The following is a 288,358-nucleotide window of genomic DNA, read 5'->3' on the forward strand; positions in this document are numbered from 1 at the left end:
TGGGATTCATCCTGACTTCCTGATGAGATCGCCACCGATGGACCGCTATCAACGATACAACAAAGCACTGACTCTGGATACAACTGTCAATTGCGAGTTACAAGGACTGCTAGTTTTGATATTTAGGATTTTCCTATAATGATGTAACTGCTCTAGTTCATGTCCTTACACAGAGCTATTATTACACATCTTTTGAGATTTTGACATCTTATAATTGTGCTATTTTGTTCTGTATATTATTTGAACATTTGATTCCTTATTATATTAGGGTGTCATTTTGACAGTTTTTGGTCCACTATATCTTTTGAAAGGTTAATGTCTAAATTCCACTATCAGTTATGTATGCAATTACCGTTTAAACAACAAAAAAATATTTTTTGTATATCCGACCGGTATATTTTGCTGTTCATTTGATAAGATGTCGCTATATAATGCGTACTTAGATTAATTGATCAACATTTTTATTCTGGAGTAAATGTTCAAATTTTCCCTTCAAATATTTTTCTCCATGTGTATTTGCGATAATGGTGTTAGTGTTGAGAGTCTTTCTCTCCCTTTATTATATATGATATATTTTCGAATTGCTTATGGACAAAATGACTTTCGGTATATTCTGGGATTTATATGGCGTGTTATCTTATTACGGGAATTGGGATGATTTCTCTTTTTCCTGTTTTTATTATTGCCATTCTCTGAATCTAGGGATATACCGACTGTGACACGTGCATCTTTGCTGCAAATTACATGGACGCGGCAAGTAATTACATTACATGGGCTGTATAGTGTTGCCTTGGTGATGTGATTCTGTCATTCATTGCGCGCGCCGGTCTGCCCCGCAGTATGATGGCACACCATACTGGATCAGGTATCCACCCCATATTCAGTGCTGTCAGATCTTATCTTAGGTCCTCAGATAGACGGCGATTTATCACACTAAGTTGGACGCATATCTATTAAGATTTTAGCTATGTTGGTTCCTATTGTAAGCCCTTATTTAGCTCTCTGCGCAGACGCGACTTGCGTGTGCGCTGTGCTCATTGTGGCATTGTTGACCGGAAGCGTCACTATGGGTATGGCAAGTGATCACACCTCCTCCTTCCCATCATCCGTTGTGCACGCCGGCCTGCTCTGTCATAGGGCGGCGCATCATGCCGAGGCTCGCGCCGATTTGCGGACGGATCCCATTCTTTAGCATATATATTCCCTGCAAATCACTACTAACCACGCCTCCTGACGAAGCCGAGTGTGATGAAACGCGCGTCAGGGCTCCAGTGCGTTCTCCTAGCACCCCTGCATACGGCTCCTCAAAATGTCACAAGGTAATGTTTAGACCATCATTGTTACTCTATCTTATTTGACTTATTGGCTATGTATTTTACACTTACTGATCCTTCTGACCGCCATTGGATAAATTTTATGTCCGTTATAGATTACTGCCGTTGACCATATATGCAGCCATGCTAGGAGACGCGTGTTTTATCATATACTGCAATTTCTATCACATGCAGTATTAACTCATTTAGCCACCACCTTTATTTACTATCTTTTTAATACCTTGTCTGAATTTTGTATTTTTTGCTGTAATAAAATTGACTATTTTTCTAAAAAATACCCCTATTTGGTGTTTATATTATCTCATACTTATATAATCTAAGTGGTATTATTAAATATTTATTGGGATCCTCTATAGTAAGTTCCTTAATTTTTTTCGGATTAGATGAGGGGTATGTCCCGATTAGCCACGGTGATAACTTTGTAGGTGTAGAAGTCATGGACAGCAGCTGATCTTTATTAGCATGCACAAAGACACAAGTTTGACCAAAAAACGTACCAAAAACACAACGAAAAACACACCAAAAACGCACCCAAACCTGTTTTTTGCCACAGCTTCTTTCCTGCCAAGAAATCAGGTTTTGCTGCATAAAAAAATGCAGCAAAAACGTGCAGTGTGAACATAGTGTTAAAGCAGCTGAAAATTAGCATTAAAAAACGCAGCAAAAACGCAGGTATCATTATTTGCAGCAGAAAAGTCATGGACAGCAACTCAACTTTATTACCATGCACAAAGAGACACAAGTTAGACCAAAAAACACACCAAAAATCCACATCAAAACACGCCCCCCGAAGAAGCAAGCCAGGAGAAATGCGCGTATCAGGGCTGGAGACTCCTAAGATTCTCCCACGGGCATTTTATTGACCAGGTAAAAACACTTCATTCATATTCTTATGACTTCAATGAATATAGACCACCATGTTCGCAAAACCTTTTCATGTATTTGAATAGTGAGAGAGTACGTTTGGTGTGAGTCATTTAATTCATTTTTGAACGGTCTAAACGGAATTATGCTGTCATCTTCCTGTTATCTGGTGCCTTTTGGGAGAGAGAAGCATTGTATTTTTTCACCTTGAAATTTTCTCATAGCTGACTTCTAGTTTATATAGCATTATTGTATGGCAGCACTGCCACCTAAAGGGACATGCTTATTAGTACATGAGCTTTAAAAGGGACTTCGTATAATCTTTTCACATTTATTTATTTTTTGCACTATGCACTTTAATCTAAATGTTGTTTACTGCCCTAGCACTTTATGATTTAAAGAGGTCTAGTCTATGCCAATTTTTCAGAAAAAGGAATGCATTGTGATTTCATTATCATTTTGGTATTTTTTTCAGCCTCCATTTTTCCTGTGCCTAATATTTCTGTGAATATTCTGAATAATATCCAAGAAGTATCATTTCTCCTTGTGGAGAATGACATGCTAAGCATGTCAAAATGAGGAGACTTAAAGACGCAATGCTTCTCTGGGAAATATACTAATTATGCAGATTGTCTCTTCATGCTTAGCATGTCATTCTCCGCAAGGAGAAATGATACTTCTTGGATATCGGTCAGACGCCTCTTTCACAGCCAAACCAGATCTCACACTTTGCACTGACGAGGGGCAAAGTTTCCTGAATACCTTGAGTGCTGTCTCTTGGCCTTCTGGCATCGCCACTTCGGTGGCTTAAGCCGGACCCTGCTTTTGGGAGATAGCCAGGAGGATTCGGAGAGGAGATCCTTGGAGCTGTGGATGATGGGAGTCCGACTTCAATTCTCTGGAACCGGTGATAGCCGGGTCAAAAATGGATTCAGGATTGACGTCGCTGAAGATAAGAAGTTGCATTTTTCTCTGGGATATTTGGTCAACATGGTGTTTTATGACATCCTGAAGATTCGGAAGTCTGATATAATATGCCTGCAGGAATTTAGGAGGGAAGGCAGGTATGTACTAGTGCTATCTTCTATGGTGGCTTGCCAGAATTTGTTTACTGCCCTGAAAAATGGAGTTGCAAATCCTTTGCTCGAAGGTCTTACCTTTACTGTGCTGTACTCTAAGGGAGATATCCCTCTTGTAGTTTTCATGCATAACCCTTTTGTTTCCTTGGAGGACATTACTTTATTTTTGAAAAGACATTGCATTTATGTTCAGTACTCCCACAGGGTCCTGAATGAAGAAGGGCTCTGGACTGGGAAGTACAAATTTTTTGTGAGATTTGGGATGGATCCCAAAGGTCCGGGAGGCATCCATTACCCCCCTCTTAATTTTTCAATTGGGAAAAATACTGTTTTTTTGTTCTTTCCAGATGCCTCGATGTATTGCAGGAGGTGTAAAAATTTTGGGCATACCCAGGATAGTTGCAAGGAGATGCCAACTTGTAGGAATTGCAATGCTTCTGGCCATATGGCAAAAGACTGCACAAATCCTGTTATGTGTAATGCTTGTGGTGAGGAGGGCCATAAGTATCGTGACTGTAAGGCCTGGATCAGTCCTAGGTCTTATGCTGAGGTCTCAGATGGGGCAGCTGCACCCCCTGCTGCTGTTGTTGACATTCCACAGGTTTCAGACCCGGATCTTATTGAGGAGCCTGAAATCAAGGATGCACATAAGGAGGCCCTGCCCCAAACGGAGTCTCCCAGTCCAGAGGTGGCAGTTTTGGAACTTGCTGATGTTGAATGTGAGCTCCCTCATGTCTGTGGGGAGGGGGAGTTGGAGGGTACTCTTGGCAATACCCCCAGTGTATCTTGGTTCGCTACTGAGGAGTTGGCCAGTTGTGGAGATCAAGGTGACTTCACTCTGGCAAGGTCCTCTGAGGATGAGGAGCCTGGAACTTCCTGTAAGAAGCCCAGAACGGATTGGGCAGACCCCGGTGAAGTTGGTTTAAGTCCGATGAGTGAACGTAGTTACCCTCAGAATGTCTTCTCTCCTGACACCAATGCTTTTTTAGGCATTTATGAAGACGTAAACAGATTCAGAGAGTTGCAGTTCCAGATGGAAGATGAAAACGGCTGAAGAAGAAGTGGCGTGTTTGTCGTCATGTAAATAACACAGTCATGTTATGGCTCCCCAAGCTGTTGGGGCATTGCGTCCCTGAATGTCAGGCAAATTAGATCCAAATTCAGGAGGGCAATCATTCTAGATTATATTAAACAGATGAATGCTCACATCTTTTGTCTTCAGGGATGTGGGATTGTGGACTCTACAAGCGATAAGGACTGGCCTTACAGACAGCATGTATGGTCTGGCTCATGTGTTAATAGGAATGATGGTATAGGGATATTAATGGGTAACAGGGAGATTAGTTTAGATAGCTACACGGTGGTAGAGGTGGGTAGATGTAGAATTACACATGTTAGCTATTGGGGGTGGCGAGCTAGAATTATTAATGTGTACTGTCCATCAGGACACGACAGGAAAAAGGAGCGTCTGGCTCTTTCGGAAAAATTAAGTTTGTTTCTTCTGGGCAAAATGCCTACAGTTTTAGTTGGAGACTTTAATTGCGTCACAAAAGGGAATTGTGACATAACTGGTAAAAAGTTATCCAATCTTATTTCTGATTTTTCCCTTCTAGATGTTGCTGCTCTGAAATTTGGCATCCCACCACCGCCAACGTACCATGCTGACAGGGGTGGTATTGCATCCAGGATAGATAAAATGTTGTTTTCCAAAAATATGCTGTGCATGAATTTTGAACAAAATGCTGTACCTTTTTCTGATCGTGAGTGTTTGAGAGGTGTGTTTAGTGCGATTGATGATCATGTGTATGGGGGTGGGGTTTGGAAGCTGAATGTAAAGCCCCCGTTACACACTGCGATATCGCTAGCAATATCGCTGTAAAGTCACCAATTTTGTGACGTTACAGCTATATTGCTAGCGATATCGCTGTGTCTGATACTTACCTCCGACCGGCTCCCCCGCTGGTTATCGCTGATCGCGCGAGAAGCTGCTGGACCATTCCTCGTCGGTCACTTCCTGCGGCGCTTCCTGCTGTGACGACGAGCGACGCGTGGAGTCGGGCGGGAGGACGCAGGATCGCCGCGTCTGACAGGTAAGTAGCGATCCCCGTCCCCAGCGATGTCGCTGGTGAGATCTGCCTGAGTGGCAGCTCACTAGCGACCACCTATCTATGCACCAGCGATCCTGACCGCGTCATATCGCTAGTCGTGATCGCTGGTGCATCGCTAGGTGTAACGGTACCCTAAGATTGTTAGAAGATAAGGATGTAATGAATGAATTAAAAATAAAGTATAAAGAGTAGAGAGTATGTAAGAGGGATTTTGCGTTTGTGCTGGAACGGTGGGACTGGGGTAAGATGTGTTGCAAAAAATTCTTCAAAAAATGGGGCTATAAAAAAGCTGCTATTTATCGGAGTAGATTTAATGATTTAAACAGGCGTTTAGAATGGTTAATGAAGTGTGGAGAAAGTGGTATGGATGTGTCTGATCTGCTGGCTGAGACAAAGAGTGAATTAAAGCGTGTTATGGATGAAAAAGGGAAAGAAATCATCTATCGCACCAAAATAGAACATCTTGAGAAAGATGAAAAGTGCACACGGTTCTTTTTTAAGAAAATGAATGGGAGAAAGGTTGATATGGATAAAATCCTGGATAGGAATGGTTTGTGTGTGTCAGGTGAGAATGTGATAAAGGAGGTGAATAGGTTCAATATCAAGTTATATGATAAAAAATGGATTGATTCTGGTCTTGTTTCAGAAGTGCTGATTGGGTTAGAGAATAAGTTGGATAGTGGAGAATGTGATATTTTGAATGAGGACGTAATTATGGATGAATTAGAAAACGTGATGAAGAGTGCTAAAAAGAATAAGACACCAGGTAAAGATGGATTGCCGGTAGAATTCTATGTGAAGGCGTGGGATTTTCTGGGTGCTGATTTGACTGAGATATGTTAGTATATGTGGGAGAGTGGAAAGTTGTGTGAATCAATGAAAGAGGGGGTGGTTGTGCTTGTGCATAAGAAAGGTGAGAGAAAGTGTTTAGAGAATTGGAGACCTATAACATTGTTGAATGCAGATTACAAAATCTATAGCAAATTGTTGGCGAATCGTATGCGTGAGGTGATTGGTAGTGTTGTGGATGAGGATCAAGTGTGTGCTGTGCCTGGAAGAAGTATGAGTGATAACTTATTGTTATTAAGGGATTTGATTGGAGACTGCATGGAAAGGAAACAGAAATGTATGGTTCTGTCAATTGAGTTTGAGAAAGCGTTTGATAGGGTTTCGCATGTGTTTTTGCTTAAAGTTCTGGAGAGAATGGGATTTCCTCAAAAAGTTGTGAATGGGATAATGTCTTTGTATGATTGTGTGTCAAGTGAGTTTCTTGTTAATGGGTGGTTGAGTGAGAAAGTGAATATTATGTCTGGTGTGAGGCAGGGGTGTCCCATATCGCCTGTCTTGTTTGTATGTGTGATTGAACCTCTGTTGTGCTTGGTGAGACGTGATAAAATGATGCGAGGTTTGTTGGTACCTGGGAGTGGTGGGAAGCATGTGAAAGTTCTTGGCTATATGGATGATGTTGTGGCTGTGAGTGAAAGTGTTGCGTCTATGAGTAGGGTTAAGTTGCTTCTGGAGTTTTTCTGTGGTGCATCTGGCTTTAGAGTGAATTGGAATAAATGTAGTTTTAAATGTTTTGGTGATGACAGGGTTAAAATGGAGGGGGTAAAGTGTGAGGAGGGTGCTATCAAAGTGCTGGGAGTATTATTTAATAAGGACTTGGAAGGTAAGGAGAGCTGGGAGGAGTGTGGATTGCGCATAGAGCGTAAGTTACATTTTTGATGACTGAGAGACTTGACCTTGAGTGGTAAGATTTTGGTCATAAAAGTGGTGATTCTTCCGATTTTGCTTTTTATTGCAACAGTTTTTCCACCGTCGTGTAGGAAAATAAAAAGAGTGAAAAGTCAGTTTTTACTTTTTTCTGGAGCAGTAAAATAAAGAAACTTCAGAGAGAGAAAGTCTTTTTAAGGCGTGTCACCATGGTGGCATGGCCTTTCCAAACATTGAGATTTTTCTGGGGCATCAGTATATCAAAACTGTTGCTATTTTGCTGAATAAAGGAAATAAGGGAGCATATATGGCAAGTTATTCTGCTGGTTGGATGTTATATGGCTTATGTTGGAGAAAGAGGGATGCTAGAGTGCCTGTTGCTCTGGTATGAGGTGATTGAGAAGTTTGTGAGGAAGCATGATTTGCTGAGTGTACCAATGAATGATTTTAGAATGGCTAAGAATGTGATGAAAATAATACATAAGAATGATGTGGAATGTAATATTGTGGGTTTGAGAGGGAATGAAGTTTCGGTTGCATGGAAGAATTTGGGAACGCACGGGATGTCTAATATACAAAGGGATATTGTATGGATGTCCTTGCACAATATTTTGCCTGTGCGACAGGTTCAGAAGAGACGAGGTCTGACCAGAACTGATGTGTGCCCGAGGGAAGGATGTGGTGGATGTGAGACTGTGTGGCATACTATGTGGGACTGTGATTACGCGTGCAGTGTGTGGAAGTGTGTAGGTGGGTTGTGTAAGGAGTTAGCAGGTGTGAGTTTTATTGACTGGCGTGTTGCGATGTTTGGAATTGGTGCATGTGGTCGTGTGAAAAATAGAATCCTATGGTTTATTATGACTTGTGTGATGCAGAGTTTGTGGGATGTGAGGAATTTAGGAATTTTCAAAGAGAAGCATGTATCTGTGAATAAGTGTGTCGGGCTGATCCTTTCTAGATTATACTTGATTTATAAATTAGAAAGCAAAGGCGGTGGTGGTTCTGATGCAGAGGGTGACTGGAAATTTAAAAAATGGCAGCACCTGATCAAATATCAGTGAATTTTAGTGATGTTTAGGATATCTTTGTGTATACCCTTGGTTTGCTATGCTAAAATAAATTTGAACCATGATGATGAGAGTTGAAACAACGACGTTTAAGTTGATGAGCTTATATTGAGTTGTTTATAACTAACCTGAATGGTTTAAAGGAACACAGTGTCTGCAAATTGAGATTCTGGCTTGGCTTTTATCCTAAGTCATGTAACAAGGCTCGTTAAAGGGTTGACATTGACTTTTAGGATTGCTACTTCCAATAGGTGGCACTAGAGTTCTAGTCCTCTTCCTCGCTGAAGAGACAATTTGCATAATTAGCATATTTCCCAAAGGAGCATTGCGGCTTTAAGTCTCCTCATCTCAATATGCTCAGCATGTCATTCTCCGCAAGGAAAAATGATACTTCTTGGATATCGGTCAGACGCCTCTCTCACAGCCAAATCAGATCTCACACTTTGCACTGACGAGGGGCAGTACCCCGAAACAGTGTCTGCAAATTGAGATTCTGGCTTGGCTTTTATCCTAAGTCATGTACCAAGGCTCGTTAAAGGGTAGACATTGACTTTTAGGATTGCTACTTCCAATAGGTGGCACTAGAGATCTAGTCCTCTTCCTCTCTGAAGAGACAATTTGCATAATTAGCATATTCTGAATAATATTTTGTACTGATCAATAAATTCAATGTTTCAAAAATCTTTAAAGTCACTTCATTTTTTGTTTTGTTCCCAAAAATATATTGGGGTATACAAAAATAATTGTGTAAAAGTTTATATCAAGGAAGTGTTAACCCACAAATGTGGAGTAATTATTTTTTTTGAGGACTTTTGTGTGTATATAGAGATATCGGTAGGTACAGTGCTATATCTAGCCAAGACAATGCATAAAGTTTTCCAATGTATTGTGGGAAATAATGTTTAAAGAGAGTAAAGAAAATAAAGATAAACTGATTGGTATTTACCACAATGGGGGGAAATTATGCACAGGGGTCTCGAATGATGCCAAAATGAATATGCATAGGGGTAAAAAATGGATGTAACTATTAAAGAAAAAAATATATTAGTAAGGACACATAAGTAAGTGCAGAGTTACTAGTTTCAAAATATGATGGGCTCACGTCCGTTGGTAGTGCAGCTGTACATGGAGACACGACCGTGTCATAGAAGCAGATGAACAGCGTTGTTGCAAGAGCCGACGTTAGTGGCTAGTTGGGAAATGCTGGCACATGTGTGCCTAAGCAAAAGACAACTTAGACGGCCGTGTCGGCGCCGCTGTATAGGACAAGAGGCCAAAGGAGTATGTATGAGGGGTGAAAAAAATAAACATATATATTAGTAAGGAAAAGCATGTAAATGTAGGGTTACTTATCTTGGAGCAAAGTAAGCTCACATCTGGTGGTGGCACAGCTGTAGGTACAGACACGTCCATGTCCTAGGAGCATATGAGCGACGCAACTGTAGGAGCCGACGGTGGCTAAGTGGGAGATGCTGACACGTGTGTCTAAGCGGGGAGTAGCTGGGACGGCTGTCGGTGCTGCCATATAAGGCACTGGCTGGTCATGTGACCGGGAATGACGTGGGACGCCTGCCGCATGCCCGCCGTCAATGTGTCTATATGCTGTGTGTTTGTTTATGGGTTGTTATGGGGATGGTCTTGTGACCGGGAATGACGCGGGATACCGGCACATGCGCAGTGGGTGTAAATACCTGCTGTCAGTGTGTCTACACGCTGTGTGTTTGTCTATGTGTTGCTATGGTGATGTATATAGAGCCTGTCTCATGGACATAACTTGATGAGCCATCAGGCGGTAATGTAGTGTATAGAACACAATGTCACATTAAATGATTAGAGAAAAGTAACCACTTTAGCTAGGTGAACAAAATAAGATGGAGATGAAGGGAGGTTATAACTATGTAAAATACAATCAAATACAAAACAGGATGAATAATTGTAAAACTCCAGAGAATATAAAAGGAATAATCACTTGATAAATAAATAAAGTAGGAGTCCAAACTGAAAAAAGAAAAATATTGGAGGAGGGAAAAAATAAAACTTATAACAAAACTAGTGGGGGGTATGGGTCTTACCATCTCAATATGGAATATTGCCGTGACTACATGTGCAACTAGTCAAGTCATCTAGGGAAAATTCAGAATTTATTATGTTAGCCAATCAATTTCCCGATTTAATCCATTCGGATAAAGAGTATCAAGGGTATATATCCAGTATGTTTCAGGCTGCTTTAACAGCTGAATATGGTTTCCACCCCTTCTGGGTCTAGGGACCTTTTCCATGACCTGAAACCTAAGTTGGGATACATTGTTTTGCTTCTTTAAAGTGTGCTGGTAAGGGTAGCCATAATTTCTCACACCGATGGTGGATTTATGGCTGGGGATACGATCTCTAATGGCCTGGGTTGTCCCACGTATAACAGTACGCAAGGGCATTTGACAATGTAAACCACAAAATTCGATTCACATGTGTAATAGTCCTTAATGGGGTATGATTTGCCGGAGCGGCGATGTACCACTTCGTTGCCCTTAATGATATTTGAACGGCTCATGCAATTCAAACATGGGAATGTACCGGTCCTCTTTTGTTCAGTGAGTGTCTTTGGTAGTGTTGATTTGTGTGATCCTAGGTCAGCCCTAACAACTTTGTCCCTGATGCTTTGTCGCCGTCTCATGCACATTAGTGGTTGTTTTTTTAAAGATTTGGATGTTAGGGTAGGCCTTATTTAGAAGGACACAATTCTGGTAACCTTTTTAAACTGTAGGGAGGCTGTCCTTGGTGAATTTGGGATGGCAGCTATTGTATAGAAGGAGGCTATTGCAGTCTGTGGGTTTAGTGTAAATGTCCGTACTAAGTAAACCCTGAGCGTCTTTAAGTATTTTGGTGTCAAGGAACGTGACTTCATCCTGGTGATATGATAGTGTGAATGATAGCTCTGGTCTAACAGTGTTGATGGTGTTGTAGAATTCCAAAAGACTATTATGGTCACCCCGCCAGATGCAAAAATTATCATCTTTGTGCCTATACCATGTAAGAGTGTATTCTTGAAAAATGGGGTTAGAATACACGTATTCCCATTCAAAACGATCTATGCATAGGTTTGCGTACGCCGGGGCCACGTTGGACCCCAAAGCGGTGTGGGGAGGAGGACTCCCAGGCAGTGACCGGGCAGGTACAAAGGGGACCGCCATCAGGGTTCCTGAGGGAACGATACTGGGAGGACAGTAAAGGGAGAGACTTGACTGAAGTTGTCAGGGAAACAGGGGGCGGGGCAAGGATAAAAGGAGCAGGGGGCGCGCTGAAGTGGCAGTGGACAGAGAGCCTGACAACGAACAGGAAGCCGTTTGAGATAGAGAGGACCGAGGGAGCAGACGGTGTGTTTTGGAGAGACCGGCAAGGGTCTGTGAGGGGAAAGCTACGCACTCACAGACAAGTGACACGTGAGAGACTTTCACCGGTGGCCGCTCCCCGCATACAGCCACTCCCGCTGTTTCCCGCCCTGTTGTGACAAGTCCGCTACCTCAAGTGACCGCTGCGACTACAGATCATTCCGTTACAGCGGTCAGGACACTGCTCCCCTGCCTTCTCCCACAGCTGTGGCCCTGTCATCACCGGCCCCAGGGGGCGCCACCTCGCTACAGGCAGCAGTAGAGGCCCCCGTCCAGTTTGCTGAGGGACTCAGGAACGGTTATTTTTAGAGACTGCGTCATGACTCCGCTGGAAGACGAGAGTCGTAAGGAGACGCCTGCTGCGCCCCATCGGTACAGTTTCTTCAGGGTCTGTTGCGCCCCACCGGCACAGCTTCTTCAGGGCCTGTTGCGCCCCACCGGCACAGCTTCTTCAGGGCCTGTTGCGCCCCACCGGCACAGCTTCTTCAGGGCCTGTTGCGCCCCACCGGCACAGCTTCTTCAGGGCCTGTTGCGCCCCACCGGCACAGCTTCTTCAGGGCCTGTTGCGCCCCACCGGCACAGCTTCTTCAGGGCCTGTTGCGCCCCACCGGCACAGCTTCTTCAGGGCCTGTTGCGCCCCACCGGCACAGCTTCTTCAGGGCCTGTTGCGCCCCACCGGCACAGTTTCTTCAGGGCCTGTTGCGCCCCACCGGCACAGTTTCTTCAGGGCCTGTTGCGCCCCATCGGCACAGTTTCTTCAGGGCCTGTTGCGCCCCATCGGCACAGTTTCTTCAGGGCCTGTTGCGCCCCACCGGCACAGTTTCTTCAGGGCCTGTTGCGCCCCACCGGCACAGTTTCTTCAGGGCCTGTTGCGCCCCACCGGCACAGTTTCTTCAGGGCCTGTTGCGCCCCACTGTCACAGTTTCTTCAGGGCCTGTTGCGCCCCACCGGCACAGTTTCTTCAGGGCCTGTTGCGCCCCACCGGCACAGTTTCTTCAGGGCCTGTTGCGCCCCACCGGCACAGTTTCTTCAGGGCCTGTTGCGCCCCACCGGCACAGTTTCTTCAGGGCCTGTTGCGCCTCACGACACAGTTTCTTCAGGACCTGTTGCGCCCCACCGACATAGTTTCTTCAGGGCCTGTTGCGTCCCACCGGCACAGTTTCTTCAGGGCCTGTTGCGCCCCACTGGCACAGGTTCTTCAGGGCCTGTTGCGCCCCACCGGCACAGGTTCTTCAGGGCCTGTTGCGCCCAAACCTTCCCGGAATACCGAGGTGTCGAGGCGGCAGCATCAGCGACCTCTAAGTGGCCACATCTGCGACTTCGAGCGACGCATGGAAGGATAAGAGAACTATACGAATAAGTACCCTAGTTTTGTCATACTCCGGCTTTCGACACCCGGACTAGCCGGGTTGCTCCCAGTTAGTATAAAAATATTGCTTTATTGTTTTGAGTCCCTGCGAGTACAAATTGTTGCTACCACTTTTTACTGGTTCAGCATGGCCCCAGCGGCTCCAAGTTATAAAAGTTGATTATACAATTCATACCCTGTCTCGTGTCTCGTCACTGTGTCCTGAGAACCTGCTCGAACCCTACACTTGGCGTAGTCGGCAGGATGCAGTCTCCGAGCACGAACAGTGGTGGCCCAGATCAGGGCGGAACTGTAAACTCTACAAATAATGAGGGTCCCCGTACCAGCATTTCATTGGGGGCCATGTTGAACAACCTGCCTAGATTTTCCAACTCCAATACTATGTTATGGAGCTGGACAGAGCGGATGCGGGGGCTCTTTCGGATACACCCATTGACCCCTGACCTGGAAGCCGAAGTGGCACTCATGGCCCTAGACGGGGAGGTGCGGAGGTCAGTGATGTTGAAACCTCCGGGGCACCGCAACACTTTTGAAAAATGTTACAGATAGTGGAACAGACCCACGGGGATCCCACTGATGTGGGAGAGTTAAGGACCCGTCTGTTTAGTCGGATGCAGGCAGAAGGGGAGACGATCACTCAGTACATGAATGTCCTCCAAGAATTACATACGGCTATTGAAAGAAAAGACAGGGTAGGGGTAGGACCTGTTGACATTACCCTACGTGACCTACTGGTGACTGGACTGCAAGATCCACTAATAAAGCAGGCATTACGGGAGCAGATCAGAATGAATCCCCAAATAGACTTTTCAGAAGTGGGAAGTCAGGCCCGGCTTCGAGAGCAAGAGCAGGGGATGGCGCTCCCCGTGGGGAAGGTCCGAGGTGTGGAGGCCTCCTCGAACGCAGTCGAGGAGCCTCAGTGGGTGGAGGAGATGAAGCGAGAATTGAAAAATATTAAGGGCGAGTTGGCCGAAGAGAAGAACCGAAACTGGGACTGGACGACCTAGCTTTAATCCCGGCCCCTGGGGGTCACGCTCCCCGCGGGGTGGTCAGTCTATACTGGCCCGGTGTTATGATTGTGGAGAACCAGGCCACTTCGCCCGAGTGTGTCCGCGGCGTGGGAGATACCCACCCCGGCGGCCATTAAACTAAAGGGCTCCGGGCTGGGAGGACGCCGCTCGGAGCCGAAAACCACAACTAGGGGTGGTGGAAGTCCTGAAGATTTGGTAGCAAAGTGTCCTGTGGTTTGGGCAGAAGTGGAGGGCCGGGCCGTCCGATGTCTGGTGGACACGGGGTCACAAGTAACCACTATGCCCACAGCGTACTTTCAACAAAACTTTCCGGAGGCAGCAAGGCTTCAGTGGGGGCCCATGATCAGATTAATAGCCGCCAACCAACTGCCGGTCCCGGTTGCAGGGGTTGTGTGGGTACAGGTGACGTTGTGCGGTAAACCCCTTGGTCGCAGAGGGGTGGTGCTGACTCAAGGAGAAGCTGATCAACGACACCCCGTCACCCTAGGCATGAATATTTTACGAGAGTTTGGCAACCTGCTGCTCAAAGATCCCACACAAGAGATACTGAAGCAGTCGGGTTCTCGCACAGCTAAAGGACAGGTATTTCAACAGCTGGTGCGAGGTGCGCGGGTGCATCAGGACTGCCAGGAAGGCAAGGCTCTAGGCAAGGTCATCGCGTCAGCGGCTCCCCTGCTTGTACTACCTCCTGGGCAGACTGTGGTGGCCCTGCCAACTCGAGCCTCGATACCTTTGGAGGGCATGGAGGTGCAGATGGAGCCGTGTCACTCGGAGCGCTTGCCTCCTGGCATACTGGTGGCCCGTTCCCTGGCTACCGGGCAAAAAGGAACCGTCCTGGTACGCTGCGTTAACCTTGAAGACCGAGACACCGTTCTAAAAGCACGGACTGAACTGGCCAAACTAGTAAGGCCCTTAGAGGAAGTGCTGCCAGCTCCTGCGGTTCAATTGCGAATACACTCCGAGGATCCGTGGGAAGTCACGATTCGAACCCTACAGGCCACCGAAGTCTCGGCTCAGGAGAAGGGTCAAAATATTCTGGACCAGATGCGGGCCAAGCTTTCTGGGTTAACTGCAACCCAACTCTCACAGGTAAAAACATTGCTTGGACAGTACCACAAAGTATTTGCTAGTCATGAAGAAGATTTTGGGTGTACCACCGCCATTACTCATGAAATTCCCACAGCAGGAGCGGCCCCTATCCGGGAACGATATCGACAGATTCCTCCACACCTCTATCAAGAAGTGAAAACTTTGCTGGCCCAGATGCTGCGAAAAGGGGTGATACGGGAAAGTCAAAGCCCCTAGGCGACTCCAATCGTGTTGGTCCGGATGAAAGATGGCACACTACGGTTCTGTGTGGACTATCGGACACTTAATGCTTGCACTATTAAAGACTCATATCCACTGCCCCGCATAGAAGAATCCTTGTCCGCCTTGGGGAAGGCAACATACTTTTCGACCCTGAACTTGGCCTGTGGGTACTGGCAGGTGCCCATGTCAGAAGAAGATAGTCAAGACGGCGTTCTTATTGCCCATGGGACTGTTTGAGTTTAATCGGATGCCGTTTGGGCTGGCCAACGCCCCCAGGACCTTTCAGCGACTGATGGAGCGGTGTCTAGGAGATCTCAATTTTGAGGCCACATTGATCTACCTGGACGATATCATCGTCTATGCCGCCACATTCGAGGACCACCTAAAGCGGTTGGGGCAGGTACTCAGCCGGCTGCAAAAGAACGGGTTGAAGGTGAAGCTTCAGAAATGCCACCTATTTTGCTCCCAGATTGAGTATCTGGGTCATGTCGTTTCGGCAGAGGGTGTGAGACCATCCTGGGAGAAAGTTGCTGCTATCCAGGAATGGCCTACCCCCGAGACGGTAAAAGATGTGCGGGCGTTTCTGGGGTTAGCCGGATATTACCGTCGTTTCGTAAAGAATTTTGCACGTCGAGCTTGAGTCCTGCACGGCCTGCTAAAGGGGGCTCCCGCTGGGGCCAATGGACGAAGAATCCAGTGGCAACGCGCTCTCGGATGCCCCAGTGTTGACTAAGGCGGATTTCTCACAACCGGTCATCCTACACACTGACGGGAGTCTTCACGGGCTGGGAGCTGTGTTGTCACCAGTGCAAGACGGCCGGGAGAGGGCGATCGCATATGGAAGTCGCTCACTCCATGACTCCGAGTGTAACCCTGACAATTACAGCTCCTTTAAGCTCGAGCTCCTTGCAGTGGTGTGGGCCATGACGGAGAGATTTGCAGAGTACCTAGCGGGCTCCGAGGTGGTGGTGCGAACGGACAACAACCCGCTGGCTCATTTGGAAAACGCCAAATTGGGGGCTCTGGAACAGCGATGGGTGGCCCGGATGGCGAAGTACAATTATAAGAGGGGCCGAGAATGTCCATGCAGATGCCCTCTCCAGGATTCGACATACAACTCCAGGACAGAATCGAGACGAAGAATTAGGAGAGGAAATATCACGTTCGCTCTCACTGCTGCCGTGCTCACAACTGACAATAAAAAAATATCTTCCCCAGAGACCCCCAGAGGCATACTGGAACAATCTCGGGATAAGTGGATACAACATCAAGAAGACGAGGAAGTTGGACTTCTCCGGATGTGGGTCGCCGCTGGCCAATTACCCACTGATATTCAGTGACAAACTTTGACCCAAGACCTGTCACTGATGCTGCGACAATGGGAGAGGTTGGTTTTCCGAAAGGGACTATTGTACCGTAAAATAACATCACAAACAACCTTAATGACGGTTTGGCAGGTGGTTACGCCCGGAGCTCAACTACACGAACTGGCTCGAGAGGCTCACGAAAAAGGGGTCCACTTTGGAGTTAAAAAGACTTTGCAATGGTTGCAACAGAAAGCTTATCACCCACGCTTGCCGGCTGTTGTGGACAAAGTTTGCCGGACCTACCGCTTGTGTGAATTAGCCAAACTGCCCGCTCAGCGAGCCGCAACAGACTATTGTGACCTCAGCGCCCCTTGAGCTCCTGACGGATTATCTGACCATTGAGCCTGCATTCCAGGGATACAAACACTGCCTCGTCATGGTGGATCATTTCACCAAGTTCGCTGTGGTCACCCCTACTCGAGACCAGACCGCGGAGTCGGCCGACTCCGCAATTTGTAGAAACTTTATACAAGTGTACGGCTGTCCTCAACGTATACATTCCGACCAGGGAGCATGTTTTTTGGGAAAAGTTATGGAGGAACTGCATCATCTCTATAGGATTGACAAATCCCGGACCAGACCGTATCACCCGCAAGGAAATGGGGCTTGTGAACGATTTAATCGGACATTGATTCAAATGCTGCGTACTCTGGAGAGTGACAAGAAGGCTCGTTGGCCCGAATATGTTTCTGAACTAGTATGGGTCTATAATAACCGGGTACATCGAGTTACTGGCTATACCTCCTATTCCCTGTTGTTCGGACGAGAAGGTAAAGGGATCACGGAGGTGGAGTTAGACCCCGAAGAGCCTCAGCCCTGGACTGAAGTGTCGTCATGGGTCCGAAATCATCGTCACCGGCTGCAAACTCTTCACCGAATTGTACACACCAAGCTCCGAGACTGGGAGCACCCAGGGAAGAATGCAACCCCACCTCCTCACCTCCAAAGCGGGGACCGGGTGCTTGTACTTGATCAACGCCCCCAGAACAAACTGGAGCCGCGTTGGGTAGAAAGTCCTTATCGGGTCTTACGCCGTATCCATCCAGACGGACCGGTGTACGAAATACGACCTGAGGAGGATGAAACACTGCCCTCTCGTATTGTGCATCGTAATATGTTATGCCCATGTACTTCCTCCGACCCGAAGCAACCGGAGCCTACCCCGTCGACATCCGTACCGTCTTCCGTATGTTGGGACCCGGACGACGACGAAGATTGTCTCCCAGGACACAGAGGCCCTCCACTCAGTAATGAATCATCTGACACAATTCGCGCGCCCGCACCAATCAGCCCACCGATGTCCACCACCCCAGACGACTCTACCCCAGTTGAACTTAGACGCTCTGAGTGGTCAACAGCCGGCAAACCCCCTGAACGATATGAACAAGATCAATTCATATTGCAACGAACATTGAAACCCCTTCAGACCGATCTCAATAGACTAAGGCCCTTGCCCAAGGACTGGCGAGCTTACAGGGTGGGGGAGTGTGGGGAGGACTCCCAGGCAGTGACCGGGCAGGTACCCAAGGGGCCGCCATCAGGGTTCCTGAGGGAACGATACTGGGAGGACAGTAAAGGGAGAGACTTGACTGAAGTTGTCAGGGAAACAGGGGGCGGGGCAAGGATAAAAGGAGCAGGGGGCGCGCTGAAGTGGCAGTGGACAGAGAGCCTGACAACGAACAGGAAGACGTGTGAGAGAGGACCGAGGGAGCGGACGGTGTGTTTTGGAGAGACCGGCAGGGGTCTGTGAAGGGAAAGCTACGCACTCACAGACAAGTGACACGTGAGAGACTTTCACCGGCGGCCGCTCCCCGCATCCGGTCGCATACAGCCACTCCCGCTGTTTCCCGCCCTGTTGTGACAAGTCCGCTACCTCAAGTGACCGCTGCGACTACAGATCATTCGGTTACAGCAGTCAGGACACTGCCCCCCTGCCTTCTCCCACAGCTGCGGCCCTGTCATCACCGGCCCCAGGGGGCGCCACCTCGCTACAGGTGGCCGTAGAGGCCCCCGTCCGGTTTGCTGAAAGGTTATTTTTAGAGACTGCGTCATGACTCCGCTGTGAGACGAGAGTCGCAAGGAGACGCCTGCTGCGCCCCATTGGCACCGTTTCTTCAGGGCCTGTTGCGCCCCATTGGCACAGTTTCTTCAGGGCCTGTTGTGCCCCACCGGCAGTTTCTTCAGGGCCTGTTGCGCCCCACCGGCACAGGTTCTTCAGGGCCTGTTGCGCCCAAACCTTCCCGGAATACCGAGATTTCGAGCAGGCAGCATCAGCGACCTCTAAGCGGCCACATCTGAGACTTTGAGCGACGCATGGAAGGATAAGTGAACTATAGGAATAAGTACCCTAGTTTTTGTCATACTCCGGCTTTCGACACCCGGATTAGCAGGGTTGCTCCCTGTTAGTATAAAAATATTTTTTTATTGTTTTGAGTCCCTGCGAGGACAAATTGTTGTTACCTCTTTTTACTGGTTCAGCATGGCCCCAGCGGCTCCAAGTTATAAAAGTTTATTATACAATTCATACCCTGTCTCGTGTCTCGTCACTGCGTCCTGAGAACCTGCTTGAACCCTACAGCGGTCCCACACGTCTGTACAAAAAATGATATATATATATACGTGATCTCACTGTCTCTTACCATTTCTAACAGGATTTTCTCTATATACCTTTACACCAATTATCCTCAGTGACATTACGTATTCAATTCTAGAGAGACTCTACTAAGGGGTATGTCTTATTTCATTTTCTACTATGTCTCCATAATGCGCCTTCTCAGTATGTTAACCTAATACCTTGCCTGTTTTACCTGGCCTTTTGTTCTTAATGTTTCTATCGTTTACAGACTTCACCGGTAACCTGTACTTATGCTCATGTAACCATAAATATTTGCCAACCGTCCTGACATGCTTTCGATACTGTATATATGTACATATGTATATGATTTAATGTTCATGATTTAATATTCATTGATTTTTTTTTCTCACTTCTTTCCAGCGACATTGTGATCAAGACCATCAATTGGCAGAAACCTTACTGTATTTGCCTGTCGCTTCACCTATCACCTTTAATAAATTATTCACTTGAAGCAAATTTCTTCAACTTGTACGAGTGCAGCGATTATATACTCTACTACTTATGGGACCGTTGGCTCCGTTCACTAGCACCGTCACATTCACAAGAGTCGAGTGCTAGCCCTCTACCTCTCTACAATAATATCCAGTGCAGCCTAAAGGCCCCGTCTCACATAACGAGATAGTGAGATCGCTGAAACGTCACAGATTTTGTGACACAACAGCGACCTCGCCAGCGATCTCGCTACATGTGACACATACAGTTGTGGCCAAAAGTACTGACACCCCTGCAATTCTGTCAGATAATACGCAGTTTCTTCCTGAAAATGATTGCAATCACAAATTCTTTGGTATTATTATCTTCATTTAATTTTTCTTAAATGAAAAAACACAAAAGAGAATGAAGCAAAATATTGATCATTTCACACAAAACTCCAAAAATGGGACAGACAAAAGAATTGGCCCCCTCAGCCTAATACTTGGCTGCACAACCCTTAGCCAAAATAACTGCGACCAACCGCTTCCGGTAACCATCAATGAGTTTCTTACAATGCTCTGCTGGAATTTTAGACCATTCTTCTTTGGCAAACTGCTCCAGGTCCCTGATATTTGAAGGGGCCTTCTCCACACTGCCATTTTTAGATCTCTCCACAGGTGTTCTATGGGATTCTCGAGCCATGGCAACTTGATTGATGAAAATCAATCTAGTGCAAGCCTAGTTAGGTCCACCAGGGTCTTCGCCGCCAAGATAGTATCAAACCAGGGGCAGACACATCGCTTGTGCAGCTGGTGCGCCTGCCCAGAGGTGGAGCAGGGCGGCTAACACTGAGGGCAATCTGGTCTCTTTATGCCCTCGTGTGGCGGGGAGGGAGCTATCCCTGCAGCTTCACTGCATATAGGAGAAAATGGCATCAGAGAGGAACTGCAGGGACCTGTCCAGCTTCCTGCATGCACTTTCTGTCTCACACAGCAGCGCGGCTGGATGACGTCAGCATTCAGCGCGCTTCTATGTCAGAGAGAGGAAGCTGCCGGTGACGAAAATGCTGCGGGGAACGTGCAGAGAGGTGTGTGAGTGCTCTGTGTGTGCTGCGGCTGCAGGGAACGTGCAGAGAGCTGTGTGTGTAGGTGGTGGAGAGGGAAATGATGGGGGGGAGAGAAAGCAATGATGGAGGTGGTGGAAAGGGCAATGAAAAGGGTGGTGGGGAAGAAGGCAATGATGGAGAGAGCAATGACGGGGGGTGGTGGGGGAGAGAAAGCAATGATGGAGGTGGTGGAAAGGGCAATGATGGGGTGGTGTGGGAGAAGGCAATGATGGAGGTGGTGAAAAGGGCAATTATGGGGTAGTGGGGGAGAAGGCAATGATGGAGAGGACAATGATGGGGTGGAGGGGGAGAACAATTATGGAGGTGGAGAAGGCAATTATTGGGGTGGTGGAGAGGGCATTGATGAAATGGTGGAGAAGGCAATGATGAAGGTGGTGGAAAGGGCAATGGTGGAGAGGACAATGATAGAGGAGGGCAATTATTGAAGTGGAGAGGGCAATGATGGAAGTGATAGGGATGGCGATTATTGGGGTGGTGAAGAGGGCAAAGATTGAGGTAGTGGAGAAGGGCAATGATGGGGTGGTGAGGGAGAAGGCAATGATGGAGAGAACAATGATGGGGTGGAGGGGAGAACAATGATGGTGGTAAGGGTAACGATGGAGTTGGTGGAGAGGGCAATTATGGAATTGGTGGAGAGGGCAATGTTGGGGGTGGTGGAGAGGGCAATGATAGGGGGTGGTGGAGAAGGTAGTCATGGAGATGATGGAGAGGGCAATGATGGAGGTGGGGGGGACAGTGAGGGATGTGGGGATTGGGATAGGAGGGAGGGGGACTTATAATGGAATTACAAACGGGTAGGGACTGTATGGTAGGAGACCCATGAAGACCCCACTTCTTACCCCGAGACATAAAAATGTTTTGGGGTTGCTTTGCTACCTCTGGCACTGGACTGCTTGACCTTGTGCATGGCATTATGAAGTCTGAAGACTACCAACAAATTTTGCAGCATAATGTAGGGCCAGTGTGAGAAAGCTGGGTCTCCCTCAGAGGTCATGGGTCTTCCAGCAGGACAATGACCCAAAACACACTTCAAAAAGCACTAGAAAATGGTTTGAGAGAAAGCACTGGAGACTTCTAAGGTGGCCAGCAATGAGCCCAGACTTGAATCCCATAGAACACCTGTGGAGAGATCTAAAAATGGCAGTTTGAAGAAGGCACCCTTCAAATATCAGGGACCTGGAGCAGTTTGCCAAAGAAGAATGGTCTAAAATTCCAGCAGAGCATTGTAAGAAACTCGTTGATGGCTACTGGAAGCGGTTGGTCGCAGTTATTTTGGCTAAAGGTTGTGCAACCAAGTATTAGGCTGAGGGTGCCAATACTTTTGTCTGGCCCATTTTTGGAGTTGTCTGTGAAATGATCAATGTTTTGCTTTTTGCTTCATTCTCTTTTGTGTTTTTTCATTTAAGACAAATTAAATGAAGATAATAATACCAAAGAATTTGTGTTTGCAATCATTTTCAGGAAGAAACTGAGTATTATCTGACAAAATTGCAGGGGTGTCAATACTTTTGGCCACAACTGTAACATTATCACTCCATGTCACATAGTGCAGATACAGAATAATATCTACATCCACTTACCGCTGACGTCTCATCTGATTAGAGACGCTTTCTCCTGTTTCTTCTCCATCTGGTCAGACCTTCATGTCGACATCTCCCAGCCATGACTCGTCTTGTCACGATGATCTTCGCAGCCCCGAAAAATAACATGGATACATACATTGATTACATATATGTGTCTCCCCCCGAATACAGATATGTACCTCACCATTATTATACTATTAGCCATGCACCATTAAAAAGATAAATTCATAAGCAGCACTGTGCCCCCGTTAACTATAATCTCTGACTCCCAATAATATAAATTATTCAGTCTGTGACTCTCCCCAATTACCTGTAAGGCTATGTGCACACGGAAAATATGCAAGGTTTTACAGTACAGGAAAAGTAAATGAAATCCCCGAAGTCTCATGCACATGCTGCTTATTTTTTCCTTGCAGATTAAAATCTGCATCATGTTAATTCTTGTAGCGTATTTCACCCATACTAATGGGGAAAATACCAAACAAAAGCATAGCAAAAATGTGAAAAGAAAAAGAATTTTCTTCCTGCTAACACATTATTACATGCAGAATTTTCTCTTGCAAATCCTGAATGTGTGCACATAGCCTTAGTCACTGTCCTGTGTCCCCATCATTCATTTTAAGTCCTTGATAGAATCATAATGAATTTGGAAGTGGGAGAAGATGCTATAAGACACTGAACATCCTCCGCCACCTCCTAATTCATTACAAGACCCTGACAGTATCTTCTCCCACCTTTTTAGTTCATTATAAAGGGTCCTATGCACCTTACCCCCTGCTCTCCCATTCCCTAATAAATTTTAAGTTCCTGATAGCATCACAGTAAATTGTGAGATGTAGGAAGACGCCATCAGGGGCTTGGCATCCTCCTCCACCACGCAATTCAATTTACATCCATATCTGTCTTCCTCCACCTACCCGTTTGTAATTCCATTATAAGTCCCCCTCCCTCCTATCCCAATCCCCACATCCCTCACTGTCCCCCCCACCTCCATCATTGCCCTCTCCATCATCTCCATGACTACCTTCTCCACCACCCCCTATCATTGACCTCTCCACCACCCCCAACATTGCCCTCTCCACCAATTCCATAATTGCCCTCTCCACCACCTCCATCGTTACCCTTACCACCATCAATGTTCTCCCCTCCACCCCATCACTGTTCTCTCCATCACTGCCTTCTCCCTCACCACCCCATCATTGCCCTTCTCCACTACCTCAATCTTTGCCCTCTTCACCACCCCAATAATCGCCATCCCTATCACTTCCATCATTGCCCTCTCCACTTCAATAATTGCCCTCCTCTATCATTGTCCTCTCCACCATTGCCCTTTCCACCACCTTCATCATTGCCTTCTCCACCATTTCAATCAATGCCCTCTCCACCACCCCAATAATTGCCTTCTCCACCACCTCCATCATTATCCTCTCCTCCACCTCCATAATTGTTCTCCCCCTCCACCCCATCATTGTCCTCTCCATCATTGCCTTCTCCCCCACCTACCCCATCATTGCACTTTCCACCACCTCATCATTGCCTTCTCCCCCACTACCCCATAATTGCCCTTTTCACCACCTCCATCATTGCCTTCTCACACACCACCCCATCATTGCCCTTTCCACCACCTCCATCATTGCTTTCTCTCCCCCACCACCCCCCGTCATTGCTCTCTCCATCATTGCCTTCTTCCCCACCACCCTTTTCATTGCCCTTTCCACCACCTCCATCATTGCTTTCTCTCCCCCCCATCATTTCCCTCTCCACCACCTACACACACAGCTCTCTGCACGTTCCCTGCAGCCGCAGCACACACAGAGCACTCACACACCTCTCTGCATGTTCCCCGCAGCATTTTCGTCACCGGCAGCTTCCTCTCTCTGACATAGAAGCGCGCTGAATGCTGACGTCATCCAGCCGCGCTGCTGTGTGAGACAGAAAGTGCATGCAGGAAGCTGGACAGGTCCCTGCAGTTCCTCTCTGATGCCATTTTCTCCTATATGCAGTGAAGCTGCAGGGATAGCTCCCTCCCCGCCACACGAGGGCATAAAGAGACCAGATTGCCCTCAGTGTTAGCCGCCCTGCTCCACCTCTGGGCAGGCGCACCAGCTGCACATGCGATGTGTCTGCCCCTGGTTTGATACTATCTTGGCGGCGAAGACCCTGGTGGACCTAACTAGGCTTGCACTAGATTGATTTTCATCAATCAAGTTGCCATGGCTCGAGATTGAGCTGAAGGCCATTAAAAAAAACAACAAAAGTTCTAAAAGATTTTACCCCATGATATCTATTTTGCCAACCATTATCTCCTTCCAGTTCCCCATACATATACATGGTTCTGATGACCATAATCAGTGACACATTGTATGTACAGATCAAAAGGAATGTGGAAAGGGGTAACCTAATCTATTCCCTTGACATGGAACACTACACTGTGTGCAGAATTATTAGGCAAATGAGTATTTTGATCACATCATCCTTTTTATACATGTTGTCCTACTCCAAGCTGTATAGTTTTGAAAGCCAACTGCCAATTATGTAAATCAGGTGATTTGCATCTCTGTAATGAGGAGGGGTGTGGTCTAATGACATCAACACCCTATATAAGGTGTGCTTAATTATTAGGCAACTTCCTTTCCTTTGGCAAAATGGGTCAGAAGAGAGATTTGACGGACTCTGAAAAGTAAAAAATTGTGCGATGTCTTGCAGAGGGATGCAGCAGTCTTGAAAGTGTCAAACTTTTGAAGCGTGATCACTGAACAATCAAGCGTTTCATGGCAAATATCCAACAGGGTCGCAAGAAACGTGTTGATAAAAAAAAGGCGCAAAATAACTGCCCATGAGTTGAGGAAAATCAAGCGTGAAGCTGCCAAGATGCCACTTGCCACCAGTTTTGCCATATTTCAGAGCTGCAACGTTACTGGAGTATCAAAAAGCACAAGGTGTGCCACACTCAGGGACATGGCCAAGGTAAGGAAGGCTGGAAAATGACCACCCTTTCAACAAGAAACACAAGATAAAATGTCAAGACTGGGCCAAGAAATATCTTAAGGCTATGTGCCCACGCTAGCGTTTTTAAACGCTCAGGAAAAGGATCCCCTTTCCAGAAATCGTGCGTCTTTTTCCGCGCGTTTTTGGCGCGATTTTTGACGCGTTTTTTGACACGCGATTTCTGGGATCATTGGGGATGGCTAAAAACGCTCAGCAATGCGGGAATTAATGAGCATGCTGCGTTTTTAGCCGCTAAGCGATTCCTGAGCGGTTAAAAACGCATGCATTGGCACAGAAAGCCAAAAACGCATGCTAATTAATTTGATGCATCTTTTAAGCATTTCTGCAGCGTCTGATCCGGCTCAAACGCTGCGGAAACGCTTAAAAAAATGCATCGTGTGCACACAGCCTAAGACTGATTTTTCTAAGGTTTTATGGACTGATGAAATGAGAGTGACTCTTGATTGGCCAGATGGATGGGCCCGAGGCTGTACATTTCATCAGTCCAGTACTCTACTCTGCCCACAACAGGGCAGATAAAGTACGCCTGTGCAAGAGCGGCAGCAGAAGTAAGGAGGACAGCATCGTATGAAGATTGGAGGACCCGGACGACGACACCCATTGGACCGGACCGGACACCAGGGTGAGTATAATCTAACTTGTTTTTCTTCTCTTTCAGGTTACATCGGGGGCTTATCTACAGCATTACAGAATGCTGTAGATAAGCCCCTGATGGCTGTGCCGGCAGCTGATAGGCGAAAAATGAGGTGACAGATTCCCTTTAAGGCTAGCTTCACACTAGCGTTTCACTGACCTGCGTCGGTCTGCACACGCTAAGCTCCGCCCCCGGCTGCGCCTCCTCTCGGCACCTCCGCCTATAGGCGCATGACGCTGCATGCGACCTGCATACCTTATCTTTAGCATTAGGTACGCAGGCCGTGCGCAGGTATGCGTTTGCCGACGCATGCGTCCTTTCGACGATGCGCCGAGCGCACCAAAATGCAACACAGTGCAAGGTCGGCGCACTGTCAAAAGGACGCATGCGCCGGCAAACCTGGACACGACCTGCGTACCCAATGCTAAAGATAAGGTATGCAGGTCACATGCAGCGTGATGCGCCCACAGGCGGAGCGGCCGGCAGGAGGCGCAGCTGGGGGTGGAGCTTAGCGGCGGCCGTGCGCCGACTGACGCAGGTCAGTGAAACGCTAGTGTGAATCTAGCCTAAGGAAAGGGCTACACAGATAGAAATGGTGAAGGTCATTAATATGGGGGCAGTCTTCATCTGATGGTATGTCAGCTTGCCGGACTCTCGGATTAGGATATGAGGTCCTGACACCTTGTGTAGGGTCTCACAAGGGAACAGCTTGCTTTCCCCCCACACCCTCCTTGAGCCAGGGCCAGGATATGTGACACTGGGGCTCAGCTCCCTCCTACTTAGCACTGGAGTTATTTTAAAACTTCCATGTCTGATGGTCGTTCAGAAACAGAGCAGTGGGCGAGGGAAGGGACTGGCAGAGAGGGCAGGCGGGTCGCCCCATGCTGTGCTGCTGAGGTGATGCCATGGTATTAGGGCTCCGCCACCCCGGTCATTCGGCTGAGTATCCGCTGCGCTCAGGTTTCGCCCTCCCCTCAGCGCGGCTCCCATCCCCTCCCCGGCCATGGCTCTGCCTGTGCTACTTCCTGGCTCCTGCTGTCCCATGGCCGGGCTCTCTTCTTCCACGGGCAATGCGGCACCGGTTTCCTCTCAGGACCCTTCCCAGCACCGGGCGCGCAGAGGGCGCGGGGCCCCCCCTAGATGTTCGGCTGCTCCGAGCCTGTGTCCCCCTCCTCCACCGGCCGCGCTCTCCAGCAGGCGCCGGGCTGCCTCGGGGCTGATCCTCCCCGGGAGACCGCTGCTTTCCCTGGGCTTGTTACAGCTCATCCTGGGCTGCTGCACCGTCGCGCTCAGTTTTGGGGCGCTGTCCCTCAGCAAGAGCCCCCAGATCAGGAGCTCGTGTCCCTTCTGGGCCGGATCCTCGGTGAGTACGAGGCAAACACCTGCTGCACCGTCTCTGGGATGTGCTAGTGACACTTGTGCTGTCGTGACAATGCTTCCACTTATGTGTCGGGAGAGGGGTTACTATTGTGATAGTGCTTTACTTAGTTATGGATTGTGATAATAATGTTCTTATATATGTAGTGTGTTGTGTAGCATCCTAATCGTGTTACTTATGTGTCGCCATAGTGTAGAATTATTTATGTTGTGATAGTGTTATTTATTTATAGTCCTTATTTATGTAGTGTAATAGTGATATACATATGTGTTGCGATATTGTATACTTATTTATGTAATAAAATTGTTTTTAACGTGTTGCAATAGTGTATACTTAATTGTATGTTGTGATAATGTTATACCTATGTGTTGTGATAGTATATACTTATTTATGTGTCGTGATAGTCATACATACCGTTATGTATTGTGATAGTGTATACTTATATTATGTGTCATGATAATGTTATACCCATGTATTGTGATAGTGTATACTTATTTATGTAGTGTAATGGTTATACATATGTGTTGCGATAGTGTATACTTAATTGTATATTGTGATAATGTTATACATATATATTGTGATAGTGCATACTTATATTGTGTCATGATAGTGTTATACATATGTGTTGCGATAGTGTATACTTAATTGTATGTTGTGATAATGTTATACCTATGTGTTGTGATAGTATACTCATTTATGTGTCGTGATAAAGTCATACATACCGTTATGTATTGTGATAGTGTATACTTATATTGTGTCATGATAGTGTTATACATATGTGTTGCGATAGTGTATACTTAATTGTATGTTGTGATAATGTTATACCTATGTGTTGTGATAGTATACTCATTTATGTGTCGTGATAAAGTCATACATACCGTTATGTATTGTGATAGTGTATACTTATATTGTGTCATGATAATGTTATACATATGTGTTGCGATAGTGTATAGTTTTTTACATGTTGTGGTAGAGTTAGGCTGTGTGCACAGGTTGCGGATTTGTTGCGTTTCCGCAGCGTTTTTTCCACGCGGAAATGCTCCTGAGACGCATTACTTAATCAATGGCATTACTGTATTGCTGTGCACATGCTGCAGAAATTTCTGTCTTTTATTTGCAGCGGTTTATTCTCCGCAGCATGTCAATTCTTTTGTGGATCTGCAGCGTTTCTGCACCCAATGACTTCCATTGAGTCAGTCAAAGCCGCAGGTGTAAAAGGTTTGCGGCGGATGTGCTGCCAAAAACGCTGCAGAAAAGGAAATGATGTCAGAAGGAAGAAGAGTGTGCGAGTGTCTGCAGCTGTGTGCGGCTACGCCGTCGCCGGTACTGTTAGTCACAACTACACAGATGTCAGCGTGATTCCGCAGCTGACTGTGACCTGCAGCAGTGACCTGCGGTAAAAAGCAGGCGTGGGCCGATGAGACTACTGCTCCCATCGGGCTATGTCTGCCGTCACTGATAATAGTGACAACAGGTCAGGGCCGGACTGGGACTAAAATTCAGCCCTGGCATCTGAAGTTACACAGGCCCACTAGTCACATGGTGACTATATAATATCTTTGTACACTTGTAGTTTACAAGAAGTGAGAGGAGATTAACACGACTATATAACATGTAGTCACAGCTGTGCCCAGTATTTCAGCTCAGTCCTATTTATTGCTTTTAGGTACAGTATTCCTCCCAAATCTCTGTCCCCTTTTGTATGGATGATTACAGAATTCCTGGCAGAACTGCTCTCAATTGGGCAACCAGACCCCTTGGTCATAGCCGCCCCTATCATACCTCCCAACTTTTGAAGAAGGGAAAGATGGACAAAGACTGCGGCGCGCGCAGCACGTCGCTGCAAATTTTGGCCACGCCCAGCCACACCCATTTCACGACTAGTCACACCCATGTCCACACCTAATCGCACCCATTTAGTACTGCTGATCACACTGACTGGTACTGAGGGCACAGTGGCTGGCATTATGGGCACACTGACTGGCACTAAGGAAGAGAGAAAACAGAGAGAGAGAGAAAGAAAGGGGAAAGAAAGAAAGAAAGAACAGTGAGAGACAAAGAAAGAACAGTGGGAGACAGAGAAAGAACAGAGAGAAAGAAAGAGGGGAAAGAAAGAACAGAGAAAGAACAGAGAGAGAAAGGAAAGAAAGAGGGGGAAAGAAAGAACAGAGAAAGAACAGAGAGAGAAAGGAAAGAAAGAACAGAGAGGAAAGAAAAAGAAAGAAAGAGGGGAAGAAAGAACAGAGAGAGAAAAAAGAAAGATTAGAGAGAGAAAGAAAGAACAGAGAGAGAAAGAAAATGAGGGAAAGACAGAACAGAGAATGAAAGAACAGAGAAAGAGAGAAAGAAATAAAGAAAGATTCTACAAAGATACTATAGCAGCCCGGCTCCCATTGTAGTGCCCACCTGAGCCTCCCGGTGCAGGACCTATCATGATCCACTCACATGGCCGGCATCCCCGATTCCAAGGCAGTCCTGCTGTTTGCGCTGTCGGAGGAGGACACAGTGATGGATCTGAAGCATTCCTGGTTCCGTCACAATCTCCTCAAGAAATTATCTCATTTCCGGTCAGCTTCCAGCACATCACTTCAGGTGGAACGTCATGTGTGTGTTTTAAAATGCTCCTCGGGGCTCCGCCGTGTACTCCTGTGTCCGTGGGAAAAGCCCGCTTTGTATGCTTTGTACACACTTGGCTCCGTTCCGTACATCCCGTACACATATGGCTCCACTCCATACACGCGCGGCTCCTCTCCGTACACCTCGTACACGCGCGGCTCCTCTCCGTACACCTCGTACACGCGCGGCTCCTCTCCGTACACCTCGTACACGCGCGGCTCCTCTCCGTACACCTCGTACACGCGCGGCTCCTCTCCGTACACCTCGTACACGCGCGGCTCCTCTCCGTACACCTCGTACACGCGCGGCTCCGCTCCGTACACCTCGTACACGCGCGGCTCCGCTCCGTACACCTCGTACACGCGCGGCTCCGCTCCGTACACCTCGTACACGCGCGGCTCCGCTCCGTACACCTCGTACACGCGCGGCTCTGCTACATCCACACTGTAAATCCTGACCCCACACATACTTACCTCAACCAGCACCATGACAACAGCAAAGCAGAGTCTTGCAGACGGTAGAGGCAAGGCTGAGCGCACAGGACCTGTGATGAGGTCACAGGAGGGGCGGAGTCAGGGGTGACATGATCGGGGGTCTGGACAAAGGCTCCTGATCATGTGACCCCCTGACTCCTCCCCTCCTGTGACCTCATCACAGGTCCTGCGAACAGAGCGAGCAGGCAAGCGAGTGCGACGCTGTGAGTGGCGGGGGGGAGGGGGACTCATGCTAAGGCGAGGATGGGGTGCGAGGATGGGGTGCGGCGTGGCGGCTTATCTCCCTGCAGTGCGGGAGGAACTTGAAACTATCACCGCCATGCCCGCAGAGGGCCGGCGGCAGGAGCAACAGTGGCCGCAGCAGCTGGCAAGCGGCCAGATGATCGGGCGCTGCCTCCCGCGGCCCACGTGACAGCGGCCCAGCGGGAAAATGCCCGGTTGGTTATATTGCCAATCCGGGCCTGCAACAGGTTCCGCTGATGGGAGAGTTGTATCATCTGCTGTCGCCTGGGCTCACAGTTAAAAAAAAAAAAAAAAAGTAAAATTACATACATATTCATATAAAAATCCAGAATGTCCCACGGCGATCTCACATGTAGAACAGTCACATCAGGAGATGTCTGCTGTACTCAGCCTCTGGTGATACACTGACAGGAGATAATTGCTCCTGCAGTGTATCAGCTGATCAGCTCCGGTGCTCTCACTTATGGCACCGCTGCGTGGGAAAGTTCTCACACAGCGGTAGTGCCGTAAGTGAGAGAATTGGAGCTGATGAACTCCGGTGAACTCTCACGTCCGTGCAGTGATACACTGCGGGAGGGATTACCTCCTGTCAGTATATCGCTGGAGGCCAGGTAGAGCGGTCACATCAGAAGATGTGACCGTCCTACATGTGAGATCGTTGTGGGACACTCAGTAAACGGACTATGTTGGACAGGGAGTATTATATGTTGGTTTATTATTTTATTTTTGTTGCAGGAGATGAGGGCGTCAGGGATTAGGTGTTAAGAAAGTATGGTAAATTAAGATTCAATAAAAGGAGTCTATGTGATTATTTCAAATAAAGGACTTTCTCGCTGGGTCTTTACCATATAACTATAGGATTAGTAACGGATAGGGGTCTTATAGACGTCTCTCCTTTACTAAGCCGTGGGCTTGATGTCACCTGACAATATAAAGGTGACATCAACCCTACAAATATGAACCCCACTTTCCACCACTACAGGGCATGTGGGAAAAGCGAGGTTAAGTGCCAGAATTGGCACATCTATAAGATGCGCCATTTCTGGGACGGCTGAGAGCTGATGTTTATAGCCTGGGAGGTGCCAATATCCATGTCCCCTTCCCAGGCTATTAATATCGGCCCTCAGCTGTCTGCCTAGACTTTGCTGGTTTAGTTTTATAGGGGGACCCCATGTCAATTTTTTTCTGGGGTACCATTGTAAACTAGCCAGTAAAGGCTAAGCAAACATCTGTGAGCTGCTATTAATAGCCTGGGAACCTTTAAGGCTAATGGCTCCTTCGCAAAATATTAACATCAGCCCTCAGCCACGGCTTTTCCTCTGATGGTCATGAAAATTCAATGGGAGACCACGCAATTTAAAAAAAAAAATATTTTGAAAAATAAACAGATATTACGTTTCATGCAGATTTTGTGTGTGTGTGTGTGTGTGTGTCTTTATTCAACTCTTTATGTACCGTTTTATTAATGAGGGTATCCGGCTGACACCTGTTCATTGCTAAACCTAGGGCTTGGTAATTATATATATTGTAAAGCAGCGCTCACTGCGTATATTGGGGGACCCTCACTTGGCTACGAGATTTTAGGGTATGTGCACACGGTGCGGATTCTGCTGCGGATCCGCAGCGTTTCTGCAGCTGCGGGTCCGCAGCAGATTTAGGTGCGTTGTACAGTTCTATTGTTTTCAATGGTAAACTGGAAAACGCTGTGCACATGCTGCGGATTTTTCCGCGGTTTACAATCCGCAGCATGTCAATTCTTTTGTCCAGAAACGCTGCAGTTTCACACCTCATCCATTATGAGGTGTAAAACCGGATTTATCTGCGGTTTTCACTACAAAATCCGCAGAGGCAAAAAGCTCCGCGTGCATATAGCCTAAGGCACACAGGAACACTTTCACTTAAATAACAGTCTTTGTGGTTTATTTCTTCATAAATCAATGTCACGGGACCACAAGGCAAACAGTCTTACATCAGACAGATGAATCCTTAAGGCTATGTGCACACGTAGTTTTAGGTGCTGCAGATTTTCCCGTGCGGATTTGGAAAAATCCGCAGGTAAATTTTCAGGTCAAAAGACCTGCGGTTTACCTGCGGATTAGCCTGAGGTTTAGCCCTGCGGTTTCACACCTCTACAATGGAGAAGGTGTGAAACCGCTGCGGATTCCGCACAAAGAATTGACATGCTGCGGATTTGAACCCTCAGCAAATCCGCAGCATGTGCACAGCGTTTTTCAGTTTACTATTGCAAACAATGGTACTGTACAACACACCTAAATCTGCTGCGGACCCGCAGAGCCTGAAACTCTGCGAATCCGCAGCAAAATCCGCAATGTGTGCACATGGCCTAATGTCCATAGCAGAGCTTCGCTCTCTCAAGCCTGTGGGCACACAGGCTATGCCATGTCCAGCATGAAGGCTCTATAGCCTGAACACAGTCTCTTTCTGACTCCAGTCAGTATCACTCACATTTATCAGGGAAGCTGCTGAACTCGGATCACTGTTCCGGACAACGCATTGCTAACAGTTTCAGATCCTCAGCTGGGCGACAGCTTAACCACGCAGAGCCGTCACTGACTCTGCAAACACGGCCTCTCCGTGTGCTGTTCAGGACGTCCGTCCCCACTTGGAACCGTCCAACCCACAGTCCACAAGGTCCAAAGCCTTACCATGTGCTCTTCAGGAAGGTAGCCCACCTTCCAACACATAGGCCTTCCAATCAGGTCCATACACACTCTCCCATGTGACTCAATATGGTCACATTATATGGTTAGTAACCACACCCACAGGTGAGGTATAGATCACTTGGTCATGACCTCACTGCAGGCAGGGTTGGACTGGCCCACCGGGATACCGGTGAAATGCCCGGTATGCCCCTGGGCCCCAGAGAGGAGGAAGAAGGAAAAAAAAAATTAAGGACGCGGGCACTTTAAAACTGAAGGAGGCAGAGGCGTGTGGGCGCATGCACGCTGTCCCGACCCGCCACTAGGACCAGGGCCGGCGGCACTAACACCCGACGATCAGGTAGGCGCTGGGGGCCCTGGGCGAACGGGAGTGGGCTGGCATCGGGGCCCCCTTTAATACTCATCTCTCCTCGTTCCGGCAGCTGCAGTGTCCTGTGACTCTGCAACATCTCAGGACAGAGGGAGCTATGACATCATCACTGCACGCTCAGCCTCTCTGTCCTGAGCGTTGCAGAGTCTCGAGAGACACTGAGTGTACAGGACCTGCGGTGGGAACGGAAGAGCTGAGTACTTGATTTTTTTTTTTCTTCATGTATGCAGGGGGCCCATAATGTGCTGCATGCATGGAAGAGCAGGGGGGCCATAGTATGCTGCATGGAGGTGCAGGATGGGCCATAGTATGCTGCATGGAGGAGTGGGGGCCCATAATGTGCTGCATGCATGGAGGAACAGGGGGGCCATAGTATGCTGCAGGGGGGTATAGTATGCTGCGGGGGGCAGGGGCCCATAATGTGCTGCATGGAGGAGCAGGGGGGCCATAGTATGCTGCAGGGGGGGCAGGGGCCCATAATGTGCTGCATGGAGGAGCGGGGGCCCATAATGTGCTGCATGCATGGAGGAGCAGGGGGTGCCATAGTATGCTGCAGGGAGGGGCATAGTATGCTGCAGGGGGCAGGGGCCCATATTGTGCTGCTGGGGGAGCAGGGGGGCCCATAATGTGCTGCATGGAGGAGCTGGGGAGGCCATAGTATGCTGCATGCAGGAGCATGGGATGCCATAATGTGCTGCAATGAGGAGCAGGGGAGGCCATAATGTGCTGCAATGAGGAGCAGGGGAGGCCATAATGTGCTGCAATGAGGAGCAGGGGAGGCCATAATGTGCTGCATGGAGGAGCAGGGGAGGCCATAATGTGCTGCATGGAGGAGCAGGGGAGGCCATAATGTGCTGCATGGAGGAGCAGGGGAGGCCATAATGTGCTGCATAGAGGAGCAGGGGCCCATAATGTGCTGCATGCATGGAGGAGCAGGGGGGGCCATAGTATGCTGCAGGGAGGGGCATAGTATGCTGCAGGGGCCCATAATGTGCTGCTGGAGGAGCAGGGGGGCCCATAATGTGCTGCATGGAGAAGCAGGGGGGCCCATAATGTGCTACATGGAGGAGCAGGGGAGGCCATAGTGTGCTGCATGCAGGAGCAGGGGAGGCCATAGTATGCTGCATGCAGGAGCAGGGGAGGCCATAATGTGCTGCATGGAGGAGCAGGGGAGACCATTGTATTCTGCATGGGGGGCAGGGGGCTCATAATGTGCTGCATGGAGGAGCAGAGGAGGCCATAGTATGCTGCATGGAGGAGCAGGGGGGCCATAATGTGCTGCATGGTGGAGCAGGGGGCCCATTGTAAGGTATGAAGGAGCAGGTGCCCCATAATACTGTATGGAGGAGCATTTTATGGGGCCCATAATACTGTATGGCGGACTATGTGGTTGCCCATAATACTGTATGGCGGACTATGAGGTGCCCATAATACTGTATGGTGGACTATGTGGTTGCCAATAATACTGTATGGCGGACTATGTGGTGCCCATAATACTGTATGGCGGACCATGAGGTGCCCATAATACTGTATGGCGGACTATGTGGGTGCTCATAATCTTGTATGGCGGACTATGTGGTTTCCCATAATCTTGTATGGCGGACTATGTGGTTTCCCATAATACTGTATGGCGAACTATGTGGTTGCCCATGATACTGTATGGCGGACTATGTGGTTGCCCATAATACTGAATGGCGGACTATGTGGTTGCCCATAATACTGTATGGCGGACTATGTGGTTGCCCATAATCTTGTATGGCGGACTATGTGGTTTCCCATAATACTGTATGGCGAACTATGTGGTTGCCCATGATACTGTATGGCGGACTATGTGGTTGCCCATAATACTGAATGGCGGACTATGTGGTTGCCCATAATACTGTATGGCGGACTATGTGGGTGCTCATAATACTGTATGGAGGAATATGTGGTTGCCCATAATAATAACTTGTTTTAACCAAAGAACCCCATTAATGTAAGCTACTGTAATTATACATCCCAGTTATGGGGGCGCACAGTAGATGTGCAGGAGCCACCTGTGTTTTACAGCCGATGCTCCACTATAATGGGGATAACGACTGACAGATATTTGCATATAATTGTAGGGTGGGCCCCTAGAGTCCAAGGTCAGGGGGGGGGGGAAGTTTGGGGGGAGAAACTGACATTAACCCCCGATGGCCAGAAAAGGAAAAAGTTTTAATCTGAGAAGCCAGATCTGCCACAGATGCAAAAATGGATCGTGACAGCAAGTCTTTGGATTCAGACATATTCTATTCATTTTTCAAGGACTGTTTGAAATTAGAAGCTGGATAAATCTGTTTTTTTATCTGAGAAAAACTGATGAAACGGACAAAAACACTTGATAATGTGATCAAAACCACTGATGAAACTCAGACCATTTTTCTAGAAAAATGTGTCCATTTTTCATCAATATTGCAATTTGCAATCCACTTTTTGGCAATCCACAGTTTTCCCAAAGTAATGTGTGTTCCTACATCAGGGTGAGTCAGACATGTCCCCCTTAAGTGTGCGTTCACACGTTCAATATTTTGGTCAGTATTTTACATTAGTATGTGTAAGCCAAAACCAGGAGTGGAACAATCATAGGAAAAGTATAATAGAAACACGTCACCACTTCTGGATTTATCACCCACTCCTGGTATTGGCTTACAGATACTGAGGTAAAATACTGACCAAAATAATGAATGTGTGAACATGGCCTTAAAGGTGTGTTCTGGTCCAAAATGAAAAGTGTGCAGTCACTTTCGAATCCTCCCAGCGCACACGCACTGTGCGCTACAAGGATTCACCGGTCTCTGAGCTGGAAATGACAGTTATGTATCCAGTGTACATACTCCTGTGCAGACGCCATCTAGTGGGAACAGCATTGTTCGAGGCTGCACCCTTTAGATGGTGCCCACCCCCACTGGATGTGCCCTCTAGCCAGCGTGCCCTCGCTCCATACACTTGTGCGGCTTCTGTTTACTGTTACTGAGAGATCAACCATTTTAATTGATATGCAAATGAGGTTGAAGAACTCTAGTTAGATCTGATAAATGAGGGGAGGTTTGAAAGCTTACCACGTTGTAAGATGCTGGATCAATTTTTCAACTGGAGTTCATCCTGAAGGTGCCTCACCTGCTTGTTATCACAGTGAAATGGTAAGGAAAAAGGGAAGTTCATTGGTAGATCCATGCAGGATATATATAAAATTCATCTTCATTGTAATATACATTGACCCCTTAACAACCGCCGATACGCCTTTTAACAGCAGCAGTTAAGTGTACTTATGCCTCAGCGCCGCTTTTTGTCGGCGCTGAGAAATGTGTATAGTGCCCCCTAGCATCGGAATTTCTCCAGGGTCTTGGCTACCGGGGTTAGCTGAGATCCCAGAGAACATGATTCAGGTTGGTTTTTACAGACAACAGTGTTGTGATTGTTATTAACGGAGACCGCAAAAAAAAAAGTCAGATTTCCCATTTAATTTCTCAGAGGAGAGAGAAATGGGTACCCCCGACCCTCCCCTGGTACCTCCGGTGTCCTGCATTCCCCCGTGAAGTCTCCCTGCCCACGGCGTCGTCTTCCAGCACCCGGCAACAATAGGACATTTTTCCTATTGGTTCATTTTGATCACCATCTGCTACTCACCTTTTATCTCTAACCTCCTCGTTTGGCCTTTCGCAGCTTACTAATTCTCCAATGCATGAAGACGGAAATTCCCTTGATTTGGTCTTCTCTCGGCTTTGTGCAGTGGATGATTTTGCAAACTCCCCTCTCCCGCTCTCTGACCACAACCTTCTTTCATTCTCTATCAAGAACTGCCAGGCTGCTCAGGTCATCCCCACTGTCCAGACTTATAGAAACATACAGGCCATTAACACCCAGAAACTTATGAAGAACTTGCAGTCTTCATTGGCCCCTATCTCCTCCCTCTCATGTCCTGATTCTGCATTGAAGCATTACAATGAAACACTTCAAAGTGCCCTGGATGAATTTGCACCCCCTATAAATAGAACACCACAACGCAGACGGCGACAGCCCTGGCACACGGTGCAAACACGTTTCCTGCAGCGGTGCTCCAGGTGCGCCGAACGTCTGTGGAGAAAATCCAATCTAAACGAAGATTTCATCCATTTTAAGTTTATGCTTAGAACATACAACACTGCCCTTCACCTCTCCAAACAAGCTTATTTCAACACCCTCATCACGTCACTGTCCAATAACCCGAAACGTCTCTTTGACACTTTTCATTCTCTACTCAACCCAAGAGTACAGGCCCCAACCACGGAGCTCCGAGCTGACGATCTGGCCAATTACTTCAAAGAAAAAATTGACCAGATCCGACAGGAAATTATCTCTCAATCACCTCATACCATGCACTTTCCTCCCTCCCCCACTGCATCTAGCTCACTCTCTGATTTTGAACCAGTCACAGAAGAAGAAGTAAGCAGGCTCCTTGCATCTTCTTGCCCAACCACTTGCACCAGTGACCCATTTCCGTCACATCTGCTCCAGTCCCTTTTCCCTGCTGTCACCCCTCACCTAACTAAAATATTTAACCTCTCTGTCTCTTCTGGTATTTTTCCCTCCTCATTTAAGCATGCTATCATACATCCACTACTTAAAAAACCATCCCTCGAACAAAACTGTGCCGCTGACTATAGACCTGTCTCTAATCTTCCCTTCATCTCTAAACTCCTGGAACGCCTGGTCCACTCCCGTCTGATCCGTTATCTCTCTGATAACTCTCTTCTCGACCCTCTCCAATCTGGTTTCCGCTCTTTACACTCTACTGAAACTGCCCTCACTAAAGTCTCTAATGATCTACTAACAGTTAAATCAAATGGTCATTATTCCATGCTAATTCTCTTGGATCTCTCTGCAGCATTCGACACTGTGGATCATCAACTCCTCCTCACTATGCTCCGTTCCATTGGCCTCAAGGACACCGTTCTCTCATGGTTCTCCTCCTATCTCTCCGACCGCTCCTTTACTGTATCTTTTGCCGGTTCCTCCTCCTCTCACCTTCCCCTTACTGTTGGGGTTCCTCAAGGATCGGTTCTAGGCCCCCTCCTCTTCTCCTTGTACACTGCCCCTATTGGTCAAGCAATCAGTAGATTTGGTTTCCAGTACCATCTCTATGCTGATGACACCCAATTATACGCTTCTTCTCCTGACATCACGCCAGCCTTTCTAGAAAACACCGGCGATTGTCTAAACGCTGTGTCTAATATCATGTCCTCACTATATCTGAAACTGAACCTGTCAAAGACTGAACTCCTGGTGTTTCCTCCCTCTTCTAATGTACCTATACCCGACATTGCCATTTCTGTGTGTGGTTCCACTATTACTCCCCAGCAACAGGCCCGCTGTCTTGGGGTCATACTTGATTCCGAGCTTTCCTTTGCCCCCCACATTCGATCACTGGCTCGCTCTTGTCATCTGCACCTCAAAAACATTTCTAGAATCCGACCTTTTCTTACTTTTGACTCTGCAAAAACTCTTACTGTTTCTCTTATTCACTCTCGTCTCGACTATTGTAATTCTCTTCTAATCGGTCTCCCTCTTACCAAACTCTCCCCTCTCCAATCTGTCTTGAATGCTGCAGCCAGGATCATATTCCTCACCAATCGTTACACCGATGCCTCTACCTTGTGCCAGTCATTACACTGGCTACCCATCCACTCCAGAATCCAGTACAAACTTATTGCCCTCACCCACAAAGCCCTCCATAGCTCAGCACCACCTTACATCTCCTCCCTTGTTTCAGTATACCACCCTACCCGCACCCTCCGTTCTGCTGATGACCTGAGGTTAGCATCCTCAATAGTCAGAACCTCCCACTCCCGTCTCCAAGACTTTACACATGCTGCGCCAATTCTTTGGAATGCACTTCCCAGGTCAATACGATTAGTCCCCAATCCCCTCAATTTTAAGCGTGCCCTGAAAACGCATTTATTCAGACTGGCCTATCGCCTCAACACATTGACCTAATCTATCCCTGTGTGGCACAGCCAAAAGTTTTACCATAACCAGGTTCCCCGCATCATGTTCCCACATGCTTTATGCATCCATCAGCCCTCTGTGTCTGTACTGTTACACACTTAATATTATGGCTGGTCCAAACAATCAGGGCAACTGTTACCACCCACCTTACGTGTCTCCCTTTTTCCCCCATAGACTGTAAGCTTGCGAGCAGGGCCCTCATTCCTCTTGGTATTTTGTTATAATCTACTGTATGTGATTATTGTTATGCTGTAATGTCTATTGTCTGTATAAATCCCCTCTGAAATGTAAAGTGCTGCGGAATATGTCGGCGCTATAGAAATAAAATTTATTATTATTATCACTGTGATAGACCTCATCACAGTGATCAAAAGAAAAAAAAAAAGGAAATCAAACCCCCCTTTTTCACCCCCTAAGTTAATAAAAAAATGTATTTATTACTATTTTTCCATTAGGGTTAGAGTTGGGCTAAAATTAGAGTTATGGTTGGGCTAAAGTTAGGGTTAGGGTTGTGGTTATGATTGGGATTACGGTTAGTGTTGGGATTAGGGTTAGGGGTGTGTTATGGTAAGGGTTGGGATTAGGGTTAGGGGTGTGTTGGGGTTAAGGTTATGGTTGGGATTAGGGTTAGGGTGTGTTGGGGCTAGGTTTGGCGTTAGAATTGGGGGTTCCACTGTTTAGGTACATCAGGGGGTCTCCAAGCGCAACATGGCACCACCATTGATTCCAGCCAATTTTGCGTTCAAAAAGTCAAACGGTGTTCCCTCCCTTTGGAGCCTTGCCATTCGCCCAAACAGTAGCTTTTCCCCACCTACGAAGTATTGGCGTACTCAGGAGAAATTGCACAAGAAATTTTGTGGTCCATTTTCTCCTGGTACCCTTGTGAAAATAAAAAAATTGGTTCCAAAGTAAATTTTTTGTGAAGAAAGTAAAATGTTCATTTTTTCCTTCCACACTCCTCCTGAAGCACCTGAAGGTTAACCCTTCAGGTGCTTCAGGAGGAGTGTGGAAGGAAAAAACTTTTTGAAGGTTTTGTACATCTTGAGGGGTGCAGTTTTTAGAATGTTGTAACTTTTGGGTATTTTCTGTTATATTGACCCCTCAAACTCACTTCAATGATTTCTCATTTTTCCAACAAAATTTGGTCTACTTTTAACCCTTTAACGTCCTAGCAAAAAAAAAAAAAAATTATGTTTCCAAAATTGTGCTGATGTAAAGTAGACATGTGGGAAATGTTATTTTATTAACTATTTTGTGACACCACTCTAATTTAAGGGTACAAAAATTAAAAGTTTCAAAATTTGCCAAATTTCCATTTTTTCATAAATAAACGCAAGTTATATTGAAGAAATAAATTTTACCACTAACGTGAAGTACAATATGTCACAAAAAACAATCTCAGAATCCGTGTGATACGTTAAAGCGTTCTAGAGCTATAACATCATAAAATGACAGTGGTCAGAATTGTAAGGCTGGGTTCACACGGAGCGCTTTTTTTCCGTTTTTGCAGCGTTTTTAAACGCGCGATTTTGCCGCGAAAACAAAAAAAAAAAGGATCCTATGGCATTCAGCACATGCTGTGCTAATGCTGCGTATTTTCCGAGCCGGAATTGCATCGCGGAAAAATACGCAGCATGTTCATTCTTTGTGCGGAATCACGGGAAAATCCGCACACATAGGATTGCATTGTTCCGCTTACTTTCCATGTGGCTATGCTCACCATGCGAAAAGTAAGCTGAATATTTGCGGATGGTACCCAGGGTCTGGAGGAGAGGAGATTCTCCTCCAGGCCCTGGGTACCATATCCCTGATAAAAAAAAAAAAGAATTAAAATAAAAAATCATGTTATTATCACCTTCCGGTGTCCCTCGCAGCGTCACCAGGCCTCAGCGATGCTCCCACCAACTCCCGTTCCTAGGGATGCCTTGCGACAATGACCTTTGATGACACCGCGGTCTCGCGATACCATAGTGGTCTCGCGAGACCGCAACGTCATCAAAGGTCATTGTTGCAAGGCATCGCTGGGAACGGAACTTTTTTTATTATTATTTTTAACTTTATATCTTTTTACTACTGATGCTGCATAGGCAGCCTCATAGTATAAAGTTGGTCACACTCGTCAAACACTATGCTTGACAGGTTGGTCACACTCGTCAATCAGTTTTCCAAGCGATGCTACAGATCGCTTGGAAAACGCTAGTATTCTGCAAGCTAATTACGCTTGCAAATCGCTAGTTTTTCCACTGGAAATATGCGGGAATTTAAAATGCGGATTTCTCGCGGAATGGAATTCCCGTGGAAATTTCTGCGGGAATTCAACACGTGCACATAGCCTAAGAATTGGATTGGTCATTAAGTACCAAATTGGCTCTGTAGCTAAGGGGTTAAAACATAGTAAAATGAAACCTCAAGAAACCTAACTTATAATTACATCTGAAACCTCTGTCACTCCAGCTCTATTCCCCCACCCAGTACCGTCTCCTTCTTCTTGACTGATGACTTATTTGCCTGAAGTCACATTGCATAGATGCTGTTAGTCAAGCAGTAGGAGACAGTGCTAGGCAGGGAATAGAGCTGTAGTGACAGAGGCTTTAGATCTATAGCCTCCTTTGCATATCAATTCAAATTTTGTTTTCTCAGTAATGGAGGAATATACTGGCCAAGTAAAGTTATATAAGTTTTGCTGGACTTGTCTTTGAAAGAGCTACTGTATATGTACCGAATTTTTTGGACTATAAGACTCACCGGACCATAAGACGCACCCCAAATTTTCAGACGGAAAATAGAAAAAAATAATGTGTCAAATGGGGGTCTGTCTTACAGTCCAATTTCAGCTTACCGGGGGGGGGGAAATTGGCACAGGTGGAGGATTGGTCACAGGGGAGCGTGGTCACGGGTTGTTCGGTGGTGCAGGCTAGTGCAGTGGCCTACGGTAAATCCCATATCAGGCTGGTGCGGCGGTGGTGCTCTGGGGCTCCCAGTGGTTCCAACTGTATTTTGCGACATGTTCGGCGGAGCCCCACCGGCATGTTGCATTAAGTTCGGTTGTGGTGCGGCGGGGGCTACGCTGGCATTTTGTGAAAGCCCGGAGGCGCCCGCAGATCTATTGCTGCGATGCGGTGGCCTCCAGGACAATGCCCGCAGGCTGCAGCTCATGCTTAGATTGAGATCTCGGCAACGAGATCTTGTCTCCCGAGATCTTGTTGCCGAGATCTCAATCTGCTATGATGCGGTGTCCTTCGGGAAAATGGCCACTGGGGGGGGGCTCATGCTCAAATTCAGATCTCGGCAACGAGATCTCATCACGAGATCTCAGTGCCGAGATCTCAATCTGAGCATGCGCTGCCCACGGCGGCTATTTTCCCAGAGGACACCGCATTGCAGCAATGGATCTGTGGGGGCCTCCAGGCTTTCACAAAATGCCGGCGGTGCCCCCTCGCACCATAGAGCATCACTGCCGCACCAGCCTGGGAAGGGAGGCTGCATCGCTCTGCAGCGTTGGACCGGTACCGCCGCCACAGTATTTTGTAAGTATATTCCCACTATAAGACGCACCCCCATTTTCCCCCAAAATTTTTTGCGAAAAAAGTGCGTCTTATAGTCTGAAAAATATGGTACATATAAATAGTTTTGGGGGGTGAACTCATGCTGACAGATATAACAGTATGTGCCATCCATCAGTGCCCCCATAACAGTGTGTGCAATCCATAGATCTCATCTAAAGGAATTCAGAAATTATAAAAAACATTACTAAGACCAAAGAAATTCAATACTATATTGCCAGTCGACTCGAAGGGTCTGCAATCAGAATGATTGTTTAGTAATATTGTGTATGTATTAATTTTACACTTATTAAAAAAATAATTTGGAAGTGCTTACATCTGTCACAAATTAAGAAAAGGTTTTTCGGATTTGATTTTTTTAGGACAGTTAACCACTTACCGTAACTTGTTTAGGCTGGAATAGCTCTTTATCACTTTGCCACTAGATAGGTGATAATTGTTAGATCATTGTGAATCTGACCTCTTGGACACCATCAATTGCTAGAACAGGGAACTTATCTCCATCGTTTTATCCTGGTGATTCCAGAAGTAGTCTAGTAGTGCATCAGGTTGCGCATACAACCTGTTGCCACACTTAGATACCTAAAGATATTTGAGAGCTGCATTACATTTAGCTATCTTTGTCAATATCGTAGACATAGAAAGAACCTTTAAAGGGAATCTGTCACCCATATTTCGAGATATCATGTAAAGATATCACCCAATTGCGCGTCCCATAAGGATTCTATTAGGGCTTTTGACTCCCCCCCCGACCCCGCACCTTTGAGGCATAAATACCTTTTTTATGTTGTTGGTGATGTATGCAAATCGCCGTTGTCTGGTCCGATGGGCGTGGCTTAGTCGCTCTTTTCCCCCTCCCTCCTCGGCTTGCTGCACGTAATCTTCATCTGTGAATAGCACAGATAACGTTTCCGCGCTTGCGCATTGTAAAGGCCTCTGGCGCCTGAGCAGTATGCTTTGCCCAACTGTGGGTGAAGCATATAATCGCTACTGCGCATGCGCCGGTATTTTCCAGCGCGGTCTATGCCCCGGAAGTCTTCACATGCACGGACCACGGCGATTTGCATACATCACCAACAACATAAAAAAGGTATTTATGCCTCAAAGGTGCGGGGTCGGGGGAGTCAAAAGCCCTAATAGAATCCTTATGGGACGCGCAATTGGGTGATATCTTTACATGATATCACGAAATATGGGTGACAGATTCCCTTTAACCAGTTTGAGCATGAAAAGCTCGCCACATCATGGTATAATGGCTGCATGGATGAATAAAACGTAATTTATATTTTTTATTTCTCTTCTCCATTCTTCTCCGTTCCAGAGCTTTTAGCTTGTAGAATTTAGGTTATAATTTATGTCCAATAGGGTATTAGTAGAAATTCTCTGGTGGTATGAACTGTACTTCTTTCCCTCTATGATGTTCACCAATCATAAAGAGGCAGCAACATACTGGGGAAAAAAAAGAACACTCCCCCACAATAGCTTAGAGGAGGTTTCTCAGTGTGAGACATGTAATGACAGGCAGTCTGCTCTCCTTACTGATCTTACTCGTGCCAGAGTTAAACAGAGGTTACTAACACTTGTAGCTTTCATCCTGTGACGCTGAGCCACTACTCACGGACAAGCAGTAAGACAGTGTATTCAGGAGGTCAGAGGTCAAAAACCAGGATGGCTCATAGTACAGAGGGGCAATACGAAGGTGTGGTCAAGTAACAGTCCAGGGTCAAATTCCAAGAAGGCAAGCCAAGAAAAAGCGATAAAAGAAACGGATAGTCCGAGGCCAGAGTCACGTCCTTGAGTTCAGCATCAAGAGCAAAATGGATAACACACACAAATAATCAAGACAAATGCAAGGTCCCATCAAGATAAGGAAATCTAACAGTGCAAAGCACACACATCACTGAGCAAAGCAACAGCTGACAATGGTCTGCTCATAGCTAGCCAGCTAAAAAGCTAGCAAATAAACAAGAATGGGAAACACCTGAAGGTAACCTCATAGGCCAGGCCAGTTTGAACAGCAGAACTGTCAATCAAAATGTTGACAGTCCAGCATGCTCCAGCCTCAGATTGGATGACTGGGCTGTCACTCACCATGCTGACAGTCCTGCACACTTCAGATCCTAAGGGCAGCTGAGCTGTCACAGCTTCCCTAGGCCACAGTGAGTGATGAAACCGTGACACATCTCATGGCAATCTGTGGGGGATGAAGATATAGCACAGGTGAAAGCATTGTGAAAAGAGAGCTGCCACTGCAAAGATGTTTGTAATGAGGCAAAATTTAGCTTTACTCTATTTCCCTCACCCAAATTGACTGCTGTGAGATGTAAGGCGTATTTAATGACACTTATCTCTGCATTACTGTTTGTAATCACACACAGCTCTACAGTGAGACCAGTGAGAAAATTAGACTGTCATTACATGTTTCACACTGAGAAAACTGCTCTATATTGTGTGGGGGGGGGTTTGTTTTTCATTAAAGGGAATCTGTCACGCATTTTTTGTGATATCAGGTAAAGATATCACCCAATTGAGCATCCCATAAGTATTCTAGTGGTACCTTTCATAGCCCCTGACCCCCCCACCTTTGATGCAAAAATACCTTTTTTTTAGATCTATCTTTCGATGTATGCAAATTGCCGTGGTATAGTCCGATGGGCGGGGCTTATTCCCCCCCCATCTCCTGTCTTGCCCTCTGCACTTGTTTCTTCTTATTACTGCATTCACGTAGGGTTTCTGCGCGTGCGCATTGAAAAGTCCCTCGCGCGTGCGCAGTATGCTTTGCCGAACTGTGGGCAAAGCATAAAATTAGTATTGCTCATGCGCCGGTATTATGCATCACTTTCTATGCCCCGAAAGTCTTCCAAGGCAATCTGTCTATTCCTGGATGCCGGAAATCTTAGTGAAGCCCTGCACATTACACCGGAAGCTTCGGATAACAAACTCCAGCAAACTCCAACAAATGACAGCATGCCACTCGTCAGTGAGTTTTGTATGGTGTCTTCCCAAGGCAGGGTTCAGACCAGCATATGAAAAATCATTCAGTTTTAATGCAGAAAACGTGGGCGATTTTCATCTGTACTGTCATCCGTGCGTCTGTAATTTACGTCGGTGTGACAACCGTATTTTTATAGCATCAGTTTGAAATGTATATAATCAAGTACAGCTTCCTATGTTAGCCTTACAATGTATTTGTTCTTGACAAAGCAAGATGTGTGAAATGTACGTCAGGTGGGGTGTGCACTTTGATCTCCTATTTTGGTTGATATTATGTCTTATGCACTTATGTTTATTTGTTTAATTTTCTGACCAATTCCTCTACTGTCATTTTTATAAAAAAAAAAAAGGGGGTTATGGACCAGCACCACAATTTCTACTCACGGTGGGTGCTAGGCCTCCAAACAAAAGTTCTGTCTGTTCTACTGTATAAACCATAAAAAGAAAGGCCGCACTCCAAATTAAAAGCAAAAGGGGTGGACTTTACTAAGCTCAAATGGCAACATTTCTGTTCACAGAACGTTTCTTAAGCAAGGCAAAAGTGCAAATGATGAGGTGTATATAGATACAAACATTGTGCAATTACATCTTTGTAACCTTATTCATACTTCCATAGATTCTTTTTTTAAATTAATTACCATGTGATCCATTTTATAGTGAACATACAATATAAGCAAAGATATTATAAAATATCATGTACAATAGTTTAGTGTAAATTTCATAAAAATTGTTTTATACATTAAGAAAAACAGTCACATGTATGAACATTAATTAGAGATGCAACTCACCCAATAATTAGACTCACAACATTCAAAAAGTTGTTTCAGCGCCATTCTCTGTGTCCTATAGTATCTACTGTGCATGTCCACTATGACTCGCGCTTAGTTTGATATTCTGACCCATGGGAGAGCTTGCTGACATCACATTTCAGTGGAGCATGCGCACTGTATTCATCGGCGTCATGGGCGCCATCTTGTAGTTGGGAATCCGCATTCTATTCATTGCTCTTATGCGTTCTATTACTTCTATTGTCACTGACGCCATGTTACAAATGGGATACTCCATATCTTTCTTCCGTCTCTATGCTTTATATGCTGCGGAAAGCAAGGATTCATTGTTACGGTATTTCCCATTCTTTTTAATTTAACCCACACTGGTAACCCATGGGTTTCCCTATTCCTAGAAACATCCATGCCTTTATGCAGGGGGCACTTATGCACATGTAATCTAAGTACATGTATCAAAGTACTGGCAGTTATAACATGGAAGTTAGACAGGGCAGGAGACAGGTAAGACTTTCATATACATCTACTCCCTGTACATTTGGAGTACAACAAATATATACCATATGCATTTGTGTAATTTATATCCTGGCCACTGCATTCACACACATCCACCGCCCTGGCATTAACTCTATACACTCCATCCATATCGGCCCCTCGCTCCATTCCTCTCCTATGTATAGCACTCGCGCGCTTTTCACATTGTTAAATTGCACAGATCCAGTCAGTCCCACCATTCAACATAAGAGACGCTCTCACAAATCACTTAACCATCTGCTCACTCTTTCTATTCTCCTTCTCCTAGTCGCAGGAGACATTGCTCCCAACCCTGGTGCCCCATGTTATAGAAAGTCAAACCCCTCAACTGCTACACTCAGAAACCCCTCTAATCTTATTAATATTCCCTGCATGCCATCTGTCTCTCTTAATTGTGCCCTTTGGAATTCTCGCTCAGTGTGTAACAAACTCTCCTTCACTCATGACTTTCTAATTCTCTTAACCTTCTGGCTCTTAATGAAACCTGGATCCAGTAGTCAGACACCACTGCTGCTGCTCTTTTATATGGGGAACTACACTTCTCTCATACCCCAAGATCTTTTAGGAGTCTGATTTCTTCCTCTCCTATGATGAAGTCTAGACCCTTGCATTCTGCAGTCTCCTGCGTTTCATCTGCGGTAGAGGAGATTGCAGAGGAGAGTGCCTTGCAGCAACTCTCTCCAGAGGCTAAGTCCTCTGTTCCCTCCACTGAGCATGCTCATGGGACGAGCTCCCATTGGAGTTCGGGAGTCACGTGCTCAGGTCCTGTGTCGAATCCTATTGACTCCTCCTGGAGCCTTGGAGACTTCCGGAAGGTCCCGTTTGGTATAAAAAGTGCGCATGGCTGTTCTGCCATGCGCTAGTATTTCATACTTGCTGCTGTATGTTTGATGATGGATGCTTGGACTGGTGAATGACTTTTTAAGAAACCCCTTCCCTTTGATAATACGTCTGTGTGAGTGATTGGTTTCTGCCAGTAGTAGCGCCAGCGCGCCTAGCTCCATCTTGCTCAGCAGCTTAGCGTCTGCATTGCGCCAGCGTTATTGCAGCGCCTTACCAGCGGCTCAGTTCTTGCCGCGATGCAGTTACAGCTTATCTCTGCGTCTGCTGTTGCGACGCCACGCACCTTATTTAACGGTAGGTTTAGACGGAGTAGTCCTGTTGTCTAAGGCTACTCCTGTGACCCTGAATACCGTGTCTGCATCGCTGAGACTCTGTGACTCTGAACAGACTCAGCGTTTTGTGTATGCTTTTTGCCTGCAGCTCTGAGAGTGTAGCAGAGCTTGCTTCAGTGCACATTGGGTGCAGTTAAACCCTGTGCACATTACCGCCATAGTGCTCTGCATCTTTTAGCAGCGGTTTTTCCATCCACCGCACGGTGGACCCCGAGTGGCGAAGGCACTTTATTTTTTATTTAGTCTCTTCCGCCACTCCTAACAAGATCAGACAATAGAGCAGGTGGAGGCGTTGGTCTGCTCCTATCACCAAAATGTGCCTTTCAGGTTATCCCTCAACTACCCTCACTAGTCTTCCCTTCTTTTGAGGTCCATGCCGTCAGACTCTACACCCCCTTCTCCACGCGAGTGGCGGTGGTGTATCGTCCTTCCGGCCCCTCCCATCAGTTCCTGGATCATTGTGCCACTTGGCTTCCACATTTTCTCTCCTGGGACATCCCTACCCTCATCATGGGAGATTTCAACATCCCCATTGCTCTTCCCCTCTCCCCATCTGCTACTCACCTTTTATCTCTAACCTCCTTGTTTGGCCTTTCGCAGCTTACTAATTCTCCAACGCATGAAGACGGAAACTCCCTCGACGTGGTCTTCTCTCGGCTTTGTACAGTGGATGATTTTGCAGACTCCCATCTCCCGCTCTCTGACCACAATCTTCTTTCATTCTCGATCAAGAACTGCCAGGCTGCTCAGGTCACCCCCACTATCCATATTTATAGAAACATACAGGCCATAAACACCCAGAAACTTATGAAGAACTTGCAGTCTTCATTGGCCCCTTTCTCCTCCCTCTCATGTCCTGATTCTGCATTGAAGCATTACAATGAAACACTTCAAAGTGCCCTGGATGAATTTGCACCCCCTATAAATAGAACACCACAACACAGACGGCGACAACCCTGGCACACCCTGCAAACACGTTTCCTGCAGCGGTGCTCCAGGTGCGCCGAACATTTGTGGAGAAAATCCAATCTACACGAAGATTTCATCCATTATAAGTTTATGCTTAGAACATACAACACTGCCCTTCACCTCTCCAAACAAACCTATTTCAACACCCTCATCACCTCACTGTCCAACAACCCGAAACGTCTCTGACACTTTTCATTCTCTACTCAACCCAAGAGTTCAGGCCCCAACCACGGAGCTCCGAGCTGACGATCTGGCCAATTACTTCAAAGAAAAAATTGACCAGATTCAACAGGAAATTATCTCCCAATCACCTCATACCATGCACTGTCCTCCCTCCCCCACTGCATCTAGCCCACTCTCTGATTTTGAACCAGTCACAGAAGAAGAAGTACGCAGGCTCCTTGCATCTTCTCGCCCAACCACTTGCACCAGTGACCCATTTCCGTCACATCTCCAGTCCCTTTCCCTTGCTGTCACCACTCACCTAACTAAAATATTTAACCGCTCTCTCTCTTCTGGTATCTTTCCCTCCTCATTTAAGCATGCCATCATACATCCACTACTTAAAAAAACATCCCTCGACCAAAACTGTGTCGCTAACTATAGACCTGTCTCTAATCTTCCCTTAATCACTAAACTCCTGGAACGCCTGGTCCACTCCCGTCTTATCCGCTATCTCTTTGATAACTCTCTTCTCGACCCTCTCCAATCCCGTTTCCACTCTTTACACTCTACTGAAACTGCCCTCAGTAAAGTCTCTAATGATCTACTAACAGCTAAATCAAATGGTCATTACTCCATGCTAATTCTCTTGGATCTCTCTGCAGCATTCGACACTGTGGATCATCAGCTCCTCCTCACTATGCTCCGTTCCATTGGCCTCAAGGACACCGTTCTCTCCTGGTTCTCCTCCTATCTCTCTGACCTCTCCTTTACTGTATCTTTTGCCGGTTCCTCCTCTCACCTTCCCCTTACTGTTGGGGTTCCTCAAGGATCGGTTCTAGGCCCCTTCCTCTTCTCCTTGTACATTGCCCCTATTGGTCAAACAATCAGTAGATTTGGTTTCCAGTACCATCTCTATGCTGATGACAGCCAATTATATGCTTCTTCTCCTGACATCACGCCAGCCTTTCTAGAAAACACTGACGATTGTCTAACATCATGTCCTCACTATATCTGAAACTGAACCTGTCAAAGACAGAACTCCTTGTGTTTCCTCCCTCTACTAATGTACCTATACCCGACATTGCCATTTCTGTTTGTGGTTCCACTATTACTGCCCAGCAACATGCCCGCTGTCTTGGGGTCATACTTGACTCCGAGCTTTCCTTTGCCCCCCACATTCGATCACTGGATCGCTCTTGTCATCTGCACCTCAAAACCATTTCTAGAATTCGACCTTTTCTTACTTTTGACTCTGCAAAAACTCTTGCTGTTTCTCTTATTCATTCTCGTCTCGACTATTGTAACTCTCTTCTAATCGGTCTCCCTCTTACCAAACTCCTCTCCAATCTGTCTTGAATGCTGCAGCAAGGATCATATTCCTCACCAATCGTTACACCGATGCCTCTACCTTGTGCCTGTCATTACACTGGCTACCCATCCACTCCAGAATTCAGTATAAACTTATTACCCTCACCCACAAAGCCCTCCATGGCTCAGCACCACCCTACATCTCCTCCCTTGTTTCAGTATACCACCCTACCCGCGCCCTCCGTTCTGCTGATGACCTGAGGTTAGCATCCTCAGTAATCAGAACCTCCCACTCCCGTCTCCAAGACTTTACACATGCTGTGCCAATTCTTTGGAATGCACTTCCCAGGTCAATACGATTAGTCCCCAATCCCCACAATTTTAAGCATGCCCTGAAAATGCATTTATTCAGACTGGCCTTTCGCCTTAACACATTAACCTAATCTATCCGTGTGGCATAGCCAAAAGTTTTACCATAACCAGGTTCCCCGCATCATGTTCCCACATGCTTTATGCATCCATTAGCCCTCTGTGTCTGTACTGTTACACACTTAACACTATGGCTGGTCCATACAATCAGGGCAACTGTTACCACCCACCTTTCGTGTCTACCTCTTTCCTCATAGACTGTAAGCTTGCGAGCAGGGCCCTCATTCCTCTTGGTATTTGTTATCTATGTGATTGTTGTTATGCTGTAATGTCTATTGTCTGTACAAATCCCCTCTGAAATGTAAAGTGCTGCGGAATGTCGGCGCTATAGAAATAAAATTTATTATTATTATTATCCATGGATTCAGGGTACCAGGTCAGAGTCATGGTCTTTACACACCATGTCCTCCTTCTATACCCTATAAATACAATATATCAGGTTAACATAAGACCTCCCCCTCCTTGTTGTAAGATACATAGGAAATAGAAAAATCCTTATTTTATTAATATATTCATGTAACTGCAGGTTAACCCATCGAAGGACAAGTACTATAATCAGTTTAATATAGGATTAAAATATTTTCTTCCCTTTACCGAGAAATATTAATAAATACCATGCATCATATTATTTCATCATCCTCTCCAAACAGTATTGTAATCTAGTGATCTGTAAATAGAAAAAAAAGAATTAAAATATTGCTAGAAAGCATTTCAATAGTAAAAAAAACACTTAAAATGTCATATCACTGAGCATTGGAGAAGAATTTCTGTAATCTTACTATTGAAGTTACTAGGAATTTCACATTCAATCCGTTCGGTTTAAGTGTGCTCAACCTTTGAATCCACTGTAGTTCTATCCTTTTAAGTAACTTTTCCTTATCTTCACTTCTTCTTTGGGGGGGTCACTACATCTACAATCTTGAATTTTAATTGTTTTTCTATTTGACCTACCTCTGTAAAATAGTTACTGGAAGGTCCATTCTTTTCTTTCTAATGCTATACCTATGGTCAGTTTAAAAAACATACCAAGTTAATGCACACAGGAGAGGTAAGATAAACGTAAGGTAAATGAACTGATAACCAATTGTATTAATGTGTCCTTTTTATTTTTTCCCCTTCTGTACGAGAATAATGGGGGAATTCTGGAACATTGGGTCTCTGATATTATCTTTCTTTTCACTAGCCACATTTAGGCTGAGTTCACACGTGGCGTTTTTTTCGCGTTTCCGCGGCGGTTTTAACCGCGCGATTTTGCCGCAAAAAATAAGCATCCCATGCATTCCTATGGGATTCCGCAATGCTGTGCTAATGCTGCGGTTTTTACCGCGGCGGAATCGCTTTGCGGTAAAAACCGCAGCATGCTCATTAATTTGTGGAATCGCGGCGATCCCGCACCCATAGGAATGCATTGTTCCGCTTACTTCCCGCATGTGGCTGTGCACACCATGCGGAAAGTAAGCAGAACATTTGCGGATGGTACCCACGGTCCGGAGGAGACTGTCCTCCGGGCTTTGGGTACCATATCCCTGTAAAAAATAGAATTTAAAAATAAAAAATATTCTTATTCTCACCCTCCGACGTCCCGCGCAGTCTTCCAGCTTCTCTTCGCGCTCTCGTTCCCAGTAGTCCATGCGAAAATGCCCGCAATGGCGTCCGTTCTCTCGGGATCGCGAAGTCTCGCGGTCATTCGTGCGACGTCATCGCGAATTACCGCGAGACATCGCGATCCCGCGAGAACGGACGTCATCCCGGGCATTTTCGCAAAGGATTACTGGGAACGGATGCGCGGGACGTCGGAAGGTAAGAATAACACCATTTTTTATTATTTTTTACATTTTATTTTTTACTACTGATGTTGCATAGGCGGCCTCAGTAGTAAAAAGTTGGTCACACTCGTCAAACACTATGTTTGACGAGTGTGACCAACCTGTCAATCAGTTCTCCAAGCGATGCTACAGATCGCTTGGAAAACGCTAGCATTTTGCAAGCTAAATACGCTTGCAAAATGCTAGTTTTTCCGCGGGAAAATCGCGGGAATTTAAAATGCGATTTTCCCGCGGACTGGAATTCTGGAATTCTCGCGGTAATTTCCGCGAGAGTTCCGGTACGTGTGCACTTAGCCTAATGCAGTTCTATCCAACTTTTAGAACCTTTCTTTCTCGATCACACAGAAGTTTCTGTGGATAACTCTTTCACTTATTGGTTAGTACCGTATATATTTAAGTTAGTGTGCAATTTATTTTCATCATTCTCAATTCTCAAGTATTGCCTATATGGCAATGATTGTACCATATGTTTTGGATGATGACTGTTATACCTCGAATAATCATTACAATCCGTTTGGTTTAACCCCCTTTACCCCCCAGTGTAGTTTGCATGTTAATGACCAGGCCAATTTTTACAATTCTGACCACTGTCCCTTTATGAGGTAGTAACTCTGGAACGCTTCAATGGATCCTGGTGATTTTGAAACTGTTTTCTTGTGACATATTGTACTTCATGATAGTGGTAAAATATCTTTGATATGACTTGCGTTTATTTGTGAAAAAAGGGAAATTTGGTGAAAATTTCACAATATTCCAACTTTGATTTTTTTTCATTCCCGTAAATCACAGAGATATCTTCACAAAAAATACTTAATAAGTAACATGTCTACTTTACATCAGTACAATTTTGGAATCTTGTTAGGAAGTTAAAAGGGTTAAAAGTTGACCAGCGATTTCTCATTTTTCTAACACCATATTTTTTTTTTTTTTTAGGGACCACATCACATTTGAAGTCACTTTGAGGGGTCTATATAATAGAAGAAACCCAAAAGTGACACCATTCTAAAAACTGCACCCCTCACAGTGCTCAAAACCACATTCCAAATTTTTATTAACCCTTTCAGGTGCTTTACAGGAATTTTTGGAATGTTTAAAAAAAACTTCTCACAAATTTTTTTTTACTTCAGATCAAATTTTTTTTTATTTTCCCAAGGGTAACAGGAGAATTTAGGCCCCAAAAGTTTAGCAATTTGTCCTGAGTGTGCTGATACCCCATACGTGGGGGTAAATCACTGTTTGTGTGCATGGCAGAGCTCGGAAGGGAAGGAGTGCCGTTTGCCTTTTTCAACACAAAATTGGCTGGAATTGAGATCGGACGCCATGTCGCATTTGGAGAGCCCCTGATGTGCCTAAACAGTGGAAATCCCCTGGAAGTGACCCCATTTTGGAAACTAAGACCCCAAAGGAACTTATCTAGATTTGTGGCTAGCACTTTTCAACCCCCAAGTGCTTCACAGACGTTTATAACGTAGAGCCGTGAAAATAAAAAAATCATTTTTTTCCACAGATGATATTTTCACCCCCAGTTTTATATTTTCACAAGGGTAACAGGAGAAATTGGACCCCAAAAGTTGTGCACTTTGTCCTGAGTATGCTGATACACCATATGTGGTGGTTAACTACTGTCTGGGCGCATGGCAGAGCTCAGAAGGGAAGTAGCGCCGTTTGACTTTTTCAGCAAAAAATTGGCTGGAGTTGACATCGGACAACATGTCGCGTTTGGAGTGCCCACAAGTGACCCCATTTTGGAAACTAGACCCCCCAAGGAACTTATCTAGATGTGTGGTGGGCACTTTGATCCCCCAAGTGCTTCACAGATAATAATAACGTAGAGCTGTGAAAATTAAAAAATCGTATTTTTTCCACAAAATAGATTTCGCCCCCAGTCTTTATTTTCCCAAAGGTAATAGGAGAAATTATACCCCAGAAGTTGTTGTGCAATTTGTCCTGAGTACGCTGATACCCCATATATGGGGGTAAACCACTGTTTGGGTGCATGGCAGAGCTCTGATAAAAAGGAGCACCATTTAACTTTTTCAGAGCAAAATTGGCTGTAATTGAGATTGGACACCATGTCGCATTTGGAGAGCCCCTGATGTGCTTAAACAGTGGAAATCCCCCATAAGTGACCCCATTTTGGAAACTAGACCCCCCCCCAAGGAACTTATATAGATATGTGGTGAGCCCTTTGAACCCCCAGGTGCTTCACAGAAGTTTTTAACGTTGAGCCGTGAAAATAAAATCACATCTTCCTCTCAGAAATGTAAATTTACCCCCAAATTTTGCATTTTCATAAGGGTAACAGAAATTGCACCATACAATTTACTGTGAAATTTCTCTTGAGTACGCCGATACCCCCTTATGTAGGGGAATACTACTTTTGAGGCACAGTGCAAAGCTTAAAAGGGAAGAGGCGCCATAATGGAGTTCAGGTTTTGCTGGAATGGTTTGAGGACACGATGTGACATTGGCAGAGCCCCTGAGATGCAAGAACAACAGAAGCCCCCTATACGTGAACTCATTTTACAAGCTACACCCCTCAAAGAATTCATCTAGGGGTGCAGTGATCATATTGACACCACATGTACCTCACAGAATTTTTTACCCCTGAGCTGTGAAGAAAGAATAAATTACATTTTTACCACTAAAATGTTGTTTTAGCCCCAAGTTTTTAATTTTTATAAGGGCTAACGGGAAATATTTTTACAGCAAACAGAGGTCCATTTTTTACTGAGTGCTCCAATACCCTATATGTAATTGGGAAATATTTTTCGGGCACAGTGCAAAGCTCAGAAGGCAAGGAGCGTCAGAGTTTACTGTTATGGTTTACAGGTGCCATGACCCACTGGGTGAGCCCATGAGGTGCCAGAACAGCAGAAACCCCATAAGTGACCCCCTTTTCTGAACTACACTTCTCAATGAATTCATTTTATACCTTTCGGCAGTGAAGACAAAATAACTATATTTTTACCACCAAAATTTTGTTTTAGCCCCAGACTTTACATTTTCACACAAGAAGTGGGTTAATATTTGTCTCACAATTTCTACTGAATGTGGGAATACCCCATATGTGGCTGTACATTACTACTTAACCAACTCTGGAGGAATGGAGCACTATTTGCCTCCTTAAGCGCAGATTTTCCTAGAACAGTTTGCAGACTCCACATACTGAGCCCCTAATGCTAGAAGAGCAGAATCCCCCCTCAAGTGACTCCATTTTGGAACCTATACCCCTTGGGGAATTTATCTACAGATGTAGTGATAATTTTGACTTCATGGGCATTTTCCAGAAACAAGCAGCAATGAATGTTGCTGAGTGAAAATTGAAAACTGCTGTTTTAGTGAGCAGTACGCTCTAGTGAGCAGTACGTTGCAGTCACCAGTACATTATGCCCAATCTGTGCTCCTGGAGGCATGCACCCGTAATTTAGGCGGGCTCTCATCGCTTCAGAAATGTCAAACATGGACGCAATATGTGGTTTAGGTATACTGTGGGGCTCAGAAGGGAGGGGGGCATTTGAATTTGGGACCGGAGAATTTGCTGAATTTCTTTTTGCGGGTGAGGAGCCATTTCGCTTTTCCAGAGCATTTGTACTACCAGTAACATGGAAGACCCCTATATTTCCATTAACAGATGACAGATCTGAGTGGGGGCTTGCTTTTTTGTGGATTGAGTTGAAGCTTTTATTGGGAACATTTTGGGATCACATTTATCCAGTGCTCTATGCTGACCAATTACTTTGGGATTTCCATCTAAATTTCCGAGTGACATGATTCAGATGAAACCCCTGAGGGATCCATTCACTATAGTGAGGCAGCAGAGTTACTCTGAGCTCCATCTGGCCTCTGTTCAGCGGTGTCCTTCTTTTCAGAAGTGGAAAAAAAACTTGACGGCATTTTTATGCAATCCTAAAAAGACTGACGCTGCCAGATTACAGGTCAGACTGCGTCCACAGTGCCTCTGTCTCATTATAGGGAATCTTCCGCCAGAGGTTCCATCTGAATCATGTATTTCAGAGATTTACACCGAAACCCCGGTGTAAGAGCTCAACGAAGAGCGCAGGATAAATGTGTGCTGAGCCTTACTGCAATCTTTGGGAGGCAGAATGAAAAAATAAACATAATGTGAAGAATTGGTTTTATTTTTTACGCCTTTCCTCGTGCAGTATAACTTTATTCTTCGGGTCGGTGCGATAACAGCGATGCCAGATTTAGGCCTCTTTCACATGTACGTGCCTCCGGTACATGTGGTGAAAGTTTTCATACGTACCGGAGACATGTACACACATAGACCCATTCAAATGAGTGGGTCTCTGCACATAGAATCGTAGAGTTGGAAGGGACCTCCTGGGCCATCTGGTCCAACTCCCTGCTCAAAGCAGGATTCGCTAAATCTTCCCAGTCAGATGTCTGTCCAGCCTCTGTTTGAAGACTTCCATTGAAGGAGAACTCACCACTTCTCGTGGCAGCCTGTTCCACTCATTGATCACTCTAACTGTCAAAAAGTTTTTTCTAATATCTAATCTGTGTCTCCTCCCATTCAGTTTCATCCCATTGCTTCTAGTCTTTCCTTGTGCAAATGAGAATAAAGATGATCCTTCTACAATGTGACCACCCTTTGGATATTTGTAGACAGCTATTAAGTCTCCTCTCAGTCTTTTCTTTTGCAAACATTCCCAAATCCTGCAACCTTTCCTCATAAGACAGGGTTTGCAGACCGGTCACCATTCTGGTCGCTCTTTTCTGAACTTGCTCCAGTTTGTTGATGTCTTTTTTAAAATTTGGTGCCAAAAACTGGACACAATATTCCAGATGAGGTCTGATGAGGTCTGACCAAAGAGGAGTAGAGGGCAATAATGACTTCATGTGATTTAGACTGTATGCTTCTGTTAATACATCCTAGACTTGCATTTGCCTTTTTTGCTGCTGCATCACACTGTTGACTCTTATTCAGTCTGTGATCTATTAGTATACCCAAGTCTTTTTCACATGTGCTGTTGCTTAGCCCTATTCCTCCCATTCTGTATATGCTTTTTTCATTTTTATTGCCCAGATGTAGTACTTTGCATTTTTCCCTGTTAAAAACCGTTCTGTTAGTTGCTGCCCACTGCTCCAGTTTATTTATATCTTTTTGAATCCTCTCTCTCTTCTCTAGTATTAGCTATCCCTCCTAGCTTTGTGTCATCAGCAAATTTAATCAGTTTACCCTCAATTCCTTCATCTAAATCGTTGATAAAGATGTTGAACAATATAGGGCCCAGGACAGAGCCCTGTGGTACCCCACTTGAGACATTCTTCCAACTGGATGTGCAGCCATTTATGACCACTCTTTGGGTCTGATCACTAAGCCAGTTATGAATCCACCTAACAGTTGCCTTGTCCATTCTATACTTAGTCATTTTTTCAATAAGGATTGTATGAGATACTTTGTCAAATGCTTTGCTGAAGTCAAGATATACTATATCTACAGCATTTCCTTGATCCACCCAATCAGTGATTCCGTCATAGAAGGAAATTAAGTTAGTCTGACATGACTTATTAGTTACAAACCCATGCTGACTCTGTTTAATCACTTCATTCTTATCCAGGTACTGACATACATGTTTAATAATTTGTTCAAAGATCTTTCCTGGTATAGAAGTCAGACTCACCGGCCTATAGTTGCCTGGGTCCACCTTCTTCCCCTTTTTGAAGATAGGAACAACATTTGCTCTTCTCCAGTCTTCTGGCACTTCTCCTGTTCTCCAAGAATTTTCAAAGATTATGGAGAGGGGTGCAAAAATTTCTTCTGCTATCTCCTTCAGTACTCTGGGGTGTAATTCATCTGGACCTGGAGACTTGAATTCATTTAAGTTAGCTAAGTGTTTCCTCACTATCTTTCTGTTTATAGATATCCTGGATTCTTCTATTCCCTTAATAGGACAGTGAAGAACAGTTGATGTTACATTTCCTTTCTGAGAGAAAACAGTGTGTTTCCACGGACCGTGTGTCCATGGGCAAAACACGCTAACATGTCCGTTTTTTTTAATGTCAACATGGCCCACAAAACGTCCTGCACATATGCACTCGGATAACACACTTGGATGTCATCTGTGTGATACACATTGGCGCTGGGGAAAAAGCGTAATAAATCAAAATTAAAAAACAATATCCTTCACCTCTCAGTCGTTCTGTCCCCTGCCGTAATCCATGTCTGGGAGATGAATAGTTTTCAACCTGGACTGTGCCAAGATGCAACCATCCAGGCTGAGAACCACCGGGGAATGAGCGACTTCGAGTGCAGCGTTGTGACCGGCGGTGAGCGCTCACGGTGCTAGCAGGCATCTCACCAAGGTCATGGCAGCCTCAGTGACCGACGGTAACCTCGACGTCACCACCGGTCACTGACTGTGCTCTCAGCAGTTCATTTCCCGGTGGTTCTCAGCCTGGACGGTCGCATCTTGGCACCATCCAGGTCGAAAACTATTTATCCTCCTGACATGGATTACAGCGTGGGACAGAACCACAGAGGTGAGGGATATTGGTTTTTTTTTTGGTTTATTACAGGAGAACGAGGGCTTAGGTGGAATTAGGCGTTAGGTGAGTATAACTGTGTTTGATATCTTTAAATAAAAATGGAAAAATGTGTTTTGTGTTATTTCTAATAAAGGACTTTATTCTGGCTGTGTCTTATAGACACCTCTCCATTACTAAGCTGTGGGCTTGATGTCACCTGACAATACAAAAGTGACATCAATCCCACAAATATGAACCCCACTTTCCATCCCTACAGGGCAAGTGGGACGAGCTGGGCAAAGTACCAGAATTGGCGCATCTAATAGATATGCCTTTTGTGGGTGGCTTCGGCCTGCTGTTTTTATGCTGGGGGGAGGCCAATATCCATGGCCCCTTACCAGCCTGAGAATACCGGCCCCCAGATGTGAGCTTTATCAAGGGTGGTTGTCAAAAATGGGGGACCCCATGCCATTTTTTTTAAATAACTTTAAAAAATTGCATGTCGACCACTCTATTCTTGACAGCCAACCTTGCTGAAGCTGACAGCTGAGGGTTTTTACGTTTGGCTGCTGTCACACACTAAAAGACGCATTTTATTGCAAAAAAAATAGTTTTTACGTCACCATATTTTGAGAGCCATAATTTTCCCATATTTTGTTCCACAGAGTCATATGAGCTCTTGTTTTTTGCGGGACAAGGTGACGTTTTTATTAGTACCATTTTTGGGCACATGACATTTTTTGATCACTTTCTATTACGATTTTTGGGAGGCAGAATAAACAAAAGCCAACAATTCAGGCATTTCTTTTGGGGGGGAGGGAGGTTTATGCCGTTACGTGTGTGGTAAAATCGACAAGACTGTTTTAGGCTGCGTTCACACGTTCAGGTTTTTTCGCCGTGGTTTTTACCGTGCGATTTTGCCGCGAAAACGCAAAACAACAGCATCCCATGCAATCCTATTAGATTCTGCAATGCTGTGCTAATGCTGCGGATTTTCCTGTGGCGGAATTGCGTCGTGGAAAAATCCACAGCATGCTCATTAATTTGCGAAATCGCGGCGATTCCGCCTACATAGGAATGCATTGTTCTGCTTACTTTCCGCATGTGGCTGTGCCCACCATGCGAAAGGTCTGGAGGAGAGGAGACTATCCTCCAGGCTTTGGGTACCATATCCCTGTAAAAAAATAGAATTAAAATAAAAAAAATCGGGTTATATTCACCTTCCGATGTCCCGCGCAGCTTCCCCAGGCTTCAGCGATACACGCGGCAGCTCCCGTTCCCAGTAATGCATTGCGATGACCTTTGCGATGTCATCAAAGGTCATTGCCGCAATGCATCACTGGGAACGGGACCTGTCGGAGCATCGCGGAGGCCTGGGGTCGCTGCGCAGGACGTCGGAAGGTGAATATATCCCGATTTTTTTTTTATTTTTTTTTTTAAAATTTTTAACATTAGATCTTTTTACTACTGATGCTGCATAGGCAGCCTCATTAGTAAAAAGTTGGTCACACTAGTCAAACACTAGAGATCGCTTGGAAAATGCTAGTATTCTGCAAGCTAATTACACTTGCAAAACGCTAGTTTTTCCGCGGCAAAATCGCTGCAATTTAAAATGCGATTTTCCCGCGGAATGGAATTTCGGAATTCTCGCGGTAACTTCTGCGGGAATTCCGCTACGTGTGAACTTAGCCTTATCCTTCGGGTCAATATCATACAATGATATCATACAATGATGCCACATTTACCGTATATACTTGCGTATAAGCTGACCCGAGTATAAGCCTAGGACCCTAATTTTGCCACAAAAAACTGGGAAAACTTATTGACTCTAGTATAAGCCTAGGGTGGGAAATGCTGCAGCTAGTGGTAAATTTAAAAAAAATAGATGCCAATAAAAGTAAAATTAATTGAGACATCAGTAGGTTAAATGTTTTTGAATATCCATATTGAATCAGGAGCCCCATATAATGCTCCAAACAGTTCTTGATTGCCCCATAAGATGCTTCATACAAAATACGCCCCATATAATGCTCCATAAAGTTCATGATGGGCCCCATAAGATGCTCCATAAAGTTCATGATGGCTCCATAAGATGCTCCATAGAAAAATATGCCCCATATAATGCTGCACAAAGGTTAATGATGGCCCGATAAGATGCTCCATATTAAAATATGCCCCATATGCTGCTGCTGCAATTTAAAAAAAAAAAAAAATGACATACTCCCCTCTCGTCGCTGGGGGCCAGGTGCTGGTGTCGCCGCTCAGGCCCCCAGCACTTGCGATATTCACCTGTCCCCGTTCCACTGCCCTGCGCCGCTGTGTCTTCCAGAGGACCCGGAAGACAGCCTGGTGGTGGAACGGGGACAGGTGAAAAATCGCATGGCTCACCCTCCCCCAGTCCTACTCACCCTCCTGGTGCTACTACATCTCAGTCCAGTACGGGCGCCAGCATCTCTTCCTGTCTTCCAGTGCTGAGCGGTAAAGTGGTACCGCTTAATAAAGTAATGAATATGCTCTCCACGCCTATGGGAGTGGAGACGCATGCATATTCATTACTTTAATGAGCGGTACCACGTGACCGCTCAGCACTAGAAGGAAGACAGGAAGAGAGATGCCGGCACCCAGACTGAGATGCAGGGACTGATATGCAGCGATGACACCAGGAGGGTGAGTATGATGTCTTCTGCTCCTCCATCCCCTCTCCCCCACCGGCAATGACTTGTGTATAAGCTGAGAGGGTAGTTTTTGGCACAAAAAAAGTGCTGAAAATCTCAGCTTATACACGAGTATATACGGTATATCTTTTTTTATGTTTTGGCGCTCTTATGCAATAAAAATTATTTCATAGAAAAAATAATTACTTTTGCATCGCTTTATTCTGAGAGCTATAATTTTTTTATTTTTCCGCTGATGGAGCTATATGGCGGCTTGTTTTTTGCGGGACAAGATAACGTTCTCAGTGGTACTGTGATAATTTATTTCCGGCTTTTTGATCGCGTGTTACTCCACTTTTTCTTTGGCGATATGATAAAGCATTGTTTTTTTGCCTTTTTTTATTTTTTTATGGTGTTTACTAAAGGGGTTAACTAGTGGGACAGTTTTTTAAGTCGGGTTGTTGCGGACACGTCGATACCAAATATATGTACTTTTATTGTTTTGTGGGTTTTTTTCATTCAGATATTTATTTAGAGATAGAATACAGTATATTTGGATTTTTATTTTTTTTTAATATTTTTACAATTGTTTAATTTTAACTTTTTTCTAACTTTTTTACTTTGTGCCACTATGGGACAATCATTTTTTGCAGACTGATCGCTTCTATAGCATGGAGATGAAGCAGCATCTTCATGCTGTAGAAACTGTCAGCTCTGCACTAACATAGAGACTTGCTGATCATGCACTGCACATGATCAACAAGTTTCCTAGCTCTGGTGGCCCGGATGTCGTCATGATGACATCGGGTCACCATGGCAACGATCGTGATACCGCGGGGTCTCCGATCCAAAGGCAGAGTGACTGTCAGCGTGTTCTATTGCAGCATTTCAGAGGTTAAAGTTCCAGGAGCGGTCTGTGACCATTCCTTTCACCTAGTGCCGGGTGTCAGCTGTCTGCACCCGTCCAAAGGAGAAAAGAAAGAACCAAAAAAAACAGTGTCCAATATTTGCAATAAAATAAATATTTTATTCACAGGATAAAATCACATACAAAAAATGGTGGGGACACAAATACCAAAAGAAAAGGGGCAAAACTGGGAATCCTTATTGCACTTAAGTATTGCACATAGATGGATTATGATTATATACACTCGTGAGTAAATATAAAAATATATATATGTATGTGTGTATATACACTGTGTTCCAAATTATTATGCAAATTGGATTTAAGTGTCATAAAGATGTAATTTTTTTGTTTTTCAAATAAACTCATAGATGGTATTGTGTATCAGGGCTCTTTGGATCACTGAAATCAATCTCAAACGTCTGTGATAATTAATTTACCAGGTGAGCCCAATTAAAGGAAAACTACTTAAGAATGATGTTCCACATTATTAAGCAGGGCACAGGTTTCAAGGAATTTAGGAAAGAAAAAGGATCTCTCTGCTGCTGAAAAGCATCAAATAGTGCAATGCCTTGGTCAAGAGATGAAAACATTAGATATTTCCCAAAAATTTAAACGTGATCATCGTACTGTTAAGAGATTGTGGTTGATTCTGAGCACAGACATGTTTGTGCTGATAAAGGCAGAATGAGGAAGGTTTCTGCCAGGCAAGTTCATTGGATTAAGAGAGCGGCTGCTAAAAAGCCATTACAAACCAGCAAACAGATATTTAAAGCTGCTAGTGCCTCTGGAGTCCCTCGAACCTCAAGGTGTAGGATCCTTCAAAGGCTTGCTGTGGTGCATAAACCTACTATTCAGCCACCCCTAAACAGTGTTCACAAGCAGAAATGGTTGCAGTGGGCCCAGACATACATGAAGACTAATTTTCATACAGTCTTGTTTACTGATGAGTGTCGAGCAACCCTGGATGGTCCAGATGGATGGAATAGTGGATGTTTGGTGGATGGCCACCATGTCCCAACAAGGCTGCGACATCAGCAAGGAGGTGGAAGAGTCATGTTTTGGGTTGGAATCATGGGGAAACAGCTGGTAGGGCTCTTTAAGGTTCCTGAAGGTGTGAAAATGACCTCTGCAAAGTATATCGAGTTTCTGACTGACAGCTGTCTTCCATGGTATAAGAAGCAGAAATGTGCCTTCAGGAGCAAAATCATTTTCATGCATGACAATGCACCATCTCATGCTGCAAAGAATACCTCTGAGTCATTGGCTGCTATGGGCATAAAAGGAGATAAACTCATGGTGTGGCCACCATCTTCCCCTGACCTCAACCCTATAGAGAACCTTTGGAGTATCATCAAGCAAAAGATCTATGAGGGTGGGAGGCAGTTCACATCAAAACAGCGGCTCTGGGAGGCTATTCTGACTCCATGTAAAGAAATACAAGCAGAAACTCTCCAAAAACTTCCAATTTCAATGGATGCAAGAATTGTGAAGGTGATATCAAAGCAGGGTTCCTATGTTAACATATAACTTGGCCTGTTAGGATGTTTTGGAGTTAAATAGCTTTTTTGTTCAGTGAATGTGACCTCCTAATGCTGCAAATTCCACAAATGAGCATTTTCAGTTCTTTACAACATATCAAATGTTTAGAAATTCTACTGTGCCTAATAATTTGGAACAGTGCAATTTGAGTTTTTATTCATTTTGGAGATTATACTGTTATCATTGGGAGGTTTCTTCAATAAAATTCGATGTATAATCTAACAGGTGATGACTTTTATTAGACTGACTGTCATTTGTACCGACTATTTAGGAAAATCATAGAAAAATATCATTTGCATAATAATTTGGAACACAGTGTAGTTAAGTACTTCCAAAAATAGAATCTTAACATAGAGCAATATATCAATAAATCAATAAAAGTGCCACAGTGCAAGATAAAATAAATTACAAAAATTATGTATATCAAATCACACCAACCAATATTAGATTATATAATAAAGTGCAAATGCAGAGCATCCATAGTCTCTAAACTGAGGTCTATATGCTTGGTGTGAATCACCATATATAGTGTCAAGGCTGAGATAGGTAGCAACTGAATGTAACAAACTATAAAGTGCTAATGCAAAAGTATTAATTCACTATAGTGCTACCGGCCCAATGGCCGCTTGATATAAGCCTTAATGCATGGTGCTATGGCTAAGAAATATTAGGGTGCAAATTAATGACGCCCATTAAATACCTTATGTCTGTAGTGCCGGATACCCAGGATGCGCCTGACCCCGATGTGAATTTCGGCGTCTGCCTTCGTCAGGGGGTGGCGTCATCCATGGGTGAGCAGGTATTTATATTATAGAGAACCAATGAGAGAGGAAGCGTGATGATTTGACGCGCCCCCGACATCAGACGTCACCAGGGCATCCCGCCCCACGTGGTCCCCGCGGCTGCGAATGGTTATCACAGACAAAGGGGATGTAGATATGGCAGGCTGAGATCCCCAGGACGCTGACATCAGCGCGCGTTCCACCTGGCCCTCTGTCATTGGTGGACATGGGTCAGGTGACTGGAAGGTCCTTGCAGGTAAACAGTCACAGAAAGGAAGGTCCTATTGAATAATCGTAATGTATTACATTATATACATCTACGTCCCCTGTGTCTGCGATAACCATTCACAGCCGCGGGGACCACGTGGGGTGGAGGGGTGGGATGCCCTGGTGACGTCTGATGTCGGGGGCACGTCAAATCATCACGCTCCCTCTCTCATTGGCTCTCTATAATATAAATACCTACTCACCCATGGATGACGCCAACCCCTGATGAAGGCAGACGCTGAAACACGCGTCGGGGTCAGGCGCATCCTGGGAATCCGGCACTGTAGGCATAAGGTATTTAATGGGCATCATTAATTGCACCCTAATAATTCTTAGCAATAGCTGTTATGAGCTCATTTTCTGCTCCACCAGTTGAGAGTTCTCCTTCCGTTCTCCCTCTGGTGGTGACAGGAGGTAGTGAGGTTGGTTTAATTGGTAGTGATCTGCCACCTGGTGAGGAGAATAACGATTGGATCTCTGGAGTATTAGACTGGATATAAGACAGCCGACGCCCTATCCTGGTGCTGGTGATTCAGTCTGCTTCTCAGGTCTTGGACTCGGCTCTGTTCCAGTCTTCTCAAGTTAAGTTTGTTTTTGCTAATGTTCAAACTTGCTCTTGTTGGTCAATTCAGTTTTTTGTGTGGTCAGCCAGCCCGGCTGGGCTGTGCTGAATTTCCACTCTTATTTATCTGTATTTGCCAATTTGCTTTTTTTTTTGTCCCTTATTAGATTGGCCTCTTTTTGCTCTGTCTCGGAATGTTTCAGAGTGCTGATATAGTAGGAGAAGTCTAGTGACTTCAGGGTTAATTTTGCTATCAGATGTGTTGGACATTATTTTTGGTAGGGTTTTTGGCAGATTGCAGACAGTGTCTTTCCTTTCCTGTCCTTTCTAGTTAGTTTGGCCCCATCGTTTGCTCAGCCTATTTTCCTGCCTTTGTATGTTTTTTCATCTTGTTTCACCGTCAATACATGTGGGGGGCGGTCTTTCCTTTGGGGTCTGCTCTGGGGCAGTTAGTTTTCCTCTTTTCCTGCTTTAGGCTTATTTAGCTCTCCGGTTGTGACGAGGCGTCTAGGAGCAACGTAGGAACGCTCCACGACTGCTGCTAGTTGTGTGGTTAGAATCAGGGATCTGCAGTCTGCATAGTTACCAACCTCTCTGGTTTTCTGAGACTTAGCTTGTGTTGTTTTTTTTTTCCTCGGCGACCCATACATAACACATAGCATCATGCATTAAGGCTTATATCAAGCGGCCATTGCGCCGGTAGCACTATAGTGAATTAATACTTTTGCATTGGCACTTTATAGTTTGTTACATTCAGTTGCTACCTATCTCAGCCTTGACACTATATATAGTGATTCACACCAAGCATATAGACCTCAGTTTAGAGACTATGGATTCTCTGCGTTTGCACTTTATTATTTAATCTAATATTGGTTGGTGTGATTTGATATACATAATTTTTGTAATTTTATCTTGCACTATGGCACATTTATTGATATATTGCTCTATGTTAAGATTCTATTTTTGGAAGTACTTAACTATATACACATATATATTTTTTTTATATATTTTTTGATATTTACTCACGAGTGTATATAATCATAATCCATCTATGTGCAATACTTAAGTGCAATAAGGATTCCCAGTTTTTCCCTTTTCTTTTGGTATTTGTGTCCCCACCATTTTTTGCATGTGATTTAATCCTGTGAATAAAATATTTATTTTATTGCAAATATTGGACACTGTTTTTATCGGTTCTTTCATAGTTTTTTCTGTTTATTTTCCGATTTGTCCTTCAAACGCTTGATTTTGTCCATTTGTGCACAAAGAAACGGATAATTTTGTCTCATGATTTACAATATGTATATTTGGAAATAATATGCACATTTGCCTTGAACTTTTGTGGTATTACCCATCCAAAGGAGGAAGATGTCGTCTATGTATCTCCACAACACCTTCGCATGTTTGAAGTGGTAGGATACATAAATGAAGTCCTCATACAATGCTGCCATGACAATATTTCCATATGTAGGTGCCATATTTGCCCCCATCGCTGTTCCACGTTGCTGTATATAGAAATCATCCACAGACAAGAAATAATTATGATATAAAATATAATCTAATAGCTTAATAATAAAGTGTTGATTTATATCTGAAAGCTCACTAGACATTATCCTCCGTTTTATAGCTTCAAGTCCCCTCTCATTGTCTATGGAGGTATATAAAGAGACTACATCAAATGAAGCCAAAAGGACTTCTTCCTTCAGTTCAACCTTTTGTAATTTAGACAAAAAATCAGATGTATCACGAATTTGGGGCAAAGAGATTCTGGCCTGTGGATTCAGTATTTTATCCAAATAGGTTCCAATCCTGCTTGTTCGAGAGTCTACACCTGAAACTGTATAGGTGGATCATTTAAAGGCCGTGCATACAGGATAGGTGTAGTAGGATGTTCTGTCAAGAGGTAATCATGTAAATCTTTATCAATGATATTATTGCTCATAGCTTCAGATGAGATTGTTCTCAAAATATTTTAAAACTCAAATTTTGGATCCTTGTTAACTTTCTCATATACCTCCCCATCACTCAATTGTCTCCTAATTTCATGAATATTAGAACACTTCACCTTCACAACGACTGCGCAACCTTTATTCGCCGGTTTGATTATAATGTCGTTGTCATGATCAAGTTCAAAAAGTGCCTTTGACGCCTCAGTTGCTAAATTCGGGTGTTTAAGATGTTTACTAATACCATTTATTAATATCTCTATATCTTGATGTGCTGCCGCAATAAATGCCTCTATCACTGGTATAGTAACTGGTGGTGTAAAAGTATATATTTAAACAACAATGTCTGGTGTATATTAAGCTCACTTGTACAGGGCTTTGAAGTAACAGTATTATGTGCAAACCAATTTTTCACTTTAATTTTTCTAAAAAACTTTTAAAGATCTAATTCCAATTAGAACCAATCCACGTGATTACTTGGTCTAAATGTTAATCCCTTATTAAAAACCGCTATTTGTGGCTCTGTTAAGTATTTTGGTAGATATATTTACGACTAGTTAATTTTCTTTCTCAGTGTTATTTGTCTATGTTGTCGTGGTTTGTTTTTCTCTTTTTTCTTTTCTGTTGTCTCAGGTGCTGCTTGCCTCTTCTTTTCCGTTGCTTCACCCTTGTTGTGCCATATCCATATCTAAAGGGAATCATATCATATGTGCATGAGAATTCTTTCAAATTATTATTTTCTAATTTCATAACATAGACAATTTGCTCCTGTGAGGAGCTGGCCATGGACTTTTCCAGCATGGAACACCGAGAACGTCAATTTAATTGTGTTTTATTAGAGATTTACTTCAGTTTAAAGTTCACAAATGTCTCCGGGAAAGTGTTCAGCCTCACAAATCAATGTTTCCATTCAGTGACCGTAATCACAGAAAGACATGCATGCTGGATCTCATGTATACATAAGGCCTACATTAGCATTTCTGAACTGCATCTGGTGAAGGCATACACGTTTTTGTTCCACCTAATACACCACCCTGCAGACAGGCTGGAGACTGGGCTTCTGGAACATTCTTCAGCAAATTTTTAAGGGGGAGGGTGTGAACACATCTGCCCATCCAGAGGGCTGATCCCATGAGAGTGAGAACAATAAGCCATGTATTTTATGAGGGAGTTCTTACAGTGATGTTGAGGGGTGAGGATCTGTTGTTGAGGTACTGTTGCCCATGTATGGATGACCTATGGAGATTGGAGATCAGTTTACGGCTGGGCTGGATACAACTGCTTTTGTTGTCTGAAGGAGTCTGGACTGTGACTACAGACTAGACTGGTGAGAGATACAAAAGCTGTGAGCCAACCAAAAGTTGAGAGAGAGTGGAGATTACCTGGTACAGGAGTCATGGTACTACCAGCCCTAGGTTGGAATCTTATGGACTGGGGTTCATTGCATTGTGGCCATCTACCCAGAATTGTTGTAAGGCCAATGACATAACAAATAAAAAATAGTTGCATTGCTAACCTGCCTAGGTGATTATTATTACAACCCACAACCTCAGATCTTCGTAGCTCAAATAGTAGCATACAATTTCTTGATGTCCTTATCTCACACTAGAATAAAGAGCTTATTCCCGACCTTTGTTAAGCCAACAGATTGTAAAGAAATTTTGAAGTATAATAGTCATCATCCAAAATGTATGTTTTAATCATTGCCATATAGCCAATATTTGAGAATTAAAAGAATTGTAAGTGATGAAAATAATTTGCAAACTAACTTAAATATTCTAACCAAAAAGTTCAAGACTAGAGGTTAGCCAAAGAAACGTCTGTGCGATCAGCAAAGTAAGGTCCAAAAGTTGGATAGAACTGCATTTATTAATGTGGTTAATGAAAAGAAAGATAAGATCGGAGTCCCAATGGTTTTCTACTTATGGATAAGAGTGTGAACAGATTGCCAAAATAATTAGAGACCATTGGAAAATGTTGGGTAATTGTTTTACTTGTGTTCCAGAATTCAAAAATCCCCCATTATTCTCGCGTAGAAGGGGAAAAATATAAAGGACATATTAATATAATTGGATATCGGTTCATTTACCTTACCTTAATCGGTTCATTTACCTTACCTCTCCTGTCTGCATTATCTCAGTATGTCAACCAGCTTTCCAAACTTTGTGATAAATCTTACCTCTCTTGTTTGCATTAACTTGACATGTTTTTAAACTGACCACTGAACGACTCCCTCTCACCACTTTTCTTTATAACCAGCCTGTTGTTACTTTGCCTGTGTTATATCCTGCGTCTGGCACAATTGTAGTTATCTGATAAAGATGAGCACAGACCTCTCTCCTCTGTTTCACACCTGAATGCATTTGTTAGCCAATAAATTGTGAGCAACAAGTCTACATACTTAGCCTGCTGTGCATCATGCAAGTGCATCATATAAGTGTATTGCACTGAATTAGACACAGAATAGAACCAGAAGAAATTGAAGGTAACTGGATACACAGTCACAGTAAACAATGGTTCTGTTTGTCTTCACTCTCACCCCTATAGTCTTCTACTTTCTACTAACCCCCTAATCCCAATATCTAGTAACGAACTGGTCATCTCTCCCTCCATCCTCCCCATCCATTTCACCTCCTCAGATCTGTTCCTCAACATACAATCCTCTTTCTCCAAACACAGATAGCCACCTTCAACATCCCCATTGACACTTCCCATTCAGCTGTCTCTAAGCTTTTATCTTTCACTTCCTCCTTTGTTCTTACTCAATGGTCTTCTGCAGCCACTCACAAAGATGACCACACACTGAACCTCATTTTCACCCACTTCTGTTCCCTATCTAACCTCTCTAACTCACATCTCCCTCTTTATGACCATAACCTACTTACATTCTCTTCCCTCTCCTCTCCAGGTCCATAATTCACACTCCACAAACTTACACACCCTCACAGAAATATCAAACACCTTGACCTGCACTCACTCTGAATCCCTTCACCCGCTTATAGACATAAGTTCCTTACCCAATGCAGATGCTGGTGCCGCTATATACTGTATAACCACATCAGCTGCAGTTCTCAAATCAGTCGCCCTGCTCACACGCATACTAAAGCTTGTACAATAAGCAGGCAACCCTGACACACCAGCCTGACTAAAGAACTGAAGCGGGCTTCCAGGGTTTCTAAGCAGAGATGGAAAAGGTCCTATTCCAATTAGCACTTCATCGCATTCAAACAGTCCCTCACTATTTGTAAGTCCACGCTCACTGCAGCAAAATAAACATAGTTCTCATCTCCCTTACCCATCGTGTCTTACAACCCTAAGCATCTATTCAACACTTTTCAATTCTCTCCTCCGTCCTCCACATCTCCTCTCCTCTCGTCTCAGCTGAAGACTTTGTCTCATTCTTCAAACAGAAGGTCGATAACATAATAGATAGCTTTGGCTTAAAGCCCCTCCTCATAACTAATCTTCCCTCCTCCTCCAAAACCAACTTCTCTATCATTACAGAAGATCAACTTTACTCTTTACTCACCATCTCACATCACACCACCTGTGAACTTGACCAAATTCCATCCCACCTCATTCCAAACCTCACCACAGTCTTCATCCTAATCCATCTCATGTCTTCCCTTTATGCTCCAAACCTACCCCAATCACACCCATCTTCAATAAGCCCTCCCTTGACCCATCCTCTCTTTCTAGCTATCGCCACATTTAATTTTTCCACTATGCCTCAAAACTACTGGAACAACACGTTCATTTTGAACTGTCCTCCCACCTCTCCTGCTCTCTTCGACCGCTTACAATCTGGCTTCCCACCTCACCATTCCACTGAAACTGCCCTGACTAAAGCCGCCAGTGACCTAATAACTTCCCAATCCAAGCCACAGTATTCTGTCCTCCTCCTCCTGGACCTGTCATCTGCCTTCCACGCAGTGGACCATTCCCTCTAAATGCAGATTGTCTTTGCAGTAATTAAAATGCCTTAATACATTCTCTCTCATTATAGCATTTGGCAAATATTAATAATTATGGTAATCCTAATTGACCTAAAATGGGAAAGGGTTCTTCTGATTTCATGTATGATATTGAGAAAAACATGCATATGTGTCTTTTTATATAGTGTATGTGAACTTCTAGTTTCAACTGCATATGAAATTTTAAATGTTTTATTGTTTAACCCCTCTCTGACAATAGACGTACTATTCCGTCCATGTGCCCTGGGACTTAATTCCCATGGACGGATTAGTCCATCATTGGCGATCAACCGCGCTCACGGGGGTGGGGGGGGAGCGCGATTGATTGATGCCAGGTGTCAGCTGATTCTCACAGCTGAGACACCCGGCACTAAGTGACAGGAGCGGTCACAGACCGCTCTTTGCACTTTAACACCCGGAACACTGCGATCAAACATGATTGCAGCATTCCGGATCTGGCAGAGGGGCTGATATCCGGTTTTCCAGACCTGAGACACTTCCAGTCATGCGCAGTGATGACCAGGAAGTCTCTCAGGTTAGTGTATAGAAGCTGCAGCGCTGACAGCTTCTATAGCATGCAGGTCTGCATGCTATAGAAGCGATCAGCCTTCACAAAAGTGCAGGCACATAGTGGGACAAAGTGTAAAAGTAAGAATTAAATTAAAAAAATTTTTTTTAAAATAATTGTAAAAATATTTAAAATAATAATACAAAAATCAATATTTATTCCATCAATAAATAAATATTTGAATAAAAAAAACAAAACAAGAGTACACATATTTGGTATCGCCGCATCCGTAACAATCCGACCTGTAAAACTGTCCCACTAGTTAACCCCTTTAGTAAACACCATTAAAAAAATCATACCGCTGAACAAAAAGTGGAATAACACGCGATCAAAAAGACGGATATAAATAAACCTGGTACCGCTGAAAACGTCATCTTGTCCCTCAAAAAATAAGCCGCCATATAGCTCCATCAAAGAAAAAATAAAAGTTATAGCTCTCAGAAAAAAGCGATGCAAAAATAATTTTTTATATAAATTTTTATTGTATAAAAGTGCCAAAACATGAAAAAGATATAAATGAGGTATCGCTGTCATTGCACTGACCCGAGGAATATAACTGCTATATCAATTTTACCACACACGGAACGGTATAAACGCCCCCCCAAAAGAAATTCATGAATTGCTGGTTTTTGTTCATTCTGCCTCCCAAAAATCAGAATAAAGCAATCAAAAATGTCATCTGCCCAAAAATGGTACCAATAAAAATGTATAAATAAAAAACTCATCCCGAAAAAACAAGACCTCACATGACTTTGTGGGCCAAAATATGGAAAAATTATAGGTCTCAAAATGTAGTGATGCAAAAACTATTTTTTGCAGCAAAAGTGTCTTTTAGTGTGTGCTAGCTGCCAAACATAAAAACATGCTATAAAAACCGTTATAAATAGTAAATCAAACCCTTCTGGGCTAAAGTTAGGGATGGGATTAGGATTAGGGGTGTGTTAGGTTTGTGGTTAGGGTGGTGTTGGGGTTAGGGTCGGAGTTAGAATTGAGGTTTTCCACTGTTTAGGCACATCAGGGGGTCTCCAAACGCGACATGTGTCTGATCTCAATTCCAGCCAATTTTGCATTGAAAAAGTCTAACAGTGCTCCTTCCCTTCCGAGCTCTGCCATGCGCCAAAACAGTGGTTTACCCCCACATATGGGGTATCAGCATACTTAGGACAAATTTCACAACAGCTTATGGGGTCCAATTTCTCCTGTTATCCTTGGGAAAATAAAAAATTGGGAGCAAAAACATAATTTTTGTGAAAAAAGTGATTTTTATTTTTACGGCTCTACACTATAACTTCTGTGAAGCATTTGGGGGTTCAAAGTGCTCACCACACATCTACATAAGTTCCTTAGGGGGTCTACTTTCCAAAATAGTGTCACTTTCCATTGTTTAGGCACATCAGGGGCTCTCCAAACACAACATGGTGTCTGATCTAAATTCCAGCCAATTTTGCATTGAAAAAGTAAAACGGCGCTCCTTCCCTTCCAAGCTCTGCTGTGCAGCCAAACAGTGATTTACCCCCACATATGGGGTATCGGCGTACTCAGGGCAAACTGTACAAACAACTTTTGGGGTCCAATTTCTCCTGTTACCCTTGGTAAAAGAAAACAAATTGGATCGCATGTAATTTTTTTGTGAAAAAAAGTTAAATGTTCATTCTTTTTAAACATTCCAAAAATTGCTGTGAAGCACCTGAAGGGTTAATTAACTTATTGAATGTGTTTTTGAGCACCTTGATGGGTGCAGTTTTTAGAATGGTGTCGCTTTTGGGTATTTTCTGTCATATAGACCCCTCAATGTGACTTCAAATGTGATGTGGTCCATAAAAAAAATGGTGTTGTAAAAATGAGAAATCGATGGTCAACTTTTAACCCTTATAACTTCCTAAGAAAAAAAAGTTGTTTCTAAAATTGTGCTGAGATGTAAAGTAGACATGTGAGAAATGTTGTTTATTAACTATTTTGTGACATATTTCTCTGTTTTTTCTGTTTTTTTCACAAATAAGCGCATGTCATATCAAATAAATTTTACCACTTTCATGAATGCAATATGTCACGAGAAAACAGTGTTAGAATCACCAGGATCCGTGGAAGCGTTCCAGAGTTGTTACTTCATAAAGGGACGGTGGTCAAAATTAACATGCAAACCACCCTTGGGTTAAATGCTTTCTAGCAATATTTTAATTCTCTTTTTTCTATTTACAGATCACTACAGTGGTGTGAAAAATTGTTTTAATTGTTTGCCCCCTTCCTGATTTCCTATTCTCTTGCCTGTTTGTCACAATTAACCCCTTAACGACCGCCGATACGCCTTTTAACGGCGGTAATTAAGGGTACTTAAAACCACAGCGCCGTTAATTCACGGCACTGTGATTTAAGTGAATAGCGCCCCCCAGTGTCAGATTTTCTCCGGGGTCTCGGCTGCCAGGGGTAGCCGAGACCCCAGAGAACATGAATCGGTCGGTTTTTACCGACCCCCGCTTTTGCGATTGCCGTTATTAACTCTATAACGGCGACCGCAAAAAAAAAAAAGCCGCGATTTTACATTTAATTTCTCTCTCCTCTGATGTGATCGCACATCAGAGGAGAGAGAAATAGGGTCCCCGATCCCCCCCGGTACCTCTCTGTGGCCCTCCGTCCCCTCCCGGTGGTCCCACGTCTCGCCGGCATCCTCCGATGGGCGCCGCCATCTTGAAAATGGCGGGCGCATGCGCAGTGCGCCCGCCGGAATCTGCCGGCTCTGGCTGGCAGATTCCATTCATTATTTTGATCACTATGATAAACGATCATAGTAATCAAAATAAAAAAAATAGTACATAACCCCCCTGTTTATCACTCCCTTATATAGGCCAATATAATGAAATAAAGAAAATATTTTTTTTTTCAGTTTTTCCATTAGGGCTAGGGCTAGGGTTAGGGTTAGGGTTGGGCTAGGGTTAGGGTTAGTGCTAGGGTTAGGGGTAGGCTAGGGGTAGGGTTAGGGTTGTGCTAGGGCTCGGGTCACGGCTAGGGTTAGAAGTAGGGTTAGGGCGAACTAGGATTAGGGTTAGAATTGGGATTAGGGTTGGGATTAGGGTTGGAGCAAGAATTGAGGGGTTTCCACTATTTGCCAACTTTGGGGGTCTAAAAAATCACTTTTGTGGAAATAAAAAAAGACTTTTTATTTTCACGGCTCTACGTTATAAACTTCTGTGAAGCACTTGAAGGTTCAAAGTGCTCACCACATATCTAGATAAGTTCCTTAATGGGTCTAGTTTCCAAAATGGGGTAACTTGTGGGGGGTTTCCACTGTTTAGGCCCATCAGGGGCTCTGCAAGCGCAACATGATGCCCGCAGACCATTCCATCAAAGTCTGCATTCCAAAATGGCACTCCTTCCCTTCCGAGCTCTCCCATGCACCCAAACAGTGGTTCCCCCCCACATATGGGGTATCGGCGTACTCAGGACAAATCGCATAACAACTGTGCAGGTATGATTTCTCCTGTTACCCTTGTAAAAAATAAAAATTTGGGGGCGAAAAGATTATTTTTGTGGAAAAAAATAGATTTCTTATTTTCACGGCTCTACGTTATAAACTTCTGTGAAGCACATGAAGGCTCAAAGTGCTCACCACACATCTAGATAAGTTCCTTAATGGGTCTAGTTTCCAAAATGGGGTCACTTGTTGGAGGTTTCCACTGTTTAAGCACATTAAGGGCTCTCCGAACGCAACATGGCATCAGATCTCAATTCCAGCCAATTCTGCGTTGAAAAAGTCAAACGGCGCTCCATCCCTTGCGAGCTCTGCCGTGTGCTGAAAAAGTGGTTTACCCCCACATATGGGGTATCGGCGTATTCAGGAGAAATTGTACAACAAATTTTGTGGTTGATTTTCTCTTTTAACACTTGTGAAAATAAAAAAAATTGGTTCTGAAGTAAATTTTTTGCAAAAAAAAGTTAAATGTTAATTTTTTCCTTCCACATTGCTTTAGTTCCTGTGAAGCACTTAAAGGGTTAATAAACTTCTTGAATGTGGTTTTGAGCACCTTGAGGGGTCTAGTGTTTAGAATGGTGCCACTTTTGGGTATTTTCTGTCATGTACACCCCTCAAAATGACTTTAAATATGATGTGGTCCCTAAAAAAAAAAAACGGTTTTGTAAATTTTGTTGTAAAAATGAGAAATCGCTGGTCAACTTTTAACCCTTATAACTTCCTAACAAAAAAAAATTTTGCTTCCAAAATTGTGCTGATGTAAAGTAGACATGTGGGAAATGTTATTTATTAAGAAATTTGTGTGACACATCTCTCTGATTTAAGGGCATAAAAATTTAAAGTTTTAAAATTGCAAAATTTTCAACATTTTCGCCATATTTCCGTTTTTTTCATAAATAAACACAAGACTTATCGAAGAAATTTTACCACTAACATGAAGTACAATATGTCACAAAAAAACAGTCTTAGAATCAGCAGGATCCATTAAAGTGTTCCAGAGTTATAACCTCATAAAGGGACAGTGGTCAGAATTGTAAAAATTGGCCTGGTCATTAAGCTGCAAACTGGCTCTGTCGCTAAGGGGTTAAATGTTTCAGATCACGAAACAAATGTAAATATTAGACACAGATAACACAAGTAAACACAAAATGCAGTTTTAATTGAATTTATTATTAATAAGCAATTGAAACCTACAGGCCTCTGTGTGAAAAAGTGATTGCCCCTTAACTCGTTAATGACCTTCGATACGTCTTTTAACTCACCTGAAATATAAGAGAATAGCATCACCCCTGCAATTTTGTCAGATAATACTCAGTTTCTTCTTATAGAACAGGTTAAAATACCGTTTCGGGGAGGTGATGCAAGGCGGCGTCTCCTCACCCTTGAAGCTTTTTGGATCTTCCAATTGAATACCAGATTCCCTAGCAGTCTTAATAAGTGCCATGATTTAATGTTACATTACTGTTGAAAATGTATTTTCTTTTAATTATATTTTGTTTTGTTCCTGTTGTCCGTTTTTATATGTGATGTTTGCAAATGACCTTTCACTATAAGTCACATGATTTTGTCTAGCTCTTTCAATGGTGAGCTTTTTCTATATAGGTGATCTTGTATAGAATTTAGTATGGCTTTGATAAAGACCGTATTGGTCGAAACGCGTAGCCTCATTCAGGCGTGTGACTACCAAGTGGAGAGTTTGGTCATTTGTCTGATTTTAATATGACTCAATACAATAAAGAAGTTATTTTTACACAGCTGGAGCTACTTCATCTTTTGCCAGTATTATGATTATTGAGTTTCCCATTTGTAACATGGCGTCGGTGACGTCAGAAGTAATAGAACACCTGACAGCACTGAATAGAATGCGGATTCCCAACTACAAGATGGCGCCCATGACGCCGATGAATACAGTGCGCATGCGCCACTGAAATGTGACGTCAGCAAGCTCTCCCATATATCAGAATCGCAAACTAAGCTCGTGTCATAGTGGACATGCACAGTAGATACTATAGGACAAAGAGAATGGCGCTGAAACAACTTTTTGAATGTTGTGAATGTAATTATTGGGTGAGTCGTATCTCTTATTAATGTTCATATATGTGACTGTTTATATGTACAAGGGAGACACCGCAGGGACAAAGTAATGGACAATGCAGGGACAGCACAGCTCCTGAAACTAGCGTCACTAATGGCGTTTGGTTTCAGGGAAAGGACAGGGGCTGCAGCTGTGACTGCAACCTCTGCCCCCTGATGATGCTCCTTTTGAGTATCTCAGCGTCCCAGGGAATGGTAGGGAATTTGTAAAGCGAATATATTAGAAATTAGCTTAGATTATGGGACTAAATACATAGGGAGTTAGAAGCAAAATTACTTTGCCTTTGGACCATCCCTTTAAGTCAGTAGAGAGAGACCTGTCTATCATGCAATGCCAGGCAAGGAGAAGCCTGTGGGGACCTACTAGTGATATCAGTCACCTTGTTCCAGGTCCCCTGTTTAGAGTGAGATGTACATATTTGTAATAAGTGAGCGTGTCCTTGAATTCTGTTGCTCTAAAAAACATCTGCACGAATCATACGACAGGTCCCCTTTAAGAAATATATAGAATCCTATTCCTTATTTATTTAGAAGCCAATTTATAGCATTAGGCAGTCTTCTTATGGCTACTTTTATTGCAAAGTTGATAGTAATAAATTGGGTTTACTTAGTCAAGCACTATAACATTACTACAATAATAACTTGTTTTATCAAGGGTTATATGACAAATATGATGCTCATAATGTCCCCCACCTAAGAAATAGAATGTTTAATATTTCATGGATAATGCCACAAAAGGTCAGGTTGCCCTTCAAGAAAGACAAGGAGAGCATTTCTATTGTCCTACAGATTATTTAGCACCAAATATAATTGACTTAGTAATGAGTAATGAATCAGTGAAAAAAACTACCAAAGCATCTCCATAAAGGGCTTGAGAAAAATTACAGCTGTCTATATGACTTGTAATGCTTATTCATTACATATGCAGTTGTGTGAAAAAGTGTTTGCCCCCTTCCTGATTTCCTATTCTTTTGCATCTTTGTCACACTTAAATGTTTCAGATTATCAAGCAAATGGAAATATTAAACAAAGATGACACAAGTAAGCACATAATGCAGTTTTTAACCCCTTAACGTCCATTGACGGACACTGTCCGTCATGGCCGGGTGTAAGTTTAAACACGCAGTTGTAGTTCAGTGCCGACAGCTGTCTATGATAACTGAGAGACACGGCATGAGGTGCAGGGACCCATGCTGTCGGTCCCTGCATCCAGAACGCTGTGATCGGTCAGTCAATCTGACTGACGGATCACAGCATGATCGCGCAGGAGATGCTGAAATATCAGCACCTCTCACCCAATCAGTGCAGGAGCTCCGCGTAGCCAGTGGCTGAGCTTCTGCACTAGCAGCCAGGAGCGGTGTCCACACCGCCCCTGGCTTTAACCCCCTAATTGCTGCAATCGAGCGTAATCACAGCGTTCAGGGGGTAGGCAGATGGACGGGAGCTCCCTCTGCCTTCTGATTGGCATCCCCGCAACGTCATCACGGGGCCCGATCTCTGTCATGATGACTCGGGGTTATCATGACAACCCCCAGGTCATCCAGCTATGGAAAGCCTCTGAGGCCATACACACAGCACGGTCTCAGAAGCTTTCAGCATAGGTATAATACATTGCAATGCTAGTGCATTGCAATGCATTATACCTACAATCAAAGTGAAAAAAGTAAAAGTCCTTTAATAGGACTAGGTAAAAAAGGAAAAAAAAATAAAAAAAATATAAAAAAAATTAAAAAAAAAAATCCACTAATAAAGGCCTGTTTCACACTTGCTTTTTTTTGCAGCACGTTTTTCCCGCAAAAAAACGCATACAAAAGCATACAACTGCTGTGTTTTTTTCAAGCATTTTTATGAGCATGCATGAAAAAAACGCAGCGTTTTTATGCGTTTTTACGCGTTTTTAGTGCGTTTTTACCGCGTTTGCGTTTTTTTCCAACATTAGGTGGCCCCTCACACTAATCCAAACCATGACTTTACTAACCCTAACCCTGACCCTAACCCTAACCCTGACCCTAACCCTTAACCAAACCATCCCTGACCCTGACCCTAACCCTGACCCTTAACCAAACCATACTTAACCCTGACCCTAACCCTAGCCCTTAACCAAACCATACTTAACCCTGACCCTAACCCTTAACCAAACCATACTTAACCCTAACCCTAACCCTGACCCTAACCCTTAACCAAACCATACTTAACCCTAACCCAAACCCTAACTAAACCTAACCCTGACCCTAAACCTAACCCTAACCCTGACCCTTAACCAAACCATACTTAACCCTGACCCTAACCCCAACCCTGACCCTAACCCTAAACCCCCTTAACTAACCCTAACTCTAACCCAAACCCCTAAATTCCATGGTTAACAAAAAAAAACGCATGTGCAAAAAAACGCATACATAAGCATGCCAATGCGCACATATGCGCACCCATAGACTTATATTGGGTGTCTTGCTGTAAAAAAACGCATTGTGCGCGCATGCGTTTTTTTGAGGCAAATCGGACGCACAAAAAATGCAACAGGTTGCATTTTGTGCGCCCGAGCGCATACCGCAAAAAAACGCATGCGCGGTAAAACGCGTACAAACGCATGTGTATGCGCACATAAGCGCATCCCATGCAAAGTATAGGAAAAAAAAATGCATGCGCTATTTAGCGCTAAATTACCGCGAAAAAAAACGCAAATGTGAAAGCAGCCAAATACACATTTTTTATGTAAAAAAATTAAGCAAAAAAAGTACACGTTTGGTATCGTCGCGTCCGTAAAAATCCTATCTATAAAAGTGTCACACTAGTTAACCCCTTCAGTGAACACCATAAAAAAAACACAAAAAAGTATCAAATTATACTTTTTCCAAGCGGTATCATACCGCCATACAGCTCCATCAGCGGAAAAATAAAAAAGTTATAGCTCTCAGAATAAAACAATGCTAAATAATTATTTTTTCTATAAGTTTTTATTGTGTAAAAATGCCAAAACATAAGCTATATAAATGAGGTATCGCTGTAATTGTAGTGACCCGAAGACTAAAGCTGCCTTACCAATTTTACCACACACTGAACGGAGGAAACAAAAAACAATTCCTGAATTGCTGTTTTTTGTTCATTCTGCCTCCACAAAAATCGGAATAGAAAGCGATCAAAAAAGTCATGTGCCCGAAAGTGGTACCAATAAAAACCCCAGCTCGTCCCGCAAAAAATAAGCCCTCACATTTCTCTGTCGGCTGAAATATGGAAAAATGTAGCTCTCAAAATATGGCGACACAAAAACTACTTAAAAAAAAAAGCTTCTTTTAGTGTGTGATAGCTGCCAAACATAAAAACCCGCTATAAATAGTAAATCAAACCCCCTTAGTTAGGGAAAAATGGAAAAATATTTATTTCCATTTTCCCATTAGGGTTAGGGTTATGGCCAAAGTTAGGGTTGGGGCTAAAGTTAGGCTATGTGCACACGTCCGGAATTCCATGCCGCGGGAAATACGCAAGAAATCCTCATTTTTAATTCCCGTGTATTTCCCGCGGAAAACTAGCGTTTTGCAGGCATAATTGGCTTACAGAATGCTAGTGTTTTCCAAGCGATCTGTAGCATCGCTTGGAAAACTGATTTGACAGGTTGGTCACACTTGTCAAACATAGTGTTTGACAAGTGTGACCAACTTTTTACTATTGAGGCCGACTATGCAGCATCAGTAGTAAAACGATATAAAGTTTAAAATAATAAAAAAATAAAAAAATCGTAATCTTCTCACCTTCCGGCTTCCCACGCAGCGTTCCTGATCCTCACGATGCTCCCAGCAAGTCCAGTTCCCAGGAATGCCTTGCGACAATGACCTTTGATGACCGCGACGTCAAAGGTCATTGTCGCAAGGCATTGCTGGGAACGGGACTTGACGAGAGCATCACTGAGGCCTGGGGACGCTGCGAAGGATGCCGGAAGGTGAGAATATCAAGATTTTTTATATTCTATTTTTTACAGGGATATGGTACCCAGAGCCTGGAGGAGAATCTCCTCTCCTCCAGACCGTGGGTACCCTCCGCAAATTTGTCGCTTACTTTTCGCATGGTGGGCATAGCAACATGCGGAAAATAAGCGGAACAATGCATTCCTATGTGTGTGGAATTCCCACAATTCCGCACAAAGAATGAACATGCTGCGTATTTTTCCGCAATGCGATTCTGCAGAGGAAAAATACGCAGCATTAGCACAGCATGTGCGGAATGCCATAGGATTGCATGGGATGGTTTTTTTTTTTTGCGTTTTCGTGGCAAAATCACGCGTTTAAAAACTCAGCGAAAACGCAAAAAACGCTACGTGTTGGGACTAAAGTTAGGGCTAAGATTGGGATTAGGGTTGGAATTGGGGTTGGAATTAGGGTTAGGGGTGTGTTAGGGTTAGGTTTGTGGTTAGAGTTATGGCTAGAGTTGGGAGGTGTTGGGGTTAGGGTTGGAGTTAGAATTGGAGGGTTAATAATAATACATTTTATTTCTATAGAGCCGACATATTCCGCAGCACTTTACATTTCAGAGGGGATTTGTACAGACAATAGACATTACAGCATAACAATAATCACATAGATTATAACAGATACCAAGAGGAATGAGGGCCCTGCTCGCAAGCTTAGTCTATGAGGAAAGAGGTAGACACGAAGGGTGAGTGGTAACAGTTGCCCTGATTGTATGGACCAGCCATAATGTTAAGTGTGTAACAGTACAGACAAAGAGGGCTAATGGATGCATAAAGCATGTGGGAACATGATGCGGGGAACCTGGTTATGGTAAAACTTTTGGCTGTGCCACACATGGATAGAATAGGTTAATGTGTTGAGGCGATAGGCCAGTCTGAATAAATGCGTTTTCAGGGCACGCTTAAAATTGTGAGGATTGGGGATTAATCGTATTGACCTGGGAAGTGCATTCCAAAGAATTGGCACAGCACGTGTAAAGTCTTGGAGACAGGAGTGGGAGGTTCTGATTATTGAGGATGTTAACCTCAGGTCATCAGCAGAATGGAGGGCTCGTGTAGGGTGGTATACTGAAACAAGGGAGGAGATGTAGGGTGGTGCTGAGCCATGGAGGGCTTTGTGGGTGAGGGTAATAAGTTTATACTGAATTCTGGAGTGGATGGGTAGCCAGTGTAATGACTGGCACAGGGTAGAGGCATCGGTGTAACGATTGGTGAGGAATATGATCCTGGCTGCAGCATTCATGACAGATTGGAGAGGGGAGAGTTTGGTAAGAGGGAGACCGATTAGAAGAGAGTTACAATAGTCGAGACAAGAATGAATAAGAGAAACAGTAAGAGTTTTTGCAGAGTCAAAAGTAAGAAAAGGTCGAATTCTAGAAATGTTTTTGAGGTGCAGATGACAAGAGCGAGCCAGTGATCGAATGTGGGGGGCAAAGGAAAGCTCGGAGTCAAGTATGACCCCAAGACAGCGGACCTGTTGCTGGGGAGTAATAGTGGAACCACACACATAAATGGCAATGTCGGGTATAGGTACATTAGTAGAGGGAGGAAACACAAGGAGTTCAGTCTTTGACAGGTTCAGTTTCAGATATAGTGAGGACATGATGTTAGACACAGCGTTTAGACAATCGCCGGTGTTTTCTAGAAAGGCTGGCGTGATGTCAGGAGAAGAAGTGTATAATTGGGTGGGAAAGATACCAGAAGAGAGAGAGAGAGGATAAATATTTTAGTTAGATGAGGGGTGACAGCAGGGGAAAGGGACTGGAGGAGATGTGACGGAAATGGGTTACTGGTGCAAGTGGTTGGGCGAGAAGATGCAAGCAGCCTGCTTACTTCTTCTGTGACTGGTTCAAACTCAGAGAGTGAGCTAGATGCAGTGGGGGAGGAAGGACAGTGCATGGTATGAGGTGATTGGGAGATAATTTCCTGTCAAATCTGGTCAATTTTTTCTTTGAAGTAATTGGCCAGATAGTCAGCTCGGAGCTCCGTGGTTAGGGCCAGTACTCTTGGGTTGAGTAGAGAATGAAAAGTGTCAGAGACGTTTCGGGTTATTGGACAGTGAGGTGATGAGGGTGTTGAAATAGGTTTGTTTGGAGAGGTGAAGGGAAGTGTTGTATGTTCTAAGCTTAAACTTATAATGGATGAAATCTTCGTGTAGATTGGATTTTCTCCACAGACGTTCGGCGCACCTGGAGCACCGCTGCAGGAAACGTGTTTGCAGGGTGTGCCAGGGTTGTCGCCGTCTGTGTTGTGGTGTTCTATTTATAGGGGGTGCAAATTCATCCAGGGCACTTTGAAGTGTTTCATTGTGTTTCACTGTTTAGGCACATCAGGAACTCTCCAAACGCTGCATGGCGTCTGATCTCAATTCCATCCACTTTTGCATTGAAAAGTCAAACGATGCTTCTTCCCTTCCGAGCTCTGCCATGCGCCCAAACAGTGGTTCCCCCCCACATATGGGGTATCCGCATACTCAGGACAAATTGCACAACTTTTGGAGTCCAATTTTTCCTTTTACCCATGGGAAAATAAATAATTGGGGGAAAAAAGATCATTTTTGTGGAAAAAATGTTTTTTTATTTTCACGGGTCTACGTTATTAACTTCTGTGAAGCACTTGGGGGGTTCATAGTGCTCACCACACAGCCAGATAAGTTTCTTGGGGGGTCTAGTTTCCAAAATGGGGTCACTTATGGGGGGTTTCCACTTTTTAGGTACATCAGGGGTTCTCCAAATGTGACATGGCGTCCGCTCTCAATTCCATCCAATTTTACATTTAAAACCTCAAACGACGCTCCTCTTCCGAGCGCCTAAAGAGTGATCTTTCTCCACACATGGGGTATCGTGTACTCGGGAGAATTTGCACTACCAATATTGTGGTTCATTTTCTCCTGATACCCTTGACAAAATCAAAAAATTGTGTCTGAAGTAAAATTTTTGTGAAGAAAAGTTAAATGTTCATTCTTTCCTTCCACTTCAATTCTTGTTACGCACCTCAAGGGTTAATAATAAACTTTTTGAATGTGGTTTTGAGCAACTTGAGGGGGTCAAATTTTAACCCTTGTAACTTCCTATAAAAAAAAATTGTTTGCAAAATTATGCTGATGTAAAGTAGACATATGGGAAATGTTATGTCACAAAAAATACTTAATAAATATCTCTCTGATTTAACGGCATAAAAATTAAAAGTTTGAAAATGGCAAAATTTTAGAAATTTTCGCCATATTTCCGCTTTTTCATAAATAAACGCAAGTTATATCGAAGAAATTTTACCACTAACATGAAGTACAATATGTCACGAAAAAACATTCTCCGAATCAGTGGGATCTGTTGAAGCGTTCCAGAGTTACAACAACATAAAGTGACAGTGGTCCGATTTAAAAATTAAGGCCTGGTTATTAACCTACAAAGTGGCTTGGTCCTTAAGGGGTGAAATGAAGGTCTTTATTATTAAGGGAAAAAAATCCAAACCTACAGGGCCCTATGTAAAAAAGTGATTGCCCCTAAACCTAATAACTGGTTGGGCCACTCTTAGGAGAAATTCATTCACAGTCATAACTGGACAGGTTGATTTCACAGAAGTGTGATTGACTTGGAGTTACATTGTGGTGTTGAAGGGTTCCCTTTATTTTTGTGCAGTGCATAGAGGATATAAGACATATCGTATGTAGAATAACGCTGCAGAAATGTTTAAAAGTATAATCGACTTACCGCATCCCACAATTTAATCATATCGGCGTTGATAGCAGAAAACCAGCAACATTTTTTATTTTGACTTTTTAAGTTGAAAGAATAAATTATCAAACTCAGTGCAAGATAAAAAAATTATGTAACACCTACTGCAAAAAGTAACTTGTATCTATAAATTATTTCTTACATCCTGGTCATTTACGTTCTTGTGGCCAAAGTAAGCAAGGGAGTGCTACAGCTTCCTTGCATGTGTCCTGCTCAAGGTCATCAATATTTTTTTTTTCATTGGGGAATATACTTGTGCAGTAGGAACACCTTCACGTCACTGCACTACTGCCTATCAAGGTATGGACATACTGTACAAGTAAGAAGATCCAGGTTTCGAGAAGATGAATAAAAAACAAGACTTTATTTCATTTCCATTAAAATATCATGACTGCTGTCTGTGCCCTACCAGCCTTCTCTATGAAGTACAATATGTCACGAGAAAGTGTCAGAATCACTGGGATCCATGGAAGCGTTCCAGAGTTATTACCTTATAAAGGGACAGTGGTCAGAATTGTAAAAATTGGCCTGGTCATAAACATGCAAACCACCCTTGGGGGTAATGGGGTTAAGAAGATTGATCTGTGGAGGAATAGCTTTGTGATTCCCTGATTGATAGAATAATTTGATCTACCCCCTTCGTTTCAGTCAGAAGATCTTGGGATATTCAAGCTATAATGATAACACTGCATTTTAAATAAATAGTGCTGTAATGCTACACAGTACCATTAAAGGGAACCTGTCACCCCCCCCCCCCCAGGGCGTTTCTTATCCGTAGGAACGCTGAAATAAAAAGTTTTATAAATTCTCCGCCAGGGAGGTATGTTTTCTCCCCCTGTGTCAACTGTCTCGCAGCCATCCATCATCACCCTCTTGCTTCTGTGCACCGCCTCCTCTGCTCCTCGTTACATGCCTGGCACCTGCACTCTGCAAACATTTCTCAGGCATGCGCCTTGTGCGCTGCCCGGGAATTTACATCAGGTCATGATGTGATGATATAGCGCCTGCGTGTAGCGGAGGCCCCAGATTCCGCCCCGCAGTGTGTTATGATGTATTCACACTGCGGGGCTGGGAATCTGGCGCTTGCGCAGTGAGGATCTCTGCTCCTGTCCCAATCTCCCTCCGCCTCTTTCCTCTATCGTAATACGTCGCTTTACGCTTGGAAAAAGATCTTATGACAGATCGAAATGCGTCGCTTTAACCCCTTGTTTTCACACCGGCAATAGAGTTTTTATTGCTACTTTCCTGATGTGCAGCAATAAAGTATGGACTTTTTTTAAGGAACTGGAATGTTTTCCTTTTCTTTATTGTATTTATCACGTCCTGTCAAGACTAAGTTCTGTGCACCTGGGAATCTGGTCAGTGAGCTGGTTGTGGTTTCCAACCACCATTGTTTCCTTAGTTTTCCTTGCACTGTCATGCTATTAGCCACCTGAATGCAGATGGTCCCATTTTCTTGAATTGGGCTGTGCTTCAGTTCCCTGCATTGCAGGTTGTAGGGCTCCACTTTGTGTGGACAAACAGTGAAAGGTATGCATGCAGTGGCATGTCAGTGGTGCAGACCCTTCATTCTCAGGCTTGGTTGGGGTTCCCAGCATCTAACACCAAATAATCGAAAGGTGATGAAGTGATTCAGCAATATGCCATAACAATTAAAGATGAGATTACTTATAAATTAATGGGGCTGTGCTGCAAGTATGACGCTAGTTTTATGTGAAAGCAGCCATATTTCTCATAATCCTTGACAGTCCCTTTAAAGAAGACAGTAAGGGTGTGTGCACACGTAAGAGTTTTCACGTTTTTTTTTTAAGTGTTTTTACCGGCAAAACACTTACAAGAAGCATCCCATTCATTTTAATGAATTTTTCACTTTTTGTGCATATTGATGCGTTTTTTTCCACGGAAAAAAACCCGCATCTCAGTAAAAAGCGCAGCATGCTCATTAATTTGCGCCAAAAAAGCGCGTCTTCTGGGAAGGAGTCCGGTTTTCTGTCAGGAATTTTCTGCATACGTGGGTACATAGCCTAAAGTAATATATAAGAAAAACACATGTGCATTTAGTATTCATTCCTCATCCCCCACTCCACGGCTTAATCTGCATTTACACTGAAAGATAATTGTGAATGAGCATTCTTAAAAACTAAAGATCATCATTACTGGTGGTGCATCATCCTGTGTAAACAAGACTTACACTAATGAAAGTTTACCGTTTACTGAGGTCTGCCTGTGTAAACAGGCTACTAAACGAATGCCGATCGGTAAAGATATACCTATTGACGGTTGTATCAGGTTGCTGGCCGGTTTGTCTGAACAAACCCTTAACGACCGCCGATACGCCTTTTAACTGTGGCAGTTAGGGTACTTATTCCTCAGCGCCGCTTTTTAACAGCACTGAGAAATAAGGGTATAGCGCCCCCCCGTGTCGGAAAACCTACTGGGTCTCAGCTACTGGAGATAGCTTATACCCTGGAGAACATGATCAGGGACGGTTTTTATGGTCCCCTGTCACGTGATCGTCATTAATCTCCAAATATCGGCGATCACAAAAAAAGTCCGATTTACAATTCATTTCCCTTTCCTCTGATATGTGATATGATCTAGCATATCATAGAAAAGAGAAATGGGGATGTGTTAGTGTTGTGTTAGGGTTGGGCTAGTGTTGAGCGCAAGTGCTCGCTACTCAAGTTTGCATTGGGTGCTCTGATATGCACCAAGTATCGCAGATCCCCGCATGATTTTTTGGGGGGTTGTCTTAACAGCCATGAAACATGCGGGGCAGGGACTCGAGCATATCACTTCAGCACCCGCGATATTCGGTGCATACCCAAGCACCTGATCCAAACTGGAGTAGCAAGCACTTGCGCACAACACTAATGACGACATATTCAATGTGACGACCTAATGTTATCAAATGTTGTGTTGTAACTGTGGGTTCACAATGCTCACTATACCCCTGGATAAAATCCTTGAGGGGTGTGGTTTCCAAAATGGGGTCACATGGGGGGTTTCCAGTGTTTAGGCACATCTGTGGCTCTCCAAACGTGACATGGTGCCCGCCATCGATGCCAGCCAATTTTGAGTTAAAGTCAAACTATGCTCCTTCCCCTCTGAGCCCTGCTGTGCGCCCAAATAGTAATATTTCCCCCAATATGGGGTATCGGCGTACTCAGGAGAAATTGCAAAACAAATTTTGTGGTCCATTTTCTCCTGTTACCCTTGTGAAAATAAACAAGTTTGGGTGTGAACTAAATTTTTTGTGAAAAAAGATAAATGTTCATTTTTCCCTTCCACATTGCTTCAGTTCCTGTGAAGCATCTGAAGGGTTAATAAACTTCTTGAATGTGGTTTTGAGCACGTTGAGGGGTGCAGTTTTTAGAATGGTGTCACTTTTGGGTACTTTCTGTCATATTGACCCCCCAAACTCACTTCAAATGTGAAGTGGTCCCTAAATAAAATGGTTTTGTAAATTTTGCTGGAAAAATGAGAAATCGCTGGTCAACTTTGAACCCTTATAACTTCCTAACAAAAAAACAATTATGTTTCCAAAATTGTGCTGATGTAAAGTTGACATGTGGGAAATGTTATTTATTAACTAGTTTTTGTTGTGACATGACTTTCTGATTTAAGGGCACAAAAATTAAAATGTTGAAAATTGCTAAATTTTCAAAACTTTTGTAAAATTTCCATTTTTTTCATAAATAAATGCAAGTCATATAAAAGACATTTTACCTCTATCATGAAGTACAATATGTCACCAAAAAACTTTTGTGGATTCAATGGGATACGTTCAAGTGTTCACGAGTTATCTAATATATAAAGCTCAATGTGGGTGTGTATGTGTGTATGTCCGGGATTGGCATCTGCACCGTCGCAGCTACAGCCACAAAATTTGGCACAGTCACACGTCTGGACCCCGAGAGCGTCATAGGCTATGTTGTGAGGTGAAATTTTAACCCCGCGCGTTCCTATTCACCAAACAATTTTGCCCCTATCTACATAATGGGGGAAAAAGTGTATGTATGTATGTATTGGCATCTGCACCGTTGTAACTTCAGCCACAAAATTTTGCACAGTCACACGTCTGGACACCGAGAGCGTCATAGGCTATGTTGTGAGGCGAAATTTTAACCCCGCGCATTCCAATTCACCAAACAATTTTGCCCCTATCTACATAATGGGGAAAAAATGAAAGGAAAAGTGTTGGAGGCAAATTGACAGCTGCCAGATGTGAATAAGGGGGACTTAAAGAATGAGAATGATGGCGCCAAAGAGTATATACCGTACAGTTACTAAGGTGGGGCCCTGACATGGGATACTCACCACACACGGGGATATGAACACACACACAAAATGCGCCACAGCCACACACTACCACGTGCTTCAACACATATACCACCCTCAGCACACATTTAACCACACATACACCAACCTCGCCACATAAAATTCGAAACACAAAAGTCCCTACTCAAAACTCGCCACGCTGTCCAAGAGCTGTTTAAAAGATGAAAAATGAGCTGTGATTGGTTGCTATCGGCAACAGTTTTCTTTGTAGACAGTTGTGGTAACTGAGGCCTATTATTCTTATCATTTCTATGGTGTTCTCGTCCTTCTGTAAAGCTGGAAATAACACAATTTATTACCGTGCCAACACAGACCACCCTCTGACACAGACTGCAGGGGGAGCCCAGTATCACACAGGATAGGATTAGATACACGGCTCAGCAGTCAGTATCACACAGGATAGGATTAGATACACGGCTCAGCAGTCAGTATCACAGGATAGGATTAGATACACGGCTCAGCAGACAGTATCACACAGGATAGGATTAGATACACGGCTCAGCACACAGTATCACACAGAATAGGATTAGATACGCGGCTCAGCAGTCAGTATCACACAGGATAGGATTAGACACATGGCTCAGCAGGCAGTATCACACAGGATAGGATTAGATACGCGGCTCAGCACACAGTATCACACAGGATAGGAATAGATACATGGCTCAGCACACAGTATCACACAGAATAGGATTAGATACGCGGCTCAGCAGTCAGTATCACACAGGATAGGATTAGATACACGGTTTTTATGTGCAATATAATCATTATAATTTGTTATAACTAAACACAGTTGGTTACATGCCCAGGCAATGCCAGCTCTTCAGCTAGTTATTACATTAAGTGACAGTGATTAGAATTCTAAAAATTGACTTGGTCCCTAAGGGGTTAACACTATAAATGAAAATACAGAACTAATATTCAAAAATTGAGGTTAATTTTTGACTGAATTTTTTTTTGCAGGTAATTCTGTCTGGTATTATAGGATTAACTACATGGAAAAAACCCATGGTCCTTCTGGTAAGTAAAATATGCGGCTGGCAGAATAAACTTCTTTGAGTAGGAATTGGTTCTTTAGATGCATCTGTTGTAGATTTCGCAATGTGAATTTCACCAGCATAGTAAAACATTTTATTGCTGAAAAGAAAAAGAAATGCTTGGACTATACTTCTTCGGTATACAGTAGGCTTTGTAGGTACATTGTTTCTATCTTATTTATTTTAGAAGTATAAAATGTCCAAAAGAACAGAGATTGTTTTTACTTTGACTTAAATTGCCTCTTATGGCACACACACACAGCTACATCCACCCTGTAAACCCCTCCTGATCCCACACATACTTCCCTCATTCAGCACGATGACAACCTGCACAGCAGAGTCCTGCATACATCAAGGGCTCACTGTGCGCACAGGACCTGTGATGAGGTCACAGGAGGGGAGGAGTCAGCGGTCATATGATCATGGGCATCCGACCGAGACCCCTGATCATGTGACCCCTGACTCCTCCCCTCCTGTGACCTCATCACAGGTCCTGTGCGCACAGAGCAGGGATTTATAAGTGAGGGGCTGCAGTGGCCGTTGGTCTGTCTGGGAGTGCGAGGATGGGGTCGGTACATGGGGGGCCGTGGCGCTATGGTGGCGGATTATAATGGGGCAATTTACCCAGGGCTGGTGGGGCCCCCCCCACACCACTGGGCCCTGGGCTACCGCCCAGATTGACCTCATTATAATCCGCCACTGCTTAGGAGGGTTGATCCTGCTGACAGATGCCCTTTAGGGAATAAGTTAAACTTTTGAGCAGCAGCCATCACCTCTGACACTGATGCACGTTTCATCTTAAGGCTTTTTCTTGGGACATATTTTTTTTTAAACCTACGCCACATATCAATTTCAGCTTGTTTTTTGTCACATTGTGTGGATAAGATTTGTTAACATTTTATTCATTTTGCTGCTACAATAATACACTAGAGATTTTCCACATGCAAGTCAGTACACAATATCCACAGCTTATCCATCCTGCATAAACATTCCATTCATAGAGATTTACTAGCATTTGAAACCAAATTTAGGCCAAGTGCACACGATGAGTGTTTTTCGCCTCAGTGTTTGTAAGCCAAGATCAGGAGAGGAACAATCGGAGGAAAAGTAAAATAGAAACACGTCACCACAAGAGGTGAGCAAATTTGTTAAGAAAATGTTCGCCAAACATGAATTTGGGACAAATATGGTACATTCTGATTCGTAATCGGGAACATGAGCATTTTTTTTTTTAAATCGGAAGTAACATTCGATAAGAAATAGAATAAAATCCGGAAATTCATAAGTCGCGTTCAGTAAAATCACAGCATGATAGGATAGAATAGAATAGATATATACACATAGAATACATAGATATATAGATGTCAGTGACACACATATACTGTTTATACAGGGTGGGCCATTTATATGGATACACGTAAATAAAATGGGAATGGTTGGTGACATCAACTTCCTGTTTGTGGCACATTAGTATATGGGAGGGGGGGAAACTTTTCAACATGGGTGGTGACCATGGCAGACATTTTGAAGACCGTCATTTTGGATCCAACTTTATTTTTTCAATGGGAAGAGGGTCATGTGACGCATCAAACTTATTGAGAATTTCACAAAAACAATGGTGTGCTTGGTTTTAACGTAACCTTATTCTTTCATGAGTTATTTACAAGTTTATGACCACTTATAAAATGTGTTCAAAGTGCTGCCCATTGTGTTGGATTGTCAATGCAACCCTCTTCTCCCAATCTTGACACACTGATAGCAACACCACAGAAGAAATGCTAGCACAGGCTTCCAGTATCAGATGCTGCACATCTCGTCGTATCTTCACAGCATAGACAATTGCCTTCAGATGACCCCAAAGATAAAAGTCTAAGGGGGTCAGATCGGGAGACCATGGTGGCCATTCAACTGGCCCACGATGACCAATCCACTTTCCAGGAAACAGTTCATGTAGGAATGTAGAAATGCTCGGACCTGACACCCATAATTGATGGTATGGTGTGGTATATGTGGTTCAAAGATAGTGGGCCATTCTTCATCAATAGAAACGTCAATACCACTGGATATCTGTAATTGTGTTGCCCTCTTTATGCACTGTAGATGGCACGTTTCCTGAGTTTTTCCAGCAAGATGGTGTCAGGACCAAGCATTCCTTCAAGGAAGCTGACCCCCATAGTCTAGCATTTCTTCTGTGGTGTTGCAATCAGTGTGTCAAAAGTGGGAGAAGAGGTGTGCATTGACAATCCAACACAATAGGCAGCACTTTGAACACATTTTATAAGTGGTCATAAACTTGTAAATAACTCATGAAAGAATAAAGTTATGTTAAAACCAAGCACACCATTGTTTTTCTTGTGTTTGATGTGTCATTTCTTGTGTTTGATGTGTCACATGACCCTCTTCCCATCAAAAAAATAAAGTTGGATCCAATATTGCCAACTTCAAAACGGCCACCGTGGTCACCACCCATCTTGAAAAGTTTCCCCCCTCTCATATACTAATGTGCCAAAAACAGGAAGTTGATATTTTAAACATATATAGATAGAAGAAAAGCTGGCAGTTCATCTGCCGTGTACTGTAAAATCACTGCAGGAGCCGACCGGATAGAATGGATGGATTACATACAGTAAATACACATAGAATAGGTAGATATATAGATGTCAGTGACAAATACAATTAGTACTGTGAGTGTGCAGCTTACTGTACATGTATTTAATTAATCAAAAATTTCCTGCGGCACTCGTGCTGATGTCACATAGGTGAAGGGAGTTCATTGGCAGTGAACCCGCAGGACTTGTCTGACGGCACCGCGAGCAGGAGAACTTTCTCACGCTTGCAGTGCCCTCAGACAGGGAATAGCAGTTCACAGGCAGACACTGAGCACATGGATGATGCATAAAATACACATCACAATGCTGAAATTATGACAAATATGAACATACACTAAGGGTATATTTCCACGGTCAGTAAACGCTGCGGATTGGACGCTGCGTACAGCAGCAGCGTCCAAACGTTCCAGGATAGTGGAAGGGATTTTATGAAATCCCATCTCCACTATATGTGCAGGGACACCCGCGGCTTTCCTGCGTAACCGGACATGCGACGTGTCTTTCTAGACTGCAGCATGGCTATTTATCTTGCGGAGATGCTCAGTCTCTGTAAGATAAATATCACCGTCCAATGTATAGGATGCGATGATTCCGCATGGTTCAATGAACACATACGGAATCACCGCGCTTACAAAAGCCGCTCAATGCTGACTTTTATTTCCCATTGACTCGCATTGGGGTTGGTTTTCGGACGAAACTCCGACTTTTTTTTGCCCTAGTCGGACCAGTTTCATCTGAAACAAATTTTGTTTCATGAAACCCGATCCGACTAAAGTCGCTCAACTCTAGTCGTGGACATGGGTGTGACTAGTTGTGAAATGGGTGTGGTCGGGCGGCCGGTAACCAATCATTATAGTGGAAGTCGTCTGCATCAACTTTGTTATATGTGGGCAGTGCGCACCTCTAGTAAGGTGGGCACGAGATGGCGGGTCTTGTCACCTCTGCCTCACACATAAGTTACTATGAGGTGTACTTTATTCCTGCCACATTTCTTTCTTGGCCTACTGAGATAAATGTTTTGACCAGTTAAAAGTTATACAACCAAAGGATTGAGCATGTGTGCACTGCCCGCATGTAGTAATATGTGTGTGTGTATATATATATATATATATATATATCTCTTTACTCCGACCCATATATAAACCCTGCCCCTCCGGCCGCCATCCACTTTCCCATGCTCCTGTGTCAATCCTGGGGTCTTTTTTGTCCCCCCTTGGTCCTCCACATTCTGAACATCTGGGACATGACTAACATTGCGCAATGTGCGCTTGTTCGTCGCCAGATGCAGCGTCGTGTCCAGTGTGTGAGGTGACGGCGACTTGTCTGTGGCGTTAACCCCTCTGCTGCCATGTTGGTCACAGCCTTTGACGAGTAGCGTCTCTTCCTGTGTATCCGGCCACAGGCTGCACACCGGAGGCTGCTTCTTCTATCTGGGGAACTTCATGAAGCAGAAGCCTCTGTGTTACTCATGTGAAGTAACTTGTCTGACAGGTCATGGGTCTAGGTCAGCAGGTGATTGCAGACTATTAGCTGGTTTCGATGTTAGGTACAGGTGAGTCAGGACTAGATGTTGGGTGGAAGCCTTCCAGTATTTGTAAGGCCTCGTGCACATGCTGAGTATTTGGTGAGTTTTTACCTCAGTATTTATAAGGCCTCGTGCACACGCTGAGTATTTGGTGAGATTTTCACTCAGTATTTGTAAGGCCTCATGGACACACTGAGTATTTTGTGTTTTTTACCACAGTATTTGTGAGGCCTCGTGCACATGTTGTGTATTTGCTGAGTTTTTTACCTCAGTATTTAACCCCTTCCCGCTCCTTGACGCACCGTATGCGTCCTGAAAACTAGTGACTTCCCGACCTCGTCACGTGATCCCATCACATGACCGAGGGGCCCACAGAGTCTGAACAGCCCGGGGCCCTGGCTACCCTTAATCCACCCCTGCTCCTAAGCCATCTATATAGACATGTAGGTCATAGGAAACTAAATAAAATGGTACTTGGAGATCTGCAATCTGATGTACTATTCCAGAGAAATCCACATTTTTCTTATACGTAAATGAGCTGTTCAATAAATCCATGTCATCTGCTGGTGTAGGTCCACTGTGTTTTATCAAGACCAAAGTCCGCGCAGCCGTCTACCAGGAAATTTTAGAGCGCTTCATGCTTCCCTCTGCCGACAAGCTTCTTGTAGATGGAAATTTAATTCTCCAGCAGGACTTGACACCTGTCCACACTGCCAAAAGTACCAATATCTGGTTTTCAAACAACAGTATCACTGTGCTTGATTGGCAGCAAACTCACCTGACCTTAACCCCATAGAGAAATTATGGGGTATTGTCAAGAGGAAGATGAGACACCAGACCCAAAAATGCAGACAAGCTGAAGGCTGGTATCAAAGCAACCTGGGCTTCCATAACTCCTCAGCATTGCCACAGGCGGATCGCCTCCATGACATGCTGCATTGATGCAGTAATTGATGCAAAAGGAGCCCGACCAAGTACTGAGTGCATTTACTGAACATACATTTCAGTAGGCCAACATTTTGGATTTTAAAATCATTTTTCAAGCTGGTGTTATAAAGTATTCTAATTTGCTGAGATAATGACTTTTGGGTTTTCATTGGCTGTAAGTCATAGTCATCAACATAAACAGAAATAAACACTTGAAATAGATCACTATGTTTGTAATGACTCTATATAATATTTGAGTTTCACTTTTTGAATTGAAGAACTGAAATAAATTAACTTTTTGATGATATTCTAATTTAGTGAGAAGCACATACTGTATATGTACAGAAAAGCAAAAGGTAGACTGCACTCCCAATATGGATGCCATGCATATGTGCTCTATCCCAGAGGGGAATCTCAGTTGGAGTTAATTAATTTCCATTGCAATCCATATAAAAAGAGACCGCGCCTGATCGCTGCTCAGCAGGTGCTCTGACAATAAGCAAAATAGTCATACTGTGAACATGTCTCAAGGAATAATGCAAAATGTCAAGCTTAGCAATAAGAGGCATTCATTAAAGATTTAAATCAACAGGTGCTAAAAAGAATGGGCTCCACAATTAGTAAATAATTAAAAGTGCTCCATTATCTAGAGAAACATAATGCTATTGATATAATTATGGATTAAGATGACATAATAATCAATGGATATATGAATACTATTACGATTTACCAAATCAGAACCATATGTGGTAAAGACTAAGAATGGCCCTAAAATGTATATGGTCACAACTTTAGAGCTATGAGTGTGGGATCTATGCCTCATCCCACATATATGTAGTGAATGCTATGCGCATACTTGTCCATACTTGAACTACTTTCACCCTGTTCTTCAGAAATGCAATCATGGCCTTAGATGTGTGTTGACATTGTCATGTTGGAAAAGTGCACACCTACCAAGGGCTCTGAGTAATGGTAGGTTCATCCCTTTCAATATAGAGCAGTACATCTGTGAATTCATGATACCATCAATGAAATGTACAGTTGTGGCCAAAAGTATTGACACCCCTGCAATTTTGTCAGATAATACTCAGTTTCTTCCTGAAAATGATTGCAAACACATTCTTTGGTATTATTATCTTCATTTAATTTGTCTTAAATGAAAAAACACAAAAGAGAATGAAGCAAAAAGCAAAACATTGATCATTTCACACAAAACTCCAAAAATGGGCAAGACAAAAGTATTGTCACCCTCAGCCTAATACTTGGTTGCACAACCTTTAGCCAAAATAACTGCGACCAACCGCTTCCGGTAACCATCAATGAGTTTCTTACAATGCTTTGCTGGAATTTTAGACCATTCTTCTTTGGCAAACTGCTCCAGGTCCCTGATATTAGAAGGGTGCCTTCTCCAAACTGCCATTTTTAGATCTCTCCACAGGTGTTCTATGGGATTCAGGTCTGGGACTCATTGCTGGCCACCTTAGAAGTCTCCAGTGCTTTCTCTCAAACCATTTTCTAGTGCTTTTTGAAGTGTGTTTTAGGTCATTGTCCTGCTGGAAGACCCATGACCTCTGAGGGAGACCCAGCTTTCTCACACTGGGCCCTACATTATGCTGCAAAATTTGTTGGTAGTCTTCAGACTTCATAATGCCATGCACACGGTCAAGCAGTCCAGTGCCAGAGGCAGCAAAGCAACCCCAAAACATCAGGGAACCTCCGCCATGTTTGACTGTAGGGACCGTGTTTTTTTCTTTGAATGCCTCTTTTTTTTTCTCCTGTAAACTCTATGTTGATGCCTTTGCCCAAAAAGCTCTACTTTTGTCTCATCTAACCAGAGAACATTCTTCCAAAATGTTTTAGGCTTTTTCAGGTAAGTTTTGGCAAACTCCAGCCTGGCTTTTTTATGTCTCGGGGTAAGAAGTGGGGTCTTCCTGGGTCTCCTACCATACAGTCCCTTTTCATTCAAACGCCGACGGATAGTACGGGTTGACACTGTTGTACCCTCGGACTGCAGGGCAGCTTGAACTTGTTTGGATGTTAGTCGAGGTTCTTTATCCAACATCCGCACAATCTTGCGTGAAATTTCTTGTCAATTTTTCTTTTCCGTCCACATCTAGGGAGGTTAGCCACAGTGCCATGGGCTTTAAACTTCTTGATGACACTGTGCACGGTAGACACAGGAACATTCAGGTCTTTGGAGATGGACTTATAGCCTTGAGATTGCTCATGCTTCCTCACAATTTGGTTTCTCAAGTCCTCAGACAGTTCTTTGGTCTTCTTTCTTTTCTCCATGCTCAATGTGGTACACACAAGGACAGAGGTTGAGTCAACTTTAATCCATGTCAACTGGCTGCAAGTGTGATTTAGTTATTGCCAACACCTGTTAGGTGCCACAGGTAAGTTACAGTGCCAATACTTTTGTCCACCCTCTTTTTTATGTTTGGTGTGGAATTATATCCAATTTGGCTTTAGGACAATTCTTTTTGTGTTTTTTCATTTAAGACAAATTAAATGAAGATAATAATACCAAAGAATTTGTGTTTGCAATCATTTTCAGGAAGAAACTGAATATTATCTGACAAAATTGCAGGGGTGTCAATACTTTTCGCCATAACTGTAGCTCCCGAACATCAGCAAAACTCATGGAGCCCCAAATAAGGAAAATGCCACCATCATGTTTCTCTGTAGGCACCATGTATTTTTTTTTTTTATTTGTACTCCTCACCTTTATGACACCATACAGTTTTGAAGCAATCTGTTATAAAAACATTTATTTTGGTCTCACACCAGAGTACAGAGATTCAATAGTCTTCAAATTTATTAGCGTTGGCCCTGGCAAATTGTAAGCGGGTTTTTTTTGTGCATGCGCTTTAGGAGAGGCTTCCTTCGTGGAGAACCCTGATTCATGCCATTTCCCTGCAGTGTGCACTGTATTGTGTCACTGAGAACACATCCCTATTTGGCTTTCTACTTCTTTAGCTAACTGCAGTGAACTTACACTTTCTTCACCCTTCTCATCAGAAAATACACCCGAGCCTTTGATGATCAGTATACCTATCTTGTGCCTTGTTGCTATCCTCAGGCTTTCTTTTTGGAAAATTGAAGGTTTTGAATCATGTAGCTAATTTTGAACATGTCAAAAATGTATGATGAGAGGATATTTGTATCATAGAGCTATGTTTAATCTCTTAAAGGGAATGTGTTGCATAATTGTACAAATTAAAACCAGATAGTGAACTTTTATTATTTTTCTGAGTGGAGATTTTTTTTATTCTGTTTTCTGCACATTATTATGATGCCATCTTGCAGGAGCTTCTGCTTTTCTCTATTAACAGCAGTTCATAGATTTGTTTTACAGCATTGTTGGGAAATTGGGAGCTATGACATCACCTATTGTGAATGGTGGATCCTGTGTTATCTACTGTTTATAGAAGTAGAAACATTAATTGTAATCCTGTCTCTGATAATAATGAGACTGCAGGAACATTTTCTGTACAGAACAGGAAGTATGAATGTAGTATTGAGCTTTAGTGGCAAGTGTGAAAAAGTAAGATTTCTGATTTTGTTTTTCTTCAGAAATCTTGCTTCTACCCATTCGATTAAGAGCTGTTCTGCAGTACCAGAAAATGACCACTAAACAGTGTGACTGACAGGTAGTGTTCAGCTCTATACACTGTTTAAATTAGACAGATATAAGAGCTGGTAACATCTGCTTGTTGTTGCATGTCTGATATTGGTACAGGATCCTAGAAGTGGACAACCCCTTCAAAGACACCCCATGTCAGTATTAAAAAGTACAAAACTCACCTGAAGTTGCAGGAACTACTTTTAATGGTTTAAGGGTGATGTATTTTACAAAAAAAAACAGACTAGCTGGTTAGCATTGGGGACATATTAGAGTCCATAATAATCATTTAGAAAAGCATGAGTTGCCCAGGCTCTGAATCTTCTGAGAGAATAACATCTTTGCTAAGTGTCAGTGGGCTTTCACAATGCGTTCTTTGTCCCCGTCGGGGCATACGTTCGAAATCACCCACAAAATGGGTTACGGACGCATGCGCAAACGGGGCCTAGACTGTAATGGTGAAGGCAGAGAGAACAAGCACTGTGCTGAGCACCATTTTCGGGAGTATATGCCTACAGGAGGCGGAAACTGTGTCTGAGAGTCTGCCTCCTCTAAGCATACACTCCCAAAAAAAGTGCACTTTCACTAGGTCTATGGCCCTGTCGGCGCATGTGTCTGGACCGCATTTTGCTAGTGATTTTGGACGTGTATCCCGACTTGGACACAGAACCAGATGTGAAAGCGCCCTAAGGCTCTGTTAACATAGGTGTTGTGCCTCTTGTTCGTTCATAACTCTGCCAAATTAATCATGCCAGATTCGTGTTATGAAGGAAAAATGTGGATTTATTTTTCTGGAGGAAAGATAAAGAACCAAGATACGGTTTTATTTATCAACAAGTTTCAAAGTATAACACAGATATGTGGTTGTATCCTGAAAAAGAAGGGGGTTATACATCGAAACGCGTCAATAAATATAACCGCAAAAATACAGCTCTTCGTATCCTGGGTTTTTATCGTTCCTCCAACAGGGCTTAATAATCTTACATTTTTCTTTCATCACTCAAATCTGGTCTGTCAACCTAGCGATTTGCAGCATCTGATTACTCTTAAAATCTTGTGTGGCACACAACTGTATCAGATTAGCAAATTATGTTTAAAATAATTCCTTTGCTGTCAGATAAGACCCTATTGCGCTTGTTTGCTCCCTACCTCCCGCCCATAAATCAGTCATATGACCGATGACAATGGTGACCAATGGAATTCCAATAAATTATACTTACCTTTAGAGTTTCATCAATGTTTCCATTATTTTGATGGCAATTATTAGTTACTGCATGTAAACATAACCTAACTATATAATATATGTCTGTTCCTTTTCTTCCATTCTACAAGGTAAACCTTTTTGTCATGCTGTCGGTTGTGTGTGTACTATTGAACCTGGCTGGTTTCATATTAGGATGCCAAGGTGCTCAATTTGTGTCCAGTGTACCCAGCTGTCATTTGGTAAGTGTTATGTATTCTCTTTGAGCCCTGTATGTACATCATCCTTGTTGTATGTATGGCCCATTCCATCTTTTTTATGCATCGCATTTTACTATTAGAGACTGCAAAATACATATACACTGTAGCCAATTTACATTGATCAGACAAATTGTGCTGGCTAAATGACTGGTTGAGACCATCTCCAAAACAGCAGGACTTATAGACATCTGTCCACCTATCTAAAATGGACACGTAAGCATCAGATCTGGATAATGAAAAAATAAACTAAAGTGGCCTGGGGTGAGTAAAATAAATGGTGTCATCGCCACATGTTCCACATAAACAACAATAACACTGAGGCTCCCAACGTTTCATTCACTGGCTATAGAACCTTACAAGACTTGTCTCGCCACAAGAAACCCTGTCCTTGTAACGTACTATAACGGGAGTGGTAGAACTACTGTGCCGTGATCCGAGAAGAGCATGGAGGGGCGTAATTAGGTGAACATCTGATTCTTCACTAGAGCCCCTGATGGTGGGGTTAGACTTGACTCCCATTAGTCTCCAGGTGCTACTCCAGACCTCAGACACACGGTGGCTGACCCCCAAAGGGGCAGGTAGATGGAATGAACAAGACTAGATGGACTTTACAAGTACAGGCAGGTATGACAAGAATACTGAGAGAAACAGCAGTTGTAAACAAGTAAAGCTGGTATACAGACTGGCACACAGACTGGTACAGCTGGTGCAGGCAAGTATGGCTGGTGCGCAAAGTGGCACGGCAGGTGCAGGCTGGTATTGATGGTATACAGACTGGCACGACTGGTGCAGGCAGGTATGGATGGATTACAGACTGGCACGTCTGGTGCAGGCAGGTACTGCTCACACAAAGACTGGCACAGCAGGTAAGGCTGGTGATCTAGCGTTCACCTAAAAGCTCCAGACCTTGTGACATTATGACACCCAAAGTGTCCTGTAAGTTATTTAATAACCTCCTATACCTTGTGAAGTCATCACCTATAGTGGCAGTTTTCCATCCCTTCTTTTAAAAGTGGCTAGAGTCAAGGAATGGTCGGAAAGTAAAAAATTCCTATGTATTTCTCTGAAACCTAGTATCAGTAATCTCCTCAAAATCCATCTATCAGTCACCTGATCTTCCAGACAATCAATGAACTCAGCAGTCAGGTAACCGTGTGGGAGGTACATCATCACTTTCACTCCTGACAGAGACCATCGATGTGGGAGTTTGAGGAGCTTAATAACCATCCCTTTGCTAGTAGGAGTGGAAAATGTCACTAACAGTGCCAATTATGTCATCATAAACCACCATGAAGTCCCCACATTCACAAGCTCATGTCCTTGGCAATCTCTTATGTGACCTCAATAAATTAGTGATGCTACTCAGGTCCTAAAGTGTAAATAACATTAATTTTTCAGCATTAGTTTTTTGGTGTCATGTTTAATTACAAACAGAATTGACAACTCTAATTATGGCAATTAGGTTTGTCAGAAGTAAACAAATTGGCTGCCGTGCTCAGGCTCTCCTAATATAAATACTCTGGATCCTCATCCTGTGATGAAATATTACATTGTGTTCTTTTTCTCATTGATGTCTATCTCCTGTTGAAAATGAGATGTTTTCTTTGTAATGCCATGATGATTCATATCAGAATTACATATTGAGTAAATTAGTAGAGTGCTTCTTTCGGCACGGTTCTTTGGGAAAACACAGCTTCAGAATTAACCTTTTAAAAGGCAGCTCAGCCATACTTTTACAGCCAAGAAAAGCCATTTGTATTAAGGTACTTTATATACTACTACCATTTGCACATATGGTGCATATGTAAATACTAGATTATGGCCCGATGCTATCGCATCGGGAGGATGCGATAGCATCACACCTCTTGCCATGTTAACCCTCAACACACACACACACTCCTCTCACCTTTCACCATCTCCACTCACTCTTTCACTCCACATACGACCCCTTCTGTCACTCCGTCTCTCATACTCACGCCGTCATCGCCGCTGCTCCACGATCCCCGACATCATCTTCCGCCGGCACCATCCTGGATCCAGACATTGTCCACGCCGGCGACATGTTCTTGCGGCGACGCCATCTTGAGTATCGTGAAATCCCGCCATAATCAAGATTGTGTCGCCGGAAGAACATGTCGCCGGCGTGGGCGACGTCGGGATCCAAAATGGCGTCGGCGAAATCTCGCGAGTTTTCGCCGACGCCATTTTGGATCCCGACGTTGTCCTCGCCGGCGACATGTTCTTGCGGCGACGCCATCTTGAGTATCGCGGGATTTCGCCAATCCAAAATAGCGTCGCCGCAGGAACATGTCGCCGGCGTGGATGCAGTCGGGATCCAAAATGGCGTCGGCGAAATCTCGCGAGATTTCGCCGACGCCATTTTGGATCCCGACGTCCTCCACGCCGGCGACATGTTCTTGCGGCGACGCCATCTTGACTATCGCGGGATTTCGCAGATCCAAAATGGCGTCGCCGCAAGAACATGTCGCCGGCGTGGAGGACGTCTGGATCCAGGATGGCGCCGGCGGAAAAAGATGTCGAGGATCGTGGATCAGCAGCGATGACGGCGTGAGTATGAGAGACGGAGTGAGAGAAAGGGTCGTATGTGGAGTGAAGGAGTGAGTGGACGTGAGTGGAGATGGTGAAAGGTGAGAGGAGTGTGTGTGTTGAGGAGGAGTGGTGTGTTGAGGGTTAACATGGAAAGAGGTGTGCGGTGACGTCACCGGTTACAACTGGACGGAAGTTGTTACAACCGGAAGCTGCTTAGGGCATTTATTATTATAGATGGGCTTACAGCCCAACACCGTGCAGAGCGATTTGGCATTTGCAGAGAACACCAATATTGGCAGGTTCAACACTGACACCCTGTGCTCTTCACGGATGAGATCAGGTTCCCACCGAGAACATGTGACAGACGTAACAGAGTCTGGAGACGCCATGGAGAACGTTCTGCTGCCTGCAACATCCTCCTGCATGAATTCTTTGGAAGTGGGTCAGTAATGGTGTGGGGAGGCATTTCGTTGGAAGGCAGCACAGCCCGCCATGTGCTAGCTAGAGGTAACACATCACGCCGTAAAGGTTTAAAATCCTACAGTGCCCGCAAGGTCCCCCTGCTCAAGAAGGCACACGTGCAGGCCCGTGTGAAGATTGCTAATGAACACCTGGATGATTCTGTGAGTGATTGGGAGAAGGTGTTGTGGTCATATGAGAAAAAAAATTTGAGCTCTTTGGCATTAACTCAACTCGCCGTGTTTGGGGGGAAGAGAAATGCTGCCTATGACCCAAAGAACACCGTACCCACTGTCAAGCATGGATGGGGGTGTTTCTCTGCTAAGGGCACAGTACTACTTCACTGCATCAATGGGAGAATGGATGGAGCCATGCACCGTAAAATTCTGAGTGACAACCTCCTTCCCTCCGCCAGGACATTAAAAATGAGTCGTAACTGGGTCTTCCAGCAAGACAATGACCCAAAACATACAGCCAAGGCAACAAAAAAGTGGCTCAAGAAGAAGCACTGTAAGGTCATGGAGTGGCCTAGCCGGTCTCCAGACCTTCATCCCATAGAAAACTTAGGGAGGGAGTTGAAGCTCCGGGTGGCCAAGCGACCGCTTCAAAATCTTAATGATTTAGAGATGACCTGCAAAGAGGAGTGGACCAAAATTCCTCCTGACATGTGCGCAAACCTCATCATCAACTACAAAAAATGTCTGCCGTGCTTGCCAAGAAGAGTTTTGCCACCAAGTATTAAGTCATGTTTGCCAGAAGGGCCAAATACTTATTTCTCACTGCAAAATGCAAATCCATTTATATAATTTATACATTGTGATTTTATGGCTTTTATTTTTGATATTCCATCTCCCAATGTTAAAATTAACCTACTCTTAAAATTATAGACTGTTCATTAGCGATGGGCGAACCTGAACAGTAAAGTTCGGCGTCCGTACCAAACACCTACTGTTCGGGCATGTACACCGAACACAGACTTCACGCTCTCGTGCATGACAGCGTGGCAAACACCGCTTCTGATTGGCAGGTAAATCATGCCCGCCGGTCAGAGAGCCGCGGTTCCCACGCTGGCAAAGGACAGCATGAGCGCTCAGCTGTGATCGGAGATATAAACTTTACCTTCGGTCACTGGTGTCAGCTGATGGGACTACAGCTCCAATCATCTGACACCTGCTACCGCTAACTACAGTGAGAGCAGGAGCGGCAGATTGGGACTTTTCATTAGCTGCTCCTGCATATTAAAAAAAAAACAAAAAAAAAAAACGGCATGGTTTCCCCTGTATTGTTGCTAACCAACTACACAAAAACTTACAGCTGAGGGCTGCAACCCTCAGCTGTCAGCATCAGCAAGGCTAGTTAGCTAGAATAGAGGGCTCTCCACTCTGTTTTTTAATTATTTAAATAAATAATTTAAAAAGGTGTGGGGTCACCCCCCATTTTTGACAACTAACCTTGCTAAAGCAGAAAGCTGGGGGCTGGTATTCTCATGTTGGTAAGGGGCCATGGATATTGGCTCCCCCAGCCTAAAAATAGCAGCCTGCAGCTGCCCAGAAAACGCACATCTGTTTGATGCTCCATTTCTGGCGCTTTGCCTGGCTCTTCCCACTTGCCCTGTAGCGGTAGCAAGTAGGGTAATATTTGTAGGGTTGATGTCACCTTTGTATTGTCCAGTGACATCACGCCCACAGCTTAGTAATGGAGAGGCGTCTATAAGACACCCATCCATTACTAATCCTATAGTTCTATTGTTTGTAAATACATAGCCAGAATAAAGTATTTTATTTCAAATAAGACTAAACACAGTCTCCCATTTTTATTTAAACGCTTAATCCCAGTGAAGCCCCCTATCTCGGGAGAGAAAACAATTTTTCCTCCTCCAAGATGGCGCCACCAGCGCCTGCTCAGTAGCAGCTATCAGAGATTGCCGATAGCTGCTATTGCGCAGGCGCCGGTGGTGCCGTCTTGTTAGGGAGTAAAAAATTCCTCCTCCAAGATGGCGCCACTGGCGCCTGCGCAGTAGTAGCTATTGGTGATTGGAGATTGACGATAGCTGCTGTTGCGCAGTCACTGGCGGGGACATCTTGCTAGAGAAAAAAAATTTCCTCCTCCAAGATGGCACTACCTGCGCAGTAGCAGCTATCGGCGATTGCCAATAGCTGCTATTGCGCTGGCACCACTGGCGCCATCTTGGAGGAAGACATTTTTTTTTTTTCTCTACAAAGATGGTGCTGCTGGCGCCTGCACAATAGCAGCTATCACCAATCTCCAATAGCTGTTACTGTGCAGGCACGGCGGGCGCCATTTTCAAACAGATTTTTTTATATGAAGGGGATATTTGTTCCCTCCAACATACATATATATTGTAGAGATCCACCAAATGAGTGGACGGGGGATTAACTCACTTGGCTGCGATATTGAGGCACACAGGAACACTTTTGCTTAAAGTAACAGTCTATGTGGTTTATTTCCTTCATAAACCAATGTCACAGGAACACAAGGCAAACAGTCTTACATCAGAAGGGTTCTTAATGTACATAGTAGAGCTTCGCGCTTTCAGGCCTGTGGGCACACAGGCTGTGCCATGTCCAGCACGCATGCAACGTTACCATGTAAAGCATACAAAGTCTCTTACTGACCCCGGTCAGTGTTACTCACAGTTTATCTCTCACGGGTTATCAGGGAAGCGGCCGCACTGGGATCACTGTTCCAGACAGTGCCTTGCTCACTAGGCCGTCTACAGTTGCAGAGCCACAGCCGGGTAGTAGCTTCCCTACACAGAGCTGTCACAGACTCTACCAGGTCCGGGCCTTTCCATGTGCTCTCCTGGAAGTTCAGTCCCAGACACTTCCAACACACACAGGCCTTCCGGGACCTTGCACTCTGACCACTCAAAATCAAAACACACAACCCATGTGATCAGACCTCAGTCGTCACATTATATATCCCAAACCACCCCCATATGTGGGCATTGTATGTGTGGCTAGCCGATCCCGCCCAGCTCTCTGACTAGCGCTATAAGGCGCCCTTACAGATAAACAACTTGTGGACTACAAGTCCCAACATAACAACGCTATTTTGGCTTATATCGCAGAGAACCTCTGCGACACATACTGGACATTTACAACCACGCCGGTCACTGTTTCACCATCAAGGAAATGCCCACATGCATATTCTGAGTCGCATATGCAGCGCCCCCTAGCTTTAACAGAGGTTACTGCACCACAATATATATATATATATATATATATATATATATATATATATATATATAATCGTCTAATCATGTCTGTCTGTAACCGAAATCCCCCGGCGCTGATCGGTTGCGGCTGCCAGGCCGTGACCAATCAGTGACAGGTGCAGCTGTTTGTAATGGCAGGCGCATCTGTAAAAAAATAGAATTAAAATTAAAAAAAAGGTTATACTCTCCTTCCGACGGCCCGCGATCTCCACTCCACGCGCTCGGCCTCAGTAATGCCTTGCGCCTTAGACCGGAGATGACGTCACTCTCGCTGGAGCGCGACGTCATCAGCGGGGTTTCGCGCAAAGCATTACTGGGACTGAGAGGCCGGGCGCGTGGAGTGGAGATCGTGGGCTGTCGGAAGGTGAGTATATAACTATTTTTTATTTTAACAGAGACCATGCATACCAGGAAAGGGGGGTGACTGGACCACGCATACCAGGAAAGGGGGAGAGGGGGACCATGCCTACCACGAAAGGGGAGTGACTGGACCACGCATACCAGCAAAGATGGGGGTGAGGGGGACCACACATACCAGGAAAGGGGGGTGAGGGTGACCATACATACCAGCAATGTGGGGGGGGAGGGGGACCATGCATACCAGCCAAGGGGGGTGAGGGGACCATGCATACCAGGAAAGGGGGGTGAGAGGACCATGCATACCAGGAAAGGTGGGTGACAGGACCATGCATACCAGGAAAGGGGGGTGAGGGGGACTATGCATACCAGCAAAGGGAGGTGAGCAGACCATGCATACCAGGAAAGTGTTAGGCGTCGGGTTCCTGCAGCTGCACGGCAGGAATCCAGAGCCTTGCATTCTGCGGTCTCCCATTCTCCACCGACCGCTCAGGAGCCTGCTCAGCAATCTCGGCGTCCCAGACGCTCTGCTCAGACCAGCTCTGTGGGACTGGTTGTTGCTGCCACCTCTGGGTCAGCAATAGCAGGACAGGCTGTCCTGCAGCAAGCCACTCCAGAGGCTAAGTCCTCTCGTCGCACTACTGGGCATGCTCACGAGACGATCTTCCATTGCAGATCGGCAGTCACGTGCTCAGATCCTTCTCCTGTTCTGATTGGTCCATCTCAGAGATCTGGCAGGTCCCAGAAGCGCATGGCTACAAAAGGCCCGCATGGCCGCTCGGCCATGCGCTAGTATAGACTCTAATTGCTACTGTGTGAATGGTGATGGATATATGGACTGCGAATGACTCATTAAGATTCCCCTCCCTCTGATATTACGAGTGTGTTTAGGGATCTAGTTATAGAGTCAGTGGCAATTACTGGCCACACGGCACATCCACCCCAGTGCTAGTGTCCAACAGTGCGCCCCTATTGGGCACTGTCGCATTGCGGCTGGGTCAGACGCCGCGCTGCTGTAGCAGCACTAGTTGGTGTCCGCGGTAGCGACACCGCACGCACAGTAGGTCTAGACGGACATGTGTTAGAATCGGGCCACCATCTAGTATAGATGTATGTATATACACTCACTGGCCACTTTATTAGGTACACCATGCTAGTAAGGGGTTGGACCCCCTTTTGCCTTCAGAACTGCCTCAATTCTTCGTGGCAGAGATTCAACAAGGTGCTGGAAGCATTCCTCAGAGATTTTGGACCATATTGACATGATGGCATCACACAGTTGGCGCAGATTTGTCGGCTGCACATCCCTGATGCGAATCTCCCGTTCCACCACATCCCAAAGATGCTCTATTGGATTGAGATCTGGTGACTGAGGAGGCCATTTGAGTACAGTGAACTCATTGTCATGTTCAAGAAACCAATCTGAGATGATTCGAGCTTTATGACATGGCGCATTATCCTGCTGAAAGTAGCCATCAGATGTTGGGTACATTGTGGTCATAAAGGGATGGACATGGTCAGCAACAATACTCAGGTAGGCTGTGGCGTTGCAACGATGCTCAATTGGTACCAAGGGGCCCAAAGAGTGCCCAGAAAAAATTCCCCACACCATGACACCACCACCACCAGCCTGAACCGTTGATACAAGGCAGGATGGATCCATGCTTTCATGTTGTTTACGCCAAATTCTGACCCTACCATCCGAATGTCGCAGCAGAAATCGAGACTCATCAGACCAGGCAACGTTTTTCCAATCTTCTACTGTCCAATTTCGATGAGCTTGTGCAAATTGTAGCCTCAGTTTCCTGTTCTTAGCTGAGAGGAGTGGTACCCAGTGTGGTCTTCTGCTGCTGTAGCCCATCTGCCTCAAAGTTCGACGCACTGTGCGTTCAGAGATGCTCTTGTGCCTACCTTGGTTGTAACGGGTGGCAATTTGAGTCACTGTTGCCTTTCTATCAGCTCGAACCAGTCTGCCCATTCTCCTCTGACCTCTGGCATCAACATGGCATTTCCGGCCACAGAACTGCCGCTCACTGGATTTTTTTTCTTTTTCGGACCATTCTCTGTAAACCCTAGAGATGGTTGTGCGTGAAAATCCCAGTAGATCAGCAGTTTCTGAAATTCTCAGACCAGCCCTTCTGGCACCAACAATCATGCCACGTTCAAAGGCACTCAAATCACCTTTCTTCCCCATACTGATGCTCGGTTTGAACTGCAGGAGATTGTCTTGACCATGTCTACATGCCTAAATGCACTGAGTTGCCGCCATGTGATTGGCTGATTAGAAATTAAGTCTTAACACACAGTTGGACAGGTGTACCTAATAAAGTGGTCAGTGAGTGTATATACAGTGCCTACAAGTAGTATTCAACCCCCTGCAGATTTAGCAGTTTTTCACATTCGGAATTAACTTGGCATTGTGACATTTGGACTGTAGATCAGCCTGGAAGTGTGAAATGCACTGCAGCAAAAAAGAATGTTATTTCTTTGTTTAATTTTTTTTTAAATTGTGAAAAGTTTATTCAGAGGGTCATTTATTATTCAACCCCTCAAACCACCAGAATTCTGTTTGGTTCCCCTAAAGTATTAGGAAGTATTTCAGGCACAAAGAACAATGAGCTTCACATGTTTGGATTAATTATCTCTTTTTCCAGCCTTTTCTGACTATTTAAGACCCTCCCCAAACTTGTGAACAGCACTCATACATGGTCAACATGGGAAAGACAAAGGAGCATTCCAAGGCCATCAGAGACAAGATCGTGGAGGGTCACAAGGCTGGCAAGGGGTACAAAACCCTTTCCAAGAAGTTGGGCCTACCTGTCTCCACTGTTGGGAGCATCATCCAGAAGTGGAAGGCTTATGGAACTACTGTTAGCCTTCCACGGCCTGGACAGCCTTTGAAAGTTTCCTCCAGTGCCGAGGCCAGGCTTGTCAGAAGAGTCAAGGCTAACCCAAGGACAACAAGGAAGGAGCTCCGGGAAGATCTCATGGCAGTGGGGACATTGGTTTCAGTCAATACCATAAGTAACGTACTCCACCGCAATGGTCTCCATTCCAGATGAGCACGTAAGGTACCTTTACTTTCAAAGCATCATGTCAAGGCTCGTCTACAGTTTGCTCATGATCACTTGGAGGACGCTGAGACAGACTGGTTCAAGGTTCTCTGGTCTGATGAGACCAAGATCGAGATCTTTGGTGCCAACCACACACGTGACGTTTGGAGACTGGATGGCACTGCATACGACCCCAAGAATACCATCCCTACAGTCAAGCATGGTGGTGGCAGCATCATGCTGTGGGGCTGTTTCTCAGCCAAGGGGCCTGGCCATCTGGTCCGCATCCATGGGAAGATGGATAGCACGGCTTACCTGGAGATTTTGGCCAAGAACCTCCGCTCCTCCATCAAGAATCTTAAGATGGGTCGTCATTTCATCTTCCAACAAGACAACGACCCAAAGCACACAGCCAAGAAAACCAAGGCCTGGTTCGAGAGGGAAAAAATCAAGGTGTTGCAGTGGCCTAGTCAGTCTCCTGACCTTAACCCAATTGAAAACTTGTGGAAGGAGCTCAAGATTAAAGTCCACATGAGACACCCAAAGAACCTAGATAACTTGGAGAAGATCTGCATGGAGGAGTGGGCCAAGATATCTCCAGAGACCTGTGCCGGCCTAATCAGGTCTTATAAAAGATGATTAGTAGCTGTAATTGCAAACAAGGGTTATTCCACAAAATATTAAACCTAGGGGTTGAATAATAATTGACCCACACTTTTATGTTTAAAATGTATTAAAATTTAACTGAGCCACATAATTTTTTGTTTTTTAAGATTTATGCATCTGTTAATAAATCCTGCTCTTGTGTGAAGTTTGAAGGCTCTAACTTATTTGCATCTTATCAAACCTGCTAAATCTTCAGGGGGTTGAATACTACTTGTAGGCACTGTGTATATATATATATATATATATATATATATATATATATATATATAGTTCCCTGAAAAATGCCCACAGGAAAATTGCCCCACGTGGAAAATTGCCCACACAGAAAATTGCCCACATAGAAAATTGCCCACACAGAAAATTGTCAAATGCAGCATCACAAAGTTTCAGATCTATGATATTTGAGGTGCAAGGTGAGGATGTTCACATGATATGTGATCAACTTGTGATTTACAGTTGATCTAGTGCAAAACTGCAAAAATGAAGATCTGTGTTTGTAGCAGTCTGTCATTATCAGCAATAGATAATCTGCTCTCATCTCTCACTGATTCTGCCTTACTCCTCCCACCAGCCCAAAACAGCAGCACATGCAGAACCAGCAGCAATGTAATCCAGAGGAGCCATCACTGCTATCAGTACTCACAAAAGTATCACTGTATTATCTGTGGAGTTACATGTCACGTATAATACATTAACATCTCAGTGGTGTTGGCAGAGATAGTCGTTCCTGAAAGTCCAGAAGGCACATCAGAAAGGTGAAATTCTGCCAGTTGTACCACCTTGTGCTGCTGGGAATGTATGTTTTTTGCAGTGGTGTAACTGGAGTCCGATGGGCCCCAGTGCGAAATTTGGACCTGCCCCCCCCACACACACACGCGTTGGTCAGATGTATGGGCCTCTGTATTGTTCTAAAATCTATAAAGACATGAATTGCCCCCTTCATTATGTAGTAAAATGTTCCCCATCCTGGTATATATGAACATAATCCTGGTGAATATGTCTGCATCCTGGTAAACAGTATATGTCCCAATGCTGGTATATATGGTTCCCATCCTGGTATATATGGTCCACATGGTCTCCATCCTGGTATATATGCCCACTTCCTGGTATATATGTCCCCATCCTGGTTTATATGGTCCCCAATCCTAATGTATATGTCCTCATTCTGCCCCTAATGCATAATTAAAAACAAAAACATTCTACTCACCTTTCCTCTGCTCCCACATCACCCAGTGTCTTTTGTAGCCTCCACACCGAAGCTGACATTGGAGTGTGCACCATTGTCATGCGCCGCTCCCTGTGGCTGCACCTCCGACGTTAGCTCACAGCCACTGCATGCGTCGCAGTGCAGGGACCCGACGAGTCTCTGCAACACGCTGCATGTCATCTGCATATGCGTCTTCAGTGAGGACAGAGATCCAGCAGAAGCAGTCACCCGTACCCCTGTGCCTGGTCGTGGCTTTGATCCCTGCGAGCACAGTCATTACACCTCTGTGGTTTTTTTTCTGTTGGTGAACCAATAGTCTTACCAATGTGTGTTCCCCTCACCCTGTGTTGTCTGAGTGGTGTTCTACCCATGTGGATCAAGTGCGGGTGTTCAGTGAGATGAGCCCTGGTTCTTGCAGGCTCTCGAAAGACAGGCAGGTCAGCAGACAAGAGCACATAATGATGTCACTGACCAACAGAGGAGCCGGTGTAACAGGTGAGATTAACCCACCGCCCAGAATATACCCGGGGTTAAAGTGGCCTAGGCCAGATTATACCCCTCCGGGTCAGAATATACCCCAGCTGCTGTAGATCAGGCAGTAAACGGGGCCCTAGGCAGCACACGGGGGGCAGAGACAGTGAATGGGGTCCCAGGTAGCACACGGGGACCCCCGTGTGCTGCCTGGGGCCCCATGTGGTGCTTGTGGCCCCTGTGCTCTGCCTGGGGCCCCGTGTGCTGCCTGGGACCCCGTGTGGTGCTTGTGGCCCCTGTGCTCTGCCTGGGGCCCTGTGTGCTGCCTGGGTATCCTGTGCGCTGCCTGGGTATCCTGTGTGCTGCCTGGGGCCACGTGTGCTGCCTGGGACCCCATGTACTGCCTGGGGCCCCGTGTTCTGCCTGGATCCCCTGTGCGCTGCTTGGGGCCCCGTGTGCTGCCTGGGGCCCCATGTGCTGCCTGTGGCTCCTGGGTGCTGCCTGGGGCCCCTGTGCGCTGCATGGGTATCCTGTGTGCTGCCTGAGGCCACGTGTGCTGCCTGGGGCCCTTGTGCTCTGCCTGGGACACCGTGTGCTGCCTGGGGCACTGTGTTCTGCCTGGGACCCCTGTGCACTGCCTGGGGCTCCTGTGTGCTGCCTTGACCCCTGTGTGCTGCCTGGGGCCCCATGTGCTGCCTGGGGCCCCTGTGCTCTGCCTGGGGCCCCGTGTGCTGCCTGGGAACCCCTTCGCTGTCTCTGCTCCTGTGTGCTGCCTAGGACTCCTTTCACTGTCTCTGCCCCCCGTGCTGCCTGATCTACAACATCTAGGGTATATTCTGAACCAGAGGGGTATAATCTGGCCTAGGCCAAACTATACCCCAGGGTATATTCTGGCCCAGAGGGGTGTAATCTGGCCTAGGCCACTTTTAACCCTGGGTATATTCTGGGTGGGAGGTTAATCTGGCCTGTTACACCGGAAGTGCCATAGCAGCGCCGCTCTCCTATTGATTCAGTGGCAGTGAATCTGGCGCCTGCACTTCCTTCCCTGTCCACTTATGACTACCAAGAGTAAAGCACCCGTCAGCCCCCGTTTTGTGATGCAACAGCGAGATCGCTGTGTGTGACACTGACCAGCGACCGGCCCCCCTGCCGGTATCGTTGATGGAAAGCCCTGGACATTTTTTTGATCGCTGGTCTCCCGCTGGCCAGCACACATCGCTGCGTGTGACAGGCGGGAGACCAGTGATCAGCGATCAGCGCGCTGGTAACTAAGGTAAACGCAGGGTTTCTAAGCAGCGGGCGGTGCTTAGAAACCCTTTGTATACCTTAGTTACCAGCGCGCTGATGCAGGGAGCTGGTAACCAAGGTACACATCTGGTTTCTAAGTGACGCACGCCGCTTAGAAACCCGATGTGTACCTTAGTTACTAGCTCCCTGCTTCAGCACGCTGGTAACTAACGTACATAGCGATGCCGCGTGCTTGGCGTCGCTGGTGCTGATAGCTGGTGAAGCTCTCTGTTTGACAGCTCATCAGCGATCATGTAGCGACTCACCAGCGATCCTGACAAGTTGATATCGTTGTCGGGATCGCTGGTGAGTCGCTATGTGTGACGGGGCCCTTGAAGTGAACAGATCCTACGTAGTTATGTATCATACACATATACTGCAGGTGTAGGAAGGCATAGGATGAAAGAAAATGCAGAATGGATTTAAATAAGGGTCTCTAGGCCCATACATGCCACACTGAGAGTGGAATGACAACTCGTAAGAACAGAATCTGTCCTCTGCGACTAGGTATGGGTGAACCAAACCTGTAGAACCCGGAGAAGTAAACTGGGCCCAGAGACCTGTGGTGAAATCCATTCTGCATTTTCTTTGCAGTTGTGTTGTGCTGTATTGTATTTCAGTGGAGCCCATGGAAGTCACCGGGCTTTCCTTGTTGACATTATTTCACATGTTCCTTCCAGCGCTTCCCCACCCCCATTGTTTCCAATTGGCAATCCTGTCATTCCTTTTGGTACAACCCCAGTTAACAATGGCTTTCCTGCTGTGCCAGCCAATTGTGTTTTGGTTAGTTAAAACATGTAGTTTAATAGCTCTATCCCCATATTTTTTTAATTTCTTTTCAATAAAAGTGCATTTCGAGTTCATCTGAAGTATTCTAGCCAGAAGAACAACAAAGTTATGATTTACTTGGGGTTTGAATATCTTGCATTTCACACTATCAACGCAGTGGTGACTTGGAGATGCCGATTGCATCGCTCTTCAAAGTGCCATTCAATTCTCAAAACAAAGGATGACAACATAGTTCAAGAACCAACAGAACATTATCATGACTCCTGCCCTCAAAAAGCCGAAGCAAATGTGCTTCTGTGCTGCAGAGCATCTCACCTAGAAATCTATATTATTCTCCTGCCCTGCAGAGCATCTCACCTATACCTGCATACTATCCCCCTGCCCTGCAGAGCATTTAACCTATAGATCTATGCTATTGTCTGTCCTGAAGAGCATCTCACCTATAACTCTCTACTGTTTTCCTGTGGGTATTCATGTCTGTGGACATTTTTCACATATCATGTAATCATCCTCACCTTGCACCTCAAATATCGTAGATCTGAAACTTTGTGATGCTGCAATTGGCAATTTTCCTTGTGGGTAATTTTCCATGTTGGCAATTTTCCGTGTGGGCAATTTTCCGTGTGGGCAATTTTCGGAAAAAATATTTTTTTTTTAAATAATAATTTTCTCCTTCAAACTTTGCTTTCAGCAAAGAATGCTCCCTTTGCAGCAATTACAGCATTGCAGACCTTTGGCATTCTAGCAGTTAATTTCCTGAGGTAATCTGGAGAAATTTCACCCCATGCTTCCAGAAGCCCCTCCCACAAGTTGGTTTGGCTTGATGGGCACTTTTTGCGTACCATACGGTCAAGCTGCTCCCACAACAGCTCAATGGGGTTGTGATCTGGTGACTGCGCTGGCCACTCCATTACAGATAGAATACCACTGCCTGCTTCTTCCCTAAATAGTTCTTGCATAATTTGGAGGTGTGCTTTGGGTCATTGTCCTATTGTAGGATGAAATTGGGTCCAATCAAGTGCTGTCCACAGGGTATGGCATGGTGTTGCAAAATGGAGTGATTGCCTTCCTTATTCAAAATCCCTTTTACCTTGTACAAATTTCCCACTTTACCAGCACCAAAGCAACCCCAGACCATCACATTACCTCCACCATGCTTGACAGATGGCGTCAGGCACTCTTCCAGCATCTTTTCAGTTTTTTTGTGTCTCACAAATGTTCTTTTGTATGATCCAAACACCTCAAACTTGGATTCGTCTGTCCATAGCACTTTTTTTCAATATTCCTCTGTCCAATGTCTGTGTTCTTTTGCCCATATTAATCTTTTCCTTTTATTAGCCAGTCTCAGATATGGATTTTTCTTTGCCACTCTGCCTGGAAGGCCAGCATCCCAGAGTCGCCTCTTCACTATAGCTGTTGACACTGGCGTTTTGCGTGTACTATTTAATGAAGCTGCCAGTTGAGGACCTGTGAGGTGTCAATTTTTCAAACTACAGACTCTAATGTGCTTGTCTTGTTGCTCAGTTGTGCAGCGGGGCCTCCCTCTTCTCTTTCTACTCTGGATAGAGCCTGTTTGTGCTCTCCTCTGAAGGGAGTAGTATATACCCTTATAGGAAATCTTCAGTTTCATACCAATTTCACGCATGGAATAGCCTTCATTTCTAAAAACAAGAATAGACTGTCGAGCTTCACATGAAAGTTCTTTCTTTCTGGCCATTTTGAGAGTTTAATGGAACCATCAAATGTAATGCTCCAGATTCTCAACTAGCTCAAAGGAAGGTCAGATTTATAGCTTCTCTAAACAGCCAAACTGTTTTCAGCTGTGCTAACATACTTGTACAAGGGTTTTCAAGGGTATTCTAACCATCCATTAGCCTTCTTACACAGTTAGCAAACACAAAGTACCAGAAGAACACTGGAGTGATGGTTGTTGGAAATGGGCCTCTATACACCTATGATGATATTGCATTACACACCAGATGTTTGCAGCTAGAATAGTCATTTACCACATCAACAATGTATAGAGTGCATTTCTGAATCATTTAATGTTAGCTTCATTGGAAAAAACTGCTTTTCTTTAAAAAATAAGGAAATTTCTAAGTGACCCTAAACTTTTGAACGGTAGTGTATATATACAATATTAATGATGTAAATTAGGGGGCATGTCACTGAGAGATCAGTGACCTGTCAGAAGCCATACACATGAATACCTTAGCAGAGCACCACATGAAGACCCCCCCCCACAGGCCTGTCCCAGAGCACGAGCATATCATTAACTCAAAACTGAAAATATAGATTAAACAACAACCACAAGACGGATTTAATCAACCAAGCTATCATTTTAACCCCTTCACCCCCAAGGGTGGTTTGCACGTTCATGACCGGGCCAATTTTTACAATTCTGACCAATGCACCTTTATGAGGTCATAACTCTGGAACGCTTCCATGGATCCCGGTGATTCTGACATTGTTTTCTCGTGAAATATTGTACTTCATGTTAGTGGTAAAATTTCATTCAAATAACTTGCGTTTATTTGTGAGAAAAACGGAAATTTGGCGAAAATTTTGAAAATTTCGCAATTTTCCAACTTTGAATTTTTATGCCCTTAAATCACAGAGATACGGCACACAAAAAACTTCATAACTAACATTTCCCACATGATTACTTTACATCAGCACAATTTTGGAACCAAATTTTTTTTTTGTTAGGAAGTTATAAGGGTTAAAAGTTGACCAGCGATTTCTCATTTTTACAACACCATTTTATTTTTAGGACCACATCACATTTGAGTTCACTTTGAGGGGTCTATATGATAGAAAATACCCAAAAGTGACACCATTCTAAAAACTGCACCCCTTAAGGTGCTCAAAACCATATTCAAGAAGTTTTTTAACCCTTTAGGTGCGTCACAGGAATTTTTTTGAATATTTAAAAAAAAATGAACATCTAACTTTTTTTCACAAAAAAAATACTTCAGGTTCAATTTTTTTTATTTTACCAAGGGTAACAGGAGAAATTGGACTGCAAAAGTTATTGTGCAATTTGTCCTGAGTACGCTGATACCTGATATGTGGGGGGGAACGACTGTTTCGGCGCATGGCAGAGCTCAGAATGGAAGGAGCGCCGTTTGACTTTTTCAATGCAAAATTGGCTGGAATTCAGATCGGACGCCATGTCACGTTTGGAGAGTCCCTGATGTACCTAAACAGTAGAAACCCCCTACAAGTGACCCCATTTTGGAAACTAGACCCCCCAAGGAACTTATCTAGATATGTGGTGAGAACTTTGAACCCACAAGGGCTTTACAGAAGTTTATAACGTACAGCGGTACAATTAAAAAATCATATTTTTTCCACAAAAATGATCTTTTCACCCTCAATTCTTTTTTTCCAAGGGTAACAGGACCCTAAAAGTTATTGTGCAATTTGTCCTGAGTACGCTGATACCCCACATGTGGGGGTAAACCACTATTTGGGCACATGGCAGAGCTCGGAAGGGAAGCAGCGCCATTTGACGTTTTTGGCTGGAATTGAGATCGGACACCATGTCGCGATTGGAAAACCCCTGATGTACCTAAACAGTGGAAACCCCCCACAAATGACACCATTTTGTAAACTAGACCCCCCAAGGAACTTATCTAGATGTGTGGTGAGCACTTTGAACCCCCCAGTGCTTCACAGAAGTTTATAACGCCCGGGCGTGAAAATATAAAATTCGTATTTTTTCCACAAACATGATCTTTTAGTCACCATTTTTTTATTCTCCCAAGGGTACCAGGAGAAATTGGACCCCAAAAGTTGTTGTCCAATTTGTCCTGAGTACCCTGATACCCCATATGTGGGAGAAAACTACTGTATGGACACACGTCAGGGCTCGGAAGGGAAGTAGTGAGGTTTTGGAATGCAGACTTTGATGGAATGGTCTGCGGGTGTCATGTTGCCTTTGGAGAGCCCCTAATGTACCTAAACTATTGAAACTCCCCACAAGTGACCCCATTTTCGACACTAGGTCCCCCACAGAACTTATCTAGATGTGTGGTGAGCACTTTGAACCCCCAAGTGCTTCACAGAAGTTTATAACGCTCGGGCGTGAAAATAAAAAATCATTTTTTTCCACAAAAATGATATTTTTGCCCCCAATTTTTTATTTTCCTAAGGGTAACAGGAGAAATTGGACCCCAAAAATTGTTTTGCAATTTGACCTGAGTAGGCTGATACCCTACATGAGGGGGTAAAACACTGTTTGGGCGCATGGCAGAGCTTGGAAGGGAAGGAGCACCATTTGACTTTTTCAACTCAGAATTGGCTGGAATTGAGATCAGACGCCATGTTGCATTTGGAGAGCCCCTGATGTGCCCAAACAGTGGAAACCCCCAATTCTAACGCCAACCCATAGAATCATAGAATCGTAGAGTTGGAAGGGACCTCCTGGGCCATCTGGTCCAACCCCCTGCTCAAAGCAGGATTCGCTAAATCATCCCAGTCAGATGTCTGTCCAGCCTCTGTTTGAAGACTTCCATTGAAGGAGAACTCACCACTTCTCGTGGCAGCCTGTTCCACTCATTGATCACTCTAACTGTCAAAAAGTTTTTTCTAATATCTAATCTGTGTCTCCTCCCATTCAGTTTCATCCCATTGCTTCTAGTCTTTCCTTGTGCAAATGAGAATAAAGTTGATCCTTCTACAATGTGACAGCCCTTTAGATATTTGTAGACAGCTATTAAGTCTCCTCTCAGTCTTCTCTTTTGCAAACTAAACATTCCCAAATCCTGCAACCTTTCCTCATAAGACAGGGTTTGCAGACCGGTCACCATTCTGGTCGCTCTTTTCTGAACTTGCTCCAGTTTGTTGATGTCTTTTTTAAAATGTGGTGCCCAAAACTGGACACAATATTCCAGATGAGGTCTGACCAAAGAGGAGTAGAGGGAAATAATGACTTCACGTGATCTAGACTGTATGCTTCTGTTAATACATCCTTGAATTGCATTTGCCTTTTTTGCTGCTGCATCACACTGTTGACTCATATTCAGTATGTGATCTATTAGTATACCCAAGTCTTTTTCACATGTGCTGTCACTTAGCCCTATTCCTCCCATTCTGTATATGCTTTTTTCATTTTTATTGCCCAGATGTAGTACTTTGCATTTTTCCCTGTTAAAAACCATTCTGTTAGTTGCTGCCCACTTCTCCAGTTTATTTATATCTTTTTGAATCCTCTCTCTCTCTCTTCTCTAGTATTAGCTATCCCTCCTAGCTTTGTGTCATCAGCAAATTTAATCAGTTTACCCTCAATTCCTTCATCTAAATCGTTGATAAAGATGTTGAACAATACAGGGCCCAGGACAGAGCCCTGTGGTACCCCACTTGAGACATTCTTCCAACTGAATGTGCAGCCATTTACGACCACTCTTTGGGTCCAATCACTAAGCCAGTTATGAATCCACCTAACAGTTGCCTTGTCCATTCCATACTTAGTCATTTTTTCAATAAGGATTGTATGAGAGACTTTGTCAAATGCTTTGCCGAAGTCAAGATATACTATATCTACAGCATTTCCTTGATCCACCCAATCAGTGATACCGTCATAGAAGGAAATTAAGTTAGTCTGACATGACTTATTAGTTACAAACCCATGCTGACTCTGGTTAATCACTTCATTCTTATCTAGGTACTTGCATACATGTTGTTTAATAATTTGTTCAAAGATCTTTCCTGGTATAGAAGTCAGACTCACCGGCCTATAGTTGCCTGGGTCCACCTTCTTCCCCTTTTTGAAGATAGGAACAACATTTGCTCTTCTCCAGTCTTCTGGCACTTCTCCTGTTCTCCAAGAATTTTCAAAGATTATGGAGAGGGGTTCAAAAATTTCTTCTGCTATCTCCTCCCGAACCCCAACACACCCCTAACCCTAATCTCAGCCCTAACCCTAGCCCTAACCCTAACCCTAGCCCTAACCCTAATGGAAAAATGGAAATAAATGCATTTTTTTTATTTTATTATTTTTCCCTAACTAAGGGGGTGATAACGGGGGGTTTGATTTACTATTTATGGCGGTTTTTATGTTTGGCGGCTGTCAGGCTAGTTTCACACTTGCTTTTTTTTGCAGCGCGTTTTTCCCGCAAAAAAACGCATTGAAAAAACGCATACATAAGCATACAACTGCTGCGTTTTTTTCAAGCATTTTTATGAGCATGCATGAAAAAAACGCAGCGTTTTTATGCGTTTGTATGCGTTTTTAGCGCGTTTTTACCGCGTTTGCGTTTTTTTCCAACATTTTTAGGTGGCCCCTCACACTACCCAAACCATGACTTTACTAACCCTAACCCTGACCCTAACCCTAACCCTAACCCTGACCCTAACCCTTAACCAAATCATAACCCTAACCCAAACCCTAAACCCTAACTAACCCTAACCCTGACCCTAACCCTAACCCTGACCCTAACCCTTAACAAAACCATACTTAACCCTAACCCTGACCCTAACCCTGACCCTAACCCTTAACCAAACCATACTTAACCCTAATCCTGACCCTAACCCTGACCCTAACCCTAACCCTGACCCTAACCCTTAACAAAACCATACTTAACCCTAATCCTGACCCTAACCCTGACCCTAATCCTTAACAAAACCATACTTAACCCTAACCCTGACCCTAACCCTGACCCTAACCCTAACCCTGACCCTAACCCTTAACAAAACCATACTTAACCCTAATCCTAACCCTGACCCTAATCCTTAACAAAACCATACTTAACCCTAATCCTGACCCTAACCCTAACCCTGACCATAACCCTAACCCTAAACCCCCTTAACTAACCCTAACTCTAACCCAAACCCCTAAATTCCATTGTTTAAAAAAAAAAACGCATATGCAAAAAAACGCATACATGAGCATGCCAGTGCGCACATATGCGCATCCATAGGCTATAATGGCCATTTTTAGCGCAAAACGTGCGCATATGTGCGCATGCGCTTTTTTGCAGGGCCAAAAAATGCAACATGCTGCGTCTGGAAAATCTCAACGCACACCCCAAAAAAACGCAGCGCATGAAAATCGCATACATGCGCTTACCAGCGCGCAGGTATGCGCACCCATGTTAAATATAGGGGAAAAAACGCATGCGCAGGTGTGCGTTTTTTTCCAGCGCTAAAAAACGCAAATGTGAAACCAGCCGAACACACTAAAAGACGCTTTTTATTGTAAAAATAGTTTTTGCATCACCACATATTGAGAGCTCTAATTTTTCCGTATTTTGACCCACCGAGTCATGTGAGGTCTTATGTTTTGCGGGACGAGTTGACGTCTTTATTGGTACCATTTTCGGGCACGTGACATTTTTTGATCGCTTTTTATTCCGATTTTTGGGACGCAGAATGAACAAAAACCAGCGTTTCATGAATTTCTTTTGTGGGGGTGCGTTTACACCGTCCAGCGTGCGATAAAATTGATAAAGCGGTTTTATTCTTCGGGTCAGTACGCTTACAGAGATACCTTATTTAGGTCGTTTTTTTATGTTTTGTCGGTTTTATGCAATGAAAACTATTTTATATAAAAAATAATTATTTTTGCATCGCTTTATTCTGAGAGCTATAACTTTTTTATTTTTTTGCGGATGATGCTGTGTGGCGGCTCGTTTTTTGCGGGACAAGATGCATTTTCAGTGGTACCATGGATATTTATATGCGTCTTTTTGATCGCGCGTTATTACACTTTTTGTTTGGCGGTATGATAATAAATCATTATTTTTTGCTTCGTTTTTTATTTTTATTTTTTAAGGGGTTCGCTAAAGGGGTTAAATAATGGGACAGTTTTATAGGGCGGGTCGTTACGGACGTGGTGATACCTAATATGTGTACTTTTATTGTTTTATTTTTATTTCTAAAAAATAGATTTATTTGGGGGAATATTTTTTTTTTCTAATTTATTTGGCGATTTTTTTAAAATTATTTTAACACTTTTTTTTATTTTTTTTTTTACTTTATTAAATAGTCCCAGGTGGGACATCACTGTCCTGTGACAGATCGCTGATCTGTCACATCACAGATCACTGTGACAGATCAACAATCTGTCACAGGCACTGCAGAAGGCTTCCTCATGCCTGCGCTTTGCAGGCACTGAGGAAGCCAGCTTCCTGCTGGCCCCCGAAGGCCCCCCCGTCGCCATCTTGGATTCGGGGGCCTGCAGGAAAGGAGCCCCCGGCAGCAGCGCTGCACATTGCGCTGCCGTGGGGGGCTCAGGGAAGCACGGAGGGAGCCCCCTCCCTGCCGATGCTTCCCTTTAACCCCCGGTACACCGTGATCATGTTTGATCGCGATGTGCAAGGGGTTAACGTGTCGGGGGCAGTCCGTGACCACCCCTGACACATTGTGCCGGGTGTCAGCTGTGATAATCAGCTGACACCCGGCCGCGATCAGCGGCGCTCACCACGTGGGCGCCGCTGATCGCGGTAGACGTACTATCCCGTCCATGGGCATAGGGGCCCGGATCCCATGGACGGGATAGTACGTCTCATGTCAGGAAGGGGTTAGTCAGTAGAATGGCGCCAACCTGACACTGCCTGTAGGCTACTGTGCACAATCCTACTGACCGGTTTTATCTTTAACAACATGCTGAAAGTGATGGTTTGTCTGCCTAATTTTTTCTTTCTTAAGCCTCTGTCTATGTAACGAATGGAAGCGGAGGCAGAGATGGTGAAGTTCACATTCCTTTTTTTTTTTTTTAAAGTGGAACCTCAGGACCACGGTCCAGGGGGCTCCGAAGGGGGCGTAACTAGTGTGCCCCAGGTACCCGTAGTAAAGTCCCTCAGACAGGACCAGAGTGGAATACCCGGAGGACACATGTGCTACCTCCAGTTAGACCCCGGACACGTGGCAGCTGTCCCAGTGGGACCAAAAGGTATAACAGAAATAATAGAGTCCGTAATGAGACGGGTCCTGGATCCGGGTAGTTGGTAGATAGCTGGCTCCAGTAACCTTGTCACAGTCCTCAGACTCGGATGGCTGTTTGTAGAACGGGATGGCTTTTGTACAGATGATAGCCGAGATAGCCAGGGTAATCAAGATACAGATATTCTGTGGAGACAACATGAGAGAATGCACAGAGTGCAAACGCAGCGTAGACAGGTTAGCGACAACCGTATGTAGCAATGATTGATACTCGTTGCTCCGGTGCTCTCCCTATGGAGGAGAGGCCAGACATAGCAGCCAGTGCGCTGCCATTGGAAAATTACCAATTTTGAAAAATGCACGCTGTCCCTTTAAGAAGCCAGGGGAGCGCGCTCGCGTGCCCTAATAGCTTTAGCTGAAGACCTGCCGACAGGTCCCATGAGAAGCAGCATGGGACATACAGGGAGCCGGCTGCTGCACAGGGACAGCGTGCAAGGCACAAGGTGAGTGTCCTGAATGGGGAGCAGCGGCAGACCGGGGCGCAGAGCCAGGACAGGGACCAGGTGTAACAGTCTATTTCTCACACACTTGTTTTATCTGTGATTTTCACTGATAGAAGATACACCCATTGTAGTCTACGGAGCTATTCATATGTCCATGTTTTTTTTGAGAACTGTGTGGCATTCATGTTCAATCTGTGTGATGTCCATGATTAACCACTTCGAGACTGCCTACTGTACAGTACCATTGGCGCTTACTGAGCTCTGAGCAGCGCCGACTTTTAGGAGTGGTCGGTGGTCTCGCAGCACTCAGGTCCCCTGGGGTCTTGCAAGTGCTGTTATTCCTATGCATTTCTGTGTGAGTCCTGTAGTAGCTCTGACAGGTGACATCATCAGGACCTGATTGGATCAGGTCCCAATGATATTATCCCTTTGCTATCTTCTAGATAGCAGAGGGAGACCACTACTATACCCACCTCTCCGAACCCACCCATGATGAGATCTGTTCACATCACGGGAGATCCTGCATTGTCCCGGTGTCACGCTTACCGTGACAGCTGTCAGGAGTGACGTGCTTATCTGGTGGTAGTGATCCCTGTTCAGATACACAGGAAGCGCGGTAGTTACAGAAGCCGGCCAGGAGCACAGCGTCCGATGAGAAATCCTGCTCCAGGTCCTGCGGGAGGGGAGGAGCAGCAGAGAGGCGCTCAGTGCCCGCAGGACATTCCTACCATGTGACCGCACGTCAGGGAAGTGGGCGGAGCTCACCCCCGAGATGCAGCAGCGCTGGTAAGAGGAATCAGCGCTATACAGTGATTAATCAAAACAGTTGTCAGACGAGCCAAGGGGTCATTCACGGGTCAGGCAGCGCAGTACAGGGGCGAGAACCAGAGAATAGTCAAGGGAAGCAGAGGGTCAGAACACGAGATAGCAGCAGAGGTACCAGAGGAGCAAACGTAAAGAGGTCAAGACAAAGCCAGGGGGTCATACACGGGTCGGGCAGACAGGTACCAAGTCAGAATGCAAGAACAGTAAACCGAGTCCAAAACAGGTCATACACCAGGCAAACTTACAGGACAGGCGAGAGGCACAAACAGAGCAGAGTCGGGCACACTCACACTAGGAGTCTAAACGACAGGGAGGGGTGCTCACCTGAAGCCATAAAAACCCTCCCTGACCCCAAAGAGAGGCTCTCCCTATTAACCCCTGCACCACCTGTCCAGAATCCTGAATAAACCATGACACCCAGCAGCCGAAGGTCACGTGATGACTTCCGTGTCTGCCTGCTATAGTGGCTTGTTAGACTCAGCCTGCAGCTGAACCTAACAAGCGATCTGACAGTATAAAACTGTCAGCTCTCATACAATGCAATACATGTGTATTGCATTGTATGATACCAGTGATCAGAGAAATAAACATTGTAGTCCCATATAGGCACTAAGTAAAAAAGTAAAAATAAAGTTAAAAAATGTTTTAAAACTATTAAGAAAAAATCACAAAATAATTAAAACGAAGAAAAAATATTGAACCAATAAATACATGTACTTATGTAAAAACAAAAGAGTACACATACAGTTGTGCTCAAAAGTTTTCATACCCCAGCAAAATGTGACTGATAACACCAAAACTTTTTTTCTCCATTCATGGTTAGTGGTTGGGTGAAGCCATTTATGGCCAAACTACTGTGTTTTCTCTTTTTAATTCATAGTGACAACCCAAAACATCCAAATGACCCTGATCAAAAGTTCACATACCCTGGTGATTTTGGCTTGATAACATGCACAGAAGTTGACACAAATGGGTTTGAATGGCTACTAAAGGTAACATCCTCACCTGTGACCAGTTTGCTTGTAAGTAGTGTGTGTGCATAAATGCTGAGTGAGTTTCTGGGATTGATACAGACCCAGGGGCGGACACAGACTGTAGCGGGCCCCTGTGCAAAAAAAATTTTGCCCTCCCCCCGCCCTTCATAGGGCAACAAAGTTATTTGTTGTTATCTAATATTGAGGTTATGCAGGGCTGGATATAATATCTGTATAGAATATAACGTGACCCCCCCATAGAATATAATGCAGTCCCCCCCATATAGTATAATGCAGCCCCTCCATAGAATATATGGCAACCCCCTCATAGGATATAATGCAGCCCTTTACATAGTATAATGTAGCCCCTCCATAGAATACAATGTAGCCCTCCTCATATAGTATAGTGCAGCCCCCATAGAATATAATAAATATAATACAGCCCCCCTATAGAATATAATGTAGCCCCAAATAGAATATAATACAGCCCACCTCCCCATAGAATATAATGTAGCCCCCCATATTATATAACATACCCTCCCCCTATAGAATATAATGTAAAATGTGCCCCCCATGGTATATAACACAGCCGCATAGTATATAGCCCAGCACCACATGGTATATAGCCCAGCACCACATGGTATATAGCCCAGCCCACCATGGTATACAGCACAGCATGGTATATAGCCCCCCCCAGAAAGGTATAATACAGCCCAGCATGGTATATAGCCCCCCCTAGCATGGTATAATACAGCCCAGCATGGTATAATACAGCCCAGCATGGTATATAGCCCCCCCAGCATGGAATAATACAGCCCAGCATGGTATATAGCGCTCGCAGCATGGTATAATACAGCCCAGCATGGTATATAGCCCCCGCAGCATGGTATAATACAGCCCAGCATGGTATATAGCCCCCCCAGCATGGTATAATACAGCCCAGCATGGTATACAGCCCCCCCAGCATGGTATAATACAGCCCAGCATGGTATATAGCCCCCCCAGCATGGTATAATACAGCCCAGCATGGTATATAGCCCCCCCAGCATGGTATAATACAGCCCAGCATGGTATAAAGCCCCCCCAGCATGGTATAATACAGCCCAGCATGGTATATAGCCCCCCCAGCATGGTAAATGGGCCCCCCCAACATGGTATATAGCCCCCCCAGCAGTCCAGTACTCACACTGATTAAAAAAACAAAACAACACACTCCTCACCTTCTCCTCGTGCCTGCGTTGCTCCCGGCTCCTGTCTCCTCTCCTGCACTGCCTGGGCTGGTACACAGTGAGAGCGCTTTGACATCATCGTGCACCCGCTGTGTCAGAGGCAGAGCGGGGAATGATGGGAGAGGGAGCGTCAGCAGACTCTCTCTCCTCCATCATTGCCTCCTTCAATGCAGGAGGGGGTGGAGTCGGCGCTGGGGGCAGGCGGTCCCCCCTGCGTGATGTGCCGCTGGCTGGGGGCCCCTAGGCAGCTGCCTGCTCCTAACGCTGGCCCTGCTCAGGAGGAGTCAGACCCGCTCCCGCCGCCTCCCGCAGCGCTGCTCTCCTCCTTGCGCTACACATGGCTAATTTGAATTTTGAAATAATTAGCCATGTGGTGCTGGAGGGGAGGGGCCCCCTCTCCCCTGGGGCCCCCGTTCAATGAACGGGCTGCACGGGCAGTAGGTCCACCCCTGATACAGACTCTTGCATCTTTCATCCAGGACACTGATGAGGTGGATCGCTGATGTTTTGAGGATGTGTGAACTACAAAGGCACAGAAATCTGGGTCAAAGTTGAAGGAAAGATGAATGCAGCACGTTATCACAAAATACTGGAGGCAAATTTGCAATCATCAACCCAAAAGCTGTGCATGGGACGTACTTGGACGTTCCAACATGACAACGATCCAAAACACAAGGCCAAATCGACCTGTCATTGCCTACAGCAGAACAAAGTGAAGGTTCTGGAGTGGCCATCTCAGTCTACTGACCTCAGTGCCATTGATTGAGCCACTTTGGGGAGATTTCAAGTGTGCAGTTAATTCTAGACAGCCCAGGAATTTACAGAGGCTGGAGGCTTTACCATCTGAGAAAATAAAGAACCTCATACACCAATACCACAAAATGCTTCAAGCTGTCATTGATGTTAGAGGGGGCAATACACGGTATTAAGAAATGGGATATGTAAACTTTTAATTAGGGTCATTTGGATCTTTTGGGTTGTCATTATGATTTAAAAAGAGAAAACACAGTAGTTTGACAATAAATGGCTTCACACAACCACTGACCATGAGTGGAGAAAAAGTTTTGGTATTATCATTCATACTCTCTGAAAAAAAGCCAAGAAAGCAAAAATTCTGTTGGGGTATGTAAACTTTTGAGCACAACTTGTACTGTCACAATCCATTTTTGGATCTGTGGCAGATCTTGCTTCTCAGATTAAAACTTTTTTTCTTTCAGGCCATTGGGAGTTAATGTCAGTTTTTCCCCCCGCTTGCCTGCTGGTGTAATTGCTTTGCTGCTGGGTCTGCTAATTTGGGTGGTGACCACTCCCACCTTCCTTCAAGAGGTCACCTGATACATCAGCTGACTGCCGGTATTAGAGGAATCTGCAGTGACTGAGCTGGGGGAAGGAGCTAGCTGGATGCAGTGGTCCTTTGCTGAGTTCGCTGATCTGGTGTCTTTATCCTGCTGTGCGGTGCTTTGCAGCAGAAAGCTAAGTGTTGCATTTTTTGTTACGTTGTCCTTCTTGGTGTCTGTCTTTCCATTTCTTTTTTGTATTAGTGCAGCAGTGGGACCAGTGCTCTCACCTGCCAGTTCCCTACTTAGGGATAAGTGCAGGGCAAGTGAGAGATTAGGTATCCTGCTCGGCAACGGGGTGAAAGAACCCATATAGGGAAGATCGTGAGAGCAGGGCACATCCTCAGGTGAGTACAGGAGGTGTCCATTCTCTATCGACAGAGCCCACAGTTGTTATAGTTTCCCTGGTGTGTTGTGCCATTTGACCGACCAACCGTTAGGTAGTGTCACACTGGGTCAGTCACTCCGTCACATGTACATTGCAATTCTTTAACATAAACTGTGTTTGTTTTTGTAGATTTTTTTTTAACTCCTTTTCCGACTTTGGGCATAATAGTACTCCCACGTCGGACCTTTCTCGGCACCTGACAGCTGATCTATACAGCTGATATGTGCCCGCAACAGCCACCGATGGAATCGCGATCCAGTTGCAGCTGCTAACTAGTTAAATACTGCTGTCAATTCCATAATTTTTTCCTCAGAATTGAGTGATTCCATAATTTTTTCCCTATGCTTGGTTTAAAAAAGTAACCATTACTGACTACCACATTTTTTGTTCTTGATTTCTTTTAGTGTTTCTTAAAGCCAGAAAGTTGCCGTTTGAATTGACTTTAGTTTTGTGCCATGCCTGTGACCCGCTTTTTTTCTACAAAATTAAACAACTGAATGAACATCCTCCAAGGCCGGTGATTCCATAAATTTTGCCAGAGGTTGTATGCCTCATGCTCATACAGGGATTAGTGTCCGCACAATGGGCAAGGTAGCTGATAAGTCACTGAGCGCAGATCTTTTCTAGACCCTCAGATCAATTCAGCTACTAAGACACAATGAGCTAGGCGGACAAGCCAGCACAGTTTTAAAGATAGAAAAAAGCAAAATAAGGTAATGCAGTATATTGCAAAGATTCAGAACATTACAAATGCTGATCATTAATTAGTTTTTCTCTTTGAATTTTTTTATCTTCAAAGTATAAAAAATTTATCTTCACAGTTGAAAGATTTATGAGAATATTCTTGTTATTTTAGAAAGTTGACTATGTGCAATATATTCTTGTATTTTCGATTGCTTTGTTTAGTTACTTACTCTTCAAAACACTCTGTGCCATTATCTACAGTGCTTTTAACGGGATTCATCCACTACCCCCACGTCTCTCTTCGCTATAAGAGTGCTTACAATGCATCATTCCTATATCTTCCTAGGTTTCTCTCAGACTAGGAAAATATGATGGTATTTTTTGGGGATTATGGGAGGAAAATTATACGCAAAGGACTCAGATTATGGATAGGCATTACACTCACTTTTCTCAATGCTGAAAGACATGACTTTGGTAAGGTCGATTCTCGTGACCTGACCACTAACACCAATCCTACCTCTCCCCGAAAGCCCCCCACCCCCTCCCATAAATAAAAGCTCAGACAACAATCCATTTTTTCTTTGGATAAAAATGGCCACAGCAGCCAATTTATTGATAATTAAAACAATTGGTGAGGTCCTCGAACCTACAAAAAATGTGGTGATTTGTCATGACATTGCCCCTCACTTCCCAGACTTACTCCTAGCCGTGGTCACCTGCTCAGGAGCACCGTGAAACTGAGGGAAGAGTTTGTCCTCCAATACCGCTAATATGAATCCAACATTCCATCGCCGGGTATCACCCAAATCTCACCAGACCACCATCAAATAACCATCCAATTAAGGGGATCCACATATTTAATGAATCCCCAATCCTGAATTTGTAACCAACTTCGAAGACCCACCAACACCACACCGAGAGCACCTTGACCACCTCAAGTGCCCGAGACCCCACCATCCAGCAATGCTGTGGCCCTTTCTATCCCCTCCTGTAACCTTAAAATAATAATAAGAAGAATAATCTTTATTTTTATATAGCGTTAACATATTCCGTAGCGCTTTACAGTTTTGCATACATTATCATCGCTGTCCCTGATGGGGCTCACAATCTAAATTCCTTATCAGTATATGTCTTTGGAGTGTGGGAGGAAACCGAAGTACCTGGAGGAAGCCCACGCAAACACGGAGAGAACATACAAACTCTTTGCAGATGTTGTCCTTGGTGGGATTTGAACCCAGGACTCCAGCGCTGCAAGGCTGCAGTGCTATCCACTGAGCCACCGTGCTGCCTAAAGTCCACAGATTTATCCCCACCGCATTCAAGTGCACTCCGTCCGCTAACCAAAAATCATCTTCCATATGATCTAGATCTGTGTAGCGCACTACCACTCCACTGTTCCGTACAACGAATTTGGTTACCACCTTTTTGACCTTAATGCGTGCCTTGTTAATCTTCAGAACTGACCATGCCCCCCACCAAATATTCCTGGGTACAATGTCAGACCACACTATTTTAAAACCCGGGAATGCCAACCATAGCCGCGTCAGATTTTTTAAATGTCCCTATCCAATATCCTCCCAGAGCGGACCCCCAGGTCATTACTCCCCCACATGCAAAACTAAAATATCTGGGGCCCTATGGAGGTGAACAGCTCCGTGAACCTTGTGTAGTACCCGACTCCAGGCCACACCCCTAAAACCAAGCCAACTGATTAACGCTGAGTCCCTTGCAAAACCTATCTGTCTCCCGTCAGTCCGTCTGTCTGCTCGCAGCGCTCTCCAGTAAACGTAAGAATGGTGTAGAATCCAGACTAGAAGTGCAACTCGTCCTGTAATGAAACAAATGTAACTTAGTGAATTTTAATAACCAGAATGATTAGCTTCTCCACAGCCCTGAGGTCGGACATACAACCGATACCGCTGTGACTCCCACCGGCCAATCCTCCTTATCATTTTCGAGCTCAAACCCCCCACAGATGCCTCTGTTGCAGCCCCATTATGAAATGAATGGCCTGCATAACTATGTGGATCCACACCAGCCTCCTCTAGGCACCTTGATAAACTGATACTTCAATATGAACGACTCGTCCTCGTGACATAATAATCGTCCCTCCTGATGGGGCCTAGAAGTCATAAATGTCTCAAAACATTGCAAAGGGCACATAACAATCCTTCACCTTTCCCAACAGTACCCTCTTTCCTTTTCCCATTTGGTCTGTCTTTGACTTCCTCTTTTTTTTTGGTGAAATATATCACTGTTCAGTGAGCGTGCAGTGGACCCCTCAACTGCTTATTACACCTAGCTCGAGGGGAAATCCAGGTATGAAGGATGTCCACTGGGCTCATCCCCAGGGACCCACATTTCACTGTCCACTGGGTTCATCCCCAGGCATTGGCAGTCATTCCGCATGTGCAGCCTGTGCGGCTGCACTGGGGCCGGAGGTGGAGGAGTGCCCCTGCAGGGTGGCTAATGAGGGTAATCTGGCCTGTTTATCCAGCCCCGAGATTGCTACCTACAAGAGAAAATAGGAGAAGAGCTTTAGGGATCTGTCCTGCTTCCTGCTCACGCTTTCTCTCACACAGCAGCACCACTGGATGACGTAATCATTCAGCTGCCAGCTGTGCCAGAGAGAGGAAGCTGCCGGCGATGGTGATGCTTCAGCTACGGGAGAGCGTGTGGAGAGGTGCTGTGTCTGTGTGTTTTGTTGTATGTATGTGTGTTGTGTGTGTGTGTAGAGATGAGTGGTAGTGTGTGTACGTGCATGCATAGCGCTGCGGGGGAATGTGCAGAGAGGTGAATGTTGCTGTGTGTGTCTGTGTGTGTGTAGGTGGAGGAGAGGGCAATGATGGGGTAATGGGGAGAAGCCAATGATGGAGTGATGGAGAGGGCAATGATGGGGATGGTGGGGGAGGAGGAAGTGATGGAATGGGTAAGTATGGGGATGGTGGAGGAGGAAATGATGGACTTGGTGGAATGGGCAATAATGGGGGTCAAGGGGGTAGGAAATGTGGAGGTGGTGGAATGGGCAAGGATCGTGGTGGTGGAAAGGGCAATTGTTGTGAGTTCATTTTCCCCTTCACCTTTGATGTCTGATGAACTCCCTCTGCTGGTGAAGAGAGGTAGTGAAATTAATTGGGATGGGAAGAACCTGTTATCTGAACAGGCGGAGTGTGATTGGACATCTGGAATTTCTGAGTGGATATAAGGCAGCCGACGCCCTGCAGGGTTTGCTTGTGATCCTTTCTGCTCTGAGCTCTGGCATCCAGTTTTAGTTCCTGTCTACTAAAAGCTAAGTTTTTGCCCTGCTATTATTCCATGAGATTTTGTCTGGTTTCCTTAGTGTTTGTATTCAGCCAGTCCTGGTTGGGATTGGCTGAATTCCATTTTTGTCTCTGATCAGTTGATCTCTTTGCTCTGTTTTCAGAATATACCTGAGTGCTGATATAGTGATTTTGAAGTCTAGCGACTTCAGGGCCTTTTTTCCTATCAGACGGTTGGGACATTTTTGTAGGGTTTTTTGCGGATTGCAGCCAGCATCTTTTCTGTCCTTTTCCTATCTAGTTAGTTGGGCCCCATCGTTTGCTCAGCCTGTCTTTCTGTCTGTGTTTGTGTTTTCATCTGTTTTTCACCGACAATACATGTTGGGGCTGTCTATTGATTTGGGGTCTGCTCTGGGGCAGTTTAGATTTCCCCTTTCTTTCTTTAGGCTTATGTAGTTCTCCGGCTGTGACGAGGGGTCTAGGGCACCGTAGGAACCCCCCACGGCTACTGTTAGTTGTGGTGAATAGGATCAGGGGTCTGCAGTCCGATAGCTACCAACCTCTCCGGTTTTCTGGACTTAGCTTGTATTTTTGTTTTCTCCTCCTCCGGTGACTCATTTATAACAGGCAATGATGGGGAGGAGGAAATGATGGAGGTGGTGGAAAGGGCAATGGTGGGGAGGAGAAAATGAAGGGGGTGGGGGAGAAGGCAATGATAGAGGTGAGGGAGAAGGCAATGATGGTGGTAGTGGAAAATACAATGATGGAAGTGGTGGGGAAGAAGTAAGTGATGAAGGTGGTGGAAAAGGCAATGATGGGAGTGATGGAGAGGGCAATGATGGGGTGGTGCCGGAAAAAGCAATGATGGAGGTGGTGGAAAGAACAATGATGGGGGTGGTGGGGGAGAATGCAATGATGATGGTGGAGATGGAAAGGACAGTGATGGGGAGAATGCAATGATGATGGTGGTGGAAAAGGCAATAATGGGGGTGGTGGGGGAGGAGGAAATAATGGAGGTGGTGAAATGGGCAGTGATGGGGTGGGGGAGAGGATGTGAGGGATTGGGATGGGAGGAAGGGGGACTTATAATGGACTTAGGAACAGGGAGAGGTGGAAGAAGACATTATCGCTTATTATGTCTAACACAGTCCCTTAGTATATAGTGTGCTCACTAATTCTGTAAAACACCATCCTTAGTTACATAGTTTCCTGTATAACACCGTCCCTTATTACGTGCCATCTTCTCTAGTTATATATGGTGCCTGTCCCTTATTATATAGCTTCCTCTGCTGTTATGTACAGTGCTTTCTCTTACATAGTGTATTCCTGTTAATTTTGTTATTCACAGCGCCCTTTTTTATTACATAGTCCCCTCTCTTTTTAGATATAAAATGACTGCTGATGGAGGAGACGGTGACCAGACAACCAGTCCATCAGCTCCTCCATTAGAAAAGAAGCTTTCCCATGCTCCATCAGCCATCATTGCATTATACATTGCATTGTACATAACAAGAGAGGGCACTGTATAATAAGGGACGGCAATATACATAATGAAGGAGACTATGTATATGTATACATGTATGTGTGTGTGGCTATATATATATACATATAATATATATACCGTATTTTTCGCTTTATAAGACGCACCTGATTATAAGACGCACCCCCAAATGTGGTGAAGGAATAGAGAATTTTTTAATAAATGGGGTCCGTCTTATAATGCCAGTGTCCGTCTAACAAATCATATAGGGTATATGTCCCTCATAGCCCCCCCACCCTAAAATTAGCCCCCTTAATCTGGATATGGCCACCTTATATTGAATATAGCCCCCTTGTGCTGGCACACGGGCCCCCTGTGGCTGGCACACATCACCCTGTGGCTGGCACACTGGCCCCTGTGGCTGGCACACTGGCCCCCTGTGGCTGGCACACTGGCCCCCTGTGGCTGGCACACTGGCCCCCTGTGGCTGGCACACATCACCCTGTGGCTGGCACACTGGCCCCCCTGTGGCTGGCACACTGGCCCCCCTGTGGCTGGCACACTGGCCCCCCTGTGGCTGGCACACTGGCCCCCCTGTGGCTGGCACACTGGCCCCCTGTGGCTGGCACACGGCCCCCAGTGGCTGGCACACATCACCCTGTGGCTGGCACACTGGCCCCCCTGTGGCTGGCACACATCACCCTGTGGCTGGCACACTGGCCCCCCTGTGGCTGGCACACATCACCCTGTGGCTGGCACACTGGCCCCCCTGTGGCTGGCACACTGGCCACCCTGTGGCTGGCACACATCACCCTGTGGCTGGCACACTGGCCCCCCTGTGGCTGGCACACTGGCCCCCCTGTGGCTGGCACACTGGCCCCCCTGTGGCTGGCACACATCACCCTGTGGCTGGCACACTGGCCCCCCTGTGGCTGGCACACATCACCCTGTGGCTGGCACACTGGCCCCCCTGTGGCTGGCACACTGGCCACCCTGTGGCTGGCACACATCACCCTGTGGCTGGCACACTGGCCCCCCTGTGGCTGGCACACTGGCCCCCCTGTGGCTGGCACACTGGCCCCCCTGTGGCTGGCACACATCACCCTGTGGCTGGCACACTGGCCCCCCTGTGGCTGGCACACATCACCCTGTGGCTGGCACACTGGCCCCCCTGTGGCTGGCACACTGGCCCCCCTGTGGCTGGCACACATCACCCTGTGGCTGGCACACATCACCCTGTGGCTGGCACACATCACCCTGTGGCTGGCACACTGGCCCCCCTGTGGCTGGCACACATCACCCTGTGGCTGGCACACTGGCCCCCCTGTGGCTGGCACACATCACCCTGTGGCTGGCACACTGGCCACCCTGTGGCTGGCACACTGGCCCCCCTGTGGCTGGCACACTGGCCCCCCTGTGGCTGGCACACATCACCCTGTGGCTGGCACACTGGCCCCCCTGTGGCTGGCACACATCACCCTGTGGCTGGCACACTGGCCCCCCTGTGGCTGGCACACTGGCCCCCCTGTGGCTGGCACACTGGCCCCCCTGTGGCTGGCACACATCACCCTGTGGCTGGCACACTGGCCCCCCTGTGGCTGGCACACTGGCCCCCTGTGGCTGGCACACATCACCCTGTGGCTGGCACACTGGCCCCCCTGTGGCTGGCACACATCACCCTGTGTTAGATATCGCCTCCATGCTGCTGCTTTTAGTAAAATAAACTCTTTCCTTACCTTCTCAGCGCTGTCCCTCCTCGTGTCTCCCTCAGTGTGGTTGAGCTCCTCCTCCACTTCCTGGTTCTCAGAGCCGGTCATGTGATCAGCACAGCAGAGTGCTGATGACAGCAGCAGCAGAGACACCGGGAGATCAGCGCTGGAGGAGGTAAGGAAAGAGTTTTTTATTTTACTATGGGCAGCAGCATGGGGGCGATATCTAACACAGGGGATCATGTGCGATCAAAGGAGGGCGCAGGCAGCTATAATATGCGCCGCTCCCCCAGCCAGTCACCGTGGTGCGGTTTCAGCACCATGGTGATGGACAGCGGCAGTGCATATTATATGAGCGGGAGCAGGAGATCAAAGGCTCCCTTCGGCAGCTTTTACCAGCTCACAGCACTGCTCCAAAGCTGCCCCCACCTCCCCTGGACCCTGCAGTACATATATATATATACACCCCCTCCCCCGTATATTCGGATTATAAGACGCACCCCCTACTTTCCCCCAAAATTTGGGGGAACAAAAGTGCGTCTTATAAAGCGAAAAATACGGTATATATATATATATATATATATATATATATATATATATATATATATATATATATATCGCCATAAAAGGAAGGGGGCCCACACACATTTCTTGCACAGGGTCCCCAAGCTGTCAGTGTCTGCCCCTGTCACCAGGGAGCGCTCACTGGAACCCCTCAGCCGCTTGTTACACCTAGCTCGAGGGGAAATCCAGGTATGAGGAAGTATCCTTTCTCTGTCCACTGGGCTCATCCCCAGGGACCCACATTTCAGTGAGTGCACACTGGAACCCCTCAGCCGCTTATTACTCTTAGCTCGAGAGGATATTCAGGTATGAAGAAGTATCCGTTCCCTGACTTTTTCCAGCAAGATGGTGCACAACCACATTATGGGTGTCAGGTCCGAGCATTACTACAAGGAATCTGACCTCCTTAGACTAGCATTTCTTCTGTGGTGTTGCTATCAGTGTGTCAAGAGTGGGAGAAGAGGGTTGCATTGACAATCCAACACAATGGGCAGCACTTTCAACACATTTTAGAAGTGGTCATAAACTTGTAAATAGCTCATGAAAGAATAAAGTTATGTTAAAACCAAGCACACCATTGTTTTTCTTGTGAAATTCTCAATAAGTTTGATGTGTCACATGCTCCTCTTCCCATTGGAAAAAATGAAGTTGGATCCAAAATGGCCACCTTCAAAATGGCTGCCATGGTTACTACCCATCTTGAAAAGTTTTCTCCTCACATATACTAATGCACAACAAACAGGAAGTTGATATCACCAACCATTCCCATTTTATTTTGGTGTATCCATATAAATGTCCCACCCTGTATATTTGTTATGAATAATAGAGCGGTAATCCATGGCATACCAGCCATGCAGTAGAAAATATAACAGCATTAACTATATATATTATTATATATGTACGTGTAAGGGGACAGAGAAATGTTGTTGCTCGTTGTATGTAAATATGTTATTTTGTGGTACTGCTACATCTTAAATGTATTACCATTAATGTTATATGCTTATTGCTTTGCACAATATAAGTATAGGGCAAGTGTAATGCGTGGGAATGGCCACTAAATAGGGGGCATCCTAGCACACAATAGTTGTAGTCAGAGATAGGTTTAGTGTAGGGTTAATATAATAGGAGGGGCTGCCGGGAGTTAAGGCTAGAGGAGAAGGGAAGTTAGTTCAGACGGGGACAGGGTGCTCAAAGTTTCCATATGGGCTATAGACCCAGGACGGCTCGGGAACCACACAATGTTAAGCCGCTGAAGACCAAGTTATCCACGGCCACTGGGCATCATTGCAGTGGGTCAGTACAGTGTGAAGAAGATGTGGCGATTCATAGCCTGGCAGACTCCTTTAGGGCAGGAGTCGGCTGGAGTGAGGAACAGAAGGAAGTTGGAGCTTCGCAGGGAACAATACAGACGGATCGGATGCTCTTCCAGAGGCAACCAATACGTGTGGCTGATGATTTCGAGTCTGGGACGAAACAGGCAGAAGGAATTGTCATCATGGCGAGGTTAGGCCAGGAAGAATCTGGGGAGCAGTCTAAGACGGTCCGGTCCAGACATGTGCTGCACAGAAGCATCAGCGAAGTAGGGAAAGCTGAGGAAACAAGTGACGTTGAATGTGAATTCCATGATGTGCCAACTATGGATATAATGTGTGGAGTTCAAAGTAAATCAAATGTTCACATTATCCTGGACTGTCTCTCTATTACTGGGGGTCGCCTGGAAGAAGGGCCGTCACCGCCTGGGAAGTGCCCAGCGGGACCTAAACCCGGAGATGCAGGTACACTGAGAAGTGGAATACAGTTTTCTGTGAGGGAAGGTCGGGACACAGATGCTTCAGTGTCTCTGGCCATGACTACAGTCCTGGCCTCCCCTTACATATGCCATGTTTGCAGCCAGGCCACAGTCACACAGGAATCTGCCATGTGAGAAGTAACATAGAAATACCTGAGGACAGGGATCCCCTCAGGATATGATCATATATATATATGCAGGATCAGATACTGCAGCAGTACATGGTGTATAGGGTAAATGTGCTCACATCCCTCATAATGAGGCCTGATATACCAAATATTATACTCCCTGAGACTGCAGAAATGTTACTTTGCTGTCCAGTGGTCTGATGTCAAAGAGGGCCACTCAACCTCGGTCAGTCCTATTTATGTTATGTTTTTTCCAGAGTCCCCACCTATAACCTATGTCATTTCCTCCCTCCCTTCAGACCACTACCCCTTGGATCACCTTTCGTCCCCCTCCCCACTCTCCACCCCCCATCTTCTCCCATATGGTCACTCCCTTCCAGCGTCATTTCAAGCTTCCCCCTATCCCTGCGTGGAGGGTCCAGCTGATACAGTGCTGTGCAAATTAATTGGGACAAAGCATTTTTTTAAGTAAGATCGTAAGATAGTTACCGGTCAGTGATTCAAACCAGTTTTAACTGCTTTGAACAGGCACTCACACCAGTTAAAAGCAGTTAAAACTGGTTTGAATCACGGACTGGTAACTAACTTACGATCTTACTTAAAAAAATGCTTTGTCCTAATTAATTTACACAGCACTGTATCTCATACACGTTACACACATATTACACACACATCATACACATTGCACACACGTTACACACATATTACACACACATCATACACATTGCACACACGTTACACATTACATACACATTAATCACACATCATACACACACATTACACACACATATACGTCACACACAACACACATTACACAGCACGTCACACACACACATTACACACCTGTTATAATTCATAATTTGATTAAAAAATAAGTGTAAAATACCTCAATTCAACTGTAGATGAATATGTTCTTGCCAACTATGCATGTACCCGATTTATAAAATGAGGCGGTAATAATGATCAAGTAGTTAGCGCTAAAGTACTTCACATTCTTTAACCAGAACTGTGTGAGCCGCAGAGTATACTTCTTCATCATTCGTATGACGTGAGTACGCAGATCTGGTATGCTGTAATACAGAATTTTGTCTTTTTAGTCACAGTTGTGTTTTTGCAGGTAGATATAACAGAAGGAAAAATCTGCATTTGCTGTGATGAAACTCAGGCTTCCAAGTGCCTGGAAAAAGAAAACGTCCTGAAGCTGGTCATGATCCACTCTTGCAATGCTGTTCACCTTTTACTCAAGGTAATATTGTTGAACTAGTATAATCAATGCTTTACGTACATTCACGTCTCTTTGTTTTGCCTGGAAGGGGTTGTACACTTGGACGGTGCTGGGATATGCTTCTGGCATGTCCACCTTATGCTAATTGTGGCCTTACACAGTGTCTTTCTAATTCAATACCAAAAGGTGCTTTACATAATTGCGCTAAGTCCTCCAGAATGCTGCATTTCATAGGAATTGGGAGAATATTTGTCATGAAAATGTCAGGTAGAATAGCTATCAGTGGGACGTATCACAGTCTGACAGTCGGTTACCATTGATTGCATAGTGTCACAGTGAGTGTGAAGGGGTAGATTCCATTGAGAAGCAGAATGGCAGCGTCCAATTACAAATGTATTAATTACTAGATTTTCTTAGAGCGGACATGCCTAGGGGAGCGCACAGGTCCTCTTTAAAAATAAAACAAAAGAGCATACTCTAATTATTTTGTGGTTGTATTCGAAAATTAATATTAATGTTATTATCTATGATATTGTTATTATTTGTAGTATTATAATTTTATGTATGCAGCAGCAACTTACTCCACAGCACTTTAAAGACTAACACATAATTCAGTTTGAGGATTAAATAGGTTGTCCGCTCTCTTGTCGACTCAGATCTGCAATTATGATCCCGGCGTGCAGGAGATCAGCGCTGCTGCCGAGCAGGCGCTGTCACTATGCACATCACACAATTCACCGCGTAGAGTAGACCAGGGACTAGTTCCTGAAATGAGTGTTGTGATGATGCTTCGTTTCAGGGAGGGGTAAAGGCTGTGACAGTGACCTCAGCCTCTGCCCCCTGCTCTGATGGCGCTTCGTTTGAGTATCCCAGGATGCACTGGGGTCTTTCAAACGAATCGTCAACAAACAGGAGGTTAAAAAAAAAAAAAAAAAAATAGACTAATAGTACAGTTAGGGAATGGTACGGAATTTTTAAAACAAGTATATTAGAAAATAGCTTAGATTATGGCTCCAAATAAATAGGGATTTAGATAAAATTTACTTTCGCCTTCAAAATACCTCAATAAAATGTAGGACCTTAAAGGGGTTGTCTGGTCTTAAGGTATTAGTATCAAATCTAATAAATTCAAGGAAATTAAATCAATATGTGCACATATATTCCCTTTAAAAAGCAAATTTTAATAGTAACAATATTAAAAACACCTACCCAGTAAGAAAAACGGTTAAATACCAAAAATACACTGACCGAGAAAAGGAATTTGCCTCCAGACACCCTACAATAGGCCTCAAATTGCCCCTGCCTGGCTGTGGAGGTTGGCACCCTATAGAATGATTTTTTTTTTTGGCGCCCACCATTCAACGTTGACTATCCCTCACTCCCCTATTACAGCCCTATTAATATAGGGCTATGTAATTGAGGTGTTTAGCACATGTGAGAGAGTGTTTTGAGAGTCTGGCCATGTGCACAGACTTCCATGTGTCCAGGCAGGACATTACAGAGTGGTCTATGTTCTAAGGAAGGAGAAGCCTTCCTGTGGCTGCAGATAGAGCTCTGCTATGGACATTGCCGTGGCCTGTATGTGCACAGGGCCTGAGGGAACCAAGCCTAGCTAAGGACTGTTTTGTGTTTCATAAAGACTGTTTGCCTTTTTGTTCTGGATTTGATGGTTTGTGAAGCCAATAAACTCACTCGGACATTAAAGAGAATGTGCCTCCTGCTTCCTCCTACGCAGCTGAGTGAGTACAAACTTTACAATTGGTGCTAGACTGCGGGCAACGGTCCAAGAAGCACATGTGGCAGTGCTAGCGACTCTGAGCCCGGAGAGCGTACGGTCTGACAACCGTGTTATGCTGACCGGGGTCAGTAAAAGACTGTGTGAGAAGTGGCCATAGGGTGCCTCTGTGGATAAGAGGTAGACGGGAACCTGTGTGGCCGACACCAGCAGGCAACGGACAGGAGTCCATGTTGTACTGACCAGGGTCAGTGAGAGACTGTGTGTGGTTTTTTTTTTTCTATAAATCTGAAGGTGATTGCTGTGGCTCAGCGAGGTCAAGAAGTTTTTCTTTTTCCAAGACAACTTGCGGTGGCTTGGCGGGCCCACGAAGGTGACAAGCGTCTGGCTGTAACTCGGCGGGGTTACGAAGCTTGCGGTGGATCGGCGGGTCCACGAAGTCTGTGGTAGCAGGCGCTGCAGTTGCAAGTTGCAGCAAGAGGTTCTGCAGGAGCTGCAGTGGCATCAGCAGCAGCTTGTGAGCGGCATCCGGAGGTGCCAGTGGTTTGTGACTGCAACAGGAGCGGTGGCCGTGCCAGTAGGAGCTGGTGACGTATCATAGGAAGACAGTGTGAACCAGGTCACACAAACTCTTAAAGGGCCAGTACAAGCCCAGAAAGTCCTAAGTGTACTGTGGTACTGTTGGGGCAGATAGACTGCTGTGTACAGGCCTCTAGTGGGGACATGGGGAAATCCCGAAAGGGGGTGGTGGCCCAAAAAGGTGCAGGCCCAGAGGGAGGCGGAGTCCCAAGAGGGGATAATGGCCCAAAAGAGGCCGAGATTTCAAAAGGGGCGGCACTGGTTACCTCAGTGGACATGTCTGGGGAACAGCGGTGTTTATGTCTTACCTATTCTGAGTGTGGCATAGACTTTCCGGCTGACGACAAACCGCAGGTGTGTACAGTGATGCTACACCGTGAAGGAGTCTCTGGATGGTTGGACTCAGAGTCAGGTGACTCTGACAGGAACTCCTCTTGTTTTCTGTCTGACCGAGAAAAAGGTCAAGGTTCGCTGCAACCATGGGGTCACTGTGGACTATACTATGGACAGAGTGATGATTGAGATGTCCAAAAGTGTTGAGTGCCAAGGTGGCAGTATACCACCAAACTTATTGTATCCCTTTGAGAGGGGCCGGGACTTTGTTGTTTGAAGATGCATGGGAAGTTAATGAAGTGTGGGGTGGCTCAAAGGTGGAGGTAGCACCCCTTAATGTCGATAGTCCAGAGTTCCGGGTGACTGAGAGAAAGTGTGGGTCTGACCAACTCGGGGACTTAGCTGGGGTGACCAAATGTGTGACCATGGGAAACGGGGTACCTCCAGGAAAGAGGTCCGACACCTGTGAGTAGAGACTTGCTGTCCCAGGATGACAGGTTTAGTGGTGACTCCAATTCAGATTGTGACTCGGAACACAAGGGAAAGAGTGTGTAGTAAGGAGGTCACTTTATCTCGGACAAACCTCAGCACAGAGGGAGTTAGTGATGGGCTGGAATTAAAACAGACCTGTAGTAGACCCGCTGAGAACATAGAGGCGGATGCAGGAACAGGTGGAGCTCTGAAGAGGCAGAGTGTAGGTGAGCAAGAGAGCCCATCTGAAAGTCTAATTAAAGAGCTGATGGTGCGACACATGCTGGCCAAAAGAGAGCAGGACCATGAGGGAGAGCTGCTTAAAGAGACAGTCGAGCGAGAAAGGGTCCTGAGACAAGCGACTGAGCACAGAGTGGATGAGCTGGAGAAGGAAGTCTCTCAGCTCAGAGGTCACCTGTCAGCGTGTAAAACCATGAACAAAGCCCTGTTGGAAGATATAGACGTGCTCAGAGAGGCCCAAGAGAAGCATCAACAGGTGATTCTCCGAAGAGGAGATGATTGTCGCTGCCTGGCAGAGGAGCGAGGAAAAGTTCTTAGAGCGCTCATGATAGAGAAGGAGACTAATGCCCAGCTCCAGAAATCCACGGATGACCGGAAATCGAACTGTCATGCTCTCCCGATCTGATCGCTATGAAGGAGAGTGAACTGGAGAGGCTGACCAAAGAAGGGGCCTCCACGGAGGAAGAAATCCAGCAGGGGAAGTGCCATGCAGATGGCCATACAAGGGACATCGATGTCTTGGAAAACTGCGCTGATGCTCAGGACAAGGAGGTCCAAAGTATGTTGAAGAAGAGGAGACTTCGCTTTTCAAGTGTATAATAGAGCTACCCGAAGACATGCGAGAAGCGTGTGCCATTGAGGATGTGCTTGAGGCCTTTAGAAAGGCTATAGCAGCAAGTAGTGTGAACTGGGCACCAGAGACGAAACAGTTGGTCATACTGTCAACTAGGGAAGTCACAGTGAAGCGGGTGGCTGTCCTGAGGGATATGCATCTACAATGCCTCCGCACAAAGCAGATGATCCTGTTGAGGAATAAGGAAGCAGCTCGACGTCTAGAGCGTGCGAGGAAAGTTCACAGTCAGTGGGGCATTGCAGAAGACATCATTCAAGTGCCCAGAGGTCTGGTGAGGAAGGTCATCGGAAGGTTTGGGAAAGTGATGCAGGAGATGGTGAATAGGTCTGGTGTGATGAGAGTGAGGATTCCGGCTATTGACGAAGCCCAGGACATGGGTGAAGATAGGATGGTTCCTCGTTGTCGGATCCATGGAGAGCCTTGGGAATATCCGGATGCTCCTGGAGTATCGCGTGGCCTACTTGAAAGAAGTAGAGCAGCTAAGACTTGAGAGGGAGCAGATCAACAGAGAGCTGCAGGAAATGGAAAGAAGATGGCCGCCACCTTCAACTCGCGGTATAGAGAGGCAAAGAGGTTCGCTTAAGAAGGGAAGTCCTCAAGCTGGAGATAACAGAACATAGAGACAAATGGAAAGACTGCTCTCCAGGCAGTAAAGACCATAGGAGAAATGGCCAGCAGAGAGATGACAGTAGGTGGCCTGACGGAAAAGGTAGAAGTAGTGACGCCTCAGTTAGCTCTGGACTGAGTGACCTAAGCGGAAGACCCTGTAGTGGATGTGGTGACAGAGTCAGACCAGACAGATGGTATGAGTGCAAGAGAATTGTGACACCGGATTGACCGCCGGGGGTGCGGGTGGTCTGACAAGGGGTCATCTCTATTAAAAGACGTGATGGATGATGAGTATCTACAAAAGGGTTCAGTAGCAGGCCCCGACTTTGACAGACGGTTTGAGTGGCAGAGACGACCGAGAAGGATCTCTGGTCGAGTAATAGAAAGTGCCAAGCCCCACGGCTTTAGGCAGAGGGGGGGAATATGTGGTGTGACTGGTGGTTGCGTGGTTAATGGGTGGTATTTGTCACAGGGATGGATGCTCCCTGCTATGCAACCCGGAGTATTTTGTCTCTAGTGTACATGAGCACTAAACGTGTCATTTAGTGCACTGGGTCCAGGTTGCTGGTAGCTATGAGAGATGGGAGGGTCTGGCTACCCATATTGCCTCACCTCTGGGTAAGGGTGTTGACTGTACCCCTGTTTTCCAATTCCTTCAGGACCTGCAGGTGTCAGGACCTGTGGTGAGGTCATGACCATGTGACCAGCCCATGTGATCCATATCTCACCGATGGGTGTGATTACAGTGCTGTGTAATTGAGGTGTTTAACACATGTGAGAGAGTGTTTTGGGAGTCTGGCCGTGTGCACAGACTTCCATGTGTCCAGACGGGACATTACTGAGTGGTCTGTGTTCTATGGAAGGAGAAGCCTTCCTGTGTCTGTGGCTGCAGATAGAACTCTGCTATGGATATTGCCCTGGCCTGTGTGTGCACAGAGCCTAAGGGAACCAAGCCCAGCTAAGGACTGTTTTGTGTTTCATAAAGACTGTTTGCCTTTCTGTTTTGGATTTGATGGTTTGTGAAGCCAATAAATTCACAAGGACGTTAAAGAGAATGTGCCTCCTGCTTCCTCCTACACAGCTGAGTGAGTACAAACTTTACAGTATATAAAATACACCCCACTGATGCTCCACAATGCAACACATCCTTATATGCTTGGCACATGTCCTAGATACAGGCACAATTTACTGCTAAACGAATAGTCATAAAAATCAGAAGTGATTAAGAGCATGAATCAGATGCACGCCGACGCATTTCCGTGTCACACATGGTTCATCAGGAGGTAACACAGATGCCGGATGCCATGATGATTGATGACATGTTCCGGTGGTCAAATGGTTGGACTTAAATAACCCCCCATTGAATATCACCACTGCAATGAGATCTGCCCACTAAATTGTCAGCAGATTAAAGCTACTGGGTTATAATGTCATGCCAGTCGTAAACTACAAGATAGGACTCACTCTATGTGACTGAAAACTTGTGACTCCTCACATTGCACGCACTGTGGGCTGTGAGAATTCTCCAGCGCCAGGAGTAGCCGAATTGCATACTCCCAAGCACATTGTGACTAGATGGAGATGGCCTCACTCAATGCAAGTCTGAATGTGGCCATGAGTATGCATATCGCACACTTGTGGTCACATGACTGGCAGCGGAGAATCCTCCCAGCACACAGTGCGCACGATATTAGGATTCACTAGTCTGTAGTCACATAGAATGGCTGCAGACTTGTATCTTAAGATCGGTCAACCCCTTCACGATCCTACATTTTATAATGCATATTGTTTAGTATCCTAACATATTTGTCATGTACACCTTATAAAGCTATAGACTCAAACTGGGCTCTATGTGTGCTCATACTTCATGCTGTCACATTAAGAAAGCCATCCTACAAAATTGGAGATTTGTGAATACTGTCATTGGATATATGACTGTACCAGATAATAGGTAACCGATACATTTTCATGGACTGATGGGAAAGGGCGATACATACGTGCAGGGATTCAAAGAGCATCAAAGACAATATCTGTTGCATTTGCTTCCCCCTCTGCACTTTGACCAAGTATAGTCAGTTTTGCCCACTTTGAGGGTTCCGTTATATAGTAATCACATTATCATATTCCCAAAATGACGCAGAATTGTAACATGGCAATAGAGGTACAGTGTTATGGTGATTACTAGTAGAGATTCTGTAGTGATATTAGCAGTGCTGCAGTAAGTGTTACCAGAATGGTTATAGTTGGATTTCTGTAGATTTAGTATAGCACAAGCCGCTGTGCTCAATGATTGGTTGCAGCGGTAATATGAGCTGTCGACATGACTTAATTGCAGCCTAAACAGAGAGAGATTTGGCACTAGAGCGGGCAAGGGTGAGTACTATCTGTGTGTTATTTTACATTACAGAAATATTTTTGATTCTATTTTCTAAAAGTAGAAAAACCCTTTAAATACAGGAGTATTAGCAAAACAAAAGTCATGCATTGCAGTGAACCAGAAAATCAGCGATCAGAAATGTGTGTCATTACAGCTTATTAGTAGTAAAGAAATGGTGGTGATTTGCTTCTGTAAAAGTATCTTGCTTTTCTTTACTTGAAAAAGGATATTCAGAGATTAGAGTCAGTCCTAAGGTGGCAACTAAGTTATTACAAGGGATGGAAGGCCTCCAAATGTTGGAAAAGTTGGACTTGTTTAACTTAGAAAAAAGACGCCTCAGAGGACTGGCACATGACTTATTTCTTCCAAGGACCATATTTAGGACCAGGGGACAATCATTATTGGTGCTTACTTGTAACCAGAATGCCCAAGTCTTTCTCCTGTTCTGTAGTCCCAAGTATGGTCCCATTTAATCTATATGGAGCAATAGGATTACTCCCTCCTAGTTTGCCCATTCAGCCATCTTATCCAGATTGTTTTGCAATATTTTAATGTCAGTTATAAGTTAGCTCTAATAGTACTTCTACTAAGCCTCCTACTTTAGAACATTCAAAAACTTCATATCTGTTGTGAGGAAGTGACCGATGTCACATGTAGGGGGTCGTTGTGTGATCCCCCCCCAGGATGCTCACGGAGGCGTATTAAGGCCATGAGAGGGCATTGCAGTCACATCTGTAGCTGTGATTGCAATGCAAAATAAAAGTAAGTATAGGTCTTGGACATGCTACTTGTCCAAGGCAGATTTAGGGAAAACCTGCTCTGGGCTTTTGTGTTTTGAAACAGACTACAGATGGTAGTGGTGCAGTCCGTTTCATTCATGGCCCGGGTTTTCCATGTGGCCCGTGGCCACAGATTCCAGTTAAAAGCCATGCAGTAAAGGGTTTGGGTGGGTCTGTGTTAGTTTACTCTGGAAAGTATGCAGAGCAGAAGGCTCTGCAGAGCTTCACCTGTGCTGTGTGAGGCAACACAAGCTGAAGTGGAGCTGAAAGGCCTGGCACCCACAGCGTACACGGCGGTACAGTCACCAACGGCATCTGGTTTCAGAGGTAGACTGTCCTGTGCCTGGCTGTGATCCGGAGGTGGACTGTCTTGTGCCCGCCTCTGAACTGGAAGTGGACTGGCGTGTTTATTGACTGCAGTCTGGAGGATATGTTCCTGGCTGTGAACTGGAGGATATCGTGTGCTGTGTTTTGCTGAGTTGAACATTTAAGAGACTTTTGTTTTGTACTTTACTGGGTCACTGCTTCATTACTGCTCAGTGTGGATACCTCTGCACTACACTGTCTGAGCTTCCATTATAATGGTGGAAAGTTGGGTTTAAATAGTAACTAAACGTTTATTTTTTTCATAAATAAATAGTACAAGTGAAGATAAGAAACTTTGTAACATATGCCTCTTTTTCCCACTTATCATTCTTCTTTTCCCCTTACACTGATCAATCGCGCTCTAAAACCACTTAAATCTGTCTTCAAATACATTTTTAATGAGGAAACTAATTACATATTCTCCCTGTAAAACTATGAAGAGGGGAGGGAGAAAGGGCTGGAGGAAGAAAAAGGTGGTGTTCATAATGAAAATCTGCTAACTCCACTGATGTAGAGGGAAAAACTGCTAAAAAATGCAAGATAAAAGTCATGTAATGGCTGGAAGTACACACACCTGACAGCTTATTTTGAAAAGTTATGCATAGATACACTTTAATGTTCTATAGGTGCCATAATAAATAAGACTCCACTACTCGGACAACCCCTTCTTAAATACTGTTTACCCCAATGTAAAATAAAAATACCTTATACTCATAATGGGGCCAACATCGATGGAACGGCGCCTCGTCTCCCAAACATTTTTATACCACGTAAAAATATGCTTACAGTAATTGCTAAAATTGTTGTTGGACATGTATTGAAAAACCAAAGAAGTGAGCCGGAGCATAAATTGGTATGTGTGAAATTTGTAGAAGCACGTTCACACTGTGGCTATTTCACAGAAAATACCCAAGAAAAAAAAAACAAAAAGAGCATATACCCTGTAATAAGTCAAGTGATTAACTCCTTTAATATGAGTTATTTTTGTGCATTGTCAGAATATTTATTATTTTTCTGCCCTGCGGCAGCCATATTGGCCTACGTTACCTCTATGGTCTGCCTTATGATCGCCTTATGATGGCCATATCCAATAGAGGCAGCAGCTCTATTCTGTACATGCTCCCGGCTATGTGACAATGCAGAGGCCTCTGACTATGGACAGGTTAAAGTTGGAAGCAATGTTGCTTTGTGTATTTATTCCTAATGATTTGCTTTATATTTTTAATTTTGGACTAAACCATCTACAAAACCTAGTATTTTGCAGAATAAGATCCTGTACTTGTTAGAATGTAATTGATTCAGGGCTTCTGGCGAGAATCAGATGGTATCTCATTGCACTATATATTAGCTATGTCAGGAACACATTGACCTTCCTGTTATATAAGACAAAGAAGCTGATTTAAGTGTTATGTTCCAGGAACTTGCTGGGCATCTTAATTTACCAATAAGCAGTGCTGACATTGCACACTTGAAAGTCTAATAAAGGTTAGATTGCTGCAAACTCCAATAGTATAGTTATTGTTCGGTTTCCCATTGTGAAGCTGTCTTTCATGATTTAATGCTATCCTGTAAAGCATATTATTCCATTTTACAATTCTTAATATATTGTGCATCCTTAGAAGACAAATGAGGTTTTAAATGTACGGAATCCATCTTTTGTCCTTGTATTGTCCGTAATTTTTATTGAGGAATATCACAGTGGAAATGCAATGTGGGAAATTAATCTATTAAAGGGGTCGTCAGTTTTGAACGGTATACTTTGATTAGAAGGATCCTCTGTTTTTATAATATTGTTGATGCCAGGCCTTTTTTCTCAAAGTGAAGTTATGAATACATACAACTGAATACAGGTACAGACAGTTTGGAGCATAAAGCTCTGTTAACACCATATCTTAGCCTCTGATCTTAAATTTAAGAAGGACTTCACAGCATGTACCTAAGGGCTCATACTCACTTGCGAGAGACTCGCATGATTCAGTCTAGAAAAATAGACTGAGCAAACGATGGGGCCCACATTGACTAGTCAGGACAGAAAAGCAAAGACACTGTCGCAATCACGCAAAAAACCCTGCAAAAATGTCCAACACGTCTGATAGAAAAATACTGAAGTCGCACGACTTCGCCCACTATATCAGCACTCTGGTATATTCTGAAAGCAGAGCAAAGAGATCAACTGATCAGAGACAAAAATGGAATTCAGCCAGTCCCAACCAGGACTGGCTGAATACAAACACTAAGGAAACCAGACAAAATCTCATGGAATAATAGCAGGGCAAAAACTTAGCTTTCAGTAACATATGGACTGTGATTCACCACAGCCCCAGCCGGAGCTGGCTGACCCACACAACACTGAAATAGACAAAATGTGACAAATGTGAACAATAGCAAAAGAACACTTAGCTGAGCATGCAGGGACTGAGCTGGAAACTAAGATCTCAGGAGGCAGGAAAAAATCACCAGCAGGGATAGAGGGAGTCGGCTGTCTTAAATCCAGTCTGAAACCCCAGATCTCCAGCCGTCCTCCTCATTATCAGGTGCCAAGCCTCTGTTAATCAGATCAGCTCCATTACCTCCAGTAACCACCAGAGGGAGCCCAGAAAGAGAACTCGCAACCCCTCTGTCAATATGACCAGCTCCACTACCTTCAGTAGTAACCAGAGGTAGGCCAGAAAGCGAATTCACAACAGGATTCTGTGATCATCCACCACTGTTGTCTTCGGTGGACATCCAGGCCTTTTTCAGTTCCCAAGCTCACCAGTGCGCTCTTTTTTTCCAGAATGTACCAAACTGTTGATTTGGCAAACATTTCTGCTATCTCTCTGATTTATTTCTTCTATTTTTTTCATCCTAGTAAAGGTTTGTTTCACTTCTATTGAGAGCTCCTTTGACCGCATGTTGTGGATTCACAGCAACAACTTCCAAATGCAAATGCCACTCCTAGAATCAGCTCCAGAACTTTTATCTGCTTAATTGATGATGGATTAATGAGGGAAAAGGCCATGCAGTCCATTAAAGATCGTATGGGGTAATTGTCAAATTAACTTTGGTCCCTTGAAAAAGATGCAGCTACATATTAAAGAGCTGTAATTCCTAAACCTTTACTTCAATTAAGATGTGAATACCCTGAAATTAAAGCTGAACTCTGCACTGAAAGCCCATATTGATTATATAACAGTATCTTGAATATCTTTTGGTAAATAGCCAAAATGCCAAAACTTGTGTCACTGTCCAAATATTTTTGGACCTAACTGCATTTTACTGTATAGGAATAAAGTACGTTATAACACTGATAAGCTTCCCCGGTATGCTGTTTCTATATTAGATTTTATGGGGTTTTTTTTGTAAATTCCTCTGCATAAAAAAGTTCATTAGTCTATACCGTTCTATGCAATAAAAAATAAGGTATAGTAACTTATACTGGCCAAACGTGACCGTACTGACATATGCATCAAGACCCTTATTGGCGCACCTGCCAAGTGTAGGGGTGACACATACTGTATACATAATCTAGTCTATAATTCCTATGTTCTTCATACAGGGTAATGTTGTCTTTTGTGATATGGTGTTCTGACAATTGCCTATTCGACGAGGTTGCCATATCACAAACAACTGCTTGTTGACTGGTGCCGCTACGGTGATCAGATAACTACTGTAAATTTGACTTCCTGTACACATGAAACAGCTGACTCTGTGAAATCACTGTCATAATATGTCATATGGGAATAAATAGTTCTCCCAGTCTTTGCGGAAGATTACCGTAAGTGTGAGTACAGATAGACAAAATATTGTGTCCATTAAGAGGTGGTTAAACCTCTCCAGGAATCAAATTGATTTTTTGTGACCTGCAATTAAGAATTGTAATAGACATCAAAAGAAATCAACCCTAAGGGTATCCACTCTTGGGGCACAGCACTGTTTCCAGATGGAAAATCTGCTGCGTTTTCCAGTGCTAGTGCTGTTTTGAATAAGATCCTCTTGGATAAAGTGTCTGCCAGCAACCTTCACCTTTCCTTGTTAAGCACAATGACCCTATTAACATTTTTTCCTGCACTCATTCACTGGAACAGAGGTTTGTTACTGTTTCTGTCACTATGTTTGGACAGGAACCCAAGGGTGTGGGAAAAAAGCCAAAGGTCTAATTGGCCCTTCATTCTCATTATTAGGTGACACTAGAGTTCAAGTCCTCTTCTTTTCTGAAGAGACTATTTGTATATTTAAATCCACAGAGAATTATTGTATGGCCTTTAACTTTACCTCTACTTTACTTTACTCTACTTTACCTTTACTTTACCAGTGTTCCCCAAGTCCAGTCCTCAAGAGCCACCAACAGGTCATATTTTCAGGATTTCCCTTAAAATTGCACAGGTGAGATCTGCTCACCTGCACAGGCAATAATTGCACCACCTGAGCGATACTAAGGAAATCCTTAAAACCTGACCTGTTGGAGGCTCTTGAGGACTGGAGTTGGGGACCACTGCCTTAGACCATCTGTCAGAGCCCTCTCACCTAGCCAAATCATACCTACTGCTTTTCACGAATGAGGGGCAAACATCCCAAAACACGTGTCTGCAACTGGAGTGTCTAGTTTGGCAACTTATGCTTAGTCATATTACAATGTATGTTAAAGCAAAGCTGTCATCAGGTTTGACCGATGTGAGATACGGCCACCACCTTTCAGGCCTGATATACGGCATTCTATAACCCGACCTGTAAGACAAGAAAAAGACCTTTTATTATATTTGCCTGTGGGGTGGGGCGGGACGGTCCGGTCCGAGGGGTGATGCTGATCTTGGTCCAGTGCCTCCCTTTTTATTGCGATGCCATCCTCCTTCTTGCTTCATGTGGATTACGCGAACCTACAGCATCCACACAGTCTACCCAGCATCGCGCTTCTGCTCATATAATGACCTTATCTGAAAGGTGTTGGTCATCTGTGCTCTACTCCCAGCACTTTGTAATCATGCAGGAGGTTAGACCAGGAGATCGGGGCTGTATGACTACATCTCACACACTGAGAAACATGCTGTAAGCTCACTCATTGACTGTAGTGCTGTAGACGTGATGTCAGTTCTGCAGAGAATAACATGAATAACATACAGCAGAGAGTCAACTCTAGATCCAGGGAGGATGAGTAAATCACAGTTTATTGTTTTATTGTTTTGGGGGGTTTTTTTAAATGCAACCAGGGAAAATCTGGCTTTGGAAAATCCCTCTAAGGCTACTTTCACACATCAGGTTTTCGGCGTCAGGCGCGATCCGGCGTCGTGCCGGAATGCCGGATCCGGCAAATGTTTTGTAAAACCTGATGTGCCGGATCCGGTTTTCTGCCGGATCCGTCTTGTTCTTGACAGACAAAACCGGATCCGTCTCATCCGGTTCATCCGTTTTTCTATCCGTTTTTCGACGGATTACGCCGGATCCGGTTTTTAAAATTGACCCTTGTGGCCCCTCAAGGCAGAGTACACTGGCAGGATGACAGAGTGTGAAAGATTTGTGCCCTAACCAAACTTGTGTACCTTCTGGACCAACAGTATATACCTTTGCCAACCAAAGTTGGCTATCTTGTCATGGTCTACTATTTTTAGCTTTAGGCCACAGGTGTGTACCTGGTTGTGTTTTATGCAAAGTATTTCACCTTTTAACAAAAGTTGTGTACATTGTTAGGAAATCACCAACAATAAACACAACTTTTTAGGTGAAATACTTTGCTTCAAACACAACCAGGAACACAACTGTGGCAAAAAGCTAAAATTTACCCACAGTTATATACCTGGTTTTGAATACCTTTTTACCTTTGAAATACCCTGTATTTAACCTTTTTTTTAAACATAGTTCGCCGCAGAAAGAAATGACAGACAACCATTGTGAAACGATAATTTAACTTTTATTTAAAATTTTTTTTTTTTTTGTAAAATGTTTTTAAAGTGCAAAAAACTTTTTTAATAAAGGTTTTAAACCCAATGGGCATTTTTATTAAAAAAACACACATTACAAATCTGTGTAGTGTGGGGTGGAAATACTGCTGGAGGGGCTGCGGGACACTTCGACACTGGGTGTGTGGAGAGAGGACTGGGATCGTGGTGGGGAAGGAACAGTTAGAGGTGAAGGTGTGGAAAAAGCTACAGAATGGGTGGACATGTTGGAGGCAGAAGAGGTGGTGGGCGGTGGAGTGGAGGGTTGGGCAGGGACTGTAGGAGCAGATGATGTTGATGGAAAGTTGTATTGGGAAGGAGTTTGGTACGGGGCAGGTTGCTGGAAGTGGGGAGATGTCTGGTACTGGGGAGGTTGCTGGTACTGGTGAGGTTGCTGGTATGTAATAGGAGGGGGAGGATGGAAAGTGGCTGGAGGGGGTGCAGATGTAATAGGAGGGGGAGGATGGAAAGTGGCTGGAGGGGGTGCAGGTGGAGGAACTACAGTGGTGGGAGGTGGAGGTTGGGAGGTAACCTGCTGTAGAGCACCGTGGCACGAATGCATTACATGCATCTGCTGGGTAGGAGATAGTGTTGCCATGCGCTCCACAACAGACCTGAAAAAGGTGTGGTTTGGCAAAGATCTTGCTTCTGAATGCATGGTTTGCAGAAGTGTCTTCACCTCCAGAATGCTGGAGTTGATCTGCTGAAAGCCTGCGGAGATTTGCTCTGACAAGACTTTTAGACAGTTCTGGAAAGATGCATTCAGATGCAAGAACTCTTGCGCATAACTCTTTTCCTGACCCCTCTGCCGCTGCTGCCCAGTACCCGCAGGTGTACTAGAGGTGGCAGGGGCAGAAGGGCGGGGTAAAGGGAAAGCGATCTCCTCACCAGCAGCTTCATGTAATGTAGGCGGCCACGATGCTCCTGTGCTGGTGGATGGGACAGATGGGTCGAATGTGTGGGAAGGCTGGGAAGGTGCAGATGTACCGGGGCGGTCGAAGTGTCCCTCGGTGCCGGTCTCCTCAGGGATCGCCTCAGAAGGGTCCAATCGTGCAGGCTCCCGAGTGCTGCTCACCGTGCTGTGGAATAAAGAGAAAAAAAAACAATTAAAATACTGACATGGTATGGCCCTGGCTGAAAAAAAAAAGTTACATCTAACATTTTTTTTTCACATGTGGTGTGTAATATTTACCTTCTGGTGAGCATTGTTTGCCGGAGGAACGACAGGGCTTGTGCGTACTTGTACTTGCTCCTGCGTCCTCCAGATCCACTCGGGGCCCGCATCTCTTTATTGAACTCCTTCTTGAAACGATCCCTCACAGACCGCCACCGATTCACAATTCTGTTCCCTGAAACGAGAAAGGAGTGGTTAGTATACAACATCAGTGTTTCACAAACTCCAGTCCTCATGGTCCCCAGGGGTCATGTTTTCAGGATTTCCATAGTAAATAGAAATCCTGAACACATGATCCGTGGGGACCACGAGGACTGGAGTTCGGGAAACACTGGTTTACATCAAGCAACCGGTACTGTATATACTTACGCTCTTTAATCTGGGCCCGAACATCGAGGTCCTCCCAGCGGCCCACAAGGAGCGAACAGATTTCCTCCCAGAGTCGTCGGGTAACGATAAGGTCAGCGTGGCGGCGGTCAGCCATATTCCAGAGCGGCTCCCTTTGTCTGACGAGATCGATGAGGTGGTCCACATCGAGTCCTCCATACTCACCGTCAGAGTCGGGAGCACGCTGTGAAGGCTGTTAAAGAAAAAGACAAAAATAACATTAGCCTCCACAAAAGAAATGAAATAAAAAGTGCAAAAAAACAAAACAAAAATATTTATACTTACACGCTGGTGACCGCCGCGTTGCTGTCGCCGACGACCCTGGGAGGCACTGCGAGGACCTCTTGGCCGAGCACCAGATTGGGAAGACTAGAGAAGAAAACAAAAAATGTTATGTCTTTGGATGTAGGCATTTGTTTGCTGTGTGTGGTCTGCAGAACATTGTTTTCTATGTGTTGTGTGTAGTGTGATGTTGTGTTTCTGCGTTTGATGCAAAAAACTTACCAATTGTGAGCCCACTCCAGGTGTCTGTCCACCCCTTCCTTCTTCTTCTGGGAGCTCCTCTTCATCTTGTGATTCCTGTTTTGAAATAAAAGGCAATGAATAGACATATATTGCAGAGATGATGGATTTTGGAAATAAAAACTTACCGTCAAACGCTGACGATGCGAGGGAGGGCTCCCAGAAGAAGATGTGCTGTCCTGTTGATGGCCAGACTCCATGGCTGTGGGTATTGCTGCTGCTGCCAGTGATGCCATTTCTGCTGCTGCTGCATCTCTTTGGCGGCTGTTGAATAAAGAGAAACAAAGGGCCAATGAATATCTTGATATTCCATGGCCCTAGTTTGGAGGAATGGGGGATTTGATAATTACCGTCTCTCATCTGCTGCTGGACTCCCCTCCTCAGCATGTTCCATTTGCTGCTCCATTTGTGGTGGTGCTGATGGTGCTGCTGCTGCAGATGTCTGCTGCCTTCTCCTGCTCCTGGTTCTTGGCTTGGGTGGCATGTTGGGTGTGGCTGAGGGTCCCATTGTCTTGCTTTTATATATCTCCTGTGGGCAGAGCTACTGAGCATGCTCAGACCAAAAAACCGTATCCGGCCGGCATTGCGGCGCTCATAGGCTTTCATTGTGTGAAAAAGCCGGACGCGCCGGATCCGGCGTGTCCGGCTTTTTCGCCGGAGACAAAAAACGTTACAGTAGCCGGATCGCGACACATTGCCGGATTTGGCGAAAACCGGATGAAACGCATGGCCATCCGGCGCAAATGCAAGTCAATGGGGGGAAACCGGATCCGGCATTGCATTTCGCCGGATCCGGTTTCTGTCAAAAGCGCCGGATCGCGCCTGACAGCGAAAACCTGATGTGTGAAAGAGGCCTTAGGATTTACTATCTTCTCATTAATAATTGAAATAAATGTACAGACAATCAAATTCAAGTTGTTATTTCTGTAGAGTTTGCAGCTCTACAGTAGTAACACTTTTGACATACAGGATAGATCTTACAGAGATTGTACCATTATGATGCTTTTCTTTCTACAGCATGCAATGTAACTTGCGTTTACTGAACAGATTTTTATTCTTCCTGTAGAAAGTGTTCTTTGCCCTGTGTGCCTTGAATGCCTTGACAACCACTGTGTGCCTGGTAGCAGCTGCCTTACGTTACCTGCAACTCCTAACCACTAGAAGACCCTGCACAGTAAGTGAGTGGAAAGTTTACTAACATAAATTTGTATATTTAATGTATTAAAAACTGAGACTTCAGCATATATTACACTTCTTCTTAAAGGGAATACATCCCCAGGTTTCTACTACTCCATCTGAGAGCATCATGATGTAGGGACAGAGACCCTGATTCCAACGATGTATCACGTACTGAGTTGCTTGTTGTCACTTTGATAAAATAACAATTTTATCTGTTGCAGATTTATCAGTTCTCTTAATTTTGAACTCTGTATAACCCCACTCACAGCTCTGATTGGCAGCTTTCTACCTATTCAAAGTACAGTACATAGAAAGCTGCCTATCAACGATGGGTAGTAGAGTTGAGCGAATATGTTCGGAATCGGTCGCCGAATCTGAGTTTGAATTCCGAACATATTTGGTAATTTCTAGTCCAATTGACTCCATTGACGTTCGGCTGTGTTCGTCGAGTATTACAAATACAATATTCGCTACTGATTGTAATCAGAACTGAATTTTGAAACATTCTCTCAAGTCTCGTGGAGAGAGGTTTAGGTCTACATGGCAGCAGGTTTACCAGTCCACTAGTGATAATAATCTGCTGCTAATTAAACAGCGATTTTATAAAAAATACACTAAACAGCCCAGTAAGTGATACATCACTGGAATCAGGGTAGGTGCACACGGTCGGTAAACGTTGTGGGTTGGACGCTGTGTCCTTGCGCAGCGTCCAACCCACAGCGTCCAGATGTTACAGCATAGTGGATGGGATTTCAAGAAATCCCTTGTGCAATATATGTCCACAGACGCCCGCAGATCACCTATGGAGACGAACATGTGGCGCGTCTTTCCAGACTGCAGCATTTCTATTTTTCTTGTGGAGACTCGAGCCTCCGCAAGATAAATTTAACCCGTACAATGTATTGGACGAGGTGAATCCTCCCGGTCCAATGAACACATGCGGAATCGCTTGCGTTCAATAACCAGCAGCGCTTTGGATGCAATGGACATGTGCTGCGTCCAAAGCGCTGCCAATTACTGAACATCTGCACATACCCTCAGGCCCTCAGGGTTTCTATCTCTACATTATGCTGCTCTCAGGTTAAGGCTGGAGTCCCACTTACCGTATAAAAAAATCGGTCCGATTTTGACGGCTGAGAATCGCACAAATGTTCCCTGAACAGTAATCCGTATGTAATTCGTTTGCAATGCGAGGATGCGATTTCCTTGCAGCTAGTAACAGTGTGACATCCGTATGCAATGCGATTTTAACATGAGCTTTTACATACAGCAGTTCTCTCTATGTAAAAGCTCATTTTAAAATTGCATTGTAAAACACAACTGTACACACTGTTTTAAAACCAAATAATCTTCAAAACTTATAGAGAGAGAGAGAGAATAAAAGCCGGCAGATGCCGTATACACTAGAATAGAATGGGTCAGAATAGAATAGATAGAATAGATATATACACGTAGAATAGGTGTGTATATATATATATGTCAGTGACACACACATACTGTATGTATGTGTACATATATATATGTGTATATATACAGTCATATGTTAAAGTTTGGGCACCCCTATTAATGTTAACCTTTTTTCTTTATAACAATTTTGGTTTTTGCAACAGCTATTTCAGTTTCATATATCTAATAACTGATGGGACTCAGTTATATTTCTGGATTCAAATGAGGTTTATTGTACTAACAGAAAATGTGCAATCTGCATTTAAACAAAATTTGACTGGTGCAAAAGTATGGGCACCTCAACATAAAAGTGACATTAATATTTCATAGATCCTCCTTTTGCAAAAATAACAGCCTCTAGTCGCTTCCTGTAGCTATTAATGAGTTCCTGGATCCTGGATGAAGGTATTTGTGATCATTCCTGTTTACAAAACAATTCCAGTTAAGTTAAGTTTGATGGTCGCCGAGCATGGACAGCCCGCTTCAAATCATCCCACAGATGTTCAATGATATTCAGGTCTGGGGACTGGGATGGCCATTCCAGAACATTGTAATTGTTCCTCTGCATGAATGCCTGAGTAGATTTGGAGCGGTGTTTTGGATCATTGTCTTGCTGAAATATCCATCCCCTGCGTAACTTCAACTTCGTCACTGATTCTTGCACATTATTGTCAAGAATCTGCTGATACTGAGTTGAATCCATGCGACCCTCAACATTAACAAGATTCCCGGTGCCGGCATTGGCCACACAGCCCCAAAGCTTGATGGAACCTCCACCAAATTTTACTGTGGGTAGCAAGTGTTTTTCTTGGAATGCTGTGTTTTTTAGCCTCCATGCATAACGCCTTTTTGTATGACCAAACAACTCAATCTTTGTTTCATCAGTCCACAGGACCTTCTTCCAAAATGTAGCTGGCTTGTCCAAATGTACATTTGCATACCTCAGGCGACTCTGTTTGTGGCGTGCTTGCAGAAACGGCTTCTTTCGCTTCACTCTCCCATACAGCTTCTCCTTGTGCAAAGTGTGCTGCATTGTTGACCGATGCACAGTGACACCATCTGCAGCAAGATGATGCTGCAGGTCTTTGGAGATGGTCTGTGGATTGTCCTTGACTGTTCTCACCATTCTTCTTCTCTGCCTTTCTGATATTTTTCTTGGCCTGCCACTTCTGGGCTTAACAAGAACTGTACCTGTGTTCTTCCTTTTCCTTACTATGTTCCTCACAGTGGAAACTGACAGGTTAAATCTCTGAGACAACTTTTTGTATCCTTCCCCTGAAAAGCTATGTTGAATAATCTTTGTTTTCAGATCATTTTAGAGTTGTTTTGAGGAGCCAATGATGCCACTCTTCATAGGAGAATCAAATAGGAGAACTACTTGCAAGTGGCCACCTTAAATACCTTTTCTCATGATTTGATACACCTGGCTATGAAGTTCAAAGCTCAATGAGGTTACAAAACCAATTTAGCGCTTCAGGAAGTCAGTAAAAAGGAGTTAGGAGTGTTCAAATCAAGAAAATGATAAGGGTGCTCATACTTTTGCACGGTCAAATTTTGTTTAAATGCAGATTGCACATTTTCTGTTAGTACAATAAACCTCATTTGAATCCATCATTTATCAGATATATGAAACTGAAATAGCTGTTGCAAAAACCAAAATTGTTATAAAGAAAAAAGGTTAACATTAATAGAGGTGCCCAAACTTTAACATATGACTGTATATATATATACACACAGTGCGTTACGAAAGTATTCGGCTCCCTGGAACATAAAGATGCCAAATGTAAATTCTTGGTGAAGAATCAACAACAAGTGGAAAACAATTGTGAAGTTGAACGAAATGTATTGGTTATTTTACATTTTTGTGGAGATTCAAAAACTGAAAATCTAAAAACATCTGCCCCCAGCCACCCCAATTTCAATTCTGAAACTTATTCTCTCTCATCCAATTGCCCTGTAGCGGTGGCATATGGGGTAATAATGGGTTAATGTCACCTTTGTATTGTAAGGTAACATTAAGCCTGGCTTAGTAATGGAGGGATGTCAATAAGACACCCATCCATTACTAATCCTAAAGTTTGTAAAGGGATAAATCAACACACACACAGACAGAAAAAAGTATTGTAATGAAATGAATGACCACACAGTTTTGCCATCTTTATTCTTCTGCTAATCCAAACGATGCCATCGATCTCTTGTGAAAAATAATTTTTACAACCATGGTCCCTCTCTAGGCTATTAATATCTGCCCTCAATCCCTGGCTTTTCATCTCTGGGGCAGTAAATTGCGCTGGAGCCCACGCCAGTTTTTTCGGTGAAACCATTCTTTTATTAATTACATACAGGTCCAAAATTTTACACACAAACTACTAACAGTATTAGTCACTGACATATATAAATCTAACTGTTCTGCAATGGTTTACTGTATGTAAACCATGTATCCTATCCTGTTGGCTTCTTCAGTGATTTTACAGAAGCCGACAAATGAATTGGATCGGCTGTTCTGCTATCTATCTGTCTAAGAAATATATACCGTGTATATATATATATATATATATATATATATATATATATATATATATATATATATATATATATATATATATATATATGTATATATATATATGTGTGTGTGTGTCACTGACATATATATATTTATATACAGTGTGTATGTATGTATGTATGTGTGTATATATATATATATATACTGTGTGTATATATATATATATATATATACACTGCTGAAAAAAATAGAGGGAACACTGGACACTCTTACTGAGCAGACGCATGGATGTTGGTGACCTTCCTATCATTTCTAACTGTTGTTTATTCCATTTGCACAACAGCAGGAGAAATTGAATCACAATCAGTGTTGATTTCACATAAGTTTGACTGACCTGGAGTTACATTTTGTTTTCCAAGCGGAGGAAATTCACTCACCGCCATATTGGGACACCCAAGTGATGGGTGTCTCAATATGGAAACTGTTGCTGGCACCAACCTATTGCGCGGTACTACCAGCGGAACACCGTCGTACCACACACACACACTCCATACGCCGTACGCACCACACACTCACACACACACACACACTCTCACACACTCACACTCATACACTCTCACACACTCACACAGCCTCTTGCGTGGTACCACCAGCGGAACACCGTTGCAAACACGCTGCTGCCAGGATCAACCAAATGATTCACTGACTGCCGCAATCTTTGTACAGGAGGAGTGCATGCGCAGTTTTAATGTGACCGCCTCAATCTGTCTGCACAAAGATGGCGGCGGTCTGTTTTACTGCGCCTGCGCGAATTACACGCAGTTGCAGTGAATCATTAGGCTGATCCCGGTGGCAGATGTGCGACGTGTCTACAGGCAGAGGAAGCCAGTCACATTAAAGGGGTTTTCCCACGAACGAAAGTTCATTTTAAAAATTTACTGTGTCTGGCCATGTATGGACCATGGGATCACAGGATCACAGTGGATTAATTTTGTGAGGTAAAATATTTCACTGACTTTTTCTAAGATATTTTACCTCACAAAATGTATCCTCTGCGATCTCCTGCTGTAATGTCAGTATTGCATTTGCTTCCTCCCCTGCCCAGGAGATGTGGTATGTTCTGTACACGGTCAGACACAGATAATTTTTAAAATGAACTTTCGTTCTTGGGAAAACCCTTTAAAAAGCAAATATCAACGCCAACATCAAAAAAATACCAAGAATATACCAACAAAGAAAAGGACGGTTATCCAAGCTACTGCAGAAACATGACAAGGGGGATAGCACATGGGGTAGAAAGATCAAAAAAGAGAGCACAGATGGGAGAAGTCAGCACATGGGGAAAGAGAGAGTGGATAGGTGGGTGAGCACATGGGGGGGGGGCGGGGGAGATTCTCAATGCTGCAAAGCCTGCCCCCATTGCGACATTACTGCCCTCCCGATGCAATAGCATTGGGCCTCCATCTAGTGTGTATGTATGTATGTGTGTATATATATATATATATATATATATATATATATATTACAGACCAAAAGTTTGGACACACCTTCTCATACAAAGAGTTTTCTTTATTTTCATGACTATGAAAATTGTAGATTCACTCTGAAGGCATCAAAGCTATGAATTAACACATGTGGAATTATATAATTAGCAAAAAAGTGTGAAACAACTGAAAATATGTCTCATATTCTAGGTTCTTCAAAGTAGCCACCTTTTGCTTTGATTACTGCTTGGCACACTCTTAGCATTCTCTTGATGAGCTTCAAGAGGTAGTCACCGGAAATGGTCTTCCAACAGTCTTGAAGGAGTTCCCAGAGATACTTAGCACTTGTTGGCCCTTTTGCCTTCACTCTGCGGTCCAGCTCACCCCAAACCATCTCGATTGGGTTCAGGTCTGGTGACTATGGAGGCCAGGTCATCTGGCCTAGCACCCCATCACTCTCCTTCTTTGTCAAATAGTCCTTACACAGCCTGGAGGTGTGTTTGGGGTCATTGTCCTGTTGAAAAATAAATGATGGTCCAACTAAAGGCAAACCGGATGGAATAGCATGCTGCTGTAAGATGCTGTGGTAGCCGTGCTGGTTCAGTATGCCTTCAATTTTGTCACCAGCAAAGCACCATCACACCTCCTCCTCCATGCTTCACGGTGGGAACCAGGCATGTAGAGTCCATCTGTTCACCTTTTCTGCGTCGCACAAAGACACGGTGGTTGCAACCAAAGATCTCAAATTTGGATTCATCAGACCAAAACACAGATTTCCACTGGTCTAATGTCCATTCCTTGTGTTCTTTAGCCCAAACAAGTCTCTTCTGCTTGTTGCCTGTCCTTAGCAGTGGTTTCCTAGCAGCTATTTTACCATGAAAGCCTGCTGCACAAAGTCTCCTCTTAACAGTTGTTGTAGAGATGTATCTGCTGCTAGAACTCTGTGTGGCATTGACCTGGTCTCTAATCTGAGCTGCTTTTAACCTGAGGCTGGTGACTCGGATGAACTTATCCTCCGCAGCAGAGGTGACTCTTGGTCTTCCTTTCCTGGGGTGGTCCTCATGTGAGCCAGTTTCTTGGTAGCGCTTGATGGTTTTTGCCACTGCACTTGGGGACACTTTCAAAGTTTTCCCAATTTTTTGGACTGACTGACCTTCATTTCTTAAAGTAATGATGGCCACTCATTTTTCTTTACTTGGCTGCTTTTTTTCTTGCCATAATACAAATTCTAGCAGTCTATTCAGTAGGACTATCAGCTGTGTATCCACCAGACTTCTGCACAACAGAACTGATGGTCCCAACCTCATTTATAAGGCAAGAAATCCCACTTATTAAACCTGACAGGGCACACCTGTGAAGTGAAAACCATTTCCGGTGACAACCTCGTGAAGCTCATCAAGAGAATGCCAAGAGTGGGCAAACTAGTAATCAAGCAAAAGGTGGCCACTTTGAAGAACCTAGAATATAAAACATTTTCAGTTGTGTCACACTTTTTTGTTAATTATATAATTCCACATGTGTTAATTCATAGTTTTGATGCCTTCAGAGTGAATCTACAATTTTCAAAGTCATGAAAATAAAGAAAACTCTTTGAGAAGGTGTGTCCAAACTTTTGGTCTGTACTGTATATACACCTATACTAGGTAGGTGTGTGTGTGTGTGTGTGTGTGTGTGTGTGTGTGTGTGTGTGTATATATATATATATATATATATATATATATATATATATATATATATATATATATATTCTATCCTATCGTAAGTTGTCAGTGTGATTTTTACTGTACACTGCACATGAATTGCCGGCTTTTCAAAGGTCACCGGTGCGTATTTCTCACAAGTCACACTGATGGTCCATGTGGTGTGCAACTTTTTCTCACACCCATAGACTTGCATTGGTGAGTCTCGGCCGATATATAGTGCAAATCGCAGCATGCTGTGATTTCACTCACACATATAATACGGCCGAGTAAAAAAAACGGTGATGGGAGCTGCCCCATAGATTAATATTGGTCCGAGTGCTATGTGATTTTTTTCTCGCATAGCACTCATCCGTATTCCTCTCTAGTGTGACTCCAGCCTAAGTGGAAGAAACTTGGTGACAGATTATCGTTAAAGAAAAGCTCATGTCTTTTGTAGGTGACAATTTTGATCTCTGACTTTTTATATTTGTCCATATGTAGCTTTCAAGATAATTTCACTGAACACCGGGGCAGGGTGCAATGTTGCAGTAATCTGTTAAATGCTCTATTGTTCTTTTTTTTTTTTAAAATATACACCGTATTTTTCGCTTTATAAGACGCACCCCCAAATTTGGTGAAGATAAAGAGAAAAAAATATTTTTTTATGTTAAATAGAAGTGTGTCTTATAATGCCAGTGTCCGTCTTTCAAATCATATACCGTATATGTCCCTCATCCTAGTATCCATATAACCCCCATCCTGGCACATTGCCCCCTTATGCTGGCACATAACCCCCCATCCCATCCTGGATATGGCCCCCCCCGGTCACTATATGCTTCCCTGCTGGCACTCACATGGCCCCCCCTCTCTCTATATGCCCCCCTGCTGGCACACATTGTCCCCCCTGTCCCTATATTCCCCCTGCTGGCACACATTGTCCCCCCTGTCCCTATATTCCCCCCTGCTGGAACACATGGCCCCTCGTTCATATATTCTCCCCTGCTGGCACACATTGTCCCCCCCGTCCCTATGTTCTCCCCTGCTGGCACACATTGTCCCCCCTGTCCCTATATTCCCGCCTGCTGTCACACATGGCCCCCGTCCCTACATTTCCCCCCCTGCTGGCAAGCACATGATAAAATAATAACCAGTTAACTCGCCTTCTGATGATGGCTCCTGCTCCCAGCTCCCCCCGTGGCTTTCGTGTGTCTGCTGAGATCCTGCGAGGGCGCGCGCAGCTGCTGCTCATTCAGGCAGCTCATTGTAGCTACAGGACCTTCCATGATGTGACCAATAGGACCTGTGGTCACGTGACTCGCAGTGCAGACTGGGAGACAAGTGACCGCAGGTCCTATTGGTCACATCATGGAAGGTCCTGAAGCGATGAACTGCCTGAATGAGCAGCTGCTGCCACGCGCCCTGCAGGAGGAGGATCTCAGCAGACACAGGAAAGCCACCGGGGGAGCTGTGAGCAGGGGCCATCATCGGTAGGAGACTATAGTGATGGGGCGGGGGGGGAGTGCAGGCACATGTAATATGCACCGCTCCTCTGTCTAGCAACTGGGTGCTGCTTCAGCACTGAGGTGATGGACAGCGGGTGCAGTGAATATTACATGAGCCTAATGAGCGGGAGCACAGGACCTCCCGCTGTCTCTGCAGCCCGTGCCAGCCCACCCCAGCCCCCTGACACCACGCCAGAGCCGCCCCCCCCCACTCTATAGCAGAGCAGCACACAGATTCGCATTATAAGACGCACCCCCCACTTTCCCCCCAAATTTGGGGGAACAAAAGTGCGTCTTATAATCCGAAAAATACGGTATATAATTTTTAAAGCAACCTTCAACACCCCCGGTCCCTATTACATAAACTCATTCCATTCAGTGTATGACAATCACCCAATATTCCTCTTTTATCACTTATCAGTTTAGTTTGTACTTTTATTATTTTATTATTAATATTATTATTTATTTATATAGCACCAATAATTCCATTGTGCTGTACATGAGAAGGGGTTACATACAAAGTTATAGATATCATTTACAGTAAACAATTTTACTATGACAGACTGGTACAGAGGGGAGAGGACCCTGTCCTTGCAGACTTACATTCTACAGGATAATGGGGAAGAGACAGAAGGTCGGGGGTGCAGCAGCTCTGGTGGTGGTGAGGAGGCAGCCCAGGTGGTGGTGAGGTGGCGGAATGATTATTGCAGGCTGTAAGCTTTCCTGAGAGAGGTTTTCAGGTTCCGTTTGAAGGCTCCGAGTGTGGTGGATATTCGGACGTGTTGAGGCATGGAATTCCAGAGGATGGGGGATGTTCGGGAGAAATCTTGGAGGCGGTTGTGTGAGGAATGAATAAGTGTGGAGGAGAGTAGGAGGTCTTGGGAGGATCAAAGATTACGTGAGGGAAGATATTGGGAGATTAGTTCAGAGATATAGGGAGGGGACAGGTTGTGGATGGCTTTGTAGGTCAGTGTTAGTAGTTTGAACTGGATTCGTTGGGGAATTGGGAGCCAGTGGAGGGATTTGCAGAGGGGAGAAACAGGGGAGTAACAAGGAGAGAGGTGGATTAGTCGGGCAGCAGAGTTGAGGACAGACTTTAGTGGTGCAAGAGAGTTAACAGGGTTGTCACAGAGGAGAGTGTTGCAGTAGTCAAGGCGGGAGATGATGAGGGTGTGTACAAGAGTTTTAGCAGATTGAGGGCTGATGAAGGGACGGATTCTAGAAATATTTTTGAGTTGGAGGTAACAAGAGGTGGCAAGAGTTTGGACGTGCGGTTTGAAGGACAGGGCAGAGTTGAGAGTTACTCCGAGGCAGCGGATTTCTGGTGTGGGAGAGCGTGATGCCGTTTACCAGAATAGATAGATCAGGTAAGGAAGATATGTGAGATGGATGAAAGATGATGAGTTTGGTTTTGTCTACATTGAGTTTTAGGAAGCGAGAGGTGAAGAAGGAGGATATAGCTGATAGACACTCTGGGATTTTGGACAACAGAGAGGTGACATCTGGACCAGACAGGTAGATCTGAGTGTTGTCTGCATACAGGTGGTACTGGAAGCCATGGAACTTTGAGTTGTCCTAGACCAAGGGTATAGATGGAAAAAAGTAGGGGCCCCAGGACAGAGCCTTGGGGGACTCCAACAGACAGAGGACGGGATGAGGAGGTAGTGTGGGAGTAGGAAACGCTATATGTGCGGTCGGAAAGGAATGAGGCAATCCAGGACAGGGGAAGGTCTTTGATGCCAAGGGAAGAAAGAATCTGTAGCAGTAGGTCGACTGTGTCGAAGGCAGAGAACAGGTCGAGAAGGAGGAGGATGGAGAACTGTCTGTTAGCTTTGGCTGTGAGTAAGTCATTAGTAATTTTGGTCAGGGCAGTTTTGGTGGAGTGGTGGGGGCAGAAGCCTGATTGGAGGTTGTCAAGGAGAGAGTTAGATGAGAGGTGGGAGGAAAGTTGAGCATGGACATGCTGCTCAAGGAGTTTGGAAGCAAACGGGAGCAGTGATATGGGGTGATAGCTGGGCATAGTAGTTGGGTCAAGGTTTGTTTTTTTTGAGGATGGTTGTGATGGTGGCATGTTTGAAGGCAGAGGGGAAGGTACCAGAAGATAGCGAAAGGTTGAAGAGATGAGTTAGTGCTGGAATGAGCGTGTTAGTGAGGTTGGGGAGCAGGTGGGAAGGGATGGGGTCAAGTGCACAGGTAGTGAGGTGTGATTTGGAAAGATAAGTAAGCTCTTCAGCGATGTTGGAGAGGGAGGTTATTATGGAAGGGCAGAGGTCTGGTATGTGGAGTGGTTGGGGTGGTGGAACAGGAAAGGTTTGCCTTGTTTGGTCGATCTTATTTTTGAAGTAGGTGGCAAAGTCCTCAGCAGAGATGAGGGGAGTTGGAGGTGGCAGTGGTGGGCGGAGGAAGCGGTTAAATGTGCTGAACAGTTGTTTTGGGTTGTGGGATAATGAAGATACAAAGCAGAGGTGAGTGCTAATTTCAAGGCAAGTGTAGCTTGTTTGAAAGCAGTGAATTCATCTGGCAGGCGTGTTTTCTTCAAACGCCGCTCTGCGACCCTGGATGCTTGTCGAAGTTTTTGGTGAGGTTGTTGTGCCAGGGTTGCCTATTGATTCGTCGCACTTTGCCATGCGTGAGAGGGGCAACTGAGTTTATGGCTGATGTGAGGGTGGCGTTATAGAAAGCGGTGGCGCTGTCCGTGTCATGGAGTGACGATATGTAGGACAGGTCTAAGAGAGTCTAAGAGTCTGTGAGTGTCTAGGTGTGCGAGGTTTCTGCGGGGATGTGCTAGTGGCTGGACATGGGGGGCAGGTGAGAAGGACAAGAATGAGAAGGTGAGTAGATGGTGGTCTGATAGGGGGAAGGGAGAGGTTGTGAGATTACGTAGGGAACAGAGGTGGGTGAAAAGGAGGTCTAATGTATGTCCATCTGTGTGGGTGGCTGTGGAGGACTACTGACTATGTCCAAAGGATAAGGTAAGTGACAAGAGTTTGGAGGCTGCTGGCTGGTGGGTGTCAATGGGGATGTTGAAGTCCCCCATGATGATAGTGGGGATGTCAGCAGAGAGAAAGTGGAGTAGCCAGGTGGACAATTGGTCAATGAAGGCAGTGGCTGAGCCCTGTGGTCGATATATGACAGCCATTTGGAATCAGCGGGAGAGTAGATACAGACAGAGTGAACCTCGAAAGAAGGGAGGATAAGGGAAGGTGGGAGTTGGATAGGGTTAAAGGAGTGGTTTTTAGAAAGGAGGAAACCCACTCCTCCGCCATGTCTGTTGCCAGCGTGAGGAGCGTGGGTAGAGTGGAGGCCGCCGTAACTCAGTGTGGCAGGGGAGGCTGTGTCAGGGGGTGTCAGCCAGGTCTCAGTGAGGGCCAGGAAGGAAAGGTTGTGGGAGGTAAAGAGATCATGGATTACGTGGAGCTTGTTGCAGACAGAGCGGGCATTCCAAAGTGCTCTAGAGAGAGGGAGCAGGGGGGTGTGGCGGTCAGTGGCACAGATTTTAATTGTGAGGGATTGCGGTAGTTTTTCTTAGTGTGAGAATGATAGGGGTGAGGATTAGTGGGATGTTTGAGGCGGGGGGGCAGAATTGGGGGATATGTCGCCAGCAGTGGGGAGAAGCAGAGAAAGGAAAAGCAGGTGGATGAAGGCGAGTGACCGACTTGTATTATATTTTATTTGGAGAGGTCTGAGTTTAAGGAGCAGGTCTGCAGATGAAGCAAAGTAGGGGGGGTAAGAGAGAGGGGGAGATAGTTATTTGGTTTGAGAGTGCAGGGGTTTGGGGATAACTAATTAGTGGAGCAAAAACAGTGAGGGCAAATGTGAGCATGGTTAAAGAGCAGGGTAAGAAAAGAAAGGCTCGTAAAATTAGAAGACAGTGATTATTCTTACCTTTCTGGCCAATTTCTGGACCATTTCTGATGTAACACTTAAAAGATGTCACACTTCAAATGATGTCAAACTGACCAAGGTCAGATCTGACATACTCCATGCAACTTATACCATTTAAATGTCCATGAAATGAAACCAGGTGAGAGAGAGGGGGGAGGAGGATGGAGCAGGAGGACAGTTCATAGCAGGGAGTAATTAACAGATTGCAGTTAATAGGACATTTGATGAGCATCAAAGCTGAAGAAAGAGGGAGGATAAGATGGAAGGATAAGACTAGGTGTGAGAAGCATGGGCATATCAATATGCATACAGTAAGTTTGAAGTATGGTAAATGGAATTAAAGTCAGGGAAAAAAGCAGCAGCGGACCAGAAAGAACAGACTATGGTCCTTATGCCACAACTAATGTACGTTTTGCACAATTCGCCGATATGGCTACCAAACAAACGGTTTTGGGGCATTGATTCTATCTTCAGATCCTTGATATGGGGCAAGAGGCAGGCACGGATTAAATTTGGAACTCTGCAAAAAGGGAAGGAAGAGGGAGGACTGGCCGCACCAAGTCCATGGGTCTATTTCTTGGCAGTACAGGGCCAGCATGTCAGGGGGTGGAGAGAGCTCGATTGTGGAGGAGCCGCTCACCGGGTGCTGGTACATGTGACGGGGAGACGCCCACTTATCCAGGGTCTAGAGGATGGTACCTTTAAGAAACTGGGAGCACCATATCCTACCATAGGCATGATTCAGAAGGTATGGGACACAATTAAAAGGATCAGAGGGGTGGATGAGCTGACTAGGTACTCACCGGTGTGGGACAATGAGCATCTGCCGGAACTTAATAAGCTGCGTCAAATGGGCAATTGGAAGGCGAAAGGAGTGAGATATGTGTGCCAGCTGCAGAGTGGAACGGACCTGAAGACCTTTGAGACATTGAGAGAGGAATTTGATTTGCCTTCGGTATGGGGGTTTCAATACTATATGCTTCGACATGCTTGGAGGGCACAGTGCAGATTGGGAGCCATGACGGTTCAGGGCGACATTGTACTAGACTTTGTGTGTATGAAGGGAGGGACGAGGGGAGTTATATCGAGCATATATCATGATCTACTACACTCTTATCTGGGGGACAGTCACCTCACTGCAAAGAGTAAATGGGAAAGGGAGGTGGGTACCCTCACAACAGAACAATGGGAGCCTATTCTTGAATATGTCCCAAAGATCTCTCTAAGCGAGCAGGCACGGCTCTCCCAATTATATGTAATACATAGAACATACAAAACACCACTGGTTCAATTCAAGGCGGGCTTGAGGGGAGACTCTAGCTGCCCTAGATGTGGCACAGACCAGGCTGGACTGTTACATATGTTATGGTCGTGTCCGCGGCTGGGGGCATACTGGCTGGTCGTTATCAACAAAATTGAGAGAGCTTATGCATGTACGCTCGACAGGAATCCAGTGCTGTGTGTTTTGGGGGAGGTGGATGGGATACCTGTCTCAGAACATTACAAGGTGGCAATAGCGAGGTTGCTGTATGTGGCACGCAAACTAATAGCACGAAAATAGAAGGATTCAGAACCCCCCACTAGGAGGGAATTTATTGCTCAGACACGTACGGTAATGCATTTAGAGGAAAGCATTTACAGGCGAAGGCATGGTGAAAGAACTTTCGAAAAAATATGGTCCGCCTGGATGACTGTGATATGATTGCTAAGACTCTCAATTTTACCCGGCATAAGGAGTATTGGGGGAGGGGGGGATGGCTTTGATTGTATTATTACAAGATATGTGAATTGTTACATGTATATTGATATCCACTGCTTATTGTTTAAAATCTTTTGAAACCTAAATAAAAATAACTGGTTTAAAAAGAACAGACTATGAGGAGTGCATGGGGTTCAGGGGTGCAGTGGGTATTCTGGATTAAAATAGTTCACTTGTACCTGTGGATGAAAGCAGATGGATCATGACATGGCAGCATGAAGGAGAATAAACTATGGTTTTACTTTATTATCATATATAATGTATTCTACATTTACTTGCTCTACTGAAAAACAGCTATCCTTACATTTATTTTCCAGTGACCCTGTGTGTCAAGAACACCACTTGCTCAAAACACACATACCTCATATGCGACCACAAAGGGAGAATTCGGTTCCCACTCACTTGTCTACTCACCTATTGGAGTAGGCCAACAATGAGCTAAGACCACCCTACAGACGGTCCCCACATCCACACCACGCTTTATGCTGCCACCACTCTCCATTTTACCAGGAGAGTGAGAGGCCTGCACTGTACAATACTCTGTTACATATGCACACCCAAATTTCCCAAGATCCTAAACGGTTCAATACTTACACTCTGGAGTCTGAATACAAGATAGCACAGGTACATTAGGGCAACAAATAACTAAGTTATTACATTTTAGATTTAATATACAAAAAGAAGTTGCTACTCCCGCAGGTGGCACACGTGGTTTGTGGACCCACTGAGCAATGGGGCTGGGCCTGCCTAGGAAGGGGCGAAGCTAAGCTTCTATCTGGTGTTCACTGAAGCTCCTGATGGTGGAGACAAGCTGGACTGCAGGCATCCGCCAGGTACCACTCCTATGAAAAATGAGGATGAATGAACTCATGGAGATCAACATCCAACACTGCGGAGACACCATCACATGTTTCTCAACGCAGTGATTCTAGAGCAATGCCCCCATCCCTTATGGGAAATATGCAAAAACATGCAAAACACAAGCCGCGGAGACACCATCACATGTTTCTCAACGCAAGCAATGACTAGCCAGGTCTTTCCCCGGGAAGGAACAACCACGTATTGCCCCTCATCAGTGTGGAGTAGGAAACTGGCTAGTAGGAGCAATGCCTAGTAAAAGACTGTGAAAAATGAGGATGAATGAACTCATGGAGATCAACATCCAACACTGCGGAGACACATCACATGTTTCTCAACGCAGTGATTCTAGAGCAATGCCCCCATCCCTTATGGGAAATATGCAAAAACATGGAAAACTGCTCCTACTAGCCAGTTTCCTACTCCACACAGGGCAATACCCTGAAACAGCTGTCTGTGGTTGGTTACCATGTTTTGGCATAGGTGATTTCCTTCATTGGAGACTGCCCTTTCCGTGGTTGTTCCTTCCCGGGGAAAGACCTGGCTAGTCATTGCTTGTGTTGAGAAACATGTGATGGTGTCTCCGCGGCTTGTGTTTTGCAGGTACCACTCCTAGGCTGACCCCAGGCGTTAGGTTCGCTGACATGAATGCAGGCTACGTTCAGACTGGGCTGATTCAGAGATTGGCTAGAGCAGTCCGGATACACAGAATACTCAGATAGGCACACATAGACATACTGGTTCTGGCACCAGCCACACATGGACAGAAGATGAGGTTCAGTCACTGGCCATTCACCGACTAGGGGAAGAGGTTACAGGCTCTGGATGCACATGGACCAGGGGTTCAGGTTGAGGAATGGTCACGCAAGGACCAGAGGTTCGAGTTCAGTATGCTGGCCACAATGGGACCAGGGTTTTAGGTACAGGAATGGCCACGCAAGGACCTTGATTTCAGGTTCAAGACACTGGTCACACCAGGACCAGGTGACCTAACAATTCACTAGGAGGAGAAACTCCACACTAATGAATATTGTTGATTTGGCGACTCTGTAAAGGGGAGGGAGTCTTTTATACAAGATGCCTCCCAGCAATTGGCTGGGAGCAATCTTGCAGGTGTACTCTGATATTAAATGTCTCCCAGCCATTTGCTGGCGGCAATTTACCATGTGCGCGCTGTCCCTTTAAGAATGTTACACTAGACACGCCTCCAAGAAGCACAGCATGCACAAGCAGGAGGCACGCCAGCAGACAGATGTCCCTGCATTGGTGAGTATGTCGGCGTCCCAGCATGGGGGAAGGAAGAGAGTCTTGCGGGGACGCCGGCATTAGCGTTACAGAAGTACATTGGTTACAAAAGGTGAAATTGGAAAAAGACATAGATAAAACAAATGGTCAAAAAGAATAACTAAAGCAACCGTACACAATTGGATCGTGAGATTTGGGGTGCAGAAAGACAATACGCATGTGGTTCTTCAGAATCTGACCCCGATATTTGGTAGATGAGATGTTATAAAGGATCTCACCAGACACCTTACTCCTCCCTCAGCTGAATTAAGCTAATTATATACCATATATACTGTACTTGTGTATAAGCCAAGTTTTTCAACACATTTTTTATGCTGAAAATGCCCCCCTCTGCTTATACATGAGTGAGGGTCCCACTTACAGTATTTTTCGGACTATAAGATGGAGGGGAAGCGGCAGCGGCGGAGCATCAGGTCACAGGAGGCAGGAGCCAGCTGCTACGGTTAACACATGTGCCCGCTGCTAAAGAGAAATGAATATTGACTGCTCTCCACGCCCATGGGAGTGGAGAGCAGTGAATATTCACTTATCTTTAATAGCGGACATGCCGTTAACCGCATCAGCCGGCTTCCTGCAGCTGCTGGGCTCTGAAGTGTGCCCGCTACTTAAGGGAATTCACTGCTCTCCACTCCCATAGTTGTGGAGAACACTGAATATTCATTTCTCTTTAAAAGCAGGCACAGTAGCCACAGCCACCGGCTTCCTGCAGCGGCTGGGTGATAAGGTGTGCTCACTAATTAAGAGAATGAATAGTCACTGCTCTCCACTCCCATGGGCATGGAGAGCAGTGATTATTCATTCCCTTAAGTAGTGGGCACACATGGTTGCCCGGCCGCTGCAGGAAATCGGCTGCTGTGGCTACTGTACCCGCTATTAAAGAGAAATGAATATTCACTGCTTCACATAGTCCCGACGTGGGAAGCAGTGAGTCTTCCGGCAGCTGTCCTCTGCTTGTAAGCAGCGCATGATGTTACTGCCATGTGCTGCTTACAAGTATAATTCAGCTACTGGAATCAGAACAGGATGCCCTATTTTTTGTTTGCTTTACAATAAAAAGAAAATCAAGTGTTCACAGTTGTAGGCATGTTCTTTACATGAACTGATACAAACCCTCAAAAACAACAGTGACGTTCCAGGTTGTGTGGTATCAAAACACAAAAATGCCAAGGGTTGAAAACTTCTGCAAACCACCATATGTATACAATTTTCAGGTTTAATGATGATTTTTCTTTTTTTGTCATAAGGATGAGTCCCAAGTCTCTGTAGAGGAAGCTGAAGAGCAAGATCGGGAGCCAGATTTTGAAGATTTTGTTCCACCTGCTCCTCCTCCTTCCTACTTTTCAACATTTTATTCCAACACTCCCAGAATGAGTCAGCGGTAAGTAATATACTGTATATTTTCTGCAAAGTGATCAGGATGAAGCAGCATCAACTATACCAAGAACTTTCTTTTGCAGACCAAGGCAACCCTAACACACGCTGCAAACACTTTTTCTTCAGCTTTTTTCTAGGTATGCCAAATGTGAAGAAAACTGCATTTGGCAGCATATTTCCTCAACTATGAGTTTATTCTCTAAACCTACAGCCCTGCTTCTCACCTTACCTAACAACCCTATTTCACTACCCTCATTTCCTCTTATACCAATAATTCAAAATCACTCTTCTACACTTTTCATTTTTTTCTTCAGCCCTATAGTGCGGGTGTTTATCTCTAATCTCAGCGCTTACGATCTGGCCCCTTGCTTCAAAGAAAAACTTGATAATATCCAACAGGAAAATATCTCCCTGTCCCTTATCTTCCCTCCCACACTTCATCTAGCTCACTTTCTGCCATTGACCCAGCCAGAGAAGTCTGCAGGCTCCTCGGTTCTTTTCGCCTTACTACCTATTCCCTCACATCTTCCACAGTTCCTCTCCCCATCTGTCACTAACCAAGTAACTCAAATATTTAAAGGGAATCTGTCATCATATTTTTTTTATGCTGCTGTCTATGTACTACTGTAATGCTGACTACATTCAAAGCTTTATTTTAGAAATCTGGGTTTTTGTTTTAGAGAAGTTTATTGTTGAATTTTTATTCAAATCGTCCATAAGTGCAGTGGGTGGGCACTTACTTACAGCACTTCTGCCGCTCTTCTCTTTTTCCTGCCCACGCTGCCTCAATCTGCATACAGGAAAGATCTACCATTTATCTTTGTACCGTGTTAGCCAGTAGATAGAAGAATATTTGGAATTAAGAGTCCTCAGTGGTTGATACCTTTTAATGGCTAACTGAAAAGATGGTAACACATTTTTCCTTTAAAATGGAATGCACCACCAGGTTTTCACTACATAGTCTGAGAGCAGCACAACATAGAAACAGGCTCATAGGACATTGTTAATGTCCTGCTCTCTCAGGGTTAACTTTTGCTGGCCTCACTTTGGATCTGGGAGGGGTATTTTTTACTCACTCCAGACTAGGATTCCCTGTCAGCTATACTGTTGTTCTGACTGTGTGTCTGACCCCCCTGATGTGCTTGTATACTGCATTGCTTCATTGCCACCCGTGTATGACCTGGTCTGTCGGCTCACTCTGCTCTCTGTCTCACGTTTTGGTACTATTGTCTTCTCCGGTTCTGACCTCCTGGCTTGGCTATCGTTACTCCGTTACAGTTTGTCCCTATTGTACCGTCTGTTGCCCATTCTGGTTTATTAATCTCTTGCTACGTCCTGACTATCCGCTCTGTCTAATCCTTTGGTACTGTCGTGCTTTCTTGTGCTTTGACCCCGGCCTGATCTGGTTTACGTCCTTGTCTATGCCCCTTTATAACTTTGTCCCGTAGTTACCCTTCTAGGAGTTTTCCTTCAGTTCCTAGCTCTCCGGAGCTTAGGCCACGTACCCAGCAGTCAGGTGCTTCAGGTCATATCTGGCCTGAAGCAATCTCTCTCTGCTCCTACTTCCTCTGAGAGACCTGTGGCCGCTCCACCCCTTGGCAGTCCCCTGCTTCAGGTCCTGTTTTTCTGAAGCACGCATCTTCACTGCTGCTGCCCCGCTTCACAGGTATCTTTGAGCACAGTTTGTGTAACTCAGGACACGCGCACTGGCTCAGTGAGCAAGTGCAGTGCGGTGTTCCTGACAACGGATCCCTGGGAGGACACAAAATAATCTGCAAAAACCTCTCGAATTGCAGCTGCAGCAGGGCATCCAAAATTAACTTGCTGATCCGAGGTGTTGATGGTGTTGTCCGATGGAGTTTCCACAGAAAGCAAGTGGTCTTGGTTAACTTCATGTTGCCATCAAAATTGTGTAAAACCACACGCCTTTACAATATTTGTTGCACTCTCTGGTCTTACTTCCATGCAGCTCATGAGTACATGCCACTTTCCAGACCGGATCCCAAAGACACACTCTACGTACCTTGCTCTAGTACGTCTATAATTAAAGATTCTCTTCCGTGAATCTAAAGATCGTTGGGGAAAAGGCTACATTACATTTGGGGAGAGTCCAAAACCCTCATCAGCAACCAGGACATATGGAAATTGGTGGTTGGTGTAGTCCAGTAATGCAGCAGGTTCAGGGACATTTAATTGGTTGTTCTTCAAATGGTACTCAATTCGAGAACAACTCCAGATCCTTGCATCAGATGTGCTCCCATAAGCCCCAATGCTGACCATAACAAAATTGTAATTGCTGTCAGCAATTGTCATTAGTACAATTGAAAAATAATGTTTATAATTGAAAAATTTGGAGCCAGAGAAGGCCATTTTTTTGACCCTGATATGCTTCCCATCCAGCGCCCCGATACAGTGTGGAAACTGCGTTTTTTTGGAAGTCCGCTGCTATAACTAGCCAGTCTTCCTGCTTTGGTGGAGCTAAAACAATTTCCTTTAGGTGCTCCCACAATACCAAACAGGTATGTGCAACTATCTTGGACACTGTAGTAATCCCTAACAGGAACTCAAAATGAAGTGCCGAAAAAGAGTTGCCTGTTGAAAGGAATCTGTAATTTAAAAAAAAAAAGGGGGAGTTAAACATTAGTAAAGCCTAAATTAGCTATTTAAAAAAAAGGTAGTCATTACCTCAGTGTCACAATAAGCCTCTGTTCCAGAGAAATGCAGCGAGGCATTCTGGTATTCTTGAATATTATCCGAGGCCGTACCTCTGACAACAGCAAATCAAAAGTTGCCACGGACATAAGGCAGTATGTAAAGAATTTCTCCGGGTGATGACGCAAGTCACTGTACAGTATATGGAAATGACCTTTCCACGAACGCTGCAACAGAATTGGGTGCACCCACAGCCTCCTTGGTGCAAGTGCAGCTGCTGCTCTTTGCTCATGCTCTAAATGCTGGTTAAGCAACCAACACAGAATCACATCATCCATCTTCAAAACGCCTCGACATGTTCAGAAAACTGAAATCCAAAGTTTGCGTCAAACAAAGGACACAGAGCTCTGCACACTGTGAAGGCCAGAAGAAAATGGCACTGGAGAAAGGGCGGATCCTTTCTTTGAGGTGTTTTTTTATTATTGTTCCTTGACAATTTCCTCGGGTTTTTTTGTTTTGTTTTTTTTTTTCAATTTTATTTACAATTTCCTGTTTTGTTTTTTTTTTTTACTTTCCTACTTTTCAAAAGCTATTCCAAACCAGAAAAACAGCGATCCGAGAAGATTTTTGCAGCATGTTTTTGCGGATGACCGTGAAAATTACGGCAATACAGCCCGCAAAAAACACGGCAAGTGTAAAAGAAGCCTTAGAGAACACCAATGAAAGAAAAAAGGCAAAAAAATAATTATTTTTGCATCACTTTATTCCGAGAGCTATAATTTTTTTATTTTTCCGGTGATGGAGCTATATGGTGGCTTGTTTCTGAGGGACAAGATGACGTTTTCAGTGGTGCCACGTTTATTTATATCCATCTTTTTGATTGCGTGTTATTCCACTTTTTGTTCAGTGGTATGATGATAAAGCATTGTTTTTTATATAAAATAGTTTTTATTGTATAAAAGCACCAAAACATAAAAAAATGATATAAATGAGGTATCGCTGACATCGTACTGACCAGAAGAATAAAGCTGCTTTATCAATTTTACCACATGCATAACGGTATAAACACCCCCCCCCAAAGAAAGTTAGGGTTAGGGTTGGGGCTAAAGTTAGGGTTAGGATTGAGGCTAAAGTTAGGGTTGGGGCTAAAGTTAGGGTTATTGTGGCTAAAGTTAGGATTAGGGTTGAGATTAGGGTTAGGGTTGGGATTAGGGATAGGGATGTGTTAGGGTTAGGTTTGTGGTTAGGGCTATGGTTAGGGTTGGGATTAGGGTTAGGAGTATGTTGGGGTTAGGGTTGGAGTTACAATTGGGGGGTTTCCACTGTTTAGGCACATCAGGTGCTCTCCAAACGCGACATGCGTCTAATCTCAATTCCAGCCTGTTCTGCATTGAAAAAGTCAAACTGTGCTCCTTCCCTTCCAAGCTCTGCCATGGGCCCAAACAGTGGTTTACCCCCACATATGGGGTATGAGCATACTCAGGACAAATTGCACAACAACTTTTGGGATTCAATTTCTCCTGTTACCCTTGGGAAAATAAAAAGTTGGGGGTGAAAAATCATTTTTGTTAAAAAATATGATTTTTTTATTTTTACGGCTCTACATTATAAACTTCTGTGAAGCACTTGGGGGTTCAAAGTGTTCACCACACATCTAGATAAGTTCCTTAGGGGGTCTACTTTCCAAAATGGTGTCACTTGTGGGGGGTTTCCACTGTTTAGGCACATCAGAGGCTCTCCAAACGCGACATGGTGTCCGATCTCAATTCCAGCCAATTTTGCATTGAAAAGTCAAACTGTGCTCCTTCCCTTCCGAGCTCTGCCATTTGCCGAAACAGTTGTTTACCTGCATATATGGGGTATTTGCGTACTCATGATAAATTGTACAACAACTTTTGATGTCAATTTCTCCTGTTACCTTTAGTAAAATAAAACAAATTGGAGCTGAAATAAATTTTTTTGTGGAAAAAAAGTTAAATGTTCATTTGTTTTTTTAAACCTTCTGAAAATTCCTGTCAAGCACCTGAAGGGTTAATAAACTTCTTGAATGTGGTTTTGAGCACCTTCAGGGTTCAGGGGTGCAGTTTTTAGAATGGTGTCACTTTTGGGTATTTTCTGTCATATAGACCCCTCAAAGTGACTTCAAATGTGATATGGTCCGTAAAAATAAAATGGTGTAAAAATGAGAAATCACTGGTCAAATTTTAACCCTTATAACTTCCCAACCAAAAAATTTTGGTTCCAAAATTGTGCTGATGTAAAGTAGACATATGGGAAATGTTACTTATTAACTATTTTGTGCGACATATCTGTGTTTTAAGGGCATGAAAATTCAAAGATAGAAAATTGCAAAATCACAAATAAACACAATATCAAAGAAATTTTACCACTATCATGAAGTACAATATGTCACGAGAAACGTTGTTAACCCCTTCACACCCGAGCCTGTTTTTGCCTTCGTGACCGGGCCAATTTTTTCAATTCTGACCAGTGTCACTTTATGAGGTCATAACTCTAGAACGCTTCAACGGATCCTGCTGATTCTGACATTGTTTTCTCGTGACATATTGTACTTCATGATGGTGGTATAATTTCTTAGATATGAACTGCGCTTATTTGTTAAAAAAAATCAAAATTTAGAAATTTTCAAACTTTTAATTTTTATGCCCTTAAATCAGAGAGTGATATCGCACAAAATAGTTAATAACTAACATTTCCCACATGTCTACTTTACATCTGCACAATTTTGGAAACATAATTTTTTTTTTTTTCGGACGTTATAAGGGTTAAAAGTTGACCAGCGGATTTCTCATTTTTACAACAAAATTTTCAACATTCAAGAAGTTTATTAACCCTTCCGGTGCTTCACATGAATGAATGGAATGTGGAAGGAAAAAATAAACATTTAACTTTTTTTCACAAACATTTTACTTCAGAACCATTTTTTTTATTTTCACAAGTGTAAAAAGAGAAAATGAACCACACATTTTTTTGTGCAATTTCTTCCGAATACGCCGATACCCCGTATGTGGGGATAAACCACTGTTTGAGCACACGGCAGAGCTCAGAACGGAAGGAGTGCCGTTTGACTTTTTCAATGCAGAATTGGCTGGAATTGAGATCGGATGCCATGTCGCATTTGGAGAGCCCCTGATGTACCTAAACAGTGGAAACCCCCCACAAGTGACCCCATTTTGGAAACTAGACCCCTTAAAGAACTTATCTAGATGTGTCGTGAACACTTTGAACCCCCAAGTGCTTCACAGAAGTTTATAACGTAGAGCCATGAAAATAAAAAATCATTTTTTCTCCTTCGTCTCATTGGGGGACACAGAGACTGTGGGTGTGTGCTTCTGCCGTCTGGAGGCTGACACTAAGTATACAAAAAAAGAGTTAGCTCCTCCTCCGCTGCATACACCCTCGCCCCCAGACCGGGCGTAACTCAGTTTTTTGCTTAGTGTCTGATGGAGGCACACGCAGTCTGGAGCTCCAGACTAGGTTTGTTTTTTTTTCCTCTATGAAGATAAGACAGGGGTGACGGATCCTATAGAGAGGGTCCGATCTCCCCAAATCATCAACGGGCGACCATGTGTGAGTAACCCTCCACGTGTTTCTCTCCCGCACCGAGGGACACATCTGGGACTTTTCCCCGGACAACTATTTTTCTTTTTTATTTTGAAAGAGGCGGCAACGCATCCTGATAAGAGGATTGCGGTTTCCCCATCGTCCCCAACGGGCGAGCACGTGTGAGCGATCCTCCACGTTGTTCTCTCCTGCAACGTGGAAATGCCCCTACCACCCCTAGGTAGTAAGTCCAGGGGTGGAGTTGGAGGCGCAGGTAAGCCAGGGATTGAAGCGGAGAGCGGTACAGTAGCCTCCCCCTCCCTGCCCAGGGATGGGGTTGAGAAGCACCTCCGTAGAGCCCCCTCGGCGGCCCGGCTCACCTTTGGTTGATAGGCCGGGACCAGGTAGTCCGTCTCTCACCCGGCGCTGCCCCCGGCGGGTAACGCCGCACGCGGAGCGCGGCCGGAGCCCCGCGGGCGGCCGCGGCCCCCGCTGTATGGGGAGATCCGTGAGCGCGCGCCCGCCCGCCGACTTCCGGGGATGGCCGGAAGCCCCGCCGACTAACTTCCGGGGGCGGAGAGCGGCGGGCGCGCACAGTGACCGGGGAGCTCCCGCCCCCTCCCTCCAACGCCGCACGTGGAGTGCGGCCAGAGCCCCGCGGGCGGCCACGGTCCCCGCTGTATGGGGAGGTCCGGAGTCCGCGCGCCCGCCCGCCGACTTCCGGGGATAGCCGGAAGCCCTGCCCACTAACTTCCGGGGGCGGAGAGCGGCGGGCGCGCACAGTTACCGGGGACCTCCCGCCCCCCTCCTTGCATTTCCTCGCCGAAGTGGGGCCGGAAGCCGCCCCCTATCTCCAGGAGTGCGAGTGCCCCGGCGGGTAACGCCGCACGGAAGAGACGCAAAGTTGGGCCATTACCGGTGGGTAAGTGCATCCCCGTTGCGAGTGCCGCACTAGTAGTCAAGGAAGGGGTTATCCTCCTCCTCCTACCCTACCTTGCAATATGTCTGGCAAAGGGAAAGCTCACTCTTTCCTATACGCTGTTTGCGTTTCCTGTGGGGTCAGGCTGCCTAAAGCACAGCCGGGTAAATTTTGTGAAGCCTGCGAGTCGGAGCGAGCCCAGGAGCCCCCCATTGTTGCAGAGCCCAGAGGTCAGGACCCTCCAGAATGGGCGGTGTCTTTATCAAACTCTATGATGTCCCTTACAAAGGCAATCTCTCCAAGGCCCAGGTAGGGACAAGGATGGTGGTCTGCCAGCGGAAGACAGCTCGTCCACGTCTCAGGACCCTCCGACCGTTAGAGGCCGCTCCAGCACCAGACAAGCTCATAGCAAAAGAGCTCGTTCCCCGTCGGCCGGACCCTCTGGGGCTTCGGTGGCGGGTATTAGGGTATCTCGTTCCCCGTCGCCGAGCTCAGGAAGCGAGCAGGATGAGGGCGAGGAGGAGGAGGAGGCCTGGAATCCAGAAAGCCTGGGATACCAAGACTCGGTGGACAGCCTCATTGAGGCAGTCAACCAGACTTTAGAGATCGAGGACGATGTGTCCACGGCCTCAGGTCACAAGGTCTCCTTCAAAAAGACCAGGCGACCGCATAGAAGTTTTGCCACGCATCCGGAGTTCGAGGAGCTAGTTCAGAAACATAGGGAACACCCGGATAAGCGTTTTGCAATGCAAAAAGCGCTGCAAGCTAAGTATCCGTTTCCTCCTGAACTCCATAAGGGATGGGTGGAGTCGCCAGTAGTGGACCCACCGGTATCACGTTTAGCGTCAAGATCGCTATTGTCGATACCCAGCGGTTCTTCTATCAAGGACCCAACTGATCGCCTTATAGAGGGGCTTGCCCGCTCGGTGTATGAGGCAGCGGGGTCGGCCCTTGCCCCCTCCTTTGCGGCTACTTGGGTGGCTAAGGCCATGGTTTCGTGGGCGGACGCTCTGCAGAATGCCCTCCAAAACAGAGACCTGCCTGCGGAGGTCTTGGAGGTGACAAATCAGATCTTAGGGGCAAGTGATTTTCTCGTCAGCGCCTCTCTGGACGCGGCCGAGTGTTCTGCGGTGGCAGCAGCAAATGCGATTGCCATTAGGCGAGCATTATGGCTGAGATTGTGGAAAGCGGATTCTATCTCCAAAAAGTCCTTGACCTCATTGCCTTTTCAGGGCAATCGGTTGTTCGGTGAGAAGCTTGATAAGCTTATCTCAGAAGCCACAGGGGGGAGGAGTAGTTTCCTCCCGCAGCAGAGGACTTGGCCAGCATTCAGGCAGACACAGAGGCGTTTTCGGCCTTTTCGTAACCCCTGGAGGGGGACTTCGGCCAGAGCATCCACCTCCGCAAATGATGGTCAGATTAGGGAAAGGCAAATCTCTTACAGAGCCAATCCGCTGGGTAGAGGCCGAGGCCGTTTGCCCAGAACAAGGGGGGCCAGATCCCAAAAGCCTCCAGCAAAATGACTCGAGGCGCTTCGTACCTTCGGACGACAGAGTGGGCGGATGCCTACTAAGGGTCAGCCACGTTTGGGTCGCAGTGGCACGCGACGCTTGGGTGGCAGAATTGATATCGTCCGGGTACAAGATAGAGTTTCTCGGACTCCCGCCACGGCGATTCTTCCGTTCCCGACTTTCCGGAACAGAGTCGCAGGCGGAGAGTTTGTTACAGGCCATAATGACGCTACAGCGCAACGGGGTCATTGTCCCAGTACCGAAAAGCGAAGAGACACAAGGTTTTTACTCCAACCTGTTTTCGGTCCCCAAAAAGGACGGGACAGTAAGGCCAGTATTAGATCTAAAAATCCTAAACAAATTCATCAGAGTCAGGCGGTTCCGGATGGAATCCCTCCGTTCGGTCATTGCAGCCATGGATCCAGGGGAGTTCCTGGCCTCGATCGATGTGCAGGATGCATATCTGCACATTCCGATTTTTCCTCCACACCAGAGGTTCCTGCGTTTTGCGATCGGAGGGCGACATTTTCAATTTGTTGCTCTGCCCTTCGGTCTGGCCACTGCTCCCAGAGTCTTTACGAAGATAATGGCGGTGGTTATGGCCATCCTGCATGCTCGGGGCATAACGGTACTACCTTACCTGGACGACCTTTTGGTAAAGGGGCCGTCCTTTCAGGCGTGCCAGGAGAATGTCAGTATCACGCTGGATACCCTGGCGCGTCTAGGCTGGTTGATCAATCGGAACAAATCGTCCTTGGTTCCAGCCCAGAGAATTGTATTCCTAGGCATGGTTTTCAACACCTCCCGGGGGCTGGTGATCCTCCCTCGGGACAAAGCGCGAAAGATCAAACAGGGGGTACGGAACCTTCTACAGCCAGGCTCCAGATCCATCCGGTACGGCATGAGTGTGTTGGGCAGAATGGTGGCGGCGATGGAGGCAATCCCGTTTGCCCAGTTCCATCTCCGTCCGCTTCAGCATGCGCTCTTGTCAGCATGGGACAGAAGGCTGCTATCCCTCAGTCATCGGTGCAATTTGTCTCCGCTGGTCCGACAATCACTCCGATGGTGGACTCGCGACTCGTCTCTTGTCCAGGGGAAACCCTTTCCCCCGGAACAGTGGTTGGTGGTGACGACCGATGCAAGCCTGCAAGGTTGGGGAGCAGTTTTCCAGAGTCACACAGCCCAGGGGCGGTGGTCCATTCAGGAGATAATTCTCCCGATCAACATTCTGGAGATACGGGCAATACGATTGGCCCTGCAACATTTTCAGTGTTTCCTGAGACACCGGCCGGTGCGCATTCAGTCGGACAATGCTACAGCAGTAGCATATGTCAACCATCAGGGGGGCACGCGCAGCCAAACAGCCATGCGCGAGGTTGGACTGGTACTGCGTTGGGCCGAAAAGAACCACGTGGTAATTTCAGCGGTGCACATTCCGGGAGTCGAAAACTGGGCGGCAGATTTTCTCAGCCGACAGGGGGTCGCGGCAGGGGAATGGTCCCTGCACCCCGAGGTTTTTCAACAGATCTGCCAACGGTGGGGGACACCAGACGTGGACCTTATGGCATCCAGAGAGAACGCCAAAGTGCAAAGGTTCGTCGCTCGATCCCTCGACCCGCAGGCGATCGCAGCAGACGCTCTGGTGCTTCCATGGAGCCAGTTTCGTCTCCCATACTTGTTCCCCCCGCTACCTCTGCTTCCAAGGGTCATCAGAAAGTTAAGGAGAGAGAAGGTTCCAGCAATTCTGCTAGCGCCAGACTGGCCTCGGAGGGCCTGGTATGCAGATCTGGTTCAGCTAGTGGTGGACGTACCCTGGCGTCTACCAGATCGACCGGACTTGCTGTCCCAGGGGCCGATCTACCATCCGAACTTAGGGGCCCTGTGTTTGACGGCGTGGCCATTGAATCTTGGCTGTTAACACAGGCAGGATTCAGGCGCGATGTGGTGGCCACGATGGTGAGTGCCCGAAAACCTTCCTCGGCGAAGGTATATCATCGGACTTGGGAAGTTTTTTTCCGTTGGTGTAGGGATCGCGGAGTGGCTCCTCTGGTTTTTTCAACCCCCAACGTACTGGCTTTTTTGCAGGCAGGGCTGGACGCAGGGCTGGCTCCGAGTTCGCTCAGGACGCAAATCTCGGCCCTGTCGGTCCTTTTTCAACGAAAGGTCGCTTCGGTCTGGCAGGTTAAGACGTTTATGCAGGGGGTCGCACATTTAGTACCCCCCTATAAGGCGCCGACGGAATCATGGGACCTGAACTTGGTGCTCAGGGCCCTTCAGGAGCCCCCCTTCGAACCCTTACAAGAAGTCTCCTTACCTTACCTGTCCAGAAAGGTCGTTTTTCTGGTAGCTATTACGTCTATTAGGCGGGTTTCGGAATTGGCGGCTTTATCTTGTAAACCGCTGTTCTTGACTTTTTATAAGGATAAGGTAGTTTTAAGGCCAGCTCCCCCCTTCTTGCCGAAGGTTGTCTCGGCATTCCATATCAACAAAGACATTGTCTTACCTTCGTTTTGCCCGGCACCGGTGCACAGGGTAGAAAAGGCTTTGCACACACTGGATCTGGTAAGAGCTCTTAGGAGGTATGTGACAAGGACAGCATCTTTCCGCCGGACAGACTCTCTATTCGTGATCCCAGAAGGGAGACGGAAGGGGCTTGCTGCGTACAAAGCGACTTTGGCCAGATGGGTTCGCCTGACGATTCAAGAATCTTATGAAATCAGTGGCACGCCGGTTCCGGCAGGGATCAGGGCACACTCGGCTCGAGCAGTGGGTGCCTCATGGGCACTGCGACACCAAGCTTCAGCGGAACAGGTGTGCAAAGCAGCTACCTGGTCCAGTTTGCATACGTTTGTCAAACATTATAACGTACATACCCAGGCATCCTCGGATGCAAGCCTGGGAAGAAAGATTCTTCAGGCAGCAGTTGCGCACCTCTAATCAGGGGCGCAAAGTAGCATGGATTGGGTGAGCTAAGATCCCGCCCAGGGACTGCTTTAGAACGTCCCACAGTCTCTGTGTCCCCCAATGAGACGAAGGAGAAACATGGATTTTTGTGAGTACTCACCGTAAAATCCTTTTCTCCGAGACGCTCATTGGGGGACACAGCACCCACCCTACTAGCCAGTTGGCTTTTGCTTATTTTAAGTTATACAAATCCTTATGTAAGGATCAGGGTGGTCCCTTTTCCAGACGTATAATTTCTTGCCTGAGTTTAAGGCGCGTTCTCCGACTGCTTATGCACTAAACTGAGTTACGCCCGGTCTGGGGGCGAGGGTGTATGCAGCGGAGGAGGAGCTAACTCTTTTTTTGTATACTTAGTGTCAGCCTCCAGATGGCAGAAGCACACACCCACAGTCTCTGTGTCCCCCAATGAGCGTCTCGGAGAAAAGGATTTTACGGTGAGTACTCACAAAAATCCATGTTTTTCCACAAAATGATCTTTTAGCCCCCAATTTTTTATTTTCACAAGGGTAACAGGAGAAATTAGACCCCAAAAGTTGTTGTCCAATTTGTCCTGAGTACAGCGGTACCCCATATGTGGGAGAAAACTACTGTTTGGGCACACGGTGGGGCTTGGAAGGGAAGTAGTGACGTTCTGAAATGCAGACTTTGATGGAATGGTCTGCGGGCATCATGTTGCGTTTGGAGAGCCCCTGATGTACCTAAACCCCCAATTCTAATTCCAACCCTAACCCCAACCAAACCCTTAACCCTAATCCCAACCATAACCACAACCTTAACCACAAACCTAACACCAACACACCCATAACCCTAATCCCAACCCTAACCCTAGCCCTTACCCTAACCTGCGTACCTGCTTTTTTTTTCTTTACTTTTTTTTTTCTTTTTGTGACAAGATCGCTGCCCTGCGATCTGACTCATAGTAACGCCACTTCTCCTCTAATCTCACACTAACAGATGATCAGAGGAGAAGCAGCGTTACTATGTGAAAAGATCGCTGCCTGGCACATAGTAACTTAACATGTGAAAAAGATCAGCCAATTGTCCCCATTATTCTCATCTATTGTTTTGCCTACTTGGGCAGCATGGGGGTTCAGTGGTTGGCACGGTGGCTCAGCGGTTGGCATAGTGGCTCAGTGGTTGGCACGGTGGCTCAGTGGTTAGCACTTTATCTCAGGATCCTGATTATGGTAGTACTACATTTTATTGGTACCAGTCCTACCATACCAGAGAAGTCGTGTTACAATGAGTGAGATCACCGGGAAACAAGCAACTTTTCCAGTAACACGACTTCTCCTCTGATCTCACACTGACAGATGATCAGAGGTGAAGCAGTGTTACTGTGTGACTAGATCGCTGCCTGGCACAGCTGTGCCAGGCAGCGATCTTGTCACACAATAACGCTGCTTCTCCTCTGATCATCTGTCAGTGTGAGATCAGAGGAGAAGTCGCGTTACTATGAGTGAGATCGCGGGAAACAAGCAGCTTTCCCATCGAGCGCTCTCATTGGCTGCTGTGACGCTGACGTCATCAGGACCTGAACCAATCAGGTCTTGATGACGTCGGGGGTCCCAGCATGCATTGTGCACCAGGATCCCTACATTAGAAGGTATGTGGGTGTCCCGGGGGGCACAAAACCGCCGACAGTAGATAAACGGCGCTGCACAAAGCCCAGCAAGCGCCAACGTTTATCTACTGTGGGCGGTCGGGAAGCGGTTAAAATCACCGGGATCCATGGAAGCATTCCAGAGTTATTACCTCATAAAGGGACAGTATTCAGAATTGTAAAAATGGGCCCGGGCATTAACATGCATACCACCCTTGGGGGTAAAGGGGTTAAAGAGGCCGATCTCTCTTGGCTCTGTTTTTACCTCTTTCACCGCTCATATAGTGTGTCATCTGCTGGCTCTTCTTCTTCTCCTTCATGTTGGTGTTCCCCAGGGTTCAGTTCTCAGTCTCCACCTCTTTTCTCTGTACAGTGCCCATATTGGACAAACTATAATCAGATTTGGCTTTTAGTGACATGTCTATGCTGATGTCACCAAATAATACTTATTCTCCAGACATGACTGCACTACTACAAAATACCAGTAACTGTCTGTCAGCTATCTCTAACATTGTGTTCTCTTTTTATCTTAGGAGATTCACTGGCAAAGGATAAAACTAATCTTTATTAAATCCAATTATTTCTATACCCTCAATTCACCCCCTGAAGCTTAGTCAGAAGGTCGCTAATAGAAAATGTATACACTTTTACTTACTGTGTTGCTCAACAGCTCCTCTTTTAGGTAATTTATGTCTGTTTAGAAACTGCATGGTGCACGCCTGCTGGGAGAACTCTTTTCTATTAGGTGTCACGGCGGACTCCTCACCTACGTCACAGAGGTGTGGACCCGGCTCTATGGTCTGATTGGTCCAGGTGGAACCTATCGCATCTGTGTCTGGGTGTGACGTTACTAAGGGGGCGTGGTTATGAGAGGTTCTGCAGCAGCTCCAGCCTGTATATGACACACAGCTCTACATGAGAGGTTCTGCAGCAGCTCCGGCCTGTATATGACTGACAGCTTTATATAAGAGGTTCTGCAGCAGCTACTGTCTGTATATGACTGACAGCTCTACATGAGAGCTGTCTGTCATATACAGACAGGAGCTGCTGCAGAACCTCTCATGTAGAGCTGTCAGTTATATACCGACAAACAGACCCACTCTACTCACCAGACCGGAGGGCAGTACAGAGAGAGGGTAGCAGAGTAGGAGCGGGAGCAGCAGGGAGTGCATAGCTGCCTCGGCAGCGTCCTCTTGTCTGTGTGTGTCTCACATGCTGCCTGCTACCGGTACAAAGCCGGAAAGCAGAGCGCGGGGCGTGTCACCGCCGGCGCCCATCAAGAACAGCGACGTCACGCGGGTGGTGAGTCATCAGAGAGTCAGTGGAGCTGGAGCCAGAGCCAGCCAGGGGGTCGCCCTTCGCCGACGCCGCGTCAGAGCAGCGCGCTGCGTGCTAATAGGTATGTGCACGCGCACGTCCCAGAAAATCATGGGCGCGCGTTTAAAGGGCCCACGCACTTAAAGGGGCAGCATTTTTAAAGGGCCCCAGGAACCCTCGGGGCCCACCGGGCATTTACCCGGTACCCCGCCAGGCCAGACCAAGCCTGAATGTAATCATTTAATAGGAATATAAAATGATTTTATGAGCAGTCAAGTGTTCCTTGAATGGCATATAGTGGGCGGTCTGAAAAGTGAGCTTAGTAAAGGACAGTTGGTCTGCACTAATAATTCACAGTTGCTATATTACATAAAGTATAGGCAGAACAATAACTATACTATAGCTTCACACGTTATTTATCATTGACTGACCTCCTTTGAAGTTATTTATGAGCCTATGGAGTATAGAGCTTGAAGCCTATATATAGGTTGCTGTTTTCCAATTACAGGATACATGTTTTTTAGGGTTTTCTTTTTTGTCTAATCTCTTTGGAATATAGGCTAATATTTAATTACGGTAGGTCTCCCGATGAGTCTAGAGACAAAAGGCTATGAGAGTGAGTGCGTACTGACACGTCACCCTATACACTGAGATGTGGGGTTTATGTTTTCTATTAGTCAACTTCTGACTAAACTTCAGGGGGTGAATTGTGGGTATAGTTTTAATCGGATTGAATAAAGTTTAGTTTTATCCTTTGTCAGTGAATCTTCTAATCGAGGGATATTTGATAATTTTTCACTGAATTATCTATATTTTAATAATAAATAAATAATTTTATTTATATAGTAATAATAATTTTATTTATATAGCTGCAACATATTCCGCAGCACTTTACAATTAATTTTAGACTGAATCTGTCACATAGTTGCGCCCTAGTCCATCCCTGTCCCCTGGATTACTCCTGAAGGTGGAGACATCAGGGTCACGTGCCTTGCTAAACTCCAATATTAACCCTTATCTGTTCCCTCCCCCACCCAGGGAGGTGTGAGGCCGAAGTTTATAGGATAACAGTACCCAGACAAACAAGGGAAGAACGGACAGGGATAAATGAAAACTACAATCATACAAAATATACTCACCAAACAACAGAGTGGAACACGTTTAAGGTGTAGGAAGGTGAAACCAAAATAGTAGAGGATGAGGATGAACACACAAACAAACTCCACGCAACAATCTCCTGAACAACTCATCAAACACCTACTCCAAACACGAATTTAACCTCCAACTTCTTAGGCCTGTTTCACACTTCCATTTTTTGACGTCAGTCAAAATCCGCCAATTTTCGAAAAAAACGGATCCGCCAAAAAAGGGGCGGATCCGTTTTTTTCCCCCATAGACTTACATTAGTGGCGGATCTAGACTGACGGTCGTCCGTCCCACCCGTCTTTTGACGGATCCGTCAAAATTTTAGCGTCGGATGGGACGGACTCTGCAACGTTTTTTTCAGAGCGACTGTCGGCTCGGATGGGACGGACTCTGCAACGTTTTTTTCAGAGCGACTGTCGGCTAATTTATATTGCGCATGCCCTGCAGATTCGCTGGAGCAGGGCTTTTAACCCCTGAGTAGCGTTCCAGAACAGCCGTGCAAAGAAAAAAAAAATTCTCTCACTCGTTTTCCTTTAAATTTCGGTCACTACCTGCTAAAGCGGATCCGTCCAAAAACGGATCCGGTGGCATCCGTTTGTGTCACAACGCTGACAGATCCGTTTTTTTCACAACCTGGCGGATTTGAACTGATGTCAAATAACTGAAATGTGAAACAGGCCTTAGGCTAGTTTCACATTAGCGTTTTTTTGCGCAGCGCATCGTGCGCATAAAAAACGCAAAGAAAAACGCAAAACAAACGCGCGTTTTTTTTCGTCATGCGCACGCTGATGCGTCAAAATAGCGCAGCGTTACTTGCGTTTTACATGCGTTTTTGCATGCGGTTGCGTTTTTTATGCGCATGCGTTTTTAGGTGTGACATTTCACAATAGAAAAATCCTTGAACACCAATGGGTCACCAGTGGGCGTGTGTCATTGGAATCTTTTATAGACCCTGTACTGCTGAATTCATCAGATTTTGCTGCTGTTTCCGGTGTCAAGATGGACCTGCGTCTGGATAATTTCCGCTTCAAGCTGGATCTTGACATCGCGCTGTCTCAGGCGTATGCCTTTTGTTGCCAGCAAGAAAGGGAGAGGGAGAGACAGCAGAGACGGCAGCGGCGTCGGTTTTGGAGGCATCCAATCATCGAACTCCGGGCAAGCCGTGGAGCATATCACACGCTGTACAGCGAGCTACAGGAAAACCCGGAGAAATTTGCTGACTATACACGGATGTCCCAGGAAAGCTTCTTTGACTTGCTGGGTATGGTTGAAGGAAACATCCGGAGACGGGACACTCAGCTCCGGCGTGCCATTCCTCCCGAAGAAAGGCTCCTTGTCACCTTACGGTATGTATGTTTGCATAATTTTTTTGGCTTTTTCCATTTTTTTTTTTTTTTTGGTCCAAAAAATTAGGTTTTTTTTTGGCTATTGAATTTTAACATTATTTTTGGGAAATTGCTTTTTTGCATAATGCTTTTTCTTCTGTCATGTACTAATCCCAAGCCTTTATAAAATGTTTTTTTGCTATGTTGTATTAAAAAACATGCAAAATAGTTAGGCCATGTACTTTTTTATTTTCAGTGTTTTTAGTAATACCCAAGACAGAAATATAATTATTTTTTCTTTTTATGTTTGGCAGGTTCCTGGCAACTGGAGAGAGTCTTTCATCCCTGCATTTCCAGTACCGGCTGGGAATCTCTACTTTATCCGGGATTGTTGCCGACACCTGCAGGGCTCTGTGGGATGTTCTGTGTCCGGAGTTTCTGCCATTGCCCACTGCCGAAAAGTGGCTTCAAATATCGGAGAAATTCTGGGCAGTCTGCAATTTCCCGAACTGCCTAGGAGCGGTGGACGGGAAGCACATCCGCATCACAAAACCCGCAAGAAGTGGCTCCGAGTACTACAACTACAAGAAGTACTTTTCCACAGTCCTAATGGCCATTGCGGATGCAGACTGCCGGTTTGTGGCGGTGGACATAGGGGCATTCGGACGGGGCAATGATTCACAGACTTTTAAGAACTCTGATATGGGCTGGAGTTTGTACGGCAACCATTTCAATTTTCCACTGGCACGGCCTCTTCCCCAAACCCAAACTCCACCACTGCCATTTGTAGTGGTTGGGGATGAGGCATTTCAGATGTGCCCAAACCTGCTGAAGCCGTACTCCAGCCGTGACTTGGACCACCGCAAGAAAATTTTCAACTACAGGCTTACGAGGGCTCGCAGGACTGTAGAGTGCGCCTTTGGCATTCTAGTGTCCAGATGGCGAATTCTCAGCACCGCCATCAATCTCAAAATGGAAACAGTGGATGAGGTGGTGAAGGCCTGCGTGGTTCTGCACAATTTTGTTATGGCAAAGGAGCGGCCGAACTTTGACATGGATGAGCCTGCTGCCAACCCTTTGCCAGATTTTACTCAGCACCCTCTTCGGTCCTCAGTCGAAGTTGCCCAAATGAGGGACCAATTTGCAGACTTCTTTTTATCCGATGTTGGTCATGTAGCATGGCAGGATCAAATGGTTTAATAGTTTTGTTGTTTGTTAAAAATAAAATACATGGTTTTTTATACCTGTACCCAGTGTACTGTGTCTTAATAAACTCCACTACTCACCTGCCCAGGTTAAAGTGAAGAAAGGGAAACCACCATAAAAAAAATATATATATATATATATATATATAATATATATATATATATATATATATATATATATATATATTATATATATTTATATATATATATATTTATATAAATATATATATATATATATAAATATATATATAAATATATATATATATATATATATATATATTTATATAAATATATATATATAAATATATATATATAAATATATATATATATTTATATAAATATATATATTTATTTATTTATATATATTTATATAAATATATATAAATATAAATAAATATATATATTTATATAAATATATATTTATATAAATATATATAAATTTATATAAATATATATATATTTATATAAATATATATATATATATTTATATATATATTTATATTTATATATATATATTTATATATATATATATATATATATATATTTATATAAATATATATATAAATAAATAAATATATAAAAATATATATATATTTATATATATATATATATATATATATATATATATATATATATATATATATATATATATATAAATATATTATTTATTTTTTTTTTTTGGTGGTTTCCCTTTCTTTACTTTATACCGGATGGTCAGCCATCCAACTCTGAAAGGGATACTATATTTCATTTTTTTTTTTATTTATATATATATATATATATATATATATATATATATACACTCACTGGCCACTTTATTAGGTACACCATGCTAGTAAGGGGTTGGACCCCCTTTTGCCTTCAGAACTGCCTCAATTCTTCGTGGCAGAGATTCAACAAGGTGCTGGAAGCATTCCTCAGAGATTTTGGACCATATTGACATGATGGCATCACACAGTTGGCGCAGATTTGTCGGCTGCACATCCCTGATGCGAATCTCCCGTTCCACCACATCCCAAAGATGCTCTATTGGATTGAGATCTGGTGACTGAGGAGGCCATTTGAGTACAGTAAACTCATTGTCATGTTCAAGAAACCAATCTGAGATGATTCGAGCTTTATGACATGGCGCATTATCCTGCTGAAAGTAGCCATCAGATGTTGGGTACATTGTGGTCATAAAGGGATGGACATGGTCAGCAACAATACTCAGGTAGGCTGTGGCGTTGCAACGATGCTCAATTGGTACCAAGGGGCCCAAAGAGTGCCCAGAAAAAATTCCCCACACCATGACACCACCACCACCAGCCTGAACCGTTGATACAAGGCAGGATGGATCCATGCTTTCATGTTGTTTACGCCAAATTCTGACCCTACCATCCGAATGTCGCAGCAGAAATCGAGACTCATCAGACCAGGCAACGTTTTTCCAATCTTCTACTGTCCAATTTCGATGAGCTTGTGCAAATTGTAGCCTCAGTTTCCTGTTCTTAGCTGAGAGGAGTGGTACCCAGTGTGGTCTTCTGCTGCTGTAGCCCATCTGCCTCAAAGTTCGACGCACTGTGCGTTCAGAGATGCTCTTCTGCCTACCTTGGTTGTAACGGGTGGCAATTTGAGTCACTGTTGCCTTTCTATCAGCTCGAACCAGTCTGCCCATTCTCCTCTGACCTCTGGCATCAACATGGCATTTCCGGCCACAGAACTGCCGCTCACTGGATTTTTTTTCTTTTTCGGACCATTCTCTGTAAACCCTAGAGATGGTTGTGCGTGAAAATCCCAGTAGATCAGCAGTTTCTGAAATTCTCAGACCAGCCCTTCTGGCACCAACAATCATGCCACGTTCAAAGGCACTCAAATCACCTTTCTTCCCCATACTGATGCTCGGTTTGAACTGCAGGAGATTGTCTTGACCATGTCTACATGCCTAAATGCACTGAGTTGCCGCCATGTGATTGGCTGATTAGAAATTAAGTCTTAACACACAGTTGGACAGGTGTACCTAATAAAGTGGCCAGTGAGTGTATATAGATATATATATATATATATATATATAGATATAGATATATATATAAAAAAAAAATGAAATATAGTATCCCTTTCAGAGTTGGATGGCTGACCATCCGGTATAAACTAAAGAAAAACAAACCATAGTGTACGGCGCAGTGTGTGCAGGCGGCGAAAGACACAATAACCAAACATTATTTTGAAATAAAAATATAACATTTATTTTACTTATTTTTGAGTTGGTGGAAACTGGGGGGTGTGGAGGGATGAGGAACGGCTTTGGGTGGAGTAAGGGGTTCTAGGGGAAGGAGGAACCAAAGAAGTGGGGGAAGGGAGCCGAGGCAAGGAAAGTTGTGAAGTGGGAGGTGAGGGAGGAGGGAGGGTCAGAGTCCTCCTCTTTGTTTTTTTATGACGGTGGCCCGTCGTCTTGCTGCTGTCCTCGCTAGAGCCTGAGGACTGGCTAGACCCCGGGGACCGCCTTGAGCCTCTGGACCGCCTTGAGCCTCTGGAACGCCTGGAGGCTGTGGACTGGCTGGAGCTGGGGGACCGCCTGGCGCTTGTGGACCGCCTGCCAGGATCTTGTACCTGCTGTGGCATGCTGGTGGTGGTGGATGTCCTGGCAGGGGCCGTAAATATTGAATGCGGGTCCCCCAGCTGATGCTGCTCCGAGGTGGTGGTGCTGGTGGTGGTAGCGGTCCATGCAGGCGTGGTGGCTGTGGCGGTCCATACCGGGGTGGTCCTCCCGCTGGTGGTGGTGGTGGCGGCGCTACAGGCAGGGGTGGTGACGACGGGCCATCCAGTGGTGGTGGCAGCAGTGGTGGGCCAGGCAGGAGCAGCGCTTGGCATGGTGTTGGCGGGTAAGTGTCCAGCTGCACTCGGACTTGGGGCGGTATATTGGTGTCCGGCGAGGCTTGGAAGTGTGGTGGCTGTGCAGTGATATGCAGCAGAAGTAGGTAATGCTGTAAAACGAGTCAGGGGTGGCACCGGTGGAAATGCCACCGCTGACTGCTGCATAATCCTACTCTGCTGCATAGCCTGCATAAAAGCATTGTTGCAGGCCTGCATGACAGTCAACTGGAGGTCAGGGGTAAGGTGTTCCGCCGTGTCCCGAGCTATTTGGGTGTAAAAATGATGCGCTGGTCTGGCGAGGTCGACTTCCAGGCGCTCAAGGCGACCCTCGATAGACTTGTAGCGTTGGTCCAAAAGGAGGAAACCACTCTCAAGTCTATCGGAGAGTGCCTTGAGGCTACTCTGAAAGACCGAGCTCAATTCAACGAACTCGGGCATGAGAGGCCTGTCCGAGGTCCTCTGCCGCTGCTGGCGGGAAGTGCCCGCAAAACCAGTGGCAGAGACCTGGGACAGGGGAACACCTGAGCGACCAGCTTCCTGGTCTCCAGATGACTGTGGTGCAGACCTGCAAGGTGCTTCCTCGCTGATGGATGGCTGGGAGGGGTCCGGGGCAGCTTGATGAAGGACCGCTTCGGGCCCAGGTTGCAGGGTGCTGCTCCAGGTGCTGTGAAAAGAAAAGAAAGAAATTACTACCATAAATTAACAATCGCCAACTCCTGTGGAATAGAAAAGCACAGAATAAAACACAATACAACTAGAAAATACTTACGTTCGGGAGGCAAGGACCGGTCTTAAAAATGCCAAGGCACGATGGTATCTGTACTTTGTGCCGGTCCTTGCCGCAGCACCACTGCGAACCTGCTTCTCCTGACGGATATCCCTGTTGAAGCGGTCCTTCATCGAGCGCCAACGGGTTCTGACTTTGTTCACTGTGGTGGAAAAAAAAAAAAAAGAAAAAAGTAAGACTATGCACTGGAGGCTGTGATCATCCAACTGTGTGTGATGATAGAAACTCCATGGAGTTAATAGCATCACACACAGTTGGGTGATCCCGGCCAAGATCACTGCTGCATCACACTGCATTTAAATACTTACGAAAATCCTTGCGGACCCGGGGAGAGGCGTGGTCCCAGCCATCCATCAGCGATGCGGCCACCTCGTTCCAGAGCCGCCGGATCACCACGTTGTCCGAGTGCAGTTGGTGACGGGTGTCCCACAACGGGACTCGCTCCTGGACTAGACGAATGAGCTCGTCGTTGTCCAGGGCGAGGTCCTCCTCCCGCTGTGGAGCCTAGAAAAGAAAGACAAACATTAATCTTTGAAAGATTTTAAAATAAAAAATCTCGAAAACTAGCTGAAGAGCCCGGCGCTGCCCGGGCATAGTAACTAACTGTGGTTAGTTATAGAAAATTATAATTATCCTCCATCCCATAGTCCCGTGCCCATATACCATCATACATATCCTCCATCCCATAGTCCTGTGCCCATATACCCATCATACATATTCGCCATCCCATAGTCCTGTGCCCATATAACCATCATACATATTCGCCATCCCATAGTCCTGTGCCCATATACCCATCATACATATTCGCCATCCCATAGTCCTGTGCCCATATACCCGTCATACATATCCTCCATCCCATAGTCCCGTGCCCATATACCATCATACATATCCTCCATCCCATAGTCCCATGCCCATATACCCATCATATATATCCTCCATCCCATAGTCCCGTGCCCATATACCATCATACATATCCGCCATCCCATAGTCCCGTGCCCATATACCCAAACAAACAAACATACACACACACACACATATACACATACACACATACATACTTTGAGCTTTAGATATTGATACACAAGCCATGAAAAAATTTTTTGTTTTAAATGAAAATAAATGCAAAAAAAAGCAACAAACATCGAAAAAACCAACCATGAAAATTTAAAAAAAAAACTTTAAAAAATACCAAAAAAATAAAAATAAACCAGCCTAGAAAATAAGTAAAAAAAAAAAACAGTCCGTCTGTACTTACATCACGTCTTCCCTCCCGCACTTGGCCTTGCTGCTCCTGCCGTTCCTCCGGTGGTGGTGGCGTGATGGAGGATGAGGTCTGAAAATTAAACCAAAAAAATTAACCACATGTGTTTATTTTTTCCAATCCATACGGAAGCATGGTACTCACTTCTTCTGCCTCTTGCCCTGTCCCGGGGACATATTCCTCACCAGATGAAGACATGCTGCAATAAAAAAAAAAAGAGACATAAGTACTATAGAAATGTATTGAAATTTCAGCCAGACATTAGGTTTTTCATACTTACATTGGTGCAGCTTGTGCTGTGTGTCCACTCGTGAGCAATCCTTAAAGTATTGTGGAATCCCAGTGCCCACACCATTTTATCACCTTGGTTTAATTTTTTTTTTTTACTGTCTAGACCACATTTCAGTCGTGTTTATCTTAAAAACGCATGTGCATAAAAACGCAAGCGTGCGCAAGACCATGCGCACGTATGCGCTACCATAGGCTCCAATGTGGAGTTTTTGCGCATTCCGTGCGCAAGCGTGCGCATGCGTTTTTTTGACGAGACAGGGCGGAACCAAAAATGCAACATGTTGCGTCTGACGCGCCTGGCGCGAAAGACAAAAAAACGCATGCGCACGAAAGCGCAAGTATGCGCAAGACCATGCGCACATCATGTTAAATATAGGTGCGCAGTGCGCATGCGCACTGGTGCGCACGATGCGTTGCGCACAAAAGCGCAAATGTGAAACCAGCCTAAGACAATCCAGGTTGGAGAGCTCCAGGAGACCAACTGAACTGCTTAACCCTTGCACTGCCAGAAAGGAAAAAAACTGTACTGTTTAATTAAATGGTGAAGCAATTCTAATCAGTGCGGGAGTTCGTGTCTGTCGCGGTATACCCTTAAGGCCCTTTTACATTTAGCGATGCACCAGCGATCCAACCAGCGATCCGACCCGGTCAGGATCGCTGGTGCATCGCTAAATGATCGCTAGTGAGCTTTCATACAGAAAGATCTCACAGCGATGCAGCAGCGACGCAGCGCACGATACTTACCATTCACACACAGCGATCCTGCGTCCTCCCGCCCGCTTCCAGCGTCGCTCGTCGTCACAGCAGGAAGTCTCAGCAGGAAGCGCCCGACGAGAAATGGAGCCGGACATTCTCGCGCGATCAGCGATGGACAGCGGGGGAGCCGGTCGTTGGTAAGTATCACACATAGCGATATCGCTAGCAATATCGCTATAACGTCACAAAACCAGTGACCTTTTAGCGATATTGCTAGCGATATTGCTTAGTGTAAAACCCCCTTTAATCTCTCCAAAACAGAACGTATATTCTTATGTTTCCTCCTTCTACTAACCTACCTAATCTTGAAATTTCCATTTCTATGTATGGTGCTACCAGGGCCAGTTTTAGACAAAGTGAAACCCTGGGCAAAAGTTTAGAGTGGGACAATAATGAAGTCATTCGACGCTTGTTTCCCTGCCTCTTTACACCAGCTAAGAATGATGGGCATAGAAAGATCACTATTAGATCAATCTGTCCCCATACAGTATCATGTTATCAGCAGCCTATCTGCAGTTTTCAGCCAGGAATATGGTGAAGAAAACAATGATTTTTGTTCTGGCATAAACAATATAATCACTCAATGAATAGGCTGAATTTTGCTTGTTCAGTATAATATAATAAATGCGGCCCTCCTCATAGAGTAGAATGCGGGCCTCCCCATAGAGTACAATGCACCCCCATAGAATACAATGTACCCCCCCATAGAGTATAATGCACCCCCCATAAAGTACAATACAGCCCTCTCATAGAGTAAAATGCAGACCCACTCAAAGAGTATAATGTGACCCCCCCATACAGTATAATACAACTTCCCTTATAGAATATAATCCTTCCCCCCCACACACAGTATAATGCGGCCCCCCACACACACTATAATGCAGCCCCCCACACACAGTAGAATGCAGCCTCCCCCACACACAAGCACAGTATAATGCAGCCCCCAACCCCCCACACAAACACAGTATAATGCATTCCCGACTCCCCACACACACAGTATAATGCAACCTCCTCTCACACACACAGTATAATGCAGCCCCAACCCCCCACAAAACACACAGTATAATGCAGCCCCCAACCCCCTCCCCCACACACAGTATAATGCAGCCCCCAACCCCCTAGACATACAGTATAATGCAGCCCGCAACTCTTTACGCACACCCCACACACAGTTTAATGCAGCCCCAAACCACCACACACAAATACACAGAATATTGCAGCCCCCCCACACAATATAATGCAACCCCCGACCCCTCCTCCACACACACAGTATAGTTTAGCTCACACACTCACTATAACGCATATACACACACACTATAATACAGTCCCGCGGTCCAGCAGTACACACCAGAGGCGTATCTACAGTGGGGAAAAAAAGTATTTAGTCAGTCAGCAATAGTGCAAGTTCCACCACTTAAAAAGATGGGAGGCGTCTGTAATTTACATCATAGGTAGACCTCAACTATGGGAGACAAACTGATAAAAAAAAATCCAGAAAATCACATTGTCTTTTTTTTTTTCATTTTATTTGCATATTATGGTGGAAAATAAGTATTTGGTCAGAAACAAAATTTCATCTCAATACTTTGTGATATATCCTTTGTTGGCAATGACAGAGGTCAAACGTTTTCTGTAAGTCTTCACAAGGTTGCCACACACTGTTGTTGGTATGTTGGCCCATTCCTCCATGCAGATCTCCTCTAGAGCAGTGATGTTTTTGGCTTTTCGCTTGGCAACACGGACTTTCAACTCCCTCCAAAGGTTTTCTATAGGGTTGAGATCTGGAGACTGGCTAGGCCACTCCAGGACCTTGAAATGCTTCTTACAAAGCCACTCCTTCATTGCCCTGGCGGTGTGCTTTGGATCATTGTCATGTTGAAAGACCCAGCCACGTTTCATCTTCAATGCCCTTGCTGATGGAAGGAGGTTTGCACTCAAAATCTCACGATTCATGGCCCCATTCATTCTTTCATGTACCCGGATTAGTCGTCCTGGCCCCTTTGCAGAGAAACAGCCCCAAAGCATGATGTTTCCACCACCATGCTTTACAGTAGGTATGGTGTTTGATGGATGCAACTCAGTATTCTTTTTCCTCCAAACACGACAAGTTGTGTTTCTACCAAACAGTTCCAGTTTGGTTTCATCAGACCATAGGACATTCTCCCAAAACTCCTCTGGATCATCCAAATGCTCTCTAGCAAACTTCAGACGGGCCCGGACATGTACAGGCTTAAGCAGTGGGACACGTCTGGCACTGCAGGATCTGAGTCCATGGTGGCGTAGTGTGTTACTTATGGTAGGCCTTGTTACATTGGTCCCAGCTCTCTGCAGTTCATTCACTAGGTCCCCCCGCGTGGTTCTGGGATTTTTGCTCACCGTTCTTGTGATCATTCTGACCCCACGGGGTGGGATTTTGCGTGGAGTACCAGATCGAGGGAGATTATCAGTGGTCTTGTATGTCTTCCATTTTCTAATTATTGCTCCCACAGTTGATTCCTTCACTCCAAGCTGGTTGGCTATTGGAGATTCAGTCTTCCCAGCCTGGTGCAGGGTTACAATTTTGTTTCTGGTGTCCTTTGACAGCTCTTTGGTCTTCACCATAGTGGAGTTTGGAGTCAGACTGTTTGAGGGTGTGCACAGGTGTCTTTTTATACTGATAACAAGTTTAAACAGGTGCCATTACTACAGGTAATGAGTGGAGGAAAGAGGAGACTCTTAAAGAAGAAGTTACAGGTCTGTGAGAGCCAGAAATCTTGATTGCTTGTTTCTGACCAAATACTTATTTTCCACCATAATATGCAAATAAAATGGAAAAAAAAACAGACAATGTGATTTTCTGGTTTTTTTTTTCTCAGTTTGTCTCCCATAGTTGAGGTCTACCTATGATGTAAATTACAGACGCCTCTCATCTTTTTAAGTGGTGGAACTTGCACTATTGCTGACTGACTAAATACTTTTTTTCCCCACTGTAGGTGTTCAGCTTATGGGGGGGGGGGCGAAACATCTGAGTGGGCCCCTAACAGGAGGACATGTCATTGGTGCAACCTGTGCAACTCCACATCGGTGCAAGAGGTAAAGGGGTCCATTTCTAATTCCAAAAAAGGTGCAATTTTGCATTTTTAGGAGCTCTTGGGCTGCAAACGGCCCATATATTGTTCTTGCACAGGGGCCCTTTCGGTCTGTGTCCGCCTGTGGCCCCTAACCAGGTAATCATGATTATAACTATGGGTGGTATAGGGGAACCTCAGGAGATGACCGCACTGTTATTGAAAATGAAACTCTATACAAAGACCAGCACTGATATTAGCGCCATATGATGACATAAAGGGGTAGATAACAGTCCTGCAGAACATATAGAGATTACAGTACAGTTACAGATGGTGACTTACAGATAACATTCATTTTGGAGGAGTCATTCACTTTTCCCGTCTTTTCCATCTGGCCCAGACCGACATGTCGACTTCTCCAGCCAAGACTCATCTGCAGAGATTACAACAGACACATCTGACTTCTCACATTTCCAGCACCGTTCACATGTAGAATCATGAAATTCTAGAATGGTAGAGTTGGAAGGGACCCCCAGAGTCATTGTGTCCAACCCCCTGCTCAATGCAGGATTCACTAAACCATCTCAGACAGATGTCTGTCCAGCCTCTGCTTGAAGGCTTCCATTGAAGGAGAACTCACCACCTCTCATGGCCGCCTGTCCAACTCATTGATCACCCTCACTGTCAAAAAGTTTTTCTAATATCTAATCTGTATCTTCTCCCTTTCAGTTTCATTCCATTGCTTCTCGTGTTTCCATGTGAAAATGTATTCCCAACCTGCGCAAACTCCTCATCCTGCTGATACTCCAATATTGAACCGCTGCTGCGTATGTGTCCTTATTACTGCACCTACTGTGTGGTACAAAAACAGCTCCACTTACTGCCCCATATAGTAACACCACCACTGTGCCCCTTACATTGTAATAATGCCTCCTTTATGCTCTCTAGATGGTAAAATTGCCCCCTAGAAAATATTAATTTCCTGTGCATGTGCCCTCCAAATTTTGCCCCTATAAAGTAATAATATGCCATGTGCAACTTTAATGGTCACAATACTGAGAGCCCCTATAACAATAATGTTTAAGTGCCCACTTAACAATTAATAATGTCCCTGAGATACCCATGTATAACTCCTCTATATACAGTACAGTATGGTGGGCCCACAGCTCCCCTATACACCATATGATGATCCCAGAGCTCCCCTATACACAGTATGATGATCCCACAGCTCCCTTATACACAGTATGATGTCACCTAGAGTTCCCCTATACATATAATGATGTCCCCACTGCTCGTCCAATACACAGTATAATAGTTAATAGTGTTCTGACACCATGCGGCCCCCGCACTGAGAGTCTCACTGCCAGGAGGAAATTAACTTTATTCCTCCAGGAAGTCTTGCTCTTCCAGTCATAGGGGTTGCAGTCCCCGCTCTGTGCATAGAGAGTGGCAGCTGTAACCTCACCCCGACACTCACTGACAGCCGCCTCAGCACCATCTGCCACCCAGTAGCTACTCTACTGGTGTTCCTAGAAATAATAATGCTTCTTAAGTGCCCACTTAATATTTAACTGAGTCCCCCCTTTGTACAGTAATGGCCCTAGCATCGCTGATGTGAGAAGGGGGTCATGTGACGACTCTTTCGGCTCCTAATTATCATCTATTGAGTGAAGTGAAACTTATCTAGTCAACATGTGCAAATAGCAAATATGAGTGCATGGCCGCCTGATCGCACCAGTGGTCTTGGGGTCTCATGACGACAGGCGCACCCCATCATGATTTTGCTGTCTGTAGTATCAGAGTGACTGCAGACATTTATCCCAAGCCTTTAATAACTTTATAATAATAATAAATTGCTTATTATTAAATAGAATGCAGCTCGTGGTTACTGTATTGTTATACTTGTTAGGGGGCAGACAGAAGGACTTATTTCTCGTGCGAGGATCGCATTGCAATCCTTGGACTGACCGTCAGCTCTCCATGCCTGAGTGTGACAGATGCACAGTAATCCATCACGCTCATGTCAGGACCAGTATCGGCCAGTCCTGACGTATGAGTTGTGCCTTTATGCTAATACTTATCCTTGTTATACTAATACTGAAATGTTAATATGTTATTAAAGTATTAACGCTACTAACCTGTATTGTTATGCTTTTTATACTGATACTTATAAAAGACCAAGCTCACAAGTATAAAAAGCCCCCTATCTCCCCCCATGCCCCTCCCACACCCCAACAGGCCATCCTCTCACATTCCCCCCAGTGCTCTGTCCCCCCATCCTCACAATACCCCCATCCCCTCACATTCACCCCCCGTGCCCTGTCCCCCCTCCCCCACAATACCCCCAGCATCTCGCATTCACCCCTAGTGCTCTGTCCCCCCTCCCCACAATACCTCCATCCTATCACATTAACCCACAGTGCTTTGTCCCCCTTCCCCACAATTCCCCCATCCTCTTACATTCACCCCCAGTGCTCTGTCCCTCCTCCCCCACAATACCCCATCTTCTCACATTAACCCCCAGTGCTCTGTCCCCCCTCCCCTACAATACCCCCATCCTCTCACATTCACCCCCAGTGCTCTGACCCCCTTCCCTCACAATACCTCCATCCTTTCACATTCACTCCCAGTGCCCTGACCCCCTCCCCTCAATTCACCCATCCTCTCACATTCACCCCCAGTGCTCCATCCCCCTCCCCCACAATACCCCCATCCTCTCACATTCACCCCCAGTGCTCTGTCCCCCTCCCTAACAATACCGCCATCCTCTCATTTTCACCCCCAGTGCTCTGTCCCACCTCCCCCACAATACCCCATCCTCTCACATTCACCCCCCATGCCCTGGACCCCGTCCCCCATAATACCCTCATCCTCTCACATTCACTTCACCCCCAGTGCCCTGTCGCCTCTCCCTCACAATACCCCATCCTCTCACATTCACCCCCAAGTGACCATGACATGCCAAAACTGAATGAATTTAATAAATTCCATCCCCACTAACCGATGAGGTTCACAGGCAGTGAGACAGGACCAGGAAGTGTCCTGTTTAATGCACAGAGGGCATTAGGACCCAGTGTGCCTGAGACAATCAGAGCCTGCATGGCAGAAACTAACTGCAGCTGCTGCCGGTCAGGAAGCAGCTCCTCGGATGAGACAGCAGCACCGTACACTGCATGGACTGAGGCTCTGCAATCTGCCACTGTGCAGAGTCTGTCAGACAGGGAAGCATTGTGCTGCTCTCTCCCTGACACCTCAGATAGGGCCAAATGACAAAAGTGGTCATGTCTCCCAGTGGACCCCACATATGACGGGCCCGAGGCAACAGACCCCCTCTGCCCCCCCAGTAGCTAGGCTACTAGTACACACGTACACAAACATTAATGCAGACACACACACACAATACCTCTACCTGTTCCCCCGCTGCTCTGGCTTCTGCAATGCGTTTCATCGGCTTCACTGCTGGCACAGCTTGGTGTACGTTGAAGTGACATCATCGCGTGCGCGCCTAGTCAGAAACGGAGGTGGAATGATAGGAGAGAGTGTCATCTGACGCTCTCTCCTCAATCACTGCTTTCTTTCAACTGTATCACCGTGTATGATGCCTATAAGTTGAACGTGGGGATGGGGACGCGGTACTGGGCCCCTCTTACTCACAGGCCCCATAGCGGCTGCGTAGTGTATCGCTATTAGTGGCAAGCCACTGGCTGGGGGCTCCTGGGGAAGTGGGGGCCCTAGACAGCTGCCTAGTCTGTCGGCCCCTAATGCCAGCCCTGGGTGCTACCATAATTCCCAGGCAGTATGTCCACTATCTTGAGTAATATTTGACTCGGATCATTCTTTCGCTCCTTATATCCAATACCGCTCCTGTCACATGCAGCTCAAGAATATCTGCAGAATCCAAACTTTTCTTACCTTTTAAGCTGCAAAACCTTTTCCTGTTGCTTTGATTCATTCTCGTCTTTATTACTACATTTTTCCCTCTCCAGTCTATCTTGAATACTGCAGCCAGTCTCATATTTCTGTCCAGCCACTACACCGAAGCCTCCACCCTGTGCCTGTCATGGCACTGGTTGTACATCCTCTATAGAATACAACATAAATTGATGACACTCACCCACAAAGATCTTAATAATTCTGCTCCATCTCCTTTCTCATCTCTAATTACCACCATAGCCCTTCGCCCTCCATTCTGATAATGTTCCAGAACTAACATCTTCCATAATCTGAATATCACACTCAGAAAATCATCATAGGGTTATTTCTTACTATTTACAAACTGCCATGAAGCAAATAAACCCTAACTAATGATTCCTAAAATATAACCTTTATTTAGTAGTTAATATAGAGCTAATGTGAAAATTTTAAAATCACACTAGTTAGTGGTAATCAAACATTATAGAAAAACCTTTGTATTTTTGGTCAATGGGATGTTAGTTATAGGTGATGGTGACTGATTATTGCTGGGAAAATTACCCAGTCATTTTATTAAAGAATTTATCATCAAACCTCTCATGGGATACAGTTATTCAGATGTCAAAAGGTAGAAGATAGTAACTAATTCCTGCTAGGTTATGTGCCAAAAAGCATTCTGTATTTTTGTAAAATGTGTCAACCAATCTGTGCAAGGGGGATTCATAAGTCTCCAAATTCATTTGGACAACCCCTTTAACTATGCTAAATAAAGGTTATATTTTAGGAATCTTTAGTTAGTGTTCATTTGCCTCACAGCAATTTGTAAATAGCAATACGATTACCGCAATACCAGAATTGTATCGGGTTTTTATGTTTGGCTGCTGTCACAAAGATGCTTTTTATTTTTGCATCACCATATTTTGAGAGCTATAATCTTTCTCTATTTCTGCCGACAGAGTCATGTGAGAGCTTGTTTTTTTGCAGAAAAAGTTGACGTTTTTATTGGTACCATTTTCCGGTACTTAAATTTTTTTTATTGCTTTCTATTCCGATTTTTCAGAGGTAGAATGAACAAAAAACAGCAATTCGGGAATTTTTTTTGTTTTTTTTTTCTATACCGTTCCACGTGTGGTAAAAGTGATGAGATAGTTTTATTCTTCGGGTCAGTATGATGACAGCGATACCTAATTTATATCATTTTTTTATGTTTTGGTGCCTTTACACAATAAAAACTATTTTATAGAAAAAAAACATTATTTGTGCATAGCTTTATTCGGATAGCTATAGCTTTTTTATTTCCTCGCTGATGGAGCTGTATGGCAGCTTGTTTTTTTCCGGGACAAGATGACATTTTCAGCGGTAACATTTTTATTTACAGTCAAATTTTTAATTGTGTTTTGTTCCACTTTTTTTTGCAGCATGATTAAAAAAAGCATTGTTTTTGTGCCATGGTTTTTATTTTATTCTTTTTACGAAGTTCACTGAAGGGGTTAAATAGTGTGCCAGTTTCATACTTGAGGTCAGTTAGAACAAGGTGATACCAAATATGTGTACTTTTTTTTTACATAAATACATATATTTTTTGGTATAATATTTTTTCTATATTTTTATTTATTTTGTGATTTGAAAAAAAAAATTTTCACAATTTTTTTTTTTTTTTTTTACTTTTTTCTTATTTTTTTTTTACTTAGTCCCTATATGGGACTTTAACTTTTGTTACTTTGATTGCTGGTATAATGCATTGCAATGCACCAACATTGCAATTCTTGATACCTGTCAGTATTACACTGACAGAAGCCTCATAGACCATGCTGCTAGCATGGTCTAAAGAGGCCACTGTAACTGGCAAACCTGGAGTTCATCCTGATGACCTCAGCTTGCCATAACAACAATCGATTGGGCCTGCGCAATAATGTCTCGGGTCACCAATCAGAAGGGAGATAGGAGCCCCTCCTTCTGCCTGCCTTTTAAATTACTGCCCTGCTAATCCTATAACATTCCCCTATGGGAATCGCTTTAGCTGCCACCATTTTGTCTCTATTGCACCTTTTTCTGTATTCTACCAAGCCCATTTTTGTGCCTTACTAATACATCAGTAACTGAAAAATCAACTTTTGACCCTCGCGATATGCATATCTATGGGGGATGAGTCTGGCGAGGCCTTGATTTCCCTGGAATACTCCTGCCTACCATTTTATAATCATGCCCCCCTGGCTATGAAAGACTGGGTTTACAAGAGTGACATCAATGTCATCTCTTTGCAAATATTGCACATGCACAGAACATTGCTGCTCCATGATGATGTGAAGCCAGGTGTACGTTACCCAGCTTTGTCAGTGCACTGCACATGCCCAGAGAGGTAGCAGTGGTGCAGGACTCATACAGCCGTAGAGGAGCTCCATAGTCACTTGATGAAAAATGTAAGACTGGTTTTACAGCCCACGTACTGTATACCACCAAATAAACACATGTGTATGTGTATATATTCATTTACATGTTGACTTTGGTGGGTTGTGTTTATTTGGTGGCATATAGGGGCTCTAAAACTGTGTTTATTGTGTACAACCGGCTTCACTGCCATTCCCCACCGGCTTCACTGGCAATCCCCATCAGCTTCACTGGCAATCCCCAGGGAGCAGGAATGTCACACGCATGCGTAAAATTTGCAGAGAGCCGAGGAAGATGTCACTCTTGTAAATCAGGTCTCTCGCTCCCCTGGGGAATGCTTACAAGATGAGGAGGGAGAATTACTCTGAGGAAATCAAAACCCCTCCGGTCCCCCACAGATTTGCATAGCTCAAGTGCCAGTTTAAAAGTTGACTTTACAATTATTGAGGTACTGGAAAGGCATGAAAATGAGCTAGTTAGAATATAGATAAAGGGTGCAATAGGGAAGTGATAATTTAGGAAGCCAGAGCAGCTGCCATGTTCCCTTTAGTGTTATGCTTCCGATGAGTGCTACCTGCTTCAAGAACTGTGTTTCCAGATTGTGCCTTTCTCTGTAAACCAGTAATCATCTTTTTTTCTTGTTTTATACCTCTTTTAGATGTAAATGTAAAAAAATTATATCTTTTCTTCACTATAAATTGCAGTCATTTTTGTAAATACATGGTGGGCCATTTATATGGATACATCTGGGTGGGCCGACTTCAAAATGGCCGCCATGGTCACCACCCATCTTGAAAAGTCTCCCCCCTCCCATATACTATATGTGCCACAAACAGGAAGTTGATATCACCTACCAAGTGGATAAATGCTCTACACTTTGACCGCTGATTATAAGCAGGTCATCTATGTAGTGTCCATACCATTTACTATGACTTCTATAGGTGTTTTTTGCTGGTCAGCCAGCCAATCATCAACTGTTAATTGGCTGCAGTGGATATGAGACACAACAATATTATCCACCAAGAAAAGCAGTGTCAACATCGCTGGAGCTGCGCCACTGTGGGAGGTGTAAATTCGAGCTCTGAATTGATTACTCTGGGGATATTCAGTAGTGGACAACCCTTTTAAGCCCTTTAAGTGTTTTAATTTTTTTTTAGGTTTGCTTGATGCTGCAGAATTGTCTAGAGGAGCCAGCATTTTGGCACAAATTATTGGTGCACAAAGGCCAACCAATAGGTGGTTAAAACTTAGTCTAAAAATGCCCCAAAATAATCCAAAAAATTGATGAAAAATTAGACCAGATAAGTATATCTCCCCTATTGTTTTGTTTTCTTACTAATACATGACCTCGGCTTGGATATATACTTTTGACCGGTATTGGTAAAATAGACCCCCGCTATCAAAATAATACATGACCTCATAAAGTATCCAAGCATGAAAGCCTTTTGCTTTTGAGCAGGATGTCTACAAATACTCTTAGGTGGAGTTCTGCAGGGGGTGCAAAACATAACTTATAGGTGGTAGTGCCCTTTAAATAATTGATTGACAATATTTTCTTGTGTTTGTTATTTCATATTGAGCATGAAACCGTTTCATATCAACATTTTCTCAAATTTCCCTGATTGTCCAAGAAAGAAAACATGAGCTCATTGTCACAAATTTTCATGGCAATGTTTCTTCATGTCGTTAGAAAGACTGAGTAAAATACAGACTCATTTGGCCAGAAAAGCATTATAAGAGGATTGCTGAAGTCCAACATTCTTTGCCATTAAGTAAGGAGCAGATGTTTATGTAGTTTGAACATGTAATTATTTTAATTGCTTCTTTTGGCATTGAATACATTAGCTCCTTGTTTCTGGATCATTCAGTGTGTTAGACTTCTTCTTGTTAGTGCCTAAAACGAGACTTACAGATTGTAGTAAGACAATAAAATTAAAGATGTAATGCCACCATGCTCAAAATAAGGCTGAAATTAGATCTGCAAAATAACAATAGCAAATCCGTACCTCCTCTTCTATTTTCACAGTTTCTTATTTGTGTTCTTACTGGTTGAAAAACATTTATCAATGAAAGATGTTTATTCACTGTTTGCCAATAAATCTGAATTTACACGTCAGCAAGACCAGTAACATAAATATGTCTTGTATACAAGTGTGTCAGTCATTTAGAGCCCCTAACTAAATCTAGTGAACATTGGTTGACAACTAGTGATGAGCGAGTATACTCGTTGCTCGGGTTTTCCCGAGCATGCTCGGGTGTCCTCTGAGTATTTTGGTGTGCTCGGAGATTTAGTTTTCATTGCCTCAGCTGCATGATTTGCGACTTGTAGACAGGCTGAATACATGTGGAGATTCCCTAACAAACAGGCATTCCACACATGTATTCAAGCTGTCTACAAGTTGCAAATCATGCAGCTGAGGCAATGAAAACTAAATCTCCGAGCATGCCAAAATACTCGGAGGACACCCGAGCATGCTTGGGAAAACGAGTATACTCCCTCATCACTATTGACTATGCTGTTCTGTCCCCACATGAGGCGAATGGAGATGTAGTTGAGTGGGGCTGGGAAAGATTCCTACCTTCCGTTTCCCCGATGCAGAGCAGACCGGACCATTGTTGCTGTTTTGCTGTTCATGCGTCCGGAGAGATGATACACACCAGATATTGAGAAGTCCAGACTTGTTTATTGGAAATCTGGACATACAGCATATGATTGGTAATGCAGTACTTCTCCAGAAATGCAGGTGTATCAACCCAGGTGGTACAGCAAGATGTGTGCAGCAAGGTATGCAGCAATATGATTCAGTAAAGTTAGCAATTTGTGTGTGTGGTCAAAAAACTGATGCCTTCCACAGCCTGGTAAGCGTGTCTTTCCCGGGTGAAAAAGAAACTAGTAATGGCAACCGGCAGGAAGAGAAGGAGTCACCTGACCTGGAAGTGGGAGGCATGTACTAGATTTAATTAGCTGCCGTCTGCTATACAGAAAAGGACAGCAGGTGGCAGCAGACCAAATGCAAAACTGAATACAAAGAAAGGTAACATAACACAATTATATAAGCATACAATCATAACCTTAGATGGAACAGCACATATGCATTACGGGTAATCCCGTGTTTTCTTTTTCAGAATGATTGGTAATGAGGTGATTCCACTTCCACACATTTATGGATCCAGGTTTAAAGGGGTTGAAGTGTTTTGCCCCATAGAGCCGCCTCCTCCATATGAATCTGTGGTTAGCCAAAGTAATTCACTAGAGGTAACTATGACTATTAGCAATATGACTTCATACTGATTGCTACACAGGTACAATGTGATAAATAGAAACAATTATTGTAGTACATACATACAAGTGTAAATACATAGTGTTACAGATACAAGGATGTATACACCAAAAAGTAAAAGTGTTCCAATAATGTTTGTTACTGGATGGGAGTACGAGTCCAGGCAGCTGCCGACATCCGACACATGTTTCGAGTACAAGCTTTAGCCAGTGGTCCTCTGTAAAGTAGGATGATAATCCATATGGATTGAGTTATGATATCTTATACCGCTTGTTCTTCAAACACATCAACACAACACTTTGGTCAATATTAGCAAAAATATATTGTGGAGCTTGCCAATTTCTAATAAACTTATAACAATAACGTTATCAATTACATCATTACTGTATATATCAACGAACATAATGGGTCAAATGCTTGTGAATGCTGCTTAAAACGGATTTGTCAGTATATTTCACAAATCTACATGCAGTATTAAATAGAACTCTTAGGTCTAGTGAGGCTGTTGTACTAACTTCTAAAAAAAAATTATGTCACAGTGGCTCTTGAAAGTTTAAACTCAGTCTCTGTCTACCTAAGCCTGATTGACAGCTCCTCAGCATCCATCCTCCCTGCTGCTGAGGTCTCACACTGCTCACTACAAGCTGCAGCTGTCATGCTGGGTGGGTGTAGACTGAATACATTTGGACTCATAAGGTATCTCATGCTATAGCGTAAAGCATAAAATCGTCAAAAAATTAGCTCAAAATTCTTGATTAATTCCCCCCTGTATGTCTAATCTGACCAGTTCTTATGATTATTTTCATTATTCAGTGTATTGTTTTATCACATAACTTCTAAATATCATTTAAAGGAAACACATTTGGAAGTCACAGACTGTGCTACAGATGCCGCAGTGGCACTGCCTGGAATCCCAAGCACATCAGGTGGGTGGTGTCATGATCCAGTGTTGGATCTGGCGGTATTAAATGCACAAAGTGAACTTTTTTTACTTTGGTTAAGTTCAAAGGTGTTTTGACTGTCCCCGGTGGTGGTTGTGGTATTGCACTTTGGGTTTTTGTGCACTTAATTAGGTATTAGGTGTGACACCCTATAAAGGTGTGCTAGAGGTGTGCAATCACTGCCTGTGATATTGTGAGTTTGTGTTCACTCTGAGTTTGGAGAGCCTGGATGAAGGATGGAGCTGGTGAGGAGTCCTGCGCAGCTTAGCCAGGGGGGATGTGTTTCAGCTATGGTGTCTGGACGAAGGGCTGGCATGGCGTGGTGGAGTCGCAGTGATGGTGTCAGCGGGAAGTGTCTGCATGGGCTGGTGGAGTGGCGACTATGGAGAGTGGCACTCACCATGTGGGACTTGGCCGCTGAGCTGGACTCAAGCATGCTCGACTTCGTGTCAGCAGCTGAACTCATCCTTGGGACTCTGGTTCTAAGCAGCTGCAACTGGTGTTGGACTCTGCTCCAAGGCTGCACTAAGGTGAAGGATCCTGTTATGGTGATGGATCCAGGTGGAGGAGAAGATACACTCAGGTGGAGGGCTCTGTTGCTAGGAGCGCACGCAACAGAGCAAAGCTAAGTGGTGTTTCCCCTGTATTGTCTCTTTCCTCATGTGTGTTATTAGTGCAGTGGTGGGATTAGTCTCCGCACCGACCCATTCCCTAGTGAGGGTTTAGGTTCAGGGTGAGCAAGGGCGTTGAGGTACGCGTGCGGCGCCCGGTGCGAAACCGGCATAGGGAACGTTAGGAGTGCAGGGACACTGGCTCAGGGGAGCTCAGGAGGTCTCCAATTCCCTTTTCCCTATTGCAGGGCCCACCATTGTTAAAGTTTCCCAGGTTCCCCCTTTATTATTTGATTATTGTATGTATAACGTGTAATACCTACATTCGCCAGGTGGAGGCGGCATATCTACCTGCACGTTTTACTATTTAAATGCGCCCCACTGGAGGCGGTGTATCCAGGGTCACGTGTGTTATGGGTCCGCGTTGCGGAAACATCTGCGTCCTGACACACGTGATCATGACAGGTGGAAATGTGGTAAGAATGATGAAAGTGAAAATGCCCATCCTGTCTTCTGTTTATATACTGTATTTTTTATTGTTATCAGTTTGATTTGTCTTTTTGTGCGTGTAGAATATTCTATCAAAAGGTTTGTTCATGAGTTTAAAAAAAAAAGTAGAAGAAGCAACATTCTTTTGTTTAATCCCCCAGGTCTCCAACTTTGATGCTCTGGTGGTCCTTAGTCCTTACAATGACATGATGTGACCTCTGCAGCCACTCATTGGCCCCAGTGGTCCCGTGACATGCTGGGATGACAGATACTTTATAGCTGCTGGAATGGAAACAAAAGCCAGAGTGGAGGGGAAACAGCAGAGCTAGGCTGGCAGGACAGTTTCCAGATGGTTTATGCCATCTATTCAAATGTAATCTTTTTCTTTGTACATTTTCTGCCACATGTTTTATTTTAGCACAAACCATCTTAATGGCAAAAGATTTTACAACAGAATTTAACCCCTAAAGTGCACTGCTAATTTAGCTTTTTTTTTTTTGTTTTTTTTTTTTTTTTAGAATTGAGCAGATTTTTCAAATTTTACCTGACCACATTCAGAGCATCATTTATTATTATTATTAGTAGTAGTAGTAGTAGTATTACTATTACATTTTGCTTTGTAAGGTTTTGTTTTTTTTTACATTTCTAGATACATTTATTTATTTTAAGCGTTTACTGAGCATAGATGTTGAATTAATTGTTTTAAGTGTAACAATTGTAACTATTCATGGCGTTGTCCAAGATTTTTACAATGATGGCTTATTCTTAGGATAGGATAGTACCTCAATATCCAGTTGGTGTGGGTGCAATACCCGGCACTCCCACCGATCAGCTGTTCCTGACGTTGGCAGCAGACGGATGTGCTCGGCTGCGGAGCTGCACAACTTCATCTACAATATAGTGACAATAGCCGGGTACATCTACCACCTATTTATTCTTTGTGAATCAATATTTTTAATATAATTTATAAAAAAAAGCATAGTTTTGTTAGTATCCCTCCACAAATATATACTAATTGAATGAATACTACAATTCTTAGATGTAATTATTAGAATCATAGAATGGTAGAGTTGGAAAGGACCTCCTGGGTCATCTGGTCCAACCCCCTGCTCAAAGCAGGATTCGCTAAATCATCCCAGTCAGATGTCTTTCCAGCCTCTGTTTGAAGACTTCCATTGAAGGAGAACTCACCGCCTCTCGTGGCAGCCTGTTCCACTCATTGATCACCCTCACTGTCAAAAAGTTTTTTCTAATGTCTAATCTGTGTCTCCTCCCATTCAGTTTCATGCCATTGCTTCTAGTCTTTCCTTGTGCAAATGAGAATAAAGATGATCCTTCTACAATATGACAGCCCTTGAGATATTTGTAGACAGTTATTAAGTCTCCTCTCAGTCTTCTTTTTAGCAAGCTAAACATTCCCAAATCCTGTAACCTTTCCTCATAAGACAGGGTTTGCAGACCGGTCACCATTCTGGTCGCTCTTTCTGAACTTGCTCCAGTTTGTTGATGTCTTTTTTTTTTAAAATGTGGTGCCAAAAGCTGGACACAGTATTCCAGATGAGGTCTGACCAAAGAGGAGTAGAGGGAAATAATGACTTCATGTGATCTTGACTGTGTGCTTCTGTTAATACAGAATTTCATTTGCCTTTTTTTGCTGCTGCATCACACTGCTGGCTCATGTTCAGTGTGTGATCTATTAGTATACCCAAGTCTTTTTCACATGTGCTGTTGCTTAGCCCTATTCCTCCCATTCTGTATATGCTTTTTTCATTTTTATTGCCCAGATGTAGTACTTTGCATTTTTCCCTGTTAAAAACCATTCTGTTAGTTGCTGCCCACTGCTCCAGTTTATTTATATCTTTTTGAATCCTCTCTCTCTCTTTTCAAGTATTAGCGATCCCTTCTAGCTTTGTGTCATCAGCAAATTGAATCAGTTTACCCTGAATTCCTTCATCTAAATCATTGATAAAGATGTAGAACAATACAGGGCCCAGGACAGAGCCCTGTGGTACCCCACTTGAGACATTCTTCCGACTGGATGTGCAGCCATTTACGACCACTCTTTGGGTCCGATCACTAAGCCAGTTATGAATCCACCTAACAGTTGCCTTGTCCATTCCATACTTAGTCATTTTTTCAATAAGGATTGTGTGAGATACTTTGTCAAATTCTTTGCTAAAGTCAAGATATACTATAGCTACATGCCCCTTTAAACAGGCCCTCGACTGCCACTGCAACAGAAAGCTGTAAATCATTGGTGGGGGTTGAGTTGTACAGACCTCTTGAATATGGAGGCCTACATGGCAGCAGGTTTACAAGTCCTTCAGTGATGATCTCCTTATGATAAAACACTGATATCTGTTTACTGCATTTATGAGGAATTCAGCAACCATATAAAAAGTAACAGTTCCTTTTAACCTAATAATTTGTTCCATCACTTATTGTAACAATAAATGTGACAAACATATTTCCAGAAATTAAGGTTAAGAGTTAGTAGCCATTAACCTAGTGCTGAAGTTACAGAGCAACGCACTTTATGTACTGCAGGTGCGGAAAGATGTTTTACAAATAAAATATGTTGCTGTTGATTAATTTGCGTCCGGAATTTATGATTTACCAATACATCCTTACCAATAAAATGAAGCTGAGCTGTGCTTTTCTTTACAGACGTTGCTGCCTGTTCTAATGAAGAAGTTATATCTGTACCTTCACCAACTGTACAAAATACAGAAGAGGATCCTGCTAGTAAACCACAGCGGAAAAGATCACACAGTGATCCAATCATCCATGATTTTCCACTAAGAGGTAACTTTGAACGACAAGAAGATTTATTGTGTGTCTGCATATTTAGCAACAACAAAAGAGGCCAAATTGGTTAATTAGCAGTTGCAAACATGACCAGGATACTGAGATGGTCTAAGAAGTCTCTCTAGCACATGTTAGGAGACTAGTGTTGTGAATAAGCACCAATGCTCCTAGCATACTTTGTATCTGCTTGCCAAGATTTGGCTACTTGCACAATACTAAAAACAGATTGTTATTGGCAGTACTCATCTAGTCTGGTATTGATGATTCTGTCACACTAAGGTGCGACCCGTCTTAATTGTCTGTGGCCGAATTGTAGCTTTGGCACAAGGTATACGTATACTCGAGAAAAGAATACACAAGACAAGAGGGTATCGTGTCAGTATGATTCTTCTCTGTCTTTAATCAAACGTGTACAGCTTTTATAACAGAATTTGAGCTACATCATCAGTTACATCATGGGCATGTTTCCAGTTACTATTTGCTTTTCCCAGGTCGCTACACAATTATTATGTACATTTCTGGGCTACCGTTTACTGCTCCCACATTGCTAGATAATACTTATATACACAAATATTGTCTTCTAGCTTGACTCACCCTGGTCCACCCAGTTTATTCAATATTTGATGAAGCTTAGGTGAGTGATACCATACAGAAACAACTCTAAGAAAATATAAGAAAATATAAGAAAATCAGAAGTATCTTAAAGCAACATGATCCCAATATCCAGCAAAGCGTCCATATAGTGATACAGTTTTGATTCTTGTATATATTCATGTGCCATATATTCTTCCCTTAACGGTATCAGTTACCAATCATTTAAAAAAAAAGAATGTATACTGTATCTTATGATCTGTTCCAACCATATTCGGTGATTTCTACTCCCATTGACTCTAATGACGTTCGGCTGTGTTCGATGAATATTGGAAAAACAATATTCAAATTCTATCGTATTCGTTACAGAATCCAAACAGATTGGCTCATCTCTACGTATCAGTGGTAGAGAAAACATTAAGACTAATTCATCAAACTGTATTTGCCAGAAAAGGCTCAACATTTTCATGCAAAGTGGAGTTGTTAAAAAATGTTGCGACTTTTGACCTTTTCATGCCAGTCTTAAGCAGCTCTGCCAATCTGGGTGAAGCTGGTTAAGAGATGGAATTAGGCATGACCACAGCCATCCATCAAATTCAGCAAAAGTGGTGGTGTTTCTTATGACAGAAATGCTAGTTTTCTATCGAGGCTCAAATCTTTGAGGAGATATGCCAAATTCTTTAAATGGCATGCGCCACTTGAATGAGTTCTCCATGAATTAGATAAAATGATGTCCATGGTGTAATTCAAACTGCAGCCCATCCTAGTTACATGTAAGGCCGGGTTGCAGACTGAAGAAATATAGCTCCCAAGACCTGTGTGTCAACAGGCAAGAGCTGTATCACACATACCTCAGTGGGCAGCCAGGATAAGTGAAGAAATATATCTATTCCTCACTAAAGGCCCCGTCTCACTAAGCGATCTCGGTAGCGAGATCGCTGCTGAGTCACAACTTTTGTGACGTAACAGCGATCTCACCAGCGAGATCGCTGTGTGTGACAGCGATCAGCGAGCGGCCCCCCTGCCGGTATCGCTGATCGCTGCAAGAAACCTCTGGACATTTCTTTGGTCGCTGGTCTCCCGCTGGCCAGCACGCATCGCTGTGTGTGACAGCGGGAGACCAGCGATCAGGTGTAAAAAATAATAAAAAAAATAAAAAATATAGTTATTCTCACCTTCCGATGTCCCGTTCAGCCATCCTGCCTCTCTCCACGCTCCGGTCCCAGTAAGCCTTTGCACGAATGACCGCGAGACTTTGTTATCCCTCGAGACCGTGACATCTCGCGGTCATTCGTGCAAAGGATCACTTGGACCGGAGCGTGGAGAGAGGCAGGATGGCTGAACGGGACGTCGGAAGGTGAGAATAACTATATTTTTTATTTTGATTCTATTTTCTACAGCGATAGCCAGCGATGCCGGGCGCTCAGCATCGCTGTGCTGATCGCTGGTGAAGCTGTCTGTGTGACAGCTCACCAGCGATCACATAGCGACTTACTAGCGATCCTGACACCTTCATATCGGTGTCGGGATCGCTGGTAAGTCGCTTAGTGTGACGGGGCCTTAAGCACAAGGGGGTTATCTCCAGCATCAGCCCTCTCAAAGTTTATTTGTTTTCCAGTTGGTTGCTGAGAGTCTCCATTCAGACTGTGTTCTGCTGTCAGACTGACGCAGAAGGGGGATGAAGCAGGAGATCTCCTAGTCAAGTACAGCATGGGTTTAAGTATTTCTTCCCACATCACAACCAGCCCCTGACTGAGGAATGTGTTGTACAGCTCTCATCAGTTGAGTCGCAGATCCTGGGGGCTGTATGTCTTCAGGCTGAAGCCCGTATTGACATGTGACTAGGATGGGCTGTAGTTTGAATTATATCAGGACAGCCATTTTATCTTGTTCTCTGAGAATCCCTTTAAGGAATTTGTCTGATTTGGCAAGATTTATTTTTCAAATTTTGGTGGAAAATAAGTATTTGGCCATTAACAAAAGTTCATCTCAATATTTTGTTATATATCCTTTGTTGGCAATGACAGAGGTCAAGTGTTTTCTGTAATTATTCACATTGTTGTCACACACTGTTGGTGGTATGTTGGCCCATTCATCATGCAGATCCCTTCTAGAGCAGTGATGTTTTGAGCCTGTTACTGGGCAACACAGACTTTCAAATCCTTCCAAAGGTTTTTTAAGGGTTGAGCTCTGGAAACTGGCTAGGCCACTCCAGGACCTTCATATGCTTCTTTCGAATCCACTCCTTTGTTGCCCTGGCAGTGTGCTTGGATCATTACCATGCTGAAAGACCCATCCACATTTCATCTTCAATGCCCTTGCTGATGAAGGAAGTTTGCACTCAAAATCTCATGATACATAGCCCCATTCATTCTTTCATGTACACGGATAAGTCGTCCTGGTCCCTTTGAAGAGAAACAGCCCCAAAGCATGATGTTGCCGCCCACATGCTTTACAGTAGGTTTGGTGTTCTTTTGAATCAACTCAGCATTCTGTCTCCTCCAAACACTACGAGTTTTGTTTCTACCAAACAGTTCTACTTTCGTTTCATCAGTCCATATGACATTCTCCCAATACTCTTCTGGATAATCTAAATGGCCTCTAGCAAACTTCAGACGGGCCCAGACATGTACTGGCTTAAGCACAGGGTCACGTCTGGCACTGCAGGATCTGAGTCCCTGGCGGTGTAGTGTGTTTCTGATGGTAGCCTTTGTTACGGTGGTCATTCACTAGGTCCCCCCCGTGTGGTTCTAGGATTTTTGCTCACCGTTCTTGTGATCATATTGACCCCACGGAGTGAGATCTTGCGTGGAGCCCCAGATCGAGGGAGATTATCAGTGGTCTTGTATGTCTTCCACTTTCTTATTATTGCACCCACAGTTGATTTCATCACACCAAGGTGCTTGCCTATTGCAGATTCAGTCTTCCCAGCCTGGTGCAGAGCTACAATTTTGTTTCTGGTGTCTTTCGACAGCTCTTTGGTCTTAACCATAGTGGAGTTTGGAGTGTGACTGTTTGAGGTTGTGAACAGGTTTCTTTTATACTGATAAGACGTTCAAACAAGTACCATTACTACAGGTAATGAGTGGATGACAGAGGAGCCTCTTAAAGAAGAAGTTACAGGTCTGTGAGAGCCAGAAATCTTGCATGGTTTTAAGTGACCAAATACTTATTTCCCACCATAATTTGCAAAATAAATATTGACAAACCAGACAAGGTGATTTTCTGGATTTGTTTTCTCATTTTGACTGTCATAGTTGTGTTCTACTTATGATGTCAATTACAGGCCTCTGTAGTCTTTTTAAGTGGGAGAACTTGCACAATTGGTGGCTGACTAAATACTTTTTTACCCACTGTATAAGGTTAGACAGACCTGAAATCCTGGTCTAACCACTATGATGTTTGACTCACTCAGCTGCTCTAAGAGGGCTTAAAATTCACCCTTACATTCCGCTCTGTTAAAATGTCATGCTCCACCTCCTGTGTATGCCCTGGTAAGGCCGGGGTCACACTTCAGAGAAACTCGCACGAGTCTCAATAGCCGGCACTGCCGCTGGCACTTGGGATCGGAGTGTGCGGCTGCATGTATTTCTATGCAGCTGAGGTATTGAGACGCGAGACTCTCGCAAGTGTGACCCTGGCATTAATCTGAGAACAGGTCACGGTTTTGCTGCAGCAGTTCTCAACACTGTTGCCTCTGGTGTGGCATTAAGAGTCTCTGCAATCATGACATCTTCCAGTTTGGCTTCGGGGCAGGCTCAAAGGCAAGAAGCTTCCAGCGATTCCCAATCTCGCCATGGCCTGAGCAAGTTTTTCCACCACCTCGTATAGGCCTTGCTACTTAGCTAGGAACTTGCTCTCTACCCGAGGGGATAAGCACCAGCATGCAGTCCCTGGGCAGGTACTGCCTCAGCCTCGCTGAATGGTTATACACCCTTGCCTGTGCCTGGAGAAGATGTGCCTTCACGAGAGGCATCACTTTCACCATCCTCTCCTGCAACTGGTCAACATGCTCTATGATACTCCAGTTTGGCATGACCTCGGCTTCCCAGGTTTCCTTGGCAATGTCTAGGACCCCTGCGGATGTCAACCATACAGGATCTCAAACGGAAATAAGTCAGTGGAGGCTTGAGGAACTTCTCTGACGGAGTAGAGCAGAAACAGAAGCAGATAGTCCCAGTCTCGGCCATCCTTCTCAATTACCTTCTTGAGCATGGCCTTTAACCCCTTTCTGACATCGGACATTAGGATCAGTCCATGTGACCTGGGCCAATTTGACCATGGATGGATCATTACGTTATCGCGATCGCACACGGGTGGTGTGCGGGTGATCGCCGTCAGGTATCAACTGATTCTGATTGTGGTTCTGACAGTCACATCTTGGCACCGTCCAGGTTGAAAACTAATTATTCACCAGACATGGATTACGGCATGGGACAGAACAACAGGCAGATATGGTATACTGTTGTATTTTATTTTAGTTTTATTACATGAGAACGAGGGCTTCGGTGGAATAGGTGTTTGGTGAGTATAACTGTGTTTGTGTTTTTTAAATAAAAAAGTAAAACTGTTTTATTTCTATTAAAAGGCTTTATTCTGGCTGTGTCTTTGTTACCATTCCAATAGGATTCGTAAAGGATAGGTGTCTTATAGACGCTTCTCCATTACTAAGCCGTGAGCTTGATGTCACCTGGCAATACAAAGGTGACACCAACCCCACAAATATGAACCCTACTTGCCACCATTACAGGGTAAGTGGGAAGAGCCAGGCAAAGCTCCAGAATTGGTGCATCTAATAGATGTGCCTTTTCTGGGCAGTTGCAGGCTGCTATTTTTAGGCTGGAGGGGGTCAATATCCATGACCCCTTACTAGCCTGAGAATACCAGCCCCCAGCTGTGAGCTTTAGCAAAGCTGGTTGTCAAAACTGGGAGGAACCCCACGCCGTTTTTTTTAAATTATTTAAATTAAAAAAAACAGCATGGGGACCCCTCTATTCCTGATATCTAATCTTGCTGAAGCTGGCACCTGAGAGATGCAGCCCCCAGCTGTGAGTTTTGCCTGGCTGGTTATAGAAAATACAGGGGAACCCACGCCGTTTTTTTCATTTATTTATAGCGGAAGCGGACGGCTGATGAATACCCCCATCAGCCGCTTCTGCTGTCACTGGTATTAGCAGAAGCAGGGGTAGGCTGATGGCAGTAATAGTTCTATCAGCCGCCACCTGCTGTCTCTTTTATCACTTAAGGCCGGGATCACACATGCGAGGAATACGGCCAAGTCTAATACGCGGAGTGTGTGGCCGCATAGCAATGCATTCAGCCACAGGCTCCGCTCCTGAGTGCCGGCGGCAGTGCCGAGTATTAACATGCGAGACTCAGCCGTATTCCTCGCATGTGTGATCCCGGCCTAAATGTAACTCTCATCATTCTCTCCTGCTCGCGCCAATCGCCAACAGAATCGGGAAGAATGATGAGAGCCGTGTTCAGCACCCGGTGCTGTGGAACAGCGCTTACTATAACGCGTCCTCCCCATCGCTGATGCATGTCACATGGATGACATCCATGTGTGTTATGCGTATGCACGTGTGCGGGACTTTTTGTGGCCCGTGCTGACATTTAAAAAACGGACATGTCAGCCTGTTTTGCTCATGGACTCATGGTCCGTGGAAACACACTGACATGTGCACAGACCCATTCACTTGAATAGGCAAATAGTGCTCTGTTCCTCCCAAGTCTCTCCATATGGCTAATTAGTACTGTACAGCCACATGTGGGGTATTGCCATGTTCAGTAAAAATGGTGGGACAGATTTTGGTGCCATTTTTACCCACTTCTTGTGTGAAAATGTAAAATCTTTGGCTAAAAATGTAGTTATTTTGTCTTCACTGCACAATGGTTTAAAATCCTGTGACACACCCATGGTGTCAAATATGATCACTGCACCCCTAGATGAATTCATTGAGAGGTGTAGTTCATAAAATGGGGTCACTTATGGGGGGTTCTGCCGTTTTGGCAACTCATGGGCTCTCCCAGTGGGTCATGGCACCTGCAAACCATAACAGTAAAATCAGGCGCTCCTTGCCTTCTGAGATTTGCACTGGGCCTGAAAAATATTCTCTGATTACATGTAAAGTATTGGCGCACACACAGGAAAAAATGGACCTCAGTTTATTGTAAAAAATAATTTTCTTTTAGCCCTTATAAAAATTAAAAACTTGGGGCTAAAACAACACTTTAGTGGTAAAAATGTAATTTATTCTTTCTTCACTGCTCAGTGGTATAAAATTCTGTGAGGCACATGTGGTGTTAATATGATCACTATACCCCTAGATTCATGGGGGAGTGTAGTTTGTAAAATGAATTCACATATAGGGGGTTTCTGTTCTGGCACCTCAGGGGCTCTGCCAATGTGACATGGCATCTTCAAACCATTCCGGCAAAATCTGCACTCCAATATGGCACCTCTTCCCTTCTGAGCTTTGCACTGTGCCTCAAAAGTAGTATTCCCCCACATATGGGGTATCAGCATACTCAGAACAAATTGCGCAACTTTTGGGGTTCAATTTCTCCTTTTACCCTCGGTAAAATAAAAAATTAGGGGCGAAAAATCATTTTTGTGGACAAAATATGATTTTTTATTTTTTCGGCTCTACGTTATAAACTTCTGTGAAGCACTTGGGGATTCAAAGTGCTCACCACACATCTAGATAAGTTCCTTGGGGGGGGTCTAGTTTCCAAAATGGTGTCACAAGTGGGGGGTTTCCACTGTTTAGGCACATCAGGGACTCTCCAAACGCGACATGGCGTCCAATCTCAATTCCAGACAATTTTGCATGAAAAAGTCAAACGGCGCTCCTTCCCTTTCAAGCTCTGCCATGCACCCAAACAGTGGTTTACCCCCATATATGGGGTATCAGCGTACTCAGAACAAATTGCACAACAACTTTTGGGGTCCAATTTCTCCTGTTACTCTTGTAAAATAAAAAATTGTGGGCAAAAATATCATTTTTGTGGAAAAAATATGATTTTTTATTTTTACGGCTCTACGTTATAAACTTCTGTGAAGCACTTGGGTCTTCAAAGTGCTCACCACACATCTAGATAAGTTCCTTTGGGTTTAGTTTCCAAAATGGTGTCACTTGTGGGGGGTTTCCACTGTTTAGGCACATCAGGGGCACTCCAAACGCGACATGGCGTCCAATCTCAATTCCAGCCAATTTTGCATGAAAAAGTCAAACGGCGCTCCTTCCCTTCCAAGCTCTGCTATGCATCCAAACAGTGGTTTATCCCCACATATGGGATATCAGAATATTCAGGACAAATTGCACAACAGCTTTTGGGGTCCAATTTCTCCTGTTATCCTTGGTAAAAGAAAAAAAAAATCTGTAGTAACTTTTTTGTTAAAAAGTTAAATATTCAATTCATTTTTTTAAAAACTTTCCAAAAATTCCCGTGAACCACCTGAAGGGTTAATAAACTTCTTGAATGTGGTTTGAGCACCTTGAGGGGTGCAGTTTTAAGAATTGAATCACTTTTGAGTATCTCATATAGACCCCTCAAAGTGACTTCAAATGTGATGTGGTCCCTAAAAAATGGTGTTGTAAAATAGAGAAATCGCTGTTCAACTTTTAACCCTTATAACTTCCTAACAAAAAATATTTTGGTTCCAAAAGTGTGCGGATGTAAAGTAGACATGTGGGAAATGTTACTTATTAAGTATTTTTGTGACATTTCTCTGTGATTTAAAGGCATGAAAATTCAAAGTTGGAAAATTCTGAAATTTTCAAAATGTTCGCCAAATTTCCATTTTTTTTTTCACAAATAAACACAAGTCATATCAAAGAAATTTTACCAATATCATGAAGTACATGTCAAAAGAAAACAGTCTCAAAATCCCTGGGATACATTGAAGCGTTCCAGAGTTATTATCTCATAAATGGACAGTGGTCAGAATTGTAAAAATTGCCTCAGTTATTAACATGCAAACCACCATCGAGGGTAAAGGGGTTAAGGTCTTATTGAAACATTCGACTAGGTTGTCTGTCTGTGGATGATAGACTGAGGTTCTCAGCTGGGTAAGTTTGGAAGACCTTGCACAGCACCTACATCACCTTGCTCATGAAGGGGGTTCTCTGGCCTGTCAAGATTACCTTTGGCAGGCCTGTACTAGCAAAAATATGGACAAGTACTGCTTCAGGGTACTGGGTCGCGTAGTCCATGACCACTAGGATGTATTGATGCCCCCGTACAGACTTAACAAAGTGACCTACTAGGTCCATGGCAATTCTCTCAAATGGGAGCACTATCATAAATAACAGCACTAGGGGACTTCAGAAGTGAGAAGAGGGAGCGGTTATCGGGCAGGTGGGGCAGGACTTACAATAATTTAGGATCTCCCGGTGACATCCCAGCCAATAGAACCTCCGCATTATTCTCTTCTGAGTTTTCTGTACACCCAGATGCCCCCCAAAATATGCAAATGGGTCATGTCTAAAACCCTCTGCTGGTAGGGTCCTGGAACCAACAGCTGCTCCACTATCTTACCTCCCCCAGTTTGGCCACCTGTTACAATAACTCCCCATTGACTGCAAAGTGTGGGAACCTGGCTATTTAATGTTGGCAGTTCCTGGATTTGGTGTCGGTGATAGTTCCGTATTCTCGGTTTGTGGTTGCTGACCCAGGTTACTTGTCCGTAAACGTTGTGCCTCTGTGCTTGTGTGCTTTGCTGTGTATGACCCGGGTTGTCCTCTAACTTGTGCCTCTGTATCTTGCTTTATACTCCCTTGTCCCTCCTGGTTATCTGACCCCTTGGCTTGTCTCCGATTACTCTGTCTTATCCCTAGGTAGCATGCTTTTGTCTGGCTTTTGACCCTCGGCTCTCAGTTGACTACGTTTACTTTCTGTGCCCTGTACTCCGTGCGCTCATTTGCCTTCCCTGTCCTCACGTGACTGCTTAGTTCCAGTTCCTGTGCTCACTGCTTAGTCTCAGGTCCTTGCGCACTGCGTGCCTGGTTCCTTCACTCCCTATGCTCGTTCATGTGCCCCCTGATAGCGCTCCCTAGGCTGCACCATTGGTGTCATCACAGGCATCCTGTAGTGCAAAGTCATAATACGCTTTTTGGGGTTCGCCCGTCAAATATGGCACCAGCACTTACGCCCACTGCCCTTGAGGAAGTTTCTCCTAGTCAGTCACCCTCTGGAAAAGTGAGAAAAGCTTTTGCGTCATCCCTGGGGGTCATTTTCTGCATGGCCCGTCTTACAGCCTTCCGGATGTGGGCATGATCAGCTGGACTTGGGGGTGGGGTGAGACTTGGGGTTGTAGCAGGCAGTAGTGTTGTGAATTCTATCTCTGACTTCCCTCTGGTGATTACTGAAGATAGTGGAGCTGGTCAGATTGAGAGTTCTCTTTCTGGGCTCCCTCTGGTGGTTGCTGGGGGGTGGTGGAGCTGATCTGATTGACAGAGGCTTGCCACCTGATAATGAGGAAGACGATTGGGGATGATTGGGATTTAAGACAGCTGACTCCCTCTATACCTGCAGGTGATTTTCTTCCTGTGCCTCCTGAGGTCTGATGTCTCCTGCACTTTCCCTGTATGTTCAGCTAAGTGGTTCATTTGCTATTCTGTTTGCATTTGATCTGGTTTTGTTTATCTCTGCTTTGTGCCGGTCAGCTAGCTGGGGCTGTGCTGAATCACCGCCCATATGTTACTGCATGTGCCAGTTTGTTTTTTCCCCTTTTATATTGGTCTCTTTTTGCTTTGCTTTCAGAATATACCAGAGTGCTGATATAGTGGGGCGAAGTCGTGCGACTTCAGTGTTTTTGTGCATCAGATGTATTGGACTTTTTGCAGGGTTTTTTGCGTGATTGCAGACAGTGTCTTTCCTTTCCTGTCCTGTCTAGTCAGTGTGGGCCCCATCGTTTGCTCAGTCTATTTTTCTGCCTGCGTTTGTGTTTTCATCTTGTCTCACCGACAATATATGTTTGGGGGCTATCTATTCCTTTGGGGTCTGCTCCGGGGCAGTTTAGATTTCCCCTTTCTTGCTTTAGGCTTAGTTAGCTCTCCGGCTGTGCCGAGGCGTCTAGGATCATCGTAGGTACGCTCCACAGCTACTGCTAGTTGTGTGGACAGGATCAGGGGTCTGCATCCGCTTAGTTACCACCCTCTCTGGTTTTCTGTGGCTTAGCCTGGGCCTGCTATCCTCCTCGGTGACCCATTCATAACACAGTAGATTGTTTGTCTCCTGCTACTTCTGCATCAAGTGTTTGATTATGTCCTTTATGCTGCTGAACATCTCCTGCTGGATGGCGGCTTTTACCCAGGATGTCCAACATTTTCTGTAGCAGCTACACGTGTTCCTGGAATTCTTCCCGCTTGCGAAACACCAACTGTGATAGGTTGACTTACTTAGCTGCTCTCAGAGGCAGACACAGGAACACTTCTTGGGTTAATCTTCTGCTGGTTTATTAAAGCACGGAATAATCAATTGCAGGATGTAACAAAATAAACATGGCCTTTCGTGTATAACGGCAAAACAAAAGATAGCTTATAGCACAGTGCAGATATGTGCAGAATCTGCCCGCTAATGATACAGTACACTTTAGTTCCCACTGGAGCTACCGCCTGGAGACTTCCCTGTCTCCAAACACACAGCAGAGAAAAAAACAGTAGCTGGACATTTAACTTCTCCAACCACACCCTTGGGGAGGTGATATGGAGTGTGGCCATCCCATCCATCTCTTACAGCCACTCACAAAAAAAACAACCCTGTCATGGCTGATTAAACCCTCAGCACATGCTTGAGAAAAATTTCTGAGTTTCACATCACAGAAGATAGTAATTTCCATGACACATAGCTCCTCCTTACATACAGTGCCAGTGACCCTGTCACACCTGCTACATGAGTCAGTGTGGAGGTAGGGGTCGTGCATTTGAGTTTAGCTGTGTCATTCCCTTCTATTAACTCCGCTGCTTACTAAGTGTATCAATAATCACACTTATGTCTGCTGTGCTCAAGTAACTTGTATTCGCTCTGCAGTGAGATCAGACTGACATTACATTTAATATAGTAGCAGCCTGTCTGTTCTGGACTACTCTTGTGTGAGATAAAATTATACCCTGCTCTGATTTCACTGCAAAGCCAGCACAACAGACTTTAAATGTGATATTGACACTTTGAGCTTCATCTCCGAACAGGCAGGGTGGGGGTGGCCTTTACAACATTGCTGAGAGAACTAGGAGAGGAGAGCTGATATTAGGGTTTGTAATGTGATACAGCTAAACTCAGTTGTGCTGACTCTCCCCCCACAGGGACTATATCTAAAAGGTGTTACTCATCTGTGCTTTCTAAACGAAAAGATGGTTATACCAGGAGATCAGAGCTGCATCACTACATTTCACACACTAAGAAACCTGCTCTAATCTATTGTGGAGCATCTCCTTTTGATTGGTCAGCATCCTACAGGTAGGAAAAGTACACGACCCCAGTGAAAATTGTCTGACAACTCAATAAGTGCCAAATACTTTGATTGCTAATATCTCCACAATGGAGAGCCAAAATAAGAAAAAAACATTTTAGATTACTCTACAGCTACTATTACATCACGTGTACAGTTGAACATGAAAAATTTGGTGTTTCATAATTATTTATTTTACTGAAAGAAATGAACTGGTATTAGAGCTTGCTGAAATGCAGTATATTCTAATTTTTGCATATAGGTGCAGTTCCAAGCTGTGAAGCAGCTACACAGACGGAACTCGGGCCACCATTGATGACTGTTACCATGAGACGTGCTTTAAGAGCAAAAGCGGTTCGATCAAGACCTAGGTCATTAGTTGATTACAGATCATACATGGACACTAAGCTTCTGGTGACAAGGTTTTTAGAGGAGCCATCTTGTCACATGTCTGCAGATGTCCATGAACTGGTAGAAAGCATCAAAACTGTTTTAAAATCTGATGAAGAACACATGGATGAAGCCATTTTAAGTGCCAACTTCCTTGAACAGGTTAGTTAACCTTTATCAAGCTTTATGTCAGCTATGCCTAAAAAATTATTATACACTCCTTAGTATTTAAACTTCAACAATAAGAAGGAAATGTTGTGGAATTATGGGAATCATAGGATCGATTGACATGTTATTGATATGCAAATTATGAAAAAATGGAAACAAAATCTCGATTCATTCACTATCGAGTATGAGCACCAGGTGCGGAAAAACACAGACATACATGCTTCGGCATACAGTGGGTACAGAAAGTATTCAGACCCCTTTACATTTTTTACTCTTTGTTTCATTGCAGCCATTTGGTAAAGTCAAAAAGTTGTCAGTCAGAGAGCCTATGTATGCAAATATCAAAGAATGACCATCACTTCCAAACAAAGAACAGGTGTGAAGAGGTACAAACTAAGAGTAGCCATTGCCATACACAACTAACAAATAAAGTTGCACTCTGTAACACTATAGCATGAAATATATATTTTCTAGAGCAGTAATGCAATAATGCAATTTCATATACAGTGGGTACGGAAAGTATTCAGACCCCTGAAAAACACCCCCATAGCATGATGCTGCCACCACCATGTTTCACTCATGGGATTGTATTGGGCAGGTTCTATCTTCATCTCATCGGACCTGAGAAACTTATTTCTCATAGTCTGGGAATCCTTCATGTGTTTTTTTTTTTTTTAGCAAAATCTATGCAAGCTTTCATATGTCTGGCACTGAGGAGAGGTTTCCATCAGTCCACTCTGCCATAAAGGCCTGACTGGTGGAGGGCTGCTGTGATAGTTGACTTTGTTGAACTTTCTCCCATCTCCCTACTGCATCTGTGGAGCTCAGCCACAGTAATCTTGGGATTCTTCTCCCATGATTCCTCAGTTTGGCTGGATGACCAGGTCTAGGAAGACTTCTGGTGGTCCCAGACTTCTTCCATTTAAGGACTATGGAGGCCACTGTGCTCTTAAGAATCTTGAGTACTGCAGAAATTCTTTTGTAACCTTGGCCAGATCTGTGCCTTGTCACAACTCTGTCTCTGAGCTCCTTGGCCAGTTCCTTTGACCTCATGATTCTCATTTGATTTGACATGCACTGTGACCTGTGAGGTCTAATGTAGACAGGTGTGTGCCTTTACAAATCAAGTCCTATCAGTTTATTTAAACACAGCTGGACTCAAATGAAGGAGTAGAACCATCTCAAGCAGGATCACAAGGAAATGGACAGCATGTGACTTAAATATCAGTGTGTGAGCAAAGGGTCTGAATACTTATGACCATGTGATATTTCAGTTTTTCTTTATTAATAAATTTACAAAAATTTCTACATTTCTTTTTTTTCAGTCAAGATGAGGTGCAGAGTGTACATTATTGAGAAAAAAATGAACTTTTTTTGAAATTACAAAATGGCTGCAATGAAACAAAGAATGTAAAATTTAATGGGGTCTGAATACTTTCCGTACCCACTGTAGTTCATGTTTGCATGAAATATACGTGATATATAAAGACAATTTGACATATTTATCAATACTGTATAATCTTTTGACACAGAGATGTATAGGTATTTCAGCGCTGGGGTGCCTGTGTTGAGTATGTTCAGGGCAGCGCTCCCTCCACATGTAGTAGATTCCAACTAGATTATATGTTGCCTGACATTTGTGTCCAAGGCCTGTTTCACACTTCCGTTTTTTGACGTCAGTCAAAATCCGCCAATTTTCGAAAAAAACGGATCCGCCAAAAAAGGGGCGGATCCGTTTTTTTCTCCCATAGACTTACATTAGCGGCGGATCTTGACTGACGGTCGTCCGCCCCACCCGTTTTTTGACAGATACGTCAAACTGTTAGCGTCTCACGGGCGGATGAGACGGACTCTGCAACGTTTTTTCCGAGCGACGGTCCGCTAATTTATATTGTGCATGCCCGGCAGATTCGCTGGAGCAAGGCTTTTAACTCCTGAGTAGCGTTCCGGAACAACCGTGCAAAGAAAAAAATTCTCTCTCCTTCCTTTTTCCTTTTTTTTTCCCCCCTGACTCGTTTTCCTTTAAGTTTCGGTCACTACCTGCTAAAGCAGATCCGTCCAAAAACGGATCCAGTAGCATCCGTTTGTGTCACAACGCTGACGGCTCCGTTTTTTAACAACCTGGCGGATTTGGACTGACGTCAAATAACTAAAATGTGAAACAGGCCTTAGAGCAACAGCCAGATGTCAGTCTATTGCCAGTGCTCATGCAGACGTGCTCCCATCAGTCACACACGGAGCAATCTCAGAGCACTGAGGGATACCATGTCAGCCATCTCGGTCCTTCTTCTATGAAGCTTAGCTGCAGGCTTAGCTTCAACAATTTTCATTATACACTGCAATACTGTGGTAGTACAGTATATAGTCTAAGCAGACAATTGCAGATTATTTTTTTACTTTATTTTTAGACTCCTAAGAGTTTAGTACCCTAATGGGGACTAAAAATAAGGGAAAACATAATGAAATAAAGTTTTTAAAAATAAACAAAAAAATGAAATAATATATAAAATTTGAATCACCCCCCCCTTTTCCCAATTAAAAATATAGACATTTTTTAAACATTTGTACCAATCTAGTCTGTCAAAATATAACATTAATTATTCCATATAATAGATGCTGTAAAGAGAAAAAAAAGCCATAATTGTGGCTTTTCTGCCACCATACATACTTAAAAATGCAATAAACGGCAAACAATATGTAAAATATACGTACAATTATGAGCTTCCTGGTTCATGTACAGCAGGGGTGGGGAACCTCAGGCTGTTTATGACCCTCTATTACCTTTTATCATGCCCTTGGGCAGATTCCCAGGGGGACTGCAGTGTTTGGGCTGGCAGCTTTATTTCGACAGCCATTAATCTCTTCTTGCTCTGTGAGCGTATGCAAGCAATGTTCACTACTGAATGCTGTGGCGCATGCAATAAAAGATTATGTCCTGACACCAGTGCCAGCGTCAGGGTGTACTTTGTGGGCGGAGTTAGAGCACGGTTTGTACAACCCCCAAAGGGCGGTATAAATATCCAAATGGCCCTTGTACATAAAATAGACTAATACATGTATTGCTATGTATCAGGGTAAATTTTAACTCCATTCATGGTCTATGGGTATATGTAGTGTCTCCTCAGCTTATCTGGCTGGAATCTATAGCATTATTCATCCTGAGCTTATAATTTGTGCTCTCCCCTTTCCAGCAGTGTAGTATAGCAGAACTGACAGTGCATGCTCTCGCTCTAGTTAGTTCCTACCTGCTTATGATTGGGACAACTCATACAGGCACATGTACACTCCATCAGTGAAAAACATACTAATAACACCCACTTGGACCTCAGTGAAAAAAATCGCTACACAACAAAGAGAAATTAAAAAATAAAAACCACGTTTTATTCCGCTCACTATTACATTGTGGGTCCAGTTGAACATGAAAAATTGGTGAAAGGTCCTCTTGTAGTAAACCCCTACAGCCACAGTTCATGTAAAAAGACCTATATGCATCACTATAGATAACACCAACAAGCAAAAGAATGCAAGCAAAATAGAAAAAAATATCAATTTATTCAAATATAAAAGCTAAGCAGCATGATAGTATTGAGACAACACAAATTACCCTGCATAGTTGAACCATCTAAATAGTATTTCCTGCATATACTATCCTGCAATGAGTAAAACACAAATGTTTTTTAAGCGAAAACGTTCACAAGACACTTGAGAGGACACCCCGGTATCTTCTGGCCGTTTTTTTCTCCTTTCCAACTACATAATTTGTAAAGTAAGGAGCCGACGCTTCCGGTCACTCTTTAAACCGCTTGGCATTTGGGGAAATCTGAAGCAGTTGAAAAACGTTCTAGAGCCTGGCCATATGAACAGTAAGTAATAAAGTAATTTTCACCTAGAAATTAATATGAAGGTTGAGTTTGTTCTGAGCATTCTTTACTATAGGACGGTTTTTGGAGTGAACACTCTAAACACGTCTGAAAAAACGTGACCACACTTTTAGTTAGTAAAAATTGGACAGTTCAGAAACTATTTGCTTCTTTTTATATTCATCTAATGTTTTTTATTGATTATATTTATTCTTTTCCACAAATGTCTAGGTAATGGGGCCAAGTCAACAGACTGTGTCAGCACCCCAGAGAAGGCCATGCAGAAGACAGCCAGGTGTTCTACATTTGGACAGCTGTGGGGATGTCAGCACTTTTTGCGCTACTCAAACCCAGAGAGACAATAGCATGAGAAGACAAAGAACTGCAAGAGAAAGACCTCACAGTCTTATCGGAGTTGTGCGTGAAACTATACTATAACAGATAAATAAGCCATTGAATAAGCAAGAGAGGTCCTGTTGTCTCGAAAGACTAAGGCATGCAACTGTTCCTTGAACTTGCCAACTAGGAAATCCTCATATGAATTTCCTGCTGAATAGTTAATCGGAATTTGGTTTCTTTGGCCATAACCAAAGATCCATCAACACGTTGAGGGTTCTAACGTATTTTCGCATTTATAGAGCATGGGCCAGTGTGGACTGTTCAATTGTAAAATGCCCTAAAGCCTAGTAGTATATAAAATTCTATACATAAGCTGTAATTTACAGGAGCCTCAGGGGTACTCCGTGCCAAGGTATGGTGACATACTGTAAGTGGCATTGTAATGAAATAAATGAACTTCCAGTCTACTTTTCATCTTTGCATCTTCACAGCGGCAGTTTTATGTGTCACCTATGTGCGTTACAATGTCTCAAGTATGATAATCAGCTGAGAGTACCAATCCGATTTTGCTGGCTTGTTGGGATCTATATTGCATTTGTAGAGCATCTGAACCAACTAAATAGTGGAAACTTCCCAGAAGTGACTCCAGTATGGAAACTACACAGAGTATTTACTCAGGAGTATTTTAGGAAATGTTAGCTTTATTTGAGGTTCTAAGGGCACCACTTTTGGGTATCAATAAAACTTTTGTGGATTTGGATTCTCTTTGGGTGCAAAAAATGGAAAAAATAGCAACCTCAATGATGATTTTTTTTTGTTACAGTTTCCACTGAGTGGTTTCCTTCAATACCAAATTGATGTCTTTTTTTTTATGTTTGACTACTTTTAAACACAGAAAACACCTTATTTCTATTTATTTATTTTTTACTCCATTTACCGTGAGGCATAATTGACATGGTAACTTTATTCTGTGGGTCAATACTATTGATGAGCGAGTATACTCGTTGCTCAGGTTTTCCCGAGGATGCATGCATGAATATATGTGAGAATTCCCTAACAAACAGGCAATCCCCACATGTATTCAGGCTGTCTAGCAGCCGCAAATCATGCAGCTGCATCAACAAAAACTAAATCTCCGAGCACGCCAAAATTCTCGGAGGACACCCGAACATGCTCCGAAAACCCGAGCAACGAGTATACTCGCTCATCACTAGTCAATACGGTTACGATGATACCAAATTTATGTATTTTTTTCAGCATAAAAAAAACTTTAAAAATATAAAATGTTTTTGTGTCACCATATTCTTAGAACTTTAACTTTTATTTATTTTTTTTATTAAGATACCCAAGTGGGTCATACTTTTTTGCAGGACGAACTAAATTATGTATTGGTACTATTTTGGGTTAGATAACTTTTTGATCACTTTTTAGTCTAACTTTTAATTGCTATGAATATAAAAATAATGTTGCTCCTCAAAAGTAGAATATCTCTCAATAAATTGGTGAAATGAGAACATAGACAGGTGATTGATCACCTGTATGAGTTGTGCTAGGCTTTAGGTACAACTCTAATGAAGCATATTAGATCCTTTCGTGGCTGCACCTCCTCATCCTTATCTACGGTCCAAGGAGCCTACCATCAGTAAAAAAGAGCAGAGTTTCAATATGAGGTAGCTAGGCTTTTGAAATGCATTAGCTGTTATCAATGAAAAAAGGTTTTGTTTACATGCAATGCTAAAATAATTTTTAAGCAGAAAGAACATAAAAACAGCAATTCTGCTTTTTCCTGCTGCACACTGTACAACCTGAACTATAACATTGTCACATTATTTATGGCGATACATTATTTATGGCGATACAGAAACAAAATGTTTGTAAAACATCGTTTTTAGCTTGCAAAACTAGCGAATAATTAAAAAAAAATATATAAATCTGTCATTGCTATTATCGAATTGACCCAATGAATAAAGTTGTCGTATAACTTTTACAGCACAGTGAACAGTGTAAAATACAAAAATAACCAAATTGCTGTTTTTTGTTCATTCTGTGTTTGAAAAGTAGGAATCAAAAGAGATTAAAAAAAAAATTATATGTACCTGAAATGATACCATTAAAAAAATTATAGCTCTCAAAATATGGCAACAAACAAAACAATTTTATATTTAAATGCATTTTTGTTATGTAAAAGTTGTAAAACATAAAAAGCTATATAAATGTGGTATCACTGTAGTCACACTGACCTGAAGAATGTGTTATCAGTTTATTATAATGAGACTGAAAATGATAGCATATACAGTGGGTACGAAAAGTATTCAGACCCCTTTACATGTTCCACTCTTTGTTTCATTGAAGCCATTTGGTAAATTCAAAAAAGTTAATTTTTTTTCTCATTAATGTACAATCTGTACCCCATCTTGATGGAAAAATAAACAAATGTCGAAATTTTTGCAAATTTCTTAAAAAAGAAAAACTGAAATATCACATGGTCATAAGTATTCAGATCCTTTACTCAGACACTCATATTTAAGTCACATTCTGTCCATTTCCTTGTGATCCTCCTTGGGATGGTTCTACTCCTTCATTGGAGTCCAGCTGTGTTTAATTAAACTGAAAGGACTTGATTTGTAAAGGCAACACCTGTCTATATAAGACCTCACAGCTCAGAGTGCATGTCAGACCAAATGAAAATCATGAGGACAGAGGAACTGGCCAAGGAGCTCCGAGACAGAATTGCGGCAAGGCACAGATCTGGCCAAAGTTACAAAAGAATTTCTGCAGTACTCAAGGTTCCTAAGAGCACAGTGGCCTCCATAATCCTTTAATGGAAGAAGTTTGGGACCACCAGAAGTCTTCCTAGACCTGGCCTTCCAGCCAAACTGAGCAATAGTGGGAGAAGAGCCTTGATGAGAGAGGTAAGGAAGAACCCCAAGATCACTGTGGCTGAGCTCCTCAGATGCAGTAGGGAGATGGGAGAAAGTTAAAGTCAACTATCACTAGAGCACTCCACCAGTCGGGCCTCTCCTCAGTGCCAGACATATGAAAGCCCGCATAGAATTTGCTAAAAAAAAACATGTGAAGAACTCCCAGACTATGAGAAATAAGATTCTCTGGTCTGATGAGACGAAGATAGAACTTTTTGGTGATAATTCTAAGCGATATGTGTGCAGAAAACCAGGCACTGCTCATCACCTGCCCAATACAATTGCAACAGTGAAACATGGTGGTGGCAGCATCATGCTATGAGAGTGTTTTTCAGCTACAGGGACCAGAAGACTGGTTGAATTGAAGGAAACATGAATGCGGCCAAGTACAGAGATACCCTTGATGAAAACCTCTTCCAGAGTGCTCTGGACCTCCGATTTGACCAAACGTTCACCTTCCAACAAGACAATGACCCTAAGCACACAGATAAAATAACAAAGGAGTGGCTTCAGAACAACTCTGTGACTATTCTTGACTGGCCCAGCCAGAGCCCTGACCTAAACCCAATTGGGCATCTCTGGAGAGACCTGAAAATGGCTTTCAACCAACGTTCATCATCCAACCTGACAGAATCGGAGAGGATCGGCAAGGAAGAATTTCAGAGGATCCCAAAATACAGGTGTGAAAAACTTGTTGCATTATTCCCAAGAAGACTCATGGCTGTACTAGCTCAAAAGGGTGCTTCTACTCAATACTGAGCAAAGGGTCTGAATACTTATGACCATGTGATATTTCAGTTTTTCTTTTTTAATAAATTTACAAAAATTTCTACATTTCTGGGTTTTTTTCTGTCAAGATGTGGTGCAGAATGTACATTAATGAGAAAAAAATGAACTTTTTTAAATTTACCAAATGGCTGCAATGAAACAAAGAGTGAAAAATTTAAAGGGGTCTGAATACTTTCCGTACCCACTGTATATACAGCATATGCGCTGTAGCATAGCTGTGAAGGACATGGTTAAATCCCAGCTCTGCATTGTTTGATTAGAAGCACTTGCAGTGTTTCTCTAAGAAGTAAGAAGTAGGTTCAGTGTGTAGCAATCTCATGAGGGAGTGTCTGCTGGAAGAAGCAGAGGTGAATGTATTAGCTGGTAAAGTCACAGGCCATATGCATCAGACTTGATATGTCTTGGAGCTGAAGAAAGAGACAGGCCAGAATCTCCCTCAAAGGAGAGTCTGCATAGGCAGTGTGCAGAGATCCGGCGAGTATCAGTGGTTGCTATAGACAATATTTGTTTTGTTTGACTGAGCTGGAGCTAGCTCAGCCATGTATGAGTAACCAGGATCAGTTCTGTTTAGTTAGTACCTGGACAAGGCTAGAGTTTTATGTTTATGATTTTGTTTTGATGCTGTGCAACCTGTGGAAAGCAATAAAAACTGCACCATTGGACCGTGCTTTGGCCTGTGTGAACACTACCTAGGGCCTAATGTCTACCTCAAAAACTACCACTAAGCTAAATCCCTACAGTACTTACTACAGATAAGAAAATGTGAAACTACCTGAGAGCTAGGAAGATGCACCTGGGTGATAAGAAATCTAGAATTCTTATTGGTAGAATAAGGTGTAGAAGATAAATGACATAAGTGTTGATGTTAATCACACCTGTGTTTGCTTGATAATAATCCCATCTCTTCCAGGTGGGGCAATCCAGGTTCTAGTTATGTTCCTGGTAGGAAAGATTTTCAGTGGGTTCTAGGAATATTGGGTACCAGTGGTTAACCCTGATGAAGGACAACAGCAATTGTCCAAAACACGTTGTTTATTTGCCGCTTCTGAGGCAGCTAGTGATATCACACACCGTATCCAGGAATGTGGTTGTCAAGAAAACTGCCAGCTGATGTGTACTTGTGTCTTATCACTGCACATGAACACACCTTTGAACACCTGGTAAGTGCCGCATCATCTTAAGACTCAATATTGTAAAATACGCTGAGTAAGGCTCCATTTACATTTATCTTGTTCTCTACACTGAGCACTTACCTTGGGGTTTCCATGAAAAAACTCCACAATATTATGGAATTACTTACTATAATGAGGCCGATGCATTAATTTAGGACTCCATCTGGTCTCTGTTTTAGGCATCGTTTTAGGTACAAAAGTGTGAATCTCAGTGCTTCCGCTAATGCATCCACAATCTTTTCAAGCAAAATTTGCTTTCCAAAAGCCAAATGCTGTAGTGCTGCTTCCTATCAGAGCCTTGCAATATGGTATTTACTATTTTATTTATTAGTGCTATCTTATTCTGCAGCACTTTACATACATTATCATCACTGTACCCAATGAGGCTGTTAGCACCATGCCGGTGTCCTGCTATGACAGGTAAAGTTTCCGGCGTGTTTCTTCACTCACCTGTGCTGCAGTCAGTTCTTCCCTTCCCCATGCTCTACATGCTTCCAGCCGGTCCTCTGGCCATGTCCTTGGGGCATGTGCACGTGCACTTCCACCCTCTTAAAGGGTCAGCGCTTGCACTTGCTATTTCCTCCTCAGCCAATAGCTGTGGACATTAAGTATATATTGCTTCCTCTGGGGAGGTGCCTGAGCAACCTTCCTGTTTTGTAGTCTAAGTTGTGTAAGGTTGCATATGAGTCCCTGGGGAACTCTGGTGCAAATCCTGCCTGCTGCACTCTGATGCAGATCCTGCCTGCTGCACTCTGATGTAAACTCTGTCTGCTGAATTCTAATATAAACTCTGTTCAAAGCTCACAGACAGGGGAAAAAAAGGACTTAAAAATCCTGTAAAACTTTTAGCAAAAACACATCATGAAAAGTAGCCTCACCAAACCATGTCCAATGACTAATGCACTCGCAGGACGCAGCAGGCTCCCACAGATAAAGGCTGGAGCAGCACAGGTGCCCTCCACTGATTAAAACACCAACCTTATCACTATAGCAGTGATGATGAAGGTGTTAGCTGCCTAGTGGAAAAAAGCACATAGATGGAGCTTGCTTAGGACATAAGTCACACAGGAAAGTGCAATGCACAGTGTCTGGATGACGGCTTATTTAAAAACGCCTATAATGGAAAGCGGGCTGTTCAACACTATATGTGCATCACACAGAAAACACAGCCATCACAAAGGAGCCCAGCTGCATCCTGCAAAAAATGATAAAAAGTGCAATAAAAAGATACAAAAATAATGCATATCATGAATGCATTAAAAGAGGTATTGGTTACTATTTTGGCCAAAACAGATAAGCTCGCAACCCAGCGTCAAGGATCCCCAATTTATGCATCATTTTAACATTTTTGATTTTCAAAGCCCTACCTTAAAAAATACTGTGAAGTAGTTTGTAGGATATAAATGCTCACCACGCTCCAAGATGAATTACTGGAGGGGTCAAGTTTCCTAAATGGCTTCACCTGTGAGGTGGTTTCTGCTGTTTTGGTACCTTAGGGGCTCTGCACAGAAGCATAGCATCCACAATCTATTCTAACCAAATTTGCACTCCAAAAATCAAATAGCACTCTTTCCTTTCTGAGCCTTGTCATGTGCGTAAACAATAGTTTTTGACCACATATGAGGTATCACCGTGTTGACGTGAAATTGTGTAACAAATTATGAGGTCCGTTATCTCCTCTTATCGCTTGTGCAAGTTACAAACTTTGGGCTAAAACAACAGTTTACTGGTAAAACAATTTTCATTTTCACATCCAAATTTTAGTTCTGTGAAGCAGCTATGGTTTCAAGCTCAACAACTCTTGTAGATGAATTCCTTGAAGGGTCTGTTTTCCAAAATGGGACGGGTCACATGTGGGGGTTTGTGATGTTATGGCACCTCATGAGCTCTGTAAATACGACATGGTGTCCTCAATTTATCATTATCACGTCGCAATATTCTAAAATTCTGTGAAACACCAGTGCGGTTAAGATGATGATCACACCTTTAGATGAACTCCTTGATTGGGTCACTTGTGGGAGGTTTCTGCTGTTTTGGTATTTCTGTGACTCTTGAAATGCAACATGAAGTTATTCTCCAAATACCAAATAACACATATTCCCTTCCTACCCCATCCATGTGCTCAAAGAGCAGGTTTTCACCACTACATTGCCACGTTCGAGAGAAATTGTGTAATACATTTTATGGTACAAATTCTATTATTACCCCTTGTGAAAATTAAAAATTTGCAGTTAAATACTTTCGTGAACAAAAATGTCATTTTTCTTTTTTCTTGAAGAGGTTGTCCACTACTTTTACACTGATGATTATGATAGGTCATCATTGTCTGATTGGCCGGGGTCCAACACACAGCACCCCTACCCATCAGCTGTTATCGGAGTCGGCTGCCACCGGCCAGAAGTACTCATTTGCCGAGCTGCTCTGTCTACTTGTTGTGGCTGCCACAGGGTACTGCACATCCACCTCCTGTTGCTTTGAATAGGAGGCGGATGTACAGTACCAAGCCCCAGCCATTACAAGTAGACAGAGCAGCTCGGCAAGTGTGTACTTCCGGCCGCTGGCAGCCGACACCGATAACAGCTGATCTGCAGGGGTGTCAGGTGTCAGACACCGACTTATCAGACAATTTTATTATTTATATAGCACCATTTTTTCCATGGTGCTGTACATGAGAAGGGGTTACACACAAATTACAGATATCACAGTAAACAAACTAACAATGACAGACTGATACAGAGTGGAGAGAGGACTCTGCCCTTTCGGGCTTACATGCTACAGGATAGTGGGGAAGGAGACAGTAGGTTGGTGGGTTGCAGCAGTTCCGGTGTTGGTTGAGGTGATATCACCGGTAGTGGTGAGAGAGAAGGAGGTAGCGGGGTCATTGCAGGTTGTAGGCTTTCTTGAAGAGGTGGGTTTTCAGGTTCCGTCTGAAGGATCCAAATGTGGTTGATAGTCGGACTTGTTGGGGCAAAGAATTCCAGAGAATAGGGGCTATTCGGGAGAAGTCTTGGAGGCGGTTGGGTGAGGAGCGAATAAGTGTGGAGGAGAGAAGGAGGTCTTGGGAGGACCGGAGATTACGTGAGGGAAGGTATCGGGAGATTAGCTCAGAGACATATGGGGGAGACAGGTTATAGATGGCCTTGTAGGTCAGTATTAGTAATTTGAACTGGATACGCTGAGGGAATGGGAGCCAGTGAAGAGATTTGCAGAGGGGAGAAGCGGAGGAGTAGCGAGGAGAGAGATGAATTAGTCGGGCGGCAGAATTAAGGATGGACTGGAGAGTCCAGGGAGCTCCCCCTAGTGGTGGCTACAGACAGGATATTACCATGTATTTCTGTATACATGGAGCTCCCCCTAGTTGTGGCTGCAGACAGGATCTTGTGTATCTCTGTATATAGGGAGCTCCGCCTAGTGGTGGCTGCAGACAGGATCTTATGTATCTCTGTATACAGGGAGCTTCCCCCTAGTGGTGGCTGCAGACAGGATCTTATCATGTATCTCTGTATACATGAAGCTGATGATGTATCCTAAAGATAGGTCATCAGTGTAAAAGTAGTGGACAACCTGTTAAATTTTTGTGTAGAACTTGAGTTGTTAACAACTCTCCTAACAGCAATTTTGAAAGAATTTGAGGGGTGCAGTAATGGTTTCACTTTTGGGGAGTTGCCAATATATACAGGTCCCTCAAAGTCACGCTAAAACTGAATAGGTCTGTAAAAAATTGTATTTTTAAATTTTCATTAAAAAAATGAAAAATTGTTGATAAATTTTAACCATTCTAACATCACCTTAACTGAAAACTGATACAATGAATTCCCTAAAGAATGAATCATCTCAATTCACTCTGAAAACCTGCTAGAGTATGATGAAATTTAAATATAACTTTTATTTCCTAATAAATATAAAATACACAAGCTCAAAGTGTATTCTTATTTATAAAATTATGCTGACAACTGGAGCCACTAATATGTTTGAACTACTACTCTCTTTTAATGAAACGAATACACTATCACATCAACAAACTGGAGCAAGTTCAGAAAAGAGCGACCAGAATGGTGACCGGTCTGCAAACCCTGTCTTATGAGGAAAGGTTGCAGGATTTGGGAATGTTTAGTTTGCAAAAGAGAAGACTGAGAGGAGACTTAATAGCTGTCTACAAATATCTAAAGGGCTGTCACATTGTAGAAGGATCAACTTTATTCTCATTTGCACAAGGAAAGACTAGAAGCAATGGGATGAAACTGAATGGGAGGAGACACAGATTAGATATTAGAAAAAACTTTTTGACAGTTAGAGTGATCAATGAGTGGAACAGGCTGCCACGAGAAGTGGTGAGTTCTCCTTCAATGGAAGTCTTCAAACAGAGGCTGGACAGACATCTGACTGGGATGATTTAGCGAATCCTGCTTTGAGCAGGGGGTTGGACCAGATGGCTCAGGAGGTCCCTTCCAACTCTACAATTCTATGATTCTATGATTCTATGATTCTTATGTGCTTCTTCATCTTAAAACAAAAGGATGTTTGAAAAATGATGCTAACGCAAAGTAGACATATGGACAATGTTATTTATTAACTGTTTTGTGTGATATGACTAGCTGGTTTAATGATATAAGCAAAATTTGAAAATTGCTAATTTGTCTAAATTTTCAGCAAATTTCAGATATTTTCCCAAAAAATGCAAAACTTATCGAACTAAATTTACCACTAAAATAAAGTACAATATGTCATGAAAAACAGTCTCAGAATCAGTAGGATACGTACATGCATTCCACAGTTATCCACACATAAAGTGCATCATGTCATATTTGAAAAATGTATTGCACAAAATAAAAAAGTAAACAGCAAAAATGGGCAAATGTACAGATATATGTAGAAAGGGATGCTACAGAAACCCCGTATAAATGACTGCCAATTGAGACAGGGGAAAAATATGTGCACACCCAATATATAAAAGAATATTTAACTTTAAAAGTAACCATATATAGCAAAAACAACAAACGGCAAAATTTATAAAAACATGAATAAAAATGTACATACATACTGTAATAAAATAATACAGGATTTGGGTAAGGTAGTCCAAAATAGTCACTCAGAATAGGTAGACTTTAACCCCTTCCTGACATGAGACGTACTATCCCGTCCACGGTACCCGGGCCCGTATGACCGGGGACGGGATAGTACGTCTACCGCGATCAGCGGCGCCCACGTGGTGAGCGCCGCTGATCGCGGCCGGGTGTCAGCTGATTATCACAGCTGACACCCGGCACTACGTGTCAGGGGCGGTCACGGACCGCCCCCGACACGTTAACCCCTTGCACACCGCGATCAAACATGATCGCGGTGTACCGGGGGTTAAAGGGAAGCATCGGCAGGGAGGGGGCTCCCTCCGTGCTTCCCTGAGCCCCCCACGGCAAAGCAATGTGCAGCGCTGCTGCGGGGGGCTCCTTTCCTCCAGGCCCCCGAATCCAAGATGGCGACGGGGGCCTTCGGGGGCCTGGGGAAGCTGGCTTCCTCAGTGCCTGCAAAGCGCAGGCATGAGGAAGCCTTGTGCACTGCCTGTGACAGATTGCTGATCTGTCACAGTGATCTGTGATGTGACAGATCAGCGATCTGTCACAGGACAGTGATGTCCCACCTGGGACTATGTAATAAAGTAAAAAAAAAATTAAAAAAAAGTGTAAAAATAAATTTAAAAAAAATCGCCAAATAAATTAGTAAAAAAAAAAATATATATTCCCCAATAAATTCATTTTTTGAAAATAATAAAAAAAAAAAAACAATAAAAGTACACATATTAGGTATCGCCGCGTCCGTAACGACCTGCCCTATAAAACTGTCCCATTAGTTAACCCCTTTAGCGAACCCCTTAAAAAATAAAAATAAAAAACGAAGCAAAAAATAATGATTTATTATCATACCGCCAAACAAAAAGTGCAATAACGCGCGATCAAAAAGACGCATATAAATATCCATGGTACCGCTGAAAACGTCATCTTGTCCCGCAAAAAACAAGCCACCACACAGCATCATCAGCGAAAAAATAAAAAAGTTATAACTCGCAGAATAAAGCGATGCAAAAATAATTATTTTTTATATAAAATAGTTTTCATTGCATAAAACCGACAAAAACATAAAAAAACGACCTAAATGAGGTATCGCTGTAACCGTACTGACCCGAAGAATAAAACCGCTTTATCAATTTTACCGCACGCGGAACGGTGTAAACGCACCCCCCCCAAAAGAAATTCATGAAACGCTGTTTTTTGTTCATTCTGCGTCCCAAAAATCGGAATAAAAAGCGATCAAAAAATTTCACGTGCCCGAAAATGGTACCAATAAAAACGTCAACTCGTCCCGCAAACAATAAGACTGCACATGACTCTGTGGGTCAAAATAAGGAAAAATTATAGCTCTCAATATGTGGTGATGCAAAAACTATTTTTACAATAAAAAGCGTCTTTTAGCGTGCGACAGCCGCCAAACATAAAAACCGCCATAAATAGTAAATCAAACCCCCCGTTATCACCCCCTTAGTTAGGGAAAAATAATAAAATAAAAAAAATGTATTTATTTCCATTTTTCCATTAGGGTTAGGGCTAGGGTTAGGGCTAGGGGTGTGTTGGGGTAGGGTTGGGGTAGGGTTAGGGCTAGGGTTAGGGCTAGGGTTAGGGCTAGGGTTAGGGGCATGTTGGGGTTCGGGTTGGAGTTAGAATTGGGGGTTTCCACTGTTTGGGCACATCAGGGGCTCTCCAAATGCAACATGGCGTCTGATCTCAATTCCAGCCAATTCTGAGTTGAAAAAGTCAAATGGTGCTCCTTCCCTTCCAAGCTCTGCTATGCGCCCAAACAGTGTTTTACCCCCACATGTAGGGTAGCAGCCTACTCAGGACAAATTGCAAAACAATTTTTGGGGTCCAATTTCTCCTGTTACCCTTAGGAAAATAAAAAATTGGGGGCAAAAATATCATTTTTGTGGAAAAAAAATGATTTTTTTATTTTCACATCCGAGTGTTATAAACTTCTGTGAAGCACTTGGGGGTTCAAAGTGCTCACCACACATCTAGATAAGTTCCGTGGGGGGGTCTAGTGTCCAAAATGGGGTCACTTGTGGGGAGTTTCAATAGTTTAGGTACATCGGGGCTCTCCAAACGCACATGACACCCGCAGACCATTCCATCAAAGTCTGCATTCCAAAACGTCACTGCTTCCCTTCCGAGCCCCGACGTGTGTCCATACAGTAGTTTTCTCCCACATATGGGGTGTCAGCGTACTCAGGACAAATTGGACAACAACTTTTGGGGTCCAATTTCTCCTGGTACCCTTGGGAAAATAAAAAAATGGTGACTAAAAGATCATGTTTGTGGAAAAAATACGAATTTTTTATTTTCACGCCCGGGCGTTGTAAACTTCTGTGAAGCACTGGGGGGTCAAAGTGCTCACCTCACATATAGATAAGTTCCTTAGGGGGTCTAGTTTACAAAATGGTGTCATTTGTGGGGGGTTTCCACTGTTTAGGTATATTAGGGGCTCTCCAAAGGCAACATGACACCCGCAGACCATTCCATCAAAGTCTGCATTCCAAAACGTCACTACTTCCCTTCCGAGCCCCGACGTGTGCCCATACAGTAGTTTTCTCCCACATATGGGGTAGCAGCGTACTCAGGACAAATTGGACAACAACTTTTGGGGTCCAATTTCTCCTGGTACCCTTGGGAAAATAAAAAAATGGTGACTAAAAGATCATGTTTGTGGAAAAAATACGAATTTTTTATTTTCACGCCCGGGCGTTGTAAACTTCTGTGAAGCACTGGGGGGGTGAAAGTGCTCACCACACATCTAGATAAGTTCCTTGGGGGGTCTAGTTTACAAAATGGTGTCATTTGTGGGGGGTTTCCACTGTTTAGGTACATTAGGGGCTCTCCAAAGGCAACATGACACCCGCAGACCATTCCATCAAAGTCTGCATTCCAAAACGTCACTACTTCCCTTCCGAGCCCTGACGTGTGCCCATACAGTAGTTTTCTCCCACATATGGGGTATCAGCATACTCAGGACAAATTGGACAACAACTTTTGGGGTCCAATTTCTCCTGGTACCCTTGGGAAAATAAAAAAATGGTGACTAAAAGATCATGTTTGTGGAAAAAATACGAATTTTTTATTTTCACGCCCGGGCGTTGTAAACTTCTGTGAAGCACTGGGGGGGTCAAAGTGCTCACCACACATCTAGATAAGTTCCTTGGGGGGTCTAGTTTCCAAAATGGTGTCATTTGTGGGGGGGTTCCACTGTTTTGGTACATCAGGAGTTTTCCAAACGCGACATGGTGTCCGATCTCAATTCCAGCCAAAAACGTCAAATGGCGCTGCTTCCCTTCCGAGCTCTGCCATGCGCCCAAATAGTGGTTTACCCCCACATGTGGGGTATCAGCGTACTCAGGACAAATTGCACAATAACTTTTAGGGTCCTGTTAACCTTGGAAAAATAAGAATTGAGGGTGAAAAGATCATTTTTGTGGAAAAAATATGATTTTTTAATTGTTTGGCTTTATGTTATAAACTTCTGTGAAGCCCATGGGGGTTCAAAGTTCTCACCACACATCTAGATAAGTTCCTTAGGGGGTCTAGTTTCCAAAATGGTGTCATTTGTGGGGGTTTCCACTGTTTTGGTACATCAGGGGTTTTCCAAACGCGACATGGTGTCCGATCTCAATTCCAGCCAAAAACATCAAATGGCGCTGCTTCCCTTCCGAGCTCTGCCATGCGCCCAAATAGTGGTTTACCCCCACATGTGGGGTATCAGCGTACTCAGGACAAATTGCACAATAACTTTTAGGGTCCTGTTACCCTTGGAAAAATAAGAATTGAGGGTGAAAAGATCATTTTTGTTGAAAAAATATGATTTTTTAATTGTATGGCTTTATGTTATAAACTTCTGTGAAGCCCATGGGGGTTCAAAGTTCTCACCACACATCTAGATAAGTTCCTTAGGGGGTCTATTTTCCAAAATGGTGTCATTTGTGGGGGGTTTCCACTGTTTTGGTACATCAGGGGTTTTCCAAACGCGACATGGTGTCCGATCTCAATTCCAGCTAAAAACGTCAAATGGCGCTGCTTCCCTTCCGAGCTCTGCCATGCGCCCAAATAGTGGTTTACCCCCACATGTGGGGTATCAGCGTACTCAGGACAAATTGCACAATAACTTTTAGGGTCCTGCTACCCTTGGGAAAATAAAAATTGGGGTGAAAAGATCATTTTTGTGGAAAAAATATGATTTTTTAATTGTACCGCTGTACGTTATAAACTTCTGTAAAGCCCTTGTGGGTTCAAAGTTCTCACCACATATCTAGATAAGTTCCTTGGGGGGTCTAGTTTCCAAAATGGTGTCACTTGTAGGGGGTTTCCACTGTTTAGGTACATCAGGGACTCTCCAAACGTGACATGGCGTCCAATCTGAATTCCAGCCAATTTTGCATTGAAAAAGTCAAACGGCGCTCCTTCCATTCTGAGCTCTGCCATGCGCCGAAACAGTCGTTCCCCCCACATATCAGGTATCTGCGTACTCAGGACAAATTGCACAATAACTTTTGCAGTTCAATTTCTCCTGTTACCCTTGGTAAAATAAAAAAAATTGAACCTGAAGTATTTTTTTTATGAAAAAAAGTTAGATGTTCATTTTTTTTTTAAATATTCAAAAAAATTCCTGTGACGCACCTAAAGGGTTAATAAACTTCTTGAATGTGGTTTTGAGCACCTTAAGGGGTGCAGTTTTTAGAATGGTGTCACTTTTGGGTATTTTCTATCATATAGACCCCTCAAAGTGGCTTCAAATGTGATGTGGTCCTAAAAATAAAATGGTGTTGTAAAAATGAGAAATCGCTGGTCAACTTTTAACCCTTATAACTTCCTAACAAAAAAAAATTTTGGTTCCAAAATTGTGCTGATGTAAAGTAAACATGTGGGAAATGTTAGTTATCAAGTTTTTTGTGTGCCGTATCTCTGTGATTTAAGGGCATAAAAATTCAAAGTTGGAAAATTGCGAAATTTTCAAAATTTTCGCCAAATTTCCGTTTTTCTCACAAATAAACGCAAGTTATTTGAACGAAATGTTACCACAAACATGAAGTACAATATGTCACGAGAAAACAATGTCAGAATCACCGGTATCCATGGAAGCGTTCGAGAGTTATGACCTCATAAAGGTACAGTGGTCAGAATTGTAAAAATTGGCCCGGTCATGAACATGCAAACCACCCTTGGGGTGAAGGGGTTAAATAAAGTGATGTATGCAAAGATCCTGGTTCAAAATAGATATATTAGAGATGGTTCTCAAAAAGTTTAGGAAAGCATGTCAATTCATATAGATAGCTCATACGCAGCTGCTTTCTTTTCATCTGATTAGAGTCTTTGCCCCTAATTGCATATCACACAGGCAGTTCACCCATGACGAGGCGGCTGTAAGCAGCGACATGCGTTAGGTCCTTTCAGCAATAGACACCTTGGCTCATTCTGATAATATACTCTGATAATCATACTGTATCTGTATATTTGTTATACTAACTGCATATATATTTCAACTGATATGTATTTATATATTTTTAGTTATCTATATGAATTGACATGTTGCCGATAAGTCAGATTGTTGTTAAGTCACCAAGTCAGGAAGACCAGGGTGCGGCGGAGGAAAATGAGGTGGTGGATGACAATATCACTGACCCATGACAAAAACTGACTGGCACATCCAGACTAGTGTAAATAGGTGCATACCAGGAGGAGCTACCTCCAAATACAATATAAGGTTGCACTCTATTATGCTAAGGCATGTCAATGTTGAATATGTGAAATTTGAATATCAATACGACTTTGGAGTTTTAGGAATAAATATGAGACGCTTAGCATAAAATTTGGCCACATTATATTTGCCCACTAGCCATCGTCAAGGTGGTCTCAAAGTCTGATGGGTCCCTGACCTGTGTGAATACCTCTCTAAGGCTGAAGTCTGAAATCCTGGGTGAATGTTGACACCTCTGTCAGTAATGCCCGCATTTATGGGTAAGTAGGGACCTGCTGTAATTAAAATCACCACCTGGTGGAGGGCGGAGTGCTGGGTCAGTAAGCTAACATACAAATGACAAAAAACTGACTGGCACAGTGTGAATAGGTGCATACCAGGAGGCGCTACCTCCATATACAATATACAAAATAAGGTTGCACGCTATCATGCTAAGGCATGTCAATGTGGAATATGTGAAATTGGAATAGCAATACGGCTTTGCAGTTTTAGGAAAAAATATGAGACGCTTAGCATAAAATTTGTGCCATTTCCTGGCCCTACTTTTATCAGAGATTCCTCCACCTCCTATACCAGTTCCTGCTCCTCCTCATCCTCCATCTCTGATTTGTCATCTCAGAGGACATTGTCCACATCAGCTGGAATCTCTATACTGCCTCAGCGAAGCAGCAACAGGTTCTGCTGAAGCTAATTTTTTTAGACAAACGTAGACAAACCGTACACTGTCGCAGAGTTATTGAAAGGAATAACAGACAAGACAGATCTATGGCCTCACCGCTGAACCTCCAACCAGGCATGTTCGTGTATGATAATGATAATGATCGTAACCTGGTGGCGGCTGTGAAGCTTGGCAAACTGACACACGTACCATGCTTGGCCCACGTGTTCAACTTACTTTTTCAGCAGTTTCTGATCAGATGTACCAGAGCTATTGTGGGGAAAAAAAGTATTTAGTCAGTCACCAATTGTGCAAGTTCTCCCACTTAAAACAATGAGAGAGGCCTGTAATTGACATCATAGGTAGACCACAACAATGACAGTCAAAATGAGAAAACAAATCCAGAAAATCACCTTGCCTAATATGGCAAGATTTGTTTTTCAAATTATGGTGGAAAATAAGTATTTGATATTTAACAATAGTTCATCTCAATATTTTGTTATATATCCCTTGTTGGCAATGACAGAGGTCACACGTTTTCTGTATGTCTTCACAAGGTTGACACACACACTATTGGTGGTATGTTGGCCCATTCCTCCATGCAGATCTCTAGAGCAGTGATGTTTTGGGCCTGTCGCTGGGCAACACAGACTTTCAAATCCCTCCAAAGGTTTTCTATGGGGTTGAGATCTGGAAAATGACTAGGCCACTCCAGGACCTTCTTATGCTTCTTACGAAGCCACTGCTTTGTTGCCCTGGCAGTGTGCTTGGGATCATTATCATGCTGAAAGACTCATCCACATTTAATCTTCAATGCCCTTGCTGATTAAAGGAGTTTTGCACTCAAAATCTCATGATACATGGCCCCATTCATTCTTTCATGTACACAGATCAGTCATCCTGGTCCCTTTGCAGAGAAACCGCTCCAAAGCATGATGTTTCCACCCCCATGCTTCACAGTAAGTATGGTGTGCTTTGGATGCAACTCAGCATTCTGTCTCCTCCAAACATGACGAGTTTTGTTTCTACCAAACAGTTCTACTTTGGTTTCATCAGACCATATGACATTCTCCCAATACGCTTCTGGATAATCCAAATGCTCTCTAGTAAACTTCAGATGGGCCCAGACGTGTACTGGCTTAAGCATAGGGACACGTCTGGCACTGTGAGTTACTGATGGTAGCCTTTGTTACGGTGGTCCCAGCTCTATGCAGGTCATTCACTAGGTCCCTCTGTGTGGTTCTGGGATTTTTGCTCACCGTTATTGTGATCATTTTGACCCCACGGGGTGAGATCTTGCATAGAGCCCCAGATCGAGGAAGATTATCAGTGGTCTTGTATGTCTTCCATTTTCTTATTATTGCTCCCACAGTTGTTTTCATCACCCCAAGCTGCTTGCCTACTGCAGATTCAGTCTTCCCAGCCTCGTGCAGGAATACAATTTTGTTTCTGGTGTCTTTTGACAGCTCTTTGGTTTTCACCATAGTGGAGTTTGGAGTCTGACTGAGGTTGTGGACAGGTGTCTTTTATACTGATAACAAGCTCAAACAAGTGCCATTACTACAGGTAATGATTGGAGGACAGACGAGCCTCTTAAAGAAGAAGTTACAGGTTTGTGAGAGCCAGAAATCTTGCATGTTTTTAGGTGACAAAATACTTATTTTCTGCCATAATTTGCATAAATGTTGCCAAATCAGACAAGGTGGTTTTATGGATTTGTTTTCTCATTTTGACTCTCATAGTTGTGGGTTACCTATGATGTCAATTACAGGCCTCTCTCGTCTTTTTAAGTGGGAGAACTGGCACAATTGGTGGCTGACTAAATACTTGCTTTCCCCACTGTAATTGTCAAGATACGCGCATGAGCACCCATTTCCACAAGTTAGCTATGGCTGCTGCAGCAGCGCATGCAAGTTCCAGCTCACTGACTGGTGTGCAACATGACCACACACTGAATCTCCACACTGCACATGATGGCAATGTTTTGTGAGCAACAGAGACTAGTTGTTATGGCTGGTCAGAACAATGAAAGCAATTGTTACCATCCATCTTTGGAGTCTCATCTATTTTCTCATAGATTGTAAGCTTTCAAGCAGGGACCTCACACCTCTTGGTATCTGTTGATTTATGTGATTATTATTATGCTGTAAAGTCTTTTATTGTCTGTACAAGTCTCCTCTAAAATGTAAAGTGCTGCGGAATATGTTGGCACTATGGAAATAAAATTATTTTTATTATAGTTATGGAATACCAAATCCAACATGCCCGTCGGTATTGTGGTCAGCCCACACACTGAAGGGTGGGCATGGATGTCTGACATATGTGCGGTTCTCCAAGACTTTGAGGACTCCACAAAGATGGCGAGTGGCAATAACACCATAATCAGCACAGCGATCCTGCTTCTGTGCCTACTTAAACAGTCACTGCTCACAATTAAAGATGAAGCTTTGCATGCAGACCAGGTGGAGATGGAGGAAGACATGAGACAGGGAGATACTACACAGCCTCATGCAATCTGTTTAGTGCGGATTCGGTAACAATGAGGAGGAGGTGGCGGCTGAGAAGGAGGAGGAACAGGAGCTGGTTGCTAGCGCAACAGAGGCTAGTACCCACACAAGCTTTGTCCCATTTTTCCTTGGTGGATGGCTTGAGGAGGGGAATGAGGATGGAGAAGGAGGAGATGGAGAGTCATCATCATAGGGAGCTTGGCACATATGGCCAACTTTATGTACCGCTGCCTTTCCCGTGACCCTCGCATTCTATTCACCTTGGTCAAAAAAGAGTACTGGCTGTTCACTCTGCTAGATCCACACTACAAGGAGAATCTTTAATCTCTCCTTCATGAGGCAGAGAGGTGTGCTAAAATGGTGCATAAACAAGAAGGCCATTGTGGAAAATATGTTGAAAAAATTCCCATCAGACAACGCTAGCGGCAGAGAGCAAGCTTCCTTGCCCATCCAAGGAGGAGAGGTGAGGGAGACAACCACCAGGCATATAAGAGGCAGGGGTACACTGTCAAAGACCTGGGCCCACTTTCATGACATCCTCCTACGTCCAGGCTCTGATGACTAGGTATTTTTGACAAGGAGTGAAAAGTTTTTAAAGATGGTCAAGTAACACCTGGCCTACCAAACCAGCATACTCCCTAATTCCTTTGTGACCTTCAACTATTGAGTCTCATATCTAGAAACCTCGCATGAGCTGCCCCTCTATGCCTTGGAAGATGTGCTAGCATCTTGTCTGAGTGGGTTTTTAGTGCCGCCGTGGGGGGAGAATCAAAATAGACCGTGAACTCACCTCTGCACAGTGAGACTTTTTCTTACTGTGCTAGGGGTGATCTCACCGAGGTCCCTGCAGTTCAGGGGCACTTCTGGTAATGCAGCCTCAGTGACTGACGGTAACTTCAATGATGTCACCGTTAGTCACTGATGCTGCACTCGCAGCATCTCATTCCACAGTGATTCTCAGCCTGGACAGTCGCATCTGGGCACCATCCAGGTTAAAAACTGTTCCCAGTCATGGATTATGGCATGGAATAGAACGTCAGTCAGTTGAGGGCTTTTGTTGTTTTTAATTTTTGTTTTATTACAGGAGACGAGGGTTTCAATGAAATGGGCGTTAGGTCAATATAACTGTTTTTGTTATTTTTAGATAAAAAAATAAAAATTGGGGGGTTATTTCAAATAAAAGACTTTACACTTGCTATGTGCTTATTTACAATATAACTAAATGATTTGTAATGGATAAGCATCTTATAGATGCCTATTCATTACTAAGCCATAAGTTTGATGTCACCGAACAATACAAAGGTGACATGAACCCCACTTGCCACCGCCACAGAGCAAGTGGGAAGAGTTGGGTAAGGGGCAAGAAATGGAGCATATAATGCACCTTTTCTGGGTGATTGCTTGCTCCTATTTTTAGGCTGGGGACCAAAATCCATGGTCCCTTACCAGCCTGAGAATACTAGTCCCCAATTGTCTGCTTTAGCTTGCCTGGTTGTCAAAAATGGGGGCCCCAAGCTCTGTATTTAACTATTTCTTTAAATAATTAAAAAAAACAGCAAGGGGACCCCTATATTCTTGATAACCAGCCTTGCTAATGCTGACAGCTGAGGGTTGCAGTCCGAAGCTGTCAGTTTTGACTGGCTGGTTATAAAAAAAACAGGGGAACCTCTGGCTGATTAATACTCCCATCAGCCACCACCTGCTCTTGCTGTTATAATCGGCAACAGGTGTAGGCTGATGAGAGCAGTAGTCCCATCAGCAGATGCCAGTGACCGGAGGCAAACTTTTTACCTCTGATCACAGCTGCATGCTCACACTCTCATTTGACAGCTTGGGAACCATGACTCTCTGACGGGCAGTAATGATTTTACCACCAATCTGTGGCAGTATTGGCTGCACTGTCATGCACTTGACAGCGCAAGAAATATTCGGTGTTCGGGGGGGGGGTGAACCTGAACAGTAATATGGACTTACTGGTAAAGTCCATGTTCGGAGTCCGTTCCTGAACAGTAAGTCTTCGGTATGGATGTCGAACTTTACTGTTCGGGTTCGCCCATCTCTAGTGATAAGCACCTTAAGCCCCCAGATGTTTCACAGAAGTTTATAACATTGAGCTGTCAAAACAAAAAATCTAATTTTTCCCACAAAATTGTTATATTAGCCCCATTTTTTTTTACGAGGATAACATGGAGAAATTACCCCATACAATTTGTTGTGCAATTTCTCCTAAATACACTGATACTCCATACTGTTTGGGCGCACAACAGGACTCAGAAGGGAAGAAGCGCCAGGAAAACTTTGTAAAAAATAAATGAAACTACAATTTTGACTCCATAATTGTTTTCCAAAAAAAAGAAGCAGTGGATGTTGCTGAGTGAAAATTGCAAACTGCCACTGTAGTTCCCTCTCATCGCTACAGAAATGCTAAACACGTGGATACTAAATGCAGTGTAGGCATACTGGGGCTCAGAAAGGAGGGGACATTTGGATTTGGGAGCTCATAATTTGTTGACTTTCTTTGGGGGGGGGTGCGGAGCCATTTTGCTTTTTACAGAGCCGTTGTGCTACCAGTAACGTGGAAGCCCCCTATATTTCCATTGACAGATGAAGGGCCTGAGTGGGAACTTTTTTTTGTGAATTGAATTGAAGCTTTTATTGGGAACATTTTTATATAACATTTGGGATCACATTTGTCCTGCGCTCTACGCTGAGTACTTACAGTGGGTATGGAAAGTATTCAGACCCCTTTCAATTTTTCACTCTGTTTCATTGCAACCATTTGGTAAATTCAAAAAAATTCTTTTTTTGTTCTCAATATTGTACACTCTGCACCCCATATTGACTGAAAAAGCAGTAATGTAGAAATTTTTGCAAATTTATTAAAAAAGAAAAACTGGAATATCACATGGTCATAAGTATTCAGACCCTTTGCTCAGACACTCATATTTAAGTCACATGCTGTCAATTTCCTTGTGCTCCTCCTTGAGATGGTTCTACTCCTTCATTGGAGTCCAGCAGTGTTTACTCCTTCATTGGAGTCCAGCAGTGTTTAAATAAACTGATAAGACTTGATTTGTAAAGGCACACACCATAAGAGCTCACAGTGCATGTCAGACCAAATGAGAATCATGAGGTCCAAGGAACTGGCCAAGGAGCTCAGAGACAGAATTGTGGTAATGCCCAGATCTGACCAAGGTTACAAAATAATTTCTGCAGTACTCAAGGTTCGTAAGAGCACAGTGGCCTCCATAATCCTTAAATGGAAGAAGTATGGTGCCACCAGAAGTCTTCCCAGTCCTGGCCGTCCAGCCAAGCTGAGCAATTGTGGGAGAAGAGCCTTGGTGAGAGATGTAAAGAAGAACCCCAAGATGACCGTGGCTGAGATCCACAGATGCAGTAGGGAGATAGGAGAAAGTTCCACAGAGTCAGCTATCACTGGAGCCCTCCACCAGTCGGGCCTTTATGGCAGAGTGGCCCGACGGAAGCCTCTCCTCTGCGCCAGGCATATGAAAGCCCTCAAAAACACATGAAGGAGTCCCATACTATGAGAAATAAGATTCTCTGGTCTGATGAGACGAAGATAGAACTTTTTGGTGATAATTCTAAGCGATATATGTAGAGAAAACCAGGCACTGCTCATCACCTGCCCAATACAATCCCAACAGTGAAACATGGTGGTGGCAGCATCATGTTACGAGGGTGTTTTTCAGCTGCAGGGACAGGATGAATGGTTTCAATTGAAGGAAACATGTATGTGGCCAAGTACAGAGATATCCTGGATGAAAACCTCTTCCAGAGTGCTCTGGACCTCAGACTTGGCCGAAGGTTCACCTTCCAACAAGCCAATGACCCTAAGCACACAGCTAAAATAACAAAGGAGTGGCTTCAGAACAAGTCTGTGACCATTCTTGACTGGCCCAGCCAGAGCCCTGACCTAAACCCAATTGAGCATCTCTGGAGAGACCTGAAAATAGCTGTTCACCAACATTCAATCTGACGGAAATGGAGAGGATCTGCAAGGAAGAATGGCTGAGGATCCCCAAATATAGATTTGAAAAACTTGTTGCATCATTCCCAAGAAGACTCATGGCTGAATTAGCCTAAAAGGGTGCTTTTACTCAATACTGAGCAAAGCGTCTGAATACTTATGACCTTGTAATATTTCAGTTTTTCCTTTTTAATAAATTTGCAAAAATTTCTACATTTCTGTTTTTTTTCAGTCAAGATGGGGTGCAGAGTGTACATTAATGAGAAAAAAATGAACTTTTTGAACTTTTTGAATTTACCAAAAGGCTGCAATGAAACAAAGAGTGAAAAATTTAAAGAGGTCTGAATACTTTACATACCCACTGTACATCGGGGTTTCCATGTAAATCTCAGAGTGACATGATTCAGGTGAAACCCCTCAAAGGATCCATTCATTATAATGAGGTACCAGTTAGGCTAAGTGCACACGTACCGGAACTCTCGCGGAAATTACCGCGAGAATTCCGGAATTCCAGTCTGCGGGAAAATCTAGCATTATCTAGCATTAGCGTAATTAGCTTGCAAAATGCTAGCGTTCTCCAAGTGATCTGTAGCATCGCTTGGAGAACTGATTGACAGGTTGGTCACACTCGTCAAACAGTGTTTGAGAACTGTGACCAACTTTTTACTACTGAGGCCGCCTATGCAGCATCAGTAGTAAAAGATAGAATGTAAAAAAAAAATAAAAAATACTGTTATTCTTACCTTCCGACGTCCTGCGCAGGCGTTCCCAGTAATCCTTTGCGAAAATGCCCGCGAGATCGGACGCCATCATGGGCATTTTCGCAAAGGATTACTGGGACCGGGAGCGTGGAGAGAAGCGGGAAGGCTGCGTGGGATGCCGGAAGGTAAGAATAACAATATTTTTTATTTTATAATTCTATTTTTTACAGGGATATGGTACCCAAAGCCCGAAGGACAGTCTCCTCTCCTCCGGACCGTGGGTACCATCCGCAAATGTTCGGCTTACTTTCCGCATGGTGTGCACAGCCACATGCGGGAAGTAAGCGGAAAAATGCATTCCTATGGGTGCGGGATCGCCGCGATTCCGCAAAATAATGAGCATGCTGCGTTTTTTACCGCGAAGCGATTCCGCCGCGGTAAAAACCGCAGCATTAGCACAGCATTGCGGAATCCCATAGGAATGCATGGGATGCTTATTTTTCACGTTTTTGCGGGAAAATCGCGCGGTTAAAACTGCCGCGGAAACGCGAAAAAAACGCCACGTGTGAAATCAGCCTTACTCTGGACTCTGGCGCTTTTATGCACACCCAAAAATACGGACACCCAAAAGGGCCAAAAGCAAGGAAAAAAATGGATTAAAAACACATGTGACATGCACAAATGTGAACAAGTCGGTCTGACAGTGTTCACACCACCCACTGACTGAAACACAAAAAGAAAGCACAGAATAACAAATGTGCAAAAATACCCTGCAGTAAAAAAATATGACAATAATCAGCAAGTGCTGGTAAAAAGATGACGACAAATACATTTTTTACAATTTTTAATCCATTTTTTTCCTTGCTTTTGCATGGTTTGAGAGACCCCACCCCTCTCTTGTGTGACATGCACATAAAGAGCCGTCTTACACCACGTGCCCATACTAGGAAACGCCTGTCTTAATCCTGTTCATTTAGACACTGTTCATATGTTCAGGTTTTAAATACATTAGATAGGGACTGCTCCATTAAGGGTTACCATGACGAGGTGGAGTGGCTTGGTATACACTTTTTTGCAAAAAAAGTATCAACTAAATACCCTGTATTTGTTGTCATCTTTTTACCAGCACTTGCTGATTGTCATATTTTTTACTGCAGGGTATTTTTGCACATTTGCTATTCTGTGCTTTCTTTTTGTGTTTCAGTCAGTGGGTGGTGTGAACACTGTCCGACCGACTTGTTCACATTTGTGCATGTCACATGTGTTTTTAATCCATTTTTTCCCTTGCTTTTGCATGGTTTCAGAGACCCCACCCCTCTCTTGTGTGACATGCACATAAAGAGCTGTCTTACACCACGTGCCCATGCTAGGAAGCGCCTGTCTTAATCCTGTTCATTTAGACACTGTTCATATGTTCAGGTTTTAAATACATTAGATAGAGACTGCTCCATTAAGGGTTACCTTGACGAGGTGGAGTGGCTTGGTATACACTTTTTTGCAAAAAAATGTATCGACTAAATACCCTGTATTTGTTGTCATCTTTTTACCAGCACTTGCTGATTATTGTCATATTTTTTACTGCAGGTTATTTTTGCACATTTGTTATTCTGTGCTTTCTTTTCGTGTTTAAGTTCCTTGGGGGGGTCTAGTTTCCAAAATGGGGTCACTTGTGGGGGAGCTCCAATGTTTAAGCACACAGGGGCTCTTCATATGCGACATGGTGTCCGTTAACGATTGGAGCTAATTTTCCATTCGAAAAGTCAAATGGCGCTCCTTCCCTTCCGAGCCCTGCCGTGCACCAAAACAGTAGTTTTTGACCATATATGACATATCGGTGTACTCAGGAGAAATTGCCCAACAAACTTTAGGATCCATTTTATCCTGTTGCCCATGTGAAAATTGAGGCTAAAAGAAAATTTTCTGTGAAAAAAAAGTACTTTTTAATTTTTACGGATCAATTTTTGAAGCACCTGGGGGTTCAAAGTGCTCACTATGCATCTAGATAAGTTGCTTGGGGGTCTAGTTTCCAAAATGGGGTCACTTGTGGGGGAGCTCCAAAGTTTAGGCACACAGGGGCTCTCCAAACGTGACATGGTGTCCGCTAATGATTGGAGCTAATTTTCCAATCAAAAAGTCAAATGGAGCTACTTCCCTTCCGAGCCCTGCTGTGCCCCCCCACATATGGGGTTTCAGCGTACTAAGGACAAATTGAACAACTTTTGGGGACCACTTTCTCCTTTTACCCTTGGGAAAATAAAAAAATTGCTGCTAAAAGATCATTTTTGTGACTAAAAATGTAAATGTTCATTTTTTCCTTCCATGTTGCTTCTGCTGCTGTGAAACACCTGAAGGGTTAATAAACTTCTTGAATGTAGTTTTGATCAGCTTGAGGGGTGTCTTTTTAGAATGGTGTCACTTTTGGGTATTTTCAGCCATATAGACCCCTCAAACTGACTTCAAATGTGAGGTGGTCCCTAAAAAAATGGTTTTGTACATTTTGTTGAAAAAATGAGAAATCGTTGGTCAACTTTTAACCCTTATAACTTCCTAACGAAAAAAAATTTGTTTCCAAAATTGTGCTGATGTAAAGTAAACATGTGGAAAATGTTATTTATTAACTATTTTGTGTCACATAATGCTCTGGTTTAACAGAATAAAAATTCAAATTTTGAAAATTGCAAAATATTCAAAATTTTCACCAAATTTCCAATTTTTTTCACAAGTAAACGCAAAAATTATTAACCTAAATTTACCACTATCATGTAGTCCAATATGTCATAAAAAACAATCTCAGAATTGCTAGGATCCGTTGAAGCATTTCTGAGTTACTACCTCACAAAGGGACACTGGTTGGAATTGCAAAAAATGGCCAGGTCATTAAGGTCAAAATAGGCTGGGTCATGAGCAGGGTCGGCGTTGGCAGCAGGCATACCAGGCAGCTGCCTAGGGCCCCCACTCCCCCAGGGGCCCCGAGCTAGCGGCACATAATGCAGACATTATGGGGCCCATGAGGCAGGAGAGCCCACCTGCCATCAGCGCCAACTCCCCCCGCCGCCGCATTGAACTATACCGGCGTCATAGATGCCGGTACAATTCAAAGCAATGATGGAGGAGAGACCATCAGCTGACGCTCTCTCTCCCATCATTCCCCGCTCTGCCTCTCACACTGCGGGTGCGCGATGACATCATCGCACACTCACTGTGTGCCAGCAGTGCAGAGCCGCTGAGCCAGGAGCAGCGCGGGCACGAGGAGAGGTGAGAGGTGAGGAGTGTGGTTTTTTTAAATGTAACAGTGAGTACTGAACTGTGGGGCCATTCTCGGAGGGGTGTTATATACCATGTGGTGCTATGCTGTATACCATGTGGGGCTGTGCTGTATACCATGTGGGGCTGTGCCTTATATCATGTGGGGCTGTGCTGTACTGTATCCCATGTGGTGCTGTCCTATATACCATGTGGTGCTGTGCTATATACTATGACTGTGTTATATACCATGGGGGGTACATTATACATTATATTCTATGGGGGAGGCTGCACTATATAATATGGGGGGCTACATTATAATCTATGGGGAGGTTGGCTGTATTATATTCTATTCGGGGCTATATTATATTCTATGGGGGGCTGTATTATATTTATTATGTTCTATCGGGGGGTGATTGCATCATACTCTTTGAGGGGGCTACATTATACTCTATGAGGAGGCTACATTGTATTCTATGGGGGGCTGCATTATATTCTATGAAGGGCTAGATTATATTGTATGGGGGCTTCATTATACTTTGAGGGGACTACATTATATATATTCTATTAGGGCTGCATTATACTATATGAGGAGGGCTACATTTTATTCTATGGAGGGGCTACATTATACTATATAAGGGGCTGAATTATATTCTATGGGGGCTGCATTATACTCTATGAGGGGGCTGCCATATATTCTATGGAGGGGCTGCATTATACTATATGAGGGGCCCCAATGTCTTCACCTGGTCACAGTGGTCACCGTGGCCTGAGGTCCTATATCCAGAAGCAAGGAGTTCGGTATGTGAAAGCGTGATAATGGAGCCTGACCAGTTCCTCACATCAATTGGTCTTTGAAAAGGTCTTTGAAAAGGTGGAAGACACTGTGACTTTCTAAAGTCAGCTATTAAACTGAAGGATGGTTGATATATCAAGAAGATAAACATAAAAGAGAACAAAAATGAACAACCGCTTATTTGTAATAGAAGAGTTAGAATCAAATAAAAATGAAACAGATCAGATTAATATATCTACTACACAGATGGAGTTGAACCAAAATGAACATATTACAGTGACTTTGTGTGAAGAAAAAAGCCCCTATATGAGGGGGCTGCATTATATTCTATGGGGGTCACATTATATTCTGTGGGGTGGCTGCATTATGCTCTAAGGGGTGGCTGCATTATACTCTAAGAGGGGGCTGCCATATATTCTATGGAGGGGGTGCATTATACTATATGAGGGGGGCTGCATTATTTTCTATGGGGGTTACATTATAAGGTATGGCGGGGCTGCATTATACTTTGTGGGGTGGCTGCACTATGCTCTATGGGGTGGCTTGATTATACTATATGTGGACTGCATTATACTGTATCGAGGACTATTGGGAATACATTATACTACTTATATGAAGAACTATGGGGGTGCATTATACTATGGGATGTGATTTGTACTACATGGATGCCTGGTGGTGTATTATACTATATGGAGCACTATAAGGAGTGTAGTATACTATATGAAGGACTGAGCAGTGCATTTTAATATATGGAGGGCTATGAGGAGTGTATTATACTACATGGAGGACTGAGGAGTGTATTATACTATATGGTGGATTATGGGGCACATTATATTATATGGAGGACTATAGGGAGTTTATTATACTATATGGAGGACTATGGGGCACATTATATTATATGGAGGATTATGAGGTATAAACTGTAGATGTGCTGCTGATAACATGATACTGTATGGTGATCTGTTAGTGATCCATTAATGATCGTTCTGTCCCAATCATTCTTTCTCAGATGGTGGAAAGAAGCCGGGAAACAAGCGTTGAACGACTTCAATATTGACCGATGCACAGTGACACCATCTGCAGCAAGATGATGCTGCAGGTCTTTGGAGGTGGTCTGTGGATTGTCCTTGACTGTTCTCACCATTCTTCTTCTCTGCCTTTCTGATATTTTTCTTGGCCTGCCACTTCTGGGCTTAACAAGAACTGTACCTGTGTTCTTCCATTTCCTTACTATGTTCCTCACAGTGGAAACTGACAGGTTAAATCTCTGAGACAACTTTTTGTATCCTTCCCCTGAAAAGCTATGTTGAATAATCTTTGTTTTCAGATCATTTGAGAGTTGTTTTGAGGAGCCCATGATGCCACTCTTCATAGGAGAATCAAATAGGAGAACTACTTGCAAGTGGCCACTTTAAATACCTTTTCTCATGATTTGATACACCTGGCTATGAAGTTCAAAGCTCAATGAGGTTACAAAACCAATTTAGTGCTTCAGGAAGTCAGTAAAAAGTAGTTAGGAGTGTTCAAATCAAGAAAATGATAAGGGTGCCCATACTTTTGCACCGTCAAATTTTGTTTAAATGCAGATTGCACATTTTCTGTTAGTACAATAAACCTAATTTGAATCCAGAAATATAACTGAGTCCATCAGTTATTAGATATATAAACCTGAAATAGCTGTTGCAAAAACCAAAATTGTTATAAAGAAAAAAGGTTAACATTAATAGGGGTGCCCAAACTTTTACATATGACTGTATATATATATATATAAATATATATTGCTAAAAAAATAAAGGGAACAATATTCCATTTGCGAAAAATAGAAATCAACAAGGTACTCAACAAAAAAAAAAAAAAACTACTTGTGGATGGTACTCAAGTAGGGTATCTAACCCGTAATCTATGGAAAAATAAACTTGGCACTCAAATTGATGAAAGATGAGGAAATTTCATTTATTTGTATCCAGACAAAACAGAAGAAGTAACTGAACATTTTTGGTCCCACATTAGACCTTCATCAGAGTAGGGTTAACATTTTGATCCATTATGACAGAATGTCACTCAATATAGTTCTATTCAAGTCATTTATGAGAAAATGCATCATATGACTGTTCTTATCTTATTTTATTCATTATTTTATTCATTATTTTTCTTTTCTGTTTGTATATTGTAGAATAATACTCTGATGAAGGTCCAATGTGGGACCGAAAACGTTCAGTTATTTTTTCTGCTTTGTCTGGATGCAAAGTAAATGAAAGCTGGACTCCATGACAGCACAGAGGCACTTATCATATCGGCACAAGAGCAAGCACTGAGTACCAGATCTATAGAAGGCGGAATCTACCACACAAGACAAGACCCAACGTGCCGACTATGCAAAGAAACCTCAGAAACCATCCAACACATAGTGGCAGGATGCAAAATGCAAGCAGGAACAGCGTATACCGAACACCACAACCAAGAAGTGGGAATTGTATACAGGAACATCTGCACAGCATATGGGCTAAGCCCCTCTAAGTCCAGGTGGGAGACCCCAGAGAAAGTGGTGGAGAATGAAAGGGCTAAAATCCTGTGGGACTCCAAGATCCAGACGGATAAGCAGGTGTTGGCTAACCAACCAGACATAGTGATAGTAGACAAGGATCAGAAGACAGCAATGATAATAGATGTGGCAGTGCCAAGTGACAGCAACATTAGGAAGAAGGAATATGAGAAGCTGGAGAAATACCAGGGCCTCAAAGGAGAACTGGAGATGTGGAAGGTGAAGGCAACAGTGATTCCAGTGGTGATAGGAGCACTTGGAGCAGTGAGTGACCACTAAGTTGGAAGAAGGGCTACAACAGATCCCAGGAGCAACATCTGAGCTCCCTGTCCAGAAAGGCACAATGATGGGAACAACCATGATCCTGCGCAGAACCCTCAAACTCCCAGGCCTCACTGGGGAGTGTGAAGGAAGTATATATACAGTCATGGCCAAAAGTATTGACACCCCTGCAATTCTGTCAGATAATACTCAGTTTCTTACTGAAAATGATTGCAAACACAAATTCTTTGGTATTATTATCTTCATTTAATTTGTCTTAAATGAAAAAACACAAAAAGAATTGTCCTAAAGCCAAATTGGATATAATTCCACACCAAACATAAAAAAGAGGGTGGACAAAAGTATTGGCACTGTGCGAAAAATCATGTGATGCTTCTCTAATTTGTGTAATTAACAGCACCTGTAACTTACCTGTGGCACCTAACAGGTGTTGGCAATAACTAAATCACACTTGCAGCCAGTTGACATGGATTAAAGTTGACTCAACCTCTGTCCTGTGTCCTTGTGTGTACCACATTGAGCATGGAGAAAAGAAAGAAGACCAAAGAACTGTCTGAGGACTTGAGAAACCAAATTGTGAGGAAGCATGAGCAATCTCAAGGCTACAAGTCCATCTCCAAAGACCTGAATGTTCCTGTGTCTACCGTGCGCAGTGTCATCAAGAAGTTTAAAGCCCATGGCACTGTGGCTAACCTCCCTAGATGTGGCCGGAAAAGAAAAATTGACAAGAGATTTCAACGCAAGATTGTGCGAATGTTGGATAAAGAACCTCCACTAACATCCAAACAAGTTCAAGCTGCCCTGCAGTCCGAGGGTACAACGGTGTCAACCCGTACTATCCGTCGGCATCTGAATGAAAAGGGACTGTATGGTAGGAGACCCAGGAAGACTCCACTTCTTACCCCGAGACATAAAAAAGCCAGGCTGGAGTTTGCCAAAACTTACCTGAAAAAGCCTAAAACATTTTGGAAGAATGTTCTTTGGTCAGATGAGACAAAAGTAGAGCTTTTAGGGCAAAAGCATCAACATAGAGTTTACAGGAGAAAAAAGAGGCATTCAAAGAAAAGAACACGGTCCCTACAGTCAAACATGGCGGAGGTTCCCTGATGTTTTGGGGTTGCTTTGCTGCCTCTGGCACTGGACTGCTTGACCGTGTGCATGGCATTATGAAGTCAGAAGACTACCAACAAATTTTGCAGCATAATTTAGGGCCCAGTGTGAGAAAGCTGGGTCTACCTCAGAGGTCATGGGTCTTCCAGCAGGACAATAACCCAAAACACACTTCAAAAAGCACTAGAAAATGGTTTGAGAGAAAGCACTGGAGACTTCTAAGGTGGCCAGCAATGAGTCCAGACCTGAATCCCATAGAACACCTGTGGAGAGATCTAAAAATGGCAGTTTGGAGAAGGCATCCTTCAAATATCAGGGACCTGGAGTAGTTTGCCAAAGAAGAATGGTCTAAAATTCCAGCAGAGCATTGTAAGAAACTCATTGATGGTTACCGGAAGCGGTTGGTCGCAGTTATTTTGGCTAAAGGTTGTGCAACCAAGTATTAGGCTGAGGGTGCCAATACTTTTGTCCGGCCCATTTTTGGAGTTTTGTGTGAAATGATCAATGTTTTGCTTTTTGCTTCATTCTCTTTTGTGTTTTTTCATTTAAGACAAATTAAATGAAGATAATAATACCAAAGAATTTGTGTTTGCAATCATTTTCAGGAAGAAACTGAATATTATCTGACAGAATTGCAGGGGTGTCAATACTTTTGGCCATGACTGTATATATATATATATATATATATATATATATATATATATACACACACACACACATATATTATACAATTTTTCTTTTTGTTTTTATCTTGGTTCATCTTGTCAAGCACTTTTTCAGATTTGTTATGTAAAAATGCAATTAGCCAATCTTACTTAATGGGTGCAGAAATGATGCAGAAAATTTGCAACATGAAAAAGTCAACAAAAGTTCATTGTGTGCACATAGCCTTAGATATGAAGTATACGGTATATATATAGATTTATTTTTAGACCACATATAGATTGTGTAGTAGTAGTAGCATCATGTACTATAAATGTTTTGGTGCTCTTAGGAAAGTTTTTTTTTTACAAATACATTACAGTAGCTTATGATCAGTCTAAATGTCATTTTTTTCCATGTAAATATTGATTCAACTGCTGACACGCATATATGATAGCTAGACATTCTTTCTCAGTCCAAGCATACTTTTGCTCTCTTAAAGACAGTGTACAGAGTTGCTCTTAAGTCATTTTTACAGGCATTACACTGAATGGTTTATATTTCAAAACTGGATGTTTAGTAACAACCAATGAAGGAGAAATACGGAGTATTGCGGTTTAAAAAGATAATTTTATTAATTTAGTCTAAAAATATACAATGGGGAAAACAAGTATTTAGTCAGCCACCAGATGTGCAAGTACTCCCAAATTTAAAGATGAGAGAGGCCTGTAATTGACATCATAGGTAGACCTCAACTATGAGAGTCAAAATGAGAAAACAAATCCAGAAAATCACATTGTCTGATTTGGCAAGATTTATTTTGCAAATGATGGTGGAAAATAAGTATTTGGTCACCTAAAAACATGGAATATTTCTGGCTCTCACAGACCTGTAACTTCTTCTTTAAGAGGATCCTCTGTCCTCCACTCATTATGTAGTAATGGCACCTGTTTGAACTTGTTAACCGTATAAAAGACACCTGTCCACAACCTCAAACAGTCTGACTCCAAACTCCACTATGGTGAAGACCAAAGAGCTGTCAAAGAAAATCAGAAACAAAATTGGAGCACTGCAACAGGCTGGGAAGACTGAATCTGCAATAGGCAATCAGCTTGGTGTGATTAAATCAACTGTGAGAGCAATAATAAGAAAATGGAAGACATACAAGACCACTGATAATCTCCCTCGATCTGGGGCTCCACGCAATCTCTCTCCCCGCGGGGCCAAAATTATCACAAGAACAGTGAGCAAAAATCCCAGAACCACATGAGTGGACCTAGTGAATGACCTGCATAGAGCTGGGACCACCTTAACAAAGGCTACCATCAGTAACACACTACGCCACCAGGGACTCAGATCCTGCAGTGCCAGATGTGTCCCCATGCTTAAGCAAGTACATGTCCGGGCCAGTCTGAAGTTTGCTAGAAAACATTTGGATTATCCAGAAGAGTACTGGGAGAATGTCATATGGTCTGATGAAACCAAAGTAGAACTCTTTGATAGAAACAAAACTCGTCATGTCTGGAGGACACAGAATGCTGAGTTGCATCCAAAGAACACCATAACTGCTGTGAAGCATGGGGGTAGCAACATCATGCTTTGGGGCTGTTTCTCTGCAAAGGGACTAGTACAACTGATTTGTGTACATGAAAGAGTGAATGTATCGTGAGATTTTGAGTGCAAACCTCCTTCCATCAGCAAGGTCACCGAAGATCAAACGTGGATGGGTCTTTCAGCATGATAATGATCTCACTGGTGGTCAGTGAGGTGAATGATCAGATGTTCAGATTGGCAAATATGCATGGCGTTATAGGCGCATGCGTGCCGCGCCCGCCAGGTTCTGCGATGGTGACAGACGTTTAGTGTCACTGCGCACGCTCGGGGGAGGAGTTGAGTCAAAAACCCCAGGCTTGCGCAGGAGGCAGAGAGAAGCCGCACCAAATGCAGGACATGGCAGTAGCATGGAATGCATGCGCACCGCCGTTGTAAGCCATACAAAGCGCCGCATTGCTATGGGTAGAATAGATAAAAATCATACATTTAATTAATATCACAAATGACAGTAGGATCTGAATGTTCATGCAGCATCAATATATATAAACATTGCCACTAGGCATGATGATTATTTACAAGCGCCATATATGAGAAGAGTTGAGCTCAATCTGATGGTGAGCATAATGGGTCGATGGTGATGCACAAAAGTCATAACTGCTGAAAAAGTAATAATAGAAACAAAATATATACAATAAGACATAATAAAAGCAAGAGTAAAACATTATTAAAAGGATCCAAAAAATGGGTCATGGGACTATAAATAAATCATGCCTTATAGGAAGGAGGAGAAGCTGAGAGTCTCATTCAAGCCCTTAGACATCATGGTATCAAGTCTCACAATCCAATTTGCTTCCCTTTGGGCCAGCAATTTTTTATTATTACCACGTCTGATCCCCAGATGTAAACTCTCAATACCTCTCACCATAAGTGATCTGGCATCACAATTGTGATATGTCTTGAAATGGCAGGGATTTGACTTTAGGACAGACGGGTCGGCCACTGTCTGGGCCGCACAAATGTCCTGGACATGCTCATATATCCGGACGCGAAGCTCTCTCATTGTCAGGCCAAAATATAACAAAGAACAGCCACAAGTGGCGTAATAGATCACATTGGTGGTACTACAAGTGATATGTTGCCTGATATGAAAGTGCCTCGATCCGTCCAAGGAGTCAAATGTTGAGCTGTGTAGGACAATTGCGCAGACAAGACAGTGGCCACATTGGAAACAGCCCAAAAGGAGACCCCTAGTCCTGAATGGGTTAGTGTGGGGTGGAACATAATGGCTTCTAACCAGTAAACTACTTAGATTTGGTGACCTTCTAGAGGTCATAGAGGGTATTTCACCCAGAAATGGCCCCAGGGAGGGCTCGGTCCTCATTATGGCCCAATGCTTACTTAGGATGTCTCTCACATTGGTCTTTTCTTGGTTGTAAGTTGAAATAAATCTTATTTTACCCTCTACACTATTACATCTGTTGGTATTCTAGGAATATAGAAAATTATTCCTTGGTGTCTTTCTTACCTTGTCGTAACCATGTCTGATGCATCTGCGGCTATAGCCACGGAATTCAAAACGGGTTCTGAGATCCGAGGCTTGAGCCTCGAATCTGTCTTCAGAGGAGCAGATCCGCTTCATTCTTAGGAACTGTCCAACCAGGACGGCCCTTATGGTGGCAGGATTGTGAGGAAAATCTGCACAAATTAAAGTGTTAACTGATGTAGACTTTCTGAAGACGTAAGTCTGGATGAACCGATGATCATCGATCTCCAGAAAGTCAATTTTGCTGGAATTATATTGATAAGTACAGTGGGTACGGAAAGTAATCTGACCCCTTTAAATGTTTCACTCTTTGTTTCACTGCAGCCATTTGGAAAAATTAAAAAGATCATTTTTTCTCATTAATGTACACTCTGGACCCCATCTTGACTGAAAAAAAAAGAAATATAGAAATTTCTGGAAATTTATTAAAAAAGATAAACTGAAATGTCACATGGTCATAAGTATTCAGACCCTTTGCTCAGTATTGAGTAGAAGCACCCATTTGAACTAGTACAGCCATGAGTCTTCTTGGGAATGATGCCACAAGTTTTTCACACCTGGATTTGGGGATCCTCTGCCATTCTTCCTTGCAGATCCTCTCCAGTTACGTCAGGTTGGATGGTGAACGGTGGACAGGCATTTTCAGGTCTCTCCAGAGATGTTCAATTGGGTTTACACTACTGTTCAAAAGTTTGGGGTCACCCAGACAATTTTGTGTTTTCCATGAAAACTCATACTTTTATTAATCAAATGAGTTGCCAAATGAATTTAAAATCTAGTCCAGACATTGACAGGGTTGGAAAAAAAAAGATTTTTATTTGAAATAATAATTTTCCCCTTCAAACTTTGCTTTTGTCAAAGAATGCTCCCTTTGCAGCAATTACAGCATTGCAGACCTTTGGCATTCTAGCAGTTAGTTTGCTGAGGTAATCTAGAGAAATTTCACCCCATGCTTCCAGAAGCCCCTCCCACAAGTTGGTTTGGCTTGATGGGCACTTTCTGCGCACCATACGGTCAAGCTGCTCCCACAACAGCTCAATGGGGTTGAGATCTGGTGACTGTGCTGGCCACTCCATTACAGATAGAATACCAGCTGCCTGCTTCTTCCCTAAATAGTTCTTGCATAATTTGGATGTGTGCTTTTGGTCACTGTCCTGTTGTAGGATGAAATTGGCTCCAATCAAGCGCTGTCCACAGGGTATGGCATGGCATTGCAAAATGGAGTGATAGCCTTCCTTATTCAAAATCCCTTTTACCTTGTACAAATCTCCCACTTTACCAGCACCAAAGCAACTCCAGACCATCATATTACCTCCACCATGCTTGACAGATGGCGTCAGGCACTCTTCCAGCATCTTTTCAGTTGTTCTGTGTCTCACAAATGTTCTTCTGTGTGATCCAAACACCTCAAACTTGGATTTGTCTGTTGTGAGGTAGCGCTGTCATGTAAGTAGGGGGTTCTCGCTTGCAGCGATCAAAAAAACACATCCGGCACAGGATTTTCAACACATCATAGTCCATGAGGTTTATTCATCCTTCATAAACCTCCAGCAGTAATATGCAACAGTCTTATAGCAGACAGCAGGGTATCTTCACACTGGAGCTCTGCTCCCCTTTAGCCCTCCTAGTCACACAGGCTGTGCTTCATCTAGCCAGCAGGCTATACAGTCTCTCAGTAGCAGTCCCGTCTCCGGGTTACCTTGCATGCTGCTTTACACTGCAAACGTTCCTTCCCTCTCCCTGGGAACGGTCAGGCACACATCGCCATTAGTCACAGCGTCCACACGTGCTGTTAGTGAGGAGATCCTTCTCCACACGGGACCTTCCAAACTGAACCAATCAGGTCCCAGCATTCACCCCCATGTGACCAGACCTCAGGTACCTTATATGGTCCATAACTACACCCACAGGTGATCACATGGCTATGACCTCACCCAAGGTCCTATTGCAGACAACCACACACAGGCTTCCCTGACACATTGTAACAGAACATACTAGTCAGCAGTACCTCTGCTGATCATTATGATCTTTCAGTATCCTACACCTATCAGGGCAATGGAAATGTTTATACGGCTGTCCTGGGACACCCACACAGCGCCCCCTAGCGGACACAGTGGTCACTGCATCACACTGTCCATAACACTCTTTTCCAATCTTCCTCTGTGGAATGTCTGCATTGTTTTGCCCATATTAATCTTTTCCTTTTATTAGACAGTCTCAGATATGGCTTTTTCTTTGCCACTCTGCCCTGAAGGCCAGCATCCTGGAGTCGCCTCTTCACTGTAGACGTTGACACTGGCATTTTGCGTGTACTATTTAATGAAGCTGCCAGTTGAGGACCTGTGAGGCATCGATATCTCAAACTACAGACTCTAATGTACTTGTCTTGTTGCTCAGTTGTACAGCGGGGTCTTCCACTTCTCTTTCTACTCTGGTTAGAGCCTGTTTGTGCTCTCCTCTGAAAGGGAGAAGTGCACACCGTTATAGGAAATCTTTAGTTTCTTGACAATTTCTCGCATGGAATAGCCTTCATTTATAAGAACAAGAATAGACTGTAAAGTTTCACATGAAAGTTCTTTTTTTCTGTCCATTTTGAGAGTTTAATGGAACCAACAAATGTAATGCTCCAGATTCTCAATTAGCTCAAAGGAAGGTCAGGTTTATAGCTTCTCTAATCAGCCAAACTGTTTTCAGCTGCGCTAACATACTTGCACAAGGGTTTTCAAGAGTATTCTAACCATCCACTAGCCTTCTTTCACAGTTAGCAAACACAAAGTACCATAAGAACACTGGAGTGATAGTTGTTGGAAATGGGCCTCTATACACCGATGAAGATATTGCATTACAAACCAGACGTTTGCAGCTAGAATAGTCATTTACCACGTTAACAATGTATAGAGTGTATTTCTGAATCATTTAATGTTAGCTTCATTGGAAAAAACTGTTATTTTGTCATGATCCAGGATGGAGTTTTGTTAATTGTTTCTGCCTCTCTCTGGCAGAGGGAGGCTATTTAGTTGCCAATCGACCTAGGTCCGGTGTCAGTTATACTCCTGCCCTCGGCTGAGTTAGTTGACCCATTGCATACCTGTGCCTTGTGCCTGATATCTTGTTGCTTGTTTGGTTTTGACCCGGTCCGTCTCTTCGTTGTGAGTTTGTCTACTGTCTTGGTACTGTAACACAAAAAGAAAGCACAGAATGACAAACGTGCAAAAATACTCTGTAGTAAAAAATATAACAGTAGTCAGCTAGTGCTAATAGAAAAATGATAACAAATACAGGGTATTTAGGCAATACATTTTTTGCAAAAAATGTATACCAAGCTACTCCACCTCGTCACGGTAACTCTTAACGGAGCAGTCCCCATCTAATGTATTTAAAACCTGAACATGTGAACAGTACCTAAATGAGCAGGATTCAGACAGGCGCTTCCTGATGTGGGCACGTGGTGTAAGATAGCTTTTTATGTGCATGCCACACAAGAGAGGGGTGGGGATCTCCCAAACCATGCATAAGCAAGGAAATAATGGATTAAAAACACATGTGACATGCACATATGTGAACAAGTCGGTTGGACAGTGTTCACACCACCCACTGACTGAAACACAAAAAGAAAGCACAGAATGACAAACGTGCAAAAATACTCTGTAGTAAAAAATATAACAGTAGTCAGCTAGTGCTAGTAGAAAGATGAAAACAAATACAGGGTATTTAGTCGATACGTTTTTTGCAAAAAATGTATACCAAGCTACTCCACCTCGTCACGGTAACCCTTAACGGAGCAGTCCCTATCTAATGTATTTACAACTGTGTTTTTAATGTCTTGGTACTGTGTATTTGCCTGTTCTGGTTTACTGAACTCTTGCTACGTCCTGACTATCCGTTCTGTCTAATCCTTTGAAACTACCATGCTATCTCGTGCTTTGACCCCGGTCTGATCTGGTTTTCGTCCCTGTCTATGCCTCTTGGTAACTTTTGTCCCATAGTTACCCTTCTAGGAGTTTTCCTTCAGCTCCTAGCTCTCCAGAGTTTAGGCCATGCCCTCAGCAGCCAGGTGCTTCAGGTCCTATGTGGCCTGAAGCAATCTCTCTCTGCTCCTGCTTCCTCTGGGAGACCTGTGGCCAGCTCCGACCCTTGGCAGTCACGTGCTTCAGGTCCTGTTTGTCTTAAGCACGCATCTTCACCTCTGCTGCCCCGCTCCACAGGTATCTTTGAGCATCGTTTGTCTTACTCAGGACACGCGCACTGGCTCAGTGAGCAAGTGCAGTGCGGTGTTCCTCATAGAAATTTCCTTATTTTTGAAAGAAAAGCTGTGACCCTAAACTTTTGAATGGTAGTGTAGGTCAGCGCTCTAGCTGGGCCAGTCAAGAATGGTCACAGAGTTGTTCTGAAGCCACTCCTTTGTTATTTTAGCTGTGTGCTTAGGGTCATTGTCTTGTTGAAAGGTGAACCTTCGGCCAAGTCTGAGGTCCTGTTAGCACCACACCGGATTCCTGCTCTGACAGGCAGGGTCTCCGCCGTGTCTCTTCACTCACCCATGCTGCGGTCAGTTCTTCCCTTCCCCATGCTCTGCATGCTTCCAGCCGGTCCTCTCGCCATATCCTTAGGGAACGCGCACGTGCACTCCCACCCTCTTAAAGGATCAGCGCGTGCTTTTGCTATTTTGGAAAAGAATGTAAGGGCGCACTGCAAATACTCAATGAAATAATTAATGTCGGGGGTGCAAATGGTCACATGAAGAGTTAATGCAACAAGAAAGGAAAGAAAGACCACATAAAAATGCACACCACCGATATATATATAATAAGAAGAAAAGCTTTATTGACAACAATATAAATTTAAAAACATGTAAAAACAAAAAGGGAATACAATCCCCCTGTTAGTCCTGATCAATACAATAATGAATTGAGTCTCATACATATATCATCAGCATAAATAAAGGAACAAAAAAAGGAAAAACATCCACAATAAGGTGTATCCATATGATAGATGTAAATATATAATAACACCAAAGAGCACCTAATGGCACACAATCCCATAAAGATGAATAAATAACCGCACTGAATGCTGAGCTGCGCACATAAAACCACTTAAATGAGTGGTAATAAAATATCAAACATGCAGATATTATTCAAAAAACCATGATAATACCAATTGAAAACCACACTAATGTGGATCTGCATGAAAGACTCCACATAAATAAGTGGCAATAAGATATCAGGCAAACAACGCTGTTGAAAAACAGCCAAGTATGCCCAGTGAATGGCAGCCCTCACACGGTTAGAAGCAACAGCTCACATGTGAAACAGGTATAATGAAATGCATGAAAGATCCATACCAAGGAAACAGTACAGACTGTTCATCTTTATGGAATTGAACCATTTTGTGCACATGTTGTGCGCTGGTCTACATATATTTTTTCTGGACCTTCATCTCAAGTATTGTGGATGGTATATATTCTATTAGACTATGTGGCACTTCAGCTGTGATTGACATGTGATCCATGGTATTTTTCCACGTGAAGGCTATTTTATTGTTTGAGTCTCCAGCATTAGGGCGATTTGATCAGGATTGTGCGCCATTAGGTGCTCTTTGCTGTAATTATATATTTACATCTATCATATTGATACACCTTATTGTGGATGTTTTTCCTTTTTTTGTTCCTTTATTTATGCTGATGATATATGCATGAGACTCAATTCATTATTGTATTGATCAGGACTAACAGGGGGATTGTATTCCCTTTTTGTTTTTACATGTTTTTAAATTTATATTGTTGTCAATAAAGCTTTTCTTGTTATTATTATATATATATAACGGTGGTGTGCATTTGTATGTGGTCTTTCTTTCCTTTCTTGTAGCTCTCGCTATTTTCTCCCCAGTCAATATATGTGGGACATTATGTGTGTATTGCTTCCTCCCCACTGGGGAGGTGCCTGAGCAACTGTTTTGCAGTCTAAGTTGTGTAAGGTTGCATACCAGTCCCCGCTGCACATTACTGAAGACCCTGCCTGCTGCACTCTACTGCAGATCCTGCCTGCTGCCCTCTAATGCAGACCCTGCCTGCTGCACTTAACTGCAGATTCTGCCTACTGCACTCTGATACAAACCCTGCCTACTGCACTCTGATACAGACACTGCCTGCTGCACTCTGATACAAACCCTGTCCGCTGCACTCAGGTGCGAACTCTGCTGCACTCTGATGCAAACTCTGTCTGCTGCACTGGGATGCGAACTGTCTGCAGCATTCTAATACAAACCATGCCAGCCGCTCTCTCCGGTCTGTCCTCTGGGTCCAGCTGTTGCACGTCACTTGGTCTGTCCTGGAGTGGCACTTGTCATTCATCGGGAACCAAGTGTAACCTCACCATCAGAGGCTCTAGTGAACAGTCAGGTGTTCGTTTAGTCACGCTCCTCCAGGCTCTCCACAGTCTGTGGCACAGTGGTTCCACAAACCACGTCCGTGACAGTTTGCTCAGGCCATGGGCCCCGCTGGACCCCGGATCCTGCCTGTTCGGACCATGTACCAGGAGCTTTGCAGACATAAAAAAGCACAGGAAGAGCTGTCCATACAGTTGCAGTCTTTAACCACTAAACTGGAGGCCATAAACATCCCTCCAGCGTTCCAGCATGTTGAAGCAGCCATGTCTTCTCCGGAGACTTCCCAAACAGTTTGCTTAGTTCGAGATAAAGGTCCCCGACTCGCAGCCCCATCACGTTTTGATGGCAATCTGAAGCTCTGTTGCGGGTTCATCAATCAGTGCCGGTGTGATTCTAGTCACACCCCACAGCTAGGCTGTGAATGAGCACAGTCAGATGTTCCGGGGTCAATACCAAAAGATCACGTAGTAAACCAAGGGAAAATATGAAGTCACAAGTCGGTTCACATGCCAGGGTCAGAATGCCAGAGAAACAGTGGATATGCAAAGGGGCAATAACAAATGGGTAGTCTGAACATGATCCAAAGGTCAGCAACTGAATATCAGATGCAAAGGGGCAATGACAAACGGGTAGTCTGAACACGGTCCAAAGGTCAGCAACTGAATATCAGATGCAAAAGGGCAATAACAAACGAGTAGTCTGAACATGATCCAAAAATCAGCAACGGAATATCAGATGCAAAGGGGCAATAACAAATGGGTAGTCTGAACACAGTCCAAAGGTCAGCAACGGAATATCAGATGCAAAGGGGCAATGACAAACGGGTAGTCTGAACACAGTCCAAAAGTCAGCAGCAGAAGAAGATCAGAACTTATGTAAGGGGCTGACATTGCTATGGACAGCAGAGACACGCTACCCCTTTAAGAGACAGCACCCCCTTGGCTGATGCGATGGTACATTCTATTCTACCCTTCAAAAGTCTGCTTTGGATTGTTCTTCCAGCTAAAGAGAGGGGAGTGGCTGTTTTCCCAGAGAGTGTTTGGAGCTGGGAGTCTGTAGGAGACTGAGGTGAGGAGAAAAACATGCAGCTTGTAACTGACTGAACTTGTCGATTGTGTATACCCTTCTGGGGAGACTGGTGTGAGGAGAAAAACGTGCAGCTTGTAACTGAGTGAACTTGTGGATTGTGTATACCCTTCTGGGGATAACGAAGGTGGTTTTCCTGTTATACTGCGAGGAGCCACGAAGATCTACAAGGAAGGAATTCAGAAGAGGGAGTTCACCGCTTCTAGGAACAGGCTTGGAATCTTCACACAAGGACAGGACCATATTGCACAGAGCTGCCAGGGAGGACATCGCATCATCTTGCAGAGAACTGCAGGGGCCCCCAGAAAGGAACTGAGACACCGACTTCACCGTGAGTGCGCACATGTTTAGGGCTTAGGATAGGCTGCAATAGACAGAGCACGGTAGCTGTGCGGCCGAAGTAGCAATGGCCAGTCAGGCTATAGTTAGAATAGCATCATACTGTGCTTTATTGTATTGTTTGCCTTTTGAAAGAATACACTGAACTGTAATAGTTGGTGCATCGTGCCATTTGTACGGCCCAGCTAGAGAATATCACTTTTGTAAATTGTTTTATGTCATTGCATACCCCTGTTTACACTTTGCTAACACTGCATTCCTTGCCTGTAAATAAATTAACCCTTTGTTGTTTGCACCTCATCTTGTGTACTGTAGTCTTCCTGCATTGTGGTGGTCCCACGGCCATCGCTTCACTTACAGCACAGGGCACAGGTGAACAGCGAACACACCAAAGAGCAACAGCTTAGAACAAGTTTTTGACTGGCAATGATCTTTGCCAGACAACTCACCTAAATAACAGGGCAATTACCAAGAATAAGGAGCACCTGTGGAAGTTCTGCACCTTCCAGTCATATAGGTCAACCGAGCTGTCAATCCAAGCACCGACAGCTCAGCATGCCCGAGAACAGGATAGGATGACAGAGCTGTCCATCACAGAGTCCCAGACAATCTGAGCAGAGGAATAATGACAGTACCCGTCTTCAAGGGGGAGGCACTGGACCACCAGGTTTCCTAGGAAACCTACAGTGAAAAGCTCTGACCAAACAATCAGCCTTCACCTCTCCTTGGGTCCATATTCCCTCCAGTGAACCAGATATTGGAGGGAATTTCAGACCCTCCGAGAATCCACAATTCTTTGCACCTCGTACTCCAAACCTCCATCAACCAAGACAGGAGGAGGAGGGGAAGAGACAGACAAACCAGACGGAACAAACTTCTTTAACAGGAATTTATTAAAAACATTGGAGACACGAAGAGACTGTGGAAGCTTTAATCTAAAGGCAACAGGATTTACTATCTCCAAAATCTCGTACGGGCCAATGAATTTTGGGCCCAACTTTGCCAAAGGTACTTTTAACTTTATATTCTTGGACGATAACCAAACTTTATCCCCAACTTTGAAAGGGAAACCCACAGAACATTTCCTATCGACCTTACATTTTTGAAGAAACTGAGCCACCCCAATATTCCTCTGAACCTTACCCTCCAAACATCCCCAAGGAACTCATCCTAGAGAATTCACCAAAATGAGGATGAAAACCATAATTACAAAAGAAAAGTGTGGTTCCAGTGAACTGATTTGCCTGACTGTTAAAGGCGAACTCAGCAAGAGGCAAAAATGAGGACCAGTCCTACTGCTGAGCAGCCACAAAACATGATAAAATTTGTTCTAGCAATTGATTCGTCCTCTCTGTCTGATCGTTAGTCACAGGGTAATAAGCAGAGGAAAAAGACAAGTCAATCCCCAACTTCCTACAAAATGCACTCCAGAATTTAGAGACAAATTGCACCCTCTATTAGATACAATGTTTAAAGGAATGCCATGCAATCTCACCACATGATTGTTAAATAACCTGGACAGTGTTTCCACATTAGGTAACCCTGATAATGGAACAAAGTGAGCTTGTTTACTGAATCAGTCAACCACCACCCAAATAACCGTTTTTCTACCTGATAAAAGCAAATCCGAAATGAAGTCCATGGACAAATGAGTCCATGGTCTTTCTCGAATAGGCAATGGAGCCAATTCCCCGGCCGGCCTGTTATGACAGACTTTAGCACAAGCGCAAATCTCACAAACGGATACAAATTCCTTAACATCGTTAAGCATGGATGGCCACAAAAAGAGTCTAGCAGCAGCTTTCTGTGTAGCAATGACTCCCGGGTGACCACTTAAGACGGAGTCATGAAATTCATGCAATAGATGTAATCTAAGATACACAGACACAAATAATTTAAATTCAGGAGTAGCTGATGGAGCCAACGACTGGACCTCACGAATTTCAGCTTCCAATTCCGAGGATACCATAGAAATCACAATTCCTAGAGGAAGAATGGAGGATAGAGGATCTGGAGGAGAAATAGAATCAAGGCTGCGTGACAAATCATCCGTCCTAATATTCTTAGACCCTGGTCTGAACATGATGGAAAAATTGAATCTAGAGAAAAATAAGGACCATATGGCCTGTCTAGGTGTTAAACGTTTAGCAGATTCAATATATGCTAAATTTTTATGATCTGTCACCACAGTAACAGGATGAATAGCTCCCTCCAAAAAATGTCTTCATTCTTCAAAAGCTAATTTGACCGTGAGGAACTCACGATTCCCCACATCATTTCTTTCAGCAGATGAAAATTTCCTGGAGAAAAATGCACATGGACGCAAGTTGGTCACAGTTTTGGAACCTTGAGTCAAAATAGCTCCTACCCCAACCTCTGAGGCATCAACTTTTACGATGAACTATTTCTGGAGTTTAGGTTGAATCAACACTGGAGCGGACATGAAGCACTTATTTAATTTATTAAAGTCACCAACAGTATCCAACGATCAAACTTTAAGATTCACCCCCTTTCATGTGAGGTCAGTTAGGGGTTTCACTATCTGAGAAAAACTAATCGGAACCCATGCAGATTGACCACCTTGCTCTTGCTAGACAACGACTGAAGGATCGTCGTGCTAAAGGCCAGTGCCTGTATTGTGGAGTTATGGGTCATTCTATTCGAGTCTGCCCGGTGAGACTGTAGAAGCTCTAGTATCTAGGAGCGGTAGGGAAGCCTCCCTAGATGGAAAGACCATCTCCCTACCCCTGATCCTTACTGTGGCCGTGACAACCGGTGTATCCCAGTTTGTTGAGTCAGCATATTTGTATTCCCGGGCAGACGGAAATGTTATCCTCCAGGCTGAAGTGGATCGGTTCCAATTCTCAGTTCATCTGCTCAAGAACCCCCCTGACAATAACATCTGTCGATGGGAGAACTCTTTGAGAGACAGTTCGTCTGGTTACTAAGTTGCTTGAGGTCCGTATTGGGATGCTTCATACTGAGAAGATTGTTTTCATTGTTCTTTACCACATGTCTCACGCCTTTCTCTTAGGCCTACCATGGCTTCAGCAGCAAGAACCTGTTTTGGACTTGAGAACTGGAGAAGTGCTCCATTGGAGACATTCCTGTCATGAGAAGTGTCTGGCTCTAGTACGTCCGGTTAAAGCCCTGTTTTGTCCAATATTGCTACCTGGTTTGCCATCTGCCTATTGGTCCTTTGCCGATGTTTTTGACAAGAAGGAAGCAGAGACTTTGCCGCGCCACAGTCCGTATGACTGTCCTATCGACTTGATTCCAGGAGCTGCACCTCCTAGAGGCCAAATTTACCCTCTGTCCCCAGCTGAGACTCAAGCTATGTTGGACTACATTCAGGAGATTTTGGCCAGGGGGTTCATTCAGAAATCCTCCTCTCCCGCTGGGGCCGGGTTTTTCTTCGTTAAAAAGAAGGTTGGATCACGTCGATCCTGTATTGACTATCGAGGTCTCAACCAGATCACGGTGCAGAATAAGTACCCTATCCCACTGATTCCTGAGTTGTTCGACCGATTAAGAGGTGCCAGGATCTTCACCAAATCAGATTTAAGAGGCGCCTACAACCTAATCCACATTCAACGGGGAGACGAATGGAAGACGGCTTTTAACACCACAAACGGACATTATGAATACTGAGTGATGCCCTTCGGTCTCAGTAATTCACCGGCAGTTTTTCAAGAAGTTGTCAACACATCATCTGGGACCTGCTTTATTCCTGCATAGTCGTGCATCTAGACAATATTCTGGTATTTTCCTTGGATCTGGCCTCCCACAAATGAGCAGTTCGGCAGGTTCTTCAGTGTCTGAGGGAGAATCGCCTCGACCCCAAGTATGAGAAATGCATTTTCGAACAGTCCTCTCTTCCCTTCTTGGGTTACAATATCTCGGATACCGGACTCAGAATGGATCCTTAGAAATTCTCTTCCATCCTTAAATGGCCGCTGCCCATAGGGTCAAAACAATTCAGTCATTCCTTGGCTTTGCTAACTACTATCGGGAATTCATTCCTCACTTCTCCACGCTGACCACTCCTATCTCTGCTATGACCCATAAGGGAGCCGATCCAAAGAACCTTGTCCTCCGAGGCTGAATAGGCCTTCTGCTCTCTTAAACGGTCCTTCTCCACTGCTCCCGTTCTGCATCGCCCAGATTTGAGCAAACAGTTCTTTCTAGAGGTGGACACTCATTAGGGGCTGGAGCTGTGCTCACCCAGAAGTCCTCAGGTTGCCGCATGTCCTGCAGTTTCTTTTCTATGGCCTTCTCCGCTCCTGAGTGTAACTACTCTATTGGGGGCCGAGAGTTACTCACCATTAAGATGGCTCTGGAGCTGTGGCGTTACCTGCTGGAGGGCGCAGTCTATCCAGTGGTCATCAATAGGGACCTTAAGAAGCTGGCGTATCTCCAGTCCGTCCAGAGACTTAATCCATGTCAAGCTAAGTAGTCTTTGTTTTTTGCCCGCTTTAACTTTCTTTTACATTTCAGATCCGGTGACAAGAATGTCAGCGCCGTTGCCCTCTCTCACTATTTTCTGTCCGAGGATCAAGAGGAGGATCCACAATTTATCATTGAACCATCTAAGATGGTCACTGTTGCTTCAGTCAGTGTGAATCAAATTCCTCCTGGGAAGACGATTGTGGCTGGATCCGAGAAGGGGCGAGTTTTGTCTTGGGGCCACTCGTCCAAGGTGGCTGGTCATGCGGGACAAAGGAAGACTCTACAGTTGATTTCTCGCCAGTACTGGTGGCCGACCATGAGGAGAGAGATCTATGCTTACGTGGCTGACTGTCCAGTTTTTGCCCTCAATAAAGTCCCCAGACGACTTCCTACTGGTTCTCTCCTGCTGTTATCCGTACCATCTGGTCCATGGCAACACAGAGCTATGGACTTCACTACGGATTTACCAGTATCCGAGGGTTGCACGGTTGGGTCTCAACGCAAGCAATGAGAAACATGTGATGGTGTCTCCGCGACTGATTGATTTACATGTTTTTGCATATTTCCCATAAGGGATGGGGCATTGCTCTAGAATCACTGCGTTGAGAAACATGTGATGGTGTCTCCGCAGTGTTGGATGTTGATCTCCATGAGGTCACTCATCCTCATTTTCATAGTCTTTTACTAGGCATTGCTCCTACTAGCCAGTTTCCTACTCCACACTGATGAGGGGCAATACCCTGAAACAGCTGTCTGTGGATGGATACCATGTTTTGGCATAGGTGGTTTCCTTCATTGGAGACTGCCCTTCCCGTGGTTGTTCCTTCCCGGTGAAAGACCTGGCTAGTCATTGCTTGCGTTGAGAAACATGTGATGGTGTCTCCGCGGCTGATTGATTTACATGTTTTTGCATATTTCCCATAAGGGATGGGGGCATTGCTCTAGAATCATTGCGTTGAGAAACATGTGATGGTGTCTCCGCAGTGTTGGATGTTGATCTCCATGAGGTCACTCATCCTCATTTTCATAGTCTTTTACTAGGCATTGCTCCTACTAGCCAGTTTCCTACTCCACACTGATGAGGGGCAATACCCTGAAACAGCTGTCTGTGGATGGATACCATGTTTTGGCATAGGTGGTTTCCTTCATTGGAGGCTGCCCTTCCCGTGGTTGTTCCTTCCCGGTGAAAGACCTGGCTAGTCATTGCTTGCGTTGAGAAACATGTGATGGTGTCTCCGCGGCTGATTGATTTACATGTTTTTGCATATTTCCCATAAGGGATGGGGGCATTGCTCTAGAATCACTGCGTTGAGAAACATGTGATGGTGTCTCCGCAGTGTTGGATGTTGATCTCCATGAGGTCACTCATCCTCATTTTCTTATACAAGTTATTGACACCAGTTTGCTGAAAAAATAATAGTTACCTACAGGCCAGCTATTTTAAACAGAGGTTTGGCCGTCACAGGGTTCACATCTGAGTGTGCTGAAATTCTTCCATTTCTGGGCTACTGTAAAAAATTTTTGGAGTGTCTTCTAGAAGTTATTGACACCAGTTTGCTGAAAAAAAAATAGTTACCTACAGGGCATTTATTTTAAACGGGTTTGCTTGTCACAGCGATAACATCTGAATGTGCAGAAATTTCTGCCATTTCAGGACTACTGTAAAATATTTTTGGAGTGTCCTCTACAAGTTACTCCCACCAGTTTGCTGGTGGCAAAAAAAACAGTTACCTACAGGGCATTTAGTCGTTTGGAGTTTGGTGACCACAGGATTCACATCTGAGTGCGCTGAAAATTCTGCCATTTCTGGGCTACTGTAAAATTTTGTTGGAGTGTCTTATACTAGTTAATGACACCAGTTTGCTGAAAAAAATACTTACCTACAGACCAGCCATTTTTAACTCAGCCATTTGTAGTGACCGTGCAAAATATTGTCCTCCATTTAAAAGGGGCAAGGCACGTGGCAAGGGACGGGGAACTGGATATGATGGTGATGGTGCATGCAGAGGCCAAGGCCGTGGGCAAGCTGATATTGTGCCACAACAAACACCCACATCTTCTCGCCTGACCTTCCTGCCCTAATTACCGTAGCAGCACAGCACTATTAAACCCAGAGCAGTGTCAAAAAGTTGTTGGTTGGATAGCGGATAATGATTCCAGTCACTTTGCCATCACCACCACCACCCTGTCTTACACACAGTCAAGTCTAAGTAGCCGAGAGTCTGGACCACATATTTCTCACCCTGATCCTCCTTCCTCCCACCATACCGAGTGCCTGGAGACAACTAATCCTACTCTTGAACCCACGGTCACACGAAGGAGGGAACGTTTCACAAGAGGTGGACGATGATGAGACACAATTGCCAGAAAGTCAGGAGGAGGACCAGGATGCGGAAGTGGAAGACAAAGTGGGGGATGATATAGTAATTGACCCTACCTGGCAGGAGGACATGCAGAGCGAGGACAGCAGCACAAAGGGGGAGGGAGACGTAGCACCCCAACAGGCAGGAAGAAGCAGTGTGGTGGCCACAGACAGAAGGCAGGCAACCGCACCAACACAACAGAAGTTGCCAGTACAACTGTTAGGTCTTCCCGAGTCTGGCTGTGTTTTAAAAACTCTGCCGATAACTCCAAAAAGGCCATTTGTACCACCATGCCAGCATCAGCAGAGGTAGCAAAACTACCAGCCTGACCATCACCAGCATGACCAGGCATATGGCAGCAAAGCACCCAACTTTGTAGGCTGAACGCCAGGCTCCAGGAACAGTGTCTGCAGGTGACACCACTGCTTCTTCCACTGTTGTGTGTGCAAGCCAATCCCCTGTCCATGGTGCATGCGAAGATGCCTCCTGCCCTGCACTTGTCATTGCACACACTCAACTAGCATCATCATCTAGCACATACACGTCCGTGTCCCAGCGCAGCATTCAGTTGTCCATACCCCAGTCCTTGGAACGCATGGGCAAATAAGCAGCTAACTCCCCACAGGCCACAGTACTAAATTCACACATTTCTCGTCTGCTTGCGCTCAAAATGTTGCCTTTTAGGCTCGTGGAGACAGAAGCTTTCCACAACCTGATGGTGGCGGCTGTCCTTCGGTACTCGGTCCCCAGCTGCCACTATTTCTCCCGGTGTGCCGTCCCCGCATTACACAAGCATGTGTCCCACAACATTTGCCGTGCCCTCAACAATGCAGTTACTGGGAAAGTCCACCTAACCATGGACTCATGGACAAGTGCTTGTGGGCAGGTACGGTACATCTCGCTGATGGCACACTGGGTTTACATAGTGGAAGCCGGTACCCAGTCAGACCTTGGGATGGAACACATCCTCCCGATGCCGAGAATTGTGGGCCCTAGGTCAATCAGGGTTTCCCCCACAGTCTACAACTCCTGCACCTCATCCTCCTCCTCTTCAGCCTCCATCTCCGAAATGACCACATCAGTCACAAGCTGGAAGCACTGCAGCACTGCCACAGACAAGTGGCAACAGGCTGTGTTGAAGCTAATATGCTTAGGTGACAAACCGCAAAATGCTGAAGCGTTGTGGACAGCTCTGAAAAAGCAGGCAAATATGTAGCTGACACCTCTAAACCGACAGCCAGGCTTGGTTATGTGTGATAATGCCCGGAACCTGTGGTGGCTCTGAGGCAAGGCGAGCTCTCACATGTTCCATGCCTGACCCATGTGCTTAACCTCATGGTTCAGCGGTTTCTCAAAACCTACCTGCTTGTGAAAGTACGCCGCCTGTGTGCCCATTTTAGAAGGTCAGCTACCTTTCACTGCCCTTGCTGTGCTTTAGCAGCATTTGCAGCTTCCGGCTCACCGACTGGTTTGTGATGTCCCCACGTGTTGGAACTCTACACTGCCGATATTGGGAAAGATTTGTGAGCAGAATAGGGCAGTTGTTGACTACCAGCATCAACAAGGCCATCGGTATTCAGTTCAGACTCCACACATAAGATCTCACGAGTGGACAAGGATGTCAGACATATGTACCATCCTCCAAAACTTGGAGGACTCCACCAAGATGGTGAACGGCGATGACGCCATAATTAGCGTCACCAACCCACTTCTCTGTCTTCTGAAATGCTCTATGCTCACAATCAAAGAGGATGCTTTGCAGGCGGAACACGATGAGATGGATCAAGGAACCAAACAGGATGATTACATACAGCCCAGCATCATTTCATCCCAACAAGGATTGGGTGACAATGTGGAAGAGGAGGAGGAAGAATAGGGGCTAGTCTCATGCGCTATAGACGGTACTACCTGCACATCTGTCATACCATCTGTTCAGCGTGGATGGCCTGAGGACAGAGACAAGGAGGAGGGGGAGAGCATGGTCAGTCGTCCTCTTGGTGAGGACACGGAGGTCTTGCATGTTAACAGTCTGGCATACATGGCTGATTTTATGTTAAGCTGCCTTTCCCGTGACCCTCATGTTCTCAAAATTTTGGGTGACAGTCATTACTGGTTGGTGACACTTCTAGGCCCACACTACAAGGAGAAGTTTCTATCTCTTATTCCTGAAGAAGACAGGTCTACTAAAATGGGGCAATACTAGAAAGCCCTTGTTGCGGAATTATTAAAAAAATTCCCATCTGAAAATGCTGGTAGCAGAGGTCACAGTTCTTTAGACAACCAATGTGTACAGGCGAGAGAGACACAACTCCAATCCAGAAGAGGCAGGGGAACACTCTCAAAGTTCTGGGATAGTTTTCTCAGACCCTCCCATCACACAGGCCCTGAGGCGCAGAGTACTCTCACAAGGAGTGCAAAGTTTGGGAAGATGCTGAGGGAGTACCTTGCTCACCATACCAACCTACTCCATGAATCCTCTGTGCCTTATAATTATTGGGTCTCAAAGCTGGATACGTGGCATGAGCTCTCTACGACTTGGAGGTCCTGGCCTGCCCTGCCGCTAGCGTTTTGTCAAAGCACGTTTTTAGTACCGCTGGTGGAATTATAACTGATAAGCGCATCCGCTTGTCAACTGAAAATGCTGACAGGCTGACTATTATAAAAATGAACAAGGGCTGGAATGGGCCAGACTTCTCTACACCACCAAATGATAGTAGAGTAACATAAACTAAAATCCAGTGTCTTTTCTTGGGAGGTCTATTCCCATGCAGCTCTTCACACCGACACCTGGGTATACGCTTCCTGATTTTGGCTATTTGCTGTTGTCCTCCTCCTTCTCTTCATCATCATCATCCACCACCAATAGATCACCAGGGTGACTGTGGTCCATGATGCAACACTCACATAATTTTTAAAAGGGTGTTTATGATGCCCGTAACAAAATTTTTTATAAAGTATGTTGGTGCATACCCCCCAGGGGGAAATGTTTTTCAGCCCATACACTTACTGCATGGGTATTACAAGTATAGGAGACCTGCTCCTTTGGAATGGGAACTGATTTTTAGGTGGCCCTCCTCAACATCTCTTCATCCACCACCACTAGATCAACAGGGTGACAGTGGTCCGTGATGCAACACTCACATAATTTTTTTAAAAGGTGTTCATGATGCCTGTAACAAAATTTTTTATACAGTATGTTCATGTATACCCCACAGGGAAAAATTTTGTCAGCCCATACATTTAGTGTATGGGCATTACAAGTATAGGAGACCCACTCCTTTATAATGGGAACCTCTTTTCATGAGGCCCTCGTCTACGTCTCTTCAAAGGGGCATTGGAGTGGTTCCAATTTTTTGGCAGCTCTTGCATTCACTGCATAGGCATACAGTATGGGTGCCCCACCCCCTTTTAGGCCTCTGCCCCCTGTTGGGACCCCCAGTATGGAGTGGGCTGCTTTCCCACGGAACTTTCCATCCCTTGGTATCTCTCGAGCAGTCCGACTAGTTCATCGACATTCTAGAGATCACCCTAGGCAACCCAAATGTGTACGGGCCTCTGCATGGAGTCCATCACCACCCGTCCTACTATCTGCACAGGCGTAGAGGACTCTGGCTGCATCCACTTCTGGACCAGGTGCAACAGATCAACCATTTGGGAGCGCAATGGTTTGTCCCGGTGATACGCCCAACGGTGAACCCGCTGTGCCCTGATAGTCATTGTTACCCCCTAGCGTGCAAGGATCTCCATTTTTAGCTTGCCATACTCTTTAGCATCCTGCAATCATAGTATGCTTTCTGGGGTTCCCCCTTCAAGTATGGCATCAGTACCTCTGCCCACTGATCTGGCAGGAGTTTCCTTCTGTCAGCGACCCTTCAAACAC

At 44.4% G+C, this 288,358-nt stretch overlaps 1 protein-coding gene and 1 long non-coding RNA gene across 3 annotated transcripts; one reads left to right on the forward strand and one right to left on the reverse strand.

Moving 5' to 3' along the window:
* The first annotated feature begins 26,463 nt into the window (after window positions 1–26,463).
* Window positions 26,464–235,096, forward strand: ENTREP1 (endosomal transmembrane epsin interactor 1). Of its 2 annotated transcripts, none has more exons than XM_073543712.1 (11): window positions 26,464–26,568; window positions 91,817–91,873; window positions 101,909–102,019; window positions 140,988–141,116; window positions 158,280–158,387; window positions 176,061–176,194; window positions 212,818–212,947; window positions 213,826–213,898; window positions 217,681–217,818; window positions 230,130–230,419; window positions 234,517–235,096. In XM_073543712.1, exons 1-11 carry the CDS (start codon window positions 26,479–26,481, stop codon window positions 234,721–234,723), a joined length of 1,467 nt encoding a protein of 488 aa, XP_073399813.1. In that variant the 5' UTR covers window positions 26,464–26,478; the 3' UTR covers window positions 234,724–235,096. The 2 variants fall into 2 exon arrangements, with proteins under 2 accessions (XP_073399813.1, XP_073399810.1); XM_073543709.1 differs by lacking the exon at window positions 26,464–26,568 and adding an exon at window positions 26,710–27,393.
* Window positions 47,337–107,908, reverse strand: LOC141048272 (uncharacterized). The gene is made up of 3 exons (XR_012220016.1): window positions 107,702–107,908; window positions 52,355–52,407; window positions 47,337–47,469 (listed from the first exon to the last, which is right to left on the reverse strand). It is a non-coding gene; the product is annotated as an uncharacterized lncRNA (long non-coding RNA).
* Window positions 235,097–288,358: the final 53,262 nt, after the last annotated feature.

This window comes from Dendrobates tinctorius, unplaced genomic scaffold, assembly GCF_039654945.1.
Source record: "Dendrobates tinctorius isolate UK_male_01 unplaced genomic scaffold, ASM3965494v1 ptg000134l, whole genome shotgun sequence".
Classification (NCBI taxonomy): domain Eukaryota; kingdom Metazoa; phylum Chordata; class Amphibia; order Anura; family Dendrobatidae; genus Dendrobates; species Dendrobates tinctorius.

Excerpts from the sequence above, each read along its gene's own strand:
- ENTREP1 (XM_073543709.1), top strand. The coding sequence starts at position 27,034 with ATGGCTCTGCCTGTGCTACTTCCTGGCTCCTGCTGTCCCATGGCCGGG. Across the intron at positions 27,394-91,816 it reads CCTTCTGGGCCGGATCCTCG|GTAATTCTGTCTGGTATTAT; the intron begins GTGAGTACGAGG and ends TTTTTTTTGCAG. Across the intron at positions 217,819-230,129 it reads CCATGATTTTCCACTAAGAG|GTGCAGTTCCAAGCTGTGAA; the intron begins GTAACTTTGAAC and ends TTTTGCATATAG.